Here is a 288,358-nt window from a genome sequence, read left to right as displayed (position 1 = left end):
TTGTTGGGACCAAACTTACTCGGTGGAAATCTACTAATCCTCAGATCATTGTTGACCTTGTACTTGTCTGTCACTATTTTCTCATTAGAGTCTTTTGAGTCTTTATCCTCCTTACATTCTTTTACAATACCTATAGTATTTTTCTCTGGTTTTAGTTCTTTTGAGGACTTTTCCGACAACTCTATACTCTTCACAATCCCAATGGTCTCTTCTAAAGAAGGATTTTTCAACGTAAGCAGTTTTTGCTGAACCTTCCTATCGCGACAATAAACTACAATCTGATCCCGAATCAGTTGAGAACAAAAATGCTCAAATTCACACTCAGACGCTAAGATGCGTAGTGCCGCTACATAAGAAACAATACTTTCTCCACTTTCTTGTTCCCTAGTAAAAAACTTATGCCTAGATACTACAAGACTACTCTCTACATCAAACTGAATTTCCAACATTCTCACAGCTTGGTCATATTCATTAAAAACTTCTTCTCCCACTACTATAGGAATCGGAGGTAAGTGTTCTAATACAGGTTGGCCTTCAAAACCTAAGTTGTGTTCTAAGATGAACCTTTTCCTTTCAGCACTAAATCTTGACCCCCCTATTGCTCCAAGATATTTCTCAAACGCCCTGTGCCAGATTTTCCATTTTACTGGGGGATCCCCTGGAAGCTGTAAAAAGGGCGGGGGAGCTTGTGCATTTTGCATGTTGATTTTATGTTAAAGCGGAACCCTGCAAAGAAAATTTAACTAATACTGTAGTTCTTAATTACAAATTGCACCCTGTGCTCTTGTGAATAAATGGAAGAAAACACTGAAGGTGAATATTCCACACTAAAGTAGCGGGAAATAGAGCTGTCTAGTCCTATCCAATCCAGAATATACTGAATAAACACCTTAAAATCAGCTTTCCTCTTTACTCCAATTGATTTTCTTGCTAACCATCAGCTCAGAGTGTCATCACACAAGATGTTTTATAAGGTCGGTACACTTAAAGTTCCACTTTTCTTCTGATTGTAGAGAAAGACGTCAGGACAACAATATGTTGACTACTCCACTCCATTTCCGTGTGTCCCAACGTGTTTCACAGTCTCTACATGGACATTCACACGGAAATCCCGAAATGCGGTACAAACGCTTATTGTGAGCAGTCACAGGATGGTTTTTTTCCCTTTTTTTAAAAATTAAAATAATATTGCTCGAGAGTTACCATTAATGTTCCTCAGCTGTAAACCTCCGACACCAAATTGATCAGGAAACAGAGCCTCCTTTCATTTTTGTCCTCCTGCTGCCATAACCACCACGTAACGCTCTCTTGAGCTGAGGAGCGCTTACACTGCTTCCTGTATAACGCTCTGCTAGCGTAACCAACGTGCGCACTTCTCCCTTGAGCGCACTCACTTTCACTTCCTGGTATTGCGCGCGTGACCGACGTTCTGCTCACGTAACTTGCGTATGTAGTGTGTGCACCTCTACCTTGTACACACACGCCTTCCGAATACTCCTTTACTCCATCTGTGACATCATCCCCTTCGCTGAATCCTGCTGTACATTCGAATGTGTCATCACTTGTCCGTAGGCAGCGGCAAGAGCGGATCAAATAACGAGCGTATATCGCAGCGAAAAACGTCAACTACAGCTGTTTAGAAGAACACCCACGTAAGTCTATAACATGTAACTTATCCGATCATCGCAGCTCTGGCACAGCACATTGGTAGATGAAGGTAATTGAATCACTTTCTCCCGCGAACTTGCTGATAAGTTTGAAATAACATTCACCAAACAGAAGCCGCTTGAGATCAGATGGTGTCCAGCTGTGTGTACGATGTCGTCTTCCTTTTCTTTAGGATGTGGGATGATTTTTGTAGATTCTAACTCGGTAGAAGAGGAACTTGGGGTTGTAGCAGCAGAATCAATCCACCAGGGATACACTCCCTGCACGCGTGGGTGGAGATCAAGACAGTTCTCGTCGCCAAATTTGTAGTAATCACGTTACAAATGGTTGATGAAAGGTACAGGATCTATTAACTGTCTGTCTACACAGCTTCCAGGAACCAACTGGTCATCCTGGTGATTCAAAGCACAACACTCCATTACCATGACACTGACATCATAGTGATAGTGGAGATGAGCATGCACATAGATTAAACATGGAGATAGAAAGGAGACTACTACACTTTCCTTCAGTCTTTAATTCCTAACATTCTTTCCCCTCCTTTATTGATTCATGCTTTAGTCTACCTCTCCACTTTCCCTCTCCTGAAGTCTGTTTTCCTCTCCTTCTTCCTCCTTGCCAACCAGACGCATATGGTCAGCTAGTGATCCTGGTTCAGGCAAGATCATGCAATTAACGCAGCTTATTCCTCATTTACTGTCTTTTATTCACTTCTTTCTACTCTCCTGTCACAGCTGGCACTTTGATATTGTGTTAGAGCAGCATATACCACTACACATGTAGCTATCAGAGCTTAACACGTCTCATGATCTTTGTGCATGGGTGATGGCGTACCAGATGGTTTAGGCATTGGAGACTGTTTGTTGGTCTATGTGTGTGTAGGTGGATGTATGCATGCAAGCAGGTCTGTGTGTGCACAGATGTTTGCAGATATGTAGCTCTCTCATCTATCACTGTGTTTGTGTTTGTGGATGTTATGTTGCTCTTTTGAGGGAGTGAACACACTCCATTTCTTTCCTTGACGATTTGGCACTGTGTGCAGCTGTCTCAGCATTGTAACAATTGCAAATTTACAGATGTTGATCTGCATTATTCCCAGGCCTGTGCTTTTGACCTACATATCAGAGCTATCAGATGTGTGAGCCCAGGACAGAAAAATATGTTTGCAATAACACAAAGTGCAGTCTCTTGTTTAAAAGATTGATTTGCTATTTGTCTCTTTGACAGATGCAGGAAACAAAGGAAATTGCACATTCTATTAATTTCCTTTGCTCTACTAATGACGCTCTCTATATTATGCTTGTAGTACTCTGTTAAAAAGTGAGGGCATACTTTTAAAAGGAGAGTACTGAGTGCCTCTGCAGCAGTGGCGTAGTTAGAGAACCATTGACCCTGGTGCAAGCATGGAAAATTTGCCCCCACCAACATCTACTGGTGGGGTAGTAAAATACAGCCATAGTTCAACGGGCCCCTGTGCCCTGCAGTTGTATTGTTCCTGCTTGCCTGGTGGCTACTTGCCCAGTGATTTGTTACGTGATCTGCCAGAACAGGCCATCATGCACACTTTCTTCAATTTAGTAGGAGCAGGGTTGGGGGTGCCCATCCACCTTGGCCTTGTACCTTCTCCTGTTTATACTGATGAATGTATTTGGTCTCTGTAAATACATATATTATGTTTTATATAATTTTAATTTTCACATGTATGTTTAGTGCCCTCAATACTGTCCTGGTGGGGATGCACTTTAAACATTTCGACAAATGATTTATTCAGAGTAATACGATTAATATTATTTAATAGCATTTTGTAATTTTGTATCAATTGAGTATGCAGTTTAAGGTACGATTGCAGCAAGCTAAAGAGGGTACTTTAGAAAATAGATGGTAGGCAGTTTAACTCTTTCTTGAAAAATTAAATTATTTACTAATATCATTTATTTGGGCAAAGAAATGTAGGGCCTGATTTAATATTTGGCAGACGGGCTGTCATTCACCAGGGAAACGGAGTAAATTACTTTGTTGCCCTGATGGAGTTTCCGCCCAACAAATTTTGAAACGTCCGCTTCAAGTACTGACAGGAACTGCTATCACGGTTGTTCCTGTCAATGCATTGTAACTTTGCTGGACGGCTCTGTCAAATATGACGGAGTCATATTTAATAGTTAATTTTTTATTTATTTTCAAACAGAAGGTCACAAAACAGGATTTTGATTTTCATTTACAAATAAAAATACAATTCCCCCCTTGCAATGGGAGGATTCAGTACTTTTCAGTGTCTCTTACCGCTAGGTTTTTCTTGACATTGAAGGGCATTGAAAACGGCTATATGTCCACCCATCTAAAATAAGTGGGACGACATATAGCTAAACCTCCGATGCCCTTACTCCATCAGACGCGTTTGATCACTGAAGTCCGTTGCCACTGCAACTGAGTTCTTTCTCCTCCAAGATATAAATCAGTCCCTGGGGGCGTGGCTTGATCTCCGCGCTGAATGGTGACTCAACCTTAAATATAATGAACTTGCAGTGCCGACTTCGCTGACAATACCTATGCTGCCAAAAGTTTTACTCATGTAAATACTTCAGGGCCAGATGTACGACCATTTGCTTTTGCGACTAGCAATTGCAAAAACATTTGAGTCGCAAAAGCAAATGTACAACAGTGTCAGAGACACTGTTAGTGATTTCCAAAGGGGTCGCAAAATGTGAGGCTCATGAATATTAATGAGCCACTTGCAATTTGCGAGCCCATTGGGAATGGCTGGCCCTCCCAGAGATGGTGGCCTGCTGATCTCAGCAGAACTCCATGTCTGGGACTGCTTTTCAATAAAGCAGGTTTTTTTTTAAAGCAACCCATTTTCCTAAAAGGAAAACGGGATGCATTTAAAAAAAAATTAAACGAAAGGGCAGGCAGTGTGTTATGATTGGTACTGGTGGAATTGTTGATGCACTGTGGAATCTTCTCCATGTCATGGAATGGTGTGATGCATGGTATGATGCATCACTCATTCCAAGTGGAGAAGAGACAAGGATGAAACGGTTGGTGCTGCTTTATGGATCTCGCTGTACCATTGAATAAACCACCATCTTATCATCTAAGCGGATCTTGACTATCATTACACTGGCGACGAGTAGACTATGCCTGATTGGGGACAGGTAGCACGGCGAAGCACCAATTCCCATGCAGTGACGGAATTTAAGGATTGGATTTCTAACGTCTCTCATTGAGTTCTGTCGGAATCGGAGTGGCAGAGACTCATGGTCGGCAGAGGAGGAGCGCACCACTTTCAGTGAGTTTGCTGGACAATTTTGGGGTATTTTACGTTTTAAGAAGAAAGAAAGTACCGTTATATCCACGCGCCGGTCTTCGCGTGCTGGCTCTTGTTCTGTTGGCTGGAACGCACGTCTTGGTACGCACGCTCCTGCGCGCCTCGTCATCTCGTAGCTTCACAGTATCGAGTGTTACCCTAGCAACGCCTCAACGCTCCTGCGCAATTGGTCATTCTGTAACACCACAGTGTCGAGTGTTACCCTAGCAACGCCACAAACGGAGATACGAACGAAGCGTTTTTATGTCAATAAAACTTTAAGCAAAAGTACACGCGTAGTGAAACATTGCTGGAGAATGACAACAACGAACTTTTGTGTATCTATATTGACAGTTGGCATATAAACAAGGGACATTTCCAGCAGTTATGCTTATAAATGAGGTTTTGTAGAGAATAGGGGCATCTTATATTTCCTTAACACATTTATTCTGACTGTTTCCAGTGTTCCTACTCATTAATAAAAATGGCGTTAGCCTCGTCTTGTCACAGCCACCGCCTTTTTTGTCAGAAGAGGGTGATCTCATTCTTAACCTTTTTGACTCCTACATTGTGGCCATTGGTGGGGAGAAGTTTTCGGCTGTCAGGAAACAAGCTATCCTTCTTCATAACTTGGGCATAGAGGGAAGAAATACTTACGACAGCATGGACATCATTCCAGTGGGTGATGGTTCTCCTAGTAATGTGTATGAGATGTCTCAGATTATGTTGGAAAAGTATTTTGGTCCCCGTATCAACGTGGTTCTGGAGAGACATAAATTTTTCACTAGGATCCAGGGTCCAGTAGAGCGTGTAGGCAGCTATGTGGCAGCCTTGAAAACTCTCGCGCGCACGTCTGAGTTTGGTGATCTCTCGGATTCGCTAGTAAGAGACCAATTAGTGAGGTGCACTAACAGCGTTCGAGTCCAGGAGAAACTTCGATCGAAAAATCCCTCTTTGATTGAAGCTGTAGCCATTGTGGAGGGGATGGAGAACACTTCCAAGTGGGTTAAAGAGATTAGGAAGAACAAAGAAGAAAAAAGTCAGAAACCTAATGAGGTGCATGCCATAGAAGAAGAAGATAACTTCGAGACTTGCAACAGTTTGGCGAAGATTTCTGTTCCTAATAATAGCAAGACTGTTGAAAAGGACACGCGCGTGCGTGTTCCTTCGAGGAGCACTCAAAGCAGGGTGGAACGTGACAGTCATTCTGTTGGAGGGAGTAGTAGTTCTCCTCCTGACAAGGCTATATCTACTGTTACTAAACCTAAATGCATGAGATGTGGAAGTTTTTCACACTTCTCTAATTACCCACATTGTTTTGCTAGGGAGGCGGTGTGTAACAAGTGTGGTGTTAAGGGGCATTACGCTAGAGTCTGCAGAGCTTCTGACAAAGCTCGTAACCCTCAGAAAAATGTGGAAGTAGTACGCACCATTCTTTTGAGTGTTAGAGCTGATGATGGGAAAATAGATGCTGACAGCATAACTATGCCCGAGTGTAAAATTATGGTTGATGGGTTTAATTGTTCTGTTTTGGCTGATTCGGGTTCACCTTTTACCATGATTGGTAACAAGCAGTGGGATGAGTGTGTAGGTCTTGACAATGTGATTTTGTCAAGGCCAGATATCAATCCTGTCAGCTATGGGGGTTCCAAGATCAATGTCCTAGGTTATATTCAAGCATCTATCCAATTTAAAGACAGATGTACCATGGGCAAGGTTTATGTGGCTGAAAGAGGTGACAATCTGCTTGGGTGGAGGCATCAACGTGACCTTGGCATCATGCTTAACCCTTGTGCTAAAGATCCTGAAAATCAAGTTATGTTGGTGGATTCTTGGGATTCAAGCTGTGAATGCTTTGAGAAGTTCCCCGAAGTATTTTCGGATACCCTGGGTTGTCTTAAGGGGTTTGAACATCACATTGTCCTTAAAGAGAAAGCTATCCCTTGTGTGCACAAGGTAAGAAGGGTACCAAACATGATGGTTGAACCACTTAAAGTTAAGTCACAGAGATTGCTTAATTTAGGGGTTATTGAGGAGATTGAAGCCTCGGAGTGGCTTGCCCCCATTGTTCTTGCCCCTAAGGATGGGGGGGCAAGTGTCCGAATGTGTGTGGACTTGAGAGGGTTGAACGAATGGATTTGGGTGGATCGCCAGCCCTTGCCCAATATAGCCGAGTCTCTTAGTGTTCTTTCTGGGGCTAAAATATTTAGCGTGTTGGATCTATCCTCGGCTTACCATCAAGTTGTATTGCATAAGGACTCAAGACATCTCACATCTTTTGTAACACCTATGGGAGCTTACCGTTTTTTGCGGATGCCCTTTGGGTTGGCGTCTGCTGCGGCATGCTTCCAGAGGGTCATGAAGATGGTGTTAGGGAAAATACTTAATGTGATGTTCTTTCAAGATGATATCTTGATATATGGAAAAGATGAGAGAGAACATTGTACAACCCTTTACGCAGTGTTGGAGAAACTGAGGGATGCGGGGCTCACAGTTAAGAGACAAAAGTGCCGTGTAGGAGTAAGTTCAGTAACATATTTGGGTCATTTAATCTCTGGGAAAGGCATACAACCGAAGTTGGAACTAGCAGAGAGTGTAGTGAAAGCTCCTGTTCCTCAAGACAAGGACCAGGTGAGGTCGTTTTTGGGACTCGCTGAGTTTTATTCCAAATTTATACATGGGTTTGCAAGTGTTGCTGAGCCAATCAGAGTCCTGCTTAAAAAGGGGACACAGTTTACCTGGTCTGATGAGTGTCAAAAAGCTTTTGATTGTATAAAAGCTGGAATAGGTAAAATGCCTACCCTAAGACATTTCGATGTTAATCGGAAGACTATCCTAACAACTGATGCCAGTCTTAAAGGTTTAGGGGCTGTGCTATCACAGGTTGTGGATGGGGAGGATAGGGCAATTGCTTTTGCCTCTAGAGCTCTTAAGGATGCAGAAACCAACTATTCGTGTATTGTGAGGGAAGCTTTGAGTGTGTTCTGGGCTGTACAACATTTCAGGTTTTACCTTTGGGGAATTCATTTTGTGGTCCGAACGGATCATCATCCTTTGGTGCAAGTTTTTTCATGCAGGCATAATGAGAACATTACACCCAGGCTCAAACGCTGGAGTGAAGGTCTACAGGAATTCAACTTGTTCGGTATATACCTGGTATGAACAACAAATCTGCGGATTGCCTCTCTCGTCTGCCAGTTGGCCAATCCACAGATTGCAGTGAAGTGGAGTGTATATCATGGGTTGCTGAGCCTGCTTTTTCATCTGAAGAGTGGTTGGAGGGTGTAAGTAGTGACAAAGAATTTGTTTGTCTTAAAAGGTGGGTGAGTCATGGATGGCCTGATTACAGGGATTTGGATCAAGATATTAATCATGAGAGGTGATAGAGTGGTTCCTCCTTGTGTGTTCAGAGACAAAATAATCAACCTTGCTCATGAGGGACATTTGGGCAGAAGTCTGACGAAAGCCCGGGTGAGGGAGAAATACTGGTGGCCTGGTATGGATCGGATGATTGAAGGAGTGGTTAAAGATTGTACGTCTTGTGCTTCCAATGACAAGTCTCACATTCCTAGCAATGCTCCTCTGTCCCCTGTTGAGGTTCCTGACAAAGTGTGGTCGAAATTAGGTCTGGACATTGTTGGGCCGTTTGAGCTTTTACCTTCTTTTGAAAGGTTTGTTCTGGTCCTTGTGGACTACACCTCTAAGTGGGTAGTTACCAAATGTGTATCAGTGGCCAATACTAGGACAGTAATAGACTTCCATAAGGATGTTTTTGTGTCTGAGGGGGTTCCTAGGTTTTTAGTCACTGATAATGGAGTGCAGTTCGCTTCCCATGAAAGGTGTAGTTTTCTTAAAGACTTTAACATTATCCATCAAAAGACGGCCTTATATTCGCCTCAGTCCAATGGTTTAGCTGAGAGGATGAACAGGGTGGTCAAGGGTTGTGCTCAATGGGCTCTTGAATCAAAGATACCTTTTAGCACTGTTTTGAGAGATACTTGGTGGGCTCATCGCACCACACCTAATGCTGTTACTTTAAAGTCTCCTTTTGATGTTTTGAGAGGGAGGAAAGCTTCTTCCAAATTAAATCCTAGTTGGCTACCTTCTAGTTTGGGAAAGGAGATGTCTGCTGAAACTAGAAGAGCTAGGATTTCTGATTATCAGGACAAGTACAAGTCTAGTTATGATTCCAGAATGAATGTTAGGTACAAGAAATGGTGTGTTGGAGACCATGTGCTGGTGAAGAACCCTAGACATACTTTCAAAGGTAGAACGGGTTTTTTGGGTCCCTTTACCATTGTAGCCATCAAAAAGAATGTGGTAAAGGTTAACACGGGCTGCTGGTGGAGTATGTCTAGGTTGGTCAGGCACACTGGTGGTTTCCAGAATGTGGAGAGTTCTGATCCTTCCATGACGGGTGGTAATCATTCAGAAGGGGAGGATATTGTGGTTGGAAGGGAATCTGATCAGTATCCTTCCAAGGTGTAGGAGGGTGCCTGTTAAGATGAAGGACTATGTATTGTACTAATGTTACTTTTAGTTTGGTACAATACTAATGCTTACTTAAGCAGATGAAGGACTATGTATTGTGGACTATGTATTGTGGACTATGTATTGTACTAATGTTATTTTTAGTTGGGTAATATATCAATGCCTACTTTTATTTTGTATTTTCATTTGATGCTGTTTTCTTAATTGTTGTTCCTTGAGAGGCTGTTTTAACTTTCATTGGAATAAGTTTTTAAGGTCTTTTGTATTCTCTTCATTGGGTGGGAAGGGGATGTGTTATGATTGGTACTGGTGGAATTGTTGATGCACTGTGGAATCTTCTCCATGTCATGGAATGGTGTGATGCATGGTATGATGCATCACTCATTCCAAGTGGAGAAGAGACAAGGATGAAACGGTTGGTGCTGCTTTATGGATCTCGCTGTACCATTGAATAAACCACCATCTTATCATCTAAGCGGATCTTGACTATCATTACACAGTGCCTGCACTTAAAAAATATTTTTATTTGCATTCCCGTTCGCGGATTCTTTACCACCTACTTGAAGACTGTTTTGCGACCGCAATTGCGGTCGCAAAACCGTCATACATAGGGCCCAGACTCGCTATTAGGTATGGACGTCCTTGAAACGCCCCTTCCTAATAGCGAGTCCCAAATCCTTATTAGCGACCGCAAATAAATTGCGACTTGCTAATTAGGGTTTGTACATGGCAATTAGGTATTTTTGCATGCGCAAACGGGTCGTAAACCCATTTGTGCCTGCAAAAATACTTCATACATCTGGCCCTTAGTCCCCCGGAAGCCCTGACCTGTGTCTCCTGCAGCCGTTTTTCCCCATTTTGCTGGTATTGGATAGCTTAGGGTGCAGAGGATTCCATAATGGCGGCACCCATTTCTAATGGACACTCTCTGTAGTGATGCACGACCGGAGGGGCCCGTCATTAATGAACTTTCAGTTGGTGAGTCCTCCTGAATTTCTGGAGTTTCTGTCACAAGACCTTTGTAGTCTTGGTCCGTTTCTTTTTATTTTTGTCTTCTTTTGAGATATCAGCATCTGGTTTGGTCAGGGAATGAGGCAAGTCTCAAAATGGCAACACCTTCCTCTTCCTGATGTCTCTCGCTACCTGACTGAAGGAGCCCTCAGTCAATAGTCCCTGACTGAGCCTCTGGATCACAGACGTTGCACCTGCTTACTCCCTCATGGCCTCTGGAGAGACTCATACAGCGCCTTGATTTTCCCTCCCGTGGCCACACGATTCCACTCTTCTGTTTGGCGTTTTTGGTCTGCTTATTAAGCATACTCACCCATGCTGTTCTCACAGGTGAGCCTCTGTTTTCTCCTATCTGGTCACTCACATTTCAACGCTCAGACTCTATCCTTTGAGGAGCTATAAATTCTTAGCTATACTGCTCTGGGTCACGGTGCCATACTTTTCTCTGTTTCTTTAATATAATCACTGATATCGCAACAATCTCTAACAATAAGGTGCCGCGTTCCACTGTAGTGCACTTGATGCGCTCTATATGCATATTCTTTACAGTGATACTTCCCCTTATGATTCAGAGAAGTGTGCGAAAGTGTTTGGCGCCTATACCTTAGCGCTAACGCGTAGTTGATGCTGTTGCTTTTGTTTTTATGTAAATTTTAAATATTGCAACTCGCGCTGCTATCTTTGGCGCTCTGTACTTTCTGAGGCTTATTATTGCAGGGAATTGCTAGGTCATACTTGCATTTAAAACTTGACAACTTACCTGCACTTTGCGGGATCTAGTTTGATTCGGGGGGACTACTTGGGACGCGATCGCGGCGTTCCGGCCGCCATCTTAGGTGAGGCCAATTCGATCAGACTGCCTTCGGGTGCCATCTTTGGTGGGGCTAGAGGTGTGTCCTCGCAGGACTCCCGCGCGGATTATCGCCACAGTATATAAGGGATGTGTGTACCAGCGCGCAGCGTTGGCGCGCAGCGAGCGCGACGGCGGTGCGCCGGAGGTGCGCCAGAGGTAAGCCCGTTTGCGCCCGTTCGCGCACAGGTCGCGCCGGGAGCCGGGGACCCTGTTCCATTGTCCGATGCTCGGTTAACAAATACTAGAGACATGCTGCTAAAACTCAATCTAGGTTCGAGCTCGTGCCATCAGCCTCTTGCTACCGAGCGGTGTGTACAGCCCTTGTTGTGCGGTCTGCTGAACGTTAGATCACTGAGTAAACACCATATGGAAATTGTATTACTCATAGAGTCTGGTAAGTTAGACATTCTGTTTATGACAGAAACGTGGACCAGAGCGGACTGCACGGTGGAGTTAGGGTTAGCCTGTCCTCCTGGCTATAAGATCAGACACAACCCGCGGGAGGGAGCTAGAGGAGGTGGTGTGGGCCTTATATTTAGGGAATCGCTTGAGGTCTCAATGCTTGACACTAAGAGTATTTTGGGCTGTGAGACCCTGGCCTTTTCCATCAAAGGGCACGGAGGTACTCTCTACTCTGGGCTGTTATGTTATCGGCCCCCTGCCAGAAGGTTGTCAGCAGTACCTGAGCTAATTGATACTATCTTCGAGCTCTCTAACACCCATGCTAGGACTCTGATTCTGGGAGATTTTAATCTTTGTCCTGATGGCCCTACAAGGTCTGCCCTCTCGGAGCTGGTTCAGGCCTGTAGTGATATTCACTTGCAGCAGTTGGTACACTCACAGACCCACACTAAGGGCCATACTCTCGACCTGATCTTTGCAGACACTGGACAGGTAGTAGTTCGAGACACACTCCCTCAGTGCTGGACGGACCATGCCTTGGTCCTTTTCTCTGTTGCACTCCCTATGGCAACAACTGGGAGCGGAAGAACCGGCACTAGGACTAAGATGGGTAGGCAGTGGTCAAAGCTGCTTAAACAACCTTGCCTGCCATCCTTTCTGGGTGGTGAAATCTCCTTAGGAGATAGTGTGGATGCAAGCTATGAGTGCCTCAGCCGGAAAATCGTTAATTCCTTAGAGGTGCTGGCCCCTCTGCGCAAAATCAGAGATAGATCCAAGATCGCTATGCCTTGGTTTACCGCTGAGCAATCACAATTGAAGCTTTGCTGTAGACGTGCGGAGCGAGCTTGGAGAAAAAACTATCTTGACTCTGAGAAAGCTCTCTTTAAACAGGCCTTGCTGTCCTATAAAAAACAGATTAAAGCTGCAAAAGCGCGATTCCTGGAGGAGTCGCTCTTAAATGCTTCGAATAAAACGCAGGCCTTGTTTAAGATTGTTGGGGACCTCTCTCGACCTGCCTCTGCTGCCAACGATATCCCTGCCTCCCAAGCTCTGTGTACCTCTCTGGCGCAGGCCTTTGAAGATAAGATCGCTCTGATCCTAAGCAAGCTTGCTTTAACGACTACATCTGTTATTCAGCCTGCACAGGGTCCCATATCAGTGACCGCTATAGAGATGAAAAGGGTAGTTGGTAAACGGGCACAGTTGGATAGTTTTCCTCTTCCATCCCTTGAGGAATTCTGCCTGTTGGCTAATAGTGTATCTTCTGGTTCCCCGTTGGACCCATTGCCACATAAATACTGGAAAGTATTCCAGGCGGAGCATTTTCCTCCGTTGCATGCTATCTGTTGCCAGTCTCTTTCTTTGGCACGTGTCCCGGAGTGTTGGAAATTGGCAGTGGTCTCACCTTTATTGAAGAAGGAAACCTTGGACCCTACCTGCCCAGCGAACTATAGACCTATATCGCTGCTCCCTTTTCCCATTAAGATTCTGGAGAAACTGGTTACTAGACATCTGTCCAGTTTTATGAAGACCAACTTCTGCCTGGACACGTCTCAATTCGGCTTCAGACCCGCACACGGCACGGAGTCTGCCCTGGTGACCGTTTTGGACGATCTTCGTTCGCGAGCCGACACTGGCCGAGCAGCCTTTTTAGTGCTGCTCGATATGTCGGCCGCCTTCGATACAGTCAACCACGACATCCTGATCAGAAGACTCGAGGATATAGGGGTGAAGGGCTTGGCTCGTGACTGGCTGATCTCCTACTTGGGTGATAGGCAGCAGGTAGTGGCCTTGCCACCCTTTCAGTCGGAGATTAAAGCGGTTAAGCAGGGTGTTCCGCAAGGGTCTGCCATCAGCCCTATTTTGTTCAATCTCTATCTTCGCACTCTAGTGAGTCTGATTAAATCCTTCGGCATCTCGGTTATTAACTATGCCGATGATACACAGCTCATCTTTTCCATCGAGGGCAAGGATGCGGTGCCTCTGGTGACTTTTCACCAGTGTATGGCGTCAACTGCAGAATGGTTGAGGCAGAACTCTCTGCAGTTCAATGGCTCCAAAACAGAGGTATTACACTGCTCGCTGGATCGGGTCCCTCGGCCTCTGCCTTTTGATTTTTGGCCTACCTCTTTTCCGGATGCTCCTTCAGCAGCGGTCTCCGCCAGAAATCTGGGCGTAGTGCTTGGGCCCAATCTTCAACTGGACCTTTTTGTAAATAAAACTGTGGCCACTTGTATGATGCTGCTACGTATGCTGTGGAAGATTCTTCCGCTACTGCCGGCCCACGTTCGGCCAGAAGTAGTGCGTGGCACTATATTGAGCAGGCTGGATTACTGCAACGCACTACTGCTGGGAGCCCCAATTAATCTGGTGGCTAAGCTGCAACGTGTGCAGAATATGGCGGCTAAGTTGGCTTTGTCCCGGCGCCGTTCCGCTTCTTCTTCTACGGCACTAGTCGATCTTCATTGGCTACCTGTCCCGCAACGAGTCATCTTCAAAGCACTTTGTTTAGTGTTTAAAGGACTTCATGGGCAAGGACCTGCTCCGTTGCAGGATTTGTTCCAGTGGTATGTGCCCACGCGCTCCCTTCGGTCTTTATCAGCACATTTGGTGGTAATTCCAAAGGTAATAAGAGCTCGGATGGGCGGGAGAGCTTTTGTATTTGTGGCAGCTAAACATTGGAATACTCTTCCCCTGTCGCTGAGAAGTTCCGGGGACTTCTCCTCCTTTAGGAAGGAACTAAAAACATTTCTCTTTCCTAGGTTTGATTAATTTCTTTCGACTGCTCTGTGTGGTGTTGGTATAATTGTCTGAAGCGCCAGGATACCCTTCGGGTGATAGTTTTGCGCTATACAAATACGCCATACATACATACATACATACATACTCTGCTATCTAGACTTTCCAGGCTGCAACCTTCTGCATGCTCATTGCTCAGAGGATGGCACAATTTAAGGAGTCAAAAGACAAGAAGTGCAAAGGGTTGCTAAAAAGGTCCAAACAAGTACCTCTACTACCAGATTCACCAATTAAGGACAACGTGGACTCGCTGCTAGAAGCCATCTTGAAACAAAATGTAACGCTGTTCATGATATTCTGTAAAGTACCATGACCAACACAGACTTACTAAAGGTGGAAGAGGCAGGCCTTAGGAAGATTTAAACATCAGGCTCACTCATGCAGAGGCCAGAATAGGCAACATCGAAGACCGCACTACTGCTCACACCTAACAACTACAGAGATCGGAGCAATTCATCTCTTCCCTCAAACGGGTTATCACCAACCTTGAAGATCACAATAGATGGAGTAACCTTTGAATTTTTAGGCCCCCGAGGAGGTGGAGGGCAACGCTACTTCTATAACAAGATTTCTGGAAACTTGGATCCCAGCCACTTTTAATATATCATCTCATAAACACTGTGAACTCGAACGAGCCCACTGGACTCCTACCTTCAAACCCAAGAACTTGACGACTGCACGTCCAGTAATTTTTAAACCACTGTGACACCAACACTCTGAATCCATTCAGGCCCGTATGAGGAAAGTGAGTTTGGTCGCCTGGCAAGGAACCAATTGCCTTATTTCACAAGACTTTGATAGAGACACTGTGGTGAGGAGGAAGGGCTTTCTGGCTCTAAGGAAGAGGCTTGCTGAAAGAGCACTTTCACACAAATTTGTCAGTCCCTACAGAATTAAAATTGATTTTGAGGGCGAGACTCGGATCTTTAACGAATCATCCAACCTTTGTTCATTCCTAGACAACACCTTTGAATCAAGGATGGACGAGGAGGGGGCCTCAACCAGTACGTCTTACCCCCTACTTGAGCTTTCAGTCGTTTCTTCAGTGAAGCGTTGTCTCGCTTGCCTCATGGGGTGGGAGGTTCTGTGGGCTCTTTGGTCAGTGTAAGGATCCCACATGCATTTGGTGTCCAAGTCGAGCCTAAGTCAATGTACTGCCTTTCAGCAAAATGCTCTTCTAATATCGTTGTAATTTGGAGGAGGGATATGTTTGTGCTATTTGTTGATGGTGATCCCATTAAAATATTACCATTTTACCTCATTATACAGCACTTTTGCTTGCAGTTGAGACTCTTTGCTAATTTCCTCTGGGCCTGTAATGATTTGTTATGCAACTGGTTATTTCAATGGATTGGTTACTTACTTTTTACTTATGTGATTACACGTTGGCTCAAGTTGTTGCATTATTGGCAGCTTACTTACACACTTGAGCTTTCTTACCCTGTTGGCATAGCGGGTTCCACTGTGTGGATGTCCCCACAGCCTCTAAGCATCATACCCCGTACCCAGGGACGTTTCCTCTCCCTTCTGAGAGAGGGTGCTTGGGTTCTCCTTGCTGTGCTTCTCTTTTTTTTTCCTCCTACACCTTTCCAAACCTCTATTCATCATGTGCTCCGCCAACCGCCAATAGATAGTCTGTTATTACTGCCCATCTTCCTTGGCACCTACTCACCAATTCATATTCCATACCCACGAAGTAAACTATGGCCACCATAAATGTGGTTTCTCTTAATATAAAGGGCCTTAACCACCTGGTGAAACACAGGACGATCTCTGAATACTGTAACAATCTTCAGTGTGGCATAATTTTGCTTAAAGAAACTAAGATTGGGTACAAGCATGCCCTATCCATGCTTAGTGGTTGGATCTTCGATATGGTCTGCGCCCCAGCAATCTCCAAGCAAAATGGTGTGGTCACCCTTATTGCGAAAAGCTTGGGCTGTCTTTATTGCAGTAGAGCAGGTCAATGACGGCAGATGGCTGATTGCCAGACTATTGCACAGTGAAGGAGAACTTTATGCAGGTAATATATATGCCCCAAATGGTGGTGATCCACATTTTTGGTCTACCCTCACCAAAAAACTAGCTTCTGTACCCAAACAGTACTCATTGTCTTCTGGGGCGACTTTAATCTGTCAATGGATGTGATTGTGGAAAAGACAATCAACATTTAAGTACAGACCTCGCAAAGCACACAAATCTATTCTCAATCTCTGCTGTGCTCATAGACTCACTGATATTTAGAGACTTCATAATCCCACTGGCTGCGACTTCACATTATTTTCGCCTCCCCACAACACTTTTTCTAGGACTGACTATCTACTAGTCAATGCAGTACTTCTCCATAACTCCCACAACCTCTCAATAGAACCTATCCTGGTCTCTGATCATGCAGCAATCACGATCTCGATTAAAATTTCCCCCTTACGTACTGAGTAAAGCTCATGGCTCGTGAATACCAAGCAGGGGCGGCTCCTCCGCTAAGTTGGAGGAGTGTCGTCACACAAGAAAAATAAAATGATAATAACACCAGGTTATTATCATTTTATTTTTCCCTAGCTGGGCTGCCCAAAAAGCAGGGGAAGAGTGGTAGGCACTCCCGAAGTGCACTTGATGGTTTGGCCGGCCGCCTTGGCTTGGCCAAACAGTCATGCGCACTTTGCATATTCCCCACCAGTCTGTATTGCACAGAGTGGTAAGGAACATTCACAGGCCCCCTGTTCCCATCTGAGTAACGAACCATGGCTCTCAGACCTATCACAACACTGCTATCAGCAGCGTTGTGATTGGCTAGAGGAGTCTGGAAGCCTAGTTGCTTCCTGTTCTTGCATCATGGCATGAAGGACGGAGGAGAGGTGTCCGCCGGTAAGCTAAGTTTAATTCTTTTTTTATGCTTTGTTTTTCTTTATTTTTTTCAACCCACCTTCCTCACTACCTCACCACTTCTGCCCCGTAGCAGCTGCTACTGATACCAAGCTCTTGGGTTCTGACAAAAATAGGCAATGACTAGACAAAGAATTATCTCAATTTCTAAAGGAGAACGCTAATTCAGTCTTATTGACGGTAGTCTAGTGAGAAGCTCTAAAATGTGCTGCTAGAGGCTTCTGCATCTGCTGGATGTCTAAGAAAAACAAGGATATTACAACACTCTATCTAAGCTATAAAAAGAAATCAATGACAAGACATCTCTTAATGTGCAATCCAAGGTCCTTACTCTGTTGACAGAGCTCAAACGTCTCAAATATGAATACTACACTATTACTAGCAAAAGAGCGCACCTTATTGTTCAGTCACAGAAGAGCAAAAAACTCTTCTATCTAAATAAAGCCAGGCATACTCTAGCAGCGTACTTGAAATTCAAACATAATAACTCACTTATAACAGCTATTGGAGTTCTACTATATCTAGGACCTCCGACATCTTGGAAGTTTTTATGAATTTTTAGACATCCTTGAATACTTCTAATATTGCAGCCTCAAACAAATCATGCGCCGACTTCCTCCAAACCAGTCCCATGAAATCACTCTCAGAAGCAGATAAACTGACCCTTCATAAACCAATCAATACCAGCGAAATATTAAGTGCAATTAAACTTATCCTGGCTGGCAAGGCCCCGGGTCCAGATGGCCTTCCCAATAATTTCTATAAAGCCTTTACGAACACAATTCTACCACCCCTGGAGTTGCTCTTTAAGCGAATTACCACCTCGTCAAAGTCACCGGCACCACAGCTGAAGCCACCGTAGTAACCCTGCATAAGGAGGGGATAAATCAGTTAGATACCAAAAAGTATAGGCCTATATTTATATTAAACATGGAGACGGAGATATATGAGAAGGTTTTGGCCAAACATTCGGAACTACTTATTCCAAAATTGATCCACCCTTCCCAATTGGGTTTTGTTAAAGGCAGGCTGGCGAGTGACAACACCCATTTATTCTGTAACATTTTCGAGCAAGACTCCCTTCACCAATCCCCGGCTACAGTTGCCATCACATTAGATGCTGAAAAGGCATTTGACAAAGTCTACTGGCCCTACCACGAAGCAGCACTAAGCAGATACTACCTAGGTGACCTTTTCTGAACTATGGTTATGTCATTATATGCTGATCCCAGACTTAAAACTAGAATCAACTGCACTCTATCTTCACCTTTCTCTCTGCACCAAGATACTCACCAGGGTTGCCCACTCCCTCCCCTTCTTTTTCTATTAGCAATAGACCCCCCCACTGATCATGAATAATAACAGTTCAGATATTGAAGGTGTCAGTTTTGGTTTACTTGCTTTCAAAACAGCTGCCTCTGCAGACGATATACTTATTTTCTCCAAAAAAACAGATGTAGTGATCCCAGCTGTTATCTCTATAATTCAGACCTTCTCAGGATATTCTGGCTGATCTTTGAATAGGGAGATTAGGGAGAAGAGAGAAGTACTGCAGCCTAATGTGCATTGCCATCCCATGATTAAATATCTAGGCCTCTGGTTTATGAACAATTTATCAGAATAAACCCTTCATAATGAGATAGAAACAATAAACAAAATCAAAGACCTATTATCCGCATGGTCCTCCAAATATATCTCGTGGTGGGGGAGAGTGTAGACATTGAAAATGATGATTACACCAATAAGGAACTTCCCATTGAATATGCTCCCAGTCTCTTTTTTACCGCGGTTGATAAAATGGCCTCCGAGTTTCTATGGTGAAAAAAGAAAAACAGATTAGGCCTTAAAAAGCTTAGGCTACCATATGTAAAAGGGGGTGTGGCATTCCTAACTGGTATAATTATCAGACTGCATATCTTGCTGCATACGGCGCTCGTTGGCTAGACACTAAACCCTCTGCATTAGTTCTATGGAAAATGCTCAAACTTAATTTCTTTTCACCCCACGCATTACCTGCGACTCTCACAATGTCTAAAATAACTTTGCCCCACTCCAGTCTAATTTTCCTTGACACAATCCACATTCTGCAACTGCTAGATAAGCATTTAGCCTCTAATCTTACCAAATCTATGGCCCTATCATTGTGGAATAATATAAAAAACTGTTTCGGTAAGTGCAGCTACAATAGGTCCCACATAGGCAGCACTAGGCATCAACCTGGTGTCCGATCTATTTGCTAACGGTAACCCCCTTACTTTTGTTCCAATTTAGCCATCAAGCCAGTAAAGGTGGCCGCTTGGCATCTAAAATTTACAAAATCATACACAACTCACAGTTCGCCCAATTCTGCCCACTCAAAAATGTTGGTCCAAACCCTTTCAAAATTCAAGCACACCCCCTTACCAGATTCTGCTTGTCCTAAAATTTCCACCAGTCGCCTTAAGTATAAATTGATCCCATTACTGTCCCAGACCAGGTCTTTTGCAGCACACGTCTCATATTGGACCCTGTCCAGAAAATTCAAACTGAAATGAATTGACTCTGACTCTTGCTGGTCCTGTGATGAAGCCCCTGGGGACTTTAAATATATGTTCCTTTCATGCAAATTACTTTAATCATACTGGGCTGATATAATTAAACGACTTGTGGCTATCTTCAATGTGGACGTCTCGTTATCCCTACCCCTTATACTATTAGGACCATGTGCGTCTACTCTTCCATTAGACTTACCTGACCAGTGGCGGCTCGCAGAGGGAGTGCTGCGAGGCAGTAGGGCAGGGGAGGGGCAGGGTGGGGGGGTAGTAGAGTCAGACATACGACGGCCAGGAGTAAAGTAAGTGAATAAATAAATTAAACTATTTACCTTGCGCTCGGTGCAACGCCAACCTGATGGGCCCTTGTAGCCCATCACCTCCTTCCTGCCTACAACTTTGAATCAGGGTCTGTGTATCTATTCCCCCCCCTTTGTACAAGGCTGTAGCCGGGAGCAATGTATATCTTTACTGATACTAGCATGTTCTAGTATGCGTCATGCATGTATGTATAACATGCTTTCTGTTTCGTACTGTTTCTAAGAAAATAATAAAATATTTAAACCCGAAACAGGATATACATCAGGCTCGATCTGTGGCCCAGGCCACGACTGTTTTAGTTGCACTAAATTGTTCCACATGGAGTGAAAATAGAAAACAAGCATTGGCATAGCCAATAGGTCTCGCTTTTGGGACCTTATAAAGTGTTTAGCCACGCAACAGTTGCATAACTAAATACTTATAAGGTCCCAAAAGCGAGACCTATTGGCTTTGCCAATGCTTGTTTCTGTTTATTACTTCTATGTAGTAATGGCGGCACCATTGCTTTAGCTTAAACATCTTAAGCTAAAGTCGGGTGCCGAGATTGCTTCAAAAGTAAAGAATTGTCTATTTCTTTACTTTTGAAGCAATCTCAGCACCCGACTTTAGGCTAAGATGTTTAAGCTAAAGCACGGGTGCCGCCATTACTACATACAAGTAATAAACAGGAAAAAAAGTGAAAGTGATCGAGATCAAACATCAAAGCGGCTGTGCGGCCGCGAAAGTGAGGCGCGCGCGCCCGCGCACATGCACTGTAGCTCTAGGCTACAGTGGTAGCACTTTTTTGAGCCCTCACAAAAAGTCTCGCCAGACCAGTGCATGCGCTGGGTCAGGCGAGACATAAACAATTGATTGGCTTGTGTTCTACCTCCTGGCTTTTGGGGACGCCTAAAATTTGATAGTGACTGATCAGCTCAAGAACACTTGCCTGAAACAGGAAGTGAGGGGCTTGTACTTGTGCATTTGTTTATGTACACCCACTACTTTGCTTTGCAGGTCCGCCTTTTTTTAACAGTTCGGGCACTTCGTATATCGCCTGCAAAGCGCAAAATTGCGCCAGAGCGCGTCTTTAAAATTATGGACACTGAAGGTTTTTTTTGGGGGGGGCGGAGGGGAGAGCAAGGGGTGTTAGAAAGGGAAGTTCACACACAAAGTGGGGAGTGTGGTTGCCTGACCAGGTAGCGGTCTGCCTTTGGAAAACCTGGCCACTGCCCACTGGTTAGGTCTCGCCTGAGACAGCGCATGCTGTCTCTTTGAGACATTTAGTAAGTGGCTTTAAAAGTGCCACCAGAGGCTTTTGGTGGCCTAAAGCTTGAGTGCACGTGAGCGTGCCCGCCCGCAGCCGCCATCTGCCTTTTTGTCATGGCTCATTAAGCCTGCTCCACCCCCTTGCTGTCTGCTCCCACTACCCTCCTCCCTTCTCCCCCTCCCTCCTCGTTAGCTTGTCTCTCTTTGAGGTCGTGTTTAAAATACTACAGAGCAATCTCAAGAGCGTGCCGGTCTTTTTTTTTAAAATAATTCATCTTCACAACTTCGCGCGCGTGCACTCCACCCACCCATCCGCTTTCCCAGTCTTCTTTCCAAGTGTCTTGTGTCTGAAGACATCAAATTGCTTGGCTGTTTGATTATACATTTAAACAAAACAGGAGAGTTCGTTTTATTTCGAGTGGTATTAATTTGCCATGACAAATCTAGTCAGCAAAAAACTTGTGATTAATTTTGCAACCTACAAAATGCAATAACACCTTTTAAAATACAGAGTTTATTGACATTTATGAACATTATGTGCCAAACGTATGAGGAAAGTAACAGAGAGCACTCGTCTGTTTAAGCACTTCGAGGTGGAATGGCTAGCAACACTAATAAAGAGACCTCCTGGAAAAAGCCAATCTCTCTTTGACCCCAAACGACTGTCCTTATCTATTCTAGAGAAACCCTTTACTTTCTGGGGGAGAGACCTCACACATTCTCTCAAGACCCATAAAACACACCAGGCGGCCCTGCTCCCGGAGCAAGCAGTGAAATCCAGGTAGCCTTTCCGTGAACTTCCTGCGGCGCATGTTTTACTTCCAGTTCACCCAGCATGGAAACAATGTATCACCCATGCGGGTCCTCAGAACCACGCTAATTTACGTTTATTGCACAGAGGCGCATGCTGGCTTTTGTCAATTAATGAGGAAGGTGTGGACATTGATATCACTAAATAAAAGACAAAAAGGTCAGTTAAAATATTTCAATAAAATAACGATATGGACAGTTCCAGCCAATTACCTCACACGTCTAAGATTATTGTTTTGGGAAGGCGTGGTCTTGTGTCCGACTTTGAAATCTACAAACTGCCTTTCTAAATACAGATTCACGTCACCAAAATAACCCTGTCATTTGGGGTAAAACACTCGATGCTATCAGGGTAAACACACAAATATCTGATTATACAAAATACCTTATTGCAAGCATTTTATTTGCAGTTGTATATAGCGCAAACTCGACCCGAAGGTATTGGAGCGCTTTACATGAGCACCAGTTACATCACACTAGGACACATTGTTTTTTTGTAGGCACAAACCTTCAATACACCACAGTGGTGCTGTCATATGTCTAAAACCTCTGACCTTGATTTTCCTCTGTGAGTACATTATTTTCCTCCCTCTGTTTACGTTATTACAGGTTAGACAGGAAAAAGTGCTCTTCTTCAGAGTACCCAAAATTGCCACCTAAATATTTTAGCAGGCCCTTCTTTCGACGCTCTGGGCTTCAGGCCAAACATGTCAAGGTCAGTGATGTCGATTGTGGTGCACAAAGTGAAACCCTAGGAGTACAATCTGTGCGTGCATGAATTTCACTCTGTGCCTATTGCAGAGTGAGTGGAGGAAGTGCTCATTGGAGGTTTGAGCCTGCAGTTTTTTTCCAGGTCGTACCATAGAACCTTCTATTCACCTGATCTATGTCCCTATGTTTTCATTCATCATAGCCATGTGGTTAGGTTTGGCTTGTCTGAAAATATAAATTAATAGATCAAGAAGTGAACAGAGTTCTTTTCTGTTTTGCCAGTCTCCCTATCTTCTCCCTCCTAGCAATAAAGCATCATGTACGCATATCTATGAAATTACCATCATTTATGATATGCAATTTAGAATAATGTTTAGTAAGAAACATATACCATCAGCAGCGGCTCCACCGCTATGGCGGAGGAGCGTCGCCCCCTCCTTCCAGCAGCATGACAAAAAGCTGGGTTTATCACCATTTTATTTTGTTTCCCGGAGTCTTGCTGGTGGGGCCAGGGGGATAACACGCATACTTCGGTAAGTGGTATGCACTGTTATCAGTGTGTATGAAAGTTTGGCCCGGTGTCTCAGGCTGGCCAAGCCGTCTTGCGCACTGAAGGTGTCTCCAACCCAGCCTGCCGGGTTGGAGACAGCACGCACAGCTTCCCAGTCTCTCTGGGAGGACAAATCATTGTTGCTCAGGCTAATCCTCAAGCTGCTCTCATATATGCTTCATCCTGAGCATACAGATTGGCCGCAGTTGAGTCTGGGCCTGTTCCTGCAGTGGAGCCACAAGAGGAGCAGATGATCGGCAATACAGTGGGTTACAGACGGCAATATATATATTTTTTTGTTTTACCTTTTTTTCGTTGTTGTCTCTCACCTACCTTCTCCCCTCACTTCCCTGCACCGCCACTCTCCTCTGACACCAGCCGCTACTGGTAACCTATATATATATCTATTAAAGCCATGAATTTCTGGATCCAGATAATCTAACTGAAGAATTGAAAAGAGGTGCTTTGTGGGTTCAAACTGTGGGCAGGTTGAACTCGCATTTAGGTCTGACATGACAGCCCTGACATCTGCAAGACATAGTGTTACTATTCTTTAGCATAAACTTAGAGTGGCATTGGCTCCACCCAGAGTAGTATTACCCTCTCACCAAATGCTATTAACTGTTGTGTGTATCATTCCACCTTCTATTAAGTGTTTCCATTGCAATACAGCAACACACTAGCGACTGGTGTGTTGATGTTCTGTGTAGTGTTGAAAATAAAATTAAAATAAAAAATATTTTATAAACAAAAATAATCTTTATGTACACTGTATTGCTGCTAGTGGTTTACAATAAACACTGAAATGCTTTAATGACAGTAATGATTGCATTTAAACAATATGACTGATTCCAATGCTATAATAGTGATTTTTAACATGTGGTTATTGGTCTTTTAATCTTGTGACCCCTTGGCAGAGCCAATAGGCTTGTCATATATATTGTTTTTTTTTTTTTTAACAAAGTTTATTGAGGTTCGCAGGCCTGTACAAACACATACGATGTAAGGTTTCGTATTAAGATACATACAAAAGAGTGAGCAATGTTACAATCATGAAATACACAATCATATTAAGTATTCTGCGCATGGTATTTATCCTCCCTCCCGCCACCCAAAACAAGAAGAACAAGCATTGGCATAGTCAATAGGTCACGCCTCTGGGACCTTATAAGTGTTTAGCCATGCAACGGTTGATGCTGTTGCACCAAGGATATTGTGCTGCATAGCTAAATACTTATAAGGTCCCAAAAGCGAGACCTATCGGCTATGCCAATGCTTGTTGGATTAGGGGTGGGCTTAGAGTTTCATCCATCAACAGACAAAAAGGGGAAGAAAATGATGCCACTGTAGAAGTTTTTGTGGATTTATATTATTTGTGCATTATTTAACAATGAGCATGATATGGAGCTACATTTGAATTTATATGTGTTCTCTTATATTATGTTATTGCCATTGAAACTATTTTGATATGACCTGTTAAAGTGCTTTTTCTTGGCTTATGGTAACTAGGACTCAGCTACGCTTCAACGCCATCTGGTTTAAAATGGATGTCTACACCTGCACATTCATTGTTTATTTCAGCTGTACAAATTTAATCAAGTCATGTTTGTTTATTTCCAAATTGCGTTTTTCTCAAAGAAGTCTCCCTAGCTTTGGCACATTAATGTTTTAACCATCAAGGTGTCCTCTGCCTGCTTGCCATATTGCATTCATTCACAATAGTTCACTGTCGGTTGCAATTAGTTTGTTCTGCCATCTCAAAATGACATTAGCACGAGGGAGCTGAATGAATATTCATTTACTGGGATAGTTTGTAGGTGATAAGCAAGTATGCCACTTTATTTTTCACTGTTCTGATTTGCTGAAATGGTATTCTTTTGCTCACACCAAAATGAATCTGTGTTTTTCATAGAATATTCTTAATTTTGCTGGTATTCTGTATTTCCCTGTTCCTGAGTGCCTTCATGGCAAAGACTTTATGCATCAGCATTTACAATTTCTGTATGGTACTTTTTCAATTTTATAATACATATTTCTAAATTTTGATATGTTGTTTTGCACCTTATCTTGGGACACGGCTCATGAAATTGAAGCGTAACACCATCCCCGATCCACCTCCCCTTGGCCGTGCTGGTGTGGGTGACTGTTGGGGTGTAAGATTTTATAGGTACCCTGTGCCCACAATACTCACCCATCATCGACCTAGGAGGCAGGAGCGGGAACGGCTGAACATTTGCCACTCCTTGTGAGCACTCTGCAGTTTGCCTGTGGAGTGAGCTCTGATGCTTCTTTTTTTTATCTTTGGACCCACTTGAAGAAGGGAACAAGAGCTTGTATGGTTAAATTGGGATGCAACTGGGACCAGGACTGTAATTAGACTTATAAAAAGGCCCCCATGAAAGAATAAGGGAGGCTCTACACTTCCACGCGAGGAAGTAAATGTATGCATGGGCAGAGAGAGGACATCTAACCATAGAACTTGGAGATCACTTGTGCCACAATTTGTGCAGAAATTCTAAAGAAAAATAAAGGATGTAAATAGCTCACGTAGAAGCATGTCTTGTCCCTTCTGAAAATCACCACATATGCCATCTTTGAATATGCTACCGTGAGTGCGTGGTTAACTCTTCAAACTTTTTTGCTCGTTTCAGCTTCTTTGGGAAGCTATGACATCAGTGAAAGTGCTTTGGGTAAAAGGCAATGAGAGTGAATGAGCTGCATTGGAAATGGGTTCTTATATCATGCACTACAACATAATCTTTCTACTAGTATCTATGCCATAGCATTATGGTAGTTGAAGACATTCTTATATTTTGCATGGGGGAAATGCCAGTCCAGGTATCAATATTGTGGACACACTACATCATGAAGTTCTCAGTTCCTTCAGGTAGTCTTATTGGTGCTATTATATTTTCACACCTTAGCCCACAAATCTCCCAAAATGTGACTTTTCAGCGTACTACTGTCAATCATATTCTAGACTGAATCACTATACCTTTTTAGAGTGCTTGTAATGGGAACTCTTCATAAATTCTCTTAGCTTAAAACATCTTTTTGGTCCTGCCTTTGTTTTACTTCTAGTCAACGATAGTCAGTCCCAACAATCCTGCAAGGTTGCACAGTGCAAGGGCTCCCTCATATTCTATAGGTACATGCTAATGTGATTGGGACCAGGGAGGCATAAATATTTTCTCAAAGAAATAATGCCACTAAAGGGATTCTATTCTACTGAAGAGATCTGTTGGCAGTTACCTGTTCTGCTCTTCACATTTCCTATACATACATGTGATATAATGTGCATGACCAGTTCTCCGTTTTACTGGCCACTGTTGAGAAAAATACTTTGAGGAAACTTCTGGAGCCTGGCTGCATCCCCCAAGCCTTTGGTTTGTTTATGATTGGTAATCATGTCCTATACCAGAGCAAGTGGAGTTTAGGTCACACATATGACCTGTATCTCCTCAGTTTGCTCAGAACTCTTTCCTCTAAGGAACCTGCCTGCAATGTGGCATAACGGCAGGAGCTGCCGACTTTGGAGCTGGGGAACCAGGTTCGAGCCTCGGCCAGGCTCAACATCCTGTGATTCTGGGCAAATCACTTAATCTCCCCTTGCCTATCAAAAGGAAAGCAAGCATTTGCAATGCAATAGGTCTCACATTTGCCAAATTTTAAGCTATTGGCATTGTAAATGACAATGCCTTTTATTTATCTGTTTTCAAAACCAACACATAGATAAAAGGTTTGTCATTTACAATGCCAGTAGCTCAAATTCTCGCAAATGCTAGACCTATTGCATTGCAAATGCTTGTTTTGTTTGTCTCATGGGGCAGTCTAGACTATCTCAGCGGGCAGCGGGAAGTCCGTCTTGCAGGTTGTGCACGTGACCCTGCCTGTTTATGACACACTCAGCGCAGAGGAGAGAAGTTATCTTTAAACTTACTCAGCACTCCACCCTAACTTCCCTTCCCAGGCTCTTTTACATTAAGTGATTCTGAGCCGACTTCCAGGGTAGGGCGCAGGAAAGCACAAAGCCCAAAACCATCAAAACGGCGAGTTGCAGCACCCTTACCCAGGACATTCCAAATTCGATATAAGAGTCATTTGCACGTGCTGGTCAAATTTACAAGCGAAATGGCTCGATTTACGAGTTCAAGGTATTCACAAAATGTGTTCCTGAATCCATTTAATTCATGCACGGTATTACCCTGTGGCAGAGCTTAATTTGATCCGGTGCTTGCTGGTGAGACACACTGGCACTCATTTCTGGGGCCGGTGGGGGCACCGGCACTTATTTTTCCTTATCAGACATTCCAAAGAGCAAGAGAGGGGAAAAGACAGAAACTGCAAAGAAGAAGGAAGAGAATATGGAAAAACCATCAACAAGGGAGAAAGAAGGAACGATCCAGGAGTGACATAATGAGGCAGGGAGTGACTGGCAGTGGATTAAAGAGGCGTGAGTTGGATTCAGGACCACCGTCACCTGACAGTGCTTTGGGCACCTGCGCTCAATAAGTTACAAATTAAGCAGGGCTTTGTGGCAGTGTATTATTAGGCATTAGTGAACTCCTCTCAAATAGCAGTCAGTAGGAGTTTCATTGGGGAATCCCTGGAAAGTTTGAGAGCACCCACAAACTCTGTAATACCTTACCACCCTGAAAATGGTCAGAGAGAGTAAATTGCTAACCAGGGTCGGTGTAAACGAGACTGTAACACCTCTAAAACCGGCAAAGGAGTAAAAGAAGGGCTTTTTCCATGGAAAAGTATTGTATATTATAAAGAAAAAAGTCATGTTGCACAAAAGCGTTGGCATTTCCCCATGACAATTTGACTCAGTCTGCAATGGTGCCTGCTTAAATGCCTCGGAGTTGACCCAGGTGCGGATTTACAAACGTTTTCCAGGAGTACTGTCACACGATTTGAGGCATTAGCTGAAAGACCTCCGTGAAATCCCCAAAAGCCATCCGAGGTCCCAAACCTCCGGGTGTATATTTCCCTTAATTTCGAGAATAGGGCCTAATGTCTCAACTTTCTTCTGTGCCTTTTCTATCAAACACTACACCAAAGCGTTGACCTAATCGTATCAATATGCTAATAAATAATAAAAAATCGAATCAGGAATGGGTGCCATTCCACACATGTTCAGAATAGTGCAAAAACAGAGTTGTGAGGTGAAAAACCACAACCATGAGTTCAAAATGCACGCACAACACGAATAGTCACCGCAGCATTAAAAGCATTGGTTCGAATAATCAATTTCCCACTCCGCCTGAAGTGGCATTCATTGATGCACAGAGAGTGCCTTACCGATTACCCATGTCACTGTCAGATGCAATCTTGCTTCAACATTTATATGGTAAATTGGTTGCAACTTTTTCACTGATATTTAACCCACCTGAAAGGTGGAAAAACGACATTTACAATGAGTGACCAGTAGAAAAACAAAATTTTGCAACAGTTAGTCTACCATAACGCCTGTTCACAATGCAATGCAAATGTCAGCGCAAACTGTGTAACCTACGTAATCTGGACATGTAGCCAGTAGGGTGTAACTAGACACTACTTTCTCACTACTGTGGAGCTGCCCTCACATAGGAATACATTGGGGATTCCCTGATAAGTGTTTCAGTGGTAATTCCTGATATGGGAGAAACAGCAAGGTCACGTTTCGTATGTTTGGAATAGTGATAGTAAATGCAACGCAATGGTGTGCGCAGATTTATTATAACAATTTGACAAATGCCACTTTTAGAAGTTGGCATTTCTGTGTGCTATGTGTCTGCCTGCCTGATGTGAATTGCATGTCTGGCTTTTGAGTGACAGGGGCTGGTGAGGTGTGTGTGGCTCCAGGAGGGCAGGGTGAGTCAGCGCTAGGCTGAATGGAACATCTGCGTTTGGAGTGGTGGAAGGAGAAGTCACTGGTCCCTGAATAGGATGGTGCCTGCCCTAGTGAATGCTGGCTCCACCCCCCTGTGGTGTGTCTGATGACGAGCCCCCAACTAACAATAGGGAAGAGGAGCCTGGTAAACAGAGTGCTCCAGAACCAGTTAGAACTGGTTTCCTAAGCCCTGTGCTTTGCAGACAAAGGGTAAAAGTACTATAAAGGTAGGGGCTGTGACCCCATGAAAAATGTTGTTCCTGTGCTTGTTCTGACGCTGGGGGTTGCTGCTGCTGGGCTCCAGGAGGAACCGCCACAAGGGACTGCCTCCCTACTGGAGGGTCCTGTGTGCTGGCCTTTCTGAGCCCAGCCTTGTGCCCCCAGGATTTTGCTGTTGGAGCTGTGGCTCCTAGTGCCTCGTGAGCGCTTTCCTGTTGTTCCCTGAAAGAAGAGGAGCATGTGGACATTGCAGCGGTGTGCTGCTCTTTGACTCGAGGGAATCCCGGCATGGGGATTCCCCCACCCTGCCGTGAAATCGAGCGGGAGGCCACCCTGCTGGTTGTGCTAATAATAGCGGGTGCCCACCCCGCTTTATGCTGTTTGGACTGCGGGTGCCTACCCCGGGTTGTTTGAATCGAGCGGGAGCCCACCCCACGTTGTGGTGTGCTTCGGCGGAAGCCTACCCCGCATTGCCGCATTTGTACTGCCAAAAGGAGAGCGGGAGCCTATCCCGCATTTCTGGTGCCCAGGTGAGAGTGCCCTTCATGAGCATACGGCGGCTGGGGCAGCGTGCCGCCAAAACCGGACGTCAGATGAGACGAGCCTGATTGGGGGCGGGACCTCACGCCCCTGTGAGGGAAACCCCGCATCTGAAGTCCACAAAGCAAAGGAAGGGAAGCACCGCACTCAAAGACCCAGGCGGGAGCCCTCCTCATGTTGAGACGTGCATAGAAGGAAGTCCCAGCCCCAGGAGATGGACCGGGTGAAGAGGGGCAGATTCGTCTGCCCAGAGAAGCCAGGAAAGAGTGCGGCAGGGCTCCCATGAGCGTGAGAGAGACCCACCTGAAGAGAAGATCCAGGAAGAGTCCCGCAGTGGGAACAAAAGAGTCTCGCAGTGGGAGCAAGCCTCGAGGACCTACCTGGAGACTGGAGCAGGAAACCGGCAGAGTCCCGAGAGAGCCCCGGTGAGTGGGGCTGGCACGTGGGCTGTTTCCTCCGGCACCAGTGGGGCCCACGCTGATTTCTTTAAGGGGGCTGAGGTGTACTGGTACCAAGGTGTGGCACAAGGGGGAGACCAGTGAAATGGGGCTCCCGAGGCACTGAGATGCTCTTCACAGCAGCACCGCCCTTGCGGGCAGCTGCCACATGGGCAATATTGTTTTGAGAGTCCTGGAGAGAGACTCAGGCCCAGTGGTACCAGTGCTTGTTTTGTTCCCTCAGCTGTGCCGCCGTAGCGGGCAGCTGCAATGGTTGGCACCTTTGTTGGAGAAAGCCCCAGTGGGGGCACAGTAGTGCCAGTACCTCATTTTGTTTCTCAGTTGCGCCGCCGTAGCGGGCAACTGCAACTTGGGGGCATTTGTGTATGCACCAGAAGAGGGGTGAGAAGTACCCCAGGCCCCAGCGCAGTGCTCCCTTTGTGTTTGCTACCGAGGTAGCCAAAGGGGTCATTGTGAGCTCCCCCCAGAGCCCTGACATTTTGGACGTAGGGCATTAGAGCCCAAATGGAAAGCAGTTGGCCAGGGGGTTAGTTTCATGATTGGTAGGGCGCAAGACCCTAATGTGATTTATGCTTCTGGTGTTTATGCTAATGTAATGCCTCTTTCATCAGGTGTTTATGTCTACAGATTGCTATGAGGTCTATGCGTACTGTGATTTATGCGTAATGTTATGCCTAATGTGATGTCTATTGCGTAATGTGATTTATGCTTGTGATGCCTATGACATAATGTGTTTAGGTTTAGGATGTGTATGCATAATGTGTTTATGCTGGTGAGGCCTAGTGTGTAATGTGTTTATGCTTAGGAGGTTATTGCATACTGTGTTTATGCTGGTGAGGCCCAGTGCATAATGTGTTTATGCTAATGAGGTTTGGGCCTAATGTGATTTATTGCCTAATGTCATGCTATGGTGTTTTAGGATGATGTCTAATGCTAATGTGATAAAGCTTAGGTCATTACTTACCTGTTCTGATGGTTCTGACCGTGGCCCGATTGGCCTGGTCCTGTATATAATCCCCTGTGAATATTGCCCGTGCCAGTTGGCACAGTGTGATTATGTTTCTAATGTGTTTATGATAATACAAAGGCTATTTTTTATATAACCTTGGGTGGAGTTTCTTTTGTAGTGTGCCTGGTGTGTTGCTGCTGTGTGAGTGTGTTGCACAAACGCTTTACACAATGCCTCTGAGATAAGCCTGACTGCTTGTGCCAAGCTACCATGGGGGTGAGCAGGGGTTATCATCAGTGTGTAACTCCCTTGCCCTGACTAGAGTGGTGGTTTCTGCCTGGCTTAGGCGCAAGCCCTAGCCAACCAGAAATCCCATTTCTAACACAACCACTATGCATAAGAGTCACAGCCAATCATTTCTGCTCAATTTCTTCTAAAATTTGCGACTAGGCCTGTGATTAGGGGCTTAGGGCACCCACTAAATATATTGAAACCATATAGGTACAAAATATGAGTTGTGTGGAGTTGTGACTTATAAAATGCAACAAACGCCACAGGGCATCTTGGAGCTGAACAAACAATTTCAGAAAAGACATAAAGATAATCAAAATAAAAGATGACGTTTAAGACCGTTTCTAAACATAGAAAGATCCTCTATTTTGCTTAGACTGAGTGCATTCCAAATAAAGGAAGCACCAAACAAGAAGGAATGTCCCATTCTTCTCACCCTACTGGTCTTTTCTAAAAAAGGGACCGGTAGCAGAAGAAAAGAGCCAAAATTAAGGAATAGCTTAAATTTGAAAGGATACACACAAGCAGCATGGTGCTTGTTTCATAATAGGGTCTGTGCAGAATGCACAGCACCTTATAATAGATCCTTCTAGAAACTGGCAAGCAGTGCAACATACAGTGAACACTGAATAATCTATCACATTTCCTGAAATTCATGACAAGTCACACTGCCATATTTTAAACACACCAAAGCTTGTTAGTAGCTGACTCAGGAATACCAATGTAGCACAGACTGTCATAGTTCAAGCTATAAATGATCATGATTGTAGCATTAACAACACAAGCTCTCAGTGGCAAGAAATCAAAAGAAGAGTTCTCTTCGAGATCTATAATGATTGAATCTTGCATTCTCTACCTTTAAATGAAGATTAAGGCGTTTATTAGGATGGCGGTCGGAAAACCACCCCGACCGCCATGGTAGCGGAAATCAACTGTCCGCTGGTACCGCGGCAAAACCGGCGGTCCGATTAGGATCAATCATCCCAAAAATCCGACCGCAGCGGAACCAGGACACCGAAGACCGCCCGTAGCAGGCGGAGCTGGAGAAAATCCGTCTGCAGCGGTCGGATTTGTGGTGGAAACACACCAAACCGCCGCCAGGACAGCGGAGAGACTGCACGGAAAATTAGGACACCCCCGATGTGACCCCGGTATGTTCCGCTGTTTCCGATCGCCGCGATGGCAAACAGTGAGGAATGGGAGATCTGGCGGAAGGGCTGTAGCATAGCCATCGCTGCGGATGATCGTGAAAAAAATGGCGGTCGACTAAAAAAATCACAACAAGGCCACCAAGTGCACACAGCAAACTTGCCCTGCCCCAAAAACACATCCCAAAGACACACCCCCATGGCAAATTCAAAAATACAAATCCCAGGACAACCCACACAACACACCTGGCAGCAATACTCCATCTTGACACACCCACATAGCTAAGCATAAAACTAGCCCCTTCCCTGACCAGGATCCTTTGCAATACTCCACAACTGAAGGGCCCAACACCAGAGCACAAAGGAGAGGCAAACCTGCACACATCACACCAGCACAACAACACACACACACACACCACCTACACCACCCCCACCACCATCACAACTGCACCCCAAAACATTAGCACATCACACACCATGGCACACCAGAAAATGCCCAAATTCACAGAGTGAGTTGTCAGTCATGGTAGATAAGATAATCAGAATAGAACCACAAGTGTTTGGTAGCCTGGTCTAACAGACACCATTAGCCACAAGAGCACACATGTGGGCAAGGATAGTCGACAAGGTCAATGCAGTAGGGACCACCCCGCGCTCCAAAAATGAAATCATGAAGCGGTGGCATGACCTGAAGAGGGTTGTCAAAGAGAAGAAGAACAAGAACCGTGAGCTGGCTCAGAGGACTGGCAGTGGCCCTCCCATTCCACCAAAAACATTCACTGCATGGGAGGAGAAGGTGCTTGCCATACTTCATCCAGAGAGTCTCACAGGAATAGCTGGGAGAGTGCAGGCTGGTAAGGACAAACAAATGTAAACCATTACACTGCCATGTACTGTCTTGCACAACTACAAAGCTACACCTTCTAGGCCCAAGTACATTCATATGCACCACAATACCCAACACAGGTACCACAGATGTACGTCTACTCCATCTAAGCACCCCAAAGGTAGCCTGCAATATTCCCAGGGTTACATGTGTACAGGCAGCCAGCACAACTGCCACCAGGCAGCCTTGTCCCACCCCTGAGCAGGATGGAGCACACCCTCCCACCCAGAAGTATGTGGCAGCCATTGTATCACAACAAACAGACATACAGGTAGGTAGCCATCTTCACAAGGAGGGGTATTTGGTGGTGGGAGGCCTGCACAACAACTCCCACCGGGCAACCCTGTCACACCCTGAGCAGGATGTGGCACTCACCCCCCACCATGAAGCATGTGGCAGCCATCGTAGTAAACCAACCAAACTTACAGATAGGTAGCCATCTTCCCAGGTTGTGCTTTTTGTGGGTGGGAGGCCTGCACTTCTAGTCCCACCATTCCCCCTTGTGTCCCAGCTCAGCAAGATGGAGGACTCCCCACCCACCATGAAGCATGTGGCAGCCATTGTATTGTTCACCTCCACCTAACAGGTAGGTAGCCATCTTAATAGGGAGGTTTGTGTGTGTGTGTGTGAGGCAAGCACAACAACTCCCAACAGCCCCCCTTGACTCACCTCTGAGCAGGATGGAGCACTCCCTCCCACCCAGGTGCGTGTGTCAGCCATTGCATTGTTCACTTCAAACTAACAGGTAGGTAGGCATTTTCTCAGGTTGTTCTGTTTGTGGGTGGGAGGCATGCACTACTACTCCCACCATGCCCCCTTGTTCCCCAGCTCATCAAGATGGAGCACTCTCTCCCACCCAGATGCATGTGGCAGCCATTGCATTGTTCACTTCAAACTAACAGGTAGGTAGCCATTTTACCAGGTTTTTCTGTTTGTGGGTGGGAGGCCTGCACTACTACTCCCACCATGCCCCCTTGTTCCCCAGCTCATCAAGATGGAGCACTCCCTCCCACCCAGATACATGTGGCAGCCATTGCATTGTTCACTTCAAAGTAACAGGTAAGTAGGCATTTTCCCAGGTTGTTCTGTTTGTGGGTGGGAGGCCTGCACTACTACTCCCACCATGCCCCCTTCTTCCCCAGCTCATCAAGATGGAGCACTCCCTCCCACCCAGATGCATGTGGCAGCCATTGCATTTTTCACCTCAAACTAACAGGTAAGTAGCTATTTTCCCAGGTTGTTCTGTTTGTTGGTGGGAGGCCTGCACTACTACTCCCACCATGCCCCCTTGTTCCCCAGCTCATCAAGATGGAGCACTCCCTCCCACCCAGAAGCATGTGGCAGCCATTGTACAGTTCACTTCCACCTAATAGTTAGGTAGCCATCTTCCCAGGTCATGCTGTTTGGGGGTGGGAGGCCTGCAGTACTACTCCCACCTTGCCCCCTTGTTCCCCAGCTCATCAAGATGGAGCACTCCCTCCCACCCAGATGCATGTCTTAGCCATTGCATTGTACACTTCAAACTAACAGGTAGGTAGCCATCTTATGCTCTCTTGTTCCAACCCTGAGCAGGATGGAGCTCTCCACAACACACACACAGAGATGTGTCACAAATTTCACCCAAATGTGACAACAGGCATGCACCCAGCCATTCCTCTCAAAAAGCATGGTGCCATATGACAACACCACCCCTCTCATCCCACAAAAAATTCACACAGCTCCGATTGCCACTTACAGTGTGCAGACAGCTAAGCGAATGTAACTTTCACAGCAACCAAAGTGTGACTCACTAATTCACATGTTGAAGAAAGTCTGTGCACAATCATGTACAGCACTGAATGCTATGTCTAAGTGCCATGGGGCAGAGCATCAAGGACCTTATGAAAACAAAGCACGCATGGTCTGTAGTACAAATTGAGATTCCCACATGACATGACAAAGGTATGCATGAGATAACAATGGCTAGTTCATGCTCAGATGTAACGTCGGCCAGGCAGAGTAATCAACAAAGATGCTTCACGTAAATTTATTGTGGCGCTAGTCGTTAGATGACAACATGTCCTTGTAATCACAAAATATGCACGTGGCGCATGGTATGTATTGACATGTCACACCATGGACAAGTAATACATATACCTCCATATCATGTCATGATGGACAGTAGTGTGCAGACATACAATGTGATAACTAGTAAACCGTGTGGTCTATAACCTGTGAATAAGATACATCTAACACCAAGCTTGAGGGGTGCACTTCAATGACCATTTCCCTTCTGTCCCACAGGTGACCAAGAACTGACTGCAGAGGACGATAACAGCAACCTGCAGAGCCTGTTGCCCCCGCCTGAACATGGACCCTCGGATGATGACTCCCTGAATTCTGAGGACGAGGAGCACGCAGCTGGCCCATCTGGTGTGCCAGGGCGCAACAGGTCCCAGGACCCCATTGTCCCCCCACCACATCTGCAGCAACACCAACATCTACTCAGACCCCTGCTGTAACGGCCTGTGAGTCCTCCACCACCACCACCAGTGCTGCCTGCAACACTCTCCCTGCCCCAGAGGATGACCACCCCACACCACAACTGAGGAGGGCAGGGAGAGTAGGTGGGTGCGTACAGTGGTGAGGCAACAGGTCCGTGACAGCAGGGCAGGTGGGAGGGCAAGGGGGAGTCAAAGACAACCGGACACTGGGACCGAAGCCCTGGACAACATCAACCCATCAACCAATCAATCAATCAGTCATTTGTAAAGCGCACTACATACCCGCAAGGGTCTCAAGGTGCTGGGGGGGGCCGCTACTGATCGAACAGTCAGGTCTTGAGCATCCTCCTGAAGGTCAGCAGGTCTTGGGTCTGTCGTAGGCTCAGTGGGAGGGTGTTCCATGTGTTGGCGGCGATGTGCGAGAAGGATCTCCCGTTGGTGGTTGTTCTTCAGATGTGCGGGACGGTGGCGAGTAAGAGGTCGGCAGAGCATAGCTGGCGATTGGGGATGTAGAAGGAGAGCCTTCTGTTGAAGTAGGCTGGGCCGGTCTTGTGGAGTGCCTTGTGTGCGTGGGTTAGGAGCTTGAAGGATATCCTCTTGCTGACGGGGAGCCAGTGCAGGTCCCTCAGGTGGGGGTGGTGTGGCCGTGGCGTGGTACATCGAGGTGTTTTGGATGCGTTGTAGTCATTTGATGAGCTTGGTCGGGGCTCCCGCATAGAGGGTGTTTCCATTGTCAAGTCTGCTGCTGACGAGGGCTTGGGTGACTGTCTTTCTTGTATCTGTCGGGATCCATCTGTAGATCTTGCGGAGCATGCGGAGGGTGTTGAAGCAGGAGGAGGAGACGGCATTGACCTGCTTGGTCATTGAGAGCGTTGAGTCGAGGATGATTCCCAGGTTGCGTGCATGGTCGATGGGTGTCGGGGCAGGTCCAAGTGCCGTCGGCCACCAGGAGTCGTCCCAGGCTTAAGGGTCCATCTTGTCCGAGTTCAGCTTCAGACGGCTGGTCTTCATCTGGTCAGCGACGGCCTTCATTCCTTCGTGGAGGTTGGCTTTGGCGGTGATGGGGTCCTTGGTGAGGGAGAGGATCAGTTGAGTGTCGTCGGCGTGGGAGATTATGTTGAGGTTGTGCTGTCGGGCGACGTGTGCGAGCGGGGCCATGTAAATGTTTGAACAGTGTCGGGTTGAGGGAGGATCCCTGGGGTACGCCGCAGATGATCTCGGAGGCTTCGGACTGGAATGGGGGGAGGCGGACGCTCTGGGTTCTGCCGGAGAGGAAGGAGGTGGTCCATTCCAGAGCCTTGTCTCGGATCCCTGCGGCTTGGAGGCGTGCACGTAGTGTGCGGTGGCAGACGGTGTCGAAGGCGGCGGAGAGGTCTAGGAGCGGTCTCGCCGTTGTCCATCAGGGTCCTGATGTCGTCTGTGGTGGCAATGAGGGCGGTCTCGGTGCTGTGGTTGCTGCGGAACCCTGACTGGGAAGGGTCCAGGATTCTGTTTTCTTCGAGGTATCAGGTTAGCTGTCTGTTGACGATTTTCTCGATGACCTTGGCCGCAATGCTTAATTTGTAAAATATGAAGTCCAGGTGCTCAAGTGTTTGTCGGAGGACACACCTACTTTCCCCCGGCTCCACCCACTTCCTCCACTGGCTCCACCCACTTACTCTATTGGCTCCACCCACATCCTCCACTGGCACTGCTAAGTCAGATGTACTTTACACAGAAAGAAACATGCATAAAACAACATTTTGCTGACAGTCCAGTGCAAAAACAATTTGTGTCTGACAGTCTAGTACTAAAACAACGTTTACACAGGAAGACCAGTGTAAAAAAAAACCATTTGCACAGACAGTCCAGTACAAAAATAACTTGCATGTGACAGTCCAGTGCTACAACAACATTTGCACTGACTATCCAGTGCAAAATCAAATTGAGCACTGACACTCCACTACAAAACTTTCAAACATGAAGACCAGTGTAAAAACATCTGCACTGGCAGTCCATTGCAAAAACAACTTTAGTACTGACAACCCAGTGGTAAAGCAACATTTGCACTGGCAGTTCAAACTAAAATAACATTTACACAGAAACACCAGTGTAAAAACATTTATTTTCACTGCCGATCTAGTCCAACAACGTTTACACAGAAAGAGCAGTGTAAAAACAACATTGTCACGGACAGTCCAGTGCAAAAGCAACATTTGCACTGTACATTGCAGAAACAAACACCTGCAGTGGTCTAAGCGTGGGCACTCCTCTTACCAACTTCTATAAAAACAACATTGAGCCAGCATTTTTTTGAAAATGTTTTAACAGCAGTTGTCTTGTTTAAAAGTGCCCTCAATCAGTGAAAATGTTGTTTTATTCGACCCCAGTGTTCAGTCTCTACAGGAACAGCCTCAAGAACGACATTTTAAATATCATACACATCGATGCCAACTTTCTGTCGAAACAGCATGTGAAAATGTGCCTTAAATTACCTCTCGGTATCTGCGTTCGATTACCATTTTGAATATTAAAAAGGGTGCTCTTCTGAACCCACACGAGTTCATCAAATTAAAAGGCCTCCCTGTATTTTGTAAATTGTTTCCTACTGGAAATTAATGGCAGCTTTGCCTATATGGTGACGTTTCTGTTATGGATGCTGTTACTGTATCTAAATATAATAGGAGCTTTCATATTTTTTCTAGGTTTCTTTCAGCTTTTTGCAAATAAAGACCCCATCAATTGTATTCTCTTTTAAACAGCTGGTGGGACCCGGCTCTCCATTGCTCATTTTTATTGAATTGGTTGAAGATTATGTTTTCTGGTTCGTAAATGAATATGTCCAACAGTGAGTTTTAAAGTTGGAGGTACTCAGGGCATCTCAAGGTAACACCACAAGGGTGGCCTTTAACTCATCTAGCATCGCTGGCTCTGGCCGTACTCTTGTGATGTGTGGAGCCCCCAAGCTGCGCGCATCGCAATTGGCACACATTTTATAAATGTCTGAAAGCCAGACCCATGACATGGAACAGATTGACTCATGTGAAAACTTCTAGAACTGTCCTGTATTACAAAAAATATGTAAAAAATGAAGCTCTAAATATTTTGCGCAATTTTTGCTGCCACAAAATACATACATTCTTTGGTGGTCGCGTTGCACAAACATTTTACACACAGAAAAATGGAACGCTGTGCAATTTCTTTTTTTAGTAACGTAGTGCTAAGGTCAGAATAACATCTGTATGCGATGAGTGTGGTGTGACACCGGCAACAAAAATCGTGCACTGTGGACTTGCTGCTGCTGGTGAAAAGGGTACAAGTATGGTGCGTGTGAGGAAGCCCCCAATTTGTTGGAGACTAGGCCGCGCAGCTAGAGTCCGGGGTTAAGTAAAGTTAAAGGCCCAGCCCGGCCCCTGCCCTTCATACAGCCTTCTCCTCCCTGCCTGGCATTGTACTTGCACATGCACACGGTGCCTGGCGCCGGAGGCATTATTGCTCAGGGCAGGCCTTGGACTCGTCACTCGGTGGTTCACTCACTTCAAAGTTCATGCATATGAAGTGAACTGTGAAGTGAACAACCGAGTGACGAGTCCAAGGCCTGACCTGAGCAATCATGCCTCTGGTGCTGTGCATGGGGCACCAGGCCAGTACAATGCAACTGCCCGGACCAGGACAGGAGAAGGCTGGAAGTAGGAGGACAGGAGCCGGTGCACAGCAGGGCCGCGAGGCCCGCTTTCACTTACTTAACCCAGGACTTCATGTGGAGACAAGCCGGAGCTACCACCCGACGCCAGGTGACCATCACGTCACCCCACCCACAAGTCCATGTCCCCCCCCAAAAAACATGCTTTGATAATGTAATGTCTTATTATATTTATTCATGGCTGTTACTCACCGTTACTGCCTTGGTGGTGGCGGGCGGCCAAGCACAAGGCCTGCCTGCCTTTATATTCGATACGCGGCATAGGCCAGGCTGCTGCCTGCACTACGACGTCGTTGGGGCTAGGCGGGCTAACCACCTTAACCCAGAACTGCTTCAACCGCTGATGACTCGTGGCGGGGACTGGTGCGTGCGGGGGCGCCGGGGTGTGGCATTTTGAAAAAAATATGCACACGCTGCCTGCTGCGCAGCCCTACCCCCGCAGAACCAAACCCAGCCCCTTGCCCTTGCCCAATCAGTGTCCAGCCCATCGGAAAAGGCCGCCGCCTAACTCATGAAAGCAATTTCAAAATGCGCATTGTGACCATCACTAACAAGCTAATCTGATCTGCATTTTGGATTCATTATGAGTCGGACAGTCTGGATGTGAGGTAATTTAATTTTATATACTGTCCAGTCTACGGCTACGGCCACAGGTACGCCAAATTCACATTGCAAGATGACGTGCAGGGTTATGTAGACCCAGCCCTGATAAATAAGTGCCGGTGCTAAGCACCGGAAAGCACCGGCACAAATTAAGCACTGCTTGGCAGGGGAGGGGAGCAGAGAGATGGGCCGGACGTTCTTGAGGTCTCTTGGGTCAGCCTTGGGTTTTTTCAGTAGGGCGTTGATCTCGACGTGTTTCCAGCTCTCTGGGAAGGTTGGGGTCTTGAGGGAGAGATTGATGACATTGCGCAGGTGGGGTGCGATGGAGCTCCTTGCTTTGTTGAAGACGTGGTGCAGGAAGGGATCTGATGGAGAGCCGGAGTGGATTGTGCTCATGGTCTTGATGGTGTCATCGATGCTCACGCTGGCCCAGGCTAGCAGAGGGTCGTGGTCGATGGTGTGCGGAGGGTCTGTTGTGCTGCTGTCTGTTGGGTCTGTCTGGGTGTTGAAGCTGTCGTGGATGTCTGCTATCCTGCGGTGGAAAAAGGTGGCGAGGGAGTCGCACAGGGCTTGTGACGGTGGGATGTTGTTGGTGTTGGAGCTGGAGAGTTCCTTCACGATGTTGAAGCACTCCTTGCTATTGTGTGCGTTGTTGTCGAGGCAGTCTTTAAACAAGGTTCTCTTGGCGGCCCTGATGAGGTGGTGGTGGTTGCGGATGGCGTCCTTGTGTGCTGTGCGGTTGTCCGGAGTTTGTTCGCTGTGCCATTTCTTCTCTAGTTTCCGGCAGGCTTGCTTGGAGGCTAGGAGTTCTGGGGTAAACCAGCTGGCCCCCTTGCTGGTGTCTCTGTGGGGGAATTTCTTCAGCGGGGCGAGGGTGTTGGCGCAGTCTTCGATCCAGCATCTGAGGCTGTGGGCAGCATCGTCGGTGTTGGATGGTTCGGTGGGTGGGCTGAGAGGGAGGTTTGCGTGTAGTTGGTCTCCGGTGATTTTGCTCCAGCAGCGGCGGGGGATCTGTTGGGTGTGATGGCGTGTGGTGGGTTTCTGGAAGGTGAAGTGGATGCAGCGGTGGTCGGTTCAGAGGAGTTCGGTGGTCTGGCTGACGGAGATGTGCGGGCTTGAGGAGAAGACGGGGTTGAGCGTGTGGCCGGCGGAGTGGGCGGGTGTTGTGACGAGTTGCTTTAGTCTGAGGTTGGCGAGGTTATCGATCAGGGTTGTGGAGTTGTTGTTGTTGTTGATCTCAAGGTGAAAGTTCAGGTCTCTGAGGAGGATGTAGTCGGTGGAGGTCAGGGCGTGTGTGCTGATGAAGTCGGCGATGGAGTCGCTGAACCGGGGGCGGGGTCCTGTGGGGCGGTAGACGAGGGTGCCTCTGGGGGTGGAGTTGGGGTCTGTGTGGATCTGGAAGTGCATGTGTTCGGCAGTGCTGATCACGTCGTCGGTGCTAGTTGAGACCCTGATGCTGTTCTTGTGGACGATGGCGATTCCTCCTCCGACTCCGTTGGTGCGGTCTCTGCGGTTGATCTTGTAGCCGTCTGGGATTTCTATGGCGATGTCGGGTGCGGATGAGTCATTCAACCAGGTCTCTGTCAGGAAGGCGATGTCCGGGGATGTTGTGTCGAGCAAGTCCCAGAGCTCGACGGCGTGTTTGCGTGTAGAGCGGGTGTTCAGTAGTATGCATCGCAGGTGGGTGCGGTCTTTCTTGGCGGGTGGTTCGTCGGTTCTGAGGCTGGTGTAGCTGCAGTTGTGGCAGGTGAAGGGACCATGTGTGCGTTTCGGGGCGGCCTTGAAGCAGGTGTGGGTCCGTCCGGGGTTGAGGGCGTGGAGCGTGCTGGCATCGTAACAGCGGCGGTCATTGTGGTGGGAGCGGGGGCCAGGGGTTCTGGCGCTGGGTGTGGTCCAGGCGCGGATGGGCGCAGACGGGCTTGCCTTAGGTGCGGCGCGCCCGCTGCACCCATCCACTGCGCGACAGCCCAGCGGCCGGCATATATTGAAAGGTGGGAGGGAGGAGCAGCTGGGAGGCGGGGACGGGGCAGCGAATGGGCAGTGGGCAGTCAGGGGAGCGGGGCAAGACAGACAGCAGCAGTCACAGACACAATAATGAAAATACAGGCAATACTGTAAAACAATAAGGCGGAAGATGAACAAACTTACGGCCTACCACTGGCCACCAGGGATGAGGCGCAGGTGGTAGCCTGCGGGTGGAAGAGGGTCTTGAACTTCCTCAGCAGCGGCAGCTGGGGCAGGCACACACAGGCAGAGCTGTGCGGAGGGGGAGCGACCTACCTGGTGGGTCAACAGAGTCCTTAGGGCCTATGAACTGGCCCAGTGAGGTTCTGTAGCGATCCGAACCCGTGTATTCGGTATCGTAGTACTGACACGATTTTGGTACCAATGAACCGCAAATGATCCATTATATACATGACAGTGTTTTCGCTGCGCAACGAGCATGAATTCACTGGGAAATAGGGCATTCTGTTGCTAAATCATGGCATCCATTTTAGATACGGCATCCATTTTGTTTCTTGCCCTCACATAGTCAATGGACGAGCGATGACCCCGGCAGAATCACCTTGTTAAGGACACGTAAGCTCAAACCCAGAGAAAGCTGACGCTGCGTGACTAGGCAGAATCAAGCTGCCTCCCCTGCCTGAGGCCAATCCTGCTATACTGGTTCTTGTGTCCATTGTCCAGATTGAGAGGCCGAAGACGGTAGCCATGCCCGTTTACGATCCATAAACACCTCTTATCCTATTTTTCTATCCCTTGCACCTGTTTCTGCTCCTCTCCTTCTGGGCTTTTACAATGGGGAGGTTACGATTTTTATGATGGGGAGGATCGGGCAAAGAATCGAAAACTGACAAGGAGACATGATCGAATACCGAAAACCTACGACTAATTATTGTTTGATGTATGTTTGGGATACCGGGTTGGGCATGAGAAATATTTGTGTAATGTTGCCTAAAGACATATTTCGTGTATTTAAGGAGCAACCCACTTCTTGCAAATCGAACAGTCTAGTAGATTCTGCCTTTGTGTGGTTCCTATGATTTCTGTGTCCCTGCAGTAAATAAACCTTGGTCTTTGACGCCACCATCGAGAAGCCCGTGTCTCTGTTGATTTGTGCACCAAGACGGAAAGGAACTCAGGGGTCTTTGGGTGTTGTTCCCCTGGCACCTCTGGACTCTTAAAAGTCCAGAACCTCAAATTGGCGCCCAACGTGGGGCTACGTCATCCGGTACCGGTCCAAAGCCTGAAGATTTCGAGGAGCTTCGTGTGAAGATTCCGGAGGGAGGTACCCCGCTTCATCGATCCCTGTATGTCGTAAAAGTGGCCCGACGATCTCTTCCACGAGGGTTCCCGTTCCTAGACGGCTACAGAGGACCGCTGCCTTGACTGTCGCCCTGTCTTGGACCCGAGGTGTAGACCTTAGTACGGCGAGACGTAGACGGGTTCTCCTTGGTGACGTCTTCCACATTTCAGTTAAGTATTAAGTGGGTTGCGCTCAGTCTGGTTGTGCTTTGTTGCCCTCTGGGTACGTATGTTTTTGAATTCGTAGATTGTCATTGGTTGCTCTTGTTAAGATAATCTTTGTTTTGGTATTGGTTCATTTGGTAGGCCTAAGTTCTTTGCGCATTTTGGTCGGAATCTGTTCTTAGTTCATAATGACTAACGGTAGTAATTGTTTCCTGTCCTGCTTAAGTTGCAACGGGGATTCCCGGTTGGAGGATCCGTGTTCGGTTCCTCCGATTGGAACTCCTACATATGAGCTCTATTGTAAACACGGTGTAGGTCCTATCGCTTATAATGAAGTATGGGTCTGTTACACCAGGAAAGATGGTGTCCTTAGTTGGCCACCGCATGGTAGTTTTGACATTGAAATTCTAGACAATCTAGAAATGAAGTTGTTTAAAAAGAAAGCCCGGCCGGCAATGTTTGATTCTTTTCGTGTGTGGCGTAAAGAAGCCAAACAGAGAGAAATTAGGAAGACGAAGAAGGAACAGAAAGAGAAAGGGTTGACATTAATGGAATCTGCTAGGCAGTTGCATGTCAACGAGACTGAGAAGACAATAGAGATGGCAAATAGAAAACATAATTTGGCGATTGATAAATGCTACCCTGTCTTGCCATCTTGTCCTGCTAAGCCGATAGAGGACCCTGAAAAGGATCCGCTGTTGTCTTATCTGTTGAGATCACCCCCACCGTATGCACAGGGTATTACAGCACCACAGTTACCACCTGTTGTGCAGCCAGCTGCTGGTCAGCCTGGAATAGTTGTTCCACTTCCTTTGATTCCAGCTCCTGTCCTTCCCGTGATTAATGTTCCCTCGGCACCCCCTCCTCCTGGGTCGCCTACTCCGCCTTTGCCTGTCGTTTCGCAAACTGCTTTACCTGCTACTCCCACCCTTACTATTTCATCTGCTCCAGCTGCCTTGTTCCCGAACCCTGTAAACATTCTGACTCCGCTTTCTGTTCGTCGGAAAATAACCGACTCTGTAACTAACATCTTGACTCATCTCTACAGGTCTTTAATTGGGACCCCCGTTTCTGACTCTACACAGAGACGTAGCCAGCTTCCTGGTCCCCAGGAACGAGAAATGCTAGATTCGACAGCTCTTAGGTGGATGTCGAAAGCTGCGAAGTATGATGCACGAAGAGTGTTAGATACCTTTATGCAATGGAATGAACCAACTCAACGTTATGTTTTTGATGTGATGTGTTCTCTTGTACGTAAGGAATGGGACGATGATGATTTAGATTCCGTCCCCTCTGATTTGATAAATGTTCAGCAAAAATTCGCCGCAGGAATGGTGATAGGTTCAGATGTAAGAGAAGCAATAGAACTGATTTTAGCTTATAGGGATGATTCTCCTTTTCGAGCACCAAGTGACCCTGAGGGTTCACTGATTACTAGGAAAAGACGAGGTCAATACCCGATGAGGGAAGTTCCACCCATATGGCGCGATGCAGTCCAAGCTGATGCGGTTAATGGTATTGCAGCTGCCCCGGCGCATTTCCATAGAGTGTGGATACACTTTCCTTGGAAGCGGGCCGAAGTATTAGCAGTAAAACAGGCATTGCCGGACCCGCGTAAAAATCCTGCTGGTTATTATAAAGAGTTAACGCAGACGGTCCAAGCGTGTATCATGAATTTAGCAGACATCGAAATGCTATTTGGTAATGTAGTGCCACAACCCATATGGGCCAAGATCCGGCAAGAGAACCACCCAGTCGCCTTAGGAGGTGATTGGCCAGCTATTATAGCGGCAGACGCGCAACAAGTTGGTGGTGCTAAACCTGAGCCTCTGATTGCTGCTTTACCTGGCAGAATAATTAATTTGATGAAAACGCTGATGCCGCGTTACGGGTCAATTGGGATAAACTATCAGCATGCAAGCAAAAGAAGGACGAAAGAGTCTCTGATTTCTTCACTAGATTTGAAGAGACCTTCGTAGACCACAGCGGGCAAGATATGAGTACTGAGGGAGGTCAGAGGTTGTTTGTCGACAAGTTTGTGTTTAATTTACTGCCTGAGCTTAGTAACAAGTTAAATGATTCTGAGAGTGCATGGGCAGTGTCGACGACAGCACAAATACTTGCAACTGCTCAGTATTACGAGAATAGAGAGAAAGAAGAGAAGGAAAAGTCAGAAAAGAAGACAAAAGATTTAAAAACTAAAGTTCTTTTGCAACAGGCGTACCCGCCTCGTTCGAATCAGTCAGATTCACAGCAGCGACCCCAGTTTCAGCAACAGCCACAATTCCAACAAGGAACGTCCCAAAGATTTAATTATGGTTTGCCCCGACAACAGTTAGCATGGAATCAGTGTGCCTATTGCAAAAAGGAGGGCCATTATAAGAACGAATGTCCAGTACTACACGCACAAACCAGTGGCGTCCCAGCTCAGAGAGGAAATGGTGGATTTATGCAAGCTCCTAGAGGTAGAGGACGTGGTACAATGACTCCACAGGCTGATCGCTCATCAAATTATTTCGATCAGCGAAATATACAATCTACGCAACTGGGTAGATCTTCACAGTATCATGTTGAGGATTACTATGAGAATAATGAAGAGATTCAGAAAAACGAGTACTAGGACAGCCACAGGCAAAGAGAGGGAGTAGTATCAGTTCCAGTTGATCAGAGTGGACCGTATGTCGCAGTAGTTACATCAGGCGTGGTCGAACCGTTTCTGTTGGATACTGGTGCGGCAAAAAGTTCAATTATGCATGCCAAACTCCCTGGCGCACCTTTGTCTGGCTTAACGAACACTTCAGTAGGTTTCTCAGGCGCCCCTGTTCACAATCCTGCTTCTAGTCCTTTGTCAATTTCTGTTGGGCCATGCGAACTAGAAGCACCCCTAATCCTAACAACAGGCTGTAATGAGAATCTGCTTGGTTTAGATCTGTTGAAACGCCTACATGCGACACTGTACTGTTCTCCTTCGGGAGTACAGCTGACATTGGGTAAGAGAGTCATTTCTCCAATGTACATGTCAATGGATAAGCTCCCACCAGAGCTACGTTCTCTCCCTGATACTCTTTGGGCGACTGGTCCTAATGATGTAGGTCTCTTGGAAATTCCCCCTTACGTGGTTAGTCTGAGAGCGAACGTTAGATTCCCACGAACCCCACAGTATCGGATCTCAAATGAAGGTGAACGTGCACTTTTACTGATCGTGAAAGACTTAATACAGAAAGATGTGATAGAAGAAACCAGAGGAAATGTCTGTAATAGTCCCGTTCTGACGATTTTGAAACGCACGGACCCTTCTAAACCTCCAATCTACAGATTTGTGATTGACCTCAGAGAGGTTAACAAAATAGTGATTCCGCAGTTTCCTGTGGTTCCAGATATCACTGCATTATTGACGTTGATTCCTGCCTCAGCTACATGGTTTACAGTGATCGACTTGAAGAATGCCTTTTTCAGCATTCCGATAGCCGAGGAAAGTAGAGACATTTTTGGTTTCTCCTTAGGAGGTCGCAGTTTCAGGTTCAAACGCGCTCCACAAGGTTATTGTGAGAGCCCTTCAATTTACAGCCAAACATTGAAAAGTCAATTAGATGCTCTTGTACTTCCTCCTGGTGTTGCTCTGATCCAATACGTAGATGATCTTTTACTGGCTGCTGATGACAAGGAAACTTGCAAAACAGCTACAATTTCTTTATTACGTCATTTATCAGACTTACATCACAAGGTTTCACCTTCTAAACTGCAATATTGTTGCCAAGAAGTGACCTACTTAGGTCATCTTTTGTCAAAGGAGGGAAGAAGGTTGACCCCAGAAAGAATCAAAGCAATTTCACAGATGACTGTACCAAGCACACAGAGAGAAGTGCGTGCGTTTTTGGGTATTACGTCATACTGCAGGCAATGGATCCCAAATTTTTCTCTCATGGCAAAACCATTGGTAGCCCTGACTGGAAAAGGTGTTCCGAGCCCTTTGCCATGGTCTGATGAATGTCAACAGAGCTTTTCTGACTTACGTGATGCGCTGTGTTCAGCTCCTGTGTTGGGTACTCCTGACTACAGTAAGCCGTTTACTTTATATGTCCATGAAAGAGAAGGTTGTGCGTTGAGTGTTTTAACGCAACAATTTGGCGACAAACAGCGGCCTTGTGCATATTTCTCATCCACGTTAGATCCGGTAGCCAGAGCATTGCCAAGTTGTTTAAGAGCTACAGCAGCAGCTGCAGTGTCTATTCGACAGTCTGCTGGACTAGTCATGAACAACATGTTAGTAGTCATGGTTCCACATGCTGTGGATACACTCATGAATCGAACGAAAACTCAGCACCTCACCAGTGCTAGACTATCAGGCTATGAGCTGACGCTTTTAGCAAGTCACATTCAGATCAAGCGATGCAACATATTGAATCCAGCAACGCTGTTGCCGACTACTCAAGAGTCGAGTGATTCAGAGCCCCATGATTGTTGTTTTAGAACTGAGGAAGAGACAAAAGGTAGGATTGATTTAAAAGATACTCCGTTACTAGATCCAGATGGCACTTTGTACGTCGATCGGTCATGTTTTAAACTACAGAATGGTGATGTGACGGCCGCGTAGGCAGTTACGATTTTGAGTACGATTGTTGAGACAGCAAGAGTAAGTCAGAATTCTGCCCAAGCTGCAGAATTAATTGCATTAACGAGAGCGTGTGTTTTAGCTGAGGGAAAGAGAGTGAATGTGTTTACTGATAGCCAATACGCCTTTGGCGTAGCACATAGTTTTGGACGGCTGTGGAAAGAAAGAGGTTTTCTCACGTCCCATGGGACTAAGATCCAACATGGACAGTTAGTCAACGACCTGTTGGAATCTTTGACCCTACCGAATGAAGTTGCGATTGTGAAGTGCAGTGCACATCGAAAGATTACGGATGATGTTGGCCGTGGGAATGCGTTTGCAGATGAGGTCACCAAAGAGACGGCCAAGAACATGATGAGCCGAATGTACGTTGCAACGTCTGCAAGATGGATTGCTGAATCAGGAATGTGTGAGAATACGATTGAAGGTGTGAAGGCAATCCAGAATGAAGCAACTGAAAATGAGAAGAATGCATGGAGGGAGAAAACGGGTAAAATGGATTCAAGTGGATGTTGGGTTGATTTGTCTGAACAGCAGCGTTGGATGTTACCTGACGCGTATGTACTTGCGGTAGTCACGATGGCGCATGGAGCGGCGCACATTAGTTCGAAAGGGATCTGTAAAATGTTAGCTCCAGTATGGAAGAACGACGGAATTACTAAGTGTGCGGAAAGAGTGGTGAAAAATTGCATGATATGCCTGATGCATAACCCTGGCAAGGGAACCCCAACCCCAACTGGTCATTTTGCTCCCCCTTCTTATCCCTTTGAAGTGATTCAGTTGGATTTTATCCACATGGACAGGTGTAATAATCTCAAATATGTCCTAGTGGTAGTCTGTGCTTTTTCAAGATGGATTGAGGCGTATCCGTTAAAGGATAACACTGCTATGTCTACTGCCAAAATCCTCCTCAAGGAGTACTTCCCCAGATATGGTATGCCACGGATTGTTTGGTCGGACAATGGAAGTGAGTTTGTAGGGAAAGTTATGAAGAGTGTGTGTGCGGGTCTGGGAATCACCCAGAAATTCCACAGTGCGAATCACCCACAGTCAGCAGGTTTGGTTGAAGGGTACAATGGTACCCTGAAGCTAAAACTCGCTAAAATTCAAGCTTCCACTGGTCTCTCTTGGCCAGACGCACTGCCTTTAGCTTTACTGTCCACCAGAGCGACTGTACACTCTCGAGTAGGGCTTAGCCCATATGAGATTGTGTTCGGTCGTCCTGCTAATGTTTGGGGAGTCCCTAGGCCAAAGGAATTCAAACAGATCGAATATCCAATGTTGATTGATTACCTTTTTGATCTGACTGCTAAATTGAGCCTTATTCTTCAACAGGTATTCGAATCCTTGCCTAAGCTGCCAGAGAGTCCAGGTCACACATTGAAACCCGGTGATCAAGTTGTGGTGCGGAATTTTGAACGAACCCGGAACCTCCAACCAAGATTCGTGGGCCCGTTCCAGGTGCTCCTGGCAACAAGAACTGCTGTACGCCTAGCTGGAAGAAAGAATTGGGTGCACGCTAGCCATACGAAGCGTGTCCCTCTCCCACTCCCCTACGACAACTGGGTTAGACAGGGATTTGGTGTATCCGAGACAGAACCTGTTCCTAGGCTCATCCCCTTCAGTGATGCAGAATACATAACGGACAAACGAACTAAAACACAGAACTCTGATATCCCACCAGGAACTGTGCCTTCGAACCCTGAACAGAGTGTTATACAAGGCGAACATTTGTTACCTGTGGACTCGAACATTGCTGTACCTGTAGAACAATTGTTTCTAGATCAAACAAGACCTGGAAAGTACAGATACAACCTACGTTCTCATTCTATGAGCCAATAACATTGCATAATTATCTTTCTTTCTGAAAACTGTATTGATCTCATCGTTTTCCATTCAATCAGGAAGTTCGCTCTAATTTTTACCTTTTTTTGTTTTTGTTGTTCTTTCACCTTGCCATCTGGGTTACCGTAGGGTCGTAACGTGTGCCTTGTTTTAGCTTACAGGGAACCTGACACTAGGTCGGTTTCTTCTGTTTATTTTGGGAACTCCCAGGGTAGACAGAGGCAATTTTTTAACAGGCACAAATCATCCGTTACGAACGGTTGTAGAAGATGGAGCTTCCTGAACTGCGACGGGCTAACGTCATAAATGCTCGCAAGATGAGACTGTATGAAATATTGCATAGCAAATGTTTTCTAACGCAATGTGCTCTGACACTACTGATTGTTTTTATAACTCTGGCAGGCGGAATTATTTTTGGTATTCAATTGATCTTTGCACCCGTTACATCTACAGTATCTCCCCATGTTTCTGTTTCTCCGACTGTTGTTTCTCTTCATTCTTTCCATCCTTTTCCTGCACATGAGCAAGCTCGACGCTCCGAGTTTATAAATAACACTTTCATTCAGCTTTTGCACCAACATCAACTAGTGGTTAACACAACAAACTGCTGGGTGTGTGGCTTGATACCACATACCATGGACAAGGGTATCCCTTATCTGGTTCTGCCCTTTAGTTATAATGGATCATTCTGGGCATTTCAGACCATGTTCGCCTATGCTCTAGAGACCTATCCCCCGCGACCTCCGCGTTCCACTAGGTATAACTCCGCTAATAGAGCCTTGGTAAAAGGAATTACTGACATGGTTAGAGATGTCAATAACACTCCGTTTATTCCCAAGGATGAATTGCGAGTTTACATGGGTTGGAATGTTACGGAATATGGCATTACTTTGGGTGAGAACAAACGTAAAAGCTCGACTCCGATCTGGGTCGTACCCCACCAAGGTCAGGTCTGTTTGCAAGGAAATGGGAGGAATCCGAAAGCTCGACTAGGGAAGAGTGACTGTACCGAAACATACGTTTTCCCGTCACAGTCTTCCCCTGCATTCTTAGCTGCTAAGGGCACCTATTTTGTTTGCAAAGACAGAGCATATACATGGCTGCCTGCTGACTTTTCAGGTTCATGTTATATCGCTCAACTGTTGCCTCCGACATACACTGCTGCACCGGATTATCACAAAACTAGAGTTGTGAGAGGTGTTTTCAGTAAGGAAGACACTGCTGGCCAAGAAGCAGGAGACTTCTTCAAAGGTTTCCTTCCGTTCTGGGGGCCTATGGCCAACAGTAGAAACTTACGTCAACTAACACGGGTAGTTGAATCCACTATTACAGAAACTGCGGGTGCCCTTAGTAATCTGACAGCTGAGCTCCAAGCGGATCGCCTCATGACGTTACAGAACCGTATGGTTCTTGATGTATTACTTGCAGATCGAGGTGGGGTATGTAAGATGATCCAATCGAGTTGCTGCGTTTTTATTCCAGATATCCAGATAATGCACCAACGGTATATAAGGCTATCTCTAAGTTACACAAAATCTCTGACTCTATTCATGTAGAGGAAAGTAACTGGTCACTAATGGGATGGTTCTGGAGCCTGTTATCTGCATGGGGATGGAAGGTTCTGATAGTCACTGGTGTTGCGTTGGTATTTCTATTCTCATGCTGTCTCATTGTTCAGTGTGGTCCTGCATTATGTGGCCTTTGTGTTTCAACATGCGTAAGAAGACCACCTGTTTTTAGAGATACGCCACGAGATAGAATAATGCTCCAGCAACACATCAGTGACCTGATGAACATAGAGATGGAATCTGATATAGAGTGAGCTATTGCCTATGTAAGGGCAAAAGGACGGTCTGAGGTTCTGTAGCGATCCGAACCCGTGTATTCGGTATCGTAGTACTGACACGATTTTGGTACCAATGAACCGCAAATGATCCATTATATACATGACAGTGTTTTCGCTGCGCAACGAGCATGAATTCACTGGGAAATAGGGCATTCTGTTGCTAAATCATGGCATCCATTTTAGATACGGCATCCATTTTGTTTCTTGCCCTCACATAGTCAATGGACGAGCGATGACCCCGGCAGAATCATCTTGTTAAGGACACGTAAGCTCAAACCCCGAGAAAGCTGACGCTGCGTGACTAGGCAGAATCAAGCTGCCTCCCCTGCCTGAGGCCAATCCTGCTATACTGGTTCTCGTGTCCATTGTCCAGATTGAGAGGCCGAAGACGGTAGCCATGCCCGTTTACGATCCATAAACACCTCTTATCCTATTTTTCTATCCCTTGCACCTGTTTCTGCTCCTCTCCTTCTGGGCTTTTACAATGGGGAGGTTACGATTTTTATGATGGGGAGGATCGGGCAAAGAATGGAAAACTGACAAGGAGACATGATCGAATACCGAAAACCTACAACTAATTATTGTTTGATGTATGTTTGGGATACCGGGTTGGGCATAAGAAATATTTGTGTAATGTTGCCTAAAGACATATTTCGTGTATTTAAGGAGCAACCCACTTCTTGCAAATCGAACAGTCTCGTAGATTCTGCCTTTGTGTGGTTCCTATGATTTCTGTGTCCCTGCAGTAAATAAACCTTGGTCTTTGACGCCACCATCGAGAAGCCCGTGTCTCTGTTGATTTGTGCACCAAGACGGGAAGGAACTCAGGGGTCTTTGGGTGTTGTTCCCCTGGCACCTCTGGACTCTTAAAAGTCCAGAACCTCACCAGGGATGAACGGGACGGGGTGAAGAAGATTAACGTGTGCTCCGCCTGCTGCTGAGGTCCATGGACACCCGCATGGGCCAAATTATGGACCTCTTGGGCCAGCTAGTGGCGGTACCGCGGGACAGGCCTGCGCCACAACCAACACCTCCCTCTGGTGGCCCACAGGATGAGAGTTCACCATCCTCCCCTGCGGCCACAGAGAGGGGAGAATCCTCAGACCCCACTGGTCGCCACAGCAGAGGCCTCGCCTGCTAAACGATCAAGGGGCCGTCCCAAGAAATCCCAGGGAGGATCCTGTGGCAAAGCACCTGCCAAACGGAGCCAGCCATAATGGCAACCCTCTTCACTACTGCATTGACTTTTTGGACTGTCCTTCCCCACACTGCCTTGTGAATGGCATCCGTCTGTTGGACTGGGTCACCACATCAATGTGGTGACTACTCGATTGTCTCATGTACCATCACTGACAACTCACTGCTTCACTAATCACCTTATTGTAAATATTCACCCCGTCACATGTCCCCATTGTAAATAAACACTCCTTTCACACACATGTCATTGTGTCTGCTCCGTGTTTATTCCTGGATGTGCAGTCTTCACCATGATTACAATGTACCTGGAGTATGGATTGTATGTAGGCAAGGAGAGGCTGAAGGGACCTAGGAAAACACTACAGAACAATATTCACTAGTCAGGGGTTGGATTCACAGCCATCACACAACACTTGTCATCAAGGTTCTCCAATCTACACACATTACAATAAGCAACAGTACCAACATAAAAATCCTGTTTATGTGCCAAACTACCCTGTCCCAGAAATATTGGCAGCCAGCACTGAGTCAACAACAGGCTGCAGTCACAAAGCTCACATACACCTTGCCAAAAACAACGACATTAGCAGACAATGGCTCCATTGTACATTGTCACTCACCTTCAAGTGAAGTAGAGGTTGATGAGCTGTTGACGCAGGTCAACACCTTCCTCCTCTCCACTATAATCGTCACTGGACATGGGTTGGGTTGCAGGGGGCGGCCTTGGCTGCTCATCAGCATCCAGGAGGAGGGGGATATCCTTGCGCAAGGCCAGGTTGTGGCGCATGCAGCATGCAACTACAATCTGATAACCTTCTTGGGCAAGTACATCAGTGCACCTCCGGTCTTGTCCAGGCAGGGGAAACGTGACTTTAGGAGACGAAAAGTATACTCCACCACACGACGTGTCCTCCCATGGGCATCAATGTAGCGGCCTTCAGCTGGTGTCCTGGGATTCCGCAGTGGGCTCAGAAACCAAGGACGGTTGGGATATGCTGAATCACCTAGGTGTGAGATACACAGAGCAACTTTGTAATGTAACTGTGGCAGAGGACAGCATGTCACACACACAGCATGCTACCAGACTCTTCATACTCACCCACAATCCATGCATGCTCCTGAAGCAGATTATCCATCAGTCGTGGCACAATGCTTTTACGCATGATGTATGAGTCATGGGCCGAGCCTGGGAATTTGGCAAAGACGTGTGAGATGATCATATCTGCCTGGCACACCACTTGCACATTGATGGAATGGAAATGCTTCCTGTTCCTGTAGATGTGCTAACTTGCCTGTGGTGGAACCAGGCCAACATGTGTGCAGTCAATGGCACCAACAACATTGGGGATGTGCCCAAGTGCATAAAAATCTCCCTTCACAGCCGCCAATTCATGCCTCCTGGGGAAATGGATATATCTGTCCTTGTAGATCATCATAGCAGACAGGACATCACGTAGCACCATCCTGAACATAGGTTGCGACATCCCACCTGCGCTGGACACTGTGTACTGGAAAGATCCTGAAGCAAAAAAATGCAGGGCCGCCATCACCTTAGACGTTGGTGTGAAAGCACTTGGATATGTCCTGCGAGGCTGCAGGTGGGGCTCCAACATAGCACATAGGTCTTGGAGGGTGTCTCGATCCAGGCAGAATTTTCGTATGACCTCCATGTCTGCCAGCACTGTGAAGGGACGATGCACATTTGGTCTCCTCCTAGGTGAGATGAAAGCGGACACATGTCAATGCAATCCACCAGGAGATGTGTCCAACATCTCACTGTTTTGACAGACACAACGCAAACAATGACTAGCATCACAGTTCAGCTTATGGCACAACGTACATGTAGGGACACCCTTAGCTACACCATCCGTACACCTGTCCACTTTTCACACAGCTAGCACCTCACAAACAATATCCAACTATGTGAATGCACAAAGGAATATGGCCACATCTTGCATGGGCAGCCCTGAGAGTAGTACCAACAGCATATATGTGAAACTGCCACACTACTGTCTCCTACCTAGCTGTTGTACCTGCCATACATTCTTGCCTAAGTCACCCAGGGCACACATCAACCACACAATGACCCAAGACTGTGCGTTTACTGACAAGTATGTGCATGAGCCAAGAAAAGTAGACAGTCATATCTGCGCATTGTATAGTAAAACATTCACCACTGTGAGTTGCTCAGCCCTTTCACACATTGACATGTGTACCCATTGGAGAATCCATCACAACACTGTTCTGTGTACATGCCCAGCAAAATCACAAGTGACATGTGAGGAAGTACATGCCAATGTTTCTAATCATATACAACAACATGGTATGTTTAGTCAGCAGTGGGGTAAAGGTTACATTGGCATTGAGCGCACAATCTTTTGCCATGAATCATGTGTCTACTGTGCACTGTTGAGAACTGGCCATTGGCAATTCACACTGCATGACGTATCCATAGGTGCTGTCAAGGTGATCTGACACCCAAAATCACGGTCACTGGCTCAAATGCATGGCAGCCATATTGCGGTAGCTACCACCAGGCCCCTGTGGTGTATCTCCGCCAATGCCCAAGCCACACTTGCGGTAGTGTGGCTTGGCATATACCCATGGTCTAATGGCGGTTGGCATTCTCCGCCATCCAAATCAGGGTCATTCTTAGCAATGTATGGCACACATATCGCGGTAGCTACCGCCTGGTCCCTGCGGTGTGTCACCGCCATGGCCAATGCCCTTACAGCCAATGGGAACCGCAATCGCAGTAGAATAATGCAATTTTTTAAATCGCGGTAGGCGTGCTCCGCCACCGCGGAGCCGGTCATTGGATGCAATTGAAAGATGCACGTCTGCGGTAGCGATCGCCTGGCCCCTGCGGTGTGTCACCGCCATGGCCCATGCGCTTACAGCCAATGGGAACCACAATCGTGGTATACTAATGCAATTTTGAAAATCGCGGTAGGCGTGCTCCGCCACCGTGAAGCCGGTCATTGGATTATTTGAAAAAGGCTGACCTGGAACACCAATTGCAGCAGCTTAGAACCACTGAAACTACCCCAGGAGCTATATATGTCTGGGTGAGAGCCTCACATTTCCACAGCTCACAGAGCCTGCTGCCTGACACCCCTCATCACCAACTGCTGCTGTCTCTAGAGCCTGCTGCCTGACACCCCTCACCACCAACTGCTACGGCTCCAGAGGCTGCTGCCTGACACCCCTCATCACCAACTGCTGCTGCTTCTGTCTCCAGAGCCTGCTGCCTGACACCCCTCACCAACAACTGCTGCTGCTCCTGTCTCCTGGACACAGTGATGGCGAGGACTGAGAAGATCCGGGCCAGTCCCTTCACCACTGAGGAGCTGGAGGTCCTGGTGGACGAGGTGCTCACACAGTATGGGAGGCTATATGGTGCTCCAAATGTCATGGTAAGTTTTTCAGAGTGTAAGTGAGAGTGCAGGGGGTGCACACATGAAATTGATCTTTTGCAGTATGTGCCTGAGTGTGTGGGGTTATGTCATGCACTGCCTAGCATGCTGTCACCAGGGAAAAGGGGTGTGTAGCCTATTTCACATGTTTCCCTGGCTGCACATAAAAAGTGGAGGGACATGTATTGTCTTATCAGCCATACAGTGACGCAGCAGGTTGGTAATGCAGGAGTCAGGACAGTAATTGCTTGTGTGAATGGCTGTGTGGGTCCCTGATGTCATTCACAGGCTCATCTGTGGCCTTAGCAAGGGTTTATGTCCAGAGGGTAGTGATGATATTGTGTCTGACTCAAAGTTTGCATCACGTATAGGTCAGCACTATGCTCAGGACTTTAATACCAGAGGTTGACACTCTTGGTGGTAATTCACCTATGACACAGCAGATTGTTGTACTTTTGTCCACAGCCCCTTCCATTTCAACTAGCATGTGTACTGATTGGCATGTGTAGGTACTGTTTACGCTCTCAAATAGTCCCTTCGAGTGTAAAATGTGTGTTGTTTGCTGGACTATCCACCAAAGAGCCATCTCAGCCCTGTACATTTCACACGACAGGCCTTGTGAGAAGGGTGTGGGATTGTAAGATCATGTCCCTCAATGTGACCTCCATGACACAGTGAGCCATTCACAGGGCAAGGACATTGTTGGCTGCGCAGTGTTGGACACAGTGAGTCTGCCCCTAAACATATATTGAAATGTAATGTATGTCTTCCTCACCCTCAAACTGGATAGTAGATGTGGGCAGTCTACACATAGCTTTCTGTGCTGGCATCCTGCATGTGTATGAGATGGGCAGGTACTGGGTCCACCCTCATACCTGCATGCATTTTTATATGAGTCTCCCGTGCTAATGTACCATGTGAGATGCTGTATTGTCTCTGCTAGACATATCTGTGAAGTTGGGCTGAGTTAGTATTATGCTCCTGTACAGAGAGATAGTGGTACATAATACTGTGTCATTGATTTTCCCCCTCTTGTCTCCCATGTCTGCAGCTCAAAGTCCACCAGCGTAAGTCTGTGTGGAGGGCCATTGCACGCAAGGTGCGGGCTCTTGGTGTCTCCAACCGACAGCACACACTCACTGTCACGAGAGGTAGGATGACATCTGCCGGCTGAGCAAAAACATGGCAGAGATGACGCTGGGGCTGCTTTCTCGGACTGGAAGGTTGGCGCACAGGAGCATGACACCACTAATGGCCTGCATCTTAGCTGTGACACAGCCTGAGCTGCATGCACGTTTGAAGGAGCATCAACAGCAAGCTGGGGGCGAATATTCTGGGAAGGGTGACTTGGGTTGTGAGTGGCTGCATGTGTTCACAGCCTGGGCCAGCACTGGCCTCGGTGATGTTGGTAGTGTGATGCAGTGGCTTGTAAGTGGCCTTTGTGTTGGGTGCAGCTGTAATGCATTTGCCCTACCTGTACTTTCTCATGTCATTGGAGTAATGGCCCTTGAGATTGCATTGTGAGTCGTGGCCTTCTGGCATCGTCTGCATTGGGGTAGTCAGGGACATCCCATGGAAGAGAACGGCAGTGTGCATCATCTGAGTGTGCTGTTATCAATGTGTGCATTGCCTGACGTCAGAATTGTGAGGACTAGACATCTGGTACCAATATGCAACTGTAGTTGTGCCCCAAAGTACGACATGGTTGATGGCATGAGCTCATAGCAATTGTGGAGTTATGTTGGAGTCTGTATCTGTGTTGTCCCCTTCTGCTCCCTCCAGATGTGACAGTGGCAACATGTTGGGAGGTACATCTCTGCCCCCTTCAGGGCCCTAGGTGTGCTCAGAGGGATTTGTGTGTCTGGTTACACGGAGCCACCGGCAGGCTATTTGGCTGTGTGGTCATCACATGGCTCACTTATGCCACGTTTGCATGATAACACACAAAATTCAAATTTAGAATTGAGGTTGTACAATGTTACTGCACAGGGTGGTGTGCAACATGGGGATATCATCATCTTTTATTGCTTTGCTTGCATATGATGGTTGTGTTGATGCCACTGAACTGACCCTACATCTCTGTCTCGTGCGGAATCTCCCGTGGGCACGGAAGGACAGGGGACGGACACCAGTGGTGAGGCATCAACCACGACTGCTACACACGAGTACAGTGACACTGATGTGACCAGCACCTCGGAGGGGGACAGGAGTCTGCTTGAAGAATCACAGCCAGAGACACCAACCTCAACGTCATCTGATGCCAGCAGTGACACATCTATGTTGGCGGGCACAGGGAGCCGGAACTCTGCCTCCTCTTCTACCACACAGCGTGCAGTGTACACCCTCCCACCTACTTCCACTAGTGCTGCTCGTATTCGTACCAGTAAGGAGGGAAGAGTGTCCTTCAACCTAAGCACCGCTGCCTCTGCCCCGTCTCCCCTGCTGCCATCACTGTTGAGTCTGTGGACCTTTTGCGACCAGCTGTGTGTGGGCCAGACAACTCTCATCAACAACTTGTGCACTGAAAAAATGACCACAATTCGGGCTGCTCTAATCAATTCACGCTCTATGGTTAAACATGCCCTCGACATCCACAAACTTCTGTCGGATGAATTCCTAGACATGCTATTTATCACTGAAACTTGGCTTAAAATTGCAAGACGGGATCGGAAAACAGGGAGAGGGGGCGGAATAGCTGTGGTGTTCAGAGATACTTGGGCTTTCTCCGGTGAAGCCTCGGTGGGGTTAGTAGAGGGGGAGGCGTTCGACTTTTCCATTGTTATATCGCCCCATTTCACTCTAGGCGGCACGTTGGTGTACCGTCCCCCTGAACCCCTGGGCGCATTTCTGAAAGCCCTGGACGATGTGATCATTCCACGCGCTCTCCGCTTCCCCAACTTCCTCCTTCTCTGCGATTTTAATATTCATTTAGATTGCCCTGAAGCCTCTGGTGTCAGGGAGCTTACTGTTTGATCTTGCTCAACTAACACAGTGGATAAAATCCCCCTCACATCAAGGGGGTCATATAATCAACTTGGTCTGTTCCAACTTTGCTCTATCGGCATTGAACCCTCTGCAGGTCACCTGGTCAGACCATTATTTGGTACATTTTTCTTGGTCCATAGGGAAATTCTCGCCCCCTTCTCTCCCGGCTCATAATAAACACTTCAACTAGTTGTCAGAGAATAATTCCATCCAAACCATGGTATTCAGGCTCTCTTAGAAACCTCAAATTGGCCTGTAAAACATTGGAACAATGTTGGCGTCGGGACTACTGTCCCTTGGCTAAAACTGCCTTGCGTAAAGCCCAGAGAAATTACTATGCAGCTATTGGGGTAGCTAAAAGCAGCTTCTATGCTGAGCGAATCGCTAAAGCTAGCAACAATAGTAAAGAGATCGTTTCTATTGTAAGAAGTTTTCTGTCTCCTGTTACCGAACAAACGACCCTCCCAGTCTCATCTGAATGGTGCTAGGAACTGTCCTCCTTTTTCATTGAAAAAATTCAGACTATTCAAGACAGTCTTGGATCGGACCCCCTTACATTGAGTGATTCTCTCTTTTTGTTGTCCTCGGTCTCTACTGCTTCCACCCCTCTTCACAAAGTTCGTGCCCGTAGCCGGTCCTGATACCTTGGCCATCCTCAAATCTCTCAAATCGGGGTCTCCATCTGACCCCGTTCTTGCCAGGGTGCTTGCTGGTGTCGCTGAGGTGGTCTTTCTCGAGGCCAATAGGATTGTAAACCTATCCCAACAGACTGCTGTTGTTCCGAGGAGCTGGAAACAGGCCAAACTCCTACCACTCCTGAAAAAACCTTCCTTAGACCCGACTAAGCTTGTTAGCTATCGCCCTATTTCGGATGTATGATGTTACAACGTGAGTTTTTACAACGCGTACCGTTACATCGCGGTCGTTACAACGACTGCGATGTTACCACGCCATGCCTTTACAACGCAAGTTTTTACATCGACTTGCACTAGATGGCGTGCTAACATTAGAAAAGCGTAATTTACTATTCCAACTCCAGTCCACTTAACAGTAGGGAAGGTGTTGGGATAGTAAACTACACTATTTGTAATGTTAGCACGCCATCTAGCGCAAGTCGATGTAAAGACTTGCGTTGTAATGGCATGGCGTGGTAACATCGCAGTCGTTGTAATGATTGCGATGTAACTGCATCGCGATGTACTAACCGCGATGTTAAGGATGTTCCCCCCTATTTCTCTTCTTCCAGCTATGGCAAAAGTCTGTGAGAAGGTGGTTTTTCGCCAACTGGAGACCTATGTGGAAACATCTGGTCTTCTCATCCAGCGCAGTCTGGGTTTAGAGCATCCTACAGTACCGAGATCTCTTTGGTGGAAATGGCCGAAGCAATTCGGGAGTGCCTCGATGCGGGCGGCAGAGCAGCCTTGATCTTACTCGACCTCTCTGCTGCCTCGGATACGGTACCCCACCAACTACTTCTTGCTCGCCTTTCAAATATCGGTATTGCTGGCCCTGCTTGGGACTGGATGAAATCTTTCCTGGAAGATCAGACCCATCAGGTATGGATGCCTCCTTTCTCCTCTACTGCTAAGAAGATGTCCACCGGTGTCCCGCAGGGCTCTACTTTAAGCCCTCTGCTTTTTAATATCTATCTGACTCCTCTGATCTTCTTGGCTGAGGAGTTGGGTGCAAAAATAATTGGATATGCGGATGACACCCAGCTTCTCTTCACAAGTCAGAGGTCCTATTGTATGGCCAATTTCCATCCGCCTTTAGAGAATCTTTATGGCCACCTGACTTTCCTCGTCCTAACTCCGAGGGTGCCCCAGCAAAAAACCTGGGGGTTTGGTTTAAAGAGGACTTACGGTATACGCACCAAATTAAGAAACTCTCTGGAATGTGTTTTGGCATCCTTAAGTTTTTAAGAAGGTTCCTTCCGTTGCTGCTGCAGTCAGCTAAGGAAACGATTGTTCGTGCTCTTATCCTCTTGACTATGCAAATGCTCTGTATGTGACTATACAGAATGCCGCTGCCAGACTTCTGTTCAACATCTCTGGAAGACTTAGCATAAAAAAATATTTACGCGACTTGCATTGGCTGCCTGTTGCCCAGAGAGTGCAATTTAAAGCTCTTACTCTGGCACATAGAGCGTTGCATGATCTTGGTCCTATGGATATTCGGAAGCGGTTTGCCTTCTATGTACCGAATAGAGTGTTGCGGTCAGCCACCCACCGGCGGATGGTGATTCCATGCTTCCACAGGAAATCGGCCGGGGGGCCAGCCTCTGTCTGTCAAAACAGCTATGGCATGGAACGCTTTGCCTCAGGAACTACGGAATATCCAGGATCTTAGACTTTTTAAAAAACTATTGAAAACTTTCCTATTTTCAGAGTCGTGCTAAAGCCTTGCTACATTGGATCACATTTAATTCTCGTGCCAGGACACTCTTGAGTATCGGTACGCGGTATAAGTTTATTATAACATAATATAACATCAATGCCTTACTAGACCACGACAAAAAGTTGGCACAGGTCGTTGCTTTCATGGAGGGCATTCATTCAGACGTGGGTGGGATACACCGGACTGTCCAGTCTTTGTCCTCCGCAGTGAAGGCAGCCATTCAACTGGCACAATCTCAGAGTCCAGCTCCAGTCCCTTTAGCCACCCCCCTGCCAGTGGTTACATCTGACGATAGTGACCACACACCATGGACCTTAAGGTCAAGATACAGCACACGCAGCACACAACAGAAACAGCCCAAGCGGTCCAGGGCGCAGACATCACCCCCACAAAAAACTAAAGCCACCCCAGAGTGCAAAGGCAAGAGCTCTTCAGGCGACACCCAGGGCCATAAAGCCAAGAAGCAGGCCTCAGGCTCACATGCCTCAGAGGCTTCCCCAGCCAAGGGCTCTCCTGTCCCAAAAGCATCTCGCAAAGACAACCAGACAGTTGCCGTGCTCGCTGAGAAGCTGGTGCCTGCTAAGAGTCCACATAAAAAGAGCTCCAAGGCATATTCACCCACAACCTCAACTCCCATCCAGAGCCCTGTGAAGCAGGGAAAGGAGGACACTGTAGGGGGTACACCTGAAAAACAGGGGAGGGAGGGGCAAAGGCAAGGCCATTCCAAGCGTACCGCTAGTTTTGTGCTCCGCTGTCGGGCTTCCACCATCTCTGGTTGGGCGGTTTCTCCGCTGCGGTGCGACTGTCTGCTTGGGGCATCCTGATTTGTACAGTGGACGGGACGTCATTCCGCATGGCAGTGGGTCTCCATTGGCTCCCACCGCCGCGGTGGCAGGCTCATTTTTATGGCGGTTTGCGTCGCACCACGTCGGACGGGAAATGGGCTTTGTTTGGACATACTAATATGGCAGGCGTGAGGACCGCTGTAGATGTGGGGGGATGTGATCCCTGTTGATCTATCCTCAGGCACTTTAAGAAGCCCACTGTAGCCCCCATTATAAGTTGCAGGGTACTGGTGAAGTGAAACTCCACATCAGTAATTGTCAATACCGTGAGGTAACATGATATCAGTTCCATTGAATTAAGAGCAAAACCCCACAGAATCGCAAATTACTGTGTGGAACCAGATTTACCTGTCGCTATTCTGCTCGGCATCCCGTTTTCCATGGGGTTTAACCCACAAATTTACCACCTGTTTTCATCAAGTGCTAAAATTGCGCAGGAGGCTTTGGTAAAAGTGTACAGGGGGTTATTGTAAGGCAGAGGAAATGTTGGCTGAAAGGAGGGAGCATATAATGCTCCCCTATGCCTTGTCTGATGTTTGTGCAGGGAAGATTGAAGGGATGCTAGATTTTCTGGTCAGAAATATCGAGTTCATTGTTCCAGAACTCAGTAAATATGTGTGAAACATCTGGAAATAAATATAGTGATTGTCAAATATCATGATGCACAAATATCGCTTTCAAGATTATACTATTTTGAGGTAAGTAAAATTGTTTTCAATAATATCAATGTTTTTGATATTGTTTTCAAACATATAGTAGTTAATATATAGTTTTTTAATCACTTTCTTGTGTTTTAGTTGATATATTCATTTTATGTTATTATAGTTTATCTAAAGGTTATATTTTTTAAATGTACATTGTGATTTTATGTGACTTAGAATTTTCTATAATTTTTTAATAGTCATTTCTAGTGTTGTAGCCGGTTGTTGGGCTTATAGGGGGATAGGGTGGGAAGTTAGTTAAATAATAATAATTATAAATTATTTAATATGTTTTAATTAATTATATGATTGATATTTATTATGTAAATTATGTAATATTGATTTATTTTTGTTACATGTTATTTGTAGTCTGTTGTAGGGGTATTGGGTGGAAAGTTAATTAAGTAATAATTGATATATTCAGAATCCCTAAACAAAAAAAAGTTATAATTACTATACAATTAATTAATTGTTAATTAATTAGTCAATTGATTTTTATTATATAATTTATGGAATATTAATTTTACATATCGTTTAGGTGCGGGCTGCTAGGTTTGTAGGAGTCTAGGCTGGAATGTTAACTAAGTAATAACTAACAATCATTTATTAATTGTTAATTAATTTTAAATGTGTAAATTATGGAATACTTATGGTCAAGTAATATTTTAGGTGCAGGGTGCTAGGCTTAAAGGGGTTTATGGTGGGAAGTTAATTAATAATAATCATAATTTATTATTTAATTATTCTATTGAATAGTTGACAAATCTTTGCAAAATTTTCAAAACTAGTGGGGCGCTCCGGTTAGCTCCTGTCTTGAAAAAATAAGGGAGGTCCCAAAACACATTTTACCCATGTTAATTTCCATAGGAAACTTTAGACAAAGCTACAGCCCGAACTGCTGAACGGAATTACACCAAATCTGGCAAAAACGTAGCGCTTGGTTCAGAAAGAGACATTTTTTAAGTCTTGCTAGCGTAGGCAGCGCACATGCGCAGTCTCGCTGGCGAGATTTAACGTTTTGGGGATTTTTCAGTAAAGGGCTTTAAGCCCCGCCCCTCTTTCCCATTGGCCGGCATCACCGTTTATGCTAAACGACGGCCAGCCATTGGGAAAGAGCTTTTGGTGACGTTTTCGCTCTGCTTTTTCTGCCGTCCCACTTGGACGGCCTCGCCTGCTTTCCTTCTGAAGTAAAAGGTTTCTTATCTTTATGGGGCCAAACACATGGCCCCATAAAGATAAGAAACTTTTTAGCAGGCGAGGCCGTCCAAGTGGGACGGCACAAAAAGCCAAACAAAAATGTCATGGTGAGCGCTTGTTTATGTATGTGTTTATTCATTGTTACATAAGCCACGCTCCTTAAGAGCCTCTCAGTCATTTTTCCTCCCTTTCCTTATGTCACTTTGTGAAAAATGGCGATTTACCGTTCTTTATCTGCAGGGCAGTACAGCCAGCGATAGCATTTACCCTGTAAGGGAGCCCTCCCGTGGCAGTTCTTATCCGCCCCATCCCCTAATTATTGAAGTTGCATCTTTCTGGCAGATGAGGTTTTTGTTGCTGGACCAGCTTTGTCACACCGTCCCCGTCCGCAGAGGACAAGTGATTGATAAAATGCAGATGGCCATTGTTCACGGGGAGCTCAGACGGCTGTGTTTCGCGGTGCCATGGTTACTGCGTGGCGAGGGCGAACCGGGGCGATCCGCGGAAGAGCCTCTGCGCGCTAGCGAGGAGCTCGGCGGCACTCTTGGGTGAACTGTGAACTTTTTGCTTGGTCACACTCAGTGTTTGTTGGAAATGTGTGCACTTGCTTTGTTGAGGACAAAGCCTCCTGCCTGCACAGGTGAGGCACGTGGACCCTGGATAATTATTAATCTGCGACGACAGGTGGGCGCTAGTTAAAGGTAAGGTGCTGTGCCCTGCTGACTGCACATTTTGTTCAGAAACGGGGGTTCGTGGGTTGTTAATGAGAATGTTTGTGCCTGTGGTGGTGGTTTGTCCTCATGATTGAATACCACCCTCACCAGAACTGGGAGTTCCATGTAATTGACAGCCCAGCAGCTTCCGTAGTAGCAGCTAACCCGGAATGCAAACTTCTGTGGGCCCGTTACCAAGCAGGCTTATTGCAAACAGACGAAATCTCCGTGTTTTCGACTGGGCTTTGACCATGTTGCCTGCATTTTAATACTATTTCTCTCATTCCAGCTCTTTCCACAGAATAAACTGTTGCACAAATAATACTTACATTCTGACAGTCTGGATATGTTTCATTTACTCTCTGTTTCCTTCTTCATTTTCGGTGCTTCCGGTTGTCTCGTGCTTGGAGTGTTACATTGCCTGTGGAGTGGCTGATTTTGCAAGCGTTTGTCTATTGATGTGTGTACTAGTTTTTTATGTGCCAAGTTGTAATAAAAAAAGTGGTACTTTACGAAGAAGAAGCAGTGAGTATACTGTGCAAGCTCTGTGGCATGATGTTTATCTATCAGTACGTAGCAAATAATATTGTGCATATGAACAACACGGTTTGGGGTGATTCCATTCATGAGCGTTTGTGGGCATGGCTGATGAACAGAGGGCGAGGACAGACTGACATACACGTGAGATGAACTTTGCAGGTAAATCATGTGGGAGATCGTGCACGTGGGACATATATCTTCTTTGGGGATGATTTATAAAAGCTGCCTGTGGGTCATTAAGGGTGAATAATGGGGTTCATCAGGCCTGCCAGCGAAAGACATCAAACAATAGATATTCACAACAACGGCAGCAGAGCGCGCTAGGACCCAGCCGTCCTCTTCCTACCCATGCTCTTTGAGTATCAACTGAGAACGTTTGTATTGTGGAATGGGACTGTAGATAGAACGCCTGGTATAATTTTACTTGTAATTAGACATGGCTTAGCAAACGTGATAGATCCGTTTTAAGTTGTAGTAATCTATATTAGAATGGTTTCAAATATTGAGGTATGTAAATGAGTCAAATATGGCAATAAAATCGAGTTTATAGTTCTAAACACAACATTAGATAAAAGCACTGTAAATAAAATACAGAAGGAGATGGGCGGCAACTGCTAGAATAGTACCAACTTTATTTTCAGGTCTGCCTGGCCAGCGTATGCGCTGCTCTGCCAGGTATGCTGTATTGAGGTAGGGACTTGAAGCTTCGCCCACATTTTTTATTGGTTTGTGTCATTTTCCACTGTAAATAGTGGCTGTTTATTGGTCAAAAGGCTTAGTAGTCGTTCCTTAGTACCACCTTGTCTCATTTTGCAAACCTCCCATGGCGACACCACGTTATGTGTGTTGTTGCTCAGTAGGATTTAATTACAGCCTCTGAGAACTATTTTCTCATATAGCTTTGTTCTGCCTGCTATTGCAGGCAGGACACACTCTTACCTAACGCTTTTTTTTATTTTTATAGCACGCATTTGCAACGCAATAGGTCTCACATTTGCGAGAGTTTAAATGACAACGCCTTTTATTTATCTGCTTTAAAAAAAATACATAAATAAAAGGCATTGTCATTTACAATGCCAATAACTCAAACCCTCATAAATGCTAGACCTGTTGCAACTGGACCAGATTTACCATCATCTGTAGCTGAGAAGAGAGCGAGTTTAATAATTGGGATGCAAGACAGGGAAAGATCTCTCACCATAATAAGACCAGAGAGAACAGTGTTAAGAAGTTTGTTGGTGGTCAAGCATAGACAGCAGCTTGTGTACATGGGACGGTTGTTTTGTTTTTGTATATCAGCCTGTGGTTAACGCATAGGTTTCTGACAATGCCGCTGTCTTTGAAAAGTAGCCAATGAAGGGATCATTGAATGGGGGAACATATGCTTACATCTCTGGACTTCATGGATATGCTGGCTAGCTGCGTTTATCAAACCTTGCCACAGGTTTTACACCCCACGCTGATCATGAGGTGTAGATATTGAAACTGGTATTGATTATCATTCCTTCTACTATGGATGTAGATAAAAATGAAGCAAACAGCACAAATATAATGAGCCAGATTTATTAGGATCTGATCCTCACTACATTACTTTGCCCTGAAGAAGTTCGCTTGAATGAAGCGTGTTGTCTGTATGAGTTCAGTCTTGGATGGAAGTCAAGGCTGTATGAAGCTCGGTTTTGAAATTAAAATAAAGATAATTTATCCACAATATTAAAAAGTTTCATCCTAAGTTTTCACAATACTGAATTACATCATTTATACATCTCTAAAGGAGTGCTCCCTGGTTCATCTTTTAGATGTCTGTTTCTAAATCAGCAGTAGTATCAGTAGTAGCGGATACTTTTCGGGGTGCACCTATGTAAATAATTGGGAATGGATTGGGATGTGCTGTATGGGGTTTTGCCCCACTGCTCTGTAATGCTTTGTTTGCATCATTAAGGAGATGTTGCAAATCTAGCTCAGGCACAGTAAGAGCTTAGCTTTCCGCCACAGTGGAAGGGTGATGAGAGGTTTGCCATCTATAGTAGGTGTAGGAAGCCAAATCCTGCCTCCGAAGGTTACTTGATGCAGCTCTTTTATGACAAGATGAGTGGGAATGATTATCAATGGCTTTAGTCCTGTACTCAAAATGGAAGCATTGGCTTTGGTGTTCTTGCAGTGAACACTGTATATTAATTTCCCAGCGGCAGGAATTTGATCTTGGAAGAGGAGAGGTAGGTCCAGTCGTAAAGCACCTTAGACTAGATGACAGAGTTAATCGGCAAGGTGGTGAATGGTTTGCATGTTCTCGAATCTCAAAAGTCATTGGGTGCTCAGAACATGTTCAGTAGTGTGAGCTTATTACATTAAAAAGATTGACGCAAACAGGATACGACAAACTACTGGGAACGTGTTACCATTAAACTGAGGAAGGACAGATCCTTGCAGATGGGGAAGAGGTCTTTGAACAGTGTTCACCTAAAATGATCTGTTAAGAGACTCTCTGTTAAGATGGATTGAACCAATACTTGCCAGGCTCGGACAGGAACCATACTTTGCTGTGCAAGGGGTGGTGGTACTGGTGTTCAAAGAACAGGGTTTACAGCTGACTATCGACACCAGCAATATAGTGGTTCAAGAATATCAAGGACAGGATAAAGAGTGTCAAAATAGTGAAAGGTAAAGGCAAATATGGTAAAATTTAGATTTACTATTCCTAACTCCACATTTACATAGCTAGAAGTTTTATGTATCTCATGGGTACATACATGTGGAGTTCGGTATAGAAAATCTTCCTTTACCTGTAATTTGTTTTCAATATTTTGTCCCACCGATATTGTGGGTTCGATATTCAGGGCGCACACCAAAGAACAGAAGTGGCTCTCACAAGCTAAGGTTAGGAAAGTCTCCATGTCCTCGGGGACACCATTTTCCAGTCTTGAGCTTTCCAGAAACAACCTATTGCTTTCAGGAGGGGTCGTATTTCTGGTTCTATCAATGCACCCAATTCGACTGAAATACCTGAAAACAATGATTTGAAAAAAGAAGCTCACAGCTGGGACAGGGTGTTCCTGATAAGTTGGGAGTCATCTGGGGACCTTATAACAGGTAGGTGTGCCCTTCTTTGGAGGGGGCTGTGCTATCAAACACTTGAGCCCAGAAGAATGGTTTACAGCCGTGGTTAAACCAGCTTGCCAAGACTTCGTTCAGACTTTCTGCCAAGGACACTGGCACCCGCTACTGGCCTCGCATCACTTATTCAAGACTTAGAAGGAAGTTAAAACAAGCATTGAAAATGCAATAGGTCTCGCCTTTTATTAAGTTAAAGCTATTTGTTTTGCTAACGGTATTGTATAGCAAAGCAAATGGCTTTAACTTAATGAAAGGCGAGACCTATTGCATTTTTAATGCTTGTTTTAAATGGTGTAAATCCGTCCAGTAGTTGCTGAGAAATTATGGAAAGAAAAAATGTGGGGGCAGTGGGTTCGCGAACCCTCCCGGGCACGTGCTTCACTCTGATTGGCTGCAAACACTACAAACCAGGAAGTGTTGGTAGCCATCTTGTGACTCGGTAGAACCGAGTCACAAGAAAACAGTGAAACAAAGTGTAAAAAGAAGAAAAGGGGACAGGGTAGAAACACCCTGACCCCCTAGGCCTGCTCAGGGCCCAAAAAAGCATTTTTTTTAATGCAGAATTCGCACTGGGTGCAAGAATCCTGCAGAGAAAATCTTTTTAAAACGAAGTGCGGGCTTTGTGCTTCGTTGTATTTCAGCCCCCAGGTGGGCCAGGTCCCGGGGGCATGATTAAATATGTTGCGGGGACCCCGCTGCCCCAGGGACCGTCACCTCCCCAGGGCTTCATTTATGAGTTGCGGGGGGGCACGCACCCCCCCCGCAGCCCCGGGGACCACCACCTCCGGGGCTCTTAATTTAATAAAAATAAATGTGTGGGGGGTTCGATCCACCACACACGCCCACGGGCTACCACCTCCCAAGGGCTTTTCACATTTAATGCAGAGGGGCACGCGGCTCCCCCGCAGCCCCGGGGACTGCCACCTCCCCGGCGCTCACTTTAAAAAAAAAAAAAAATGCGGGGGTCAGTTACGGACCCCCAAACCCCGGGGACCACCACCTCCCCGGGTCTTTGCAGATGTTGGGAGGGGGGCTGCGCTGCCCCCCTCCTGGAGCCCTTGATGGCCCTGGGGACCACCACCCCCAGGGCCAGCTCCTACAATGTCCCGGATTGCCCACCCCGGGACATTGCCACTTGCTATGGCAAGGCGGGAGCCGTGCGGCTCCCGCCTTGCTATAGCAAACTCTGCTTTGCTTCATTGAAGCGAGAGAAGGGAAATCTGCTCTCACTTCAATGAAGCAAAGCAGGATTGCTAACATGCAGCTCCCCTTGCTCAAAAGCAATGCCGGCTCCTGCAAAAGGCAGGGAGCCGGGGGACAGTGGGGGCATTGGGGCTCCCCCCACGGTCCCCAACGGAGCGGCCAGGCACCGGGGGATGTGGTCCCCGGGGCCAGACCATGCCGCATTTGCATGGTAGTGTAAAAAGGGGCGTGGCCTCGGACCACCTCTCTGCGACGCAGCTCTGTGGCACTTACTGGAGGTACCTGGTGGGCTCGTTGGCCCCCGGGACCCTCAGGATTCAAGGGGACTTAATAGGGATGCTATAGTTAGAAATTAGCATTTACAAAACCTTTGAAATTCACTGAAAAAAACATAGGTTTCAAGCACGTTATAATTAGAAATTAGCATTTAAAAAACCTTAGAAATTCACTGAAAAAAACATAGGTTTCAGGGACTTTATAGTTAGTTGGACATTTCACTCGTACAAAACTAGAGAAACTCCGCCGTTATAGTTAGTTCAGTTAACTATAACTGGCGCCCCCGCAATGCACCGCTGATGACCTCACATACTACATCACTCATGACGGCGGTGATGTTTATGAGGCTGATCGCACCGCCATGGCAGATCGAGAACAAGCATCATTGAGAAGGATCAACAGTTATACTAATTGTTGGAGCAATAGTAATTTGACTGACTCCTGCGGTGAGTGTTCGGAAGCTGCTATGGTTTGGCGAGGGGCCATCACTGTGGGGCATAAGATTGGCATCGAGGCACTTTTTTGATTGTGAGGTAGGACTACATACCTACCGATTTGAAAAAACATGGGCGGAGATTGCACCGCAGTGGAAGCTGGAATTGTCATACAGACGGACATTTGGAAACATTGCCTGACCTCCCATTGCGCATGCATATACATCAGGCTTGGGGAACTGGACATTTGTTCGGGACTTTGCCAATGTTAGTCCTTTCTCCATATCACTGATTCCCTCATCTAATGGGGATTATGTGTGTATTTTAAAAGTGCCCCGTTGGTTATGTCCCATTTGAATATGCGAGCAGGAAGAAGGCTAAATGCCGAAACGCGTCCTCGCCAATAAATCTTGTAACTGACCATGTGAGTGCAATGTATTCCTTTGGGAATATGTGTGTTTGTGTGTTTATATAAGTATACATTTATTTGTAGTATTAAATAGAAGAGGAATATTTTTAGTTTGCATTATATTAAAATTATGTATTCAAATATTTAACATGTACTACTTTAAACTCTATTTATATATATTTTTTCAATATTTCTGTACTTACCATTATATGTATAGGATCACAATACTGTGGTATACTATATTTTTGACACTATATTTTTGTCAACAATATTATTTACTAGAATATTGTGCCACTGCTCCTGTGGACGGGAATTCCACATGGGAATTCTGTTCAACGCAGCTCCTAATGGGTCCCATGCTATTTATGGGCACTGTGCAGGTGGGCTGATTATCCAGAAAGAGAGCAACACCATGAGGCATGAGAAGCAATGAAAACATAAACAAAGCCTAATCCACCAGTAAATGTTGTTTAGATTACCTCAGTTGTTAAAGTGGATTGGGTCTATGTGGATCAACATTCCCAATCTTTTTTTTTATTTTACAACCATTCTAGAGCAGATAATGGGGAGATCTACAGGTGCCTCTGGCTGAAAGGAAGGGTGGAGATCTCTTGCAATGTGAAGACAACTGAGCGGCAGATAGTGAAAGACGAAACAACCCTTTTTGCCGGTGTGCCTGCTACCTGAACGAAATGTAAATATGTGCTATTGGTTAATCAGCACATCTAAAGGCAGCTTGGGAGTCAGTATATGGCTTAAATTGATTAAGTCATTGTTGTAACTTGTGTTACTGGTTGAGGAGGATGAAACACTACTCAAGCAGCAAACACAATCACTGTCAGGGTGAAACACAAGCAAACCCCAAGTTAGTCTGTGCTCAACCCTCTGGTAGCTTGGCACAAAGCAGTCAGGCTTAACTTAGAGGCAATGTGTAAATATTTATGCAGCATTACAAACAGTAGCAGAGTAGAAACACAACACAAGAAAAATATCACACTAATTTAGAAACATAGAGTAAAATGTAATAAAGTATTTGGCATAAAAACAACAAAAATCCAATCGTTAGAAGCAGAGATATGCACTTTTTGGTATTTAGGTGAAAAAAGTGCCTAGAAGCACAAAGTACCAACTAGGGTTATCTGGTTGCGTTGGACCAGGACAAAGTCACAAGTTCAGGCTGACCGCAATGGAGGGCGGGCTGGATGCAAAGACCAAGTCAGACCCGCTGAATAAGAGTACCTTAAATTCTGGTTGCGCAGCATTGCGAGATCCAACATCGAGGATGCGTTATACAGCAGTAGTTCTAAAGAAGTTGTGGGGCTTGTGATGCAGAGTCCTCTGTTGTCATCAAGGAGGCCACCGACGAGGGGCTTGCAATGTATAGGCCTGCGTCGAGGGTGTGTTGCGCAGCGGGATCACCAAGGAGACTGGAGACTGCAATGCGAAGTCCTACGTCGGGGTGCCATTGCACATCAGTGAAGTGGAGCTGGGTGGAGATGCATCACGCCGTGTCGGTTCTAACCACAAGTGCACAGCTGGACTGGCAGAGTACCTTTGGGTCCACTGCGAGGGGACCAGAGCTGGGATAGGACCACTTGGGAGACAAGACTCACAGCAGAATGAGTCAATGTACTGGGTTTAATGTGGTTGGAGCCATTTCTGTCCATGAGGCTCTGAACAGGAGGCCAGCCAACTAGCCCTTGGAGTCACTCTGGTGGTCCTCGGTTTAACATGCAGGGCCAGTCCTTTTCAATCAGACAGCAGGGCAGCAGGGCAACACAATAGTAGTCCAACTTGCAGAGCACCACAGAGGTCCTTCTGAGTCTTCTACAGGTCCAAAGGTGTACTGAAGAGTTGGGTCTGATGGTTCAATATTTATACCTGGTTCCAAATTTGACATAGGAGAGGGTTCTGGAGGTTTCCACCATAGGAGGTGCTTGAAATGTCCTGCTCCCTGTTGTGTCCCCATCTTTGTGAGTGTGCTCAGTGAGAGAATTTGTGATGTGCAAGTGTAAGAGGGGACAGTTCCTCCCCTCTGTCAAGTCAGTGATGGCCCATCCTGACATCACCTATATCCCCTTTATCTCACTTCTGACAGCAATACACAAAGACCTACTGCCAGCTTTACCAATTTATTTGACCCAGGATACAGGCTGCATGCACCAAATGGTAAGAGCAAAAAAATGGCAACTTTCTAAAAGTACAAACAGAACAGATGATGGACGGAATGCTGCATAAATCAAACATTCACCCCAGTCACAGATCTGGATTAAATTCATTATTTTTTTGCACGTCACGCCATTCCAGTTAAGAGCCAGCCTTATGCAAATCAGTCTTGATGGGAACAGTCCAGCCCGAACTGCCAAGCCAGGTCTCCCCTGGACCAGAAACAAGCATCCTGGGGCCGGTTTTGGGGTAAAACCCCTCATCAGCCAGTCTAGCTTGAATCTGGTGGTGTAGCGAGCACGGAACCCACATCTGGGCATACCCTTCCCAATTAGGTGACAAATGCAAACAGAACAGATGATGGACGGCATGCTGAATAAATCAAACATTCACTCCCAGTCACGGATCTGGGTTAAATCCATTGTTTTTTTGCATGCCACACCATTCCAGTTTAGACCCAGCCATATGCAAATCAGCCTTGACCCTGCTCCCCCTGGGAACAGTCCAACCCGAACTGCCAGGCCAGGTCTTCCCTGGACCAGAAACAAGCATCCTGGCGCTGGTTTCGGGGTAACACCCCTCATCAGCCAGGCTAGGTTGAATCTGGTGGTGTAGAGAGCATGGGATCCACAACTGGGCATACCCTTCCCACAACGGGCAACAAATGCAAACAGAACAGATGATGGACTGAATGCTGAATAAATCAAACATTTACCCGTCACAGATCTGCGTTAAATCCATCATTTTTTTGCATGCCACACCATTCCAGTTTAGACCCAGCCATATGCAAATCAGTCTTGTTTTACATTTACTCAAATATAATGTTGAAAAATCAACCTCTCATCCAAGATGGTCGCGTGAGCACAGGGCTCCCCGGACCCTCGCTGCTCCTCGGAATTTATCCTGAATCTATCCTGACCCGGTTGATGGAATCTGGGAGACGAATGCTGGCTGAACACTAAACTCCTTTCGGAAATCAAATCGGACCTGGCAATCCGGAGTTATGGTGGTTTGAACCTTTGAGGCCCACCCTACGGTAGTGCCCGATGCGAGGGTGATCTGTGGAGCCGGGGCGTAGTTGAACAACAACGGCAGCGGAGCGGTGCCAGTGGCCGTCACATCACTTTCGGTTTCACTTTTGGTCTTTGAGGGGCTGGACTGTGGACTTGCCTGGTGCGACTGGGCTTCCATTTTGCCATCGCTTGATGCCGGTGGCTTCGTCTGCTGCCAGTGTGCTCATTGACGGTGGTCCCTTCGCTCCACCATATTGCGGCCTGTGGTGCGACACACGTCTGCCTGGTCTGTGCCATCTCGACGCTTCCTCGGTGGTCCCCTTCGGCGATCGAGGTTCTCATGGGAGGCAGGGGAGACCCCGAGAGGCGTAAGACCAAGACATCCCTACGTGGGGGACCGGTCCAGACGAACAACATGGACCGCTACACTCAGGGTAAAGGATCCCCCGGGACAGCCAATGTCCCCCCGGATGACACCAGTGGTGGCCCGTCCGTTTCTCCGGATCTGTCCCTGCAGGACATCATGGGCGCCATTACGGGCATCAGAGAGACCATCGCTACACAGTACGAGGCCTCGGCCCGTAAAATCGACACGGTGGCCATTGACATTACCCTAATCCGGGCGGATCTCTCTAAGACCAACGAGAGGGTTCAATCGCTGGATGTGCGGACGTCCTCCCTTGGGACGGACGTGTCGGACCTGAAGGCCACTCTCGGCGATCTCAAGTCGGCCAATGATCTGATGGCCCGGCGGCTGGAAGACTTCGAGGGACGGGCCCGCCGCAATAACATCAGCGTCATAGGCGTTCCGGAGACCTCCGATAACCGCCCGGTTGATCTTCTGGTCGAGGAGCTCATCCTCGAACATCTTGCTCCCGCTGGCCTGAGTAAGTTTTTCGCTGTGGAGCGGGCCCATCGAGTCCCAGGTGGCCGGCCGCGACCGGGTGCCCCCCCGAGGCCTATCGTTGCGAGACTTTTCCACTACAGAGACCGAGACGCGATTCTGCAGGCCTCACGGGTTCATGGCCCGGTCCGACATGAGAACTCGTCCATTAACTTTTTTCCGGACTTCACCCAACTTGTACAGAAACAGCGGATGGGCTTCCAGGGGGTGAAGCGGCGTCTCCGGGACCTCGGTCTCAAGTACTCTATGCTTTATCCTGCAAGGCTCCGAGTGGAACATGAAGATCGGCCTACCTTTTTTGACTCTCCTGTGACTGTGAGTGACTGGCTGGATTCGCTGCCAGACCGGGGCGACCGGACTGGGCCCTCTGTCGGTACCGAGGGTGGTGGGTCTCCTTTGGAGTGACTTATGGTCCCGGACTCTGCCAGGTTGTGCTGTTCGGCTGGGTTCTACTTCTTTTGTACATTTTGTTTCACTATGTTGTGTGTGGGGAGCGGGCGGGGACGGGTCCCCTCCCTCCTCCGGGGTCTTTTCGTAGAATGGGGTTTGTAGGGCGACAGGCACACTGCAAGTTGGGGTGGTTTGAACCGCAGGGGTGCAGGGTGGGGGGTGTTGGAGTTGGGGGGGGGTTGGTGGGTGGGTGGGGTTGTTTGCATTTGTGTTTTTTGTTTTCAAGGCGAAGTATTGGCTATGGTTCATCCTTGGGTGTTGAGCTCTTTGCTAGGGGGCCCTTGATCTACTGGATGGGATGGGGGGGGACGGGTTGAGACTGATGTCTTGGAACGTCAATGGATTGGGGGACCGTATCAAACGGGGTGTTGTGCTGCAATATCTGCGTCGTTTGACCCCTGATGTGGTGTTCTTACAGGAGACGCATCTGGTTGGCAACGTTTGTCGGGCTATGAACAGGGGGGGATATCGACTTGTGGCCCACTCTGGTTTCACCACTGGTTCGAGAGGGGTGGGCATTCTCTTGCGAGCTTCACTTCCGTTGGAGATCACCAGGATGGTCCCAGACGATAGAGGGCGCTATGTGGCTCTGACTGGGAGGTGGGAGGGGCAGTCCCTTTCCTTGATCTCAGTCTATGTTCCCCCGGGCCTCCAGAACTCCACCTTCTCAGACTTGGGTCGTATGTTGCTTGGGCTTCCTGACAGTCTTCTGCTTATGGGTGGGGACTTTAATTCGGTTGTCTCGGGTGACCTGGACCGTCATCCGCCCAGGGCCCTCCCTGCTGCCCAGGCGTGGCTGGGCGGGCTCCTGGAGACCTTCGGTCTGGTGGACTGTTGGAGGTTAATGCATCCGGCGCAGTGTCAGTACACCTTTCACTCTGGGGCCCATGGGAGTCTCTCCAGACTGGATTATTTCCTTATGCCCGCGGCCCAGGCTACTCGGATTCGAGAGGTCAAACACCTGGCCAGGGGTATTTCTGATCATTCCCCACTGTGGTTGCTTTTTGACACCGGGTCGCGGTCCGCTGGGCGGATCGCTCCTATTAACCCTTGGTACCTGCGAGACCCCAAGATCCGTGATAGCCTGATTAAGTCGATTGATCAATATTTTTCTGAGAATGAGGGGTCGGTATTGTCCTCGGTGTCCCTGTGGGAAGCTTTCAAAGCAGTGCTCCGCGGGCATGCCCTGTCCCAGATAGTGGAGGCCAAGAGGGTCAAGAGAGAGGTGGTTGTGACGCTGGAGACTGAAATTTCGGGGCTGGAGGCAGCCTTGGAGGCGGGTGTCACCCCGGATGGGCTGCATGCCCTCAGCCTGAAGCAGTTTGAATATAAGTCTCTCGTCACTGATGCTGCCAAGACTATATATAGGGAGCAGCAGGGCAGGTTGTATGACGCCGGAGACAAGGCGGGTAGGCTGATTGCCTGGTTGGATAAGAAGGAGAGAGTGAATCGTGTGGTCCCGGAGCTTCGGGTGTCGGATGGAGTGTGTGTGACTGAGCCTGGTGAGATTGTTGAGTGTTTTGCTGACCACCTCCGTGCGGTGTACTCCCCGGTGTCCGAGAGAGATGAGGACGACTCTCGTCTTCTGCTTCGGGATCTTGCCCTGCCCGGCTTATCCGTCGATGACCGCGAGCTGATGGATGCCCCTTTGTCTGTCGAAGAGATTGCTACTGCGATTCGCTCCCTCCGCTCGGGCAAGGCTATGGGCCCCAACGGCCTGCCGATTGAACTATATAAGTTGCGCCCGGATAAAATCGCGCCTTTCCTCCGTCATATGTTTCAGGAATCGCTCGAGAGGGGTTCCCTTCCTGATGACCAGCGTCTGGCTACTATAGTAGTGATTCCCAAGGAGGGTAAGCCACGTGACCGCTGTGCCTCCTATAGGCCTATTTCCCTGCTGAATGCCGAACCCAAAATCCTTGCTAAGGTCCTCGCTAATCGCTTGCTGAGCGTTATATGTGACTTGATACATCCGGATCAATGTGGCTTCATCCCACATCGTAATACCGCTCTTAACTTACGGCGTCTGCACGGCGTCCTTGCTAGGGCTGAGTACTTGGCTGAACCGGCCATATTGGTTTCCCTAGACGCCACGATGGCCTTTGATACCATTGAATGGCCATTTCTTTGGGCCGTCTTGGCGAAGTTTGGGTTTGGGGAGGGGTTCCTTGGCTGGGTGAAGCTCCTTTATGCTGGACCAATGGCTCAGGTGGTTGTCAATGGGCGGGTTTCTCGGCCTTTCGCTCTCGGGAGGGGAACTAGGCAGGGGTGCCCGTTGTCCCCGCTGCTCTTTGCTCTCGCCCTGGAGCCGCTCGCTGCCTGGCTCCGTTGGGAGCCCTCGATTAGAGGGCTCCGGTGGGCCCCGGGCTTCGAGGATCGGGTTTCGTTGTACGCGGATGATATTCTCTTGTATCTCACCTCACCGCGGAAGTCGCTCAATGTTCTCTTTGATGTCCTTACTTCCTTCGGGAAAAACTCGGGTCTGATAATCAACTGGTCCAAATCTTGTGTGTATCCTATCTCTGGTGGTTCTCCTCTCTTGCCGCCTCGGCTTCCGCTCCAAATATCTCAGTCCGGCTTTAAATACCTGGGGGTGTACGTTTCGTTGGATCCGGCGGTCCGCTATGAGCAGAATCTCCTGTCTCCACTTCGGCGTTTGAGGGCAGATACGGCTCGGTGGTGTAAGCTGCCCTTGTCTCCGCTTGGTCGCGCGGCGCTGTTTAAAATGATGTCCCTTCCCAGATTCCTTTATGCACTCCAGAACTTCTTCGATGTCATTCCTGCGGCCTACTTTAGGGAGGTGGAGAGTTTGCAGAGGAGACTGGTTTGGGACGGGCGATCGCGTATCGCGTTGGCCAAGCTGACTCTTTCCTGGTATGACGGGGGCATCGCGCTTCCTGATATTAGACGGTACTATTGGGCCTCCCAGCTGTCTGCCATTAACCATGCTACGTACGCTCCTGGTTCGAACCCGGCATATGAGATGGATAAATTCCTGCTCCCCGGCGGTAACTATAACAGAGCGCTTTACTCGCGGTCTGCTGGTAGGGCCCTTACGGGCCCTACCAGGATAGCGGTCCGTGTATGGAAGGCAGCTAACGTGGCGATGGGCTGGAGTGAGCGTTTAACGTGCGCCACTCCTCTATTCGACTCAGACCGCTTGGGAAACCTCTGGACAACGAAAGGCTTCGAGCGCTGGGATACAATCGGCATCAGCAGAGTGGGGGACCTGTGGGTTAAAGGTGCGGTTAAATCCTTTGCGGCGCTTCAGCGCGAGTATGAGCTTAGTGACAGAGAGTTCTTCCGTTATGCTCAGGTTCGGCACGCCCTGCTTTCGGTCTTTGGGGAGGGGACCACGGTCCCTTCTTCTTCGCCTCTCGAGGACCGCATACTCGACGGTCACGTCCCCGACAGTACTATTTCCCTGATTTACAAAAAACTGATAAACAATCGGGCTGACCTCTTGGTGCGTCTTCGGGAGGCATGGACGGGAGATGGGGTGGAGCTGGACGATGAGGACTGGCAGACTGCACTGTCATCCCCTAAGGAGGTGGCCATCCCGGCCCGTCTCCGCCTGGTCCAGCTTAAGATTCTCCATCGTGTATATGTGACGGGCCCCCGCCTGGTCTCGATGGGGTTCTCAGACGACGGACTCTGTAAGCGTGGCTGCGGGCTCAGTGCTACTTTTCTCCATATCCTATGGGAATGCCGCGAGGTGGCGGAATACTGGCGCCGGGAGCATGATATTATGAGACGAGTCACCGGGGTCGCTCTGCTGCCGGAGGTGCGTCGTTGTGTGCTAAATGTATGGGAGCCCAATGACTGCAATGCGGCTCAGGCTCGGTGGGCGGCCTTGGGGAACATGAAATGAAATGAAATGAAATGAAAAGAGATTTGTAAAGCGCATGGCTGCCCTTGAGCGTCCCAGCGCTGAAACAAAACACAGGACCACCACCCAAACACAACTAAAGCAAAGCCTAACGGGGGAAGAGATAAGTTTTCAGTGCCTTGCGGAAACGCACTAGATTGGGTTCTTTCCGCAGGGCCGTCGGCAGAGCATTCCATAGTTGGCCTGCATTAATAGAGAACCGGCGACCGCCGGACTTCACCTTTTTGGCTCTGGGTATCACCACAAAATTACCATCATCCGAGCGAAGGGCTCGCGTAGGTTTGTAAGGGCGCACCAGGTCTCTAAGGATTGGAGGGCCTGATCCTTGCAAAGCTTTGAACACGATGCAAAGGGATTTAAATTTTATGCGAGCTCGGATTGGAAGCCAATGCAAGGCCTTGAGAGCAGGCTTAGCTGATGATCTTTTGGCAGTACCAGTGAGCATTCTAGCAGCCGCATTCTGAGCTCTTTGGAGCACATTCAGGGTGGATTCTGAAGATTCATGATTGCAAAGAGAGATATTGCACAGCTTTGGGGTTCCCAGCGGCCTCCCACCGTGTCCGTCTGGAAGGAAAACATGGACTGGTGCATGTTCAGGGAAAAAACGGTGTATGTGGCCCGTGGTAAACCGGGGGCTTGGGGGAAAATTTGGGGGCAGTGGAACGCGTATCGTGGGTCTATCTGTGCTCCCCCTTTGGTGGATACGTCCGGGGTTGCCTCGTCCCCCTGATCCTTGAGGGTTCCTTGTGCATCTCGTACTTCGGAGTACAGATTTGGTTCTCTCGTTGCCCCCCCTCCCTCTCAGGTCTTCTTTCCTTGACCGCCCTCGGGTGGTTGGGTGTTGACTCCCCCGGCTGGTGTTCGCCGCCCTTCATAAGTCGTTTCGCCTTGTTTGTTGTATTTTTCTTTTTTTGTTGTTATTTATACTAAAAGTGTGTATTCTGATTTCCTTTATGTGCAGTCTGATTTACTGTGATAGAGCGGAGCCCCTGTGGGCTAGCCATTGTTTTCTGATATGCTGGAACACTTTGACTACTAGCGGCCGGCCCTGGTGGTTGTAGGCCCGTGTTTGTAACCCTTTTATGCACAATAAAATCTTTTCAAAAAAAAAAAAAGAAAAAAAGAAAAATCAACCTCTTTCTCAGTCTTTGTTTGCTGAGAAAAGATATGTTGCCTCTTCACCTGCTCCTCTCTTCTAAAGGATGTGGCTTTGACTTATGCCACTGAAGTGCAGGAAGGGCAACAGAATGTGGTGTGTTTGTGCATGTGTACAAGTGAGAGTATGGGCATGACTCTCTAGATTGACATATAGAAAGTGACATCACACCTCTTCAAGCATAGCTGCACACGAGTTACATAGATTTCATATAATGTATACATTTAAAACATTTTAGTTACTTGTGTAGTATAAAAAAAGGACACATACATAGCATTGTGCTATTTCACACAAAGAATTACAAAGTTTTCTTTAGTAAGCTATGTACTCTGCTGCTGTCATTTATATTTCAATCAATCAATCAAGGGCTTGTAAAGCACAGTTACTGACCTGTGAGGGTCTCAAGGCGCTGGGGAGGGAGTTGCTGGTCGGACTGGGTGGTGGATCATTCGAAGAGCCAGGTCTCGAGGTCCTTCCTGAATTGGGTCAGATGCTGATTGCCTGAGGTGCAGGGGCAGGGTGTTCCAGGTCTTGGTGGCATGGTAGGAGAATGACTTTCCTCTGGTTCTGGTTTTGTGAATCCTTGGGATGGAGGTGAGGGCGAGTTGGGTAGATCGGAGTTGTCTGGCGGGTATGTGGAATATGAGGTGGTGTTTCAGGTACACTTCCTTCATCATGTAGGGCTCTGTAGGTGTGAGTGAGGAGCTTGAAAGTGACTCTCTTGTTGACTAGGAGCCTGTGGAGTTGGCGGAGGTGTTGTGTGATGTGGCTGTGGCGAGGGGATGTCGAGGACTAGTCAGGCGGTGGCGTTTTGGACGTTCTGTAGTTTCTTGAGCTGTTTCTGTGTGACTCCAGCGTAGATTGCGTTGCAGTAGTTGAATCTGCTGGTGATGAGTGCATGGGTGGCCATCTTTCTGGGTTCTGTGGGGATCCATCTGAAAGTCTTTTGGAATAGGTGGAGCTTGCGGAAACAGGCTGAGGAAATTGCATTGATTTGGCAGTTCATTGTGAGCGAGGAGTCCAGTATGATGCCAAGGTTGCGTGCGTGGTCCGTCGGGGTGGGAGGAGATCCCAGAACGGCTGGCCACCAGGAGTCTTACCACGCTGAATGGGTGGGTCCCAGGATGAGTACTTTGTTCTTGTCTGAGTTGAGCTTTTACCGATGTCCTCCATTCCACTGTGAAGTTGGTTCTGACGGTTGTGGGTTCTTTGGTGAGTAAGAGGATCAGTTGGGTGTCTTCGGCATAGGAGACGATTTTGAGTCCGTGGCTTCTGACAATGGCTGCAAGGGGGGCCATGTAGATGTTGAAGAGGGTGGGGCTCAGGGAGGAACCCTGGGGTACTCCACATCTGATCTCCATGAGTTCTGAGAGGAACAGTGGTAGTCTGATTCTCTGGGTCCGGCTGGTGAAGAAGAAGTGGATCCAGTCTAGTAGGAAGAGAGCTGCAGTCTCGCCCCGGTCGAGGAGGGAGTGCATGACATCTGTGGTGGCGAGGAGTGCAGTCTCGGTGCTGATGTTGCTTCGGAAGCCAGATTGAGAGGTGTCCAGGATGTGATTCACTTCGATGAACACGGAGAGCTAGGCGTTGATGGCCTTCTCCATGACCTTGACGTGAAAAGGTAGGAGGGAGATCGGTCTGAAGTTCTTGAGGTCTGTCAGGTTTGAGTATGGCTTTTTCAGCAGGGGCTTGATCTCGGCGTGTTTCCAGTCACTGGGGAAGGTGGCAGTTTCAATGGAGCAGTTGATGGTGAGGCGAAGCTGGGGGCCGATGACGGCAGCTGCTCTGTGGAAGATGTGGTATGGGCATGGGTCCTACAGGGCTCCTGAGTGAATGCTCTTCATGGTCTTGAGCATGTCCTCTGTAGTGAGCGAGGTCCAGCAGAGCACAGTCTGTTGGGGGGCAGCTTGGCTGTGTGCGATATTGGCGGGCATGGCGGCCATGTCTAGGATGTCCAAGATGTCGTAGATCTTCCTGATCTTGTGGTGGAAAAAGGTGCAGAGTTTGTTACAGAGGTCTTGGGAGGGGAGAATGTCTGTGGTATCACTGTTGGGCCTGGCGAACTTCTTGACAATGGCGAAGAGTTCTTTGCTGTTATGTGCATTGCTGTTGATTCTAACTTGGAGGGCCATTTTCTTCATGGTTTCCAGGATGAGATGGTGTGCCTTGACTGCAGATTTGAAGGTTGTGTGAGTTTCCGGGGATTTGCTTCTCCTCCATCTCTTCTCGAGGTGTCTGCAGGTGCATCTGGACTCATGGACAGTGGGGGTGAACCAGCTGGCCGCCTTTGAGTGTTTTCTGACTAGTCTTTTCTTGAGGGTTGCCATGGTGTTGGCGCAGATGGAGATCCATTGTTGGAGGTTGCGTGCTGCAGTGTTGGGATCTGTGGGTGTTGGCGAAATAATTGTGCTGAGGGAGTTGATGAGAAGTTCTTCTGTGGCCTTGATTCAGCTGCGAACGGGAGGAGGACGATGATGACGGTGTTGTATGGTGGTCGTGTACACAGTGATGGTCGGTCCAGTAGAGTTTGGTTGTGTGGCTGTAGCTGATCTTCCCACTGGTGGAGAAGACGGGGTCGACCGGTTTATCCAGCTGTGTGGGTGCGGTGACTAGCTGCTTGAATCCGATGTTGGTGAGGTTCTCCAGGAGAAAGGCAGTGTTGTGATCACTCGGGTTGTCCAGGTGGAGCTGAGGTCTCTGAGTAGGATGTAGCCAATAGATGTGAGAGCCTGGGGTGCAAAGAGGTCTACGATGGAGTCGGTGAAGGAGGGTCAGGGGCAGTGGGGTCTGTAGACGAGGGTGCAGTGGAAGGTGGTGTTCGGTTTGGTCCAGATCTGGAAATGCAGGTGTTCCATGGTCGCCGTTGGATCATTAGAGTGCATGCTTAGTGGGAGCGTGCTTTTGTGGATGATGGCGATACCACCTCCTGGGCGGTCGGCGGTCCTTGCTGGTGATCTTGTAGTCGTTGGGGATAGTGATGGCAACGTCCTGTCCAGAGGGGGCATTGGTTCAGGTTTCCATGAGGAAAACACTGTTTGTAGAGGTGGCGTCGAGGAGGTCCCAGATTTATGTGACGTGTTTGTGGTGGGACCGCACGTTGAGGAGGATGTAGTTGAGCCGGACGGGTGTGTTCTCGGTCAGCTGGGGGGCGAGGAGAGCTGATGTGATGGTGTGGCTGAAGGTGTGGTTGCAGTTCCGGCAGGCAAAGGGACCAAGAGTCTTCTTCAGTGATGCTTGATGGCAGGCGGCATGGCGTCCAGGGTTGAGGGCGAGGAGGGTGCTGGTGTCGTAGCAGTGGAGTGCCAGAGAAGCAGAGTCCCTGGCACTGGGCGCAGTCCAGGCACAGACGGGCGCAGACGGGCTTGCCTTTGGCGTGGCTGCCATTAAGTAGTGCTGCGGGGGCTGGACAGCTGAGAGGAGGGAAACATGGGAGCAGGAAAGGACACGGGAGGGGGGCAGGGCTGCAGGGGATCACAGCAGCAATGAGGGAGAAAGCAAGAGAAAAGGCAAAGCCAAAGGCAGCGGCCGGAAAGAAAAAGAAAAAAGCATAGAGTGGGAAAGAAACAGAAAAAAGAGGGACAGGAGGGCAGTCAAGCAGCAGAGCAGTTACGCCCTACCACTGTACCAGCAGGGATGAGGTACAGGCAGGAGCCTGCGGGTGGAGGAGGGCCTCGAACTCCTGACCTTGGGTCAGTGGCAGCAGCAGATGGGTACCGCAGCAGCAGCTACCAGACGGCGCTGCGCAGTGAAGGAGCAAGCCCACAAGGATAGTTCTTCAAGGTGATTTTAGAGATGACATAAAACCAAACTCAATAATTAGTGATACTTTAAAAAATGAGACATGGTAACTGAGGATTGTGAAGATGCAGTGCCCAATTTGTTAAAAAAAAAAAAAACCTTGGTAAAGGGCCAGAGTCTTTTTTAGGATCATGCGGTAGTGCTCAATGTGGAGAAGTGTGGCTCAATGGTTAGAGCGGCAGACCCTGATGCAGAGGTCTGGCCCGGGACCAGGGTTCAATTCCTGCCTCGGCGGCTCTTGGATTCAATTTCCCTGGACCTGATAATTCTCGCCTCAGTGCCTCTTCTAATCATGGGTCCCACTGTGCAACTCTGGGCAATAGCTTGCTTAATCTCCACAACGGCCCCCACAGTGCTTGGATGCGTGGCTTCACCTTGGGGGGTGCCCAGGAGTGGACATCTCACAGGAAAACCAGGAAGGGTTCCACAGCGGTATGAATACAGTGCTACGAGGCCTCTGGGTAGAAGTGCGCTATATAAGTACAAATACATTTAAATGCCGGGGTAACTGAACACCAATGCTGTCCTAGTTTTCATCCCCGCTTTCTGCCTTTGTCAGTGTTTTCCAATCTTTCTCTTCAGTCTTCATTCTACCTTTTCTGCCTTCCACTCTCTTGCTCAAGATCTGATGATGCACCGGCTCAAATTAAGCACTTTCAGATCTTCAGATCTTCAGATCATACCATGTTTGTATTAACTCTCTGAAATACTCTTTACTGCAAGAGGTCTATAAAAAACCAAAATAATTCCACCTACAGATGTGGAAAAAACATTTTAAATTTATTTTAGCATTTTTCTAAATGATGTGTGCTTTTCGTATACAAAGGGGCATTTAAGCTTAGAAATAACTCAAAGTGACTCTCTGAAACGCCCTTACCAATAAGTAAAGGCCCAATGTTTTTAAAGAAATAATAGTTTTTCTTTGCTGTGGGTAACACAATAGCGCCTTCCCCAACCCACTGCAGACATTCTCACCTCGTCGAGAAGTGAAAGGGTAAATGATGGTTGTGAGTTCCATCCACAGGTCGACAAAGACGACGTCTCTATGACCTTTCTCAGACATAAAGAGGGTGCTGGGGCAGAAGGGGGTCGGGGGAGGGAGGGGGAGACCGTGTGATCAACAATCTAAGTGTGTGTCACATCAAACAATAATTTACTCCCTTAACCGGCTTTGGTGAGGTTCATGAGGTTTTGCTATGCCTCCCACACAATACAGCCCTGTGCCCAAAACTGAAATTAGGAGTCGTTAGACTGAGGTTCCCTGCACCTCCTAGGGCAAAACTCCACAGTCTAAATTTTTTTAATGCATTTGCTCTGCTACTCGCTACCTTATGGCGCACATTTTATTCTGAACCCGTTTTTTTCCTGCTCTCTAATGATTCTTTCGCGTGCTTTATGCTGACGATGTCTTGTGTTTTGACCTAATCCTCAAAAGTGTCCCCAGGCTGAATTTTCGTGTTTGTGCTGAACTCGCCATGGCTCCTCTGACAAAGTGACAGATTAGTCCTTGTATTTTGAACATGTGAAGAGATACGCTCCCTCGGTGGACAGGGTGTGAAAAGGGAATGAATGGCCCTCTCTGCCTATGCACAGTATATCCCCAGTGATGTGTTAGCTCAAGCTTACTTTTCGTGTCAGCGGCACCTCCTTGACTTTTAACGCTTCTTTATCGCATTGTCACTTGCCTTGCAGTGGCTTAGATAAAATACCTTCCCACAGAGAAATAACCCCATCTCGAGGCCTAGGGAATGCTGTAGAACACGAGAGGCTGCAGGCGTGAATGACGGTGCGAGTCTGGCCCTGTCGGGGTCATGGCTGAAGGAAGCGCGTGGCTGCGGTAATCTGAGCGCAGCACGAGCCAGGACACGGGGCATTTACGCAGACCATTAAAGTTGACATCACGGCGGTCATTTTGTGTGGCTCACGCTTTGTCTCCTTCAGAACGACAGAGACAGTGCTTAATTTAAGCCGTGGTTTCCAGTGCTCAGCGCCTGCACTTAATCAACAGTAGCGCTTTTCATGAGCATCCGTTAAGGACACTTTTTATTTATGGGGAGATTAAGTGATTTGCCCAGAATCACAGGATGTTGAGCCCACGCGGAGACTCGAAGTTGGTTCCCTAGCTCTGAAGTCTGCAGCTCTGGCCATTACCCCACATCCTCTCCCCACTTTCATGGGTAGTAGGTGGTTCTGTTTTAGGCGGCGCTAACAGGAGAAACGGGCTGGTGCAAGTTGCTTCTTGACAAGAGCCCCCCCACTTATTTTTTTACGAATTAACCACTGGACAGAGCTCTCCCATCATTTTAAGCGACCAATCAGAATCCTAGGCAAGTTCATTGTTAGTGAAGACAAAAACAGAAGCCCCTTCGTTTTAAGCGAATTTCACGGTATGTGGAAGTAAGTGCCATATGTATCATGGTTAGACATAGTGATTACCTAATTGCAATTCTCTGCAAATCCCAATTAGGTAATCGCTATTTGAATACATAAAACTCCACGAGTTTCATTTAATGTTTCCTAATGGGTCACAAATCGACCTACCTCATTAATATTCATGAGGTAGGTCACAATTTGCGACCCATTAGGAAATCACAGAGATGGTGGCCTGATTGGGTTAGCAGACCACCATGTCTGTGATTGATTTTAAATAAAACAGTCTTTTTATTTAAATGCTGGCTGTTTTACTTTAAGGAAAACAGGATGCGTTTAAAAAAAGAGAAATGAAAGTATTCTGTTAATTTTTTAAGAGTAGGCAGTGGACTGTGGAACCACTGCCTGCTCTGAAAAAAAGTTTTCACTACTATTCACAAAGGGGAAGGGGTCCCATGGTGACCCCTTCCCATTTGTGAATGGGTTAAGTAGGTGGTAAAATGCAAATGTTTTGCGACTGCATTTCGGTCACAAAAAATTCCTACATGCCTCTGCGATTCGGTATTAGTAAGGGATGCCCTGATTACGCCCCTTCCTAATACAGAGTCAGTATGTATTCGCAAATTGGAATTCATACAAACCAAAATGCATTTTTGCGGTCTCAAACCACCTGGTCAGGCCATTTGTGACTGCAGAAATGCATGATATATATGGCCCTAAGCGCTCTAAATTGTTTGGCAATGTATGAACTAAGAAACGCAGAAAAACACAGTGGGGTCGATTATCAAGGCATTTATGAGTAGGGAAAGTAATACGACAAGAGCTCTCTTTTATCTACTTTTACACGTCTTTGGGAATCGCCTCAAAACACCCAGGTAGCAAAAGTGCAAAGAGGTCACAGTCTTTTTTATTTTTTCTAATTGTGTGCGATTTTTTCTTGAATATTGCCATTTAAATGTTTTAGGGCCAATTCATTAAGACATTTAAGAGTATGTAAAACTTACAACAAGAGTACTTACTACAGGGAGTGTCTAGTAGTCGATTAAAAATGTAAGAGGTGGACTGAAGATTCCAAAGCATTAGGGTTGGGTGTGCTTACATCCACTGTTCCCTCTAAGGTGCGTGCGCAACTTTGTCTCCTGGAGCGTGCATTGTAAAATGTAAAGCGTGCACAGGCAACTGAAGACCATTGCGTCTCAGCTTTTAAAATGTGTGCGGCGTGAAAAAGGTCAAATTGTGTGCCTTTGTTAAAGTAATCATTTTAATCACAGCGCCCATCATGAGCTGCAATTAACATGATTACTTTAACAAAGGCACAAAACTGTCCTGCATCTGTGCCCAATTAACAAATGAAAGGCAGAAAGTCTACAAGCATGATATTTTCTGCATTTCTTTTGTTAATAGAGAAGTCCTGATAATTGCTAGGGATATCATTGGTGCATTCCTTACCTGCTAGTGCCTTCCTGTGTAGCTAGGTCATCAATAAAAGCAGGAATTTGTGTTTAACTGTATCATCCCCACAATGTGCAGAAAACTGAATTAATCACTACAGATGGGAGATTTTTCTTGCAAGCAGGCAGGAAACGCAGTATTCCACCTTTCGGACCAAGCTGTTGCAAAGGACTATTTTAGATAGAGTTAACTCTGTTGAGGTTCCTCTCGGGAACATAAGAGAAGATGTCGCCAAACCAATAACATTCAAAATGGCGATTTACGACCACTGGTCACATTAAGATTAATATAGGCAAATTTAATGACCCTACCTACCTCAGCAATCGGTCTGCAAGACGGCTCCCTCTTTCAGGTATTTACTTCGCTTTTGCTTTTCCTATGCCGGTTGCGATGTCCGTTGAATAAATTATATTGGTGCTCAAAATGGTGGCGCATAAAGCCTCTGTCTACTCAGGACCCGTCTGACAGTGAGGGTGTCCTGAAGCCTTCACGTAAGGAAGTGATTTGGAAAGAACTGTGTAGGCAGAACAGCAATTTCCAAAAAGAGTTTTTAACAGAGTCAGTCACTGCTTCCCGAGGCCTTGCCGATCAGTGCCTGACCTTAACATGGCGGCGATGGAAAGACATCATGATTGCAAAATAATACCTGACTTTTAAAATGGCAGCGGGACATTAATAACGCGATAATGCTACACAAAGTAAAACGCAAATCATAAATAGCACATCTACTACCTAAGCCACTTGGTAAACCGGGCTGCCCTCTTCTTATGGTGCAATTCCAGTTCTATAATGGCAGCACATGGCAAGTGAAAGAGGACTACACCATGAAAACAAACGAGGGAACACAGTAGCAATCGGAGCCAGGATCAACATGGCGGCGGCCATCTTGGAATAGTTATGTACACACACCATCATTAATATTAACTTGTTTGAAGTTGCAATAAATTCTCTTATATATTTAGTGTGTATATTCAGTACACTTATATTTAGTATACTACATACACCACAGCCAATTCTCTACACATACTCATTTAAGGTACCGTCCGGATGATCACTGGCAGTAGTAATTCGAGGAAAAGAAAGACACCAGTAGAGATCTAAAAGATACACAAAGTGGGCGTCACCACTCCAGGACCACACCGGAGGAGTGTATACCACCATTGGCAATTATGATCGAAATTAATCTCAAATCGGCCTGCAGTAACTCATACACCCAGCCTTCCGGAACTACCCCAACACATTAAAATCTGAGGTTCTCCATGCCTCCGGCCTTGCTGAGCTCTCCAACTTGCTAAACGCACTACCTAAATCCCCTGACTGGATTGAATTCCCTACTCAGCCGCCGCCCCCCCACCCTCCCCGCTGTTATGGGCCCACCGATGCCTCATCGCTTGGAAAAAACTTGAGACTCTGATCGATGCTGACCTGTACTGAGGGAGCGCCAAAGTAATCCTACGCAGTCTACCCATGACCTCCGGATCTGAATACCATAAGACACCAGGCTCTTAGACACTCCTTTGGGTACCTGACCAAGCTGAACCTCGACAGCCATGACCGGCTTTCTGTGACTTGCCCCAGGGCCTCCGGGCACCTCATCCTCATTTTGCACCACAACACGAGGGACACGCTCTCGTCCCTGGCCCAGACCTCTAAGACCACGCTCCTAATCAATCTCTCTGGGGCCTGACCATTCCGAACCTCGCCAACAGAGAGCAGCAAACCCTGACCTGAGTTCCTAAGCCATCCCCAAAATTACTACAGCAGTTACTTTGACTCTGATGTGCCATTAGGAACCTAATCTTCCCCTATAGCTCTCTCCTATGCATCCCCCCATTGTTATTAAGCTTATGCCCTATCCTATTCTTGTTTTGCTCTTATCCTCACTGCCTTTCATCTCCCCCTTACAATCCAATCCCACCTACACGCACCTGAACTTCCTGCCCTGAGCTCCCCTTCATGAAATCCTGCCCTGCCTTTCTCATTTTCTGCTTTGTGCTCTTTTGTTCCTTGTATTTCTTCATTGGTATTTAATTCGATCCGCATGTACCTTAAATTGAGTGTATTGATTTTATGACCTCTATAATTGTTGCTTCTTTTTCTCTATCCACCATCACCGTCATTCCTTACCCTCACACGCCCTGCCAACCACCATTCTAACCCCCCGATCTCCCGCCGTGAAATCTAACCTCACCCTCTCACCCCTCCCCACTCCCTCATCGCTCGCCAACCTTACTGCCCTACCATGTCCCACCTCCACCCCGTCCCCACATTACGCCCTGTACCTGCCCTTACCTACAAACACCCCACCCTAACTAAACATGGACCCAACACTTGGACCATCCCCTACCCTCCCAACCTTTCAAAAAATGCCAAAAAGAATCTTAAACATAAATTACTAATCCAGCATCCCGAAACCCTAATTGAAGATAACTACCACAGCCTCACGTCCCCCATGAAAACTAACTATATTTTCTACACCAAACACCCCTCCAAATGGAAGAGCACCTTTTTGCGCCACCTACCAGTATCTAATGCAATCAAAATCCCCTACGGTTTCAAACTTTCCACTACTCCAACCTCTCTCTTCCCTAGGGAAATAGACATTTCCATCTACAAAACTGGAAACATCCTGATCCAAGCCTCAGAACACCACTTTACCATTTTTGAACGCCATTTCAACACTCTCTCCTACCACTTGTCCCTAATTACTCCTCCCCCAACACCTACACAAACCCAAACCCCCCCCCCCTGGTTCCACCCAGCCGCCCTGACTCCAAGTCCTCCCCTGAATGACACTCCCCTCTCGACTACTCACATTCTTCCACCCTCTCTTGAACTCTCACCAGACGCAACCCTTTCCCCCTCCCATCACCCGCTCCCACCCTTGCCCCCTACCAGCTCACCCCCGCCTCCCAGAGGCAAACTCCACTCCCCCATGTCACACCAACCTTAATGACACATCCCTTTTACCGACCTCCATTATATCACCTTCTCTTGAGCCCTCCCCCTCAACTCCCCTAACTTACTCACGCTCCCCCAAACTCCCATATCCTCTAATGACCGTTCCCCTCCAACAACCTACCTCCTCCCTAACACACCTCCACCCCCTCCTTACCGTCCCATAATGCCCATAGCCCCTAATGACTGCCCCCCTCCAACACCCAACCTCCTCCCTAACCCACCTCCACCCCCTCCTAACCATCCCATAATGCCCATAGCCCCTCCTGTCCTTCCTCCTCCCTCCCCTAACTACACTACCACCCTTAACGTTGTTACCATGTCTCCTCACACCCCTCACACTCTGCCCTCACCTCTCTCTCTTTCCCCCTCACTCATCACCAGGCCATCGCACACCACGTCCCTCCCTTCCACCCAACACCGGCTCACACCTCCTTCCCCTCCCTCGCCCCCCCACTCCCACAAGCCCAACACTACCCACGTCTGCCCCTCCTGACCTCTCGCCCTCACCAAATTATAAACCTCCTCACCCGAACTACTTTGACCTTAATGCCTCCCCCATTTCAGCCCAAACCACCTCCCTCCTTACTCTCCTTACCCAGACACTTCGCAACTTGGACTGCAATATCTCCACCCTGGTTACTGAACTTACCAGACTCAGAGAAGAATTCAATCAGTTCAAATCCTACAACCCCAGAACCCGCCCCTCTAGGTCCGCTGCTCCATGTGCCAACCCCTGAAAAAGCCCTTATCCCAAGCTCTGGTTAACAACACCTCTACACACCTGTGCACACAGACCCCTTTGCACCTCGTGTATATACTCTGCCCCTGACCTCTCTGACCTCTGCAACTCCTACCTCAACAAACCACCACATAAAGATCTTTCCTCCCCTCACTCCAACATTCCTGTAATCATGGGGACTAGCAGAACCCCCTGTTCTCCTAGCTCCCCCAGACCCCCCCTCAACTCACTGCCATTCAACTATGCCCCACCCCCAACACCAACCCTAAACCCCTTACCTGCATGCTCATGAACTGCCGCTCGGCAGTCCGCCATGCTACCGAAATATCAGAAACCATCCTTAACGAAGATATTCACATCGCCTTCCTCACGGAAACCTGGCCTTGACCTTCTTGCCCCCAATTGCTATTCTATTCTCAGAAAAGACAGACCTGAAAAATTTGGGGGTGGACTAGCAATTATTTTTAAAATAGAACTTCAACTCTCCCTAATCACCAACACTGACTACACAACCTTCGAATACTTAGGAGCCGAACTTAAAATAAAAAGCTCTCCTCCATTACGACTACATAACATCTACCACCCACCTGGCGAGCCCCTTCCCTTTGCCGAAGAATTATCTGACCTTCTAACTAAATCGTTACTTACCAACTCCAAAAATCTCTTCCTAGGAGATCTTAACCTTCACTGTAATGAACCTGATGACCCTACAATCAACCTTATCAATAACCTTCTTGAGATTAGCGACCTCAAACAACTCTGTCACTCCCCTACTCACTCTAAAGGAGCTATCCTTGACGCCATCATCTCTAACTCTGATTTGGCATCCCTATCCAACATCATCCCGATTGACTGGTCTGACCACCATCTCATACTGTTTAGGATCTCCCCTCCATTCCCACCCGGCCCCAGTGAAAAACAATAAAACCACGATTATGACAAGAAATCTTAAGCAAATCCCCCCCGGCGCACTGGAACATGAACTCCAAACCCAACTTCGTCACCCCCCCCCCCTCCTCAAAGGCTAATGAACTCACTGAGCACTTTAACAAAACTGTCACTGAGGTCTTAGATCAACTTGCCCCTCTGAAACTTTAAACGCAAAAAATGGCTCCTCTAAATCATGGTTCACCTTAGACCTTAACAAAGAAAGACGCACACTTAGACTCGCGGAAAGAACATGGAGACAACACCCTTCCCCTTCCCATCTCGCTCTCCTTAGAACAGCAAGATCCTCCTACAAAAAACACATCTTTTCTGAAAAAGCATCTTTCTTCCGTCTGCAACTCTCCCATGCCAAAAACAGACCCAGAGAACTATTCAACATTATTAGAAATCAAACCTCCCCTGCACCCCTCAACCCGGTGGCCTCCACTAACAAATGCGAAGAAATTGCTAACTTTTTCACCAAAACAATCGCCAAAAATGATCGTGCTTTCCTCAGAACTCAAGTCTTGCTCACCCCCCCAATATCCCCCGGATACTACGCCATTACCACCCCTCCTCTAGAAACCACCCCTGACCCCCTCACCTCCCCTTCCACCACCTTCCCCTCCTGAACCCTACCTCACCACTCCACCGCTTAAAAACAATACCTCATGGCAGAATTTCCACTACGTGTCAGAACTGGAAGTCTTAAACATCCTATCCAAACTTAAACCATCCTCTCACACTAAAGACCTTCTGCACTTGTCCAAGAACGAAAGCACGTCATTGTCCCCTATTGGACCAGCATCATTCACGCCTGCCTCTTAACAGGGAGTGTTCCTATCTCCCTCCATCTTGGACAAATCACTCCCATCCCGAAAAACCCTAAGGCTGACCCTAATGACCCTTACAACCTCCGCCCTATCTCCAACCTCCCCCTCCTCTCTAGAGCTCTCGAAAAATGTGCCCTACTTCAATTGGACAAACACATTGACACGTACAACCTACTAGACCCCTACAATCCGGTTTCCGCAAAGGTTGCACTACTGAAACTGCACTGCTCAACAGAGTCAATGACATCCACCTTGCCCTGGACAATGGCGAGACCTGCCTACTCATCCTTCTCGACCTTAACGCTGCATTTGACACTGTTAACCACTCAACCTTACTCAATGCACTCAAAGATCGCTTCGGCCTCAATGGCACTGTCCTAAACTGTTTAACCTCCTACTTCCTACATAGAACCCAACAAATCAAAATCCAAAACTGCCTTTCTAGCCCAACATCTGTCTCCCTAGGTGTCCCTCAAGGATCTATTCTCTCTCCTGCTCTCTTCAACCTCTTCATAGAACCCCTTACCCTCATACTTAAACAAGCCGGAATTAACTATCACCTGTATGCCGATGACACCCAACTGTACTATAAAATAAAATCCCATTCTGATATCCTACACCTCAACTCCACAGTAACCAAGATCCAAACCTGGTTCCACTCCAACCATCTCAAACTTAACCCTAATAAAACTAAGATTCAAACTTGGATCGCTGACATAAACGCCCTAAACTGCTCTCTCTCCCTCGCCGATTCCGTCAAATCTCTCGGCATCACCATCAACAATAAACTTACGCTGAATTCCCATATAAAGAACTCGGCAAAAGGAGCACTCTTCACACTCCGGCATCTCAAAAAAGTCAAACCTTTTATCCCAGCCGAAGACTTCAAATTAGTTATCCAATCTCTTGTCCTATCAAAAATTGACTACGGAAATGCTCTTCTCTCTGGAACACCCAAAATCCACCTTACACCCATCAAATCAGTCCTCAACCTTGCGGCCAGACTAACAACTAACTATAAACTTTTTGACCATATCTCACCTGCCCTCAAAAACCTCAAAAGGCTCCCCATTGAAGGCAGATCCTCGTATAAAATTGCCTGCATTACGCACAAAGCAATCCATCAATAGACCCCACTCTACCTCGCAACCAAACTCAATAAAGCGGGCAGGGCACGAACGTTGAGAAGGACCAACTCTTTTCTCCTCATACCCCCTACTAAAAAAAAGCGCCTCCCAATCCCGCTCCTTCTCTAGCAAGGCCCCCATCATCTGGAACGCCCTCCCCAAAGACCTTCGATCTAACCCCTCGTACGTCAGCTTCAAAAGAGACCTTAAAATACACCTTCTCACTAAATAAAGGGGGATTTAATCGCTCGCTCTCCGTACTGACTACTTTCCTCCCCCTGCCCTATACTCCTCCTCCTCCCTCTCACACCTACACACCCCCTTCCTGACCCCTCCACACCCCTCCCACCACCCTTACCTAACCCATTCTTCCCATCCCACCCCTTTGCATCCTACCCAATTTCCCCCTGCTCTATTATGTTTGCCTTGTATACTGCAAAAAATTGTTATTATGTAACAACATATTAGTTCTTTTAATATTGGATCTAAGTATGCTCTCTTTCCCTCACTCACTACGTACTCTAAATTTTTCATTTTACTCTTTTAAACCACCTTGTATAATTTGTTTTCTCTCAGAACATTTGTTGCTCTTTCCTTGTTGTTTACCATGCAATATGTAAAGCGCTTTGATACCCTCGGGTGGAGCTAGCGCTATATAAAACCTTAAAAATAAAAATAAAATAAATAAAGATAGCTTGGGGAAGTAGCAGAGAATAGAAGGCCTGAGTGCGTTAAACCATGTCTTTGTCATCTTACCTCATTCGCGACTTAAACTGCTACTGCTGGTCTAAGTACCTTTCACTGCATAGCTGTCTAGGAAAGTTTTATGCAGTCATCCTGCGGCAGTTTGGCTCATAATCTGTCTGAAAATTAATTATTTCAGAGCACAGCATTGCCACTCTCCCATTCTAGCATGACCATAGTCTCATTAGCATTAACACTCGTAGGGTGAACTCTACCATGATCCGAGGAGAAGTGGCGGTAGGCAAATCCTGCTTGGTATAAAGGCATTCTTATCTACGGACGGATGTCTGATAATTATTTATGAGAGCAAGCCCATCTATCACAGCTATTGATAGGAATATTATGTGGTTTAACTATTTATAGAACACTGCTTTGATTTTGCCCTAGATGTATTTAATAATCTTACAAGCAATGTACACATTTACAAATTAATGCAATTTCCTTCATTTTTGACAAACAAAACACTGAAAGTCCTGGTAACTGTGCCTAACTGCACAGCTTAGTTATTTGCAGGTGTATGCCACTTGCCAATCAGATGCAGTCGCCTGCTTCTTTAACTATTCAATCAATCAATCAATATGCCCTTTATTCGGATAAAAACAACATATCCATAAAAGTACAGAATAAAATAGCATTCAAAAATTGATAAAAATACAAGAATATTATACACTTAAAAAGAGATTCAAATAATCTGGATGCATAGAATTACGCATACGCACCACCGTTTTTAAAAATGATCCTACTCGCAAACATAACTCATCATCAACTATAGCTAGCACCATCTCATAAGCCACCTTATAATCAACAACATGTCTGGTTTTAAAATATGGGATCAGAATTTTTTTAGTGGGGGCTGAATAATAACTACAGAAGAATAAGAAATGTAACATAGATTGCTTTTGAATGTTATTACAGGGACAAATAGTGAATCGAAATTGGGAGTAAAACCAGTGGGGAAAGACAACAGATATTTCATTGTGTCTGTCCTTAGCCTGAAAAGTAAACCCCTTTCCCAGCAGCCGATTGAACATATAGTGAAATTGTTTGCATTTCATGAGTTTTGGCCATTTAGTTAAACCAGAATTTTTATATTGCAATTAACTACCCGATTATTTAATCTTTACTGTGGGTGAATCTCACTACTGCAGTCTGACACATGGTAAATTCATGGTAAGTGGAGTGAGCGTGTTTGCCGCCAGTTTATGCCTTTGTTAGTGTAAGAGGCACCAGGCTGGTTGTGTGCGGGCTGCACGTATGAAACTACAGTCGTGCAAAGGACGGTAATTGCACACAGCTATTCTGGCACAGAAGGGACTCTGCATGAATAGGTGCTGACCTGGGTTATGCCTCATATTATTAGTGGGCATTCTTGGAGAAGTCAGTAAGGCTTGTTGGAATCTGTGGTGTTTTCCTTGTGTTATATAGCTAGGCCAAATCTGCAGTGCCGTTTCACTCCAAATAGGCCTCCACATACCTGCAAGATCTCAAATGGTTAAAACTCGTATGGTGAGTTTGAATGTACAGGGCTCCAACACAATACATCCTCATCTTATGGCATTACATACATTTTTATATTTTTCTCATCCTCTGCTCCTAATCAGTCACACACTTGACTCCACGGCAATAGGCGGCTCCATCATTCCATCAAGTCATACTTGCCCAGCGCACGTGAACATGATCCTGTATCATTTCCCGTAATTCCGCCTCAGTCACTCAGAACTTACTACCAGGTTGCCGTTGACAGAGTGGGCCATTGCGGCTTCCGCACCGCTTGGTCAGGGCGTCGACGTGCCTACTCCAGCCTTCAGCCACTATGGTTGTGCCCCATCTTGCTGCGCTAATGTGAACGCACACCGACCGCCTAGCCCCGCTAGCATCTAGTGAAAGTTACGATTCTAACTCAGCTTTGTTTTGCTTGGAGGGAGCAGTCAGTAGAAAACTGAAATTAGCACACAGGAGTTGATCGTCTTGCCATGATGACCTTGAATAATTACTAAACCGACTGTTTTAAGGTGGCACAGAGGGTTAATATGCCTGCTGCAAAGAATGTGCACCATGCAGAGCTCAAAGTGCAGGCTGTCCCACAGCGGTGCCTATAAACAAAGGCCCCAAAATGGGAACGTCAAAGCAAATTCCTGCAGGCCATGGACTTTCAAGTCCATGCCCTGCAGGAACTCGGGGTGCATGCACACAGGGTGGCATAACATGTGCCCCTTGCATGTGTCCCCAGGTATGCGACCTTCTATCGGCTCCCAACATTTCCCCACCCTATAAACAGAGCTCTAGTTGAGAATCTTTCATGAAAGTGTATATTGGTACTACCGTTGAAGTCCTGTGCTTTACTAAAGCCGAAGTGTGCTTGCCTGTGTAACCAATTCATGACATGCTGTGTGTATTTAATCTGCCTTAAAACCCATCATGTGGCACTGTATGTGTGGAAATGCACTGTATTTTCACTTTTTAGGCAAAAGTTTGGAGTGATTTTTGCACTGATATTTGTCGCTGCACCCACATGCCCGTTCTGGTTTTTGGCACACATAGCATTGGCTGCATTGTTCAGAGACCTTACACTGCCACACACAGAGGAAAAAAATTATGTGGAAATTTACAAATTAAGCTCTGCATAAACCAAGGTGTTTATCCTTGGCTGCTGAAAACAGTCTCCAAAATGGGACCAGAGTTGAGAGTCCTTGATAAAAAACATTTTTTAACAGAGTTTACCTTCACCTAGTTTTCTAGTATCCAAAGTTTAAAACTATTAAGTAATCTTCAAATGTGGGTGCTGATGATCCCAAACCTCAATGTAATTTTAGTAAGTGCAATCAAAGGACATGTAAAAAAGGAAACCCAAAGGACTGAATGAAAGTAGAGAAAGTTCCTAAATTAATTTAAATACTATTGGAAGCTTGAGTAGTTAAGGGAAGGAGGTCTAGAGTTTGCTTATACTCAGGCAGGAAGAAACTGAGACAGTCAAAGACCTAACCCTTAAAACTGAACTCACACAGGCATTCCAAGAGAAAACCATGGTTGAAGTTGTCAAAGGATGCCTGATGGTATAAAAGGCACCCTCACCCCTAGCCTCAATGAGGCAGTCATTAATAAAAGGTGCCATGACTGCCATCCTCTTTCACTTGGCTAACGCCAGCCTGGAAAGGGTTCAGAAGGTTAATATTTCTACATATTCTTGCACTTTCTCTTTGATGTCTCACTCCAGTAACTTGTAAGTTAGAATAAAAACAGAATTCCGGTTAATAAGTGGGATCTAAAATTGGTGTTTCCAATGAAGTAGCCAATATGGTCTTCATAAACTGCGAAAGAAATAAGCCCTAAAATTAGATGCATCTAGAGATCAACAAAGGCTATAGACCATTTGCTGGCACAGTACATGTTAAAAATTCCTGCAAAAAATAATAGTAGCTATTGAACAACACAATTTGGATTACCATGGATCAGGATAGTGGCTTGATTGGTCCTGAAATATGTTTTTCAAACTATACCCTTCACACCAATATTCATCAATTTAACATTTGTTTAGCCCACCAGGAATTTTCAATGTGGATCACCCAGTTTCTGGACATTTATTGTGAGGGAGTCTCACCACCTGAGTCTCAGCCATGGTAATTGGACTACACATGCTTAATGCCAGTGTGCACCTTTTAAGATAAGGGCACTGTAGCGCAGCTAGGGTATAAGGGACACTGGGCTGGTTACACAAGATGAACTTGTGTGCACATACATGTGCGCTTGTGTCCATGCTGCACATGTGCAGCCTGATATTGTGGCATAAAAGGAACCCTGCCAGGATACGTGCTGGCCTGGGGTAGGCCTTATAGTATTAGTGGGCATTCATAAATAGGTAAGTATGATTTAATGGAAAATCTGTAGTCACTGTATTATTTGGGTTGGGGCAGGGGAGCAGGAATGATGTGGCATTTTAGGATTGGCCAGGGGTTCCTGGTATCTAGAACCTTCAGCTCACAGTTTTAAACCTCTGTCTCTGCACAAGAGAGATGCAGTAAGCAAGACCATGGACCAGTGATGGCACCAGCAACATGGACAGATGGAAGGAAAAGCCATCTGATGCCCCTGATGGACTAATTACTTTCCCTACAGCTAACCCAAAGGGCTAAATGGCTCTCTCCCAGTGGCCCTGGCCTTACAATGTCCATGGAGGACCAACAGGGGAAGACGTTGAACCCACTGCCTCCAGGTGCCCTGTACGATGGTCAGGAGGCCACGGGGCCTGTAGATCACAATGCAGAGGAGAAGGCTGGTGCAGGGAGGTAGCAAAACCAGCTTCCTACAAATTATGCTGCTATAGAGGCCCATTTAGAGGTTAGGGTCCCAAAATCAAGAACAACAGCCCAAGTTGTGCATCCTGGAAGATTTGCCATTTTAAACACGTCTACAATGAGGGACGAAGCGCGTGGGACTCCACCATAACTTCCTTTAATTACCCCCAGGTTGGCCCAGGATCTTTGTGTCAGCGAAATGATGTTTTAAATATTTATGGGGTAGAGGGGAATGCATGGAGCCCCCTTTCCACGCTCATTTCGGCCCCGGCTACTCTGTCTGCCGGGGCCTGACAGAAGAAAAGGCCCACCTGCAGGAGAGGGCCACTGCAGCAACAGCAGGTCCTGGGACCCCAGCCCCAAAACAAAGAGGCATTGACCTAATCTCTGGGCAGATTGCGGCCCTTGTGCCTGTGTCTGGAGGGAGGAGCAACAAAGGAAATGTCCGTTCCCTCCTGCCACATCCAAGGTGTGTGTGTACGCAGGGAGCCTGTGAGACAGCCAGGAGTGGCTTGCTGTGATGCCCCTCCAGCCTTACCTGCACCTGGGTGCTTTTGGCACCCATGAATAAGAAAGGGAAAATTAGAAAAGGTGACCATGAGAAGCAGCATTGACAAAGAACAGTGGGAGAAACCTACTGTTCTAATATTCATTTCTCCGATGAGGGAGGGCCCCAAAAGACCCTGTAATGGCTGTGTTAACTAATTTCTGATTGCTCATGGTGCCCCAAAGAGGGGCAGGGGCACCCCAATGTTCTTTTAATGTGTTGTGGGGGGCTACAGGAGGTGCAGCAGGTCCCCAGGAATACTGTATAGAAAACTAACACAATGTCTCCCTAGGAATTGAATCTTTGACTTGGGGAGCAGCTGTCTTACATGTTGAAAGCACTCCCTGGGCTGGAGCTTTTGATCCACAGCTTGGGAGTATAGGGACCCTTAGTGAGTTCCTATGACTGGATTATCCACCTTGAAGTGGTTAAGGAAAGATTTTGACAAACATTTTCATTTCTTTAAATGCAATGCTTTATTCATAGTAACTATTCTTAAATAGTGCAATGCTTTCATCAGTGATAAATCCTAATGTGCTTCAGGTTATAGTAATGTGATGACTCTTTGACAACAGGCCTGCCTTGTATATTGACAGGATGACCGCTTAAAAAATCCTACAGGCCTGCTTTGTTTAAAATGACAACCCCTTATATTGTGATGTTGCAACTGGTATAGGTGGGGGGAGGGCGGTACTGTGATTATGGGGTTCTTGACCCGCCAAGGGTGAATTGTAATTTAAGAATGTCACCAAATATAGCAATGTATATATTTGTAAATGTAATATGTAGTATTTAGTAGTGAGTGTGTAATAAATGTACCTTTCCCTTTTCAAAGGAAAAGCATTAACTGGACAATCACGTATTCATTGTTGTTGGCAGAGAATGGAGATTACTAGCCTATACCACCTCCCCTGAGAGAGTCAAGTGCTACAATTGTGTAATTGGTTCCCAGTTAGAAGAGCATTGTTGGTCTATTTCTTGCACATGATTCGCATCATGCACAATTAAAAATAGCTTGTATTGGTTAATATGGAGATTGCAAACCGGTTACATCATGCTAAAAAATTCTGCTCATACCATGACAGAACAATGATTTTGGTACCCTAGTTAACACTTGTCATTTTCCAGGTAAAGCTTAATTGTAGAGGTCATTTCAATCTTCTCCTTTACCATATCCTGGACAGAAGGTTGGCAAAATACCTCAGAACTAGAGGCTTGCATAAAGACATTATGGAAATCATGGACACTGCTGACATTTTATAAACTTTGGGTGATTAGAAAGTAAAGTAGTGCAATGGCTCAGTAAGTCTTCATGTAGACAACACTTCACATTGAGTAAACTAATACAAGCGTTTCATCAAATTAATAAATAAAGTGGAGCCCAACAGGCCTTCTTGTCTAATCAGCACAACTTTAATAAACTGGTCACCATTGATATGTACCTTTAATGAGCTCAAAAAGCGATCACACAGTGAGAAGGTGAAGGAGAGTGAAAATGTGTATATGCAAATAGAAACAATAAAGAAGCAACAGCATGATAGTTGTTGGAGTATTGAGATGTGCAATCACCTAGATAATATCATGTTAGCAATCCCTAATCTGTCTGTGTAAGCGTAAATGGCATTTTGATCTTATATATACAATTAAAGTGCTATCATCAGGAAATAATATATTCAGAGTACATCATCAGTGCAAAAAAGTGGTATCTCAAGATCACCAACCAGTATTTTACAAGACAATTATAGGCACAATAGATGCTCTGGGGACAATCAGTGTAATGAAGCAACAGGAGCAATCAAAATGCCTTTGTGCGGCAGTGCAGACCATCCCCATCCAGATGTAAGAATTGTAATGACTGGAATTCTTGCAGAGGGACAGTGACACTCTCCACAGTCTGTGGCAGAATGCAATTTAAGGTAAGAAAGAAATTGCAATTGCATATACCTGCGCTGTGTAAAATGCATGAGCACCATTATTTATAAGAAAAAAGAGATTAAGCTTCCTTCACATGGACAGTATTCAATTCAGAGAACTCGTCTGTTTTCCACTGCTAAGCAAGAGGAACAACAACTATTTCTCTCCCATTCCCGCATCAGAGGAAATGCACCTTAGTTTGATTATACTGTCATGTTCCACTTAACAAAAATTGTGGTGGGCTGAGGCCTGGACCTGGTAGGACCAAGCTATAAGGTGTACATACAAACAGTTTACCATATATTGAGAGAGTTTCATACTGTGCCTGCTCATGATCTGCCCAAGTTCAGGAGGAGCCTATAATTATGTTTATTCTCATTCTTTCTCCTCATAATTACCTTAGAATAGAAACACCAAGGGGCATATTTACAAAAACCGGAAATAATTATCGCAAAGCGCACTTAGCGCTAGGATAATTATCGCCGGCTAGCGCGGATTTTTATCGCTGAGATAGTGTGCTATTAGCAACGCTTATCTCAATAGCGATAATAATCCTCACGCTAACTGGCTAACGTGAGATTATCGCTGGAAACCCAGCGATAATCTCACGTTACCTTGTTGATAGGGACTCACAAACTTAGCCATGATATCCTCCTTCCATAGGATATCATGGCTAAGTCAGTCCTGAAGCAGGTGTTAGGAAAGTAGCGATAACAGGTGTTAACGCTACTTTTCCTGACACTATCCTTCATAGCATGGGGCTTGATGATAGGAGAAATGTCGCTTAGCGACATTTCTCCTATCATGTCAGGTCAGGAACGCCCACTCTGCATCTCATTAGAGATGCAAAGCTGGGCGTTAGAAATCCCCACGCTAAAGCAAGGTTTCACGGGTTAGCGTGACCTTGCTAATATAGCGATAAAATTATCGCTGCTTTTCGGCCGAAAACGGCCGCTAAGGCGGCGATAATTTATTATCGCCTCGTTGTAAATATGCCCCCAAGATGGGAATTACTATTAGCAAAAATGATTTGAGTAACTAATTGGAGTAAATACTTCTCACAAGAAGAAGACTTTCAACTCAACTATATTTAAGCACAATAGTTAATGACGGGAGAAAGCGTATATGGTGGCTGGTATTGTTTCCCCGTCTTAGATTTTCCACCTAACAGTCTCACATTCCAACATTCAATAAGGGTTCTTATAGAGTGCGGCTAATCACCTGTGAGGGTCTCAAGGTGCTGGGGCTGGGAGGGATTCTACAGTCCTGTCGAAGAGTCAGGTCTTGAGGGCCTTCCTGAATTGAGGCAGTGAAGGTTAATGTCTGAGACGTTAAGGTAGCAAGCTCCATGACCTTGCAACAAGGCAGAAGAAGGAGCTTCCTCCATCTGGGGTCCTGCATATCCATGGGATAGAGGCCAGGGCTAGTTGGGCGGAGGAGAGATGTCCGGTGGGTGTCTAGAAGGAGAGGCGGTGGTTGATGTATGCAGGTCCAGTGTTGTGGAGGGTTTTGTATGCATGCGTGAGGAGCCTGAAGATGATTGGTAGCCAGTGATGGTCTTTTTTTTTTATTATTTTTTTTTTTTTTCATCATCAAAGTGACACATGAATACAGTAAAGCAAAAAAACATAATAGAATAAAATATGCATCATCCATATAATAGATTAAAAGAAGAAAGAGTCAATCACAGAATATTACAAGGAGAAGGGAAGCAACAATCATACATTAATCATAAGGAACAATATAAACTAAAAAATTTTTTGTATAGTCATAGAATAATATAGGGATATATCATCAAAAAGTCATAGGTCGCCATAGCACTTCTAATTTAACTAAGGAGCGAGTTCCCCTTGCCTTTGCCAGGGCAGCCTCTAAACCATAAGTTTCTTTAATTATAACCCAACATTCCTCAACCAGAGGAGGTGTGGGAGAAATCCATGTCCTGGCAATAGCCAATCTAGCAGAAGCCATCAAAATTGAAAAAAGACGTGCTATAGCTGGGTTATTCTCCTTATATCCTAACATAATTTCGAGATCAGTAAGTGGTTGATCCAGCCCAAGTTTAGACTGAAGTAATTCTTTTGATGATTGGTAGCCAGTGATGGTCTTCAAGGTGACCAGAGATGTGGCTGCAGTGGGGGATGTCCAGGATAAGTGTGGCGGAGTCGTTCTGGATGTTCTGCCATTTCTTTTGGAGATTTTGGGTGGCGTACAGAGTGTGTTGGCGTAGTCGAGCTTGCTGCTGATGAGCACCTGGGTGACTGTTCTCCTGACTTGATGGGGATCCACTTGAAAATCATCTGTAGCAGATGGAGCTTGTGGAAGCAGGAGGATGAGACAGTGTTGATTTGGCAGTTCATTGAGAGTGAGGAGTTGAGGATGATGCAGAGGCTGTCTGCGTGATCAGTGGGTGTGGGGGGGTTTCTGAACGCTGCGGGCTACCAGTAGTGTCCCAGGCGGAGGGAGTGGTGCCCAAGATGAGGACTTCAGTTTTGTCAGCGTTGAGTTTGAGGCAGCTGTCCTTCATCCAGGTGGCGACTGCCTTCATCCCACTGTGAAAGTTGTTCTTAGCGGCTGTAGGTACCTCAGTGAGGGAGAGAATCAGCTTGGTGCTGTCAGTGTAGGAGACAATGTTGACTCCATGTTTTCTGATGATGGCTGCAAGAGGGGCCATGTAGATGTTGAAGAGGGTGGGGCTCAGAGAGGAGCTCTGAGGAACTCCACAGCTGATCTCTGTAAGTTCCGAGGAGAACGGTGGGAGCTTGAATCTCTGGGTTCGGCCAGAGAGAAAGAAGCGGCTCCACTCTAAGGCTTTGCCGTGGATGCCAGCGTCATGGAGTATTGTGCATAGGGTGTGATAGGAGACAGTGTCGAAGGCTGCAGAGAGGGCCAGGAGGATGAGGGATACAGTTTCACCTGGGCGATGTAATCTGTTATGGCGAGAAGTGCAGTCTCGGTGCTGTGGTTGCTTGTGAAGCCCGATTGGCAGGGGTCCAGGGTGTGGTTGGTTTAAATGAATTCTACTCATCTCACACTCCCTCATCTCACGTGCCAATCCACACATGTACCTTTAACCAGATTACCAAACATCTCCCTCTTTTTAAGAAAACTAAATACTCTTCTACATCTTCTTAATAATGCCATACAATAACATCAAAACTCAATGCATCATACTGACCAATAAAAACCCACACCCCTAACTAAATACATAGAGCCTCATTTATGAAAAGTGACGCATCACTGCGTGAAAACAGTGATGCGTCACTTTTCACTGCGCCCTCCCTGCGACTCCAATGATGCGTCATATTTACAGTATGACGCATCATGTCGCAAGGAGTCACAGATACGTCAGTATTTCTGACGTATCTGTAGGCGCAAAAGTGACGCATCGCTGGAGTGTGTCACAAAAGTGACGCAACTCCAGCAATGTGTCCTTTCACATGGGGCAAGCCCCATGTGAAAGGGCCTGCGTCAGTCTTACGCCTGCTGTGAGGCAGGCGCAAGAAATTGACGCATTTGCACACTAGAAGTGGCGCAGTGAAATCTCGTAGATTTCACTGCGTCACTTCTACGACCCTTTGTTGCGTCAAAACGCCCCCCTTGCATACATTATACCTGGCGCAGGTATAATGTGGCGCAGGGGTTTACAAAGTGACGCATCTACCTAGATGCGTCACTTTGTAAATATGGCGCAACATGGCGCATGTTTTATGCCACTGGTGCGTCACAAAAAGTGACGCAGCGGTGGCGCAAAAGTGACGCAGGGGCTCATAAATGAGCCCCATAGGGCCTCATTTATGAAAGTCACTTTTTGTGACTTTCCGTGGCGCAGGAGACTGCTCCATATTTACGCGGTAGCACTAAGCCACGTTTTGTGGCTTATTGCTGCCTCATAAATATTGCTCCCTTTAACACAGTTTTCTGCATTAAAGGGGCGTGCAATGGGTGTTGCTGAGAGCATTCCCAGCAACATCCATGGCTTTTTGAAACTGCCCCAGATTTACGAGAAATTGTAAATTTGAGGCAGCGCCAAAAATGTATGCCCCCCCCAGGGGAGGCGTAAGGGAGGCACAATGAGGGAAAATATCTTTATTTCTCCTAGTTTTTCCTTTTTCTATGTGTGCTGCATTGGTTCCCCTTCCTGCAATAATCATCTTCGCAACGCAGGCACCCTTGCACCATGGTGCACTGGCACAGGGGAAAAGTACAGGAATGCACCATATCTGATAGATACTATGGAGTCCTGCCCTTTTCTTTTACCGTAGGGCAGCGCAGCGCAGCAGGAAGGCCTGCGGTCCTGCTCTACGGTAAAACCTCATAAATGAGGCCCATAATCCCTGCAACGAGCCAGAAACCCACATACCCTTGTGCTAACACCCTCATTATTGCTATCAACACCCTCACTCCTTACTCCAGAAGTCTTCTCTCAAACCTTAGTACATTCCTCATTACTAACATCAAGAAATACATTGTCTTCCTCATTATCATCTATCCTATTCTTCTCCACATCCCATCTGCATAAAGACACTCTGCCCATATTCTATACTCTACAATCCTGAACGCTTGCCACAGTACTCACAACTTCTACCCCTTGTTGCAGGTCAGATCATAAGGAATGCCCCTTGGGCACACTTCCTGGTTTCCTTATGCAAACCCAGCTTTCCAAAACTAGTCAAGGATCTCTCCTTTCCTTCCTCTGAAATTTCAACATTTAATTTCTCATTTTCTCTTGATGTTTTATTACTTGTTCTTTGATCTCTACACAACTCCCCCTCACATGTTTCACATTCTATCATTTCATTAACCACCAAGGTACCAATTTTGACATGGGTTTTCACCCTCTTAACAAATCAAAAGGAGTTTTATAAGTTACAGAATTGAGAGTCTCTCTATACGACAGCAATGTGGCTTGTAACGTTCTCGTCCAACACAGTTCTAAGAGCCAAGTGAATTGATTCCTTCATGATTCTGTTAATCCTTTCTACCTGACCATTTGCTTGCAAAGGATATAAGGGAACCATGGTAGTTTTATACCAGAAGGCAACAAAAATTCTTTCATTTTCCCTAGAATAAATTGCCCACAATTATCCATCACCAATATTTCTGGGATTCCTTCTTTTCCAAAAATATCCTCTAAAAATCTAATCACCACTTCAGTGGTAGCACTCCCTACCATACGTACTTCAGGCAAATTTGAAAAATAGTCCACGATAAGTAAAGCATACACCTCCTTCTTTGACAAAGTCAAAAAAAGATCCATTGTATCAAGAGCCACCTTCCTTCATGGACTAGCAACAATCTCCACCACACATATCGGAGCGAACAAAGATTGTGTTGATTTGTCACTTGTATTACACACATTAAATTTTCTCACTCAACTATCTACACATGCATCCATACCAGGCCACCAAAATTGTTCCCCAATGTTCTTTTTTGTTCCAGACATGCCACAATGTCCTTCATGTGCCACTTCCATTAACTTTGTTCGTAACCCTACTGGTTATACAAAAGCCAACTGACTTGCCACTTTATAGAATGAAACAGAATCTCCCCTCAAATTATTTTCAGTAGGTTATCCTTTGACTAAAAATCTCTTAACTGCCACCATACCATTTGCATATGCCATTGCGTTAATCTATTCTTACTGAGATACAACTTCTCCTTGAATGGTAAAACTCTCCTCATCATCCTCAAATGTAGCAGCCACAGAACATTCCTCCTCTACTACCATACTTCTATGACATTCACTCAAAGGCAGCCTGGACAATCCATTGGCTTGTCCATTCAATCTACCAGTAACATATTCTACATCATAGTGGTACACTTGTAACCACCCTTGCCAACCTTGGTGACATAGATCTACCTCTGACTGGGGCCAGCAAGTGCACCAAAGGTTTATGGTTGGTTCTGATAAAAATGTCCTCCCCCACAAATATTTCCTAAAATGATCCACTGCCCTGGTACATGGTACCAATTGATGTTCAAATACAGATTAATGTTTCTCAGCAGGTCTAACAGCCTGTAAACCATAAGCAATAACCCAGCCTTCTAGCTCATTCTTTTGCACCAAAACCACCTAAAAAAACATACCCACTTGCATCCACTGCAACCACACATTTTTCTTCACCACTAAATGGTTTTAAACATTGTGCATTATTGATTTCCTTTTTTAACAGTTGAAAACAGTGCTCTTTTCTCTCATTCCATACATATGTTACATTTTTTTCAGCAATTTTTCATTGGTTCCACTTTTTTCAGCTGATCTTTATCAGTAGGTATGAGAGCATCCGCAAACACTTTTACTTGATCATGCTGTGGTGTCATTCTATCTTTTGAAATCCTATTGCCCAAATACTCAACCTCCAATTTGCCAAATGTGTGTCATGGTTACGGGCTGCGGCTCTAGGGGCACCATCATTTCGTTGCAAACTGGTGGTTTCAAGACCTGGAAATGCAGGAAAACCCTCTGCGTAAAAATCCATCATCCTTGTCATACTGCACGATATTGGTGTATTGTCCACTACGATATATGTAATTGTGTTTGCTCCCTTTTGTTTCCACACAACATCAGAACCTGTGTCTTTTTCCTTTTATTTTCTTGTCAAACTATTATTTTCATTGTGCCCCAATGAGTTCTTTCCACAGTAACAGAAAATCAAAATAAATGTTTACAGCGATTGCAATGGTTACCTGTCACTTGCAGATACAGCATGCATGATAACTTGATGGCAGGCTTTGGAGAGGCTCTGCTATAAAACGAGCCCCGCCTGTTACCACGGGCCTGCTATTGAGACAGTCTGTCGAGTGGAAGTGTTCTGGATTTCTTCCGCATGTGCAGGAGTTTGGGTTTTCGAGCATGCAGTGAGGAAGAGGGAGTCCCTCTAGTGGTTGGAGAAGCAAGAATACTGTACTGCCTACTTTGGCGGTGAGAACTGAAATTGGACTGATTTCTGTGGTAAGAGAGATACTAGTGTTATAATTCTTGGAAACTTTCCAGTGTAAAAGAAGTAAGCATCAGACTTCAATTAGTGTAGTTTGTTTCGTATTTAACTCAGATATATTTGTTGCAAGAAAATACATTGTGAACTAACCTCTCAAACAGGCCACTTGCTAATGCATTGAACTTATGTGACCCTTATGATTAGTTACCTGGTCATTTTTGAAGCGTGTTTGAACTTGAACGAACAAAAGTACTCAGTGTATAAAGTTGTGAGGCAGGACCCGCATACCTAAAAAGAACAGTTTGAAATACAGCACACCAAAGGAGAACCTGAATATGGAGTATCCAGTTTAACAGCTAAACACTTTAAAAACTCAATGGAAGAATAAAAGGGGGAAGTCTAATAGGTAGGAGAAATTCATACCTACAATTCCTTTTGCATAATTCCTGTAAACACCAGAATCGTAGTGCATTCACCATTATATTTGTTCCTTCTTACAGGGCAATACTGGCATTAGAGTTGCGCTCCACTATATATATATATAGGTGAATATTCTTTCCTTATTTTTGTGTGAGGATTGGGGGTATGAGTATTTTAACAAAGGTAGTCATTTTATGATTCTATCTTACAGGTCTCCTTCCCCGCTGTTCCCTCCCTTAAACCCTTTCCCCCATCTGGCCAGTCCAACAGTCTGTGTCATAACGGCAATCAGACCTGGTGCTGCCTGGAGGTGGACCTTCTAATATCAAGCAAGCTCCGAGGAAACGCACCCCGTGACAATGTGCACTTGGACAGCTTGACCGTCAATCCTTTTTATTTTAATTCAGACAGCACTTGTTTGAGGTTCACATCATGTACCTTTATATGCTCCAAAAAATCAAAACATTGTCTTGAGATACTCTGGCGCCTTCAGTATTTTTCAGTTTTGTTTATTAACCTCTGGAATACAGTCAAAGAGCTAGCTAAACCAAATTGTATTCTCTTACACTGAAACGCCCCCTCCGAAGTTATAAACAAAGTTAAATGTTTAGAGGTTTCCTCCAACTCTACCTGATGGAACGCACTTGTTAAATCAATGGTGGAGAACACAGTAGTCCCAGATACAGATGCCAACAACTCATGCAAATTAGGTAATGTAGAACTATTAATTCAAATAGCATCATTCAGGCATCTAAGCTCCACACACAATCTCAGCTCCCCTGAGCTCTTTAATGAAAAAACAATAGGTGACACTCAATCTGAATATTGAATCATTTCAATAAAATCTTTTCCACACAAGTCTTGTAACACTTCCTTTACCTTTGTTCTGTAAGACAAAGGCATATAACGTACTTTCTCTCTTACCGGCATTGCATTGTCTTGTACTACAATTTTATGTCTATACCCTTTGAACGTGCCCAACTGCAGTCAGGACACATCTTTAAATTCCACTTGCTATTATACTTCCCATCACTGCTTACATTTGTATCAATTGTGTATACAAGGAAATTATCTCTAGGATCTAAAGATATCCCAAGGTCTTCTTGATGAGGCCATTCCAGAATGACTACCCATTTTTCTGCAACACATTTTTTCCATTCGTTCTCCTTCCTTTGAACTCCATCTTGGACCAAAGGCATCCGTTGAAATTAATCCTGTGACCAGAATAACTTCCTGGCTGTACATCCGTCGATTTCAATGACCTCTCATCCGACAGATTTGTATGTAGCTCATAACCAATACTCGTGTGCGACACAGACATATCCACTATCACCTCCACACCAATGGAAATGCTTACCCTTAGTACAACTCATGTCCCCTTGCACACACAATACCACTCTATCATCCAAATCTAGCTCTTCATAAGACACCACATAATTTACTCCCGCTGTGGATATACAATTACACACAGCCCAAAATGACCTTTCTTTTTACATTTGTTAAAAAGTTTATCAATAGCTGGGCAATGCTTAGCATTACTACATGATTAAGGTGACCACACCTACAACAACCTTTTCATTTTTCAGTCTTGTGATAACAATATTGTTTTCTTCTTATTCATTTTGTGCATTACTCCTCATATCAGTTTTATTTCCACTATTATATTTTTGTATCAATTACACACACCAACATTACAGTACTATCCTTCTGTAACTCATGCACACATTTTTCAGATAATTCAATCATTCTGACAGCATTTATTGCCCTTTCCAATGTAGTAGTACTTGTTCCGGCCCATAATCTTTCTTGAACTTTTTTGACTTGGTTTTCATCAAATTTTGGCCCCTTAAAACCTCATCATAAGTAATATGGTCAGATTCACATGACACCGCTAATGCCTTCAAAGCTGGACACATATTCATCAATACCTTCACCCCCTTTCGGACTCCTTGAATACAATTAAAATCTAACTAGTACTACATTCACTTTCTTTCCTTATCTGTCTTGCAATTGCCTCAAAGCCCTCTGATACACATCAGATACGTCCAGCATTTTCCACCCCCAGATGATTTTAAATTCCTTCTATCCTGCAACACGCGAAGATAATTTTAGTAACCCCAACTGTCTGCCAGGCGAACACTCACCTCCCTCCAACACTTCCACATATGCTTGGAAAAGATCAATCCACATGTCCCGTTCTATCGGTGGTTCTCCAGGTTTCTCTAGTTACACCAATGGTGGTTGGAATTTAGACATCTCCTTTTCCGTTTGGTAACCAGAAGAGCTAGCAATGGCTACTGTCATTCGAGCAGGTTTGCCTGTCACTGAGTAAAAACGTTTTTAGTGTGCCTGTCACTGAGAACCACACATCCATGCTTTATCCACTGCTTCTTCCCCCAATCCAAAATATACACCAATGAAACTCATGCAAATCAAAGATTTGCCCCATCCAATATGGTCACCGATACTACTTTTGTAAGAAAGGCCTCACTATCCAATTGCAGACTAAGGCCCTTCACAATCACTCAACATTGGCTCCAAGACACCACTTGTTTGTCACTACCAGGACATGTAAAACATAAAAGTACATGTTCTACCTCTTAGTTACACAGCACACTGCGCTCTGGGTTACCAAGGAACTTCCTTAGGAGTGATTTATTTGTAATAAAAGGGGAGTTTACGGGTTGGCAAGCAGGTTTAAGGCCCAGGCTCCAGAACACAGCTCTCAAGGGCGTTTGATGGTCAATGCTCCTTCCCGGTCTAGACGGAATAAACTCACTTGAAAATGCAACAGTTTCTGATATAAATCTTTTCAGTGGCAACAAGGATGGTGGCTGTCTGACAGGGAGGGGAGCTGCCTCGACGCTGGATGGAAGACAAGCATTCGCATCCTGAGGTGAGGAGATATCCTACCATCTCCGCACAACGTAGTCCTTCAAGCCTGCCGGGGAACTGCCATGGGATATTCTCTGTAAGCACTGTCTTCGGTTTCCCCTTCCAGCGCACCACCAGTTTTAAGTTTTGGAAAAGAACTGAAGCTGCGTTAGCACAGCTAACTCTAGGCTGTGTTACCTAGCAACATCACATGCTGAGGTCATATACAGTGGCTCACGTTGCTAAGTAATGGCACGCATAGTGGACACTGAGCCAGGAGGCTGTTCTCGCAGTTCCTTATAGTCTGTGATCTATGCCAATAACAGTAGTTTCAACATAAATAAACAGTATAAGGGCAACGTACTGTGTTGAGTGATGTTAGTCTAAAACATCACCGCGTGCAGATTGACATGATCTTCTTGTGTCTTTAGATTTCATTCTAAATGAACAAACACCACCTTCAGTCCAAACATATGAAGTGAAGTTTAAGTTACATGCTGGCATTAACATACTGCTGTGCAAGCCAATTAGTGGGGTTGCTTCCTAATTATCCAGTTGCAGACACATGTCATGATAGACTGAAGTACATCGAAAAAATATTCTCTATATATTGAAGAGAACAAGAGGAAGCATTAGTGACACACACACTACACATTTGCACGAGGCACCATTCCTTTCCTACCAACTGCAGAAACTGAACACATACCATATTATAGTGGTGTTCATAGCCATAGTCTGTGTCATATTTCACATATAGACATTTTGAGAAATGGATGCTTTAGTAGCTCAGAGATATTTTTTGCAAGGCCCAGGAGAGCCTACAATTTTGTGGGAGGACTAGAAAGAGGGCTTGGAAGCTTATGTCCACGCTATTGGGGGGGACATCTTTACTTCTGCTAGAAATTTGGCTTCGCTAAAACATTGTTTGGGAGCAGAAGGTAGACGAATACTGAAACATCTTCCAACGGCTGTGAGTGTAGATAAAGATGAAGAGGACAGTGATAGAGAAGATGAGTATGAAACAGCTATAAAGAAATTATAAGAGGATTTCAGAAAGAAGAAGAACGAGGTGGTTGAAAGATTCAGGGTTATAAAAAGAAGCCAGATGCCTGGCGAATTAGTGGAAAGTTATGTTGCCAGTCTAATATCACTTGAGGCAACCTGCAATTGCCAGGGTTTCCACAATGAGATGCTAAGAGATCAACTTGTATTAAAAGTAAACAACAAGAAGATACATGAAAATTTGCTAAACACAGATGGATTGACTCTTCAAACGGCTATTGACTTGATGAAAAGAGTAGAATTGACAGATGAAGGGTTGAAGCAATTCAGAAGGAGTCATTCAAAACAAAGAAAGAAATGGACAGCCTTAGCAAAAGATTGGGAGATAAGAAAAACATAATTTGCTACAAGTGTGGATACAGAGGTCATGTAGTTACTGACGAAACATGCCCAGCAATGGGGTACATGTGCAGGAGGTGCAGATGTAAAGGACATTTTGCGAGAATGTGTAGAGGAAGGATGGGGAGTGTGAAAACCAGGATATCTGCTGTTAATATAGTTGAAGAGACATAGGATGCTGATGATGTACAGGATGTAATTGTAGAAATTCAACAAATTGGGAAAGTCAGCGAGGACAATCCTTTTTGTAACGTCAGTATTGATGGTGTGGTGGTAAGAATGATGGCAGATTCCGGATCTAGGTGCAAACCTATTGGTGAGGAATATTTAATAACATTTTCACAGCATGCTCTGAAGGATCCTGAACTACATCAGGATCCCTCAGAACATTCTGTGATTTCTTTTTTAAAATATTCCTCACTAATAAGTGTATCTCTAGCTCCTGAGTCTGCCATCATGTGGTGGCATATGGAAACAAACCCATTGAGTTACTGGCGCCAACACCCTCGCCCCGCTCAAGAAGCCCCCCAACACCCACACCAGCAAGAGAGCCAGCTGGTTTACCGAAGACCTCCAGGGCTCCAAGCGAACCTGCCAAAAACTAGAAAAAAACTGGACCCGCGAACGAACACCGGAAAGCTACACAGCCCACAGGAACGCCACCCGCCGACACCACCACCTCATCAGATCCGCCAAAAGGACCTCTTTCAAAGACCGCCTAGACAACAGCGCACACAACAGCAAAGAGCTCTTCAGCATTGTGAAGGAACTCTCCAACCCCAGCTCCAACACCAACGACATCCCACCGTCACAAGACCTGTGCGACTCGCTGGCCACTTTCTTCCATCGCAAGATCGCAGACATCCACGACAGCTTCGACGACGCCACCACCCGGCAACCGTAGATACCCCCGATCCCACGACCACCACCCGCACCAACCGCCTGCTCACCTGGACCAACATCAACAACAACGACACCATCAAGATCATGAACACCGTCCACTCCGGATCCCCGGAAGATCCCTGCCCACAACACATCTTCAACAAAGCCAGCAGCTCCATCGCACCCCACCTCCGGAAAACCATCAACATCTCCTTCGAGACAGCAACCTTCCCGGAGAGCTGGAAGCACGCAGAGATCAACGCCCTACTCAAGAAACCCAAGGTGGACCCCAAGGACCTCAAGAACTTCCGACCCATCTCCCTGCTCCTGTTCCCAGCGAAGGTCATTGAAAAAGCCGTCAACAAACAACTGACCAGCTTCCTCGAAGAGAACAATATCCTGGACCCATCTCAGTCTGGATTCCGCAGCAACCACAGCACCGAAACTGCCCTCATCGCCACCACTGACGACATCAGGACCCTGCTCGACAACGGAGAAACCGCGGCCCTCATCCTTCAGGACCTGCAGCCGCCTTCGACACGGTCTGCCACCGCACACTAAGAGCACGCCTCCACAATGCCGGAATCCAAGAGAAGGCCCTGGACTGGACCACCTCCTTCCTCTCCAGCAGAACTCAGAGCGTCCGCCTCCCCCCCTTCCGCTCCGATGCCACAGAGATCATCTACGGCGTACCCCAAGGCTCATCCCTCAGCCCAACGTTGTTCAACGTCTACATGGCACCGCTCACCCACGTCACCCGACAGCACAACCTCAACATCATCTCCTATGCTGACGACACCCAGCTGATCCTCTCCCTCACCAATGACCCCCACACCAACAAAACCAACCTCCAGGAAGGAATGAAGGCTGTCGCCGACTGGAAAAGAAACAGCTGACTGAAGGTCCTCATCCTTGGATCCACCCCCTCGGCCTGGGACGACTCCTGGTGGCCGACTGCACTAGGAGCACCCCCCACACCCACCGACCACGCACGCAACCTAGGGGTCATCCTAGACTCCACCCTCTCCATGACGAAGCAGGTCAACGCCATCTCCTCCTCCTGCTACAACACCCTCCGCATGCTTTGCAGGATTTCAAGTGGATCCCCACCAAAACTAGAAGGATGGTCACCCTGGCCCTCGTCAGCAGTAGACTGGACTACGGCAACGCACTCTACGCAGGAGCCCTGGCCAAACTCCTGAAATGGCTCCAACGCATCCAGAACGCCTCCGCACACCTGATCCTCGACATCCCTCGCCGCAGCCACATCACACCCCACCTGAGAGACCTGCACTGGCACCCCATCAACAAGAGGATAACCTTCAAGCTCCTCACCCATACACACAAGGCACTCCACGACACCGGACCAGCGTACCTCAACAGCCAACTCAGCCTCTACACCCCCACCCACCAGCTCCGCTCCGCAGACCGCGCCCTCGCCATCATCCCCTGCATCCGAAGAGTGACCGCCGGTGGCAGATCATTCTCCCACCTCGCCACCAAGATGTGGAACACCCTCCCCATCCGCCTACGGCAGACCGAAGACCTCCTAACCTTTCAGGAGACTCCTCAAGACCTGGTTCTTCGAACAGTAGCAGCTTTCTCCCTCCTAGTGCCTTGAGACCCTCACAGGTATGTAGTGCGCTTTACAAATGCTATGATTGATTGATTGATTGGGTTTCATTGAGGCTCAACTTGAGTTTCAGCAGAAGACGGCACCATCCAAAGTTAATTTTGCCAAGCAGGGTTCTTGTTTACTGGGGTGGCCTCAGCAAAGGGACTTAGAGATTCGCTTGGGTCCAAATCATCTGGATCAGGTACTGGGGGCACAAACTGGAGTATGTGAGGTTGAGACGAAAGTGCCAGATATCACGGATTTTCCGGAGGGTTTCAAGCCTCAATTGGGCTCTCTCAAAGGGTTCATGCACAAGATTGTGTTGAAGAATGGGGAGACTCCTGTGGCTCACAAACCACAAGGATTGCCGCTTGTTATGAGGGAACCTTTACATCAAGAACTGCGCTGGTTATGTGAGAGTGGAACAATTGAGGAAATTGAATAATCAGAGTGGCTAACTCCGGTGGTGTTGGCTATAAAGGGCAATGGTCATATTAGGTTGTGTGTAGACTTGAGAGATCTCAATGAAGCGATCTGAATGGACAGACATCCCCTTCCAAACATAGGTGAAATGTTAAGCACCATCAAGGGTGCAAAAGTGTTTTCAACACTAGATCTCTATTCAGCCTACCATCAGATTGTACTACATCCCGAGTCCAGACAGTTAATATCTTTTGCCACTCCAGAGAGGGCTTTCAGATATAAACGTTTGCCTTTTGGCTTAGCCTCAGCGGCTGCTGTTTTTCAAAGTGCTATTCACCATCTATTGAAAGACACGCCATGGGTAACATACTTCCAACACGATATTTTGGCATTTGGGAATGACGAAGTAGAACATGATCAGACACTGAGAAGTGTTTTAAAAATTCTGCAGGAGAGTCAGTTGATGAGAAATGCCACGTTAGGGTGAAAGGAGTGGAATATTTGGGACACTGGATCAGTGGTGATGGAATTGCTCCTAAAGTGAAACTGTTTTCTGCTATAAAAAAAGCTCAGTCTTGAACTAGTAAAGACCAGTTACCATCATTCTTAGGTCAGGCTGAATATTTCTCTCATTTTGTACGTAGGTTTGCAGACAAGAATAAACACATGTGTGGTCTCATGGTAAAAAATGTCACATTTTAGTGGTGTGAGAATTGTGAAAATAAGTTTAAGAATTTGAAATCATACATCGCCGAAGCACCAGCACTCACACCTTTTAACATCAATGATCCAGTTGAAGTAAACACTGATAACAGCTTGGAGGGTTTGAGTGCTGTGTTGCTACAAAGAAGAAATGGTGCAGATGTCACGATTGCTTATGCCTCAAGACCTTTGCAGGATGCAGAGAAAACGTATTCCACTGTGGAGCATTAAGCATTAGCTGTGTGTTGGGAAGTCAATCATTTCAGAACATATGTGTGGAGAACTAAGTTTACTGTAAGGACAGATCATCATCCTCTAATAGAAGCATTTTCTACTAGTTGAGGAATGTCAGGCCTCCAGTGGACGAAGAGGCGGTAATGGGGGCAACGTTGGGGTCTTTCTGCTGCCCAGGACTGAACAGAAGGGCAAAGAACAATTCATGGACTGAACTACAAAGAAAGAGGAATTCCAAGATGGCGGCCGCGCTGAAGCATAGCGGCAGTCTAGTCTTTCTCCCCACAGGTGTTCCGAGGTTAGGAGAGGCGCGCGCTCCTAGAGGACGACGCACTTCACTGAGGAGATTCAGAGAGTAGCAGCTTGACATTAGTGTTCCTGAGGAAAGAGTTAGAGAGAATAGAATTAGAGTTAGTTAGTTAGTGCCAGGGCTATAGAATAGTTTTCCAAGTCAGAAACCTTTCACCACTCCGAGAAAATAACTGAAGAGATTTTCAGAAAGATTTACAGAGACAGAAAAGACGACGAAATTCTCTCCTATCTTCGAGAAGACTTCCAATACATCTCCGTGTTTCCCGAGCAGATAGTCGGAGGTCTTTTGGCACCATCCTGTGACAGAAAAAAGAAGACCGAAGCTAAGTACAGTTGAGAGGCATGAGAGATGAATGGGAAAAGTATATGACAGAAAAGATTGCATAGAAAACGTACCTGATAACTCTAGTAATCAGAAATTCACCTTGAGAAGAAAGATTAATGTGCAGTTAATTAGAGTTGAAGAAAACAATACAATAAATATACTTACCACCGTTCTCTAGTACAAGATAACTAGAAGTAAGGTAAAGACAAGTATTAGGACTAGAGCAGTATAGCGTGAGAGTATAACACTGCTAGACGAATGCACAGAAGAAGAGGACAAGCAAGAATAATTCCACTCTAGAAGTAAGCCAAAAAATAATTATTTTCAAGTTAAGAAAACATTTCAGAAAAGGTAAAAGGGAAAGAGAAGGAATTAATAGAAAGATGTTTTGTAAGAAGGAGAGTCGGAAAGAAGTGTCCAGACCCACAGAAAAGAATTGAAAAAAGAAACACCACACAACAAGACAGACATACAGAAGAGGGGCACAGTGCTTGAAACCCAGGGTAGGTGTTAACACATAGAGAGTGTTAGAAGTCGAAGGGAATAGAAAGTAATTGTGTCGTGTTTGTTTCAAGGTTCTCATTTACAAGAGCTGGCAACAGCAATAAGAAGAAGCTGAGGAGAATAGTGAAGAACCGGAGTTTCAGGACCAGTCTCTTCTTTGTTTATTATTTTATCCACTTCCCCCTTCCCCCTGCGGGGTAGTTACAGGGTCCAGGTGAATATTACTGGAACTTCACAAAAAATCTACAAAAGGGTCTTAGGGGGACTAGTTTACGGACTACAATACCTTCAATCCCCAGAACATATCGACATACACTAACAGAAGGTCTTAAGTCCAAAGAAAAACAAAACGCCGCGTGATGCTATATAAACTGTGCACACCTCTTCAAAGAATTAGTGCATCACTAGGCAGGGAGATTAAGAGTCCATCAGCCCACCCTTATTGGCAGAGCTTCGTCATGTGAGACCCTAGGGGGTCAAAGTCAGGGCCCCCACACACTCGAGCCACCCGGCTCTACTGGGTACCCGTCCCAATGATCCCCAAAGAGAAAAATCTCCTGCCAAAGTGTGCATCAATATTTCAAAGAATTCAAAGTAATGCAGTGCTATAACGTGATAGTGCTCTAAAAATAACTACGTGGTCAAAAAATATGTTTATTGTGAATTGACCAGGTGTCATGTCTAAAAAACCAAATTAGTCAAAAAAATACGACTAATTCCTGACTTGGTCTCTTAAGGTCGACATGTTTCAGGCGATCTGGTTGTTTCACCCGGCTTTCTTCAGGACCTAATAGTGATGGTATCAAAGGCTACTGCAGGATAAATTTGGTAAAATGGTGTATACAAACAGTGAAACTCAAAATCATAATATTTGTGATATAATTATGTGGCCATTGCCACCCTACCAGACTAGCATTGTTTATGCTTTGCTTAGGTGTTATCACCTTATCTTCTTTCCTAAAAGAGAAGATAGTAAGGGTCAAAATAGTTTTGTAGGGTTAGCACAGACATAAACAGCATCAGCGACTAATGTTCAATAGTGCCCTTCTCACGCACTACATAATTTAGAGAATGGCCAACTAGTGGTCCATAATACAAGAACATTCTCTTAGAAAATAAGGGATTGTAACTCACCCAACGTTCTGTGGGAGAAAAGCCTCACCTCACCCGGCAGATTGCTCGGTGTAGGAGGCACCGCTCTGTTAAAAAGATAGGGACACAAGAGGACGAGTTGTGTATATATACTGGTACTCAAAAGGTCCCTACATAAAAGTCAACAAAATAAACCAATCAACTCTTGACTCTAACACACACGCACCAAATAAATGGCAGATCAACTGTGCCAGGCAAACGGTTTAACTCTTAGCTAGCTCTGTTGTGATACCTCATATAATATGGTCAAAATAGAGGTTGTAGATTGAGCCGCCCTATGTAATCACATCAGTGTAGGAATATATCCCTCCGCTCCCTAATCGGGATATACAAGTTGAAATAATGTTACCACCCTCCGTTCAGACCAAGTCATCATACATCTAATATACATCTAGGGATTTAGAACTATTTAACTAACCCATAGTTAGACCAATGACTATATCTTGTCATATATTTAAACCGTTCAGTCAAAACAGATACCTCGATCAAGGCAAAAAATCCTAAGTGTCTTTCAGCTTACCTATCCGTCGAGACCTCGAGCTGGACTCCGAGCAGTCTGGGAGGTGTCGACAGCAAGGTACGGACTCTTTAAATAGCCACTCTGATTAGTCAGAACGGGCGCCAAAGTGTCAGGTGTTGCTAATTGCACTTGCCGTGGGTGTGCTGTTGAACACGCGCATTGCGCGAAAGCAGAGTCGCCACTCTGAATGCGCGTGCGCAGCCCCGGATGTACACTAGAACACACGCATGCGCAGAGGCAGAGTCGCTGGTCAAGATGCGCATGCGTAGTACGATGTTCAAGAACTGCTCAAACCGGACAGCGCAAAATCAAGGGTACCCATTGGTCCTAGCCCCCAAAGTGCATTGGTATTGCCGCGTCCACGAACACTAAAATACTAAAACACTGTACAACGCGTGCATGCGCCGTACTTGATATTCATGAACAGATCGTGTTAGCATATCCTCACAATGGCGAACTGTGTCAAAAGGTTAAGGAATACCTCTTTCGATGCATGCACAGATGTATAAGTGTTACTTCTTTTCAAGGTCTATAAGGGAGAGAAAACCAACCTGTCTGTCTCTCTATGATCTATATCTATAGTTACGCTACCCATACCAAACAGAGCATGACATGGCATATCAGGTCGAAAACAAGGGGTGTGATGTAAAACAGGGGATCAACACCCATATTTGGCATGAAACCAACCTGCCACCATAAGAATGGTATGTGGCTGCCACTTGTACCCATTTGGTAAGAGAATAAAATTACGATATGCCGATAAAGCTCGTCTCGATCGTTGGGTTGGTGAAACCATGAATATGAAACCAGGGGAGAGATATATATGTGTATACCCACTTCTCGGGGTGAGTTAAATCAATCTCAGAGCAGGTTAAGTATCTCAGGAGACAACCCAAACCTAGGTCTATTTCCATGCCTGGACCGACATATGGAGAAGTGTCTGATAGCAATATTGCCCTCCAAAATTCATGAGGCTATGTAACAAGATATAGGATGGCATGAATAAGTCAGGTCTACTTGCTGTGTGATCCTAGTTGCTGCAAATACAGTGAATGTCATATGGATCAGGGAACAGTGGAGATACTCGTGATGTATTGGGTAGTGAAAAACATGCATCACATAACAGGAGAGAGTGCGAATTCAGATGGAGGTCCAAGGGATGCTATCATTAAGACCATGTGTCCGTTTTCATTTTGAAAATCCACTTTTGTTCTCTCACGAACAGAAACTTAGAGGTGTCACTTACATGTTGAGGAATGAATGGTCGTTCGAGCACAATCCATCTCAAGTCATCAGCTCTGTGATGTTTTTCCAGGAAGTGATCTGTAAGACATGTGGACTGTTTTTTACACCGAATCGTGCTCTTATGCTCACTGATTCGGAGCTTAATTTTCCTTGTCGTGTAACCGATGTAGCGCAGAGAGCAAGGGCACGTGATCATATAGATCACGCTCTCTGAGTTACAGTTCGTGTGACTGTTCAGTATCCATGGACGATTCGTTCCTATGTCAACAAAAGTAGTTTTGGAGGTCTGAGGGCAGACACTGCATGACCCACACGGGTAGTGTTCCCGTACTGGTGGTAGTGACCACAACGTGTTGACACTATGTGCTTGTTCGGTCCGTGGTCGTGTGTGCACTAGACTGTTATGCAAACTAGGACCCTTTCTAAATGCAAACAGAGGAGATGGAATGTTCTCAGCGGTCACATTCAAAATGTGCCAATGCTTCCGTATCGTCTTCTGTAGTTTATTAGAGAGGGTGCAAAAGGTGGTTACAAAAGTGAGCCTCTCATTGGGGGTCCTCATAATGCTGTTGTCCAAAAGAGCATCCCGATGGTTATTGGATGCTCTTTTCCAAGCCTGACGCACTATTTTTTTTGGGTACTTGCGTGACTGCAACTGGTGTGCCAGTACCTCTGCATGTTTGTGAAAAAGGTCCTTCGTGGAACAGTTCCTCCTAATACGCAGGAACTGGCCCACCGGAAGATTCTCTCTTAAAGCCCTCGGGTGATGACTGTCGAATGACAAGAGAGAATTTCTGGACATTGGTTTCTTGAACAGTTCACAGTGTAGCGAATTGCCGATGGGGAAAATTGAAATATCAAGGAAAGACAGACGCTGTTGATCAAACTCTATCGTGAATTTCAAGAAGGTATTCTGCTCGTTGAGCCAGGCATGAAAGGCCTGAATCTCATGACTGGAGCCTCGCCAAACCACCAAAATATCGTCTATGTACCTCTTCCACAACACCAGATGTTTGAAAAACGGGTTGTTGTGGTTCAGTACATGATGTTGTTCGAAAAGATGGACATAGAGGTTGGCGAGGCTCGGCGCAAAAACACTCCCCATCGAGGTACCAGAAATTTGTAAGAAGATCTGGTCCTCGAAGCGAAAAAAGTTTTCGGTCATCGCTATGCTTGCGCACTCCATAATGGAATGGACCGGAGTTATGCTATCCAGATCCCGCCCTTCCAGAAGCCTTCTGATAGATTCAAGGGTCTCCAGTTGCGGGATGCATGTGTAGAGAGACTCTACATCAAAACTAGCCAGAATGTCAGTATCGGGGTTGAACTCAATGTCTGGCAACAGCCTCAAAACATCAGAGGTGTCTTTAAGATAGGTAGGCATTTCAGACACCATGGGCCGTAAAAAAACCTCCACAAACTTAGAGAGGGGCTCTAGAAGTGAGCCTATCCCAGAAATGATGGGACGTCCCGGAGGGGGTCTTTGGCTTTTGTGTATTTTGGGGAGGCAGTAGAAGTAGGGCATCACTGGATTACTTGTCACCAGAAATCGAGCCTCTTGCGACGTAATCCATCCTTCTGCCTCCCCTTCCTCAACCAGATGTTTGATCTCCAAAACTAGCCTGGGTGTCGGGTCTATTTCCAAAATTCGATAGAATTTGTCATCTGTAAGTTGCCGAAGGCATTCTCTCCGGTAAGTGACAGTGTCCTGTAGGACAGTGGCACCCCCCTTGTCCGCTGGCTTGATAATAACGGACTTGTCTGTGCCAAGGTTTTGAAGAGCTACTCTGTCCTCTCTGGAAAAATTGCAGAAACTTGTGGGCCGTGTGTCACATAATGCCATCATGTCAAACGTCACGGCTTTTTCAAAGGTGGATACGTGAGACGGGACTTGGTGTGCCATAGGTGTGAAACTACTCTTGGGTCGTAGCCCAGTGTTAGTAGTATTGGTGTCTTCATAAGAAGAAGTGACATCGTCTGTCGATCTGTTCTTAAAAAAGAAGTGTAGCCGGATTTTTCTGAAAACATTTTCAAGCTCACATCTCATAGTGAAAGGGTCGCCTGGAAAAGTGGGCACAAATCCCAACCCTCTGTTGAGGACACTCAATTCACTCTCCGTCAAAATTCTCGAGCTCAAATTGACTACGAGATCGTTTTTTAATTGTTGGTTGTGCTGTGGGTTTGCTGAAGATTGCCCCTGCTCCGGGTGTTCGGGAATGTGGGGTCTGATTGCCAATGGACAGTTGTTGTGCCTCTCCGTTTGCCCCTCGTTCGGCCAAGGCCTTGATCTAAAAAAGGCTGGTTAGGATAAAAATGGGGTTGTGGTGGGAAAGGTGGTACATGTGATGGAAAGGGAGGTTGGTAGCCCAACCTTTTTCGACCTGATATGCCATGTCATGCTCTGTTTGGTATGGGTAGCGTAACTATAGATATAGATCATAGAGAGACAGACAGGTTGGTTTTCTCTCCCTTATAGACCTTGAAAAGAAGTAACACTTATACATCTGTGCATGCATCGAAAGAGGTATTCCTTAACCTTTTGACACAGTTCGCCATTGTGAGGATATGCTAACACGATCTGTTCATGAACATCAAGTACGGCGCATGCACGCGTTGTACAGTGTTTTAGTATTTTAGTGTTCGTGGACGCGGCAATACCAATGCACTTTGGGGGCTAGGACCAATGGGTACCCTTGATTTTGCGCTGTCCGGTTTGAGCAGTTCTTGAACATCGTACTACGCATGCGCATCTTGACCAGCGACTCTGCCTCTGCGCATGCGTGTGTTCTAGTGTACATCCGGGGCTGCACACGCGCATTCAGAGTGGCGACTCTGCTTTCACGCAATGCGCGTGTTCAACAGCACACCCACGGCAAGTGCAATTAGCAACACCTGACACTTTGGCGCCCGTTCTGACTAATCAGAGCGGCTATTTAAAGAGTCCGTACCTTGCTGTCGACACCTCCCAGACTGCTCGGAGTCCAGCTCGAGGTCTCGACGGATAGGTAAGCTGAAAGACACTTAGGAATTTTTGCCTTGATCGAGGTATCTGTTTTGACTGAACGGTTTAAATATATGACCAGATATAGTCATTGGTCTAACTATGGGTTAGTTAAATAGTTCTAAATCCCTAGATGTATATTAGATGTATGATGACTTGGTCTGAACGGAGGGTGGTAACATTATTTCAACTTGTATATCCCGATTAGGGAGCAGAGGGATATATTCCTACACTGATGTGATTACATAGGGCGGCTCAATCTACAACCTCTATTTTGACCATATTATATGAGGTATCACAACAGAGCTAGCTAAGAGTTAAACCGTTTGCCTGGCACAGTTGATCTGCCATTTATTTGGTGCGTGTGTGTTAGAGTCAAGAGTTGATTGGTTTATTTTGTTGACTTTTATGTAGGGACCTTTTGAGTACCAGTATATATACACAACTCGTCCTCTTGTGTCCCTATCTTTTTAACAGAGCGGTGCCTCCTACACCGAGCAATCTGCCGGGTGAGGTGAGGCTTTTCTCCCACAGAACGTTGGGTGAGTTACAATCCCTTATTTTCTAAGAGAATGTTCTTGTATTATGGACCACTAGTTGGCCATTCTCTAAATTATGTAGTGCGTGAGAAGGGCACTATTGAACATTAGTCGCTGATGCTGTTTATGTCTGTGCTAACCCTACAAAACTATTTTGACCCTTACTATCTTCTCTTTTAGGAAAGAAGATAAGGTGATAACACCTAAGCAAAGCATAAACAATGCTAGTCTGGTAGGGTGGCAATGGCCACATAATTATATCACAAATATTATGATTTTGAGTTTCACTGTTTGTATACACCATTTTACCAAATTTATCCTGCAGTAGCCTTTGATACCATCACTATTAGGTCCTGAAGAAAGCCGGGTGAAACAACCAGATCGGCTGAAACATGTCGACCTTAAGAGACCAAGTCAGGAATTAGTCGTATTTTTTTGACTAATTTGGTTTTTTAGACATGACACCTGGTCAATTCACAATAAACATATTTTTTGACCACGTAGTTATTTTTAGAGCACTATCACGTTATAGCACTGCATTACTTTGAATTCTTTGAAATATTGATGCACACTTTGGCAGGAGATTTTTCTCTTTGGGGATCATTGGGACGGGTACCCAGTAGAGCCGGGTGGCTCGAGTGTGTGGGGGCCCTGACTTTGACCCCCTAGGGTCTCACATGACGAAGCTCCGCCAATAAGGGTGGGCTGATGGACTCTTAATCTCCCTGCCTAGTGATGCACTAATTCTTTGAAGAGGTGTGCACAGTTTATATAGCATCACGCGGCGTTTTGTTTTTCTTTGGACTTAAGACCTTCTGTTAGTGTATGTGAATATTACTGGAACCCTGGCTGCCGCGTAGTGGGCGTTGGGAACCAGCATCTCTGTTCCTGTGCAAGCACTTCAGGATACGTCATCTTGACCCTGACAAGGAAGGAGAGCATCTCCGAGGAATGACCGATGGACTATGGCTATGCTGGAATACAATTTGTGCATGGAGTATGTCCCTGGAAAAATAGCTGGCTGATTGTTTGCCTGCAGGGGTTGTGTCTGATGTGGTGTGTAGCAGTGGTAGATGTCATAACGGAGGGTAGAATTTCTCATGAAGAATGGTTAAATGCTGCTAAAGGAGACAGTGTGTTCAGTGAAATTGGGAAATATCTCTGCGAAGGTTGGCCTAGCAAATTAAGTGCATCTTATGAGGCGGAGTGTTTCCGACAGGTTGGTCAGGAATTAGCTATTGTCAATGGGGTGTTGATGAGAGGTGATTTGCTTGTAGTACCTTCCGTTCTACCGGAGAGAATAATCAGATTGGCACATAATGGACATATTGGAATGAGTGCCACCTAGAGACGTGTAAGGGTAGAGTATTGGTGACTGGGTTTGGATCACTATGTAGAGAGGAACATTAGAGACTGCGTCTTATGTGCGTGGAATGACAAATCACAGAAGACTGTTAGTTACCCTCCTGTGGAGTCAGACAAATCAGTTGGACCTTGGTAGAAAATAGGGATGGATATTACAGGCCCAATACACGGGATGGGTAGTGGTTTCAATACACCATTGTGGTAATTGACTATTTCTCTAGGTGGCCTGAGGTGAAAAATACTGGGGAAGTTACTGCAGAAACTGTGATTGTGTTTTTGAAAGAACTGTTCATGAGAGAGGGAGTGCCAGAAATCATGGTCTCTGACAATGGTGTCCAGTTTGTTTCCCAGCTCATAAAAAAATTACTTCCAGAGCAAGGCATAGAGCGTGCTCGGTCATCAGTGTACTACCCACTAATTAATGGTCTGGTGGAGAGGTGGAATACGACGTTGAAGGAGGGATGGTGGTGAAGATTGGAAAGCGGCAAATAAGGAAGTTATTGTGGACGTACCGTACCACTCCTCACTCTGTACCTGGCAAATCTCCATTTGAATCCATGGGGTCGCAGGGCACTTATGTCCAAAGGAGTAGAGCACATTAAGGTGATTGATGAGAGAGTGGCATGCAAAAATGATGATTTTATGAGTGGTGATTAGGGTTCGTGTACGGAAAACGGGCAAGATTTGTATAGGATTATCTAAGTATTCGGAGCCTCTTCAAGTTAAGAAGGTAAATAAATACATGCTTTTGTTGAGTGATGGCAATGTGTGGAATAAGAAAAAGATAGTGAAAGCTCCACTCAGGAAAGAACGAAAAGTACTGATTCAGGAATCCAGAGCTGGTGAGAGTAGTAAAGGCACCCCTAGAATCCTTCGAGATCACAATGAAATTAGAACTCTGAGAAAGCTTGATGACTTTATGATGTATGTTTTATGGTTTAGTTTGTTTCTTATTTATGTGGTATGACTGTAGTAACTCATGTTAACAATGTTAAATCCTTGTTTTTTTAGTTTGCCCATGTGTTATTTAACCTTCTTGTGGGATGCATCAGTCAGTGTTTGGGAATGTCTTCTGTTTGATGTGTTTTTGGGGGTTATATTCTAGGTTGTAACACTTTATTGGTTTATTGAAGGTGGGAGATGTGTTGCAATCTGCTTAGTGTTTGTGTTGCTACCACAGAATGTACTAGGGGGCAGATTTATGTTAACTGGCGCATCCCTGCTTGTCAGCAGGGATGCGCCAATTATTATGCGCCACAGCTGCGCCACCATGGATGCGCCGCATTTATAATGCGGCGCACCATGGGGCAAAAACGGCACAGATGCGTGACGCATCTGTGCCGTAAAAGTGGCGCATTGCTGGAGTTGCGTCGCAAGCGCGACGCAGCTCCAGCAATGTTCTGGGGGGCCCTATCTGTACAATGCTGCATCAAACCTTACGCCTGCTTCAAGCAGGCGCAGGGTTTTGACGCAGCATGGGCCTAAAAGTGACTGAGGGAAATCTTGTAGATTTCACTCAGCCACATTTAGGAGGCGTTCCTGCGCCGGAACGCCCCCACCTGCCCTGGAACGCCTACATGTGGCGCAGGGCTTTACAACGTGACGCATCTCCCAGATGCGTCACGTTGTAAATACCCCGCACCATGGCGCAGGATTTGCGCCGCTGCTGCGTCACAAAAGTGACGTAACGGCGGCGCAAAAGTGGCGCAAGTGCAACATAAATCTGCCCCCAGGTGTTCTGGAGTGTAGCTGCGTCCAGGTTCCAGAACACAGCTTTCATGGGAGGTTTATGGTGATGCTCCCTCCCAGTCTTGACGGAATAAACTGACCTGAAAATGCAGCAGTTTCCAATGTAAATCTTTTCAAGTAACCTCCTGCTGATGAAGGCTACTGGTTGGTCTAGGCCCTCCTCATTTGACTGTTCTAAGACTGCCCCTATGCCATGCCCTGAAGCATCTGGCTGAACTATGAACTCCTTAGGGAAGTCAGGGGCCTTGAGTATGGGCGATGTACACATACTTGAGAGTATCCAAGGCTTTCTGGCAGGCCTCTGTCCAGATCTCCTGTCTGGGCTGCTACTTTGAAGACAGCTCTGTTAAGGTGGCAACAGTGGTGCCATATCCCTTAAACAACCTCCTATAGGCCCTCAGGGGATTAGGGGGTTGCCAGTTCACGATAGCCTCAATCTTGGCCTGGAGAGGCTGCACCTTGCCCTGCTCACCATGTGGCCCAGATAAACCACGGAACCCTGTCTGATCTGGCACTTACTAGCATTGATAGTCAGGCCCACCTGCTGCAGGGCCTGAAGCACTTCCTGGAGGTGGTACAGGTGTTCCTTTAAGCTAGAGCTGTAGCCAACTATTTAGTCCACAGTAGGCATCACAGAATCCCTCCTTGCCAGCTAGGAGCCTATTGACCAACCTCTGAAAAGGTAGCAGGGGCATTCTTCAAAGTTCATCCCCTGAAACTGAAAGTGGCCCTCTAGAGTTGAGAATGCAGACCTTTCTTTTGTCTCCTCAGTTGGAGCGATCTGATAGTTCTGTGATGTTAAATCAAAAGTACTGAGGAACTTGACAGCACTCAGCCTGTCTATAAGCTCATCAGTTGAGGGGGTGGGGTCCATGGCAGTTTTTTTGACAGAATTGAGACGCTTGTAGTCCACACAGAACTTTTTTGTGTGGCGCCCACTAGGGCAGGCTTGGGTACCTTCTGTCAAAGCCCAGCTCACCTGAGTTTCTGTTCAGTTCTGATGGAGGTTGAAGACAGTCCGACCCCACCCTGAAACCGCTTGTTCCAGCACACTAGTGTAAACAGTGCACTAAGAACCAGAAGCTCAAGGGAAGGGGGGAAGTGGATAAAATAAAAAAAGGAGAGAGACAACACCGTTCTTGCGTTTCCACTGTTGAAGTGCCGTTACAAGCTGCGGCCCTCTCTGATTTCTGTAGAAACGGGTGCCTATTGGAATATAAACAAAGAACAGATAAGTGCAAGCTATCTCTACATGTGTTCCTGACTAACCCTTAATCTATTAGAAATTCCCTTCTACAAGTACCTCTTGGATCCTGGTCTTTAGCTTCCAGGTTTGGTATGTGTTACTGTTCCGGGATGTGTTTTCTATTACTGTAAAATTCCTATATTCCTATAAAAATCAAACGAATATCATTATCAGAGTTATCAACATCTAACATTCACCTTAATATAACTAAAGCCGAAGTTCTTAATTGTAAACTCACTTTTCACACATTTCCAGACTTTTATAAAAACAAATACTGTACTTTTACATCAAGATAACGCAGGTAATTAGTTCAAGTCCTTGCTTTACTGTTGGCCTTGCTGCCAATGATTTCCTTTGTTCGATTTTCAAAAGTTCCAAGTAAAACAATGTTTATTTCACTAAGTTCCACAAAGTATTCTTCCACAAGTTCGTGAGAGCCATCTTGTTCCAAATTGTCTATACATGAATCCAGAAATCGCCGTCAAAGTTCTTTCAGGTAATAAAAGGTTTTGCACTTACTTGTTGCTGGAAAGTGATACTGATCAGTCTAACCTTGTCCTCTTTCTCTTTTGAAGGTTGATTGTAGTGGGCAGAAGAGGGACTGAGTCAGGAAGGAGCTGGAAACCGGAAGAAGGAAGAGCCAGCAGTCACGCTCGTTGAAGCCAATGAAGGTCAGGAGAGAGCAGGAATGCCAGCGCTGAAGGATACGTCCTCGGGTAAGCAGGAGGTAGACGAGCACAAGCACTGGATGAGGCTCAGGGGCTGCCTTTTATAGACAGGACTGGGTGTGGTTCGAAGAGCTGGGTGTAGTTCAAAGAAATGGGTGTGGTTCTCACATGCCGGTGTGCAGAGCTTCTGTTATTATGCTAATGAGTAGAATTAACACCTGCTGCCCATGTTCTAGAAAGGGGTGCAGAGCTTCAGTTATTAAGCAAATGAGTTGAAGTAACACATGGCCTAGGGAGGGGTTTTCTAAATAAGCCTTGGTAAATGCAAGGTCCAATGTGCAATCAAACAAAAAAATCCAAACTTGTGAATACATTAAGCAACATACACAGAAGCCTAGGGAGGGGGCTGAGATAACAAGAAAGGCTTTCAATAGTATGTGTAAAAGAGAGCTATTACTAAGACTACTAGTGCAATGAGAGGGGACATGCTCTTTGCTGTGCACAAATCCTAACACCTTCACCCTTTCTCATTGATACTGGCCCTCATCTTATCTGACAACCTGTAAATGTTGTTCTTAACAGGTTGACTGTCTCCAATATCTATGTCATGGAGACATAGGTGTGCGAGTCCAGTGGTGAAAGAGAACAGCAAAGCGAACTGTCCCAGTAACTGGTGACAGTCACTCTGCTGGTCGAGGTCAGAGTAGGGGAGAGGTTGTCACCCTTCACTGACCCGTCATGTTTGGAGGTGATAGGGTATGGAGAACTTGTAAACTACCCCACATTCATTCCACATGGACTTCATGTCTGCTGACATGAAGTCAGTGCCTCTGTCAGATACTACCTCTTCGGGGAACCCCACCAGGGTAAAAATCCCTATCAGGGACCTGGCTACCGCAGGCACCAACCTCAGAGGGATGGGCTATGGGTTTGCGAGTGGCATGGTCTTCCAAGGCCAGAATGAATCTGTTGCCCAAAGCTGTCTTGGGGTCCAAGGGTCCCACAATGTCGATGCCTACCTTCTTAAAGGGAGTACCAACGACAGATAATTGGGTCAGGGGAGCCTTGAGCTTTTACCCTGCCTTCCCTCTGTCCTGGCAGGTGGGACAGGACTACTGAATGCATCTGAGGCTGTCTTTATCAGGTGCCAATAGAAGTGGGCAATACGCCTTTGCAAAGGTCTTGTCATGCCCTAGATGTTCAGCAGGAGGTCTGTCATGAGCCAAACCTAGAGGTAAGGTCCAATAACACTGGGGGACCACTAGCACATGGGCTGCTCCAGGAGCCTTAGGCTCACTACATAGGAGGTTATACTTCCAATAGGTCAGGTGATCTCCAGAGTGTCCCTGCTGCCTGGGCCTCAGCTTGCCACCTCAAACCCTCTAGAGTGGGGCACTCTTTCTGCACCTTGCAGAATTCCTCCCTGGTGGGCCCACCATCAACTTGCCAACTAGCAAGCTCAGGCTGGTTACACAGGATAGCAATGTCCTCCCGATTGGCTCAGGGGCATCCTCCTCAGGTGCTCCATCAACCTTGACCATGGAAAATTCAGGGGCTGGTTTCCCATACCCCATGCCCCTTGCCCCTCTCTTTCTTGGCAGCTGTCTGGGCCATTGTCCGATACTCCTGATGCCTTTGACTCTCTTCCTGGGCAGCCATGGATCTTGTGATCATACAGACCCACTCAGGCAATCTCAACATCTCCAAGTGTGACATAAGCTCTACCTCCCTCCAGATTGTGTGTACCAGGCTGTTGCCCAACAAAAATCTACAGGCATGGCAGGACTTACAGATACTTTTAGCGCACCTAAGGTCCCCCACTCAAAGGTAAGGGTGGGCGGAATTCGCATAGTCGCGTTACGCAAAGTTCCTCAAAACAGTAAAAAATCTCCGCGAGCACGCAGAAATTCCGCAAACATGTGGAATTGCTTGTCCCACCCGTTTGCGATGTGTTTTTGCATGCTCGCGGGGAAATATCTTGCTACCTTGCCAATGCGTTCGCTAATGGGCGCGGCCATCTTGTTTTTCACTTGTCCCGCCCATTCGTGATGCTTATTTCCTGTTCCTGGTCGTGTATTGCGTGCTCCCGCTCGTTCGCGATGAGTATTTCCTGTTCGGGAACGCGTATTACGTGTTTGCGATGCTTTTTGCGTGCTCGAGGGGGGAAATATCACGCTAACTTGCCCATGCGGTCGCAATGGGCGCGGCCATCTTTTTTTCACTGTATGGCTTATGGCTTTGAGCTCACTTGGCATGAATATGTAAAAGTTTACTTTAGAGAACTTAAATTAGGTAATGCTAGAGAGACTCTAGTCCTTCCTTTGTCCTCCTGCCATTAAGAAGAGATAGTGGTGGTTTGTTAGATTTAGTTACTTATTAGTAGGTCATTTTTTAATGGTCTGCGTGACACACCCTCTGTCACGTCACGTGCTTCTGAGTGCTGCTTACCCCAGTCCTTAGTAGAACCTTTTGTAGTTTGTTTAGTGAGTGGTAATAGGCTTATCACTAGCAGAACATCAGCAGCAACCAACCAACAATTTGGTGTATGCAAAAATGTATGCATGTGTCCTCCATCTATGCATTTTTGAGGACTACAATAAATGGAAATGCAGACTTAGTGAACAATTGGCCCATCTGGAATAGGTGGTACTTAGGCTTAGTTAGTATTCTGGAATTAGAATGAAACACTGGATTAGTGTTCATAAATAATAAATAGACGGTCCGTTTTTTAAATATTCTATTTGTTTCACACCAATCATACATGTTTGTCTCTTTCTTTCTGACATCTTTTATGATCAGCACCCAGGGGCAAGAAGACGGGGTCGTCTGAATCGGCGGCAGCAGCTGATAGCCAGGGCCACTCCTCCACCGAGGGCTCTGCTGCTGGCCCCAGTAAGTCCTCCTGTTGTTAATATTAATAATTATGTTTACAGATAGCAACGTGGTATAAGTCATAGGTATGTTGGCGCCACTAAAAGATTCACACACTAGTTTCCTGTTCTCTACTTCTTTGACGGTGCTGAAAGGTGTAGAGGACCACAAACTCTACAGAGGAGAGCAAAGCTAGCACAAATTATGTAAATTCCCTAGCACACGTAAATATAAAAACTCTTAAGTTTCAGTTAGTTATTAACAATCACAGCAGGCCAAAAAACATATCGAAGAGTCATAAGTTAGGTCTTCTTCTTTTCTTTTATTCAAGAAGCCTCCATAAGACACTCCACAGCCAACACGTGTTTCGTCGTGTAGGGATTGTGGTCCCACGACTTCATCAAGGCTAAATTCCTTGTTTTATCATGAGTTTGAAATGTGGTACAAATTCCAGACCACGCTGGGTTCTAATCTCCGACGATGATATAGCAAAATTTTTCACAGTTCTGTTCTCATGTGCTACGTCAAATTCAAATTCACAGTAAGCTCTCAATATATCTGTCGATGTGTGTCCACCGTCCTCTGAAACAAATGCGGCTAAGCCGAGTGCAGCAGCCCGTATCCTGCGTGATTCCGCCAAAACCTTCGAATCTTCAACAAGCTGAAAACACTTCCTGTCTTATGGAGGCTTCTTGAATAAAAGAAAAGAAGAAGACCTAACTTATGACTCTTCGATATGTTTTTTGGCCTGCTGTGATTGTTAATAACTAACTGAAACTTAAGAGTTTTTATATTTACGTGTGCTAGGGAATTTACATAATATTAATAATTATACTTCCCTAACTTTTACTGCACTTTATTTTTTCTGAACTATTATTTCAATTTCCTAATTCTATTTTTTACAAAATCTTCTTTGATCTAGACTATCTGTTTCTAAATTCTTGTTATCCCTGCCTCTAACTGCCTCTGCTATGACTCTCTGTACTAAGCGCGCCCAGTTGGCCACTCCTTGTTTAAACGGTTTTAAATAAAACTCAGATTCACCAATAGCTCTAGCCACTGAGTCCAGTTCTTTGGGTTGTACTCTTCTAGTCTTCTTAATCTTGAGCCTTTTCGACAATTCCCACCAACAAAATGCCCAACCAGATATTTTACTATTTTTGATAGGATAGGACATACTACTACAGTTGTAGGGATTCTGCACAAACAGAATTATGCACAAGAAAATAGGACATTAGTGATAGAAGGCTGAATCTTCCTCACACCTCACCCAAAATCTCCTGACCGACTAGCTATAGCGTCTCATTAGCTGCCTGAACCCCCCGAAGATACCCATTGATTGGACAACCCAGAACATAAGACTCCCGACTTCTCAGAGTCGTGGAAGCAATGCACACCCTTTCGCTCACTCACTCGTGTAAGTCCACACCAAATACCACAGAGTCTATGTTACTCAAAAGGTTTCTTTTCAACTAACAAGCTCTGTACGTTGTTCTATAATGCAGTATATGAGCCAGCACCAACAGCAAAATGCATAAGATTAAAAAAACAATAAACATTGTTACAACTACAAGTCCATAGAAGACAAAAGGGAAAATCATGATAACTGAACAATGGTGGAAGAACCACCCTCCCCTTGGTAGGAGTATAGTTTATATAAAACTATAAATGAAGATGTCTGAGCGAATTCTGGGGGACCCCTTACCTTAGAAGAACCTAGAAGGACTGGTTACATCATAAGCTTTGCAAAGTTCTTGTTCGTAGAAGGGAGTCTTCCGTCTGTTATGAGAATAATGGTGTGCGTTAGTATATTGCAAGCATTTCTCAGTCGTGCCAAAAATTGTAGCATGTTATGGCTAAGCAATACGGACTGACCACCAAAACTCCATTACAAAGAGGCTTGGTTTTCGACTTTGTACGCAGCGCTCAGACAGTGGCAGTATGAGCTCATGTGGGCTCAAAGGCATCTTACACACCAAGCTGTGAGGTAACGTGCGCAAAAATAAAAGACACAAAGCTAAAATGGTTGCATGGCTCAGGCTAACTTAGCAAAGACTAGCATGACCCTAGGGACCATATAACACTACTAGTGCCTAATCTACTCTAGTACCCGATTTGTACTAGTGATGTATGTTGTATATGTATGTATTAACTTTTTTTTCAATTTTGCTAGTGAAAAAGAATAAATAGGGGAAGGTGTATATGGCATCTAAAAAATGTGTAAAGTTTTTTCTAGGCGTACTACCGACCACCAGTGCCTGGCCCAGCGGCAAAGGCGATGCGGCCACTGAGGGAGCAGGAGAAGATGCGGCAGTTGCAGGAGCTGCATGGGGTGAACCAGCAGCAGTGGCGGGCGGTGGTAAATTTTATTCCTTACTTATTGATATTACACTCGCTGCAAGGGTGTACTCTGTACTGTTGAGACTTAGTAAGTAAGAAGTTGTTGTGATGTGAACAGTTGAAGAAGACACCCTTTACTTAGCATTAGCAATAGTATTAGTGGCGGGAGTGTGGAGTAACCAATGGCCTCTTCTATCTGACTTCAACTCAGCTGTGAATGTTTTATGCAGAAGACTAAAAGTCAGATCAGATGACCTTGATGGATGGGTTGAACGAAAAGGGAAAGAATGGTGGAATGAGGAAGGACGGGCGAGATTTAATATTTATGCTTGGCAGTGAAGGTTATGTGGGAAGCATGCATAGGTGGCTGATAGGAATCAGATGCATGGGTGGTTGAATGCCTGAAACTCCCACAAATGTTAGAGGCCGAGGAAGTGGGAGGATAGATACATACCACAAATGTTATGTACTGTGTTTGCTAGTGCTACTGTGTCACTATGTGTAGAATTAATTTGCCTTACTGTTTTGCTACGAGTATATTGTTACAATAGTCTTGTTTTTACTTCTTGATATAGCTGCTCCTTCCAAAGGAAAGCCAGACAGGAAGGAGTTGGCAGCCATGGTCCGGTGCCTGAAGCTGGAGGCCATACAAAGTGAATACCAGCAGCTGGTGGTTCTGGCAGAGGAGAAGAAGGAGGCAGCAGTAGCTGCAGCCTCCTCCAATGCCCCAGGCCCCAGCCAGTCCCCTTCAATGTTACGGTACCGACGTCTGGCAGCCGCCCGCCGCAGCACTTCATTATCTAGCACTGCTGCTTCCCCCTGCGGATGCAATTGTCGGGCATTGAAGCGCCGCGTGGCCCGCCTTGAGGAGCGAATTAAAGACCTGAACAAGCGAGCCCGCCGATGAGAGTTCAGACTTGATACCCTGTTGGATTTCCCCTTTTTATTGCTTCTTTTGGTGGGTGGGAATTGGACGTGGGGAGTTATTTATGGACATGGACAATTAGTTGTACGTTTTCGGACATTGGTTGGGGTTAGGGAGAGGGGTGGGTCAGGTGCTGTTGTGGGATTTTTTACATGGTTTATTTTTGTTAGGGGATTACATTATATTTATTCTTTACATACAATGTTGTTAATGTTTTGTGGGGGGGTACTGTTTTACATCACACTGTTTCCTTGCTGCTGCAGGGCCACAGCCAGTGCTTGATTTAAATAATCGGCTGATTTTATAAGACACAAACAGATAGATGCGGTACCCCTCACTGAGTGACGTGTCATACTAGTACTGTCAGTCTCTCCTCCTAGTCTATGCATTCTGCAACTGGACTCAAGGGGTGTGGGAATTCATTAATTAATTTCCATTATTAATTATGCCTCCCCCAAACTTCTTCTCTTACCTGTGCTTGATGATTAACTTAGGCACAGCGATGACTGCATGGTGATGATGGTTTGGTTTCTCAACATGCCATGGTTGTGGTGGTAGTAGTAGACACTGGCAGTAGCATTTGCAAAAAAGAAAATGAGACAGTCAGTCGCCCGAGAGAGACTGTAGGAGGAGTAGTAGAACGAAGTACAGTACACAATAAGACTGCCAAACAATAATAATATTAATGATTAGCAATGCTAAAGTAAAATAAAACATAATGTGGCGGGGATAGCCTAGTACAACAAGTTACAAGCTGTAGTTGTGTCGAGTCACTGGACTAGGCCTACACTCGACACAAGCGTAACATTTAGTGCTGTGTAGGAGGATGACAAATCCAATCGATGCCGGCAATTAATGATGATGGATTAGGTTCCTTTGGGGAAAAAAAATTACCTTTAGTGTTGCTTTCGTCACATCCAGCCCAACAAGCGTGTGATCAATTATTGGTGTACATTTAATTTAGTCACACCTCAATAAATCACACAGCCCTGGGGAAGAGGGTTAGGGTTTGATGAATGGTTGGGAAGAGGGGTTTGGGGAAAGGTTTGACAAAGAAAAACACTACGCATGGACAAACAACAAAAAAAAATCTTGGCAGACAACTATATCCATAAATCTGTTAAGGGAGAAAAAGGAAATGCATGCATGATGATGATAACTTGATGGTTAATGATAAGTAGTACTTACTAACTACTACTAGACAATTAGACAGTACAGGGCAGCAGTATATTATGCAATTTGCCTTGCCTGTCTGCCCTCAGAGAGACCGAAATTACATACAGTTTCTGTTCTGTTGTACCGAGCAAAGAAAATAAAAAAATAGCTGTAGGGATGAATTATAAGCAGAGAGCAAACACAATATAACAACAACACACAGTCGTAATGATTGAAGAGAAAAAATGAATCAAATTATTTAAAAGATGATGAATGTTGATACTGTTACTGTATGTTATCCTGGTCAAATTGGGGAGTTGCATCTCGGCATTCCTCTTGTTCCTCCCTTCTTTGGATGCTCCGTCCATCAATCTTGGGTGACACCACTGCCTGCCTGGCGGATGCGGATTGGTAAGGTAAGTGTGAGTTGTTTTTCCTAGTATAGCACAGGGTAAGGGCTGGCCTGTATTTGTACATGGAAAAACAAAATGGGTATTGAAAAATCAAGGAGAAAAAAAATGCATAAATTACGGTGGAGTGCAACAAGAAGACTTTCAGAGGCGGCATGGATACATCATGTCTACTCTGTTTCCAGCATTAACCTACAACAGCAACAGGACAGACCAGGCCCACGGCACCCATCACCGATCCTCCATTTAGCTTACATTTTGACAGAGGCAGACAAAGCACATATACAGCAACATAACATTTTACAAATTAAGTGACTAAATCAATGCACCGCTGTCAGTCATACCACTACACTCGACTCCAAGACGACACAGACATGTAAGTATGCAATGGATCGGCCTGCAGTAGAAGTACAATTTTGTTATTAAAAAACAAGAAGGGAAACATTGACTTGAGTTACTTTTAGTGTGTAGATTAATTAATAGTACACAAGTAATTCACTTCATGCACAACAAACAACAACAACACAAATCACTCAGTCAGCATCCAATGCATGCCATCATTCATTACCTGTTCCTTCTCATCTTAAGTTAAGGGGCAGTGTTTATCGGCTCGGAAAGGAGGCTAGCTATAGTAGTCATCATGTTCCACTTCTTTTGGAGGCAACGTTTTCTTTTTTCTTCTATTATTCTACATCCAATCATCCTCTGGCTTGAGGGAAATGGATTTAGGGCGAGTCAGGAGGATGGAGGAGCAGGACTCGAAGGAGTGGACTTCAGTTAAATGCAGACAGCTGCAACTCCAATATGGCAACAAAAAGACTAGAAGACGGTGGTGATGGATTTGTTGTGATTCGAAGTTTCGAACCAGAAAGACAGACACACACAAATAAAAGTAAATAAGGAAGGAAGAAAGTAAGAAGTTCAAGCCTACTTGTCAGGGAAGTATAGCTCATCCTCAAATTCTGGGGGTTCAACCAGAAGTAGGTAATCATTCAACACACTACTTCCGTCACCTAAGTCGCTGTCCTCATCTTCCTGTGTTGATTCATTTATTGTGTAATTCGGTGGTATAAAGTGCTGATTCATTTTGATCATGGTTAACCTCTCCACATTTATGGGTGAGAGACTGGTCCTTTTCACTGTTACAATGGCACCAGCAGCACTGAAATCACGTTCAGAAGAGATACTTGCGACAGGGCAAGCCCAATAGTTTATAGCCAGCCTGCTGAGCACTGGCCATTGGCCCCTTTTCCCATATCAATAATGCAATGGGTTTTGATCAATGTCGACCTCTGTTGGGTCATCCAGATAGGCCTGGACCATCCGCTCAAAGTTCAGGGGTGCTACACTTTATTGGCCTCTTTTGTCTTTGCATCAGCACTGAACCTATCAAGCCCTTGCTGTAAATACCAATCCTGTGCTGAGTTTACTGGGGCTGATCTGGTTCTTGCTGTTGTCGATAGTGTTGGTGACCGCTCTGAGCCAAACACACTGCCCTCAGGCTCTGAAGTGGAACTTGACGCTGGATGCCCTGCTGCAGTACTTGTTGTGGGTTTGAGTAGCAGGCCTCTAATTGCCAGAGGTTCATTTTCAAAGTCACTGGCTACCTCAGCTATCCAAGTTTTGTACTGGGTAACCTCCAGTTCTGAAAAAGGAATTAATGTCTTACTGTTCAGTACTGATTTGTGCCGATTTGTACCGTGGATCCAGAATTGTGGCACAAATGTAATGTTTTTCTGACACAATCTTAGTTTGCAACATTGTATTTTCAGCTAAGGGACGGGATACGCTCCCCACCAACTCATATGCTTCATTTTTTTCCTCCACACCTATGTACGCTTCAGACACTTCCTTCTGCTGTTGCTCTAGCATGTGCAACAATGGGATTGCTTGGCCCATAGTACAGTCCTCCTTGCTGACTTTACATGTGAAGACCTCGAAAGGAAGAAGCATCCCTGTAAGTCATTTAACTAGGCACCATTGGTCCATCTGAAGAGTCATGCCGTCCATAATAGCATCCCCTTTTTGCATGACATATTCATTGATTGGTCTGTACTGCTCAAACAGATGGTCAAGCATGTAATAAGTTGAGTTCCAACGTGTTGCCACCTCCTGGATGAGTGCTTTGACTGGCATTTTATAGTCATGTTGAATGATCCTCAGCTGCTTCCGGGCTTTAAAAGAATGGCTGAAATGTGCGCATATTCTTCAGCAGGTGGTCAGTAAGTTGCTGACTATGGCTTCTTTTTTCAGAAAGTCTTGAACAATAATGTTAATTCAGTGCGCCAAACACAAGACCTTGAAAGAGGCACCATCCTCCATGGCCTTAAGTACATTACTGCCATTATCCTTGGCAACATAACCAATGTTAAGCCCTCTTGGGTGCAACCATTCAAAGACCTTGCTGTAAAACTCTTCCAAAATGTTTGCAGCAGTATGAGATTTCTCCATGGCGAACATGGCTACAGTTGCATGTTTCTGAGTAGCATTAAAAATCTCAGCAGTGTCAACAGCACCTGTTTCAGATATCTTTTCTCTAACCCCCACAAAAGAGATCCAGTGTGCAGTGATTCACATGTAATCAGTGCTTGGCAACTGGTCCACATGTCCGTTGTCAGGTGGATATTGTGAACAGCACTCTGCTGCAAAGCTTGTCCAAGCAATTCCAGTTCATCGTGATGTAGTGCTGGAACAGCAACTCTGGTGAAATAGGACCGGCTGGGAACCTTCCATTTAGGGCAGATGGCTGACACAAATTCAAGGAAACCCACCCCTTCCACAAAAGAAAACGGGAGAAGGTCCAGCGCTAACATTTTAGCCAGCTTCGCATTGTACAAACGTGCCGTTGGCTGGTTGCGTTCGTACTGCCCCCCCGACCTAAGCATGCTGTCAATGGTAGGCTGGATTATTTTCCTTTGTGGTGCAGCTGTCTTCTTGAACTCAGTTAAGCTCAACTGTTTTTCATTGCAGTACTCGGTTGCCTTGGTGTCTCAGTCTGACTCTGAGTCTGACTCTTACTACGGTGCCACTGAGATGTTGCTGAGGATGTGGGCGGTACCACTACACTGCTGGGGCAGGGCTAGAAATGTCTCCCTTTTGCTCACCATCCACTGCAATCATATCTTCTTCTACTTCTTCATCCCCACCAACAGCAATGGGTGCAGTTTTACTTTTTTGTACGCCAAGTAAGTGAGCCTCCCACTGGATCATGTGTTTTTTTTTAGATGACTTGTTTGGTCCCTGGTACCATAGTTTGTACCAAGCTTACCCCGCCTAACAGCGTGTCGACAAATTGAGCATATAGCAATGTTCTCCTCCTTACAGCTAACCGAAAAGAAGTCCCAAACTGGGGAGGTGAACTTTCTGGCGCTGCTGGATGTGCCACTTTCAATGCCAGATGAACTGGAGGGTGGGCGTGGAATTTGACTATGTGCACTTACAGTACCACTTCCTACTGAGGTGGTGGTTGAGCTGGATGTAGGTCTCTGCCAGGCCTTAGCAAATGCAAATATGGAAGCTGAAGGTGGTGTTACCTGTCTTGGTGGTATCCGTGCTACATCCCTTGCAGCAATTTGGGATAGGGTAATAATGTTGGTCTCCATCTCCTCTGGGATGTTCATGATAACTAGTTTGTCATCATCATCCCCATTTCGCGAAGGCTTTCTGGAACCTTCCTTTTCACTAGCCTTGTCTTGTGGCGTGCATCACTCTCAGACTGAGCTTGTGGCTTCCAAGTGGCATTGAGATCATCAGAAGTGGGGCTTGAAGAAGAAGTTGATGGACTAACCCTCCTTTTCCTTGCTGGGGATCTGTAAGAAAATGGATCTTCTGGAAGAGTGGGTTGCTCCTCTTCGTCTGCAGGCAGCTCGATTTCCTGAACTGCCCCTACTTCAGGAGGAACAACTACTATTGTGGGCTGTTGTTGCAGCTGTTGTTGCGGTAGTTGTTGCGGCAGTTCTGTGGCTGTTGTTGCGACTGTTGTTGGGGCAGTTGTTGCGGCAGTTGTTGCAGCAGTTGTTGCGGCTGATCTTGCGGCTGTTGTTGCCCACTTATTTGCTGAGTTTCCGCCTGCGTTGATTAGGTACTACTTTGCGATAATGACATTTCATCATCACAGCTCGTTAGTAGACTGGCTACTCTGCGACACTCATGGTCTTGGGCCTAGGTTGGTCGGGTGGGCCCGCTGATGCAGAGGTGCTGCTCCCAGCTTGGTCCCCGGTCACCCCTGATGCATGCGTAATTTTTTGTTTCCCAAAAAACATATTGGCCGGCAGACCAGTCTTGGAAAGTGGCAGTGCCACTTCCTTCTTCTGTTCCTTCTTCTCACTGGCAACTTTCTTGGTACTGGAGGACCTGCTACCTTTATTTGGAGCCATCTTCTTCTTCCTTCCGATATTAGCAGGACACAGGTGCACAAGTTGCAGAGATGTCTGTGATCAGACGTGGACGTGATGTGGTGCGCAGCAGGACTTCTGTCTGGCAGTACAACGGGTGATGATGACACCTCCTCCTCTGTTTTTTTGTGCACCTAAAGCAAAGAAGCCAGGAGAAGAACATCAGTGAAATGCTGCATTTGTTGTTGTGGTTCAATTACTACTAGTACAAACAAACAAATATAATATATAACATAGTGTGTGGTGGTCACACTTGTTAGTGTTATATTATTAAATTTTATTAACTCAGTTTAACTTATAAAACAGTGTAGTCATTTATGAGACTTTGACAACAAGGGATTTCATGGTATACTGTGTACACTCAGGAAAGATAGGAAAGAAGAAGAACAAAATCCAAAATAGAAATGTAATGGAAGTGGAACCTGTTTGGCATTAAATTATTTGCTCATCACATCATTCAAGGAGCTGCAGCTGGCAAAGGGGATGGATGGAAGCAGTAAGCCAAGAGGAACATAGGAAAGACATGCAGGCATATATGGCAAAAGCAGCACACTTTACTACCACCAGAAATGGCCACCAGCCACATGGACACTCACAGTCACAAACAACACGCAGGAGGCTTGGAAAAACAATGAACTGAAACAGGCCTATAATAGCCAGGCAAAGGAGGCATGCTAAACAACACTGCTTTAACGCAATAAAATGCAAACAACGAAAATCCATAACACTAAGCAAGGTGTGCAAGGTACACAACACACCACACACACACAACAAAGGCATTTATTTAACACACACCCAAAAACTGAACTACCCCAAAAAATACACATTTTACAATTTAGTCCAATACCATAAATGATGATTAAAATAAATTCAACACACACCAAAGGAACAGTTGTTTCATCATGCACCCATGACTAGCTCTGGGCCTACTGGCTAACCACAATAATTTTTTTTTTTTTTTTAAATGATGAAAAGTACCAAAATTGTAGTTGCAGCAACTGTAATGCCCCAATCAAACAAACAACAACACCAACTTACTTGTAAAATCTCAAATCCAAAAGTCCTCAAATCCAATGATATATGATGCAGCAGACACAAAGAGTGATCCTTCCAGCAAAAAATCCAAATGAAAAATGAACAGAAGATGGACAAAGCAATGGGAGGAGCCTGCTGGATAGGAAAAGGAAGTTGGAAAATCTGTGGCACTTCCTTCCTCTCCCAAAAAAAAGTTTTTAAAAAAAAGGACTCCTTGCACAAAAAAATACAGCCAAATGTCAATCTGAGGAGTTTTTTTCATCCAAATCATCATTTTAGAGAGGGTTTTATGCTTCGAGATATTATTCTTCTCCAGATTGCAAATTTTGGATGTTCGGCATCGCGAGCTTCACCAAACTTTTGCCAGATGTTCGATCGCACACTCTCGCGGTGTCCGTTGGCGCAGCGAATGACGTGTTCGCAATCGCACACTCGTGGGATCGCGTGGCCGGCTACCAAAAGCTTGTGGCACACACGAATGGATAGAAACACTCATTGGCGAATGCAGGGATCCTGGTAAGTCGCTATTGCGCGCGTGAAAACGCATTTTTAAAGCGCAAACAAGGAAATAATTTTGCTATGCTACGGATCGCGTAATTTCGTGCAATTCCTCGGTGTCTGCGGTACACGAAATTGCTGAAATTCCACAAATTCCGTGAGCGGAGCGGATTTTACCACCCAGGGTTACTCAAAGGGAGCCGGACTCACAGGTAGATAGCTCTCGCGATTGTCGGCGACTATGACTTGGTGGAATGTGTTAGGGAGGACCTGGCCAGAGAACACCAGCCGACACTTTATAGTAGTTATGCTGACTTATGTGTCTCTCTGAGCCTCCTCCCATTGCCTATTGATGGTGACCTGCTGCCTGTACTTCAATCAGGTGTTTGTTAAGCACGACTACCTACCTACGAGGGTCTCAAGGCATTGGGGGGACGAGGTGCAGGTTTCAGTCCATCATGGAGGGGGTCTGTCAAAGAGCCAGGTTTTGAGGTTTCTCGCGAAGATGGGTAGCGATCTTGTCTGTCTGAGGTGGAGCCGAAGGGCGTTCCAGGCTCTGGCTGCGAGGAAGAAGAAGCGGACTCCCGGTCTGGTCTTTCTGGTACGGGGGACCACGGCGTAGGAGAGCTGGGCTGATTATAGGGTCCTTTGGGTGCGTGGAATTTGAGTCGGCTGTTCAGGTATGCAGGTCCGGTGCAGGTCCGGTGTCGTGGAGTGCCTTGTGTGTGTGGGTGACAATCTTGAAGGTAGCCTCGATGGAGAGCCAGTAGAGTGTGTGCAGGTGCTGGGAGATGTGGCAGTGTCTTGGCAGGTTGAGGATCAGTCTTGCAACTGCATTCTGGATGTTTTGTAGCTTGCGGGTGAGGTTTTAGTTTACTCCGGCGTAGAGTGCGTTACCGTAGTCGAGTCTGCTAGTGACGAGGGTGTGAGTGACGGTCTTTCTGTGCTCGAGGGGGATCCATTTGAAGATCTCACGTAGGAGGCGGAGGGTGTGGAAGCAGGAGGATGCAACGGAGTTGATCTGGCAGTCCATTTTAAGCTCAGCGTCCAGGGTGATTCCAAGGCTGCGTGCGTGGTCCATGGGGGTGGATGGGCTTCCGAGGGCAGGGGGCCACCAGGTGTCATTTCAGGCATCGGGTTTGGGCCCATGATGAGTACTTCTGTTTTGTCGGTGTTGAGTTGTAGGCAGCTGCTTTTCATCCATTTGGCGACGGCTCCTATTCCTTCTTGAAAGTTGTGTCTGGCAGTGTTGAGTTAGTTGGATAAGGAGAGGATGAGTTGGGTGTCGTCTGCGTATGACACAATGTTGAGTCTGTAGGTTCTGACGATGGGGGTGAGCCGAGCCATGTGGACATTGAAGAGCATGGGGCTGAGGGAGGACCCCTGGGGGACTGCGCAGGTGGTAGGGACCGAGAGGAAAGGGGGAAGTCTGACCTGCTACGTTCTGCCAGAGAGAAAGGAGTGGATACAGGGTGCAGTGAGAGACTGTGTTGAATGCTGCTGAGAGGTCGAGGAGGATGAGGGCTACTGTTTCTCCTCTGTCCAGTAGGGAGCGGCTGTCGTCTGTCGTCTGTTGCGGCAAGGAGGGCGGTTTCTGTGCTGTGGTTTTTTCTGAAGCCCGATTGGGAGGGGTTGAGGATGTTGTGCTCTTCAATGAAGGTGGCGAGTTGGCTGTTGATGGCTTTCTCATTGACTTTTGCTGGGAACGGGAGCAGGGAGCTGGGTCTGTAGTTCTTGAGGTCGGTGGGGTCTGCCAAGGGCTTCTTCAGGAGGGGGTTGACCTTGGTGTGTTTCCAGTCATCGGGGAACGAGGCGTTCATCAGGGAGCAGTTGATGGTGTGGCGGAGCATGGGTGCGATGGTGTCGACGGCTCTGTTGAAGATGTGTTGGGGACAGGGTTCCGTGGGGGTCCTGGAGTAGATTGACTTCATTGTGTGCAGTGTGTCTTTGGTGGTGAGGGCTATCCAGTTGTCAATCGTTTGCTTCAGGGAGTCAGGGCTGGCTGGTGAGGGTTCAGTGTGTTTAGTGTCTTTGTCGAAGTTGTCGTAAATGTTCTTGATTTTGAGGTGGAAGAAGGTGCTGAGTTTGTCGCAGAGGTCTTGTGAGGGAGGGATGTCAGTAGACTTGCTGGTGGGTTGGGCAAACTCCTTGATGATGCTTAAGAGTTCTTTGCTGCTGTGCGCGTGTGTGGAGATTCTGTCTTCAATTGCTTTTTTCGTTTTTCTGATGAGTTGGTGGTGGGCGTTGATGGCAGCTCTGAAGTCGTTGTGGGCCTCTGTGGAGTATAGAAGTATTAGCAGGCATATGGGCTTTTTGCACCATCTCCTTATCCCGCAGGGAAACTAGGGTCACCTCTGTCTACTGCCCACAGCTAACTGGGACTACCTACTACCAGAGTACTACACTCGCCAACCCAGGTGTCTGCCAACCGGAACTGGAACATTTGGAGCTGCCCTTGGAGTGCCAATACTTGAAGTCAGAAATGTTATATCCAGATGGAACATGCAAATGTGGCCTTGGGACCAAATCTGAAATCCAGCATATATTGTTAGATTGCCTTGCAGTTTTAGAATTGAGAAAATTGTTTTTACGCCCAGTATTTTTAAAATATGTAATAAGGACACGAGCTCAAGCCATTGTGTTACTGACAGAAATGATAAGTCTTGACATTGTTATTGCACTAGGAAGCTACATGAAAAGCATATATCGTTTTTTTATGGAATAAACTTAAGCAAGGGTAGAAATATCCTTAAAATCCGTTATTCTGAGTATATAAGCAACAAAGCTTAAAGAGCAGTTATAGATCCAACGGTTTTAATCAACTGCTGCTAATGAGAAAGGATGTGGATAATGAATCCCCATTTAATGAGAGTATCAACGATACCGCCGACTAATAACTTTTAATGCTATTTTAATTATTTAATTGTGTATTTAATATTGAAAATGTTGATGCTACCAGGGAAGAAGGTGGTTACCGGTCCCCTTAAAAAAAAAAAAAAAAAAAAAAAAGTATTATGCTAAATTAGTTCTAAGGAATCAGGTGGTTTTATCTGTTCATGTGATCTTTTTGTGTATGGTTTTATTGTTTATGAGATCTTACTTGTGTTTAAAAACTATGGTCTAAATAAACAGAGTTCTCTCTCTCTCAATACTTGTAGCACTCTGTACTTTGAGGTACAAACCTCCCTGTCTGTTTGTCAAAGAACACCTTCTTCTTAGGCTGAGACTGGGACTGTTTACCACAACTCACTTGGGAATTATTTTGGGAGCCTTTTAAGAACTCCTTATTTTCACGTTTTTCTCTCCACTCTTTCTTCTGGCGGGATCCCTGACCATCTTTGTGAGAGTCCCCCCCCTCCAAATATATTTAGAGCACTCTGGTGCTCGCCCAGAGGTCCCCATCCTCAGCAAGCTTTTCTGGGGTCAGGCTGCTACCTGTCAACTATGTGCGGGTGCAGCTCTGGAAAACAAATACTGAGTATGTGCTCCCTCATGGTTAGATTGAATACCCCATTGTAATCATTAACTTTGCTGCCCCACACCCAACCATTCAGTACATTGTTAGAGTAACCCACAGAATTTACCAAGGACTGGTTGGGGAGCTTCTAAATGTCCTTGAACCTTTGGCGGTACTTTTCAGTGGTCAGTCCAAATTAGCAATGAAGATGGGTTTATGGGAGTGTCAAATGCAAAAACAACAGTTGATGGACAGAATGCAGAACAATGTTATACATTCACCCCAGTACAGAGATCTGGGCCTTTCTCGCCATTCGAGTTTGAACCCAGCCATATGCAAATCAGCCTTGACCGTGTGCCTCATGAGAACAGTCCAGCCTGAACTGCCAAGCCAGGTCCTCCCTGGACTGGAAACAAGCATCCTAGGACCGGTTTGGGGTTTCACCCCTCTTCAGCCAGGATAGCTTGCTTCCAGTGGCATGGAGAACACAGGACCCACGTCTGGGCATACCCTTCCCACTCAGTGTGACAAATGCAAAAACAACAGTTGATGGACAGAATGCAGAACAATGTCATACATTCACCCCAGTACAGAGATCTGGGCCTAAATCCATCGTTTTTTTGCTCACCATGCTGTTCCAGTTTGAAACCAGCCATATGCATATCAGCCTTGACCCTGTGCCTCATGGGAACAGTCCAGCCCGAACTGCCAAGCCAGGTCTTCCCTGGACTGGAAACAAGCATCCTAGGACCGGTTTCGGGGTTTCAGCCCTCTTCAGCCAGGATAGCTCGTTTCCGCTCCAGGGAAGACATGGCTTGGCAGTTCGGGCTGGACTATTCCAATGAGGCAAGGCGTCAGACTGATTTGCAAATGGCCATGTCTGAACTGGGGTGGCGGAGTGAGCTAAAGAATGATGATGGATTAAACCCAGATCAGTTGACTGGGGGTGAGTGCTTGCAATGTTCAACTCTCGGTCTTTCATCTCCTTTGGTTTTGCTTTGTTCACCCTAAGTTGGCAGGGTATGCCCAGACGTGAGTCCCTTGCTCACTTTGCCACTGGATTCAAGCTAGCCTGGCTGAAGACGGTAGATTAGCCCGAAACCGGTCCCAGGATTCTTGTTTCCGGTCCAGGGAAGACATGGCTTGGCAGTTCGGGCTGGACTGTTCCCATGAGGCACAGGGTCAGACTGATTTGCATATGGCCATATCTGAACTGGGGTGGTGGAGTGAGCTAAAGAAAGATGATGGATTAAACCCAGATCAGTTGACTGGGGGTGAGTGCTTGCAATGTTCAACTCTCGGTCTTTCATCTCCTTTGGTTTTGCTTTGTTTGCCCTAAGTTGGCAGGGTAGGCCCAGACGTGGGTCCCTTGCTCACTTTGCCACTGGATTCAAGATAGCCTGGCTGATGAGGGTTATGAACCCGAAACCGGTCCCAGGATGTTTGTTTCCGGTCTAGGGAAGACATGGCTTGGTAGTTCGGGCTGGACTGTTCCCATGAGGCACAGGGTCAGACTGATTTGCCTATGGCCATGTCTGAACTGGGGTGGTGGACAATGTTGCCAGATTGGGCTATTTCCCGCACAATTGGGCGACATTTTCCCCAATTGTGCGGGAAAAACCCATGCCCGGTGGGTGGCTACTTTTTGGGTGGAATTAAAGCCAGTGTGCGCAAAATACTGGCTTGGGCGGCGCCGACCGTGGCATGCGCCTATCACAGTGGCGCGTCTGTACTGGCGAGCGCTAAAATGATTGGAGGAGGACCCGAGTTGTCCCTCCCCCCAAACACACACGCTGACGCTGCACATCACGTATTTGTAAGTGCACACACACACCCACCACCTAACTTAGCAGTGGTGTGCGCGGGCCGAATTGTGGGATCCCAGGGCCGTCAATCTTGTAGCGCGCAAAAGCGCTACCAATGACGGCCCTGGGCATCATTCTTGGCCAGCCCCCGCGGCGCGCAGTGCTTTCAAATGCATTTGCGCGCGACGCTTTGTCTCTTCAGCAGATTCGGCGGCGACGAGGAGTCGGACTGGAGTCGGACTCATGTGGTGGCATGTCCCTGCTGCTGCCGCCCACTGTGGTCCACTGGTGGTCACCCAGGCCACAGGCGGCGGCGGGTGGTGCTCGCAGGCAGCGCTCTCTGCGCAGCGCAGGCTAGCCAGCCCAGTGAGCCCACCACCAGTTGACAGCACAGCCTGGAGTCACGCAGAACAGCAGCAGGGCGCCCGAAGTTGCTGAGTCCGGACGTCGACAACGGCCCTGACCTCAGGTGAGTGAGTCAGAGGTGCAACTAGAGCCAAATTTTGGGGGGGGGGGGGTGTAAGAGAAAATTTCGAGGGGGAGTGCTGAGTCTTTAAGCAATAGACAGAGTGGAGATTGGGGCAGAGAATTCTTTCCGTCTCATCATTTTAGAAAAGTGCAGTTTCAATATTGTATTCCATTAAGCCATGGTTGCTGCATTTTTATTTTATGAAACTAACAACCATTAACAAAGCAAATGGTTCTGGTTTGTTGTAGGTGTAACGTTACTTGTTGTGATATATATCTGGATACAATGACAGAAGCGGCAAAATACCAGTCCGGCGACACACAATGCTAAGCACAGATTTTTAGCTTAGTTGTTTTTAGCAACACCATTAATTACATCAGACACGCCCCCTGGAGAGACCCCCAGTCTTTTCATCCCGCTTAAAGCCCTGGAAACACCATGTCTCAATCACCTCATGGCCTGGCACTGTGCATCATGCATGACTCATGACTATGTGCAGGTGCATAGTGAACCCTCCCCCACCCCTTGCTTTAGGAAGACAGCAAGGGCGAAATTCTTGATGGGCATCTTCTGTCTGCAACTCTGCCAACAAAGGCTCAGCTTATAATTAAGAGGAAATGGTGGGCGAGTGAGTAAGGGATGGGTGGATGGCTGGATGGATTAGTGAAAGGGTGAATGGATGAATGGAAGGGTGAATAGATGGATAATGAGCGAAAGGATGGATGGATGAGTGAAAGGGTGGCTGATCGGTGAGTGAATGGGTGGATGGATGAGTGGATGGATGAGTGATGAGGTCAATGGATGGATTCATGAGTGGATGAGTTGAAGTATGGGTGGATCGAAGAAAGGAAGGATGGCTAAGTGAAAGGGTCAATGAAGAGAGAAAGGGAGGATGAATGGATGACTGAAAAGGGGACTGGGTGGTAGGATGAGTAACTGGGTGGATGGATGAGTAAGTGAAAGGATGGCTGGATGGGTGAGTGGATAAATGGCTGGATGGATGAGTAGATGGTTGGGTGGAAGAGTGGATGGATGAGTGTACGGATGGATAGGGTGAAAGGGTGGATGAATGGATGAGTGAAAGTGTGGATGGAGGGATGGATGAGTGAAATGATGGATGGAAAGATACGTACGTTTTCAAATGGATGAATGTTTGGATATAGATGGAATTACTTATACACTATTACGCAACCTCCTTTGATGTGTCTGTAAAACGTACCTTTTGTCCCGAAGTTTTGTCCTGAATTTTGACCTCCCGTCCTGAATTTTTGTCCTGAATTTTGACCCTTTGAATTTTTACACTCACCGTCCTGAATTTGCACCCATGCCAGTTGGTCACCCTATTTGGAAGGAAGTGATGAATATTGATAGATGCCAGGAAGTTGACGTAGGTAAAGAGAGTGTTTTAACACCCAAACCAAAACTGACCACATCGGTTGTTCGTAGGCCAGCCCAGCTTCGAAAACGGTCGTGCAGGGGCCACCCAACCTCGCAGGCACCTGCTGGCAGCACCGCATGCGTCTGTTTACCACTGTCCTGGCATGGATCTGACACTCCGTGCTTCACCACGTTGCTGATGCCAAGGCGTGCACTGACGCACACTGTTTGCCGCTCGAACTGGAGCTGATTTCGGGGGGGGGGGAGCTGAATCTTTAAGCAATAGGCAGAGTGGAGCTGCAGGGGCTCTTAGAAGTCGCAGTGAGAACTGGTCTTAAAAATTAATAGCATTAAGGCAGGTGCCCAGTTAACACCCTCCCACCATCTGTATATTGCATAGAATGTATAGTTGTCGTTAAAATTGTTTCTAATGACAATTTGTGACGGGTCTAAAAATCTGGCAACACTGGTGGTGGGGAGAGCTAAAGAATGATGATGGATTAAACCCAGATCAGTTGACTGGGGGTGGGTGTTTCATTTGCTCAAACGCTCCGTCCACCATCCCCTTTGGTATCGCTTTCACAATAAATAAGGCCTACTTGTTTTATCATAAGTTTTCATTATAAACAGATCACATCTGGGGAATCAGACATGGCATTTCCCAGAGAACTGATAAGGCTTCTAGCCTTTACAAGTTGATTGACACTATATAAAACGCAATCTCTGGAAGTGCGCCGATGCTGGCAAGTCTGAGGCATACATTTATAAAATTACAAATATGTACACAATTACAGCTGGCAAAACAATATGCAACCTCTCTCAATGCAGCCAAACAAGAATCATCAAAGTGAAATTCTACTTCTGGGGTTAGTCAGAGTGGGTGACCAACAGCATAATTCTTGGCTATGATGGTAACTGTGAGATTACATGTAACAAAATACCTTTCTATGGTCTGTAATATAATGTGACAACCAGAGCCGGCTTTGGCATTAGTTAGCTGGGCATAGGACCAGCTCACCAGCCTTTGGAGAGGTGCGCTGGCCTGCCTGCATGAATGAATGTACAGCACTCTTCTTCTGATCTGGCTTTAATGTTTCTGCCTAAACTGCTTTTAATCTTTTTTCTTTCTAGCCTGGTGCAGGAACCATGTTTAACACCCATCAACCCCTACAATTCATCCTCAATCTCCACTCACCCACTGCCATTCCACATGTTCCCACCCCATTACCCCACCACCAACAAGTTATCACCAGTGTGGAAACAAGATGTGGGTAAATAAGGTGAGTTGGGTGAGGAACAGACGTGTTCATTTTCAGAGGCCAGTCACTGCTGGGAGCTAACAACTAACCTGTGAACAGAAACATAGCCCCCATTGCTTCTTGCTTTAGTTACTAGGAGCAGCCTGGGCACCAAATGTGTTTCTGCCCAGGGCGCTATCTGAGCAAAGGCTACCTCCAGTGACAACAGTCCTTTCTTACACTGGCTTTGCCATATGCGTTTCACAATTAATAAGACAGGTCTATTCTCTTTGTAATAATGTTTCATAACAACACACTGGACCTATGGCACCAGGCATAACATTCTCCTGTACACTAATCAACCCTTTAGCTGTTATTATTGGCTTGTTACCATAACCAACTCATGCCTACTGTACTGGACATAAGCTTTCCCACAAGGCAGCTGTCTCGCATACAGTTGTAAAAGTGAAAATATATACAAAACTAAAGAAGGCAGAGCAACATAGGGGCATATTAACAAGGGTTTTATCTCCGCTTTTTTGGCTTTAAAAGCCAAAGAAGCGGAGATAAAAATATTGCCATATCAACAACAGGGTGCTAACATGCAAAATCGCATGTTAGCACCCCTTTTCACTACGCTTCCATTTACATCTCTAATGAGATGCAAAGTGGGCGTTTCAGAGCAAAATAATAGGAGAAATGTCGCTAACCAACATTTCTCCTATTATCAAGCTTCACGCTAACCCTGTTAGAGACAAAAAAAGCAGCGCTAACCACGGTTAACACTGCTTTTTTACGTCTGCTAATTTTCAGACTTAGCCATGTAATCCAATGGGAGGTGGATTACATGGCTAAATCCACCATGGGCTATCAACAAGGATATCCCTATCCTTGTAGTTTTATCGCTGCATTACCAGCGATAACCTCCCAAAATGCCGCTATCGCTGTATTTTTTATCGCCATGGGGGTTAGCGTTGTTAATACGCGATAACCAGGCGATATTATCCAGCAATAGCGGGCGTTAAAAAAATTAACGCTAAGCGCCCTTAGCGTTAATTTTACCTGTTTCTTGTTAATATGCCCCATAGTATCTCTACTAGCAGGGTTTAACAAGATTCTCGTGGTGCAAATCTTCTCTACTCATGGTTTGTCAGAGTGGGGAATCAACACCCAAACCCTTGCCTACTGAGGTCATCTTTGAGATTCCATGTAACAAAAAAACTATCTTTAGGCTTTAATTCATAGTAATAATATTCCATCCTAAATTGACTACTAACTTTAAGATATGCATATTGCAATCAATATGTCAGGCCTGCTGCCTTTATCGTCACTATTGATAATAAATATTCAGGCTTATTGCCTTTATCATTGGCTTGTCAACCATAACAAATGTATGCCCACTGTATTTACAGTGCGTGTTCCACAAGGCAACCATCTGGCACACACTCATGAAAGTACAAAGGAATACAAAATGGCAGCTGGCAATTCAAAATACTATCTCTCATAAGAAAGCCTAACAAGGATTATGGTATTACATATCTTAATGCCCGCAGTGTGTTCGGGTAGATCAACAACACTGAGAGCCTTGTCTTCTATAGTAATCTGTAGAGTTCCAAGTAACATAGAACCTGCCTACAGGCTTTAGCACAGGGTAATTATAATCCATCCTTGAAAGCCCATTGTTTTAATGTAGGCCTATTCACAATAAGTAGGTCACACCTACTCGCTTTCTCATAAAGTTTAATAATAAACAGATCAAACCTATGAAAACTGGAAAGCATTTCCTAATAAACCGTTCAAGGCTTTACCATTTGTTTTTTAATTTTTTCTTTTTTAGAGTTTTATATAGCGCGAACTGAACTAGACCCGAGAAATCGGGTATCAGAGCACCTAAATGAGCACCAGTTTCATTACAGAAGAACACATTCATTTTTGGTAGGTACGTGGAGATTAAGTGATTTTCCCAGAATCACAAGTTGTTTTAGCGTCGTTGCAAGTTTATAGAAATGCAGCTTGCAAAACAATACACGACCCCTCTCAACATGGCCTGACAAGAATCATCACTGTGAAATCCCAGGGTTGGTCCGGGTATGAGATTCAATGTATGAAAATCCCTGCCTGTAGGCTTTAATAAGGAGTAATAACAATTAGGCCTGGGTGGTAAATTCCGTTCCGCTTGCAGAATTTGCGGAATTTGGGTAATTTCACGTTCCGCGGAGAACGCGGAATTGCCCAAAATTCTGCGTTCCGCGGCTTCGCGGAATTTTTTGCTTGTTCGGGTTCTCAAAATGCGTGTTTGCGAGATATTTCCCCCAAGCACGAAAACATTGCTTGCGAACAGGAAAAAAGCATCGCGAACAAGCCATTTTGCGTGTACGTGGAATTTGTGTGCTCGCGGAGATTTTTTACCGTTTAGCGCGACTACGCAAATTCCGCCCACCCCTGATAACAATACACACCTAAATGCTTATTTACTTCAACACATGCTTTTCAGAATAAATAGGTCAGGTGTAGTGCCTTTGTCATAACATTTCATAATAAGCTGATCGAGCCTATAGCCATGATCTCTGGCTTGTCCCATACCCCGCTCAGTCCTGCTGCATCAAATAGAAACTTTATCACAAGCCCAAAACTGCAATGCATGCAGTCTTTTGAGAGGAATCACAAATTCGGCCCAATTAGGGGGCCAAACATGAGGACAACCACGTGACCTAAGCCCCTCTCTCAGCAGGACCCTGAAAGCTCTTTTTTGTTTATCACATAAGGTGATGCCATAAAGATGGGCACTGAGCAACTCAGAATGAGAGTTAAAGCTGCAGAACATGATCTTGCACTCCGTGGCACACTGTAACGCATCTGCATAGCCGCCTTTCCTCCGTTTGAGATTCGATGACTAGGCTGGTGATTAAAGGAGGCAAGGCTAGTTGGATGGCAAGCAGCCAGGGACATCTGACATTAAAAGAAACTCAAAACAAGATTGAATGGAAAGATAAACGCGTGCGCTCCATGGCAGGGCTCTGCTCTCTGGGCTTGGACCTCGACAGTGACAGACGGCTCGCGCGTGACTCAGCATTGCATGAAGGAGCAATGTTCTGAGGTTTATGTTTTATGTTCCGTGACAAATGAAACAAGAGGAAGACTCTTTCAAACTAAACTACAACCCTCCTCACGTGGCTTTTATTCCTGTATGGAAAGTTTGTTTCCTGCAACGGCGTGATAACGTTGCGGGGCGACGCTGAAAGGGGCTTTTCAACATGACTTGGTTGAGATGTTATCTTGGCATGGTCCCGTAAGAGATATCTCAGGTCCGCTGCTCAGTTTCTGGAAAACCAGGACAAGCCATGCAACAAGCATTGGCAATGCCAATTGGTCGGGCTTCATAGGAATGTTGTATGGTAATGTGCAGCATTACAAGCAAAAAGCATTATATGTTTGGAAGCAAAGAACTGTAGAATAATATGGATCTGGGTTAAGAGGTTAGGTGAAGATCTGTAGAATAATATAGATGTGGGATAAAAGTTTAGAGGACAGTTGCACTGTGAAGCCAGACCTAAACACCCATTAGGGTAGTGACTGCCCTCCTTCCATCTGTGCTACTGCCAGAGAAAAACACCATCATTTTCGGGTTATCTAAGATCCTTTAAAAGCATTATAGTGCCATGCGTGCACCCCTGGAAGTGCAAGTTCAGGCAGCTGGATGAATAAACAAAATGAACACAGAGGTGTCCAAGGCGGGCACTCTATTCGTGGAATTACACATTCTGCCCAATCAAACGTGTACCCGTAACTCCCAGACCCTCTCTAATGATGGGATGGTCAAAGAACACATTAATGGGGAGACTAATTCAGGTCCTCACTTAAGAAAGGAATAACCAATGCAATATACATTCGCTGGGTTTATATTAAAAGTACACGCCACAAGAATAAAAAGAAGGAACAAAAAAGAAAGCAGGACAGCTAAATGTGGCGGCCATATAATTGTAGCAAAACTTTAAATTTAAATTTAAATAATAATTAACCATTGCATATATTTTTCAGAGAACAGTAAGGGTGCCTCCTAGTAGTCAAGCTTTAGTCATAGGAAATATGTTTCTTATTGGGATTTCAAAAGGTACTATTAATTTTTTAAGTATTGTAACATGAATACTTAGATTAAAATTCAAGGATGATAAAAGAAAAAAGGATAAAGAATGGAAAGAAAAAATAGTGATAACTGAAGGTACTGGTCCAGCAACCCTGGCGCGAAAGGGCTGTTTCTTGGGTGGATGTGCATGTAATTGGGAATAGACATTGTTCATAGTGCAAAACAGTCAGTGGGTAAAAAAAGGATGCCCTATTGCCCATGCTGTGTGCTGTGGTGGGTGGAAGCAAAATGTGAATGACAATTGAAAACACCAATGGATGAAGTGGACTGACTCAAAGGTCATCTATATAAGTATCTATGCCTGTATTTATTAAAAAAAATTCTGATTACGAGAGGCTAGTAAAGCAGCTAACGTACAGACGTAATTACTGCTGCGGATCAGCATAGAAGCAACAAACCAATTTTACGGTACATTGACAGTGCTTTTGTGTTTGTGCTGACACTAAAAGGCTCATTCTAGATCCCACAATAGATAAATTTGGCACAAACGGTGTTTGCACCTGATTTGGACATTCCGAGTCAGGTGCAAATTTCAGTCAAATTTGCACATTTTTACTGTAAAAACAGACAGGAAAGAGGGAAAAGATACATTGCTTCCACTACCCTACCAGCCTGCAGCCTGGGCCAGTACTACATTATTCCCTTGTCAGTGTTCCTCGTCCTAGTCACGTAACTCATGGGGTGGCTCATATGTGACATTGTTTCTGCCCAAGACCCAGCATCGGTGATATGGAATTTGCTCTGACATGGGTCACGTCTTGTATCGGTCTTCTACTGGAGGTTCGTCTGTGGCAGGATTGCTCAAGAAGACTTGCTGGGGCTGTCATCTACTCATTAGCCAGGGGCAGAGTGCTTGTAAACTGCCTCTACAGCCTGTTTGCGTATGATTTATGCAGCCTGGACTGGTTCTATAGTAATTCAGGATGAGTCGCAAATTTTACTTTGTGATTTGGATAGAAATTTTCTTCTTGCAAAGCACACTCTGAGCATTTCATCATGCTATTTTGCAGTCCAAACCGTGATTTTGCAAATCACGGATTTTGTGGCAAAAAAAGTTTTGGGCATCTGGTCCTAAAGTATTTCATGGTTTAGCAGCACAGATCTGCATTAACTAATGTCCAATATCATTTAACAAAAAACCTTGACCCACAGCTGCTGCTGGAGGCTGGAGCACTGCAAGACTCTAAGGCATGCATTCTTTCTCGCATATTGCAATCAATATTCCGTGGCCTTGTGACCACGCTGCAAACAAATGCTGCTGTGGCATTCATTGCTTTTCTCACAAAGTTCTGCTTTCTGACAAGAGAACTTGATGTCAGTTCACTTCAAAGGACACGGTAGCATTCTGGTGTCCAGTCCATAAAAATATGGGTGCTGTTTGCGTGATGATCATATGACATCCTTACAGATCTGTGCCATGGGCAATTGGGTATATGAAGGCTGGCCCAGAACCAAGACTGTAACAAGCATTGGCATAGCCAATAGGTCTCGCTTTGGGGACTTTCTAAGTATTAGCAATGCAGCACAATATCCTTGGTGCAACAACATCAACTGTTGCATGGCTAAATACTTATAAGGTCCCAAAGGCGAGACCTATTGGCTATGCCAATGCTTGTTCTTTTTACTACTGAAAAGTGTTTTAGGGAGAACAAACTATTTAGAAAATATCAACACATGACATGTCACTGTTTTAAGTCTGTAAAAGTATTGCCAATCCACAGGCAGGGAGCCTTCACGTTTCATTTTGTCGATCGAAGTACTCAGTATTGTAACTGTTTCAATTAAATATCTGGACTATTGGGTTATAGTTTGTCTTTATAAGTAAGGCATGCACATTTAACAATCTTCTTTCAAGATCAGTGTCATGTGAACAGTAGGCGACGTTTCTCTATTTTTTCAATGGAAAGTTAAAGTAATGTTGCTGTACAGAAGAAAGCAGGAAAATGAAAAATATGGCATTAAATGGCAGGAGAGATGCAGTAATAAGAGTGTAAGTAAGACTCATGAGTGAGAGAGAGAGAGTCAGCAAGAGAGAGAGGGCAATGGGGCTCAATACAGCTGGATGTAGAGATGAGAAGTATTGAATTGTCCATTCACCATGATCAGGGGTCAGTTGAAGGCCAGAGAGAAGAAAATAAATCATATGCTCATGTCTTAGAGCATGCATGAAGTCTAAATTATAAAACATATCTGGCTAAGAAACACGATGAGGGTGACATACCCTGTAGGCTCTTGGCATAGCTGATTCTATCCAAGAAAAAAGGAAGTCCCCGTTACCATTATTCATAACAGCAAGAGAGTGGAAGTCCACACGCCATGAGATCAGTTGTGATTTTTATGACTATTATGCTACACAATACAGAAAGGACACCAATGTTACTTAGGCTGATATATAGGGGTTCTTGGATGGGGTGGGGATAGTTCACCTTTCAAGTTGGCCTTCTGTCATAACCTGACAGCACAGGAAATCAAGAGGGCGATCCGCAAGCTGGACAGAGGAAAGGGGCCTATTGCAGATAGATTATCTGTAGTTTTATGACACGTTTGTGTACGTACTGGCACCAGAAATAATGGAGATGTATTTTGCAGCACAGGATAGCAGCCTGCTACCACATCCAACTAAAGAAGTGCTGATGGTTTTGCTTCCAAAATTTGATTGGGATACCCAGAAAAAAAAAGTGATACAGACCACTTTCCATGCTCAACACGGATTATAAAACAGTCAGCAAGCCTTGGCCAATCATTTGCTCCCTCTCTTACCTACTGTAGTACACGCGGGTCAGACTAGGTTCTCACTTGGTCGAAATAAGGCTTCCAACATCAAAAGGCTTTTTTATGTGATGGAGCAAACCCCTTCCACTGTGACATGGTCAGCTGTACAGAAAGCTTTTGACATGGTCAATTGGCTGTATGTGAATGTAGTGTTGAATGAAGAGTTGAAACACAACGTACTGGGAACAGTACTGTCAAATGGCGAATTCTTTTACAGGTTGAAAGAACAGCCAGGGTCCATACCAGTTAATTTCTGATAACAACCATAAGGAGAAAGGGATGTGCCGTGAATGCCTCATACCCCCTTTAATTTTTGCACTAATGAGGGAAAGCTTTGCAAATCTGAGGTGTAGGATGGATGGATAGGTACTTCGGTGTCACCATATCAGACATACCGCACTGAATATTGTTGTACATTCATTAGGATCTGCTTTCTACACAAGATGTAGAGGGAGAGCTTACAAGTCCTGAGAGACAGCATATAGCTATCTGGTGATAAATCAAGCCTCTGGATTAATTGTGGTAAGTCTTGTGTGTACACCACTTGGTAGGCTCAGGCTGCTTCTGTATGCTTCAGAGTGTGTGATCAGCTCCACTGAGAACAGCATACGTGCCAGTATTTAAGGAAGCAAATATGTGACAGAGTGGAACACTGGTAGGGTCCCGATAAAACTGAAGGGGATAATTACTTTTGGTGGGGGGGGGACACTCCCATTGTCTGTGATATAGAGGATTGCTTACATTAAAATGGTATTACCACCTTCATTCCTTTATATTCATTCCAATGACATGACCAGGTAAATCATGGGTACCCACAAACATTTTCTCCGGGGCCAAAAAGTACAGTGTAGGGTGTATTGGAGTGTCGCAACTCCAGAGAGACAGGTTAGAATATGAAACTATGGGGATATAAAAGAAACACATACTTTTTCAAAACATTATGAGAAAAATGCTTTGTTTCAAATATTTTTGCACAATTTTCAGCAACCTATCTCAAACTATGTGTATCCTATACATTTTTCACATTTTGTAGCCTATGTTATCCTGTGTGTAAAAAAAAAACACGAATTTCATATTCATAGCACTTACAGAAACAAGATGAGATCCAATACCATTATAAATGTACATCACTTTTCCCCAGTGCACCACCCAGGATTTAAGTCAGTAACCTTCCAGTTACACACAGATATCTGAAGTGTGTAGTGATAAACGGAGCTTTCCCACTGAAACTATGCATTTCCTCATATTAAAGGGTTGCCACGTTTAAGCCTACTTATGTGTAACATTGCCATGTTTGCATGGTGCCTACTTGTGACATTTTCATATTTTAAGTGTGACACTTCATCCTAAAATGTATTGACCTAAAGCAGAGAAACCGCCACTGGTTAAAGCAGGGGAGAGAAAACTGATCAAGTTACCTCTGGGCCGCAAGAGCCATAATAAAAAATTAATCAACTGATGGCAGCTGAACTATATTGCTTAAAGAGTTGCTAAGGACACTTTACCACCTCCTAAAATATTTCAAAACACAGGATCACTGTTATCAGGTGGCAGGAGCCTCGCCGACATTGTGTGCCATGCTTCATCATCGGATCCTATCTCATCCCAGACACATGTCTTGTGGGATGGACTCCACAACAATTAGGAGCCCTTGAGATTATCTGTAGGGATCAAAAGTTTGAGTGAAAAAAGTTCTAGAATTATCTACAGCATAATGCCAGAGGTGAATGCGTACCGGACACCAGAGCGGCCGATGCAAAGCCTTCATTTCTGCAGCTTTTTCACTCTGATTTGTCGACCTTCTGCACAATGGAAATGGCTATAAACAGACACGAGGAACTTTTCACAAAACTGCAATCTAATGACAGTGAAAAGGCTGTAATAGTGAAAAATGTTTTGAAGTAATCAATTGCAAGGAATATTTTTATTTAAATAGTTCAATACAAAAGGCAGTCTCCAATCGCAGTTCTAGATGGTTGAATGGATGCATGAATGAACAATGAAAAATGCAAAGTTCGTTCCTGCAACTCGTCTATTTCAAATGCAGGGAAGGGATGGGCTGTGACACTGAAAACAGAGGAAATGGCTGACTTAGCCACATAATGAACCGGAGTTTAGAACGCAACGAGCACCTGCGGTATATCCCAATAAGACTGTCTCGACGGCCACCGTAGAGCAAGCCCAAAGCACAGCTCACATGAGCTGTATTTCCACTAAGACTCACCGCACACTCATAAATCCTATCCTGGAGTGAAACTGTATCTCAGTTTGTTGTCATCGACGGTAGAGGCAGCTCTTGAGAAGAGACGTGTCCTGGAAACCCAAGAGACCGTGGCTTATTTTTTCCTGAGAATTAAATATTTACCTGTGAACAGAAAAAGCTCTTTTCGAAACTGGCACAAGACATGCGCATACCACAGGGAGATGCTTACTGCATGTTCGCTCAGGCTGAACTATCTTTAGTTTCTGGAGACTGCAATGCCAGAAGGTACAACGGCCCTGCCGTGCCATCATATTACACAAGCATTGGCATAGCCAGTAGGTCTCGCTTTGGGACCTTATAAGTGTTTAGCCATGCAACAGTTGCATAACTAAATACTTATAAGGTCCCAAAAGCGAGACCTATTGGCTATGCGGCCGCGAAAGTGATCGCGATCACGATCAAACATCCAAGCGGCCGCGCGGCCGCGAAAGTGAAAGTAATTGCGGTAAAGCGCGGCGCGCGCACCCGGGCACATGCACTGTGGCTCTAGGCTGGCCTGGTAGCACTTTTTGGAGCCCTCTCAATAAGTCTCGCCAGACCAGCGCATGCGCTTGGTCAGGCGAGACCTAAAAAGCATACAATGTAACTTGTCTCTCTAAAAGAAAAGAAACTTGAAATAATGTATGTTCTTCTTTTTTAGCCAAAAACAACTGCTGCTCCCTTCACAAGTAAACATGTACCTGCCAAGGATAATTGTGACTGACCATGCTTTCATTAACCCCTTAACTGCTGGGACATTTCCCCTCCAGTGCTGAGCCCATTTTTGGGCAATTTGGGGTAGTTTGCGCTTAGGGCTGCATAACTTTTTTTTTCTTACAAGGTATTCATGCCGAATTTGCATCCCTTTTTTCCAACATCCTGTAGATTCTAATGGTACCCAATGTTTGTGCATTTCTCTTGAGGAGTCCAAGAAAATAGGCAAAACATAGCAAACATTTGAGAAATTGAGGAAAAACAGATAAAAGTGCTCCGGGTAAAAGTGTTTGATTTTTTTCTTAAAATGGCATCAACAAATGGTTTGCTGCGCTAAAGTCACCATCTTCCCAGCTTTCAGGAACATGCAGAGCTGACTAAAATAAACATCCTTTTTACCATAGTTTTGGCATTTTCCAAAGAGGTAGCCCATTTTCCTGTTTTGTGTTCCCAACCTACTTCTATTTTATGGTGGAAACCAGTGTGAAACGCATGGGTGAACCAGAAATATTATAGATTTCTGAAATGTAGACAAGATTCTGATTTCAGCAAGGGGTGATATGTGTAGATCCCTCATGGTTTTCCTAAAGAAACTAGCTATCAACATATAGAAATATTGAAAATGAGTTGGGAAAAACGGCCATTTGTGACAACGTTTTTATCTGTAACCTTTGTCACGAAGCAGTATACCATTATATCTGCTAGATAGGGTTTGTAGGTTCTCCAAGAACCAAAGGTACCCAGAGCCAACCACTGAACTGCACAGTACAATTGTATTTCATCGTGTACCAAGATAGACCTATTCATATGGTGAAATATGTAAAGTGACACCTGTGTATTTCTGAAATGGGCACACTATAAGGAGTTTAGAAGCAGTGGTTATTTGTATGTCTCCGAATTTGTGTGTGCCCATACTTGCATATGATTTGAAGTCTATTTTAAAAAATGTCTTCTTTCTTACATACTGACTTATATTTGGAAGACATAAATGCAGGGAATTCTAATTGGTAATAATAAATGCTCTATTACGCTATGCTCTCACATGTCTTTCGATAAAAATAGTACCTTGACTGGGTAGGGCTAGTGCCTGAGAGAGGAAATGGACCAAAGCACAACATTGAGGCAGCACTTTTTTCCATTGAAAACTCGCCCTATTTTCAGAGTGGGTAACTGTGGATTTTGGGCCCTAGTTCAGCTGGCACCTAGGGAAAACCTAGCAAACTTGCACATTTTTGAAAAATGGACACTGAGTGGAGTCCAGGGTGGGGTGACATGCATGGCTCTCACCAAATATTTTTACCCAGAATTTATTGCAAACCTCAAACTTTGACTAAACAACACATTTTCCTCAAGAGTCTGTGAGTAAAGTTCTTCAATCTGCGGGCAGGGGGGGGCAAACCCTGCATTCCCCCAAGTCTTTTTATAAAAATGGAATCTCACTTGTGTGGGTAGGCCTAGTTCCTGCGACAGGAAATGGCTGAAAACACAACATGAATATATCATATTATTCCTCCCAATGCTGACCTTTTTTTGCAAAGTGGACAGCTGTGGATTTTCAACGCTAGACCCATGAAGGAACCCTGGGTGGGGTGACTTGTGTGGCCCTCGCAGTTTTTTTTACCCAGAATCCCTTGCAAACCTCAAACTCTGACTAAAAATACACATATTCCTCACATTTCTGTGAAGAAAAGTTCTGGAATCTGCTGCGACCCACATTCCCTCAAGTCTCCCGATAAAAAGGGCACCACAGTTGTGTGAGTAGGCTTAGTGTTCGCGACAGGAAATGGACCAAACACAACATGGATACATCACATATTTCCACTCAAAACTGACCCTGTTTCGCAAAGTGGGTAGCTGTGGATTTTGGACCATAGCTCAGCCAGCACCCAGAGAAACAAAGCAAACTTGCTCATTTTTGAAAAATAGACGCCTGAGAAAATCCACTTGCGTGGCTCTCACTGTGTTTTTTATACACAGAAACCCTTGCAAACCTTGAACAAAAAACACATTTCCCTAACATTTCTGTGATGGAAAGTTCTGGAACCTGTGAGGAAACACACAGCTACTACCTCTTAGCATTCGTCTAATTCTTCAGATAAAAACTTGTGTGGGTAGAACTAGTGTCCATGACTGGAAACAGCTCAAAATGAAACATGAATACATCACATTTTCCTCTCAGGACTGCCCCTTTTATGCAAAGTTGGCAGCTGTGGATTCTGGGCCCTACCTCAGCCCGCACCTCAGAAAGCCTAGCAAACTTGCACATTTATGAAAACTAGACACCTGGAGGAATCCAGGGTGGGGTGATTTGCATGGGTCTCACAGTTTTTTTTTTACCCAGAATCTAAAACCTTAACTAAGAAAACACATTTTCCTCACACTTCGGTGATGGAAAGTTATGGAATCTTTGGGGATTCACAAACATCCTTCTACCCAGCATCCCCCCAATTCTGACAATAAAAATGGTACCTCACTTGTATGAGTAGGCCCAATGCCCGCAACAGGAAACAGCCCAAAACACAACATGGATACTTTACATTTTTCCACTCAAAACTGACCTTTTCTTAGCAAAGTAGGTAGCTGTGCATTTTGCACTCTAGCTCAACTGGCACCTAAAGAAACCTAGCAAGCGTGCACATTTTTGAAAACTATACAACTAGGGGAGTCCAGGTTCGGGTGTCTTGCATGGTTCTCACAAGCGTTTTTTTAACTGAGAAGCCTTTGCAAACCTCAAAGCCTGGCCAAAAAAATACACATTTCCTCACACTGCTGTGATGGAAAGTTCTGGAATCTGCCGGGAGCTGCAAAATTCCTACCACCCTGTGTTCCCACATGTCCGCCAATAAGAACGACACCCCACTTGTGTGGGTGGGGCAAAAGACAATGACACAAAAGGCCCTAAAGAATTATATTGAAAGATAAGCAATAGTGATAGCTCTATTTGGGGCCGTGCTGTGGCCCCACCCGCGCAAACATACGAGGAATCCCATTGACCTTGGTTTGATCCATTCCTGTCACAGACATTAGGCCCAGCCACACAAGTGGGGCAGCATTTGTATCGGCACAAGTGTGGGTAACACTAGGAAGTAGGAATCTTGGGGATTCCTGTGGATTCCGGAAGTTCCATTACAGAAATGTAAGAAAAATTGATGATTTGTGACAAAGTTTGACGTTTGCAGGGCATTGTGGGTAAGAGAACCTTGTGGAATCTGCGCAAGGCACACCACCATGGAATCCCCTGGTTATCTAGTTTTCAAAAATGTCTGTAGTTTGTAGGTTTGCATTGGTGGCGCAGCAGCACAGCCCAAATACTGCAGCTACCCCTATTGCTTATCTCTCAATGGAGCGGTTTAGGGCCTTTTATATTGTGGTCTCTTAGTCCACCCAAATAAATGGAGTACCATTCTTATTGGGAGACGAGTGGGAACTCAGAGTGGTAGAAAATGGGTGGAACTTTATTAACATGTGACTTAGAATTGTAATACTAAAGCAGCACCTAGTAGAACGAATTAGAAATGTAACTGTCATTTATGAAGCTCAATGTAGTGGTCAATGAAAATGTATTTTAGTCAATGCATAATGATTGGTTTTCGTGTAATGTGATACATTAGGTTTAAACGTGCACCATACTAAAGTCTGCACGTGTAGTATGCTTATTCATATATGTAGAGTAATGAAATCAATGCTTATAGTGTGAAATTAGAAATGTGTGTTTAAACTGAGTAAAGGCCTGAATCGCATATACGTTAAGAGAAAAGTCTGTTCGTTTCTTATGTTAGCTAAATATTGTAGGCCGAAAATGATTACCCTTGGTAAGGCTTTGGGTTTCAGGGATGTTAGAAAAACTCAGAAAACTGGAACGTTTCTCATTCCCATGGTACTGTTGCAGGTGCAAGGACATCTAGCTCGTTAGTGAAACTAACCCTTTGTTTCAGGCGTTAGGATGGCATGAGAAGCCAACATGGGAGTATACTGGAATGCAGGGATGATACTTTCGGCGGAGAAGGTGCCTGAGACCCATGGACAAGCTAACCGTCGTAGGATGAGAGACAAGTTTCAGTGGAAAAATACTGGAAGAAGACCTGTTCGGAGAGGTGTATCGGAGGGCGTGTTCTACGTTTTTGGGATTTTGAATCAGGGACAGTGCCCCGTGTGTTGAGCAGTTGAGGTCTAGATGGGAAGCTAGAAGGAGCATCTTAGAACGAGCTCTTGACAAAGTGAGTGCACTTCTAAGGAAGTCTTCTCTTCTGACACCTTTTTATCCTCTTGCCTGGGAAAATGCTAAGTAGGGATGTCACCTTAGAGACAGAGTGGGATAGACTAACTGATTTCTTTTAGGTTAATGACTTCTAATATAGAGATTGGAGCCGTTATTGCTTGTCTAATGATTTTGGAGCTGACTATTCTTCTTATCCTGAGTCGGATGAGACTCCTGCGTAGACTTTTCTTTGTATTAGTGTCCATTTATTTCCTTAACCTCGTGCTGAGGTGCTTGTATGTACAACTATTTTTGGCTTTGTAATAAATCCCTACATTTTGAGATTCAGAGTCAGTGGTCCTTCAGAGTTCAAATTCAATTTGTTTGGTTATGTATTAAAAATGGACTTCCTCCCCTCTACACTATTTAGCAGATAAAAATAAGAACCCGGCTTTATCAGTGGTGTATTGCCAGCCATACCACACCTTATAGTGGATCTCCCATCCCAAAGAAACGGTAGAGGAGGAGTGAATGTCCCTTTGTAGCTAGCACTGGCCGCGCCATAGTACTTTTTTTGTTATTATTATGGAAGAAGGGTAGATCGGTAGACAATCCTGAGGGAGGGAGACAGGGTGAGTAGGGGGTGGGAGGGAAACAAGAGGGTGGGTGGATGGAGGACCTGGGGGCAACACAGACAACAGAGGGTGGGAAGAAAGAGCTGGGAGCAAGGGCCTGTACACATGGATGGTGGGAGAGGGGGCTTGGACATGCAACAACCCAGACATCAAGGGGTGTATAGACACTGGGGGGGAGAAGTACATTGGGGGGCCTTGGTAAAATGATAGAAAAAAGTAGCGCTTAAAAAATGGGCAGTGGATGGACACAAGTAATGCAGCCATGCTCCGGCTAGAGACAAACACACACGGAGGGAGGGAGCCTACACCAGTTGGCAGATCAGAAGAAAGTGAAGTAGAACAACAATAAAGCCAACAATGGTAAGTAATGGGCCGTCTCCATGCCCACTGATAAAAAACTAAGGGCCATATTATCAAGATCAGCGTTAAAATTATCGCCGCTTTAGCGTCAGGAAACAGCCGCTAAAGCGGCGATAATGGGCTTGATAATATGCCCTTGTGAATTCCCATAGAAGCCCATGTTCACACAGAACATGGGCTTCTATGGGAATTCACAAGGGCATATTACCAAGCCCATTATCGCCGCTTTAGCGGCAGTTTCCTGCCGATAAAGCAGAGATAATTTTAACTCTGATCTTGATAATATGGCCCTAAATATCTCAACGAGACAGCACATGCGCTGTCTAGGCGAGACCTAAAAAATAAATGTAGAACATGCAATGCAAAAAATGGATGCAAAGACAGGGTTGTAAAAAACGAGTATGCAAAAACATCAAGGATGCATAAAGTACGAATGTAATATCCAAACATGTAAAAACCAAGGATGTAAAAAGTGGGGATGTAAAATACAAGGATGAAAACACAGAGGATGTAAAAATTGAGGATGTAAAAAAGAAGGATATAAAAATAAGAATGCAAAAAACAGAGGATGCAAAAATACAAGGATAAATACAACTAAGGATGGAATGAGCAAGGATATAAAAACAAGGATTTAAAAAAACAAGAATATACAAAAGCAAAGGATGTAAAACCCAAGCTACGATTAGAGCTAAACACTAGCTGCAAGATAAGAAGTGTAATGTGCTTTATTTGGTCTCATTATATAAAATAACAGATCATTTAAATGTAAGTGTGCTAAAAATGAATCATTGAAAATATTAGCATTACACACTACACACATACTAAACATTCCTCTGCCACACCAGCATCAGAGCATGAACATAAGGACTTCCTCCCAAGAAGGGGTAAAAGTTCACATTGGGGAGGTGCTAGCCTGACATCTCTCCTGGTGCTAGCCTGAAATGAGTCCTGGTACTATCCTGGCATCTCTCCTGATGCATACCTGACATCTTCACTGGTGTTAACTTGACATCTCTATGAGTTTTAGCCTGACATCTCTCCTGATGTTAACCTGACATCTCTCCTGGTGCTAGCCTGACATGAGTCCTGGTGTTAGCCTGACATCTATCCTGGTGCTAGCCTGAAATGAGTCCTGGTGCTATTCTAACATGAGTCCTGGTGCTAGTCTGAAATCTCTCCTGGTGCTAGCCTGACATCTCTCCTGGTGCTAGCCTGACATGAGTCCTGAAGCTAGCCTAACATGAGTCGTTGTGATATCCTGACTGCTCTTCTGGTGCTATCCAGACATCTCTCCTGGTGCCAGCCTGACATATCTCCTAGTGCTAGACTGACATGAGTCCTGGTGCTAGTCTGATATTACTCCTGGTGTTAGTCTGACATGAGTCCTTACGCTGTCCTGCCATCTCTCCTGGTGCTAGCGTGACATCTCTCCTGGTGCTAGCCTGACATGAGTCCTGGTGCTAGTCTGACATCTCTCCTGGTGCTAGCTGAGATGAGTCCTGGTGCTAGCCTGACATGAGTCCTGGTGCTAGGCTGACATCTCTTCTGGTGATAGTCTGACATGAGTCCTTGTGCTAACCTGACATCTCTCCTGGTCCTAGTCTGACATGTCTCCTGGTGCTAGCCTGACATATCTCCTGGTGCTATTTTGACCTCTCTCCTGGTGTTAGACTGACATGAGTCTTGGTGCTAGTCTGACATCTCTCCTGGTGCTGGCCTGACATATCTCCTGGTGCTATTCTGACATCTCTCCTGGTGCTAGACTGGCATGTGTCCTGGTGCTAGCCTGACATATCTCCTGATGCTAGCCTGGCATCTTTCCTGATGCTAGCCTGACATCTCTCCTGATGCTAGTCTGCCATCTCTCCTGGTGCTAGCCTGGTATCTCTCCAGGTGCTAGGCTGACATCGTTCCTGGTGCTAGCCTGACATCTCTCCTGGTGCTAGCCTGACATGGGTCCTGGTGCTTGCCTGGCATTTCTCCTGGTGCTAGCCTGACATCTCTCCTGGTGCTAGACTGACATCTCTCCTGGTGCTAGCCTGACATGAGTCCTGGTGCTAGCCTGACATCTCTCCTGGTGCTATACAGACATCTCTCCTGGTGCTAGCCTGACAAGAGTCCTGTTGCTATTCTGACATCTCTCCTGGTGCTATCCTGACATAAGTCCTGTTGCTATTCTGAAATCTCTCCTGGTGCTGGACAGACATCTCTCCTGGTGCTATCCTAACATGAGTCCTGTTGCTATTTTGAAATCTCTCCTGGTGCTAGTGATCCAGCGTGAGAAAGAGAGTCGGGGGGAAAAAGAGGGCACAATTTACAACTATCCTTCCTGTGTCGCAGACCCGACGTCACACTAACTCATTCGCACACGCAGTCATTGGTGGGGCCCATAACACCAACACTCATATGTTTTCCTCTCATGAGTATGCACACAGGAGGGATGTTGAAGTCAAGCCCTGGAGATGTGGGGGAGTACCTTATTACCTATAGGAAAGCAAAGTCAATTTACAAAATATACATTTGCATCACCACCTATAGAATCCTAACCTTAAACATCAAGGCACTCCACCATTTGGTCGACAAATCAATTAGTTGGACTGGTTGATGGTGATTTAGAACCAGCTAAAACACATTTTAAGACTCAGAATTCTCTACTCTCTTTATTGAAAAACCACAAACTCGTAATTTCTGTCAATCAAATATTTGTTTATCTAAATATTGTTTGCAATTAATATTAGCTTTTTGGTTGATCAAAGTTTAAAATTTTGTTCAATCAGCACAAATCGCATGACATTTATATTTACCTATTCTTGCTATCTGGATCTTTCCTAATTCATTTGGCTCTGCATAACCGAATTTTAGCCGTTAAATTGTCCAACTAAAGCAGGCCAAAGCTCAAAAGTCCGAAAGTTCTTTGCTCAGCACGTTATAATCCCAAAGATCTCCAAAGGCCCAGAAATCGTGCAAGCATCTGTCATCGCCTGTGGGGTCGATAGGGGGTTGCAGTCATCGAAACGGCAGAATGCCAGCCATCGCGCGCTCAGCGACTCCTCCCTATTCTACTACCCTTTTTATAATAAAATTCGGGATAACATGAAACATTCTAAGGCAAAGAGGGTAAATGATTGGCTGATTGGAAACATCCGATTTTACATCAGTGGATGTTCTCATGGATTTTGCTGGTTCACTTCCTGTGTCCATGTTGCCCTTATGCAACATTGTAGAAGTTTTGCTTGTATGTCCCAAGTGTTCATTTAGACCAGATTTTACTGACTGGAGTTTGGCAGACCACCATGTTCCGATCATTGACCAGGAACACTGTGACTTGGGGTCACCTGAAGGTCTACGGAGCCATCCGAGTCTGCGCAGTAGGCATTGCGCTCACGAGACGGTGGCCACTTCTGAACTCCATTTTGGACGCCATATTTTGGTAGGCCCAAATGCCAACTTAAGCGAAACAAACACAAAAGAATAATTAATACAAAGAAATGAAGATTCTAATGTTAAACCCTCACTAATCCCTTTATGTATTAGTATTTTCCTAGCTTTTAGCGACATTTAAAGCAATAAAACTCCCCCTTACGGTACAAAACGGGAATGCAAACATCACAAAAGCAACATATATCATGCGATATCCTATTACCACACGTACTACTGTTAATATGCATACATAATTTAGTTATTAGAATTATTCTACCATGCAAGTCCCACGTGTAATTGGTGTATGCAAATGGTTGATTTAGTATAACACAGCAATCTGTTAGTCAAATTATAATATAAGTAGGTTATATAATTAGTATTTTCATGCAAAATAGAGGAGATATACAAAATTTTGCTTTACCTGCTCCATCACTAGTCCACATCTCTCCTGTGGTGGGAAGGCAGTGACTGAGAATGTTCTGCTTAGAACACGCTGACTGCATCCTCAGGTGAATAGTAAAGATTGCACAATAGAGGGGACGTTTTAATGTGAAGATGTCCGGTGCCCGTGGGTGTCTTTAAATATTCCAGATCCAACAGCAACGAGCGGCGGCAAAAGAAATGGTATAAAATATGATGCATCGAGCACCACCAGCTGCTGTCAATGTATTTGCATTTTTAAATAATTTTCTTAGAGGAATTGCAAAAGGACTGTTCCATTTGGTCTCAGTAATTAGGAAGCTTCCCTACAGGAGAGCCCTACGTGTTCACTTTGTGAAACAATGTTGCCAGCTTGCTAACATGTTATCCTTTGTGATTTCCTCCTGTGTCACTCACACGTGCTTTAATGTTAGCAGGATTATGGAAAACAAGACACGCCTACTGTTTTTCCACTGACAGCTTAGTCTTAACTTGCTCCTGTATCTCATACAGGTCCTGTTTAACATCTACGTCAGCAGGTGAGTTGATATATACTTTCTCTAGGAGGGCTGGCTTTAGAGTTGGTGATGCTCGTAACCACAATCTTTGTTGGCGCCCCCAGTTCCTCCTTCACTGATTCCCTCACTACCACCCTGTTATGGCCCCCTCGTTTCTCATTAGCCCCTTCTCACATTTATTTTATAGCACCTTTGTTACATTCTTTGTTTTATCTTTATTGCCAAATGTCTTACTCTGCATTATTCAATGTTATCTGTTGCCTAGCAGAGTAGATTGTTCCTCTCTTGGAAACTCCAGTGATCAGTTACAGGCTGGATGCTGATGAAGAGAGACACTCTGCATGGATCTTGGGTGTTGTACCTCTCACAAGAATAAATCTTACTTCTAATTTATCAACTGGATTCCTCCGATTCTTTCCAGGATGTAACATAAATTTGGCGACGAGCGGGCGGAGTCAGCACCCCACGGACCCACCATTTTTCAACGTTTATGTTATTGATCATTATAAAGATCCTACAGACATACTATACAGTGTCATCTTCTATGCTTATTTTGTGAAACCTTACACTACTTTTGGACTTGTTTTCATTCCAATTTAAATTGTATCTGGATTGGCCTGGAGTACACCTTACACTTAGCGAGTTTGGCTTAACTTTCTACTTTCCCGGTGCTTGCAAGTGAACTGCTCGCTTGATGGCATCAACTACCGGTTATATCAGCATGTGAATGACTTCATTTTTTTTCAACTCTTCAGTTGTATCTGGATTTACCGAGAATATACCCTACACTTTGCGAGTTTGACAAGTTTGGCTTAACCCACTACTTTCCAGGTGCCTGCAAGTCAATTGCTCGTTTAATGACCTCAGTTACAAGTGATATCAGTATATTTGTGGAACATTACTTCTAACATCTTTAAGAGTTTGTGAAAGAAACAACCGTTCGCAGAAGATCAGCATCGCATGGCAATCTAGCGTCATTGTTTCATTTCAAACTGGTAAGGAATTCCATCTTTTTACCGAATACCGGACTTTGGAATTTTCTTTCTTCGCCGTCATTCTTCAATTCTTTACAATCAAACTCCAGGTGACGTCCTACGTGATTCACGCCGATGTTGTCGCACGCTGTCCTCACGTCAATTACATCATAAGCTACGTTGCCTAGCAATAAATACGTTTTCTATCGCATTTCAGTTTTCTACAGCGCAGTGATGCGCACACCTCTCCGTAGCATTCTTGAAGATGTATTTCCTCGTGTTATGAGCAGTAACGCACACACTTTTCTTCAGCTTTTGCCGTCCACATTTAAATCTTCATTTCCTGATAACTGTGAGTACTTTTCAGCGCGGTGATGCACACACCTCTCAATTAAAATTTGGGCTGATTTTTGTGAGCATTTTTCTCAATTCATTATTTATACAACAGTCCTTGTACAGTGATAATTCTACCTTTGTGCTTTAATATTATTGCATGTTACTTGATATTATCTTTACACTTGGTTTCATTACATCTGTAGTACTGTGTAATGACATTATGATGTCATTAGTTCTAAAAGAATGTTAAGGCTTAAGAAATGCACAAGGGGCATTCAATTGATATACTAAGAGGACTATGGAAGCTGACTTACAAGCTCCATTAAAGGATACTATTAAATTATATTCTTTGTGTCTGGAGAACGCCTTTACAATGGCGACGAGCGGGATGAAGGCACATATAAAGAATGAAGAATTTTCTTATAAAAGAAATGTGCAGTAGAAATTTTAAAGAAATTTTACAATTGACTTTGGCTGAGCGTTGACAGTTTGGAGATTTAAGAGCGCAGCAAGCTGAGTTATATGATTCAAGAAATTACTTGGATTGCACAGAACCTGCATAAACTTGCATAAAAGGCAGATTACTGGATAGCCTCCACATTTCTATTGGAACTGTAAGTAATTTACAAACTAACTTTGAAAAGGCTTATTTAAATTAGAAGCGACAAGTGAATTTTTTTTTTTCTCTTTCAAAAAAAAAAAATAAGTCATTTTGCTGTTATTTAGAATTGGCCATGCGCGTATAAGGCTTTGTGTTAATTAACTTTGAGAGCAAATTGGTGCATGTGGAATCAAACATAAACAACATAGAGTCAAATGCTTGAAGATTATGTGCCAATATTTATTAGCCTTTCAAAAATATAAACAAAGCATACACCGCAGGCCAATTAGAAACGGAAGCTAAGCAAAGCTTAGAAAAAGAAAATAAACGTTATTTTCAAAGCGTGCAGTTGTAACTGAAAGCAAACATTGTCTTCAGCGCATATGCATGTAAAGCTTTGTATTGGTCAGCTTTAGAAAGAAGTTGGTACATGCAAACAGAAAAAGGTTGAGCGAAGCATTTCAATTCAAGTATTTCACTTTGATAGCTTTATTTCGGTCAATGACCATAAAAGCACAGATAAAATATTTACATAAGCATAAAATACATAAATAATCATCATTTGGCTAAAAAGTTATTAAACAACAGTTATCAAAGTAGCAACAATGAACAGTAAACATATTCAGTCACTAAGAGGGCCCCAACGCCTTTAGAATGCGGTTGCGTGTATGCCAGACATTGGTAAGAAATTTTGCTAGCGCAAAGACAATTGGGCCAGAGAGATCACATTTCAAAATCCTATACATTGGTGCGTATTCCCTACAGCGCATATTCCTTATCAGCCGAAGAAGCCAGTATTTTCGTGCTGCCTTGTAGGCTGGGCAGAAGAAAGCCACATGCAAATCAGTTTCCTCCTTAGCATCGCAAGCCGGGCACTGCTTTGTAGTAGGAGCCGTTGACCATGTGCATGTAAAGGAACGGAAAGGCAGTGTGCTGTATCTCCATTGGAGAAACAGCTTCCGCGCCAGTACAGGGGAAATGGGATCTAATACTTTCTCGAACCTGTAGGAATCCTTGCTTTGCAGAAACACGAAGGATAAGGACCCCTGTGCCTGAGTGGCTTGGGTCCTGGCTATTTTGTGTTCATGATATACATTAGCCAGAGACTTTTTGGAAATTTTTGGTGCGGCTTTCGCTGGATCGATCCATAAATCGGGGAGCCCTATTTCCATACAAGTGGCTTGGATGTTCTTGACCCAAGGGATATTAAGCACTTTTGGGTGGTTCAAGAGTTCGACCAATTCCGCCCGATATTCTACAAGATCATTACTGCTCCACAGCCTGCGCCAGAATGCTATGGGTCTCAAACTTATTTCATCAGCTAACGGTCGTAGGCCCAAATCAAGCCTCAGGGGGAGGAGCGGACTGCTGGGGGGGAGTGCGGTTATCTGTCTTATAAACTTATTTTCCGTTATTGAGAGACTCCCGCAAGGCGTATGGCCCCATATTTCCGCCCCATACATTATCGCTCCCCTGGCCTGGGCCTTGTATATCTGGATTAGTGCCCCCAATGGACGGTATGACGAACCAGTCATCATCCGGGTGATACCCCCAGTAGTTTGCGTGAGTTTAAGGTTAGCCCTACTCTGGTGGGATCCCCAAGTCATCGTTTCGTTGAGGGTCACACCGAGATATTCAAAGGTGGCCACTCTCTCGAGCCGTACAGCTCCCAATTGTGGATTTGGTCGCAATTTTTGTCTCGGGTTCAAAACCATGAATTTGGTTTTTGCCGCATTAATTTCCAGCCCCCTGTCAGTGCAGAAGGCCACAAAGGAATCGAGAATCCTCTGTATACCCATAGGGGTTTTAGATAGCAGCAGGGTGTCATCCGCAAACATAATTGCGGGCACCCTGCTGCCATTTAATTTCGGGGCGTCGGTATATTTAGTGGCATTCAGATGGGCGATTACCCCGTTGACGAAGAGGCAAAACAGGGTCGGTGCTAACACACAACCCTGTCTTACCCCCCGGCCAACGGGGAATCTCTCGGTCAATTCCCCCGAGCGCCCACACCTCACTCGGGCATAATTATTGTGATGCAGCCTCTGTAGGATCAATAGGATGTCCGGGGGAAGACCCATCCCCGCCAGGATGCTCCAAAGGTTCCCCCTGGGCACTAAATCGAAGGCGGCCCGTAAGTCCACAAAAATTGTGTACAGACTACCGCCCTCGAATTTTGCTACCCTCCAATAGATCAGGTTCAATCTAAAAACCTGGTCCACTGTAGATACTCCCCTCCTGAATCCCGCCTGGTAGGGACTAAGGGCACCCACCTCCTCCATCCAATCCTGGAGCCTGTTCAGCAACACCCTGCCAAACAGCTTCTGTGCCACGTCTATCAGGCTGATTGGTCTGTAGTTGGCTGGGAGGAGAGGCGAGCCCTTTTTGAAGATGGGGACCACCTCTGCCCCCAGCCAAGTACTAGGGATTTCCATGCCTCCAAGAACTCCATTAAAAAGGGCGGTAAGGTAAGGTGCCCAAACTCTGGGCTCCTGTTTAAACATATCGCCTGGTAATCCATCCAGTCCTGGCGCCTTTCCAGAAGCCAGTCCTGAGATGGCAGCGGTAACCTCGCCCAGCGTTATAGGGTCCCCTGCATAGTCCGGCCAGCCCACCTCAGCAGGAGGTAAAGGTTCTCCCGGCTCAGAACTGTATAGGGTCTGGAAGTGAGCCTGCCACACCCCTGGAGCGATATTGGGCTCTAGTGCCGATTTTAAATTCCCCGACCCCCCGTTCACAATCCTCCAGAACAAACGAGGGTTTTGGGTCGCTAGGGCCCTGGTGAGTTTTTCCCACTGGTTTTCCTCCCATTCTACCTTTGCGTGGGCAATAAGTTGCTTGTAAGCTTGCCTACTTTTTTTAATGTTGTCCCCCCCTAAACCCTCCTTAATTGTTCTAAGGAGTTCTGTTTTTGCCCTTCTGCAGGCTAGGTTATACCATAATGTTTTGCCTTGACGTCTCCCTTTTATTGTTTGTAGACTACAAGTAAAATGAGGTACCGCAGCTTTTATCAGGTCCTCATGGGCCTTAAACAATTTACCCTGGGAATCTTTATTGTTAGCCTCAGTGTCCATACACCCCACATTTTCCAATATTGGAACTAACCCTAAAGCTTGGGGAGTTTATTCTTACTTGTAGCCAATTGCTCCCACCTAATCCTTCTCCTATTATTGTCAAGGAGAAGCACAGGGATATTCCCTTGCTCGTTATTCGTGGGAGGTTGGGGGCCAGGATGATCAAGGTCAAGCTCAAGCGCGTTATGATCGCTATCGGTCCTTTCCGTTACCCTGAAATCCTGGATTTTCGGCCACTTCACTATTTGGGCCAAGACATAATCCAGACGGGACTCTCTTCCCGGTCTATTGTAGGTGGTTTTACTTGGTATATCAGATTTCATTCGGCCATTGCAAGCTCTGATTCAGAATTTTAGGGTGAGGGCTGTAATTTGTAGTGCTAGTGGGGTCCAAGCCTTCGGGGGCGGAGCTTCCACTAAAGGCACTGCCCATCTGGCCTCTTCGTCCGAAGATAACCCGTCTAGAAGGCCAGGGAGTGGCTCAAAATGAGAGTTAAAGTCCCCTCCCACTACATAGAGTGAATTCAAGTATTTAGTAATTATCGGAATAAACAAAGTCTGGCTAAGCTCAAATTAACTAAAAGCGGAAAAAGAATGTGGTTTAAGTTGAAAATAAACATTATCTCCAACGCATGCAGCCAAGCGTAGAGAGAATCGAACTATAATTGAAAGTAAACACTTGGCAGCACGTGTGGCCAAGCGTGAAGGAAATGAGCTGACAATTGAAAACAAACATTCAGCAGCGCGTGTGCTTCAGCGCGTGCTATCAAGCGTGAAGGGAATTAAATCAACAGTTGAAAATAAACACTTAGCACCGCGTGTGTTTCAGCGTGTGCATTTAAGTGTAGAAAGTAAACTGTCTCTAAATAAACAAGCCTGATTTAGTAAGCGTACGATTTAACACGTGAAGTCAAATATGGAAGCTCTTAAAATGAATGCTGTCTAAAATAAATAAAGCGCGTGTTAAAGGCAACGTGTGTATGAAAGCAAGATAAACAAAGCCTGCTATGAGGAAGGAAACCCCTACACGAGGGTAAAAATAAGTGTGCAGCAATTAAATTAAACAAATAACATTTAAATAAATGTGAAACAAGCTACAATTTCATTTACCTCTGTTCCTTTCCTCAAGTGGAGCCTCTAACTAACTGAAGGAAGTGGAAAGAAAGAAAGGACTTTCAAGCTTCCTGTTTTGTGAAATAAAGACAATCAAAAGAAAGAAAGGACTTTCAAGCTTCCTGTTTTATGAAATAAAGGTAGTAAAAAGAAAGAAAGGACTTCCAAGCTTTGTGTTTCATGAAATAAACAACATATTCAAACCATCTCTACTAAAAGAAACACGTTTATTTTTAAATACAAGTACACCATATTAAATGAGGTTTGCTAAATACATTGATTAAATTAGAATAAACAAAATAACAAACAGACATAGGTGGAGTGGTGTGGCTCACTGGTTAGAGGCCGCAGACCCGGAAGCAGATGACGGCCCAGGACCAGGGTTCAATTCCTGACGCGGCAGGGTCGTGGACCAGGGCCAGCAGACTTGATAATTCTCGCCTCGATGCCTACTCTAACCAGGGATCACACTCGGCAACTCTGGGCATTAGCTTGCCTCATCTCCACAACAGCCCCCCACATTCTCCAGGGATGCCTGGTTTCACCTTGGAGATACCCAGGAGGGACCATCTCACAGGGATAGCCAGGACGGGGTCTACAGCGCCACGATGCCTCAGGGCAGCAGTGCGCTTTACAAGACATTTACATAGAAGAATTGCTTTAATTATAACTTTTAAAAAAATAATAATAATAATACACATTAAGACATGACTGGAGAGGAAACAAGTGATGTTATTGTAAACAAAACATGAATTCATATATACATATAATGAGGAAGATGCTAATGAAAGCATTTCAAGTACCATTTTTAGAAGACCATTACCTTTTAGTTTATCTGAGCAAGAAAATATTGCACAAAGGTGGGAAAAATGGACTAGAAGATTTAAACATTTTCTAAAAGCAACATGTAAAAAATACTCAGATGAACAAGCAAAAGACCTTTTGCTCAACCTTGTAGGTGATGATGATGAAGACTTAATAACTACATTTCATGAAGAGGAAAAAAACACTTATGAAGGAATTATGAAATGTCTGAATACAAAATTTGATCCTCAGAGAAATTTAGATTTTGAAAGGTACAATTTTAATATAGCATGCCAGCAAGAAAATGAAACAATGGACAATTTTGTCACGAGACTTAAAAAATAAGTTACATTTTGTTAATTTGAAAAATTTAATAATGAAGCATCTATTTGACTAAGAGTGATACAAGAATGTAATTTAGAAACAAACTCTTGAAAAAAATATGATTTACAAGAAATAATTCGCATGGCAAAAACAGAAACACAGGCTCAAAAACATGCTACAAATATGGAAGAAGAAAGAATCAAAGCAATCGAACAAATTAGAGAAATGACAAAGAAAACAATAGTTGAAAAAAATATGAAACACAATTTAAAGGGAAAAGATCGTGCTACAGGTGTGGATTTCAGTTCCCACATCATAAAAAATGTCCAGCAATAGGACAACAATGTAAAGAATGCAAAGGATATAATCATTTTGCAAGCGTCTGTAGATTTAAAAAAAGAAAATAAAGAGAGATGGAAACAAGTTAATCCGGTTAAAAAGAAAATTGGTAGCGCAAAATACATAAGACATATGGAAGAAATTGAAGGAGAATCTGAAGAAGAAATTGAGCAATTAGAAAAATTATATATGATGCAAGAAAGTAAAACAATGCAAGAAAACAACATTTGTCAACAAATCAATATGATTAAAAGAGAAAATATTTAAAAAACTACATCTGTAAATTTATTATTTTGGTCACAAGAAGTCCCTTTTGTATTGGACAGCGGAGCAACATGTCACATAATGTGCGTAACTGAATATATGAAAATGAAAAAACAACCTATTTTGACGCCATCAAATGTTAGCTTTTTTCGATGGGGTGCCAAACATCCAGTTCTATGCCTAGGAAAATTTGTAGAAATCTTAAAATATGGACATACAACAAGTAAAGAAGATGTGCATGTGTTGCAAGGTGAAGTTCCAGGTCCTTGTTTATTAAGCAATGTAACTGCTCAACTAATGGGTTTATTGGCAATGAATTATAGTATTTCAACAGGTCATCCAATTTTAAAGAAATATCCTAAATTATTTGAAGGACTAGGAAAATTCAAAGGAAAGGAAATTAACCTATACATAAATGAAACAACAAAGCCAGTAGCACAAACACATAGACGAGTACCAATCCATATGCAAGGAAAAGTTGAAAAAGAAATAAAATCACTACTTGAGCAAGACATAATTGAAGAGGTAAAAGGACCAACATCCTGGGTAAGTCCTATTGTCATAGTTTCAAAAAAAGATACTGATGACATCAGGATATGTGTGGACATGAGGATCCCTAATACTGCTATTGAAAGCGAACGTTACCCAGGCCCTCATTTAAATAATATGATAAGTACCATAAATGGAGCAACAGTATTTTCAAAACTTGACCTATGTAAAGGATATCATCAGTTAGTAATTGATAACCAGTCAAGGGACATAACAACATTTTCAATGCACCTGGGATTATTTAGGTACAAGCGATTGAACTTTGAAATTTGTTCTGCAGCAGAAATATTTCAAGAAATCATAAAGAATGTCATAAGACCAATACAAAATTTTATGAATTACAGTGATGATATTTTAGTCTTTTGAACAACACAAGAAGAACATGATCAAGCATTAGAGAAAGTATGTCAACAACTTGAAGAAGCTGGATTAACTTTAAATGAAAATAAATGTGAAATAAATAAGAATGAATTAACCTTTTTTGGTCACATATTTTCAGAAAAGGGGATGAGACCAGATCCTATCAAAATAACAGCCTTGAATGCAATGCAAAGACCAAAAGATATAGCAGAAGTGAGATCTTTTCTTGGAATGGCAAGTTACTGTGCAAGATATATTTAAAAAAATTGCAACCATAGGTTCACCTCTGAGAGAGTTAACAAAGAAAGGAAAAAAATTTCAATGGGATATTGAATGTGATCAAGCGTTTGAAAAAATAAAGTTGGAAATAACGAAGCAGCAAATGTAAAATATTTTGACCCACATCTATGTACAGAACTAATAGTGGATGCCAGTCCTGTAGGTTTAGGTGGGATTTTGGTACAGCATAAACTGGGAAGAGAAAGTCCGAGATAAGTAGTTTCGCATGCCAATAAAAGTTTATCTGAAATAAAACAAAGGTATTCACAGCCAGAGAAAGAAAGTTTAGCCGTTGTTTGGGCATGTGAACATTTTCATGATTTTATCTATGGAAAGTCATTTGTGATTGTCACTGATCATCAGGCACTAGTCTCTATTTTTGGAAACCCTAAAACGAAAATGCCCCTCATGGATTATGACTTCAAAATTATCCATAAACCAGGTAAAGAACACAATCCAGCGGATTATTTATCAAGGCATCCAGCAAAAACAATAGACGAAGATCAGCTAGAGGTGGAAGAATACATACATTTTATAGTAAAGTCTGCAGTTTCAGGAATTGTTAAAGAAAGTGAACTAATGGAAGAAACAGAAAAAGACAGTACTCTCCAAGAAGTAAAAAAAATCTTGCATGAAAACAAGTGGAGATTAATAACAAATGGAAGTAAATTTCATAGAAATGTAAAAAAAATGATATACTAGCATTCAAAACCATAAATTCAGAGGTGTCCATAACCTCATCAGAATATTACTCAGAGGAACTAAAATAATAAAACCAGAGAGTCTTCAATGCCGTGTGATTGATCTTGCTCATGAAAGCCATCGAGGTATCTCAGCAACAAAAAACTTTCTAAGAGAAAATTATGGTTTCCAAGATTAGTTAAACAGGTAGAAGACATTATTCAATCTTGTCATGTCTGTCAATGCACTGTAAAAGAAAAAGGTATTGAATAATTACATATGTCAGATCTACCAGATGCTGTGTGGTCAAACTTAGCAGCAGATTTTTATGACCATTAGAGTCTGGACATTATTTGCTAGCAATAGTAGATGAGTATTCTCGTTTTCCAAATGTGAAACTAATATCTTCCACCTCCACTTCAACAGTGTTTCCAGTACTAGATGAAATATTCTCGACATGGGGAATACCTAATGTATTGAAGACAGACAATGGGCCACCGTTCAGCGGAGAAGAATTTGGAAAATGTATGAATTACTTGGGAATAATACACAGAAGAGTAACTCCAATGTGGCCTAGAGCAAATGGAATGGTAGAAAGATTGATGGCAACTATTAGAAAAGCGGTACAGAGAGTGAAACTTTCACAAATTTCTATAAATCAAGCACTATGTCAAATTTTAAGAGATTACATAAATACTCCGCATCCATCAACTGGAAAATGCCCGTCAGATTTAATGTTTGGGCAATCAAGGCAAACCCGCTTACCACAGTTACCCTCAATCCCTCCAAAACTGCACAATGAAGTCCTAGAAAAGGACAAAGAAGCAAAAAGAAAAATTAAATATTACGCAGAAAAAGGAAAAAAATGCCAAAGTCAAGATTATCAAGTTGGTGACCTGGTATTAGTTCGACAACACCAAGTTAAATCACAAACCAGATTTCACCCTACACCTTTGGAAATTACAAAAATACAAGGCACAGCAATGACTGCAGAAAATGAAAATAGAACAATAACAAGAAATAAATCTTTCTTTAGAAAAACTAGGTCAAATGCTGAACAAGGAATTACACACTCACATGACCAAGAAGATGATTGGATACAGAGAAAATCAGAAAGAATTTCAAAAAGACCGAAAAGACTAATTAAACAATGTTGATCTGTTTACTTTATTTATATTGTTTATTTTTTTTAAATTTTATTTTGCTTTATTGTTTTAGGGGGGAGGGGGGAGAATGTAGTAATGTGTAATGACATTATGATTTCATTAGTTCTAAAAGAATGTTAAGGCTTAAGAAATACACAAGGGGCATTCAACTGACATACTAAAATGACTATGGAAGCTGACTTACAATCTCCATTAAGGGATATTATTAAATCATATTCTTTGTGTTTGGAGAACTCCTTTACAACATCTATTCTGAATTAATATATATTTAGCCTTTCTGTTTATTGTTATTTATACTTTTTTTTTTAATTTTGATATGGCTGTTCAAACTGCTGTTCTTCCGTCTCTATTTCTCCCTGAACCTGGCTCTCCAAAAAATAAATGGACTCAGTGGTACAAATCTTTTAATAGTTATATCATAGCTATAGATGGTGTAAAATGTTATCCTGTTAGGAAAAATGCTATGTTATACAACTGTCTAGGTTCTGAAACACAAAGAATCTTTGACCATCAACTTCCTATGATTCATCCTCCTTCGGATGATTGGAATGAATTTACTGAAGCGGTTTTGAGATTAGAAAAACATTTTAAAGATGAACCAAGCATAATTTCGGAGGTCAGGAGATTGACATGTTGGGCTACTTTACTGATGTTCTCAATTTTAAAGACAGAATTATCCATTCAAAAATGTGTGTGGCTAAAAAAGGTTACAATATACTTGGCTATAAAGATCAAAGCAGATTTGGTATGGTGTTAAGACCTGGAACTGATATTCCCATTTCTTTGGCTGATACCACAAGTGTTAATGCATTACATACTGAAAATTCTTCTTTAGAAGAAATCATTGATAAACATAAATCTGTTTTTGCTGACAATCTGGGATCAGTTAAAGGATTCCAACATAAAATCATTTTAAAACCTGACGCCATTCTAGTAATTCACAAACTTAGACATGTCCCATTAAGTATTAGGTATAGGTTAAAAGTGCATTTACAACAACTTTGCTCTGATGGAGTTATTGAACAAATTGATTCATCTTTATGGATTTCTCTCATTGTCGTAGCATTAAAAAAGAATTGTGATGAACTTAGGCTTTGCATTGATTTAAGATCCTTAAACAAAAATATTCAAGTTGATTGTTTTCCCATTCCTCGTATTAAAGATATGTTAGCTCAATTAAAAGGTACAAAAATATTTTCAACCATTGACTTAAGAGCAGCGTATCCCCAAATTGAATTACACAATGATTCTAGAGATTTGACTGCCTTCAATACTCCATTTGGTGCTTTTCGGTTTCTTAGGATGCCCTTTGGACTTTCTTCGGCAGCCTCTTTATTCCAAAAACTCATGTTTCAACTTTTTGGTGACATTAAAGATGTCCTAGCATATTGGGATGATATTTTAATCTCTACCAACACTGTTCAAGAACATTTAGAAAACTTAAACCAAGTTTCAGGTATTTTAGAAAAACATCGTATGACAGTTGTAAAACAAAAGTGCAAATTTTTATTAAATGAAGTGGAATATTTAGGTCATGTGATTTCTGAGACTGGGATTAGTCCTAAACAGGATCTACTAAAAGCTATTCGAGAGTGTGCACAACCTTCTGACAAAGATCAATTAAGATCATTTTTAGGGTTAAGTGAATACTATTCACGCTTTGTCCAGAATTTTGCTTTCATCAGTGAACCCTTGAGGAAATTAAACAGAAGTAAAATCAAATGTATTTGGGGCGATGAACAAAAAAGTTCTTTTGAAAGCTTAAAGAACCTAGGCCCATATGTAGGTAAAACGTGTTTTGCGATTCTCTAATTGCAATTTTTAGGGAATCGCAATTAGAGAATTGCAAAACGCAATGTAGGTAGGATTAGCAAAATATTTTGCGATTCCCACCTATTCCTTATTTGCGAATCCCAAATTGAGATTCGCAAATAAGGAATACCTTGCCATTCATTCCTATGGTGTAGAAGGCCCATAGGAATGAATAGGAAGACATTCTCAATTTGCGATTCTCAATTCGAAAATCGCAAATTGAGAATGCAATTTCAAGGTTGCAAGGGTGTCAATAGGACACCCTTTTGCACCCCTGAAATAAACATGTGTGCACATGTGGCGTACATACATGCGCTAAGGGCATGTATGTGCGCCACATGGCACTTCGAAAAATGCAACAAAGTGCATTTTTCAAAGAAATCGCAAATTACCACCAACCTGAAGTTGGTGGTAATATGCGATTCCTTAAGCCAAAATCGCACAACTTGGGTGCTTCCTACATTGCATTTAAGGAATCGCAATTTGGGATTCCTTAAATACATTAGCAAAATAAGGAATCGCAAATTTTGCGATTCCTTATTTTGCGTGTGGGGTTTTGTGTGCTACATAGCACACTGCCCAAATTGCGATCGCAAACGCTGAAATTCGGCGAATTTCTGCATTTGCGATCGCAATTTGGCTTCCTACATATGGCCCCTAATGCTCCTGCGCTCAAATCTTTGGATGAGAGTATTATGTCATATGTCACAGTTGATGCAAGCAACTCAGGTCTTGGTGCTGTTCTCAGTCAAATGGTTGATGGTGTTGAAAATAATGTTGCATTTGTTTCTCGCAGACTCTCTTCATCTGAAACAAACTTCAGCACCACTGAAAAAGAAGCACTCGCCTGTGTATGGGGTGTCAAACATTTTGCTATTTATTATAGGGGAAGAGAGTTTGTTTTAGTTTCAGATCACAAACCATTGGTCTTTATCTGGAATGATAAAGGTTTAAGAAATGCCAGTCCCAGGTTAATACGTTTATTTTCGAAGTTATGTGATTATAATTGTTCCATGAGACATATTCCAGGTGGGGAAAATTTCAAACCTGATTTTCTGTCCAGGTGTCCCTCCAATGACAATGATCTTGATACATTTACTAATGATAAAGAAATAGTACTTAGCTTAATTGATGGGTTGACTTTAACTAAGGAAACCATTTCCCAATCAGATTGGATACAAGCTTCCTCATCTGATAATTGCTAAATTATTCTCAAGAAATGTATTTCCAATGGTTGGCCCAGAGAGGGTTAGATAGATAAAGAAATCATTTCTTATTCTAAAGTCAAAGATGAATTAAGTGTTGAAGGTGATTTCATTATGAGAGGTTCATTTCTTGTTCCTCCGGCCATTATTAGAAGGTCATGGTGGCATCACTAGTACAAAGAAGAGATTGCGACTATATTACTGGTAGCCTGGAATGGACATTTTGGTAGAAACTTTATTAAAAAATTGCATTGAGTGTGGACATGCTGAAAAAACCCTTCTCACATTTAATTCGCCTTTATGCCCCGTTGATATTCCTCACAATCCTTGGGAAAAACTTGGCATTGACTTTCTTGGCCCCATAGGTGGATTGAACCAGGGTTTTAGACACATATTAACCATTGTTGATTATCATTCGAATTTATGAGAGTTCCTAATACTGAAAATGTGATTAGATTTTTAAAATAACTTTTTTGATCAGAAGGTATACCTGTTTTCCTGGTGTCAGATAATGGGGTACAATTTGTCTCAAACAACATGAAAAGTTTCTTGCATAATTTTGGAATTAAACATCTCACAACTGCACTATATAGTCCACAAGGTAATGGTTTAGTGGAAAGAGTGAACCAGATTTTGAAAGATTCTGTTCAACTGGCCTGTTCTTCAGTTCTATGGGTACAAGAAGTAGTGAGTGACAGAATTTGGTCGTATAATAACACTCTTCATTCAACTACAGGTGTCACTCCTTTTGCTATGCTGAGGGGTAGACAATCCTTCAATGAACTCTCTCCAGAATGGGTCATTACTAATACTGGCTCTAGTGGAAATATTCCTCGCTTTGATCAAGTAAAAAGAAATGTGGAACAATCTCAAATTAAATCTAAGATTAGATATGATGAAACCAAGCATGTAAAGGAAGAAGTTTTCAGTGTTGGTGATCGAGTTCGAATTAGAAGACCATTTAAAAAAAGAGGTTCAAAGTTGTATCCTGAAACAACGTTTGTCAAAGTTGGCAAACATGCTGTTATAGTTTCAGGAGGAAAGTGGTGGAGCAAAAGGAATGTGGCCAAAGCAAGAAACAATGAAATTGTGAATTCCAATATCTTTTATCAAGAGAAATTATTACATAAATGTGATTTGTCTCTTGTGAATGTTTCTACAGGTTTTGAGTCCATATTTATCGATAATGCACCAAATGTACTTGTTCAAGTTGACAGGCCTATGGACTCCTCTTTTGATGTTCCTTTACATGATAATGCCTTGCAAGTTAACACTCCGAATTTAGAAGTAACCGAAGGATCTTCATTCGGAAAGTCTACTGAGAAAGTTGAGAATTCTTGTGTATCAGATGTTTTGAAGTCTTCTAATTCTTCCTGCTCTAGACAAAAAATTAGACCTAAGTATCTTGAAGATTATGTTACTTAGCTTTTTCTTTCTGTACATATGTTTTGGTTCTTGGTTTTACTAAAGGGGGGAAGGTGTGTTACATTCTTTGTTTTATCTTTATTGCCAAATGACTTACTCTGCATTATTTAATGTTATCTGTTGCCTAGCATGGTAGAATGTTCCTCTCTTGGAAGCTCCAGTGATCAGTTAGAGGCTGGATGCTGATGAAGAGAGACACTCTGCATGGATCTTGGGTGTTGTACTTCTCACAAGAATAAATCTTACTTCTAATTTATCAACTGCATTCCTCCGATTCTTTCCAGGATGTAACAACCTTTCATCACTTTGTAGGATGTCTGAGCGCTTTACATCCCAAAGAGACAATGAATCATCAGTGTGTAAACCAAAATGTACAGAATGTTACCTAAAACAATGCGGTTTACATGGTGTAGGGGTCACAGGTCATCCATAATGGTAGGCAGCACAGGTTAGGAGGGCTTAGTCTGGAGATTCAAAGGGAGAGGTTTACAACCTTGTCATGCAGTGCTGCACTGTGTAAAAAAAGAGAGAGCACAACAGAACCATATCTACTAAGATATGCTGCTGTTAATTCCTCCCCTAGAGCAGGCGTACTTTAAGCTATCTTGGGCCAATGCACAATAGTAAGAAGGTGTGTGCCTGATGTCACATATGGGATTTACACTGAAAGAGTACACTTCCAGCACAAGATTCTATCAGTGGTGGCTCCTCCACTATGGCGGAGTAGTGCCGCCTCACTCCTTTCAAGTAGTGCAAGAGGCAAAAACATAAAATGATAATAACTTTCAGTTATAATAATTTTTTGTTTGTGCTGCTTTGTGTGCTGCTTTGTTCCAGGGCTGCTCTGCTCTTGGAGCAGGGCAGATGAGGTGTGGTTTGCCCACTCCTAAGTGCGCAATGACTAACCAGTCATGCGCACTTTTCCCGATCTTCACGTAGGTTGCATTACAGCCTGCATGGAGTACATGTCCACCCCTCCAGACCCTGGGGCGCTCAGACCAGTCACAACGCTGCATTGCAGTGATGTGTTTGGTTTATGGGAGGGAGCCTGGAGAGCAGTAGCAGAGACGCGGGACCCCGCCGGCAAGATAAGTTTTTTTTTTGCTCCCTCCCTCGAACAAACGCAACCCCCTCATCTCTCCCCGTGCCTGCAAGGCCCACCCCACGGTCCATGGGGACTGCCACTGGATTCTATGCTTTGACAAAGTTTAACACTTTACCGCTTTGTATGTGTGTTGTACTGTGCAACACACTTGCAAACATGGATATGGTTAGAGAAAAAAAGAAATTCGCCATCTTTACCCCAGCCTTGTGCACATCCCTTTTTACCAAAGTTAGTAGGTAGAGATTAGTGTCAAAACCCAAGAGTGAGTGCATGTAAACGTCCATGTACCGCCCATTGTACTCCTCCTTAATACAAAGTAGCCCACAGCGCTACTGTTCGTTACTTTAGGGCTACTTTCCAATGCAATTTAGGATCTGCGCTGGAAAGTAATTCTCAAAACAATTCTTTGCACCCAGGCACAAAGTGTTAGTAAATCTGCCTCACAAAACGCAGGGTTTGAAATGTAACACAATGATTTAGGGTGTCTATGCTAATAAAAATATATTAGTACCCAAAGGAACCCTTTTTAGCAACCTTAGCAAAACAAAAGATTGAGGCAAAAAACAATAAGGTTCTAAACCTCTGCTTTCCAGTTTAAATGCAGTGCTTTGATGTCAGTTCATAGCTTGGTGTGCTTGATTTGAAGGACTGCAACTTATGAACTCCAAGTAACCAAAATATTTTCAGAAACAAATGCAATAACCCACTGAGCTAGCTACAGAAAATACAGATCTATGTGCTGCATGTAACATGTTATGCTTTGCAGCAGAAACATTGACTCTTTATGCTACTTTATCATGATTCAAAACTGTGACTAGACAAATCACAAATCTCTCTATCAAGGGCATAAACCACCAGAGTAATCATGCCTCATTAGCATCTCCTGAAATGTGCAGGGAACACAAAGATCTCTGCAGGATGCTCATATATTGCCTCAGCCTGTCATGTAAATGGCACCCCCTCGATGGTCACACCACCCTAAAGACAGCACTGATGTGTAGTGTGAGAGTACCGACAATTTGACAGCAGAACCTGATGAATAATACAGCGATAAGCACATAGTAAAAGCTGAACAACCTCTCCACCTGCTGCCAAACTGTGGAATTACCACAAATGTTGGATTTATTGGTGATGCAGCCTTTGGATGGTAAATCTTGTGCACTGCTTAATATAATGCTGACATGGTTGCCAATGACAGCAGCAACACAACTACTAACCATCACACTCCTGCCAGTGTGACAATTCAGACTATACAAGGCCACACGAGGCTGTAAGAGTGGTTTGGGTGGCAGGTATTTGTCAATTGTTTAGTTGATCGATTTATTAAACAACTGTTCTTGCGCTCAGTTAAAAAGTAAACACACAGCGCCAGTATGTGGCAGACTGTCATAAGTACATGTGTTGACATTTAGGTGCCGGTGCCGAGCACCTGAAATTAACAGCTCAAATTAAGCACTGTTAGAGACATAAGGCCTAGTTCTTAAAAAAATCATAGTTAGTCCTGAAGACTTACGCCTGTTTTTTGAGTAAACGTATACTTTTCTGCAAATTACTGAGCATTCCAAACAACCTCTAGGAAGCTGCAACTGTTATCGGGTTTTTTGTGAAAGCATTTTTGCATTTCATAATGTAGTTACTTAACGTTTGTGCAATGCATAAATGTGCTGCCCGTTTGGGCTTGCTGACTTTTTTCTTTTTGTTTCTCCTTTGGGAAAGTTTTGTCAGCATCCCCTAGGCTCCATCCTAGTTCCTCTCCTTTTTCTCTCTACACCATTTACAACGCTGGCAAAACCACACGGGTTGATAACTACGCAGTCGTTATAACGACTGCGTTGTTACCACGCATGGCATTACATCGCAAGTCGTTTCAACGACTTGCGCTAGGTGGCATGCAACACCAGGGAATGTTTTGGATTTTAATCCTACACCTTCCCTGCTGTTGCGCAAACTGGAGTAGGAATAGTAATTTATACTTTTCCTAAGTCAAGCGCGCCACCTAGCGCAAGTCGTTGAAATGGCTTGCAATGTAATGCCACGCATGGTAACAACCCGGTCGTTGTAACGACCGCGTTGTAACACCACGCATTGTAATGTCATACATTTTCTATATTTAGATGTTACCCTAATCTTCTTCCTATTCACAGACATCTCACTGTTCCTTGATTCACGCATATCTGCCTTACTTCCATTAGTCACTGGATGCCCCCACGTTCCCTCATGCTGAACTCACATAAGATGGAGGGCATATGCTTTACCTCCTCTTCTGCTGGAACATCTGCCAAATCGGTGCATCTCACCCCAGATACTCTGACGTTTGTCTCTGCTTCAAGAAACATTGGAGTTCTTTCCAACATCTCTAACAACTCCATGACCTTTTATCCCCACCACAGCCACTGTAGGAAGATATCAAGCCTTCATTGTTCATTAAGGCCCCCTTCCACACAGCCAAGGCACTGATCAACTCATTAGTATTCAGCAAAATTAATCATTGCAATGGTCTTCTATGGGACTTCCTCTGCACTCTTTAAACGTTTCTGCTAGATTACTTTTTATTCTGCCTTCCTTCATGGTACACTTATAACACTAGTCTTCAAAGCCATGACACATACCCAGGATACATCTCTGATGACATCACCCTATAAATAAATCCACGATCAGCTAATTAGCACTTCTTAACTTCACCTAAACCACCCTGGACAGCTTCCAGATTCTGGTCCTTCTCCAATCATGCATAAGTGAAGCTCTTCAGACCAAGAAAAAACATTCCTTTCAGGAATAGCCTAGCAAAGTTTTTGAATTTCAGAAAGTCACACATCTGCACCGCTGTGAGGTCATGGACATGCTTTTGTAGATAACTTATCCTGGGAATCGGGCTCTCGGTTTTGGCAAAAGAAACTGACACTGGTCATAGTAAAACAGTAAAGTCACAGGCACGTTTAAGGCAGGTTTACAATAAGGGAATGAGAGCCTCTTAAATTTAGAAACACAGCAACAAGAGCAGCAGCTCCTATTCAGGCCTGACACCAGCCTGGCAGAGAGAGTGGAAGCTGGGACAAGAGGGCACTGGCTTGGGTTTAGAGGGTCAGGCCTGACACCAGCCTGGCAGAGAGAGTCGAAGCTGAGACAAGAGGGCACTGGACTGGGTTTAGAGGGTCTGGCCTGACACCAGCCTGGCAGAGAGAGTTGAAGCTGAGACAAGAGGGCACTGGCCTGGGTTTAGAGGGTCAGGCCTGACACCAGCCTGGCAGAGAGAGTCGAAGCTGAGACAAGAGGGCACTGGACTGCGTTTATAGCAGCTTCAGGCTTGACACCAGCCTGACAGACAGAGTCGAAGCTGATATAATATGGCAGTGCCCTGGGTTTTATGTTTAGGCCTGACAACAGCCTGGCAGAGAGAGTCGAAGCTGAGACAAGTGGGCACTGGACTGGGTTTAGCGGGTCAGGCCTGATACAAGCCTGGCAGAGAGAGTCGAAGCTGAGACAAGATGGCAGTGGCCTGAGTGTTATATCTTAATGTTGGGTAGGTTGAATGTTACTTTAGCAACAGAACTTGCATTATTCTACTGTATCCATGGTAGTGGATTGTGGGCAAGACTGGGGGAGAAGAGTACTGGCGGTTGCGGGTAAAGGATGTGCCTGGGGGTTGCTCTCATCTACTTGAATAAATACTTATTCATCAGTTCAATCTGCGTGTCTTAAAAGTGGCGACAGAGGATCCATTTTAGAAGCAGACTAATCCAAGGAGAAGTGCGAACCAGCAACCCCCAGATGAAGTGAGAACACACTGTGACCGGCATCGCGATCCCTGCTACTGAAATTTCGAGAACGATTTATGGGTGAGAACGCTTCCGATTGAGTGTGGATTCGCTGTGCCTTGTAAAGCTATTGACTGTTTTGCACCGATTAAGCGTGGAGAAGAAAGAAATTGGCTTCAACGAGGAAACTCGGCAGTGCCCTACTGTGAAGCATTAGGGAACGTATCCGACTGTATGGTGAGCTGTGCACAAGACATGCGGTGTCGGCGGTGCATTTTGGTATGAAACCAGGAGTACTGTGTGGTCGATCAAGGAACCTGTGTTAAGTTGGATAACAGCGGTTACGTTAGATTTCTGTGCAATACAGTTTGTACATTTTTTTTCGTTGTCGAAGCGGCAATGTGTCAAAACGCAATGTAATGAATGCCACGCCTGGGTAATTGAAGATCGGAAGCGTTGACATTTAAACCATAAGTACAAATAGCACGCGTGCTTACTTTTAGATGTAACAGTTGGCCACGATCTCGAAGGGCTGCCATAGATACACATCGCGTGCATCAGCGCAGTCGTTGTTCTTTGTTCATGCGTCTCATGCGTGCAATGCACCATGGGAACGGTAACGTGTCATGACGCATGAGTCGTCAAAGACTCGGTGATTCAACACGACGTTACCATAGCAACCACCCTACGCAGTGCGAAGAGATTACGAAGGAGATACGAAAATGAACATATGATTACACGCGCGAAGAGGACAAGAGTAAAACACCAATTTTTGATAAGATATCCTGGTGAAATGTACTCAAACTAAATTATAATTTAAATATTTTAAACGATCTATACTGCCACTTGAAGAAGGTACTATTAGAAACCACAGAAGACAACGGTGACTACGTCAGTTTTGTTAGTTTGTTGTTTTATAACCTACATCATATTGTTTGACTGTCAGAAACAAAGAAAAATAGACAATTTGTTTTTTTACCTAAGATAACATATACCTAAGTATTCTAAATACACACAAAATATTGATAATAGTTTAGCCACATAATAAGATTAACACAAGCAAAGATGGACATATCATCCATCATTGCTCCGCCCAAATTTTTACAAAACCCTGGAGAACCTACGTTAGCTCGGGAAGATTGGATAGAATCCTTTGAAACTTACCTGGAAGCCATTGGCGGGGAGGATTTTCTAGCATCCCGAAAAGTGGCGATATTAAAACATAACTTAGGTATAGAAGGCAGAAAAGTCTTAAAAACATTACCGATTGGTGTGGTTTCAAGACAAATAGTAATTGATGAAAAAACCAATGATGATGAGAATAAAGAGGAAAGTGATGTAACAGAAATACAGTATGAGGAAACAAGTATTACTGATGAATATATAAATGTAAAGAATGCACTAGAGGAAAATTTTGGAAAAAAAACAAGCATAGTAGTAGAGAGACACAAGTTCTTTTCTAGATCTCAGCAACCGGGAGAAAATGTAGAACAATATATTTCTGTTTTAAGAACACATGTCAATTTAGAGATATTCACGAAGAAATTATAAGGGACCAATTCATAAATAGAACTAGCAACATAAAAATTCAGGAGAGACTTTTAGACATGAATAACCCAACATTAAAGAAAACTATAGAAACAGCTAGAAGAATAGAAAACACTTCTAAATACGTTAAAGAACTAAGTTCAGACAAGTTAGCGCGGCCAAAGTGTGTGTAGTAGACAAGAAAAACTAACAACCAAGTAATAAGAAAGAAAACAACAGTAGTAAAACACAAATTGTTCAAAAATACAACAAAGTATGTTACAGATGTAGTAGCACAAGGCATACTGCTGATTCTGAAAAATGCTATGCAGTAAAAGAAAAATGTTACAAATGCAAAAAAGTGGGTCATCTAGCACGTATGTGTAAGGCAGGATCTGTATTTAACTCAAAATGGAAGCATCCTGTAAATGCAATAGATGAAAATGTTGAGAATGATAGTTCAGGGAACGAAGGTGAAGTAGAAATAATGGTTATATGTGACAATGTTATAAAGGAGGTGTCTGAAAATTACAATCCTCCCAAATGTGATTTAGGAATTGATGGCACCAAAATAACTGTATGGGCGGATTCATGCTCTCCATACACTATTATAGATAAGAATGCATGGGAGAAAGTAGGAAGCCACATTTTGAGAATGCCTGATGTAGAACCTGTGGGATACTGTGGAGTCAAACTTCCATTGTTAGGATATTTTGAATGTACACTATCCCACAATGGTAGGACAGCCAATAGTAAAGTATATGTGGTAGAAAAAGGAAGAGCGTTGTTAGGGTGGTGCGAACAAAAAAATTTGGGAATCACGCTGAATCCCAAACATCCTCAACAAGTTCTAACCACTGAAGATGCGGAAACTAGCAGATGGTCTACCAAATTTCCAAAATTGTTTAGTGAGAACTTAGGTTGTCTACAGAAATTTGAACACCGCATCATACTTAAGGCACATAATGTACCATGTGTTCACAAAGTAAGGAGTGTACCCTTAACTTTGAGAGAAAAGTTAAAATTAGAACTACAAAGATTATGTGAGGCCCAAGTGATAGAACCAATAGAATCATCGGAATGGCTCAGTCCAATAGTTTTGGCACAGAAACCGGACGGAAATTTGCGCATGTGTGTTGATTTGAGGGATTTGAACCGCAACATTCTTATTGATTGATATCCATTACCACATATAAACGAAATGGTGCCCTCAGTAAACAATGCATCATATTTTTCCTTGATTGACTTATCTAATGCATACCATCAAATCAAACTAAATCCGTCTTCCAAACACCTCACATCTTTCATTACACCTGAGGGAGCTTTCCAGTTTATAAGAATGCCATTTGGCTTAGCATCTGCGTCAGCGGTTTTTCAGAGGGTAATGTCAAGGATTTTAACAGGACTGCATAGAGTATTGGTGTTTCAGGATGATGTATTAGTCTGGGGTGCTGATCGTTCAGAACATGATATGACATTGACTAGAACTTTAGAGAAGTTGCAACAAGCAGGTCTAACCGTAGGAATTAAAAAGTGCAAGAAATTGAATACTTAGGACATACTCTATCCAAGGATGGGGTCAAACCTAAAAAGAAATTGCTAGATGCAATTACGAACGCGCCACCACCTCGTGACAAAGAGGAATTGTGCTCCTTTCTGGGTCTTGCGGAATTTTATTCCAAGTTTGTCCACCATTTTGCGGACAAAGTACATAGACTCAGAATTTTAATGAAGAAGGGAGAAAAATTCAATTGGACAGATGAATGTCAAAATGATTTCACCTTTATTAAAGAACAAATCGCTAAGTCAGTTCATTTAAAACCATTCAATCCTTCACATCAAAGCATTATAGTGGTAGACGCAAGTGCTTACGGGCTAGGTGCGGTTCTAGTGCAAAAACATTTGGATCAAGAACAGGTAGTAGCATTCGCATCACGCACTTTGAAAGGAGCAGAAGCTACCTATTCAGTAATTGAGAAGGAAGCACTTGCATGTTGGTGGGGCATAACGTATTTCAGAAACTACATATGGGGTACACGTTTTGAAATTAGATCTGACCACAAACCACTTATAGAGTTGTTTACTACCAAAGGGGCTGCAAAGGCAACTACGAGAATAGCCAAATGGTTGTATAGATTACAGGGATATGATTTTTCTCTACAATATGTACCAGGGAAACGCAATGTCAATGCTGACTGTCTTTCACGATTACCATTAGAAGGTGATGACAATGATATAGACTCTAATGAGGATTGTGTTGTGGCAGAGGTGGTTGAATCATGCAAAGGAGCTATAAATTGTGATGAATGGAAGAAGGCCATAGCTAACGACAACACCCTTAGAGATTTAATGGGTGAATTAGCAAAACCATCTGTTCCTGATGCCACACTTAAGAAAAAATTTGGAGAGTTTTGGACTGTATGGACAGAACTATCTGTGGTGGAAGGAATATTACGTAGAAATGGTAGATTGGTAGTTCCGGGAAGCTTACAAAATAGATTACGGCCATAGTGGCATGTCTGGGATGAAAAGGAAGGCCAGAGAAACATTTTGGTGGCCTGGTATGGACAAGAACATAGAAGAATATGTACGTGACTGCATGGAATGCATGTGTAGTGACAAAACTCACAGGGTTGAGGAGTCACCGATCTCCTCAACACAATTTCCTAGCAGACCATGGGAAAGGGTTGCGATGGACATTTGTGGTCCATTTTCATCAAAGGGAATCGCTAACAAATCTGCATTAGTACTAATTGATTATTATTCTAAATGGCCGGAGGTGGCGTTCACAAGTGACATTAAAGCACGCAATATTATAGAATTTTGTGACCAGATCTTTCGCAGGGAAGGATGTCCGGACAAATTACTCACGGACAATGGCCACAATTAATATCAAATAAATTCAATTCTTATCTTAACAATTTGGGCATCATTCATCACACCACAGCTGTGTACAATCCGAGAGAAAATGGTCTTGTAGAGAGATTTAACAGGGTATTGAAAGAGTGCATACATCTAGCTGAGGAAAGTGGTGGTGATTGTAAAGAAGCAGTAAAAGAAATGTTGTGGAGCTATCGTACCACACCTCACTCGGTTACGAATGAATCACCATTTAAACTTCTGAAAGGTAGACAACCAGGCACAAAGGTTACTCCAGGGTGGATGTTTAAAGGATTTTCTAGACCTGTGTGCACAAAAAGTTTAGAATGCAGAGTAATGGAACAACAGGATAAGTATGTACAAAGACACAATGAGAAATTAAAAAGGAATGTGCGTAATTTTAATATTGGGGACTGGGTGAGGACATATAGTGTGGGACCACAAAGGAGGGGCTTATCAAAATGGTCTATACCAAAACAAATAACCAAGATTCGTGGGAACAGTGTGTGGTTAAATGATGGCAAGGTGTGGAATACTCGAAGTATAACTTTATGTAATAAATTGGAAGTAAAAACATGTTCATCAAAGAGTGGGGACAACAATGTTATCAAGGGACACGATGAAATATGCAGGAATAAGCGTGTCCGGGTGACTCCAAGATGGCTCAGTAATTATGTGACTTATTGAGTATTTCTTATGTGTATTATAGTGTATATAATGAGTATGTTCTTTTTGATGTTGTGGTTGATGTATACTTATTAATTGTTTAAAATTTAATATTGCATTGTAAAGGAAGAAGATGTGTTATATCTTAATGTTGGGTAGGTTGAATGTTACTTTAGCAACAGAACTTGCATTATTCTACTGTATCCATGGTAGTGGATTGTGGGCAAGACTGGGGGAGAAGAGTACTGGCGGTTGCGGGTAAAGGATGTGCCTGGGGGTTGCTCTCATCTACTTGAATAAATACGTATTCATCAGTTCAGTCTGCGTGTCTTAAAACTGGGTTTAAAACTTCAGGCCTGACACCGGCCTGGCCGAGAGAGTCGAAGCTGAGACAAGATGGCAGTGGCCTGGGTTTATAGCTTTAGGCCTGTCACCAACCTGGCAGAGAGAGTCGAAGCTGAGACAAGAGGGCACTGGCCTGGGTTTAGAGGGTCAGACCTGATACAAGCCTGGCAGAGAGAGTCGAAGCTGAGACAAGATGGCAGTGGCCTGGGTTTATAGCTTTAGGCCTGACACCAGCCTGGCAGAGAGAGTCGAAGCTGAGACAAGAGGGCACTGGATTGCGTTTATAGCAGCTCCAGGCCTGACACCAGCCTGGCAGAGAGAGACGAAGCTGATATAATATGGCAGTGCCCTGGTTTTAGGTTCAGGCCTGACACCAGCCTGGCAGAGAGAGTCAAAGCTGAGACAAGAGGGCACTGGATTGCGTTTATAGCAGCTCCAGGCCTGACACCAGCCTGGCAGAGAGAGTCGAAGCTGAGATAAGATGGCAGTGGCCTGGGTTTATAGGTTCAGGCCTGACATCAGCCGGGCAGAGAGAGTCGAAGCTGAGACAAGAGAGCACTGGCCTGGGTTTATAGCTTGGATTGTGTGAACAGTGAATTTTTGGCTGTGGCTGCTTGCTAGTGCCTGGTGATTGCGTGGTCCTCAGCTCCTGGAAGAAGACTAGAGGTGACCTCACCATTGAAAAGGCACTCTCTGCTCTTGGAAAGGGTGTCTAGGATCACAGCGCCTACTTTCCCTTTCAGGCCCACAAGCAACTGTGCTTTATCCTCCTGGACCTTATAATGCATGTCATTTGTAAGAGACAGGGAAGAACAATAACATCTGGAAGATGCCGAATAATAGTTTCAATAAGGGTAAGGTGATTGTACTTGCAATGTTTGAACTATTAAGGTATTTGGAAGAGTAAAATTCAGCATTTTCACATTACTTATGCCTAATGGTGAAATTCAATAAATAAACCTAAATACCCAGTTTATTGTAATCATACAAGAGCAAAGGCTGTTTCTATGCATGACAAAACTTTGAAGTGAAAGGGATTTGCCCAGGATCACATAATATGGTTAGTGGTAAAGTTGGCATTAAACAAGCTTGCAAGACCCGAGGTCGGCAGTTATGGTCTGCATATAGTTCTCGGTGATCTGGACATGTTCAACCTTGTCTGTCTTCAGTCCGTCCCTGCCATGTGTCAAAACCATCATTACTGACAATGGTTTTGGGTAAAGCTCTTTCTGGTAAAGATTCTGGGACTGATTTAGACCTTGGTGGAAGGGTTACTCCATCACAACGGTGACGGATATCCCCATTCGCCGAAATATAAATCCCATTATATCCTATGGGATTTATATTTTGGAATGCTGATGGATATCCCGTCCGCTAAAATATGAATCTCATTATAGTCTACACTATTTCTATTTCTGTGGACGGGATATCCGTCACCATTGTGACGGAGTAACCTGCCCATCAAGATCTAAATCAGGCCCTCTATCTATCATTGATTCTTCACCTCACTGTTGCAAACAAATGTCTGTCATAGATCCCCATCAGATATGCCTGTGGTGTCTGGGGTCAATCTACGACTCCAAGGCCTGTGGAGACTGCGCGTCGATGAACCTGAAGGCCACATGGGAATGCAAGACAAACTCTATGTTGCCAAGTATAAGAAGACTCTGCTACTGTTCCAAGTCCCACTTTGCATTCTAACTTTACTATCGGTCCCCATTCTGTTCTCGAGCCTTCGGAGCTGATCCACAGGCCAGTCTTTGTGGCACTCTGAGTCCTCAGGTAAGCATAAAAACACAAGAAGTCAAAATGGGAATCCACTTCTTCGTGCCACATACAGTTGCCTGAATAGTTGCTGGAGCGGTGCCACCCTTCTTGATCTCGGTTCTGAAGCTGGCCCATTTTTGACCCGATTCCACATCTGGCACCTGCACAACCAGAGTTTCCAGTGCCTTTTGCCTTGCCATCTCAAATCTGAGAGTTCTGTGTAGCCATGTTCCAGCTCTTGAGATCTCTGATGACTCCCTCTGGCACACCTTTGGGCCCCTAGGAGCCGAGAGGCTTTCCATCTGGGATGCCCTTGGTGGGTTCAACCTCAGCGCCAGCTGGGCTCTCATCTCTTACTTTGTCATTGGCTCTTATTCCAAGTCCGCTCCCAGGGCCACAACCCATGCCAGCCCCTGACATTTCGATACCTGTTGTGCTTGGCCCTCTTTGCAGGGTCACCCTTAACATTTTTGCCTTCATCCCTCCTGTTTTTGATGAATTTGTTTTGTTGGCCTTAGGACTCTGTGCACTTTACCACTGCTAACCAGGGCTAAAGTGCTTGAGCTCAGTCCCTAAAACATGGTAAGATTGTCTTACTTCTGATTTGAATATTTAATTTACTTATAAGTCCCTAGTAAAGTTGTATATGATATACCAAGGGCCGGTAAATTAAATGCTACTGGTAGGCATGCAGCACTTATTGTGCCACTCAAGTAGCCTCATAAAACATTTCCCAGGCCTGCCACTGCAGCCTGAATGCCATTTTAAAATGACAATACGACTTGCCAATATAACCCACTTGCCAAGCCTTAAACCGCCCTTTTATTGCACATAAGCACCCCTAAGACAGGCCCTTAGTGCCCAATAGGGTAGGGTGCATTATAATTAAACGTTTGGACATGTACTTTCAAGTTTTACATTATCTGGTAGTGAAAAACTCCTAAATTCGTTTTTCTCTACCGTGAGGCCTACCTCTCCTATACGATAACATGGGTTGCCTTATTACATTTAATAAGTGCTAACTTTTGATTGGGAACAGGTAAATATTTCATGTTTGGTGTCGGAGAAAATGCAATGTAAAATCCTCTTTAATGGTAAAGTTGGATTTTAAGTAAACATTTTGAAAATGCTGCCTAAAAGAAAGATGGCCTTTTCCTGCCCAAACTATTTGGTGTCTGCAGCCTTTTCCTGGGTCACATGACTGGGAGTGGTGGACTTTGTCTATTCCTCCTAGGAGCCACACAGTAAAGGGATTAGGGTTGTCTGGATGGCCCATCACTGGCAGGATAGAAGCATAGCTGGGCACAGCCCCACTTGCAACTGAATAGGCTGAGCTCTGATTCACACAAAGGACTTGTCACCCCTGCAATCTTCACGCATACAGCCAGGGCAGGGAAAGCAGGAAATGTAAAGCACTCCAAAGGGAATTCTCTAGAGACCTCTCCTACTTCACAGAAGGTACCAGGTATAAAAGCAGGACTCTCAAACCCACTCTTCAGTTCACATTCTTGACCTGAGGAAGAACCCACAGAGGAATGCCTGCTGCTGTGGCCTTTTGTGTACTACACAAGACTGCTTTGTTGCTCCTGGAAGCACTGCTTAGCTGCCTGGAGCCTGCTTTGAACCCTCACAGACCTGCCCTGCTGCTTAAGCCCGGTTCCTTTACTTGAACCCAAAACAACCAGAGTGACTCCAAGGGTCAGTTGACTGGCCTCCTGATTAGAGCCTCAGGGACGTAAAAAGCTACAACCATCTTGAACTCACACCTGGACCCAATCTGAGTCAGTCATAACGTCCCAAGTAGTGCCCCTCCAGTCCTGGACCCTTGGTCTTGGTAGTAAAGGCTCCCAGATAGCCAAAAGTCAAAGCTTGGTACTTGGATAATGTTTGTCTAAAAACTGCTTTAAGAACAGAGAGAAGACCGGGACCAACTTGTTTGTCAATCCATGCAAAGTGCATCTCCAGTTTGCCTGAATTTGCATCAGCTCCCACTACGTTCTTTGCAGCTGCACATCCTCTTCAGCTGTACTTCGCTACAGCCTCTAGCTTCTTCCCACTGGAGATTTGCGAAAAATTGAGTGAGCCCAAACATAGAAATCTTCACCACGACTTCGTCCAGCAGCTAGCCGATGAAAACGCTCCCTTTCTTGGACACTGAACTTTAACTTCTCAGAACATTTTTCCTCAGAATGTTTTCTAAATTCAAATGTAAGCATTGACTTTGACCCAGTCTCGCATGACTAGATGTTCACGATTGGCATTTTCATCATTTAGGTGCTGGTTTTTACCTTAAACTTTACAAATTCCGAACTCCGGTTCTAACAATTGGATTTTTGTCATTTTGGTGCTATATTTTTTTAAATTGGATTTTTCTTGTGTTTTTACTTTATAACTGTTTGTGTGCAGCATACATTCTTTACACATTGCTTCTAATTTAAGCCTGACTGCTTTTGTGTCAAACTGCCAGAGAGTTAAGCACAGGTTAATTTTATGACTTTTGAGTTTCACTCTGACAGGGATTGTAGCTGTTGCTTGAGCAGGGTTGACACCACATTCAACCAGCAACCTAATTTCTCATAACGTCAATGCTGACTTCGCAGCCTGAAGTAGCGGACATGATTGTCCTTTCCAACTCCGAATCGATGACAGTCCTACCTTGGTCGACATCCCTCCTGAGGTGCTGCTTCCTCCACTTGACGTTCAGCCTAGACAACATTCTCTCCATTCCCTTTTTGAGACTGACTGTGATAATGATTGTGACCCGAACAGTGATTTTGCTCAGCCTCACCAAGAAGACAATTGCAACGAAGTCTTACAGGAGGCCAGTGGTCTTGAGATCTCTCCGGATACAGGTCTGTTTTCTCCACCTGGTCCAGCCACAGAAGAATCTGCCTACTACACCATGGTAATACATAGGGCAGCTGAAGTACTTGACCTCCAACTCCCCATCTTGGAGGTGAACACTAATGACTTGATGGAAGTCCTCCAACAGGGAAAAATGTCTTCCGAGTCCTTCTACCCTTCAACGAGGCACTGATGGATAACTTATTGGGGACTTGGGCAAACCTTGCTCCAGGCACCCCCAGTCAATAGACAAACTGCCAGATGACATCGCCCTGCTCTGGGCTACACAGCTTTCCTTTCACAAAACCCTGGCCAGAAAGCCAAGTGTTGCAGGCTTCCACCAACCGTTCTCATTTCAACACGTTTCCCACCACTCCACCTGACAAGAAATTTAAGTGAGAGGAAATGTTGTTTTTTCCTCTACAAGCTTTGCTCTCCAGCTGCTTTTTGGGATGATAGTCACGTGCTCTTTGGGACTCACTGGCACAAGTTCTCCCTGGTGTGCCGAAATACCTTCCCCAGCCCTTTCTCTGGCAAACTAAGATTGTTGTGATGCTGCCAAGTTCACAATTAGTTGTGGCTTGGACACCACCGATTCCATCGGGTGGGGCATAGGCACCAGCGCTGCCATACGTGGCTGCAATTGCCTGGTTTCTCAGGCAATGTCAATTCCTACTTAGATGGGACCTGCTTGTTCAAGGAGCAAGCTGACTCCACTCTTGGGCACTTAAACAAGAGCAGGGCTACCGCTTGCTGTCTTGCCTTCTGCTCGACCTCGCCAATTGCAACAGTTCCACCGTTCCTTTTTTGGCTTAGACCGAAGCACCCCTTACAGCCAACCCTTCCAGCCCCCACAGGGAACCCAGTAGTCTTGCAGTAGAGGCTGTGGTGCCCATTACCCTCGTGGCCAAGGCCAGCACACCGCCCAGCCCTTCTTCCACCCTGTGGCTCCACCTGCCAAACCTCTTTAGCATGCCCTTGAAGGGGCACATGTATCTCATAAAGGAGAGTGATTCAGTTCGGGACATTGGGGGCTAGGATCAATATATATTTTGTCGTTAGAAAGTACCCTCAAGACCATCAATCGAATCTTTCCTTGATTGAAGAAACCTATATATTGTTTCTCCAATTGTCAATAAAATGCACATATTATTACTTAAAACGTTCTCAAATATTGTACACTGAGCTATATCACGCCTAAAGGATTAATCCTAAAGCCAAGGAAATAAACAAGGAGTCCTGTTTCTCAATTGGTTATTTTTTAACACTTGAAGACAAAACAAGCACTATACATGTAACATTTTTCACACATTTAAGGGTGTAAATATTATAAACACATTAATTAAGAACAAAACATATACAGACATGAATAATACATCTTATTACTCAATAAACATATAAGGAGAAATATACAGAATGACATGTCTAGTGGCCCACATTGTCGAGTTAGTGGGGTGATGCTCAATTTGAACTCTCTTATGTGCAGTCCAAAATGTACTGCTTGGCCCTACTGTGGACACTGTGTGAATATTAAATCAGAGCTAACTCATGAAGGAAGAGAAAATGGCTGGCTATCAAAGAAGGAAGCAAAATATCTATTCAATAAAAACCCCGGAATGCCTTTGTTATACACTCTTCCCAAAATCCACAAAGATCCTGCCAATCCACCGGGGAGACCAATTATCTCAGGGATTAACTTGATCTTAGAAAGACCAGCAAAATATGTTGACACCTTGATTATTTCCTTGGCTTTAGGATTAATCCTTTAGGTGCGATATATCTCAGTGTAGAAGATTTGAGAACGTTTTAGGTAATAACATGCCATGTTATTGACGATTGGAGAAACAATATATAGGTTTCTTCAACCAAGGAAAGATTAGATTGATGGTCTTGGGGGTACTTTCTTATGCCAAAACTTGAAGGGGCACAGCCACATGGTGGGAGGCAAAATCCACAAACTCTTACCAGGCTGGCAGGTGATCACGTTGGACAGGTGGATCCTACAGATTGTTTGCAAGTGATGCGCTTTTCCCTTTTTCTCTACTCTTGTATCCACAGTCACATCAGCGACTGACAGAGGACCATCTCTCCATTTTGTAGCAGAAAGTGCAAGCCTTTTTGGCCAAAGGGCCAGTCGAGACCTGGGTGGTGTCAGAAGGAAGGCTTGGTTGTTATTTCTGCTACTATCTGGTGCATAAGAGAGATGTAGGTCTCTGGCATATTCTAGACCTGTGCCCTCTCAATGCCTTTCTCTAGAAGGAAAACTTCAAAATGCTCACCCTGGCCCAGGTCGTGCCTGCTCTCAACCCTAGAGACTGGATGATGGTGTTGGACCTGCAGGACGCCTATTTCCATATTACTGTCCTGCTGACCCATCAGTGCTACCAGCGGTTCATGGTGGGAGAGGAGCATTTTCAGTTTGCTGTTGCTCCCACTTGGTCTCACCAGTGCTCCTTGGGTGTTCACGAAGGTGATGGCATTGGTGGCAGCACACCTTTGTAGATTGTTAGTTCCAATCTTCCCCTATCTCGAAGACTGACTGTTGAAGTTAGGCTCGACCTAGGCAGTCGCAAACCACTTTGAGACTATGGCAAACCTCCTGTAATCTTTGGGGGTTCACTATCAAACTGCCAAAGTAACACCTGACTCCTTCTGAGACTCTCCCCTTCATTGGGGCCGTTATAGTTACGCTCCGGCTTTATGGCTTTCTCTTGGGAAGGCGAGATAAGGACATTCAGAATATGATACCAATCATTCATCCTGGCCCACGGATTTCAGTGACGTCAACTCTGAGGCTGCTGGAACTGATGGCCTCCTGCTGGCCGAGAACACCAGGTGGCTTATCCGGGCTCTTCAGTGGGATCTGAAGTCCTAGAGGGCCCATCATCAAGGGGACCTCTCCTACCACATTCAGATTTCAAAGGTGATTGTGGCAGACCCCTCTTCTTTCCACATCCAGAGGTGACAGTTGCTTTGCTTCTGGGTTGGGACGGCCACCTGGCAGAATCGTGGCTCCACATCAACCTTCAGAGGCTAGGGCCATTGAAAGCCTTTCTGATTTCCACAAATGGGAAGCTGGTCTAGGTCCTCAAAGACGACACAACTGCCATGTAGTGCTGCAACAAACAGGGCAGAGTGGGGTCACGGACGATGTGCCAGGAGGCATTCCTCCTCTGGAAATGGCTGGTCCTCAAGGAATTTTCCTGGTGATGAACCATCTAGCAGGAGCATTGAATGCCAGAGTAGACGAGCCTAGCCATCGACGGCTAGCGGAGCACGAATGGCAGCTACACCTAGAGGTGGCGCAATGTCTCTTTTGCGAATGAAAAGAACCTTGAAACAATATATTTGACTCTGCAGAAAATGTGCAATGTCAGCAGTTCTGCATGTTGGAGTGTTCAAGGCCTCTCTCATGATGCGTTCATAAGAAAATCAGGACAATCTGGGCCCAAGTCATCCTAGTGGCTCCCTATTGGGCATGGAGAATATGGTATCCTGAAATCCTGCTATTGAGCACGTGTCCTCCAATCAGGGTGCCCCTCCAGGAGGACCTGCTGTTGAGCAGCAGGGCAGGGTTCTGCACCCCGGGCTTTTGCAATCCCCACCTTCATATGTGGAGATTGAGGGGTGATAGCTGAACACCTCCAACCTTCCTCTGGAACTGGTTGATGTCATCTTGGCCACCAGGCATCACTCAACAAAAACTGCATACACCTGTTGTTGGGACAAATTTATAGATGGTGCTAAACACGCTAGATTGCCCCCCCCCCCTCCCAGGCCAAGTTATCTGATGGTCTTTTATTTGATCTGTCTCTTGCCTGGCAAGGCTTTGGTTTGGGCACAGTTAAGGATTATCTTTTGGTCTGTCAGCATTCTTAAGTTTGCCAGACCAGCTCTCATTGTTTAAGTCAACCATTGTGATGCAGTTTCTCCCTTCTCCTGCCCCAATAGGACCTTAAACTGGTACTGACTAATCTGATGTGCACTCTTTTTGAGCTGCTCTGTATCTTTTCTTTACAGCTCCATACTATCAAACCTGTGTTTCTCATTGCCATCTCCTTAGCACAATATGTGAGTGAGCTTCAGGCTCTTTGTGTAAATCCACCATACACTTCCTTCTTCCCAGACAAACTGGTTCTGTGAACATAGACTTCCTTTCTGCCGAAAATTGTGATGCCATTCTACATTGGTCAACCATCACCCTGCCAGCGTTCTATGCTCCACCTCACCCCTCTAAAGAACAAGAGAGACTTCATCGCTTTGACCTTAAGAAAAAGCTGTGCTTTTACAAAGATCGTACCAAAGAACACCGGGTAGACAATGAGTTCTTTGTGGCGTTCGCTAATGCAAAAAAAAGAAAGGCAGTGCAGAAGAGAATCATCTCCTGCTGGATCGTGCTCTGCATCAAGTTCTTCACATCTAACATGGGCTTCAATTGGAATTCCATAGAGCATATTATCAAGCCCATTATCACCATTTTAGCGTCAGTTTTCTGCCACTAAAGTGGCGATCATTTTATCGCCTTTATTGATAATATGCCCCTTAATATTTGTACCATTCGGTTCTCCTATCTTCAACACACAAGCTCCCACTCACACTCCTAGTCTGAGCACCAGCTACTACTTAATTTGCATGTGAATGCTACTCAAAGCTAGGTCAGCCAATTCTCTTTACCCTGAAAAACCTAATTTCCAAGCATGATTAGAACATTTTATTTGGTGAATCCTTAGCCTGTAATTAGCTCACTTGTTCCCATTTTAAACTTCCTTTGTTCTATTGGTGTCTAAATCGTACTCTTGTTCAAGCTGTGTTTCTAGACAAAGTGCTGGGTTTTATCACTAGTGCCAGGTCTAAAGATTTGAGCCTGCTTGTCTGTGCTATACTGCTAGGGTAGACAAAGTCCTCTGTGGTTATGAAAGGGGTGGTCTGCTTTCAGGCTTCCTATCTGAACTCTATCCTAAAATGAACAGTTCTTACTTGAACCTGTGGTTGTTTTGGATTCTTATTACTTGCTGCATCCTGTTCTGTAGGTTGACCTCACCCGCTATCAGGACCTCTGCGACAAACTGGACTCCTACTTCCACCTTAAGATAAAGAACGTCTACGATAACTTCGATGACCACACGCCCGACCCTGCAGTCAGCCCACACGGCGACAACACCAGCCAGATCACCATTTCCGCCTGGACACCGATCACAACCGAGGAGAGTGCCGCGACCATGGAAGGCATCCACTACGGGGCCCCCACAGACCCCTGTCCACCCCACATATACCACAGAGCCGCCACCACCAACACACCCATATTACAAAGCACCATCAACACCACATTCAAGACCGGCTTCTTCCCCGACTACTGGAAACGCGCAGAAGTCAGGCCCCTGCTCAAGAAGCCCTCAGCAGACCCGACGGACCTCAAGAACTACCGGCCCATCTCACTCCTCCTTTTTGCAGCTAGAGTCACCAAGAGCACGGTCAATGCAGAACTGTCAAGGTTCATCGAAGACAACGCCATTTTCGACCCCCCTCCAATCCGGATTCCGAAGCAACCAGAGCACCGAGACTGCCCTACTCACCGCTACCGATGACATCCGAGCCCTCCTCAACCAAGGCCTCAAGACCTATCAGCAACCTTGGACAAGGTCTTCCACTGCACACTCACAGACAGACTTCAAGACGCCGGGATACAAGCTGCCGCACTCGACTGGATCAGATCGTTCCTCACCGGCAGAAGCCAAAGGTTCAGACTGCCACCCTTCCTCTCCCAAACCACTGAAATCAACTGCGGAGTACCACAGGGATCATCACTCAGCCCAACCCTCTTCAACGTCTACAAGGGCCCCCTCGCCATCATCGCCCGACAGCACGGCCTCAGCATAGTCTGCTACGCTGACGACACCCAGCTCATCCTCTACCTTACCAAGGAGCCCACACCACCAGACTCAACTTCCAGGAAGGAATGCAGGACGTCGCAGCCTGGATGAACAACAGCTGTTTAAAACTCAACTCAGAGAAGACAGAAGTCCTCCTCCTTGGAATCACCCCTTCGGCGTGGAACAACACCTGGTGGCCCACCACCCTCAGCAGCACCCCGACCCCCACAGACCACGCCAAGAGCCTCGGTATCGTACTCGACTGCTCCCTCTCCATGAATCGACAGGGCAACGCCGTGACCTCCATCTGCTTCAACACCCTCCACATCCTCCGTAAGACCTTCAAATGGATCCCCCCCAGGCAAAGAAGACAGTCACCCACGCACTCATCGCCAGCAGGCTGGACTATCGAAATGCCCTCTACGCTGGCATCAACAAGTCCCTACTCTGCAAGCTCTAAACAATACAGAACACCGCTGCCAGACTCGTTCTCGGGGTCCCTCGACGCAAACACACCAGCCAACACTTATGCAAGCCCCACTGGCTCCCTGTCGAGAAAAGAGTAATCTTCAAGATACTCACCTACACCCACAAATGCCTACACAACACCGGGCCCCAATACCTCAACAACATAATCACCCTCCACGTGCCCAAACGCAACCTCCGCTCCACCAACCTCCTCTCTACCGAAACCCCGCACATCCGCAGAGCCAGAGCATGGGGAAGATGTATTCATACTTTCCACTTTTCTCACCACAGTTTCACTTGTCCTGATTCACACTATGCTTTACCTCTCTCTTTGGTTTCAAAAGTTTCACATTGGGCAGTGTTTCTTCACAGAAGGTGGGTACCTTACATTCCCACTGCTACGTCACTTGTACAGGATGGGTTTTAACACTGCCTCTTGTCGCACCCCATTGTTCATAGAAATTCCTACATAGTGACCTCCATTCGAAATGCCTCTCCTGTCATTGAGCCAGACATCCAATCAGACTGAGCTATGCACCATCAACTCACCTTTCCCACGTGTAAAAGAGCCCTTGTAAGGACCAATTAAGATTCCTCCTCTCCCAGAATCCTACAGATCCGAAAAAAGAGCACTAAAACCTTTCCTAACCACCGACAGCCTCCTTCATTCAACTTGCATCACATTCCAAAGGTTCCCCCTGGCCGCAGAAGATGTGGAATTCATCTTTGAAGTTATCTGTTTTATTTGACTTGACAGTCTTTTTCTTTATGTAATAAAACTTGAATTTTAAAGAGACTGGTAGGTGGAGCTCTGAGGTCTATGACAGTGATGATGCTGTGCATAAATTAGTCCTGATTGGCGATCACTTGGGCAGCTATAGTCATTGAATGTGAAATAACCACAAACCTCCTTCTTTTTCGTTAACTAAAATATGAATACATTGCTTCAGACAAGAGAATTAAAAAACCTCACAACGTTGGCTAAAGTGAAATAATTCTTCCTCAGCACTTACAGCAATGTAGTTCAGACATAGTTTGAGGAAAGATAGGTTCACATAGGTAGCTCCTGAGCAAAAAACTACCTCATTGCTTTGTAAACTTTTTTTAATGTGATGAAACCTAACCGCGGCAGAAACTCTTCAGTCAATGAGAAAGAGAGATGACGCTCAAGTTATTAGATGATGGACACATTTATGCACCAGAAAACATGTCTTAAATCTATCCATGCTTAAACTGGGATCCAAGAAAATACTCTTTTTTCAGTGATATATGCTCTTGGGGTGAGAGGATGTAATGTGTTTTTACCAAATTGTAAATTGCCAATATTAAGAAATTGCAATTTGCAATACGGTAAATCGAATGTACTATCGAGTACATGCTTTAAATTGTGATTTCTTAAGATTCAGTTTCCTAAAATTCTGAATCACAAAAACTGATTTGTTTGTGTTCCCAAATTGACGCATAGACACCGAGGTATGACATGACAATCAGGGACTACATTGTTACAATCACAATGAAAAGCATAGGGGCTGCCAGGAAGCAAGTGATGTTCATGCAATCGCCTGAAATCTTAAATAGTAGCAAGTCAGGAAGTTCAGTAAAAGGGTGCAGGAAGGAAAAGATAGCAGAAATTCTCAGATGAAGAAATTGAGATACTTGTGGAGTAAACAATGAGTAGCGTTTTGGAAAAAGCTTCTTTAAATGTTCCAGAAGCCACAAAAAAAAGAATCTAAAGTGCAATGCAACAGTGCATTCATTTATTGGGAGTAACAACAGACATTGTGTCAGAAATTAGAAAAATTAGAAAAATGTTACCTGAGCACCAGGCACAACTGGAGGTGGCCCATTCAGAAATTCACCACCCACACCTTCAGATGATATCTGAGGTTGTGTCAGGACGAGCTTCAATTGGACGTCCCCACCTCCTCAGCGACCCTCAGGTTAGTTACTAAAAAAATACATACAGTCCAATATGTTGTTGTAAGAAATTTGATTAGCCATGGGAGGGAGGTGAGAACCATTCTTATGACAACAACCACAAACCTTGTCAGGGTGAACCATAAAAGTCACTAAATTAACCTGTGCTTAACCCTCTTGTAGCCTGGCATATAAGCACTCAGGCTTAAGTTAGAGGCCTAAAAATTATTTTTGCAGCACACAAACACAACACAAGGAAAATCCCACACCACTTTAGAAAAAAAGAGAAAGATTTATTAAATAAAAGGACACCAACACAAATTAAATCTAAGCAGTAGTATCAAAGCTATGAACTTTTAAAGGTTTTAGTGAAATCTAGAGCCTAAAAGATCAATCGGACAACTAAGGGTAGCTGTAGCGAGATCGGGGCAAAGTAAAAGTCAAAAGTTAAGGCCAACCGCAATAGAGAGCAAGTCAGATACACATGGAGGATTGGTCCAGGTCTCGGCTCACCTTTGGAATTAGGAAACATTTTGAAGAAAAGTCCAGGAGAAGGTAGAGTCCAGTGGGGCAAGGCAGCGGGCTGTGGCCGAGGAGGAGTCGTCGTCTCCAGGGAGCACTGGATGAGGTCTCAATATAGCCGTTAAGGATGATGGGAAAAATCTCTGAGCAGAAGACGCTGGATTGTCAGGACGGGAGGTCATCGTCGTCGTGGGGAAGCCTGTCGCCCTGGAGCCAGGTGAAGATTTACCTTCGGACTTTTTAAAAGTTGAAAACCTCCAGTGGGATGAAGATGCAAGCTGTAGCTTCAGAGGGCTGCACAAGTCAGATGCTGTCGCTCGGAGGTCCTGCTGAACATGCTTTTCTGCTGCAGGGAAGAATGTAGCGGGAGCTACCAAGAAGTTAAGCCAACCAGCGATGAGAATCTTGGGAGGATTGGCAGGCAGATAGGTTCCAATCTTCTGTCGGTTCTTCTTGCACTTTTTGATGAACATTTTCCAAGTCCCAACATTTAGGGCTAGGCAGGAGCAGCACCTCCAACACCACTTCCAAGGATCCAAAACCTGGGGACCACAATTGGGGGGTTAGAACTTACTCCAGCTGAGGCCAGGTACAAGGTTGAAGGTCTCTGGAGCTTGTTCTCTATCTGTAGCTCACACAGGAGTCAAGCCAACTAGTCCTTGTAGTCACTTCTGGTAGTCCTGGATTCAAGCAGCAAGGTAGGCCTCAAGCAGCAAGGCAGTCCTCTGAGGAGCAAGGCAAGCCTCAAGCAGCAGGGCAATCTTCTGAGGATCCTGACAGACCTTCTAAAGTTTTCCACAGGTCCAGGAGTGTACTGACGGTTCAATATTTATACCTGGTGTCAACCTTTGAAGTGGGGAAATCTTCTAGGTTACCCCCACATCTGTTGTAGGAAAGTCCTTTGCTTACCCTACCAGGGCTCCAAGAAGTCTGGGGTGACAAAAGGCTAGTGTCAGGTTCATTTGTGTGCAGGGGCACACTAGGGCGGCGGAGTGTTGTCCCACGGCTTTCACGCAGTGTGAGAAGCTGAAACATAAAATGGTAAAACTACCATTTTATGTTTCTGCTTCTCGCACTGTGAGAAAGCAGAAGTGTTTGCTTGTGGGCGGGCGAGTAGGCGGGGCTGCTCTACGAGCAGGATTGTGCAGGGGAGGAGTGGTGTGCCCACTCCTGAGTGAGCATGACTGGTTTGGTCGGCCTTCAGGGGCCCTTCAAACCAGTCATGCTCACTCTGTCCTCTCTCCATGCAGCCTACATGGAGAAAATGGCCTCCCTATAGGCGCCTGGCTGGGAGCCATCCCGACCAATGACAATGCTGCCATTACAGCGTTGTGATTGGCTTAGGGGAGCAGAGGGTGGCTGCCTGCTTCCTGTTCCTGCCAGAGGCAAGAGAGCAGGAGCAGGAGCAGAGAAAACATGGGACACGGCCGGCCTGCGGACAGATACGTTTTTCAAATGTATTATTACATTTACCACCTCCCTCCCGACGCGACCCCTTGCCCCCCCTCCCGCGATTAAAGCCAGCTACGACTGTTTGTATGTGTGCTGGAGGCAGCCCTTTGAAATATAAGTGGTGCAGGGTACAGCTCTGCCCCCAGCAATCCAGGTACTGTGGCCCATCCTGCCAAAACCTAGCCCTCTATGTTTCACTGTCTGGGAGGAATATACAAAGCCCTACAGCTAAGTCATTCACAATCATGTTACCCAGGAAACTGGTACCATCATTAGGAAAAGAAAATGCCAACTTTCTAAAAGTGCCATTTTCAGAATTGTGACCTAAAATCTGACATTACTATTAATGAGTGTTTAAAATTCATTTGAGTCTAAATATGACATTCCTAACTGTTCCCAATCAAAAGTTAGTACTTTCTAAATGCAATAAGATAACTCCATAATATCCTATGGGAGAGGTAGTCCTTATAGTAGTGATAAGCAAATTTAAGAGATTTTCACTTCTTGGGCTTGTAAAATCTTTGGCTAACAGAGTGAAGGATCCTGTGAGGTTCATAGGGTCTCACTCTTTTCTGTGTATAATGAGGGCTTATTTTTATGTTGGGCTCTATGATGTAATGTTAATGATTTAAATTTGGTTCTTTGCCGAATCGGACGTCAGTGCAATTCCTTTAGCCCTTCCCTAACTGATTGCGTAGTGGGAGTGCTCAGATTGAGATGTGCTGCTGCATTTTGTAACATGTGCAAATTGTTTATCAGGCCCTCATTCGCTCCAATAGATAAAACGTTAGGATAGTCCAGCCTAGCCTTAATCAGCTATTTGAAAAATTGTTTTATTAGGTAAGGGGGCTGTTTGGCCACCCCTTTCCTGGGCCCATTTTGGTCCCGGGGACCCCATCCCCTGAAGCAAGGCCTTTTTGGAATTGGGAGGGGGACCACTCAGTCCCCCTTCCAGGGCCAATTTTGGCCTCTGAGATCTCATCCCCTGGGGCCCGGTGTAACAATAATAGGGAAGGAAGCCCACACTGCCCCCCTCCCTTGGGCCGATTTTTGCCCTAGAGACCCCATCCCATGGGGACAGGCCTTTATGGAATGAAGAGAGGGGCCACTCAGCCCCCCTCCCTTGAGCCAATTTTAGCCCCGGGGAACAGAGCCCCCGGGGCCCAGCCATTTAAACATGGGGAGGGGGCTGCACGGCCTCCCTCCACAGGCCAAATTCAGCCCAGGGTCCCATCCCTCCAAGCATCCACTCTCCACGGAGACCGTGGTGGGAGCCTGAAGACCCCCGTGGTCCATGCCGGCTCCTTGCCTCCTGCAGGAGTTGGCATTGCTTTTAGATATAAGGAGCTGCTAAACATGCAGCTCCATCTGTCTAAAAGCAATTCTGCTCCGCTTCCAGCATTCAAGACTATTTTTAATGCTCTCGCTTGCTGGAAGCAGAATGTTTGCGGTGACTTAGCGAGAGCAGTAATGCTCCTGCCAAGCCACAGAAAACAGCTATGTCCCGGGGGTGAGCACCCTGGAACACAGCAGCAGCCGGCCCTGGGTGGTGGTGGTCCTCGGGGCCATCTAGGGCTCCAGGGTGGGCCACGCACCCCCTTCTTTCCTATTTGTAGGGGCTGCCCCAGGGAATTGGAGGTTCCCAGGGCGAGAACAGCCCTGGAGGGGAGCTGCGAGGCCCCCCTCCCAGTTATTAAAAAACAAGATGGCTCCAGGGAGGTGGAGGCCCCTATGACAATAATTAGCCCCAGGGAGGTGGTGGTTCCCAGGGCATGGGGGCCTGGAGGACCCCACATATAAAAATAAATAAGCTAGAGGAAGTGGTGGTCCCTGGGCAGTGGGGGAGGCCGTACGGGCCTCCCCCACATTTATTTGTACTGAAGCACTGAGGAGGTGGTGGTGCTTGGGGCATTAATGAGCCCCAGGAAGGGGGGACCATGCGTCCCTCTCCTTTATTTTGAAAATGCCCCATGACCTGGCCTACCTGGGGGCTGATTACTGAAGAAGCACAGGAGTTTGCGCCTCTTTTGTTTTTTTACCACGGATTCACCTGTGAATTTGAGGCAAAAATTGAGTAAAATAAATGTTCCTGTGGGACCCCACCATCAGTTCTATGTGATGAGGATAGTCCTACCCTGCCTCCCTTTCTTAATTTTTTCAATTTTTTGTGGGATTGGTTGAATAGTTGGTAGCCAATCAGATTTCAAAACAGGGACTGTTGGATCCGCAGGTAATCCATGTCAACAGATATACAAATTTGTTTTCTAGTTAATAGCTCCCAAACTACTGATCGGTTTTACACCAAATCACAAAAACTACAATCTGAGTACCAACATCTAGCTTTCTGCCAAATATGGTGTATTTCCGTCCAGAGTTTTGAGCTGTGGTCGTGCCTAAAGGTCCAAGGGGAATTAATATGGGAAACACACCTATTTTGACCCCCCTTTTTCTCTGCACCGGCTACACGAAACACGCCGAAACTTTCTAGTCTCCGTCTGATGCACCTGGCAAATATTTAGGGGTAAGAAACTCCTTCCTAACTATAACTACCTACTGCCAATCACCAGTAGGTAATATATATATAAATATATAAATATAAATATACATATATTTATTTATTTTAAGATGTAATTTGCACTATACCACACTGCGATAGAAAATGCATTTTAGACATGCGATGATGTTTTATATGTGATATCTTATGGTCAAAATGACCGAATAAATATAAAATAAAAAAAATACTATTCCCACTCTAGTCTGTACAACAGTAGGGAAGGCATTGGCCTGCGGAGGGGTAACATTCACTAGTACCACTGCAGTTGGTGCAACAGTAGAGAAAGCGTTGACTCAGCAGGGTAAATCTTACTATTTCCACTCCAGTCTGTGCAGCAGTTTGGAAAGTACTTCACTTCAAACACATACCATATTTTAACAATGAGCAACAACCAACGGCGGACCACAATAGCCACACCTCACTGCTATGTTCCTCTTGTGATTGTCAAAAGGTAATGAGAAATAGTGTGCACATACAACTTCTGCACCTGCCACTGTTAGGTGCAGACTGCAAAGCAGAATAGAAACTGTACAGACGTGGAGACGTGCACTCCCGAAATGTCTTTTCCAATAAGCAAGACTGACTAATTCCTTTGCGTAAGGCAATCCTTTATTTTAAGCATCATCAGACAACATGGGCTCCAGCCAATGCGTTTCGTTCAATAAAGATTGAACTTCATCAGGGCTGAAAGATTACAATATAAATCATATAAATATACACCTACACAAAGATTGACACAATGTTATACAGTGATACAAAGTAAATTCATGGTTGGGAAAAAGACATACAAGACATTAGACAAGAACCAGGTACCAATTCAACAGGGTAAGCACATTACAAAAAATCACCTCACTAACAAACATACTCTAACACCCATGGTGATGCTCTTGTGTTAACCACTCTATGTCGTGCTCAAGAATATGAGGTGTACTAGGACCTATATTAAGCGCATAATGCATGGAATGTACTGGGCATGAATGTCAGTGAAGACACACATATGTGATGATTGACTGACACGTGCTAAGCGCTTAAAAACCAAGGTGAAAAAATGGAAAAATAGAAAATTAAAAAATCTCGAACTGAGTTCGAAATGGCGTTAGATTTGATAGCGGCCTGATGGAAGGTTGACTGATTGGTAATTCAGTGCATCTATACTAAAAGAGGCCAAAAAACGTCTCAGTGTAACCAAATAAAAGATGAGCTGACAAGCTGGGAGAGTTCTTCAACAAAGGTAATAAAGCACAGTGGAATCTGTGTTTCGACCAATACATACCACAAATTAGCTGAAAACTAGTGGAGATCCGTGATTCCTGGTTTCCGAATTGCTGCGAATGAAGTTAAAGAGTGTGATGCGTCGATGTTCTATAGTGTCTTCGACGAGGAAACGTGACAGTAAAGTTGCATTGTACTGCGTCCTGTGAGGGCCTCCTTAATAAGGGCCCGGTTAATAAACCTGAATTAAGCAGAGATATCATATGAGAATATAATATTAACCCACGGAACTGATAATGCCAAAAACGTATGAATTAGGACTCTAAGGAAGACCAGAAATGGAGAAAAAGTAAGCTGTACGCATGAGATGTTATATTGAAAATGGCTTGGATGGTTGATTTACGGTATTAAGATTCTGCCCATTTGGCCCATGCGCAACTCGTCATACAGCATAATCCGCCAACCACATGTATAATCCGTGGTGTTTTATTAATAATATATGACATTAGAGAACTGTACTAGAGTAACAGGTGGGGGGGGACCACCTTGAGACCATTACATAAACCGAAATGGATAACCGTTAATCGATAAGGCGAATATCACAACATCCAACCGGTATGTGCTCAGCGGAAAGTGGGCTGACTTAAGGGTCAGGTCACATACAGGTATAACTATAATTGTACACAAGGAGTCCCTGTAATAGCATATACCATGGGATGAGCAAGAATAAATTAAAAGACTCAGAATTCTCATGTATAAAAGAGGATCTCTGTGACATAAACCAATAAACAAAAGGAGAGTGGCATGTTAGGGTGGTATTTACCTTATGCGCAGTGTGTTGAGAACGCTCCTTCCCGGATCCAAAGTCAGAACGGAATACCAGCCCGATACGCCTCCTATAAGTCACAGGAAACCGCGGGAAAGAAGGAGAAGAGGGGACAAAGACAGACGGGTCGGGGCGGAGAGTGGTTAGCGGAAATCCAGATGTCTCCGATGTTCGTCCTGCGTGTTTGACGCATGGTGGTGTCAGCACATACGGCTTCCCCTGCGGCATGTATGGGGGTCACAACAACCAGGATCAACAATGTTACTGAAAAAAGACTGAGCATTAAAAGTACTGCTGTGCGCTTAGGACGTGCAGAGTGCATGCTTATAAATAGCATCAGCAGGTCCTTACAATAAGATTTAGCCAAAATGGCTCGTGTTATGCTGCACCAAGATCAAATAAGCCAAAATTACAAGTTTGAGACAACCACAACGGGTGTGGGTGAGGGAGACAGGTCGCGTGCGCAATGGTACTTGGTCATAGAACCACAACCATGTAAACCGTGGTGTGGGCAATGTGTATATAAATATAAAAACGCAATCCGCAGTGTAGTTCTTGCCTCATGGACTCTAAAAATTATTTGATCAAACTAGAAAATCATGATACAGGGCCTCGATGGCCAAGGCCTAAACAAAGAATAAGAAATGAAGTAAAAGTAAAAATAAAAATATGTTAAAGGGCCCTTAACTGAGACAAGGCAACTCAGTGGTCCAAGGCTAGAAGGGAGAGCTGTATGTCCACACCGCGGGGTGGGAGTGACTTTTACATCGGTTGCAACATCATGCTATAGGGCCTATATAAAATGGGCCCAAAACGAATATCCATCACCTACCCTAATGCAGAGCCCTGGTGTGTGATATCTATATCATGAAATACCATGACCCGCCAGTATTTCCATACCACGTACTCTGAGAATATTTTACCCAAAAACAGATATCATGATGCAGGGCCTGGGTGGGGTAGGCCAAGGTAACAGTGTGCTGAAAACCATGGTGCAGTGCCTTAGTAAATCTGCTTATGCCAGGAAATAGTGAAACTCATGGTCGGTGGTATGTCCTTTGAGGACCGACTGTAGTCTGCAAATCCATTTGGCTTCTGTCTATCATAGTGTCAGTTCCCTGTCTCCTCCCCGGTTGTTAGGTGGAATCTGGTCGATGCCACAGAAACTAAAAGTGACATCACCTACATGTGCTGTATGATAATGCTCAGTCATGGGATAACTGTCATCACCGTTGATTAAAGCCCGGCGGTGCTCTTGTATTCTCATTTTCAAGTTGCGCACAGTGCTGCCCACATATAACATAAGACAACATGGCATTCTACAATGTAAAACACATATTGCGTGTTGCGATTTATGAAATGCTTGATTCTGTGTACACAATTTGCATTATAACACAATTTTTTGCTTTTGTTCAGGCCAAAGCGACAAATGTTGCAGTTGGTGCAGGTGTAAAAACCCTCAGGGGTTGGCGGCAACCAGGTGGTGGTGGTTGCTTTATGGGTTGTGATGTAACTGGGACATAGGGATCTCCTCATTGTGCATCCCCTCCTGTACACTAAGGAGGGATTGTCATTGATGAAGAGGCGCAATGTGGGAATATCAAACAGCAGGTGCCAATGTTTCCTGAAAGCCTTGAAAATTCTATCACTATGTGCTGTGTAGGTGAAAAATGCTACCTTTTCTCTAGACTGGTCCTTGGCATGATGTTTCCATGTCTTCCTAGATGTATTGTCCCTTAGTGTGTCAGATCTGGACATTTCGGGAGGGCACCTCTCCACGTCTGTACAGTTTCTATTCTGCTTTGCAGTTTGCACCTAACAGCAGCAGGCGCAGAAGTTGTTTGTGCACACCACTTCTCATTACCTTTTGACAATCACAAGAGGAACATAGCAGTGAGGTGCAGCTATTGTGGCCTTCTGCTGGTTGTTGCTCATTGTTGATTTATTGGACCAGTCAACACTCTTTTGCATATCCTACAAACTGTTCGCTGATATGCCAAAACTTATCGTTAGAAGAGAAGAGCTCGCACAGGACCTCTTCGGAAAAGGATTCAGTGCTGCGGCTGCCGCACCACCTAATGAACAATGCAATACTGGACTACGCTCGTGTTTCATTAAGCTGGAAAGGATAAAAAAACAAGAACCTGCGAGCTGGTGGGATGGCGTAACCCTCCAGCAGTACACGGACAATAAAAAGATCCCAAGAAACCTATGAATCCTAATTTTTCCAGCCTACGAGGATTTGAGTGGGGATCTTTTGGGTGAATGGGAACACAATTTGGAAGGGGTATCATTCACAATGATGACAATCTTGGTAAAACATGCAAATGAGAAGGGGTAGAAGTTACAGGCAGAAATAGATGATCTTTAAAAATAGATAGAGGCCATGAGGTGTAGGGATTTGGTTGAGAAAAATTATGCCATTTTAAATAAGGTCATAGAGGAACACCAACAATATCTCAGAGATAAAAAGATGCGTAAAATCAAGAGGGATGACCGAGATTACAGAGATGGCAGGATCTATACTTTTGCCAAAAAGTACAATAATCAATGAGGATAGAAAATGGGGCATAGAGGACAGTTTAGAAAACAAATCGGCCAGCAGTAGTTCACTGGCATCCAGTGAGAGCCCCACCTCTAATTCAGCCCAACCAGAGAACCCTTTAGGCGAATGAGCCACCAATTTCCAGAAGGAATCGGAGAGGTTGCACATAGGCAACAGGCAACGTAGAAAGGGTACAAAAAGACAAGGAGAGGTGGGAGGCCAGGGAGGAAGAGCAGACAGTCAGTCCATGCTACTTCACCCCAAAAAGAACTAGTCGTTACCACCACTCTCGAGCAGACAGGGGTTCCCAACACGGGGGTACCACGAGTCTAATTGAAATGCCGATGATACAACCAGATTTACAGATTATTCATTTGTTAGGCAGAGAATTGGGTGAAAATGAATGTAATGTTTTAAAGAAGGGACTTGGTTTTTGTCCCACACAGTTTGGGGACCTTGTGGATGTTCACATTGATTTGTACAAATTCCTTCGTGTGCTCAAATTAAAGGAGTTTTTTTGCAGCAAACACCTAAACCTGTTGTAAATGTATTGAACATACCCTTTTTGCTCAGAATGATTGGGGAGAAACGAGAGGTACAAACATTACTCTCTATTGAGAATGATGAGATGACTGACATGCGTGCTATCCTAAATGATCTGGATATTAACGAAAACTGCAATCAAATCAAAGTTTGTCCCACACAGTGGCTATCATCCGAACATTGAGAAAATCGGTGAGAAGATCACACATGAATTAAGGAAGTTGGAATTCACTGGCAAACACACGTCACACCACTCCTTTAACTTATCTAGGCAGGAAAGGGAAGCCCTACAGAGATTACAAAATGATACAAACGTTGCAATATGAGAGGCAGATAAGGGTGGGAATGTGGTGGTAATGGACTTACAGGATTACATGGGTGAGATCTGAAGACAATTGAGTGACCACCAGTGTTATGAACCAATCAATCATAATCCCATCGGTGAACTACAGGTCACCATCAACAAGAGACTCTCAGAATGGGGGGGATGAATGTTTGTTAACTGATGACGAGTTTAGGTACTTGCATGTCAACAATGCACATTTTCTGTGCATTTATATCTTGCCCAAGGTGCACAAGGGAGGCAAGTTCCCTCCGGGCTGACCCATCATTTCTGGGGTGGGCTCTCCCACAGGGTGGCTGTCTTAATTTGTAGATTTATCACTGCAGAAACATGTCACACATTTACCATCCTACTTGAAAGACAGTAAAGATATTTTGGTGAAATGTATGGGATTCCCATGGTCTGATGAGTTAAGATTTGTCACATTGGACGTAGTAGGACTCTGTACATGCATCCAGAAAGACTTTGGTATGTTGGCAGTCTGCCACTACCTGGACAGAGAGAGGGCAGACCACTACTCATACAACAACATGATCATAGATATGATTGATCTCATCTTCACTAATAACTTCTTTAAACACAATGAAAGATGGTACCACCAGCTGCAGGGGACTGCAATGGGCTCAAGGTTCGCTACTTCTTATGCCAACCTTTTCTTGGGCTTGCATGAAAGGGACCATGCCTGGAATAAGTGTGATTCCCCCTGGACTAAGTACATAATTTTCTGGGGGAGGTACATAGATGTTATTATCCATCTCTGATCTGGCTCAGAAATGCAGTTGAAGGAATATTTGGCATACCTCAACAATAACCCCTTTAATGTTCAGCTCACCATGCTGCACAATAAGGAACATGTTGATTTCCTTGATATCCAGTTTTATGTTAGAGAAGGGATGGTTCACAACACACTGTTTAGGAAGTCAATAGCATGTAACAGTGTACTTCACACATCCAGTGCCCATGCCAATTCCGTCATTTCTAATATTCCATATGGTGAAATGGTACGGACACAACGCATCTGCAGTGAGGAGAATGGTTTTAAGGAGAATATTTCCAACATCAAAGAACGTTTCCAGCAAAGGGGCTCTGATTGGAAAATCTTGGACAGAGCAAAACAGAGGGCAATGAGTCTATCCAGATCTGACACACTAAGGGACAATACATCTAGGAAGACATGGAAACTTGATGCCAAGGACCAGTCTAGAGAAAAGGTAGAATTTGTCACTAATTACATAGCACATAGTGATATACTTTTTTAAGCTTTCAGGTAACATTGGCACCTGCTGTTCGATATTCCCACATTGCAGCAACAACACTCTCAAGAGCCTACGACAGATCACCATGTAGCTACAAAACAGTCAGCTTGCATCACTAACAGTAGCAGGATAGCCAGTAAATAAGATATTGTATTGTGGTGTTCATGATTGAATGCTCCAGGTGATGGTCTGCAACCAGACCCAAACAGCCCACATGCGAGACTGGCGTGCTCAGACCCTGATATACTAGTATATTTTATTCTGATATGGGCACCTGAATATTTAATATAATTTTCTCTTCCTGGCAGTGGCTTCTTGTCTGTTTGACTAGATGCTAACAGCACAAGCAGTGGACAACAACTGGCTAAATGTCTGGATGTAGTAGGTCTCGGTCACTCTTTATTGTGCCAAGCCCACTGCCCTGCCTTACCTAAAATAAGTAATTGCAGATGTGCCTTACTTTTTAGAGAGATTTTAGCTCTTGTGAGTTAGGTTTACATTACCAGTGGCCATCCCAGTCAGTCCAGCACAAGTGGCGGAGAAGAAATTTCCATTCATGATGTGAAGATTTGGCCATGCTGGACAGCAGCACATAGCAAACCAGGAATGGAGACGCAGGCAGCCAGAAAGGGAAATGTTAACATTGTCCTGTGCTGCATAGTAGGTGCACAGTGCCAATTCAATATAATCTTTCTCGTGAATCAATAATGGCACATTCCTCATCAATACAAAACCAAGCTGGGTGCTCTTACTCACCTTGACAACCTGGCCTTATATCGATGGCCACACTTAATGAGTGCCAACAGGGCATTACTGATGAAGAAATGCAAACGCAGAATAAACACTTGGAAGGCTTTATTCAGCATGAAGATAGACAGCTTCAAAGGCCCCCTCGGCTGTTGTCAACAGCTCTACAGCAACTTCTGACGTTCCAACCGTCTTTGGAATGTAGGTAAATACCAAGCTAAAGGTAAGGGGAGAGAGAACAAGGAGCGGGGTACTGGAACATTACATGGGTAGAATAATATATATACAAATCTAAAGCACTTCTCCCTCGTGTAAAAACATGTCATACTATAGATCACATTGAACAAGTTACATGGAAAAGGATAGACAATAATATGTCATATAAGATAAGCAACATACATTAACTGAATGCTAAATCCAAATTTCAGTTAATGTCATACTCTTTGTGCCACCTAGGGACATTGCGAAGCCTAACATCCCTGGACATATTTCTAGAAGACAAATCACCATCTAACAAATCTAAAGGAGCTTCTTTCTCTAAACATGAGTCACTGTTACTCGGTCCATGCTCCATGTTCTCCCATCCTCTAGCACCACTACCTTTTTCTAAACCTCCACTATTTCCATAGGCTTGGAGAAGTTGGATCCCCACTTCAGTCGCAGCACAGGAAGTTTGATCACAACTACATCACCCACCTTCCAGCTCGCTACCTTGGTACCATGTTTAAAATCACATCTCTTTCTGTACCCTTCTTGATGCAGCTTCACCTGTTTATTCATTTTTTTCTCGATCTATCCATTTTAGTTCACCACCCTCAAGTCAATTAGGTCCCATTTTAGTTCCTGGGAGCCTACCCTTGAGTGCCAAAAAAGGAGACACTTGAGTGATCGAATTAGGTGTAATGTGATACGACCATATTTTGAAGGACTTGGTCCACCGGACTACCATCATATGCTCCAGTTGTAAGCACTCTTTGATCATTCGATTTACCCGTTCCACTAACCCATTTGCCCTGGAACAATATCATGCCATCTTACGATGTTGTATAGACATCCTCTACAGGAATTCGCACATCTCATCAGAAATGAACTGAACACCGTTATCTGTTATGATAGTGTTAGGCACTCCTTCTGTCATAAATGCATCAGTGAGGAACTTTTTAAGAGATGTGGTACTGATGTTCCCCACTACCCTGGTCATAATGCAATGGGAATTGTAATCTACCAGAACCAACATAAATGTTCCTGTCCATGTGAAAACCTTCTTTGGACCAGTAATGTTAAGTCCCAGTTTATCCCATGGTTTGGTAGGTATTTTTACCGGTGATAACAGGAGATCTCTAGTAAATTTGGTTTTATCACTCATAGCACAAATTAAGCAATCCTTAACTTTAGCTTCTACCTTCGTGTCCATCCTGGGAAACCAGTATGTGGCTCTGACCTTGGATTTAGTAAGACTTCTCCCCAGGTGACCTTCATGACCTAGCTCAGCTATCCTATCCCTCAAATCTCTGGAGGGTACAAGTCTTTTCCCTCTCATGACCTATTTCTTGACAATACTGAATTCCTGGCATATGGCCCAAAATTCCTTCAACTCATCATCCGTATTGCACGGTTTTATAGGCCAGCCCTGGACAATGTTCTCCTCCTCTAGTCTTAAAGAAATATCTTTGTCCGTGCACTCTTCCCATTCATCTCTCTAGATATCCGGGACCTCCACCAGCCCCACTGGATCCACAAGATTATTACAGTTTTCCCCTTCCCATGGTAATCTAAAGAGACAGTCTGCAACAAGATTCCTTGTGCCAAGCACATATTCAATTTTGATGTTGTACCCTTCCAGATCAATAAGCCACTGTTTATTACGGGGAGTGGTAATCTTTCTCCCTTTGGTGGAGAGAATGTACACCAGGGGTTTGTGGTCACTGCGAAGAGTAAAAGGTAAACCCCATAAAAAATTGTTTAAGTGACCAATGGCCCAGAAACACGCCAAAGCTTCGTGCTCAACAGTAGAATACATGAGCTCAGCATCTTTGAGAGCTCTTGAACAATTTTTCGCTTGCCTTCAACCATCTGAGACAATGATGCACCTTAATCATTCCCACTGGCATCCGTGGCTAAAATGGTTTTCCTGCAGGTGTCAAAATTCCCAAGAGAAGGTGCCTCAATAATAGCTTTTTTGGTAGCCACGAAGGAATCTTGGCACTCTAAACCCCATTGAAACTGCACCCCTTTTTCTGATAAGGATCTCAAAGGCGCTGTGCGATCAGCAGCAATTGTTAACATATTTAGTTATGTATTCAACCAATCCAAGGAACTATTTAAGTTTCTCTTTATTAACGAGAGGGGCCACTTCCCTCACAGCCTTAACTAGATCCAATTTTAGTTTAACTCCATGTTTTGAAACTGTATGGCTTAAATAGTCAACAAAATCCACACCAATTTGACATTTATCCATCCTGATTCTTAACCCAGCTCCCTTGAGCGCCCTCAAGACTTCCTTTAATGTGGAGTTGTGTTGCTGTTCTGAGGCTCCATAAATCAGGATGTCATCTTCGAAGCACAGAACATTTTTTTCCCTTCCAAGACCTTCTGCATTACTCTTTGAAAAACTGCCGCCCCCGATGCAAGGCCAAACGGCCTTCTACAAAACCTGTAGGCCTCAAAAAGTGTAATAAAGGACGTTAAGGATCTAGATTCAGGATGCAGTTCAATCTGATGGTATGCGGAGGAAAGATCAATGACACTAAAACATTCCGCCTACCCCATCACACTAATCATCTCATTTATGCTGGAAAGGAGAAATCCGTCCACCCAAATGTTTGCGTTAAGGTCTCTCAGATCCACACAGAGGCGTAAACCTCTACCTCCAGACTTTTGGGTGACTACAATCGGAGAAAACCACAACGAGCTCTCCATGGGTTCAATTATGCCATGGGACACCAACCTATTTACCTCTTCTCTAAGGGAATCCTGCATTAAATGCGGTATAGGCCTAACTTTGTGCACCACTGGAACTGCATTGGTCTTCATCTTAATCCTGTGCTGGAAATTCTTTAAGAAGCCTAACTCCTCAGAAAAAACTTCAGGTAATTCTTTATACACCTTGACACACCTACTTCTCTCCCCAAACATCAAAACAGGTTCAGGGTTATTGGGCTCAAGTCTGATTCCCAAACCTTTTTGGTGAGCCCAGCCCAATAAACTAGATCCTTTTTGTGTTAAGTAAATTTTTTCAACAGTACTTCGATCTTCGAAGGAGATTTGCATGGTTATCATCCCCACTAAGGGAATAGGGTCCCTTTTGTATCTCCCTGGTTCAATGGCAGCCTGTTGCATTACATAGTTGTTTCCTTGAAGCATTTCTTTAAACTTATTACAATCAATTAATGTATATGGCGAGCATAAATCCGCATAAATATTTACGACATCCAAAGCAATATCACAAGTGGGGTAGTTGTATTCCTTTTCCATTTCACTCCCCGCACCCTGGCTCACAGCTTGGAATACATACCTGCTCTCTCCCTCCCCCACTTCACAAACAGAATGCACAATTTTCTTATCTATATTGAGATTTTTGCACAATCTAGTAAAATGCCCCCTCTTGTTACATTTACTGCACACTACAGTGCGTGCTAGACAACTTTGGCTATTAGCTAAATGGTTGTGGTTACCACAGCGATAACACTTCATTCTATCTCTTCTTTCCTCTCCAGTTTACTTACTGAGCTGGTCCATACTCTTCTTTTTTTCACCAACCTCATCGGTTGTGGCGTCTGTGCTCGGACAGTTCTTTTCCAAATGTATTACGTCCGAAATGTTACTCTACTTCATCTCCCTTATACATTCTGTAGTGTGTCCGACCCTCTTTGCAAGTTCCACTGCATTTTTTAAATCAGGATTGCCTGTCAAAAGGTTTCCTTGAATCTTTGGATTATTCATACAACTGACTAATTGGTCCTTGACGATGGAGTCACTCAAGGATCCAAATTCACAGAAATTAGCCATTCCTCTTAACAACGCTATGTAACTAGAAACCTTCTCATTATTCCCTTGCACTCTGCTAAAAACTTGTGTCTCTCTAAAACTACGTTTACTCTTTGCCCAAAATGTTTCTCCAATTTGTGGCGGGTTGTTGCATACACATCTTCTTGAAGCTCCTCCCCCGTAGAATAACTCTCAGAATCTGCCAAATTTTCATAAACTTTCCTCCATTGAATACCAATACTGTGCAATAAAATGTCTTGTTTCCTGAGGGGAGAAAACTTTTCACTCCTTATTGCTAGATATGAAATGAACAATGTCTCCTATTTGTTCCAGGGAATGGTAGGTCCCCCAATCTCATCTAGGAATGGAGGAGGCTGGGACATTTTCGGTGCAGCCATGCTCGCCCAGAAACAAAAACCCAGCAAAAAATATGAACCCAAAGATGGTGAGATGGCCCTAAGGTTCACAACTTGCCTGTGTGTGTCATGCGCGTATTCACCCTATTCTATTTGGTATGAATTAGATCAATAAAAAAGTACCTGAGACTACAGAATAAAGAAATATGAAATGCAGAAGGATACAGCACTATTTACTACAATTTCTATACTTTTATGGCTGAACATGAGCATGTAAACAGTTTACAAAGGCTGTGCCTGTCAGCACTGCGGTATACACATCCCTCCGAAACACTCCAAGGAAAATAGAAATCTGGCAGGCCAAAATAAAATGTGTCCGTCAGACTTGATGTATAGGTTGTGCCTGCCAGCTCTAAAATGCATGAATCCCTCAAAACCACTGCTAAGGAATTCGGATTGTAACAGGCTGAGAAACTAGTCCTACCAGCGCTGTACAGCTTATCAGAGAGCTGTGCCTGTCAGTGTGAAAGGAAAGATGGCTGTGGACATCACGGTTGCGTAGAGATAACCCTGCTGTTCAGCACAAAAACTGCACCAGAGAGCTGTGCCTGTCAGCGTGACAGGCTAGATGACTGTGGAAATCATGGCAGCGTAGAGATAACCCTGCCTTTCAGCAGGGCACTCACCAAAATGCACCAGAGAGCTGTTCCTGTCAGCGTGATAGGCAAAATAGCAGTAGAAAACACAGCTGTGGGATAACCCTGCCTGCCAGAAAAGTGCTCCTCAAAACTGCACCTTTAAGCAGAGCTGAGCCTGTCAGCAAGACAGGCTCGATGGACTTTAAGGGGCACGGTTTCAAAGGCGCAAACACTCAGCAACCTTCCGTGCCACCTCTCCGGTTCCAGAAATCAATGATCTTCCTATTGAGGCTCCTATGCTTGCACCACACCAAAGAATATAACTGGGACATCGGCTGAAGAGGGTGAGAGAAACCTCGCAGCACGATTGGTGAGAGCCTTTTGTAAAACAAGTTGTTAACAATACTTTTAAATTAAATTGTGGCCTCTCACAGCCTCGCTGTAAAATACACTTCAGCAGAGCTGTGTTACATGGTCCGCTGACACCATCGTAAATAATTTCCGCCCCCAATAGCTTTCCTCACCTTATCTTGATGCCACAAGATAATTAAGTTGTCATTCACGAATTAGAGGTATTAAATACTTGACGGGGTGAAGCCGTCACTGCTGACCCCAGCACAGCAAACGTTGCCAGTGATGAAGAAATGCAAACGCTGAAAAACACTTGGAAGGCTTCATTCAGCATGAAGATAGACCGCTTCGAATGACACCTCAGCTGTTCCTGTCAGCTCTACACCAATGACCGACGTCCCAACCATCTTTGGAATAGGTAAATACCAAGCTAAAGGTAAGGGTGGGGGGGACAAGGAGCGGGGCACTGGAACAATACATGGGTAGAATTATATATATATACAAAACTACAACAATTACATTCAACCTCAAACACATATAACATTATTTCTCCTTATTCTGGGTTGTTTTGGGAGTCTTAGGGCTTAATTACAAGTCTGGCGGTCCACAGACTACCAGACTCGTGGAGGCGCGGTGTTCTCCCGACTACGATTAGGGCGGTTGGACTAACATTGCCCCACCACAGCCAATAGGGAACCACCCTTCCCTGGTGGTACTGCTGCAAGTATATTAGGAGTTTCATCTCTACCATGGTGTTAGACCTGTCAGCCCTTTGGGTGGTCCCTCCTCATCATTATTTATTTTGTCCCACTTTTGCCTCAACCCCTGTTTGAATTTTTCCTTTTTGGGAACCACCAGACTTTTTTTTAGTGTTGCTGCAGATTCAGGGAGCCATTTTAGCTACCCCTGAAACTTCTGTCTGAGGGCCTGGAGCACAAAATGGTGGCCACCTGTGACATCACCAGCATCCACTGGAACCTACCAGCACCTTCCAGAACATTCCAGGAGATTCCAGAACCCTGTGACCGTTGGAGGCGGTTTAGAATGTTGGGAGGATAAGAGAGGCAGTTGGCAGTTGGAGCTGGCAGTTGGCACCTGACTGGTGAAGAGAGAGGAGCACAACAGTGAAGGAGGAAGGAGTGAAGCAGCAGGGGTGGAAACTTGTGCCTGGAGTGGGGTCCATAAACCCACCCTTGATACTTGTCCCTACTGATGGATCCCAGCCTATAGCCCTGTGTGGGAAGAAGACAGAAGAAACTTATCCTAAGGACCTGGACAGCAGGAACAGGCCTTAGAACCAAGAAAGCAGCAAGATCCTGACCTGGAAACTGGTTTCCCTGGAGTCCGGCGTCGAGTAGCCTGAGACCTGGAGCCCGAGGTGGAGAAGCGGCGCTGACTGAAGTAGCAGACGTCGTACCCGGAGCCGCCTGAGGTCGTGAGAGGGCGCCGACGGAGGTCGTGAGGAATACCAGAGGTCGAGGAGGGAGTGAACCGAGGTCGAGCGAGCGGCGTCATCGGAGGAGTGAAGTCCGCCCTCCGGAGTCGTCGGAGACCGAGGTAGAGGAGCACCGGAGGTCGGGAGTGAGGATCGCACTCCGGAGTCGCCCGGAACCTGTGTGGAGGAGCACCGGAGGTCGGGGGTGAGGAACGCACCCCGGAGTCGCCGGAAGTCGACATCGAGGCCAGGCCGGCTGACGTCATCGGAGCCGAGAGCGCCATCGGACCGGAGCCGCCCGAAGTCGACATCGTGAAGAGACTGCCCGACGCCGTCGAATCGGAGGTCGAGATCGAACCGAGGCCACCGACATCGGACCGGAACCGCCTACCGGCGTCGACAAAGAACTGACATTGTGCCGAGGCCGCCGAGACCGAACCGGAACCGCCTCACGGCGTCGACACGACTCCAGCGGCGTCGGAACATCAGAAAAAGGGCAGTAAGTGGAGTAGAGGGCGCCTAAGGCCCTGTGGAGACCTGAGAGACTGCTCTAAGGGGCTAGGGAGGTGCTGAAACCCACCTGACTGTGCCTGGGGTGAACTGGGACTAACCTAGAGAGGTTGTGTGGAGAGAGAAAGCCAGGGCACTGGTATACCCCCCTTGGATCTACCTCAGATTAGGCCTCAGCCTTGTCCCAGCCAGGGAGTAGCCCCCCTCAAGCCTTCCACAACCCTACAAGCTGTGCCTGGGCCATATCAGCCCTTAAGAATTGAAGTGTCATCTGATTATATGAGGGTTGCTGTATACTTTTAATTATTTATTGGGGATACTGTATTTATTGAGTTTTTACCTATTTATTGCTGCACTATATTTATAGGTCCACAGGACTTGTTGGTGTACAATATTTATTGGTACAGTATTTATTGCCTCAAAGTATTTAATTGTCTGTATATATTGCACTTGTATTTATGCCCTGTTATTTATGATCACCCCTATTTATTTCATCAAACAGCCAATATTTATTTGACCTGCACTAATTGAAACTTGTATATTGTGATTGACCTATTTATTTTTCCAATCAGCAACTAAGAGAAAAAGATAAAGAAAGAATATTTTCATCATTTTTACGGTGTAGAGTCGTTTTTGGAACGGATGCACGCATGGTTCTTGTATGGGTATATTGTATGCTTAGCACTGCGCCTGTTTCCTGACCACTCGAGCCAAGCTACCACAGTGTGTCCGGAAGACCACCACCACCCCTTCTAGTGTGGGAGTGGTTTTCCAACATAAATTGGTGTTCAGTGGTGGGATAGAGCTGTGCCTACGTATACTCAACAATAACTGTGGGTAGTCCATAGGCCTACACCGGGAGTTTTCTCAAAGCGGCCTTCCTAATTGTGGGTTTTTGTTTTTTCCAAATTTACTCTGGTGGCGGGAGGAGGTATTATTAAGGGTACCCCCCTGCATTGTTACTGCACAAAACCTGTCCTCTAACCTGAGTGGGCAAGATGGAGTTTGTACTAGAGAATCTAGAAACGTACACTGTGGCCCAACTCAGGGAGTTTTGCCAGCGGGAGGGGGTGTACTGTCCCCCAGGAGCAAAGAAGGGTGCACTCCAAACCAGCTTAAGGGCTTGGGGGGAGGCACGCCGAGAAAGCAAGGCTGAGGAGGAAGACAGGGATGGAGAGCCTGACCCCGAGGGGGCTGAGATGTACCAACCTGAGGTGGGGAACCTGTCAGCAGGGCCCAGGACACTTTCTAGGAAGGGCAGCACTGTCTCTAGCGGGGGCTTATCCAGCGTGGAGTTAGCAGATCGGAGAGAGAAAAGACAGCTCACATGGGATTTAGCAAAGCTGGAGAAGGAGAAGGAGGAACAGAGGTTGGCTCATGAGACGGAGAAAGAGAGGATGGCTCATGAGATAAGACTGAAAGAGATAGAGCTTCAGATCCTAAGAATTGGGGCACCAACTGTTCCTAATGGTGGCAGCAAAGACCAAGAAATCACCAGGGAATCCAAACCTTACCTGCCAAAGGACATAGTAGCTAGCTATGGGGCGGGTGACGACATCGCCAAGTGGCTAGCAGCCTATGAGGTCTCGTTGAGGGCCCATGGGGTTCCAGTGAAGTACTGGGGAGGGGGATTGTATAAGTACATGCCTCCAGCTGGTAGGGATGCTTTATTGGCCCTCGAAGAGGATGAGCAGACCCACTACCCCACCATGAAACTGGCGCTCATCAGAAAGTTTGGACTAACACCTGAAAAGTACAGACAGAAGTTCAGGGGTAGTCACAAGCTGGGCACACAGAATTGGGTGGACTTCCTGGACTATGCAAAGAAGGCACTGGAAGGTTGGATTCAGGGCAGTGAAGTAAGGAACTACGAGGAGCTGTTTGACCTAGTACTGAAGGAACACCTACTCGAGAAATGTTTCCCTGAACTGCGGCAACACCTGGTGGATAGCAAGCTGACCAGCCCCCGGAAGCTTGCTGAGGAGGCGGACATTTGGGCTAGTACCCGGGTGTCCACAAGGGGGACTGGAGGGGATACTCAAAAGGCCGGACAGGGCGCCCCCCAGAAGAAAGAAGGAGGGGAAAAGAAAAAGGAGTTCTCCAAAGGCCCCCAAAATAACTTCCAAGGGAAGGGAACAGGATTCACCTCTAAGGCTAACCCACCCAGAAACCCTAATCCTGGCCAGAGTCAGCAGCCAAGGGTTGTCCATTGCTATGAGTGCGGTGGCGTTGGACACTATAAAGGAGATCCGAAGTGTCAGAAACGATCACCCCCTCCCACTGGAGGAAAGCCCCCCGGAGTAGCTAGTGTAGTGCTCGGGGAGGAGATGCCCTTAACTAAGGGAAGGGAGTGGGCGGGTGTCACTTTAGTGTCCCTGGGAGAACGGGAGATGGTTCCTAAGATCCAGGTGCCCGCAAATACCGCAAAGTATGGGCAGTGGATCACCATCAACGGCCAAAGAGGGGAGGCTCTGAGAGACACAGGAGCCAGTATGACTATGGTGCGTAGCCAGCTGGTGTCTCCAGAGCAGGTAATTCCCGATGTACTCCACCCAGCCGCGATGGCTGACGGCAGAACAGGTCACTATCCAGTGGCCGAGGTTCCCTTTGAATGGGGGGGGGTTGCAGGTTCACTTCGAGTTGCCGTAAGCCCTGCCGTGCCAGTCGATTGTCTGCTGGGCAATGACATGGAGCACAACGCTTGGAAGGAGGTGGAATACCGGACTCACACCGAGATGCTGGGTACACCTGACTGGGCCTGTGTTAGCACAAGGTCCGAGACTACCCGAAGAGGGAGTTCATTCCGGCTGGAGCCTGGAACAAAGGCCCAGCCAGCTGCCAGTCAAGGGAAGAACCGAGGACAGGAGGAGCCTGCCTCGGCGTCTCCACCCCGTAGGACGGATAGGCCACCGGAGGTGGTGGACCAGGAGTCTGCGGAGGGGGACGTTACCAACCTGGAGGACCTACCCATCCCGGCCGAGTGGCACGTGGAGGGAGGCCCGTCCAGGGAGGAATTCTGCCAGGGCCAGAGGGAGTGCCCTACCCTTGAGGGGCTGAGGCGACAGGCCGAAGCCCAGGCCGCAGGGAACGTTGAAGGGAACTACAGTGTTTACTGGGAGGATGGCCTCCTCTACAGTGAACCCAAGGCACCCCTACATGGATCGTCACGAGCCTTGGTAGTTCCTCAACGTTATCGAGCCTTCCTTTTAGAGTTGGCTCACGAGATACCATTGGCAGGACACCTGGGGCAAGACAAGACCTTCGCCCGTCTTGACCCACACTTTTATTGGCCTCAGATGAAAGTGTCGTCCGATACCTACTGCCGGACATGTGTGTCTTGCCAAGCCAGTGGGAAAACAGGGGTGAAGCTGAAAGCTCCCCTGGAACCACTCCCTGTCGTTAGCACCCCCTTTGAAAGGGTGGGCATCGACATTGTGGGTCCATTAGATCCACCAACTACAGCTGGTCACAGGTTTATCCTGGTTCTGGTGGATCATGCCACACGGTACCCAGAGGCAATACCTCTGAGGACCATAACAGCACCTGTTGTGGCTAGGGCCCTGATGGGAATCTTTACCCGAGTGGGTTTTCCCAAGGAAGTTGTGTCCGACAGGGGGACCAACTTCATGTCAGCATATATGCGGGCAATGTGGAAGGAGTGTGGAGTGACCTACCGGTTCACAACTCCTTACCACCCCCAGACCAATGGTCTAGTGGAAAGGTTTAACAAAACCTTAAAAGGCATGATCAGAAGTCTGCCTGAAAGCCTGCGGAGGAAATGGGACGTCCTCCTACCCTGTTTACTTTTTTCCTACAGGGAAGTGCCACAGAAGGGAGTGGGCTTCAGCCCCTTCGAGCTTCTGTATGGGCACCCTGTACGTGGACCTCTTAACCTGGTGAGAGACGGATGGGAAAGAACTCCCAGAAAGCTCCCCCAGGATGTGGTGAGCTACATGCTGGCCTTCCGGAGCCAAATGGCTAAGTTGTGGAAGCAAGCTTCTGACAACTTGGAAGCCAGCCAAGCAGTAATGAAGGCGTGGTATGACCACAACGCTCACCCGGTGGAGTTGGAGCCTGGCCAGAAGGTGTGGGTGATCGAACCAGGAGAGCTTAGTGCCCTCCAGGATCGCTGGTCAGGACCCTTTGAGGTGTTGGAGAAGAAGGGTAAGGCTACCTACTTGGTGGACCTGAAGACCCCTCGTCAGCCCCTGCGGGTGCTGCATGCCAACCGCCTCAAACCCCACCACGAGAGGCCCGAAGTCATCTTGATGATGGTGACTGACGGAGGAGAGGACGTGGAAAGCGAGCCTCTCCCTGATCTGTTTGCGTCTCAGGAAAAGGATGGGTCGGTGGAGGGAGTGATTCTCTCCCCATCTCTAACTCCTGAACAGCAGGAGGACTGTCGCCAGGCCCTGGGGCAGTACTCTGCGTTGTTCTCCCTTGTCCCGGGTAGGACTCACCTGTGCGTCCATGACGTGGACACAGGAGACAGCCCACCTGTGAAGTCCAAGATCTACCGGATGTCAGACAAGGTGAAGGCCAGCATTCATAGTGAAGTCACTAAGATGCTGGAGCTAGGAGTGATTGAACCTTCTAGCAGCCCCTGGTCCAGTCCGGTGGTGTTAGTACCGAAAGCTGCACCACCGGGTGCCCAACCAGAACTGAGGTTCTGTGTGGACTACCGGGGACTGAATTCAGTGACAAAGACTGATGCACATCCGATCCCTAGGGCGGATGAATTAATTGACCGGCTGGGAGCTGCCCAATATCTAAGTACCTTTGACCTTACTTCGGGGTACTGGCAGATCTCTTTGACTGATGGAGCAAGGGAAAGGTCAGCCTTCTCCACGCCCAATGGCCACTACCAGTTCTGTGTGATGCCCTTTGGGCTCAAGAACGCACCTGCCACGTTTCAGCGCCTGGTAAACCAGATCCTCACCGGAATGGAGAGTTTCTCTGCTGCTTATCTGGATGACATAGCCGTCTTCAGTAACAGCTGGGAGGATCACTTGCGTCACCTGCAAGCTGTTCTCCAGGCCCTGAGACAAGCTGGATTGACGATCAAGGCCAGCAAGTGCCAGATCGGGCAGGGGTCGGTAGTGTACCTTGGACACTTGGTGGGTAGGGGAACGGTGCAACCCCTCCAGGCGAAGATCGAGGCCATCATGGCCTGGGAACCCCCCAAGACACAGACTGAGGTCCGAGCATTTTTGGGCCTCACGGGATACTATCGCCGCTTCGTGAAGGGGTACGGTACCATCGTAGCCCCCCTCACGGAGCTCACGTCCAAGAAACAACCTCGACGGGTAGTCTGGACGGAGGCTTGTCAGCAAGCCTTTGAGAAATTGAAGAAAGCCATGTGCGAGGCCCCGGTCTTAAGGGCCCCAGACTTTTCCAAGAAGTTCATTGTCCAGACAGATGCATCAGAACATGGCATTGGGGCAGTGTTATCGCAACTCAACGAAGAGGGTCTGGATCAACCCGTGGTCTTCCTATCCAGGAGACTACTTCCCAGGGAACAGAAGTGGAGTGCAATAGAGCGTGAAGCCTTTGCAGTGGTATGGGCTCTGAAGAAGTTGCGGCCATACCTGTTTGGCTCGCACTTCCTAGTTCAGACCGACCACAGACCCCTTCGTTGGCTGATGCAAATGAAGGGGGAGAATCCCAAGTTGTTGAGGTGGTCTATTTCCCTACAGGGGATGGACTTTCAGGTGGAACATCGGCCTGGAGTGGACCACGCCAATGCAGACGGTCTCTCAAGGTATTTCCGCCTTAGTGATGAGAACTCCCAAGGGGTTGGGTAGCTCTCCCCACTTTCAGCTGGGGGGGACGCGTGTTAGACCTGTCAGCCCTTTGGGTGGTCCCTCCTCATCATTATTTATTTTGTCCCACTTTTGCCTCAACCCCTGTTTGAATTTTTCCTTTTTGGGAACCACCAGACTTTTTTTTAGTGTTGCTGCAGATTCAGGGAGCCATTTTAGCTACCCCTGAAACTTCTGTCTGAGGGCCTGGAGCACAAAATGGTGGCCACCTGTGACATCACCAGCATCCACTGGAACCTACCAGCACCTTCCAGAACATTCCAGGAGATTCCAGAACCCTGTGACCGTTGGAGGCGGTTTAGAATGTTGGGAGGATAAGAGAGGCAGTTGGCAGTTGGAGCTGGCAGTTGGCACCTGACTGGTGAAGAGAGAGGAGCACAACAGTGAAGGAGGAAGGAGTGAAGCAGCAGGGGTGGAAACTTGTGCCTGGAGTGGGGTCCATAAACCCACCCTTGATACTTGTCCCTACTGATGGATCCCAGCCTATAGCCCTGTGTGGGAAGAAGACAGAAGAAACTTATCCTAAGGACCTGGACAGCAGGAACAGGCCTTAGAACCAAGAAAGCAGCAAGATCCTGACCTGGAAACTGGTTTCCCTGGAGTCCGGCGTCGAGTAGCCTGAGACCTGGAGCCCAAGGTGGAGAAGCGGCGCTGACTGAAGTAGCAGACGTCGTACCCGGAGCCGCCTGAGGTCGTGAGAGGGCGCCGACGGAGGTCGTGAGGAATACCAGAGGTCGAGGAGGGAGTGAACCGAGGTCGAGCGAGCGGCGTCATCGGAGGAGTGAAGTCCGCCCTCCGGAGTCGTCGGAGACCGAGGTAGAGGAGCACCGGAGGTCGGGAGTGAGGATCGCACTCCGGAGTCGCCCGGAACCTGTGTGGAGGAGCACCGGAGGTCGGGGGTGAGGAACGCACCCCGGAGTCGCCGGAAGTCGACATCGAGGCCAGGCCGGCTGACGTCATCGGAGCCGAGAGCGCCATCGGACCGGAGCCGCCCGAAGTCGACATCGTGAAGAGACTGCCCGACGCCGTCGAATCGGAGGTCGAGATCGAACCGAGGCCACCGACATCGGACCGGAACCGCCTACCGGCGTCGACAAAGAACTGACATTGTGCCGAGGCCGCCGAGACCGAACCGGAACCGCCTCACGGCGTCGACACGACTCCAGCGGCGTCGGAACATCAGAAAAAGGGCAGTAAGTGGAGTAGAGGGCGCCTAAGGCCCTGTGGAGACCTGAGAGACTGCTCTAAGGGGCTAGGGAGGTGCTGAAACCCACCTGACTGTGCCTGGGGTGAACTGGGACTAACCTAGAGAGGTTGTGTGGAGAGAGAAAGCCAGGGCACTGGTATACCCCCCTTGGATCTACCTCAGATTAGGCCTCAGCCTTGTCCCAGCCAGGGAGTAGCCCCCCTCAAGCCTTCCACAACCCTACAAGCTGTGCCTGGGCCATATCAGCCCTTAAGAATTGAAGTGTCATCTGATTATATGAGGGTTGCTGTATACTTTTAATTATTTATTGGGGATACTGTATTTATTGAGTTTTTACCTATTTATTGCTGCACTATATTTATAGGTCCACAGGACTTGTTGGTGTACAATATTTATTGGTACAGTATTTATTGCCTCAAAGTATTTAATTGTCTGTATATATTGCACTTGTATTTATGCCCTGTTATTTATGATCACCCCTATTTATTTCATCAAACAGCCAATATTTATTTGACCTGCACTAATTGAAACTTGTATATTGTGATTGACCTATTTATTTTTCCAATCAGCAACTAAGAGAAAAAGATAAAGAAAGAATATTTTCATCATTTTTACGGTGTAGAGTCGTTTTTGGAACGGATGCACGCATGGTTCTTGTATGGGTATATTGTATGCTTAGCACTGCGCCTGTTTCCTGACCACTCGAGCCAAGCTACCACAGTGTGTCCGGAAGACCACCACCACCCCTTCTAGTGTGGGAGTGGTTTTCCAACACATGGTTTTCATGGCAGTTCCTCCTCCATGAAATCCTTGGCAGAGAGGAAGCATTGGGGGCCCTGCAGGTCCCCCATGTGTCTCTCCGCCCTAAGGTGCATGTAGGGGGGCACAAGATGTGCCCCCTTGTGTGAATGCACCGCAGTTTCTGAATGTTCTGAACCTCTCAGTCCATGCCGTGCAGGAACTGTTTTGAGCATTCCCACTGCTGTGCCCATTTTCAGGGCACCACTGTGGGAACGTCAAAACAAAGGCCCGCCAGACTGGAGGAAAGCGAACCGGACGCGATTTAAAGATCGCAGGGAGATACTGATTCCCATGTACTTGGGTTACTCACTTTGTATGAGAATATTTGTTCTATGTTTATTACTCATTAAGCCATGAAGAAGTCGCAAAGAGGGACAAAACGCGTCGGCAGTCTTGTCCATAGCGTGAAGTGTTTTTATGACATTTTTCAAGAAATAAAAGAATAAAAGAAAATTTTGACTACAATCAACTCGCACCGATGATTGATTTGTTATCTGGGAAGATTGAATTCTGTGCTTGTGTTAGAATTTTGGACACTATTAGCTGTCACTTACTACTCAACTACTGTCTCTAGAGTGCAAGATAAATGTGTTAGAAGACTCATTGCTTCCGTACGGTTTGTTCTGAAAGGCATTAGAAATACGGAAGAGTGTCCAGAAAGCCATATTATTGATGAAAACAAACTTTGAACTATTGTCTGAACATTTACATTAACTCTTGTAAGAAGAAGGGGGAAGTTATATGTGGTAGATGTATCCTCTGATGGATCAGAAAGGATTCTCAGAGCGGACTGTGTTGCTCAAGATATGCGTGATTGTCAAGCATCAAGTAATTTCATTGTAGTATAAAAGGACAAATTGTCAAGAAGAGAACAACAGAATGTTACCTTTGTTGGTCAGCTTGCAGTTCTACAAGAGTCAAGTAGAAACTATAACTCCCCTACCTCAAAGAGTACATAGTGACAAAGCTTGATGTAGTCAAAGAGTGCATAGTGACAATGCTTGAGGTAGTTTTTCAAGCCACAGAAAACATATACTTGAGGTACTCGTTCCTGTGTGTTTAGTTAGCAGGATTTACAAGTGCCACTAACAAAGTTCAGACAGATAGTTGCACAGAGATACTGATAAGGTATATCCATGCAGTTAAGCATAATAACCTTCCACATCAAGTTACTTGAGATATCTCTTTGCTTCATAGATATCCATTACATCCTACAGGCATCTTTGATAAACAACGGTAAAGAGTCAGAGTGGTGGCGTCCGGTATCTCTGTTTCTTCTGTTTTCCCAATGCCCTTCCCTGTCTACCACTGCCCTCATATTTCTGTTTATGTGTCACTGGTGGTGAGAGATGGAAGAGAGCATTGCTCCCATTGGATTTCACACTCAAGGTTAGGGCACCTTAACAAAAATGCTGTTTTGCAGCCACAGTACTGCAAATATGAGTAAATACAAATGAACGGGTGGCAAGGTATCCAGGTTCTCAGTGACTGATACAGATCACCAACAAAAGCCAGGAGACACAGCACAAGCAAAGGTACACCTTCCTCTGCTACATGTTAGACAGAGCAAGTGCGGTCCAGTGGGCTTGCTTGATGCCCCCAGTTCTCATCCTAGATACAGAGAATGCAAGCAGAGAGAGCTGGATTGCAGAGATTCATGATCAGGAGCAGGAGCCAGTATCAGCTGGGCTCAGTCAGTATTCTTCTTCCAAGGAATGGGACCTCAAACATATCTCAAACACCTACTAAATACTGTGGCAAAAGATTTGACTGTATTTAGCTTCTTACCTATAACTGTATCTTTTGAAAAATGCTGGGCCAGAATCTCTGCAATGAGAATTGCAGACATTCCACCTGAGTGTGGAGACCTTCCCACGACTGCGGGGTCTCTGCCACGAGTGCGGAGGCCCTTTGTGAATCAGGCCACAGTCACTAATATTTTATTTAAACAAATTTGCCTGAAATCCCCGAAGGCTTTTATTAGAATTTGGCCAGACAAAATCACAGAATGCCCAAGCCCAATGAACTACGTTTTCTAAGAAGACCCAGTGCTGGCTACCGTATCATATGATGGTTTAATAACAGAGTGGAAGAGAAAGTTGATTTTTACTCTTGTGCATTTATGTGTAGCCCCTCCCTCACAGGAACTCTGTGATGCTTTAGCAGACCACTTCCACAACAAGATATCCACCATCTACAAGAATGTCAAGCCTCAACCCACTTACCCCCACATCCTCCTCACTTCAATGAAATCCTCCCCAGAGCAGCCACTCACCGCATGGGAACAGGTCACTACACAGAACACTACAGCCATCATGAACTTCATCTACTCGGAAGCACCCATTTGCCCCTGCCCCCACCACATCTGCAACCTCAGAGGCAAGGACATCAACCGCCATCTCACCACCATCCTCAATGCATCCATCACCACAGCCACCCTTCCCGATGCATGGAAACACTAAGAAGTTAGACCTCTCCTCAAGAAACCCTCCACTGACATCAGAGAACTCCAGAACTACTGCCCATCTCACTGCTCCCATTCCCAGTCGAAGTCCTCAAGAAGGCCAACAACCAACAGCTCACCGAATACCTAAAGAGAAACAACCTGCTTGACGCCTCCCAATCCGGTTCACATGCCAACCATAGCACCGAGATCGCCCTAATCGCTGCCACTGACAACATCAGCACCCAGCTCATCCTCTCACTCTCAGCAGACCACAAAGGCCAACTTCCACAACTGCATGAAAAATTACATCAACTGGATGGAGACCAATTGTCTGAAGCTCAACACTGACAAGACCGAAGTGCTGATCTAAGGCAACAAAGCCTCTCCTTGGAACGGCACCTGGTGGACTGCCAAACTCAGACTCACTTCCACACCAACAGACCACACCCGCAAACTCGGCATCATCCTGGTCCGCAAGCTCACCATGAAGTGACGGATCAATGTAGTCTCCTCCTCCTGCTTCCTCACCCTCTGCATGCTCTGAAGAATCTTCAACTGGCTCCCCATAGGCATGATGAAAACCGTCACTCAGGTCCTAGTCACCAGCCGGCTGGACTAGGGCAATGCACTGTACACAGGAACCACCACTGAACTCATTAAGAGACTACAAGCAATAGAGAACTCAGCAGCCAGACTCATCCTCAACCTATGCAAATGGACCCACATCATGCCACACCTCAGGAACCTCCATTGGCTCCCTGCCCAGAAAAGATGCCAATTCAAAATATTGGCACACGCCTACAAAGTCCTCTACGACATAGGACCAGCATACATAAACCACTGCCTGAAAATCAACCAACTGTCCAGAGACCTTTGCTCTGCCTCCCTCGCACTGACACTGCGCATCTGCCGAAACCACAGCAAGGCTATTTCTTCTCATACCTCTCCGCCAAAAACCTTCCCCTCCCTCTCCGAACATCGTCCTCGCTGGAGGAATTCAGGAAGAGACTCAACACCTGGCTTATCGACTGAGCCCTGCCACCTAGCGCCTGGATACCCTTAGCAGTGCTATACAAACACTAATCGATTTTGAATTTTAGGTTGTGCTATTTTGAGAAACAGCTTCTTTAAGTGTCTGAAAATCAGAAACAGCACTCCCCAGAATACCCATTAGGCAGATTTGGTGCGCGCATTAGTCTTCAATTTCAACCTAGAATTATTCAATGCTAATGGTCAACCTTCTTCTTTCACTCAACATTACACATAATATTTTGCAGGATCTAGTGCATCATACAGAAAGGAGGCCCTCTGATCATAAACTGAGGAACAATAGACCAGTCTGTTTTCCTCCTTCACAAAATGGACATATCTGCAAACTGGTAAAAATACAAAAGGATGAAACCTGTTTGTCTGTTTTATACTATGAAACAACTGCGGATATTTGGCGGTAAGTCAACATCTGGTAGTCATTGGTGTTGAGCACTTGATTTAAATTTAGAATATTTGCTTCTTCTGCTAAGAGCCGGCATTTGTTGATATCTCTTTTAGGGCTAAGATATACATTAGATTCACCTACATATGATTCGGCAGGAGATGTTGGTTTGACTCTAACTATCCCTTTTTTCTTGGCTGTCTTGATAATGACAAGGGAAATGAAATTGACTGTGTCCACCACAAGTGGGTTAATGGCTCACATGATATGTTCTTTATTCTTCAGAGCTGGTCTGCAGCAACATCTGTCCCTCCCCTCTGCCTTCATTATGCCCCTTCAGAGACTGGCATGTACCCTGTGGGAAGCAAGTGCAGAGAAGGAAATACCACACTCCCAGATGAACATGTAGCATGAGGGCAAAGTGGTCAGTAAACATGTTTGTGTTAACATTTGTGTGTCTGTGTGTGCGCGTGTGTATGTGTGTGGGGGGGTGCACGCACGCAGGCGTAAAACCATTCTTGACGGTAGCACGTGGGCACACATCTCTGTCTTCCCAGCTTTCAATAACTTTTGATGTGTTCTTGCAACAGTTTTGGAAACACCGAACGCTCGCAAAAATGGACTTCGTGTGCATCAGGTGAAAATGATGATAATGCGCAACAAGCAAGAGAGAATTCACCCTGTGTGTAGGAAAGGGTGCTGTGCACTGGAAATGTACTTTGCCAGAAGAGAAAAACAAGAAAGGGGAAAAAAATGTACTGGTTAAGTCACATCAAGCAGAAATTGCACATGATTAGGGTTAGACAAATAGGCTCTGACTTTGTCATTTTTAACTATGCATAAAACGGGCATGCAGTGTTGACATAAAGGTACAAATGTTTGTAAATAGGCCGAAAGTTATAACGTATTCACATGCGTAAGATGTGACTTTTTAGCGGAACTCTACGTGAAGCTGGCCCTCTCGTTTGAGCACAGGGACGTAGATATCAAGAGTGCAGCAGGTGCAGTAACACTGGAATAAAAGGTATAGGGGGCACTGCAACCAAATTATAGCGGTTTGTGCTTGCAACCTGGGGAGGTGCGCCCTATTATTCTTGCTTGCATTATAGCTCATGGCACCCTTGCTGCTCCAGAGTATCTCAGCCAAGCACGTCAGACGAAGAACCAGGCACATTGATATTTTCTTAATAAATGGTTGCTTCCTCCGCGGTTTAATCTGAAGCCAGCGTTTGATTTGAGCCAAAAAGCATGTTTCAAGGCATCCGTCATTCAAATATAAACTACGGAGTGTCAAAGTATGGAAACTGGCTAAGACTGTAAGTTTTATCGAAAACCTAAAGCTCATTTGTACCCAATAAACATTCCTCCTGCTGGGATGCACTGGTGCGCGATGGACGCCTCTCCATATATGAGCCCCGGGACCCAGGCGAGAGCCAGGGTTCGCAGGGTGCCAGGAGACAAGAATTCTGTCAAGGAGGCTCGACGCAGCACCTTAACAGGAAAGGCTTCCGCGTGGGCTGCGGAGAGACACGCCCCTGCTTCCACAGCCGCTCCATCTTGCTTAGCCAGAGCTCATGGTTGAGACGCGCCTGACTTCCGTTTCCTGTTGGCATGCTTTGCATGTTGTCCATTGAGACAATGCTATCTGATTCAGGATGGTGCATGGCAGCAATAGCTGAGACACAGGATGTCCCTCGGGAGATAAGTCTACTGGGGTCAGTGACGGGAATCTGCAGGAGCCAGCTTCTCACAGCACTAAGATACCAGTCAGGGTTGTGAACCAGATGAGCCAATAGGGAAGGAGCTCTGATTGAAGGCGCATCCCAGGGCTCCCTGGGCCTGTAGGTGTACTGTGGTCATCTAAAGTTCTACAGCCTTTGAGATAATCAGATAGGCATGGGTGAGTCTAGGAGACCCTGAGGAAAAGAAACCAACAAGGCTCTTTTACACTGAGAATGGGCCACGGTCATATGTCCTGTAACTTCTTTCACGGCCCTGGGGGTGATTAGGAACTGTCCGGCATGATGTTGCTGCACCGTTCAGAAGAACAGACCTCCTTTCTTATTAACAAGCAGTTGAGGGAGGTTTTGGACCTGGTCAGTGGCACGTGTCGTTTTTGTGTCCTCCTGCCCCCTGAACAGATGCGCATGATCCTCATGCATCTCTCAGTCCCTACTTTATTGGCAAATATCCAATGACTTCATTTCACCAAAATCATATGGGGGAAAGGAAGTGACATCATAAACCAGTTGAATGCCTGTAAGAGCAGAGGAAGTGATTTCACACAGACTAGTGATGAGCCTCTGTCCTTTATTAACAAGTGCTCCATTCTAGCAATCTTTTTTTGGGGACTAAAGAAAGTTTGAAACGACCCCGGGATGCAATGTGGGGCTAGGGAACACAGTATTCTGCATAGAGTTAAACTTTCAATTAAACACAAAATCAGAATTAGTCTGGAAAATGCTCAGTCTGTGGAAAAATTAAGTGCATTCTGTTGGTTTCATGACTGCAATGCAGTATGTTATGTTATTATGTTACAGTTTCACCCGCAAGGGTATCCTGGCACAAAGCAGGTGCGCGTGCTAAGCCCTGCTTTTGGTTATTTGAAAAGCCTGGTTGTCAGCTTCTTGAGGAATTCAAGAAGAAAGGAGGAGGACTGTTTAGCAGTGATGTAAGAGAATGCCCGTACGCCTGTACTCCTCACCTGGTTCTGAGCATGCCTGGGATGTGTGCGCATAGGAGTCTTGAGGAGCAGAAGTGTCTGGATGGTTGGTGGCAGGAGATGTGGCTGTTCAGGAAGGTGGGTTCTAAGTTGTGTAGTGCCCTGAATGTGTGTGTGAGGAGTTTGAACTAAGCGTGTGTGTGTAGCGGGTGCCAATTGAGCTCCCTGAGCTGTGGTGTAGTGTGATGTGAGTTCTGTGTTGGACGTTGAGGATGAGTCTGGATGGTTTGTAGACTTCTAACGAGTTGCTTGGTGATCCTGGCATAGAGGGTGTTCCCGTAGTTCAACTTGCTGGTGATTAAGGCGTGAGTGACAATGTTTCTAATGTTGCTTGGGAGCCTTTTGAAGATCTTCCTCAGAATCTTCAGGGTGTGGATGTGGGGTGCAGTGTTGGCGTTGGCTTGTGTGGCCATGTCCAGTTTGCTGTCAATGATTGTTCTGAAATTCCTGGAGTGGGTGCTCCGTGTGGGTCTGGGTTTGGCCGGCCACCAGTTATAGTCCCATGGTGAGGTGTTCTTGGTGAAGACCACTACTTCTGTCTTGTCTACTTCGGTCATGCAGGCAATGAAATTGATTCTTTGGGTGGGGCTCTTGTCCGAAAGGAAAAGTATGGGTTGTGTGTCGTTGAAGTAGGATTGGATGTTGATGTTGAGTGCATAGATGACAGCCAGAGGGATCATGTATGCTTTGAAGATTGTGTGGCTGAGAAATGAACCTAGAGGCACTCCAAAGATGAGTTTGCAGGCTTCTGAGGAGTAAAGTGCCAGGCTGACAGCTTGTGTTCTATCCGTTAAAAAGGAGAAGATCCAACAAAGGGAAGGTCTTTGGGTGGCAATTTCATACAGGCACCTGATGATGGGATGTGAGACTGTGTCAAATGCTGCAGAGAGGTCCAGGGTAATGACGGCTGCCGTGTCTCCTCTGTCAAGCATCATGAGAATGTCGTCTGTGACGGCAATGAATGCTGTTTCTGTACTGTGGTTGGGCCTAAATCCAGACTGCATGAGATCGAGGAGCTGATGGATGCTGAGGTATTCCTTGATGTATGTATTGCAGAGACATAACACAAAATCATGGGTCCCCTGCAGAGTGTGAAGATGGGCTCTTTGTTTCTCCTCGGTACTTCCTCTTTCTATGTGTGCTGCATTCTGAGGCACACATAGAAGGAGGAATTTGCCTGTCAAGATTGGTTTGTGCAGGAAGGTGCCCTTTCCTGCACACAAACAATCCTGCAATCAACACAGGGATTGGCGCTAGGCAGCCAAAACGGCACCCGCGCAGGGACAAGCGCAGGAATGCATCGTATTCTTTTAAATACAGCACAATCCTGCCCTTTCTCCGTGAAAGCAGCACAGCAAGGTGACTTGCTGTGCTGCGCCACATTCCCACAAATATGCCGCTAAATGTGCCCATGATGCATTATATATTTTTATGTAGGTTGTACACGATGAGCTTAATGAAGCTCTCTCTGATGCTACCTCACAGCTGGCAGGATCGGGGAAAAGAGAGCTAAGGGGAAAGGAAATGAAAGATAAGCCATGAAAGGATGAAAATGTTTCCCAAAACAGTTCAACCACATCTGCAGTTGTTGCTGTGATGCACAAAGGATGACCAACCTTAGCTACGTGGTTGAATGGATAGGAAGGGGAGAAGAGAAGAGGCAAGGGCAAAGGAAGGAGTAGAAAGAAAGGCGCCAGATATCCATTGATCCAGTGGGTTACCAACCTCTGGTACTCAAACACTATATACTCACCTGGGCCCATAAACACACACGCACTCACACACTCGCATAGGCTAGTAAATACCGCTGGGGGTCAATTTTTATAATGTTTTATGAGATTAGTTACCTGTCAAATTTTAACTAATCTTTCACTGATCAAAAAGTTCTTTTCTCTGGTCAATGGACCTATTAAGTGGAACTATTTGAACGGTGAAATGAAATTAGAGTTATTTATATTCTTTACCATTCTGAAATAACCACAGACTCGGGAGAAGTTTTATTATCTAGTTAATTCATGTGAGCCAAACAAGAACACAGTACGAACTCCGTTTCTCCATGGAAGAAAAGTCAATAATTTCTTTACTCTGTCACCTATATTAAATTGAAATTTCACAATGACCGTACTTCAGAAAGGAGAGGATAGAAAGAGCAGTACAATGACACACTGCACAGAATTATAATTACCTAGAACAGTGTGGAAACCAAACCCTTGGCCAAGGAGCTGGAAGGATCCCCTGGGAAATATCAGGTGACAAAGACTTCAGGACAGGTTTCAGGACAGGATTCTGGACAGGATAGATGACCTCTTCTAGATCCGATGCCTGCGTCACACCCCTCTCTGGCACTATTTCCCTCCTCGATTCTTCCGCAATGTTTTTCTAATTATTTGGCTTAAATTCTAAGTCTGCAAATCGATTCTTCTTCAGCATTCGTTCAGCTGTCGGACAGCATCCCGGTCTCTCAGCATCTCTGCATCACTATGAATAACTAGCTAACTAAACTACTTCAATTATACCTGTCATTGCTCATATACCACCCACTAATGTTTCAATTTTATGAAACTCCTAATTCAGATTGGACAGGCAAGGGAGGATGATCATCACACCATGCTAAGTTGTAATCATTTTCTTTGGTTCTTTGTTTAATGTTCCCGCCCCTTAATTCTTATTGCCAAGCTTTATTTCCCACCCGTATTCACATCTTTATCAGTCAAATGTATACTTTGATATTCATTTCTATTCAGCTCTCAGGATGTCCATCAGGTTCCCAGGCCATGTAGCAATGATGGCCTTGGACGGGTTTCAAGTTCCACATCACGGCTTCCTGACTTGTCATTACTGCGCCTGCGTGAGGGGTCACGTGTGACATGGACTTCTGTTTCACTCGGAGGCCCACTTACGAACTAATAGAGAGGTCAAAAAGAAACATATTAATTTCAGAAAAAAATGATTTCACTGTATACCACCTATCGCTACTCTAATGCCATTTACTTATAATAGCTCTCCCTGCATTAGCATTTAGTAAATAGCATGTTTTAGTTTCGGCAAAGGAGATGCCTAGCATGTGAGTATAAAAGCGGCCATATTAGAAGCATTTGCGCAGGTGCAGAAATTTCCCTCCAAGCGAGAGACTCATCATACTGTGTAGATGCAGCTGACGCATGCTCGTTGCAGTTTCCTGCATTAGCAGCTATTTTAAGTTTCACTCGGGTTACTGGTTAGTAAAACACGTATGGAAGCTTCATCTTGCTAAAAATGTAATGAGGTGCATGTTAATTTACAAAAATACAATATTAATACAGTGTTACGAGTTATATGAGAGGATTACATCCGAGCAAGTCTCTTTTATACGAGTCCTTGCTCCATCACCATGAAGTAGTGTGGGGGAGAAGTCTGGAAGTAGAAATGAGACCCAGTTCCTCTGAAAGGCTGTCAGAAATTCCAAAGTCTGGGTCACCTGGGATGCAGTGCATTTACTCTTTCCTGTGTTAGAGTGATAGGGGTAGGCAATGAAAATGTGACAAGAATGCCTTGAAGCTGTAGCTATGGGGTATGTGTATTTCCCCAAATCCTACAGGTGCAATGTTCCTCCCTAGAACCTTGGAATTAAGGGCCGAAGACTTATGGGTAAATGAAGTGCTCTGGTCGGTGAGTATCTAAAAACACACTAAAATCTACAAAAATATGTGTGTACCTTCCCTGCGTATTCTGAAATGCACAGTGCTGGGTGGAATAAGGACACATTTTGCAGTTGGCCCACGGAGCAGAGAGACTGTGCTGTTCCTGATTGGGTACCTCTGATGTGTATATGACTAAAACCTATACAAGTATAAATACTACTCCCATTACGGACCACCTGGAGTCTAACAAAGCCCAGCAAGATGCGGGGAATACTCTTGTTGCCTATAACGGGCTAGGCTTCATCGGGAACCAGTGGAGGTATTTTCAAGCCCAGCCCCCCATAAGAGGTGTGCATGGCACACAACCTTGCTTTTTGGTGTCGTCCAGGTATCCTCCCATGTGGCCCGTGGCCAAGGACGAACTTTGGATGTTAGACATGTGTATGAGTAGGATCTGCACTTATGTTGCCCCCACTTTTTTTCTGATGTTAACACTGGTTTCTGGCTAAAGTCTGGCTGGGTCCCTGCTAATCAGAGCCCCAGTCTCTTTGTTCTCTCTAAACAACTTTGAGTGCATACTAGATGCACTAGTGATTGGATACTGTGGTACCTTATGAGCCCCTGGTATATGGTACCTTAGGTACCAAGGGCATAGGGACTTCACAGGCCTACCAGGGGCTGAAGCATGTATTATGCCACCCCTGGGAAGCAGACTCAACCTGACACCACAGGCCTGCTACTGCAGCCTGGGTGAGGTAGTGTTAGAACTCCTCACAGAGGTATAGGTTCCTATATCCCACCATACACACACACATAAACCTATCAGTCACCCCTAAGGCAGGCCCTATCAATCCTGAGGGCAGGGTGCTTGGTTTACAATGTGAGGGGGTCTCTCTGCCTGAGCAGGGCCCCCCTGCAGCTGGCAGGGTCTATTCCCTGAGGTAATCAAGTCACTATGGTATGATTAGCGCAGTATATCTAATGATAGTATGATTAGTTATGGCGTATTCAAAGGTTCGAAATCCCCATTATGTTTAGCACGACAAAAAGGGCCGAGAACTGAACCGCCTCCATCTTGGATTGCGGCCCTTTCGCTTGGGAATCACATGGTCTCTTCCGCACGCCCTCTGCTTCCCCCTTTTTATGCATTTATTAGGAGACAGGCTGAGTTGCTGAGAAACAAGGCCACATCTGCTAAAAGGGAGTATCAAGCAAATTCCTCTAGACCTGGGACGAGAAGGGAGTCACCCTTTCGACCTTCTCTGTAAAGATAGTAACCCTTTGTATGTGTAACCGAAACTAGAAATAGGCATGAGCTCATTAGGAGCGCCAGGACTAACTGGTACTTTTCCACATATAAGGTTTTGTATGCTGTACTGATAATGTATAAAAGTGTGTTACTGTCAGGGAGCCAGCAGTCTTCCTCGGCGCACCTGATGGGTGAGGATCGACGAGGCTCCTCTATATAGAGTTCTGTGGTGGCTAATAAACGTTTGAACCTTCCACGTTGCCAACTGCTCCTTATTTTTACTTAATATTGCGGGCCAGTGGTAAGTGTGGCCCTTGGAATAATTATTTGGACACAACAGTTGGCGACCACGAAGGGACCCCGTGAAAGGGTCTCCCCCCCGTATTCGGGTGGTGGGATTGGGGGCGTCCTGACCGGTTGGCGGGAGAGGAGCCTGAGGATTTCTCCCACCCTGCGCGACTTTTCGGTACGTCCCCTGCTGCTAGTCACCCTTCACCGGGGTCCAAAGGGCTTAACCCAGAAAATGGACTGATTTGGTCGGGAGAAGTTGGCAGCGGAGAATGAACATTCGTATCTGGGTGCACCCGGTGAGTATAGATTGATTTGATTTGACGCACGCGTTGTAAACGGTGCATTATTTTTGTTGAAGCACGCGTTGAGGACGGTGTGCTATTTGATTGATTTAAGAGCATTCGTTAAGAACGATGCATTTTTTCATTTGAACACTGGCTGCATTTGTTTGAAGCTCGCGCTGGACAGCGGTGCATTGATTTGAAGGCGCGCACCGGAGGGTGGTGCCTTGCTTGGTCGGGTTAGCGTTACAGTGGTTTGACTCGAAGTACGTACAGATCGTATTGATTTGATTAAAACAGCGCGCTGGAGGAATATAGACGGATTGCACGTGGAAGGACCTGCGACCTAGACTGGGTAGCCACAAGGCATACTCCTGACGGGGCAAGTCCTCGTTGGGAGCTGGTCTTAGTGGTGAGCCGGAAGGGTGGCCGGAATCCCGTGTGCAGTTTTGGTGTCTGAACTGTGAACCAGAGTCGACGGGCTTGGTTCTCTGATACCGATTGTATATTATGTATGATTCGTGTTGATCGTTGTTTTGTGTGTACATGTCTAAAAACTAACCAAAATGTCCTGTTTTAGCAAACTGAATTGTTTTGGCTGCTGCTGCCGAACAAGTGACTCCAGATTAGCTGAGAGCCAACCCGCCCCGCCGGAGGGCAGTCCTAGCCATTTTATGTATGTCAAACATGGGATTTCTCCCTTATTGTTCTGCACTCTGTGGCATAAGTATACTAAGGGAAATGGGGAGTTACGATGGCCCAAGACAGGTTCGTTTGATGAGCAGAAAATTGCGTTCCTACAGGAACAACTGTTTTCCAGGCGAAGTAGGCAGGCTATGTTCGATGCTCTAATTGCATGGCAGAAGGAGGCCAAACAACGGCGAATAAGGGAAGAGAAAGTAGCTAGAGCCAAGGCAGGACAGAATGTTACTCAGAAAGCTATGGCCTATGACCGAGACAGAGTAGAAAAGGGATTGGATTGCATGAATCGCGAATTTAGATTAAAGGTTGATAAGAGCTATGTGACCCGCCCGAATGCGGAAGATGAAATAGAGGATTTATTGGACACCAGGCCACCGCCCCCTTATGTACCGCAGGGGATATATCCGGAGGTGTCAGGGGCCTTGGCCCCGGCCCCAAATGTGTCTCTGGGGGCTTCGGCTCCCCCGGCCACTTCCACCCCTCCCTCCCTGCCGAACCTCTCCCGGTTGTCGACATCTGTGTCTGAAGTTATGGCCATGCTGCCTAATTTATTGACGGCAGCTGCAGCCGGGACCCGTCAGCTGTTGCCGGGGTCAATGTCTTCCCCTTCTGTTCTGCCCTCCTCCTCCGCCAGTACAACGCCGGTAACAGCTGTGACTACTCCGATACATCCGGCCAGTCTAACGGAGGGTAGGAGGTTGTTCACTCGTTCTGCCTTGGGAACGGAAGAAAGGGAAACTATTGCCACACAAGCGTCCCAGTGGATGCGGCATCCTATTTATACTCTTTCTGATATTTGGAGTACCATGAAAGATTACGAACCGGTGATGCAACAGCATGCCCTGGAGCATATGGCCAACCGTCTTATTTCTGTATGGGAACAGGTACACCAGGGAGGGAGAGCTCCGGCTATATTATATGATATTCTTGATCGGGTTCACAAATCTCAGTTGACGCCGGAAGAGGTGTATGGGAAGGTGCAGACTTTGGTTTCTTATAGAACTCGTTTGCAGTCTGCCATTCCCGCCGGATTCTCCCAGTTCCCTATGCGAGAAGTGCACCCTATCTTCCATCCGGAAGTTGCTGAGGTGGTGGATGCCCACGGTGTCGTTACCCGCCCGGGAATAGACGCCCGGTTCCAGGAACAATGGGTCTATACCCCCTGGAAGCGGAGTGAGGTATTATCCCTAAAAAGCCAGTTGCCAGATCCTAGAAAAAACCCCACTGCATATTACAAGGAACTGACCGAGGCCGCCTCATCAGCAGTAATGACGTTGGCGGATATTGAATTATTCTTTGCCTTATTAGTACCGGTGGACATTTAGCGCCAGGTACATGACCAGGACCATGTTACGGAATTTGGTGGGACATGGGACCAACTGAGAAACTGGGATAGAGATCGTAAACCGGGGAACAAGCCCCGACCTGAGATACTGACCTTGCCTGAAAAAACTAATAACCTATATGCATTCATTGATCCTACCCAGGAAAGTAGATTGGGATGAACTGACGGCTTGTAAGCAAAAGAAGGATGAGAGTGTATCCGATTTTTTCACGAGGTTTGAGGGAGTATTCATTGATTTCAGCGGACAGGACCTGGCCACGGAGGGGGGTGTGCGCTTATTTGTCAATAGATTCGTAACCAATCTGCTGCCTGAGGTATCGGCCCGGTTGCAGGCAGCTGAGAGTACCTGGACAACCACCACGCCTTCCACAATACTAAGCATGGCTCAGTATTGTGAGCATCGGGAAAATGAGAGCAAGGATAAGACAGAAAGAAAGTCGAAAGATTTGAAAACTAGAGTGTTACTGCAGCAAGTGGAGAGGGGTAGAGGAAGAGGAAGAGGGTTGCAGAATTTCGTTCCAAGAGGGGCGGGACCGACGCAAACGGCTGGGCGAACAGATCTAGGCATAAATCAATGTGCTTTCTGTAAAGAGGAGGGGCATTGGAGAGCACAGTGCCCGTTGTTGTATGAGCAGAATACTGCTTCACGAGGTCGTGGACGGGGAAGAATGAGTGGGCACCGAGGTGGATACACGAGACAAGAACAGGCAGCCCGAGGTGAGAATAGTCAGAATTATTTTGACCAAAGCCAAGGTAAGCAGTACTACCATGACGGACGTGTGACGGACGAAGGCTCCGGATATACTCAAGCATAGGACAGCCAAGGGCAGAGTAAGGGGCATGTGTCAATCCCGATAGATCAAGCTGGACCTTATGTCCATGCACAACTACTGGATGCATCAGGTAAGTTTTTGGTTGACACAGGGGCTATGAACAGTTCTGTTTCACGTGCCCTGGTCCCGGGGGCCGCTCTGTCTGGCCAGACTAATGTGTCCGTGGGGTTCTCTGGAACTCCGGTGGTGAGCCCCATTTCTAAGCCACTTTCCCTTACTCTGGGGCCGGTAACGATAGAATCGCCTTTCCTCCTCACCTCCCAGTGTGGGGAAAATCTCCTGGGTATGGATATATTAAAAAGATTGCATGCCCGCATCTTTTGCTCCCCCGATGGAGTTTACCTGACCATTAGGAATACCTCTATCCCCTCCATTCAATGTTTTTCAAAAACGGACTCCTTACCCCCTGAGCTTGCAAAACTCCCGAGGGATCTTTGGGCCCTGGGGGACACTGACATAGGGTTCCTACAAATTCCCCCGGTGTCCATCACTTTGAAACAGAATGCCAAATTGCCGAGGATCCCACAGTACAAAATAGCCCCCGAGGGAGAACGCGCTTTACTGGCCATTATTTCTGATCTGATTAAAACAGGGGTGGTGGAGGAAACGACTTCCAACATCTGTAACAGCCCTATTCTTCCGATTCTTAAACGAGCCCCTGTACCCCAGTCCCCTGATTATGCTGATACCTATCGATTTGTGATTGACCTGCGAGAGATTAATAAGATTGTGGTACCCCAATATCCTGTGGTACCAGACATTAATTCCATTTTGACCATGATTCCTCCCACTGCAACATTTTTCTCGGTGGTTGATTTGAAGAATGCTTTCTTTAGTATTCCCATACATCCAGATAGTAGACATTTGTTTGGTTTCTCATTGGGGGACCGCAGCTTTAGATTCTGTCGCGCCCGCCAGGGGTATACCGAAAGTCCTAGTATCTACAGCCAAGCCCTAAAGAGAGTATTGGATTCTTTACAATTGCCGCCAGGTAATGTCCTATTGCAGTATGTCGACGACCTCCTTGTGGCCTCTGATACAGAACATGGTTGCCGCGATGCTACGGTTACCCTGCTACAGCATTTGGCTACGCATGGTAACAAGGTGTCGCTCTCTAAATTTCAATATTGTCGACCGGAGGTGACCTATCTCGGTCATCTCCTGTCGAAGGAGGGAAGACGGTTGACTTCTGAGCGTATCGCAACCATAACTAACATGCCTGTTCCCCGCACGCAACGTGATGTCCGCGCTTTGCTTGGTATAACCTCCTACTGTCGCCAATGGATTGCTAACTATTCTCTCTTGACTAAACCTTTCCTGTATCTAACTACGAAGGATGTGCATGAACCTTTACCTTGGACTGATGAATGCCAGACTGCCTTTTCCGCTCTGAAAACTGCTCTTTGCTCTGCTCCTGTGCTTGGCACCCCTGACTACCGGAAACCTTTTGTGCTCTACGTGCATGAGGTGAACGGTTGTTCTCTTTCAGTGTTGACACAAGACTTTGGTGGTAAGCAAAGGCCTTGTGCATATTTCTCGGCGGTTTTGGACAATGTCGCCAGAGCACTTCCCAGTTGTCTGAGGGCTGCAGCGGCAGTGGCTATAGCAATCAGACAATCGGAAGGGCTAGTCCTGAATACGGATCTGACAGTGATGGTGCCTCATGCTGTGGACGTATTATTAAACAGGACACAGACGCAGCACTTAACTAGTGCGCGTCTTACAGGGTACGAATTGACCCTGTTTGCACCTCATATAACGATCAAAAGATGTGTTAATTTTAACCCTGCCACGTTGTTACCCCTCCCTTCGGGAGACGGTGGACAAGACATACATGATTGTATCTTTCGAACTGAAGAAGAAACCAAGGGCCGGATAGATCTAACTGACACCCCACTATCTGATGCCCAAGGAGAATTGTACGTTGATGGGTCCTGTTTCAGATTACCGGATGGTACGACAGCTGCGGCTTATGCGATCACTACCCTGCAAACGGTAGTCGAGGCAGCAAAGATACCATACCGGTCGGCCCAGGCGGCCGAATTGGTTGCATTATTCAGGGCCTGCGAGTTGGGGAAAGGCTTAAGGCTAAATGTCTACACCGATAGCCAGTACGCGTTCGGTGTAGCACATAGCTTTGGGAGGTTATGGGCGGAAAGAGGATTCTTGACATCTCATGGCGAGAAAATAAAGAATGGACCATTAGTTGAACGATTACTAGCCGCATTAACATTGCCTAGGACCTTGGCCATAGTCAAATGCAGTGCACACAAGGTTATAGTTGATGATGTGGGGAGGGGAAATTTCTTTGCGGATAGAATCGCCAAGGAAACAGCCCAGTCTGACACCACTTCCATGTTTGTAGTAACAAGAATGATAGAAGCAGGGGTTTTTAACAACACCATAGATAGTGTGAAAGAGCTACAAAAGGAAGTGACCCCGGAAGAATTGACATACTGGCGAGAACAGGTGGGGAGGCTTGATGAGAATGGATGTTGGACTGACTTGTCAGAGAGATGTCGATGGTTACTGCCAAACGCATTTGTAAATGCGGTAGTAACCATGGCACACGGACCTTCGCATGTGGGAGTTCAGGGCATCTGTGCAACATTGGATCCTGTCTGGTATAATGTTAATATCCATAAGACGGCCAGGAACTTGGTCCAGCACTGCATGATTTGTCTCCAGCATAATCCTGGGGTTAGTATTCCCGTCCTGGCGGGTAATTTTGCGCCACCCACTCTGCCTTTTGAAGTACTCCAAATGGATTACATACAGCTAGAGCGAGTTAACAATCTGAAATACGTGCTAGTGGTGATTTGTACTTTTAGTAAATGGGTGGAGGCGTATCCCACAAAGGAAAATACTGCCCTGGCAACTGCGAAAGCTCTGGTAAAAGAGTTTTTTCCTCGATATGGGTTGCCACGGGTGATTTGGAGTGACAACGGGACACATTTTAATGCTAACTTAGTTAAGTATGTATGCAAGGGTCTGTCCATCCAGCAGAAGTTTCACGCAGCCCGACATCCTCAGTCAGCGGGCCTGGTTGAGAAATATAATGGGATTCTGAAGTTGAAACTGGCTAAGCTTCAGGACACGACAGGATTAAAATGGCCTGATCTCCTGCCCCTGGCCCTGTTGTCCGTGAGAACTACTCCCCATTCACGGAGCGGTATCTCCCCTTATGAAGTAATTTTTGGCAGACCTGCCAACGTGTGGGGAGTACCCCGGCCCAAATCCTTCAGGGACATTGACCATCCTATGTTGACTGACTATTTGTATGCTTTGACTAAAGATCTCCATTCCATTCATCAACAGATATCTGCCGTACTGCAGCCCCTGCCGGAGGGTCCTGGACACAGCGTAGAACCTGGACAGTGGGTCTTGGTTCGAAACTACCAACAAAAGTCGAGTTTGGATCCACGCTGGTCCCGGCCGTACCAGATGCTCCTGGCCACTCGAACGGCGGTGAAAGTCGAGGGGAAGCAGCACTGGATCCATATCTCCCATCTTAAGCGAGTTCCCCTCCCGTTGCCCAGGGAGCAGCTTGACCAGGAAGAAGGCCTGCCAACTCAGGGCGAACCCAGCACTAGAGAACCACTTTCCCTGGACACCCGCAGAGAGGTTGACGGGCGAGGGGAGAGTGCTGTGAGCTTGGAAACCCCTTTTTGTGGCCACCCAATTGCTCAAAGCGAGGCATCTGGTCGGGAGCCCAGCTCCTCGTCTGACCCCACTGTGCCCGTTTTGTTTGTGAATCCTGAAACCCCTGGTCGGGATCGATATCACCTGCGGCCCTGGAAATAGAGAATCCCAGGTCTAGCCTTGGCGAGTGAAGTTGGAGGCCTCGGCAAAGACCTGAGGATTGGTAGAACACTGGACTGAACTCGTTGAGAGCATGGAACTTTCAGTAAAGCTCTGTTCAGAACGAAGATAGAGACATTGATCGGTTGGTGGGGGCCCAGGTGGAGTTTCTTTTCAACAAGGGTTGCGTCAAGTGCGACCCCAACGCGAGAAGTTTTTTATCTTTTTACCTTTTTGGTTTCTCTGAACGATAGGAGTCTGCCTGTGAGGCTCTATACGGACACAGGAAAGAAGCACCCTCCGGCAGGTCGGACTGCTTGTAGCCCCCTTTTCCCGAGATTATATTGGACTTTTAGTGAGAAAATGTACCCTTTTGCTCGTTTTGTCCCTGAAGAAGGGCGTCCCATAGTACCCCGTACCATTCCCCCGCATTTGCCAATGTTCTCCTCATGGAGTTTGCGTGTTAAAATTGTTTTCATTTCTATACTGATTGTATCATTTGTACTATGCTTAGGTTTGTTTATATATCTAGAGTTCCGCCATCCTGTACACACCTTGATAGTGTCTACCCCTGCTCCTAAGGAACATCATTTCCAGACCTTTGCCCCTCATAAGGAAAGGCACCGACAGACATATGTACATAATGCCTTCATTGAGATGCTGCACCAGACTCATAGTTCCACGAATGTTACTGATTGTTGGGTCTGTGGTCTCCTCACGTCAGTGATGCATAAGCAAGATTTGTTTATATCAATGCCCTTATCTTATTTAGGTAGTTGCGAAGCCTGGTTCAAAATGTTATCCATGCTATATGAACACTACACTATAGATGAACGTCGATTCTCAGAGAAGGATTATGCCTTGATTTTAGCCTATATAGAGAAACACCAAGGTTTTACTCCTAATGCTGAGGGAACGGATGGTACCCTTGATCCTACCGCCTGCATGAACGTGTACACTGATCATGAAAATGATACCTGGTTGAGGGATGAAGTATTGGATTTCATGACTTTTAACTTTACTGAGTATTTCAAGTATTTCCAGGAGCGAAATGTCTCAGATGAGAAAATCATTCCGGTCCCGGTACTGAATACATCCTCCTCCTTCTGTGTGCAGGGTACTGGACATTTATTTGTAGGTTATAGTAGATGTAATTACACTTATAGACTGCAGACGTTCAGTAGTCCCCCGACTCTCACCCCTCCCAATGTTTATTTTGTGTGCAGTGAAAACGCATACACTTGGCTACCCAGAGGATGGGCAGGTAGGTGTTACTTATCTTTCCTTTATCCACCGGTTTACATAGCGCCTTCTGATTATCATAAGTCTCATTCCTTAAATCGGCGGAGCCTGAAAGCTGAAGCCGCCAGTAATGATGCCACTGACCAGACTGACACTCCAGCCCAACATTTCGTTGATATCATAAAAGGGGTGTTGCCCATATGGGGACCCATCCTCACTAGTAAAGAAATTAGGAGGCTATCTAGAGTGGTGGAAGGGGTGGTTAATACTACTGCAGGAATATTAACTAATATCACAGTGGAGCTCCAGGCGACCCGGCTTGTGACCCTTCAAAATCGTCTTGTTTTAGATGTTATCCTAGCTGATCACGGAGGAGCTTGTAGAGTCATCGGCAGTTCCTGTTGTGTATATATACCTGACTCCGCCCCTTCTGTCCATTTAGCCATCCAGAAACTGCATCGGCTAGCCTCTGAAATTCACACCGAGACTGGTACTTGGTCTTTGTCCGGGTGGTTCTGGGATTTGGTGACCACCTGGGGATGGAAGTTATTCATGATTCTTTTGGGAGTAGTAGGGTTCATTTTCACCTGCTGCCTTTGTCTACAGTGCGGGCCTGCTTGCTGTGCATATTGCGCTACTCAGGTTCGCCGATCCATCCCTAGGCCCAAGCCCGTCCAAACCAGAATAGATATCCAGCGGGCTCAGAAGGAGATGCATGACTTAATGCAGATCGATGAGGGTATTTTTGAAGACTGACCCCGTTATTAGCTATGCTGCGCTAAAAGGGCCGTTCTGAGGTAATCAAGTCACTATGGTATGATTAGCGCAGTATATCTAATGATAGTATGATTAGTTATGGTGTATTCAAAGGTTCGAAATCCCCATTATGTTTAGCACGACAAAAAGGGCCGAGAACTGAACCGCCTCCATCTTGGATTGCGGCCCTTTCGCTTGGTAATCACATGGTCTCTTCCGCACGCCCTCTGCTTCCCCCTTTTCATGCATTTATTAGGAGACAGGCTGAGTTGCTGAGAAGCAAGGTCACATCTGCTAAAAGGGAGTATCAAGCAAATTCCTCTAGACCTGGGACGAGAAGGGAGTCACCCTTTCGACCTTCTCTGTAAAGATAGTAACCCTTTGTATGTGTAACCGAAACTAGAAATAGGCATGAGCTCATTAGGAGCGCCAGGACTAACTGGTACTTTTCCACATATAAGGTTTTGTATGCTGTACTGATAATGTATAAAAGTGTGTTACTATCAGGGAGCCAGCAGTCTTCCTCGGCGCACCTGATGGGTGAGGATCGACGAGGCTCCTCTATATAGAGTTCTGTGGTGGCTAATAAACGTTTGAACCTTCCACGTTGCCAACTGCTCCTTATTTTTACTTAATATTGCGGGCCAGTGGTAAGTGTGGCCCTTGGAATAATTATTTGGACACAACATCCCTTTGGCTGTTTGTGGATGCGGTTAAACCATATACTCTTTAGTGCAGTATAACCTACCGGTAAATGCTAACTTTGGAATGACTGCATCAAAACATGTCGTGTTTGGTGTCAAACAACTTGTAATCATACCCCCACAACAGAAGGTGGTGTAGGAGTATGATCCCACCCTTCTAGAGGGGACGACATGTACCTACTGTGGTAACACAATAGAAATCTGAAAGAGCCCTGGCATCACAAAATTAATGCCACCAGCACAGACACTGAGCTGCCCTCCTGCTGCTGACTGAAACTCACAGTGGAGGAGGCCCAACAATAGGCATCCTGTCACAGGGAGGTGTCACCACCTTCCAGACAGGATTTAGTGTATTGGGGATGGGTGGGTGCACTCCTAGAGTGCTTTGAAGTCCTGCACTGGGGGAGCAGTAGGCTCCTCTGTGCATATGCCAGCTCAAACCGGTTCAGGGGCTACCTGCCCCTGCTCTGGCATGACACTGGACAAAGGGAAGTGGGTGTACCCACCCCCTTCCCTGACCCTCCCAGAGGAGTGGTCATAGAGCTAGTCTGTAGTGGGCTTGCCCCACTTGTGCAGGATGTACAAGTAGACGCTGTAGACGTGGCCAGGTAGGAGTAGATGAAGTTTATTGAGATCTTAGGTGTAGAAGTAGTAAACCCAGAACAGGCCCAGATCAGGCTCCACAATAGGCCCCAGAATAGACCCCACCAGGAGCAGCATCCTAGCTGCTCAGCCCATCTTCCCAACTGTCTCAGTCCCACACAGGCATCCAAGCATTCCACCCACACTAACATTCTACGCGGAACACTAACACTGGCTGAGCAGCTAGGTACAGAATTAAGGGAACATATTAACATGACCTGAGGATACTACATAGTCCCTACCTGTCTTTTAGTATAAGATAGGGAACCCTTGCCACTGCAAGTTAGATAACCCTGGATGACGCTTTACAAGAAGAATCCAGGTCCTTCGATGTTCCACTACCTTTGGAAGACGGAAGAATCTCCCTTGGAGTCAAGGAGTGACTCCCCTGCTTGGCAGGCACCAAAACTTTGAATCAACAGTTGCAAACTTTCCCGCTCCTGCCGTAGTACGAAGTCCCTGCAGCCTCGGAAGTGGATTTCCTGACTTCTCAACAGCCATTGTGAGTCCCCAGCAGAGCTGAGGTGAGTGGATCCCACGAGTGACGAGGAACTGCAATACCTGGGAACCTTGCACTATTGTCGAGTGCAACCCCTTCACGACATTCTATGAACTTGTGCTTTAGACCATTTGTGGCCCAAACCTCCAGCAGGTTGTGCACTGAAAATCAGTGGCCTACCCCATCCCGAGTGACCGTGGGCTCCTGTAAAGCATTTCCTCATGAGGCATCTTTGCGATCCCTTGCCCGTTGGCTTGTGGGTCCCCTGAAGACTTTCTTATCAAACCAAAGGGCTCCTCTGGTTGCTCCAGTCCTGTCCTCACTTACCCTCGCTGTGTGAGTCCCTCAGACCTTGCTGGTCTGCACCATTGACTAAATTCACTTTCCATGAGACTTGCTGTTGCCAAGGCTTGTTGGCTCCAATCCGGTTGCCGACATCGCAGTCAGCTGCAGACGTTGTGGGACACTCCGAGTCCAGCTGCTGGTCATCGTCAATCCCTCCTGGTCCTCGTGAGCAAAGAGTCAAATCACCCTTCATCACCTGAAATCACCTGACTTCCGCGGGCATCCATCTTTCTGGCCCCGGTTCACTGGCAAGTGACTGTGAATACTGTCCCTTCAATTTTCAGGTCATCTGCATCTTGAATCCAGCCTTGGATTCCACCGGACACTTTTTCAGTCTTCGCAAGCAGCAAATCTTCTTTGGTCTCCACAAAAAATACAGCGACCCGACACCAAAAGACACCTATGCAGCCGGCTTCCCTGGGTGAGGTAACTCATGCACTCCAGTGCCCTAGTGTGTGTTGGCCCTCGAATTACTTACCTTGTAAGTGGCTTGCTTGTAGACTTCCTCGAAGTACCCTAAAACTTTAAAAATCCAACCGCGACTTGCTCCATTGAAATCAATAGGGAACCCGTGGCTGTGTTCTCACATTGCATGCGTCTCCCGTGGGTCTGTTACTTACCTGCTTTTACTGCATTAGTGAAGCCCCAGCGATTCTACAGGCCATAGGCCTTGTCATTCTGCAAGTCGACTCTCCTAAACCTCTTTTTTAGTATATGGCCTGGTACGCCCCTAGGGCCCCAGGCATATTTTTGCTAAACTTATTGTGAAACATTGATATTTGAATGTGTTCCTGACTTCTAATCTCATAAAGAGATTAGTAGAGTGTGTCTAGAAATAAATACATATATATTTGATATATATACCTGGGTGGTGTCCTTTCATTTGGTAATTCAAGAGATTATAAGGTAAAACAAGCTGCTTTAAATTCCTCAGGGACTTAGCCTGAAGACTGCTCTCCACAGCTACCACTAGGATAGCTTTCTTTAAAAGGTTGTCTTAAACCTATCTACCATAAGAGTCGAATTGGGCTGGTGCAAGGTGGCCACTATAACTAGTGACCAGCATATGCCAGGCCAACTTCTCACAACATGCTGCATGCGTAACCCAGAATCGCTGAATACAAGATTGGGCATACTTTTACACATAAGTTCTAAGCTCTTCACATTCCCTGTTGTAAAGTGTAGCCATGGCTGTTTGAGAAAGCGCAAAAAGGACTTTTTTGAGCCTTGTACTCAACAAGGTCTTTGGGAAAGCACAGAAAGGGGTAATTGAGGAACATTTGGAGGTGGAAGGTTTGACTACAGGAGAAATGGGTTCCTGGCACTAGATGCAAAAATAGAAGGACTAGCCCTTCCCCCTTGATGCATCTTAAAACTACTATGAATACATAAAACATACCAAGAAGAGGCACAGTTAAAGGAGGGGGGGGGGAATTTCCTATTTTCACTTCCAAAGAAATTTTAGCTCTCTACTACACAGAAAACACACTGACCATAATAAACCAAACTTAGCATCAAAATTGAACTTTACTTAGGAAAGTGCCTTTGCTAGGTTTGGTGAAAACCCATCCATAGTTTTTCAGACATTAGAATTACAACATTACAAAAATACATTGGTTGAGCCTGAGACAGTTGTTAGTTAGAAATATCTGCAGTTGACAACAGAGAGTTTTCCTCCTTTCTTCCTTTTCCAATCAATGTATGCAAAGATAAGTCAGCAGACCCATAGGCTCTGATTGGATGTCTGCAATATACATTTTTCAGATTCAGCCATTATCAAAGGAAACAAGGCTCATTCCTTGTGTCCTGTAAAAACAATTGAGAAGAACTACAATTGGGAAAAGAGAGATTCTCTGATTCCCAGATGCATGAGGGGTGTTCCTAAAAGGACCACTCATTTGCTTGGTATTTTCAAAATTGTAACTTAAATCTGACTTTGACATTAAAGCACAATTTCTCAGACCCCGAAAATGAAATACTTACCTGTTCCCATTCAAAAGTTACAGCACTTATTAAATGTAATAAGACAACCCAATGTTATCCTATGGAAGAAGTAGACTTCACTGCATGAAAACCAAATTTAGGAGATTTTCACTACTAGGACATGTAAAACCTAAAAATATATGCCTAGCCTGTTAATTAGAATGCACCCTGCCCTATGGTGAATCTAGGGCCTACCTTAGGGGTGACATATGCAATAAAATGGAAGCTTGCAATGGTAGACCTAGGGCATGTGTTAAGGGGCTACCTATGTAGGTGGCGCAAATGGTGCTGCAGGCTCACTGGTAGCATTTGATTTACAGGCCCTGGGTACATGGTTTACCACTTTACTAAAGATGTATAAGTAAATTAATTATGCCAATAAAGTGTAAGCCAATTTTACCAGGTTTAAAGGAGACAGCACAAGCACATTAGCACTGTTTATCAGTGGTATCATGCACAGAGGCCTAGAGCCAACAAAAATCACTTCAGCAACATAGGAGTGTGAAGTCAAAAGTTTGGGGGAAGACTACCCTAAGGCTGATAAGTCTAACAATTGGTATCAAATAATTTCGCATAAAAAAGACGATTGATATATGAGATGTAAATACATGCATTTTACAGGTGGCATGATAGAAGCCCACTGGGTCATAAATATTTAGTCAGATATGATTTAAGGAAAAGCTGAATTCATAATGATCATGTAGTTATCCACAAGAATCTCTTCTGTACAATATTTTTAGCTTGATTTTATGATACAAGCAGGTGAAGCATATTGTGGATTTTAGAATATACCGGTCTAAAAATTAAATGTTTTCTATGGACTACAAATCCCAGAACACCTTTGATGATGGGGTTTCTTTTGTTTCAAGGATTACATGCACTATAAAGACAGTATATGGGTTTTTAGCCAAAATGTGGTTCTATAACAAGGACTGTTTGGATATGTGTGTGTATATGTGTTGGACTTGGCCCTTTTTGCAGGGTCATCCCTGAACTTTTTGCCTTCCTACTATATTTTTTCTGACCTGTTGTTGGCTGTTTTATGACCCTGGGCACTCTACCACTGCTGATCAATGCTAAAAGTGCATATGCTCTCCCTATTGTAAATTGATGTATGAATGTGTGATTCCATGATTGGTTGATTTGGTTTACCTGTCAGGCCCTAGTACAGTGCACCAGGAGTGCCCAGGGCTTGTAAATCCAAATGCTGCTGGTGGGCTTGCAGCACTGGTTGTGCCACCCCCAGAAGCAGCCTGTAAAAATGTGTCTAAGGTCTGCCATTGCAGAGCCTGCGTGGTACTGTCATGCTGACTGGGCACCCACTTGCCAGTCCCTAAACCTTCCCTTTTCTTCATATCAGACACCCCTATGGTAGGCCCAAGGGCAGGGTGCATTGTAAGTATTAGGCCTGGGCGAAGCACTACGCTACGCTCGCGTAGTTTGCGAAGTTCGCGCTACTTCGCGCTACGCGAACTGCACGTAGCACAGTGCGAACACGCGTAGCGTAGTGTTGCGTAGTGCTGCGGTCATTTCTTGCTTGCTCGCGGTCCTCAACGTCAAGTTGGCGACCGCGAGCAAGCAAAATGACATCCTGGCGAGACTTTTTCCTTGTTCGCGATCGCGAGCATGGAAAATAAACCTCCCGGCGAGATTCCCAACGCGAGAAGGTCAGGTTTCTCATTGCGAGGGGTCGCGTATGCTCGCGACCGCTCGCGATGAGAAACTACCAGTTCGCGTTGAGAAAGCTGCAGCTCGAGTAAAAATCTACTCGAGCAGCAGAAAACTACAGCTCGCACTGTGCAAGATGCCATTTTCAATGATTGCACAGTGCCGGTTGCTTGTCCGCACTGTGCAATCATTGAAAACAACATCTTGCACAGTGCGAACATGTTACTTCGCAGTTCGCGAAGTGCTACGCGTAGCTCGCGTAGTGCGAACTTCACTTTGCGTAGCTTCGCGAAGTGCTACTTCGCGAACTACGCCCACCCTTAGTAAGTATAAGGTAGGACATGCCCTGGTGTGTGTGGCATGTTCTAATAGTGAATTACAGCCATTTTCGTTTTTCACTATTGCAAGGCTACCTGTTCTCCATTGGCCAGAACGGGCAGTTTGATTATTACATCTTATAATCCTAACTGACTCAGGGAACATGGTAGAAATTTGAATTTAGTATGCCTGAACTCAGAATTATAAAATACATATTTTAGTGAAGTTGGTTTTAACATTCTGTGTTTGAAAATACCCCTGTTAGAAAGTAGGTATTTTCTTGTCTAACCATTCAAACCTGCCTCTGCTAGGCTGTGTATTCCTTGTCTGGAGTTTGAGTGACAGGGGCTGGGGAATTCCAGGGGGCTGGGAAATTCCCGGAGACAGGGTGAGTCAGCACAGGGCTGAATAGAGAGATCTCCATGTAGATGGGTGGAAGGAGTTGCACCTGGGACCTGAATAGATAGGGCTGTGCTTTCCCTCCACAATGCTGGCTCCACCTCCTGTGGTGCGTCTGATGTCTCTGCCCTGCACTCTAAAAGGAAAGAAGGAGTCAGGTAAACAAAGTGCTCCAGGACTGACCAGAACCGGTTTGAACAAGGCAAAGGCCCCTCTGCCCTCAGAGGACAAAGGACTTTGGGGTATAAGTATTGGGACCCTGATCCCAAGAATTTAGATCACTTTGGGAAACAAGAAGAAACTCTGCTGAGGAGAGGAACCAAGAAGAAACTGAGGAGAGACTATCCCTGAAACTGGGGGATTGGCCTGCAGGGGTTGCCTACTGCCAAATAGAGGAGAAAGGAACTTTGTGTGTACTTTTGATCAACTTGTGAAGGATCTCGAAGGGCTTGGAAAAGAGCTTGCCTCTGCTGAAGTCTCAGGAACAACAGACTTCATCCCCCAGCTCCCCAGAGTTCTTTGGAAGTGCCTGATGCTGTTGTTGGGTCTTCTGAGGGACTGCGTGTCGCAAGGAGCTAGAAGCACGACTCAAGAAGGAGAAGCGTGCCGCCGTCGGAGCTGTTGTCGTTGCATCTTGTAAAGTGTATTGCCGCTGCAGCATCGTATCGAGCGGAAGCGTCTCGCATCATCCAGGAAAGTGTCTCGCAACGCCGAAGAAGCGTGTCGCCATCGCAGCCATCATAGCTGACGCATTGCACCGTATCAAGAGAAGAGTCTCGCATCGAGGTAGAAGCATGTCGCCATCGCAGCCATTGTAGTTGTCTCATTGCAGTGCATCAAGAAAAGCGCCTCGCATCCACGGAGAAGCGTGCTGCAAACGTCGGAGAAGAGTGTCGCTGCCAAGGCCGCTGTCGTCGCATCGCGTAAAGTGTGTCGCCGCTGCAGCTGAAGCATCGAGTCAAGTCTTCTCGCAACATCGGAGAAGCGTGCCGCATCTGGAAGATCTTCACGTCTTTATTTCTTTGCACCAAAAACTTAATCGCATCAACATCGTTGCAACACTTTCGTTGCCCTGCGTGTCGCATTTAAAAGGTACATTGACTTATAGTGTCGCATTTAAGAACTTAAGAGAACTAAGCAAAATTCTACCATCTAAAGTAACAGTATTGTGTGTTTTTGTCGTTTAATGGTCTTGTGGTAAATCTATAAAAAGAATACTTATTTTTGATATAAAACCTGTGTGGTGTCCATCTGTAGTGTTGTCACTTGGTTACTGTATGTGTTCACAGATGCTTTCCACACTGCCTCTGAGATAAGCCTGTCTGCTCATGCCAAGCTACCAAGGGGGTGAGCAGGGGTTATTTTAGGAGTGTACCCCCTTACCCTGACTAGAGGAGAGGGTCCCTATTTGTCACAAGTGCATACCTGTGCCAACGAGAGACCCCCAAGTCTAACAATATGCATGCCTGCTTTCCTGTTGATCATCCAGCTACATCCACCATGCAAGACCGGTGCGAGGCAATGGGGCACAGGACCCCCGTATATATGAAAAATACAGCACCCGCGCGGCAGCGCAAGTAGACACCTGCACTCCAGATAGGTAATTGAATTATATTTTATTGGCTAACGAGTTTCAAACTGCTCGCTCTTGTTCAAAGCCATAAACAGTGGTAGTGCTCTATCACCTATAAACACAATTTCCCAATATTAAACATAGTGGAAAGACTTGTGGGTCCCAGCACCCAGTTCCTTAAGAATACAGACTTGTGTCAATGAATCTGAACATCAAAAACAAATACAAATGCACATATATACTCGCAGTTTAATACAAGTATGTTTACAAAGGCATATGTGCAAGAGAGATGCCCAACAAATCACTAAACTATGCAGGGAAGAATGAAGCCAGATTTATTACCACATACAACTGTAAATCCAATGCTGTAAGTAAAACTACTGGTAAGCATTGACATCTGGTTAGAACTGATTTGGTGATTGGAAATTTGGTGAGTGCACAGCCACCAATAATGTACCGTAAGAGGGATTCTTTTAGAAACATGCTTGTACACAGTTATCCAAGGAGGCAACATGTTTCAACCTGTTCCTGGTTGAGAGAATCACCAGGTTTGTATTACTGTGGGAGATGTAAGGCCTGTGCCCATAGTCCCAATGTTAAAACGTACTCTTTAGGTATAGGAAGGAAGGCTAAGATCAAGAAGTTCCTAAGCTGCAAAGGTGATTTTGTAGTATATGTACTGGTCTACGTTATGTCTACGTTATGTTCTACGTTATGTTGGAAGTATTCTCTTTCCAGTCAGGAAAAGGGTTTTGGAGTATTTCTGTGCAGTTAAGAACCATGACAGCAAATACCCGGTGGCAAGACACTATAATCAGGTCGATGGGCCCAATAGTGATCAGATTTCATTCTTTTGATTTGACAGGGTTCCAGTGAATCCGAGAGGAGGTTGCCAGGAACGGGCACTGAGAAAGTTGAAATCAGAGTACATAATCCACCTCAACAGCAAGCGCCCCAATGGCCTTAATCAGGACGTTGGATTTCACACTCATCTAGGCAGATGTTTCTCTCTTTTGTCTCTTTCCTGATGATATAGATAGCTCTGTTGGGATTCATCCATTCTGTTTACCCCCTCTTTTATCCCTTTGTATCTCTTGTTCGTTTGTTTGTTTCCTTGAATCCCCATGTGTTTCCATTCTCTCCTCCCCCTTCATTTGTATAATGCTCCAGCCCATTTTAATGAGACTCCTAACCAGGTCTTCAGGTTCTGATACCTCCTCTAACATGTACAAGACACTAGTTGCATTTATGAAGTGCTGAGGTGTGAACTTCATGATTTTTATGGATCTGAGGCTGATTAGCAAATCTAATACAATTATGGGTCAGTTGTGATGTGGCTTTTTTCTTTTTATTATATGTCAAATTACATTGCTCTTTTTTTCACAAACACCACATTGTTTTTAGTTTTGGATTTTATTATCTATTACATTTTTGTTGCGTTAATAATGCGGGTATTGCCCTTAGCACTTGCACAGTTCCTGGATATTTTCATATTTTTTTTGTCTCCAGTGCACTAGAGTTCATTAGACATGTATGATTAGGAATTAAGCACCGTTTGGAAGATGCATAAATGAACTGACTTTCAGAAATGTGTACTGATTTGTTGTGCATCTCTCTCGTACATATGCCATTGTAAACACACTTGTGTTAAACTGCGAGTATATATGTGCGTTTGTATTTGTTTTTGATGTTCAGACTCATAGACACTAGTCTGTTTTCATAAGGAACTGGGTGCTGGGACCTGAAAGTCTTTCCACTATGTTTATTGGTAGGAGATTGTGTTATTGGTAATAGAGCACTACCACTGTTTATGGCTTCAAGAAAGACATTGCAGGTCGAAATGCGTTAGCCAATAAAATATAATTGAATTACTTATCTGAAAGTGTGGGCTTCTACTTGCGCTGCCTCTACTTGTGCTGCCATTACTCTGGATATCAAATCTACTTGTGCTGCCATTACTCTGGATATCAAAGATGGAGGTTTGGTTTTGACCATCCACAGGAAAGCCACGGCAATGAATTCCATATTACATGCCAATAGTGGGCATCTATTGGCATTGAAGTGGAACATTCTAAACAGCCAAATGTTAGCAAAAAGAATCTGCTCAATGGAAAAACAATTTGAAAATGAAATGAAAAGGATGACAGAAAGATTCATTCAATCAGGGTATCCAATGAGTGTACTGGAAGATGTCAGTGAAAGAGTCAGAAAGAAGGCAAGAGCACAAGTACTTTATCCAATCAAGGAGGAACAAAAAAAAGATGAAACAAAAAGGCTTTTCTTGGAATACAACTTAGAACATCCCACCATAAAGAAAATATTACAGAAAACTGGAGTGTCTTGCGAAAGGAGAACCTTATAAAAGATGTGGTGGACCAAAGCCTCAAGATAACTTTCAAGAAAATTAAATCGCTGGGAGATATCTTAATAAGAAGCCATTTGGAACCTATCAGAGAAAATAATTGGATAGCAAGTAATATAAAAGGCTTCATCACATAAAGGAAGAGAATAACCTTATTATATTGATAACATACTATAGAACATGCCACTTTAAAGGAACAGGTGCAACAGCCTGACACAGAAAGACAGTGAAACATCCCACAGCACACACCACTTTATGAAGAGAAGGGAAGTAACTACATGACATAAAGGAAGGGAATGAGTTTTCCCCTATCCCATTTACTACACCCACACATATGCCACCTTTTAGAGCAAAGTGTAATACTCCAACTGAGGAAAATATCTTACAACACATCCTACCTTATAGAAATAGATGCACCAACCACATCATATTAGGAATGCAATTAGGCATTAGGAACGTTATTGGGCGCTGCCATCAGCATAATATGTGCCGCATGCTGATTGAAAAAAGCATTGAAAAAGAGGGCTTGGAATAAGATAACAATGGAAATATTTGAAATAGAGGAAGTGAGAGTCACTTTAAATGAGAGAAAGGAAGAGAGGCAAAATAGAAAAGGAGAACATGAATTACAAAATCTCACATCAGGGTGATAATGTTAAACATTGAATATATGAAGGTAACATATTAATGACTTCGAGAAATGGGAAAGGTGTAAGATTTGAATCGCAAGATATAATATGATAATGTGTGTCATGGTGGGGAATGAGAGCTAGTTTGGAAGAGGAGTTTACGCTCTAGTGATTGACTGGGCATGAAAAGAGTAAAAAGACGCTTGAACAGGACTGCTTATGTCCACCTTGGTGTAACTGGTGGCCCAGTAGAAGGGGGAGGCCGAAACGCGTCGGCCTGGGAAAAAACTTTTATTTGTGTATTCTTGTATGAAAAAAGGTTACATTTACTAAAAAATTAAAAACAAAAAATAATAAAAGGGTGAAAAAAACTCATGAAGGATGATGTCTGAGGAGTTTGTGTGCCGCCGTATCACAAATTGTGGAAAATACCATATTGGATGTCAATATATGTTGATGTATGTGTATATTTTATATATTATGATACCTTGAGAAAGACCCACAGTGGGATTGATGTCTTGATTGGTCTGTGTTAAAAATTTTGCATTCAAGGAGTGGAGTGCCATTCACTTCTTTTGTGGAAGAGAGGTCTTTTTATTTTGTGGTGGTGGTGTCAAATGCCGGCAAGCATCTATTCACATTGACAGTTTCCCACGCTTTGAGGCTTTTGTATTGCCAGAGATAGATAGATAGATAGATAGATAGATAGATAGATAGATAGATAGATAGATAGATAGATAGATAGATAGATAGATAGATAGATAGATAGATAGATAGATAGATAGATAGATAGATAGATAGATAGATAGATAGATAGATAGATAGATAGATAGATAGATATGTTAAAGTGAAGTTAAGGTCAGCTTTGATTTTAACACTTTAATGTAAGTTTGAAATAAAACTTGGAAATTTCCTTAAAAAAGCACACATTTAATATACAGTTATGGTTGAGAACTACACTGAAAACCACTGAAAGTTGCAACTTATTGCTAGCTCCAAAATCCATAACTTGAACACCTACCAAGCAAATCATAACTTCTGTCAGACCCTGCACCAAACCCACCATGGGTGACCAACCACTGCTGCACATGGCCAAAGTTTTTTTTTCGCAGTGCTCCAACCTGTAACAGGCAGCCAAACAAAGCTGTCCACAACCTTTAGTCATGCACAGCAGGGGTTGCCTGTGGGACCGGCCTGCGGCCAGGCCCTGTGCCCACCCAAAGCTTGCAGTCAACCACCCATGCACAGAGCTTTCAGCTATGCACAGCAGGGTTTGTTCACAAGGCACCAACCTACACTATGGGTGGGAACCCAACTCCCATTAGGAAAGGCCAAAACTATACCTGGCTCTGCAACCAACCCTCTACAGGCAGCCAGGGCCCACGGAGCTCACCCATCTGATGGCCAAGCAGAGGCTAGTTTCCTATTGTTTGGTTCCTGAGCCCCACTGAACAACGGCACATGAGTCTATGTGGGCTTGCAGACCCTGAGCTGGGGTTCATAGAGCCAAGAGGGAACCAGACATGGATCCATTATCCCTTGACAAAGTTTGGGCATCCAGGGCAGGGTTTGTAGAGATTGGAGCCATGCTGGAGTCCGCGAACCCGATGACAAATTTTATTTTTCTATTTTGAGCTAAGGGGTGGAGGACCGTTTGAGCCCCTACTCCTGGGCTAATTGTCAAGGGCATCTCCACCTGCCCTCTTATGCCTCTTTTTTTGTTTTTTCGGGGCGCGGGGCCAAGCCACTCGGCGTATAATGATGGCTGCATCATTTTTAATGATCCAAATACCTTAAACTTTTTAACCCTTTCATACCAAACCTGAACAGTAATTTCTCGAAAACTACTCAACAGATACACAACAAACCAAAGAAAGCTGATTAAAGTTTTACTTTCAGGCCAAGCCTGGTGTAATTCTGTTCAGCTTTTTTCTGCAGAGCAAGGATTGCCTTTGCCGAATGGTAAAAGTCACTTTTGTGGTACCCTGTTTTTATGAGGATTTTATAGATTCTAGTAATGGTTTAAGGTTCTGTAACATGAATCTGGGATAGTGTTGATTTCAGCTTTTCAACGGAATGCAAATTTGCTATTTAAAAAAAATTAGACTTGCTGACTTTGCCAGTGCTTGGTTCCTGTAGAAAAAGTTGTAGTTCTGTGTTTAAAAATTTCTGGAAAGGGTGCTGTAAGAAGGTTAGGTCTACCGTTTGCCCGAAACACAGTAATTTCTATTTTAGTGTTATTGTTCTGTGGGAAGCCATTGCTGAAGCAGATCCTGTATTGCTGCTTTGTAATGCTCTATGGACAGTGGACATCTTTTTTTCAGGCAACATTCTTTTGTCTTGGTCTAGGAACATCTTCAAGGATTTTGGGGGCCCTGGGCCAAACGTATTTTGGGGGCTCTTGTTCAGATCAGCTTTGAATTTATGATCAGGTGTTAGCTCTTTTATACCCTCTTTGGCCAGGTCACTGACAGTGCACATGCATAGGCACCTTGGTCCAAATTCTATGTGTGTTTATATGTAATATTCAGGGACAGTGAAGTGTGTTTTCAATATTGTAACACAGCAGCGCACACAAATATTACTGCAAATAATCTCTGTGACCCCCTCCCATTTCTCATATACGAGGTCGTTTTTGGATCTAAAAGAATCTTTTTTTATGGATGGTGGATGAAACATAAACAAAGCATTTATCTGCAAAATATCTGCAACAGACTCACACACATTAAAAATAAATTAAAGGAAAACGTTATTTGCAACAACCTGTTAAAGAATTACTCGAAGTCATCAGGGTAAGACTCTCTGCAGAACAGACCTGGCTCTATCAAGGGGCCCACTGGAAGGTTGGGGCCCTGGGCCAGAGCCCACTTTGCCCATTGCTATTAAACGTCTCAGGTCCACCGCCCGGCAGGGATGCATCTCTGCGATACAGGCTTTTCAAGGACAGAAGTGCAAGGCTGCAGCGCCCTCTTGTGTTACTCACTGATCGGCACTGGTATTCTGTTAAAAAGCAGTGGCCAAAACCCATATATATCGAAGGCAGTCTTGCGAGCTTTTAAAAGCCTGTTTTCACCATCTGTCCGCGCATCTGCATCATGTCCGTGGAGTTCTGAGCCGCATTCAGCCTGTAAACAGGGCATTCATGCATCAGTATGAGGAGGCTTTCAGCACATTTACAGCCGTTTCACACCCTTAGTTCCAAGCTTCTTCCTTTTGATCTGCCTTCTTCTTATTGGAGGTGACTCAGGGCCATATGTATGAAAATGTCCATTTGCGATTCTCAAATAGCAATTTTTTGCGAATCGCTATTTGAGAAACGCAAAAGGCTATGTATGTAGGATTTGCCAAAATATATGCGAATCCTACATATCCCTTAATTGGGAATTTCAAATTGCGATTCACAATTAAGGAATACCTCCCCATTAATTCCTCAGGGCTTAAAGGCCCATAGGAATGAATGGGAAGAAATTCTCAATTTGCGAGTCGCAATTAGAGAATCGCAAATTGAGAATGCAATTTCAAGGGTGCCAGGGTGTCAAAAGGACACCCTGTCGCACCCCTGAAATGTGCATGTGTGCACATGTGGCACACATACATGCCCTTAAGTCACATGACATTTTGAAAAATGCTAAAAAGTGCATTTTTCAAAGGAATCGCAAATTACCCCCAACTTGAAGTTAGTGGTAAATTGCGATTCCTTACGGCCAAATCACACTTTTATTGTGCTTCTTACATTGTATTTAAGGAATCGCAATTTGCGATTCCTTAAATGCAATTGCGAAATAGGGAATCGCAAAATTAGCGATTCCTTATTTTGCCAGAGGTGTTTTGTGTCACACATTGGACACTGCTGATTTGCGTTCACAAAAGCCGAAATTCTGCAAATCTCGGCGTTTGCGATCGCAAAATTGCCTTCATACATATGGCCCCTAGTCTCATTAGCCACGAGTCTGGTGCAGTGCAGCACATTATCACACCTTGGAAGGGTCCAATTCTACAGGTCCAGGGGGCATATGTATGAAGCCCATTTCCGATTCGCAAACGGGCCGATTCTCAAAATCGGCCCGTTTGCGAACGGGAAAAAGCCTTTTGGGATGTATCATCCCAAAAGGCCCTCGCAAAATAGGGAATCGCAAAATTTGAGATTCCTTATTTTGCGAAAGCATTTAAGGAATCGCAAATTGCGATTCCTTAAATGCGATGTAAAAAGCACCCAAGTTGTGCAATTTCTCCTTAAGAAATCGCAAATTACCACCAACTTCAAGTTGGTGGTAATTTGGGATTTCTTTGAAAAATGCACTTTTTTGCATTTTTCAAAGTGCCATGTGGCACACATACATGCCCTTAGGGCATGTATGTGTGCCACATGTACACTCATGCACATTTCAGGGGTGCAACAGGGTGTCCTTTTGACACCCTGGCATCCTTGAAATTGCATTCTCAATTTGCGATTTTCTAATTGAGATATCGCAAATTGAGAATGTCTTCCCATTCATTCCAATGGGCCTCTAGGCCCATAGGAATGAATGGTGAGATATTCCTTAATTGTGAATCTCAATTTGCGATTCACAATTAAGGAATATGTAGGATTCGCAAAATTATTTGCAAATCCTACATACATAGCGTTTTGCAATTCTCAAATAGCGATTCTCTAAAAATCGCTATTTGAGAATCGCAAATGTATCCTTTGATACATATGCCCCCAGGTCCCTGGAGCAGGCTCCATCATTGGATGGGAGTCTGACATATCAGAGCACAGTCTCACACACACAGGTTGTTTGTCCCAAACAATGGAGCACGGTCTTACTCACTGAAACAGTCTTGTTCCTTAAATCCCACACCAGGTAGCAGTCCCATTCACTCTGTGACAGTCTGACATAGAAACACAGTGGGACTCCCTGGGTGTGTATCTCCAGGGTTGGATTGGGCGCCCTGAAAAAAAGAGGCCCACATTTGCGGATTGCCCTTTTTCGCAAAACACTGCTGCAGTGTTTTAAGTATTATGAAAAGATGGAAAGGTTTTTTTTTTCTAAAAGTAACGATTTTTCTTAACTTTACTGAGATAAAAAAATGCACCTGTCGCCAGCACTCTTTGTGCATGTATTAGTTCACAATGGTGAACCACAGCTAAATATAAGTTAGGCCACTTCAGCTCAGGCCCGCTGTTCAGTCTGCACACATTAATGGGCTGGCCCTGTGAGAGACTGGGAATGCCACTTGGTAAAGGGGGGTAATAGAGGCCCCTCTGCCTTTGCAAAGCCTGCTCAGGCCCCTATTGGGCTGCTGGCAGCATCTGTAACAGCACAGACAAAGCCCAAATCTACCACCACGCTGCCCGAAAAAGCAGCCCAGAGCAGTAACTCAGATACTGGCCCATCGCCCGTTGCCAGAGTGCCTGCCTTACCAATCCAATCCCGTGTGACTCTGTAGCGCCTTGAGCGGGTCTTATCCTGTACGTCTCACAACTCGGTTCGATCTCACTCACAGTGTGAGTCTAGCACTGGGGAGTACAATCTGACTCACTGGCTTTCTAACACTTTGGAGCACAGTCTCCCCCTCCCAGGAACATGTCTGTTCCATCTCTCACACATTGAATGAGGATCTAACCCCATGGGTCGGCCTCACTCACTGGGACAGAGTGACATTTTAGAGCACAGTCTTGCAGACTGGTTGTGAGACTCACACATTACAGCACAGTCTATCTCCTTAGACGAGTCTTATTCTGTAACCCACAATGAAGGCGTCCATCAGACAGGGTGAGAGTGTGAGGTTGCTAAAGCTTTTTAAGATGTGTAATTCTGGCTGACAAATAAATATGTGAATTTAATAATTCTAGATTGCATATGGCCATAACCAATGATATTTGTGTTGCACGACACATATATATGGTTCAGAGGAGTGTTTAAAAAGTAATGTAGTCAAGTCACCTTTTAGTGTGAGACATCATTTTTTTACAATGCATGTAGTTTCTGATGTTGTTTATCCTGCTTAATTCCCCTCCTAATCAATAACCTGCTGTAAGTCTTCTCTCCTCAGTTTCAGAGGACCTCAGCATGTGTGAAGTCGATAATAAACCTTGTTAGAAACATAAAGTGTATTTGTAAAGCGCACGTTCACACAGAAGGGTTTCTTAGCGCTGAATAACAGAGGTTTATTGTTAGAACTAGGGGTCTCTAGTTGGCTGAGGTAGGTACCTTAGTCCAAATAGGGACCCTTGCTTCTAGTCAGGAAAAGGAGGGACACCCTCTTAGATAACCCCTGCTCACCCCCGGTAGCTTGGCATGAGCAGCCAGGCTTATCTCCAAGGCAAGGTGTAAAGTATTTGAAACCACACTCCCAGTAACACAGTGATAACACCACAAATGGACACCACACTGGTTTTTATAAAAATAGCGGTATCTTTATCAAAAGGAATACGATGAGACCAAACAATAGAAAACCAACATATGGGTATTCATAATCTTTCACTTTTTCGGTTATTAGACCTGCAATCACTTATAGGTTCTTGCGGTATTAATGAGCAGTTCACAATGAACTAATGCCGTCCTAATGCAATGCTATGCAGTTCGTAACGCAGTTCGTAATATAGTAATAACACAGTCCTTAATGCACATACCAATGCAGTTCGTAGCGCAGGAATAATGCAATTTGTAATGCAAGAATAATGTGATTCGTAATGCAAGAATAATGCGATTGATAATGCAACAATCAGGCAGTTTGTAATGCAAGAATAATGCGATTCATAATGCAAGAATCAGGCAGTTCGTAATGTAAGAATAATGCAGTACGCAAATCTGCGCGGTCAACTCGGGCCCCCACTAGGCCCCAACACCAGAGACAACGGTCATAAGCTTAATGGGGTGGCCCCGGTACTGTTGGGCAGGTACGGGTCGCTCAGGTTCTCAGCGTGTCTAACGCGGTGCAGCGGGAGAGAGCTCAGAGCACTCCTGTACTCCTCCTGCACTCCTCCCCAGGCGACACACGCTTGCGGCTCCCGACCGGAGTCCAAACCTTACCTGAGGGGGTGTGCTGCCTCGCTCTCTCTCTGTCCCAGCTCATCAGGCGTCCTGCTCGGCAGCCCTGATGACGGTGCAGCTCTGTTGTTAGGCGACGCTGTAGCCAGACGGGTTACAGCGTTGCCTTCTCTGTCGTTGACGATCTTGGGCAGATTCCTCTCGGTGAACAACGATCACGATCTCTTTCACCTTGCGGCTTTCTTAGCTTCAAGAAATCCTTTAGCACGTTGTGGCTCGGGCCGGCGGCGGTGATCCTTACTCACAGCCTCAGTTATGATGACGGCTCAGGCCACAAACAGCAATACAGCAGCGTGGACGATGTTTCACACTGCGGGGGCAATGCAATTACGGGGCACCTCGTAAACAGTACCACGGACCACACGGCAGTCTTCCAGAAATCCTGTAGCACGTTGCGGCTCGGGCCGGCGGCGGTGATTCTTATTCACAGCCTCCGTTATGATGACGGCTCGGGCCACAAACAGCAATACAGCAGCGTGGACAATGTTTCACGCTGCAGGGCAATGCGATCACGGGGCACCACGTAAACAGTACCCGGGACCACATGGCAGTCTTCCAGAAATCCTGTAGCACGTTGGGGCTCGGGCTGGCGGCGGTGATTCTTATTCACAGCCTCCGTTACGATCACGGCTCGGGCCACAAACAGCAATACAGCAGCGTGGACGATGTTTCACGCTGCGGGGGCAATGCGATCACGGGGCACCTCGTAAACAGTACCACGGACCACACAGCAGTCTTTCAGAAACCCTGTAGCACGTTGCAGCTCGGGCCGGGTGCGGTAATTCTTACTCACGGCCTCAGTTACGATGACGGCTTGGTCCACAAACAGCAATACAGCAGCGTGGACGATGTTTTACGCTGCGGGGGCAATGCGATCACGGGGCACCTCGTAAACAGTACCACGGACCACACAGCAGTCTCAGGCGTGCAAAAGCACCACGCACCAAGCGTCACTGAGACACGGTTGGAAACTTTTATGTTCCTGAGTTTCCACAACAGGGTACCAGCTCTCCTCGGGCCCCTGGAGACATGCTACTTCAGGACACAGCACACAACAAAGTCCTCACAAGCAGGGGGACACAGCACACAGCAAAGTCCCTTGACCTCTTCTAAGTCAAATCAGCAAACTGCAGGTCAGCCCCAGAACACACAGCAAGTGCAGTCCTTTTCTTCAGTCTCTTCAGCTGTTCTTCTTTGGCAGAGGTTCCTCTTGATCACAAAGTAGGTTCTATCCTTTTTCAGTCTGGATTTCAGTCTTGAGTTCAGGGGTTTCAGCTCTCACATTTATACCCCTAAATGCCTTTGAAGTCATGTTCAGGGGGTTCTGAGTCCAGTCCAAACCAGACGCTGAGCAGGAGGTGGAGCCATCCTTTTGTGGCAGCAACACAGCCCTCTTCACATCCAGGGTGCTACTCCTCCCCCCCACATCAAATGCAGGCCAGCCTGTTGCTGTCTCACCTTCTCCTCCCTGGGGTCAGGACACTTCCCAGACCCTGTCACATCCAAACCTAGATGGTCAACACACAAACAGGCAGATGCACACAGGATAGTTTAAGATAAGAAAACAGCCACTTTTAAAAACGTGGTTTCTAAGCACACAATTTAAAAACCATCTGCACAAAAAGATGTGTTATTAAATTCTGAGGTCAGGCACACTAAACTACACCCCTCCATTTTATGCCTATGAGAAGATATGCTGGAAACATGGGATTAGCATTCTCCATTCTGTCCTATGGGCAAGATGGCCTTGCAACAGTGAAAAACGAATTTGGCAGTATTTCACTGTCAGGACATGGTACACACCTCAGTACATGTCCTACCTTTCACATACACTGCACCCTGCCCAGGGGGGTACCTTGAGCCTACTATAGGGATGTCTGATGTGCATAAAAAGGGAAGGCAAAGCCAGGCAAGTGGGTGCACTTGTCAGGACAACAAGGCAGTTAACAAACTGTGCGCAGGCACTGCAGTGGCCGGCCTGAGATCTCTTTTTAGGGCTACTTGTGTGGGTGGCACAATTAGTGCTGCAGGCCCTCTAGTAGCATTTGCATTACCAGCCCTGGCACACATAGTGCACTTTACTAGAGACTTTACTAGTAAGACAAACATACCAATTATGGACAACCAATTACCATAACACTTTATACAGGGAGCACTTGCACTTTGACACTGATCAGCAGTGGCAAAGTGCCCAAAGCATCTAAGTCGGCAACATAATGTCAGAAAAAGATCTAGGAAGAAGGCAAAAAGTTTAAGGAACTTTAGTCAAAAAGAGCCAAGTCCAACATTTATGTTATTAGAAAGCGTGTGTTGTGAATGAAGCTTTCAATGTGTTCCTTTGAAAGACTTCTGCTGGACGTTCTGATGTAGGCTTGCAGGAGAACATTTTCTATTGAGTTTTGTTTAGAATGTTTCTTATTGTAATTTGCATCTCCAGACTGATGCTGATGTAGCTGACGAAGCGATTAGATTTCCTTACCTCGAAGAAATGGCTTAGTGTTACGTATTTGAAAATTGCGGCAATATTTCTTCTGATTTGTCCAATGTGAATTAACTACGTGCTATGCTTAACTTCCAATTTTGCTAACTGATATGTGTACATTGTTTATAAAATCCCCTGTTTTGGGGTATCAGGTGACTTCTCATTTTCCTCCTGAAGCTCTGTCCGATTTGATTGAGACTTATTTCCTTACCATCAAATGCTTTTAGGCTCTTTCTAAGACAAAACTTAATTTCTGGAGAGATCTAGATGCTTAAATAGAGATTATAACAATTTTGATTCTGATTTTGTATTCTGTATCTGATACTTCATGACAATTAATGCATTTGGGTGGTGTTTCTAGCCACTAGATAAATGGAATGGTGGAGCTGAACCGCTGAGGTAAAAACTAATGCATCTGTATCATTGGGGTTCATTTGATTATTGGGGTCCTGAATCCACAACACTGCAGAGCACAGTCTGACTCACCTGCTCTGGTTGTGCTTGGAAGCATTGTCTCGCCCCTTAGAAAAGTTACATTCTGCCTGACTCATTAGATGGGAGTCTGATACCAGAAAGCAGTCTTTGATTGTTTATGGGAATCAAACTTTAGAGCACAGTCTCACACACTATAGTCTTTCTGTAATTCTCCCATCGTGAGGCCATCTCACTCAACAGATGATATTAAGACACCTTGAAGTGCAATCTCACCCATTGGTTATGATTCTCAGACAGTGGAGCATAGACTCACGCCTTAGAAGTGCCTTATTCTGTAAGTGTAATAACTTGGAGTAGTAGTAGGGGTAGTCGTTTCACTCATTAAGTGACACCTTGCAGCACAGTCTCACTCAGTGGTTGTATGTCACACATATTGGAGCCCAGTTTTGCTCTCAAGGAACGTATTATCCATATGTCTCACCCTGTGGAGTAATCATACCCACCGCATGAGTGTCTAACATCTGCAGCATTGTGCAGCATAGTCTTACTACTTATGAGTCTCGCATTTTGGAGAGTGTCTCAGCTCCGCAACAGTTTTCTGTTGTGTGTCTCACATCGTGAAACTCATTTAATGAGACTCTGATACCTACAAGCACAGTTTCACTCACTTGTCACACCTTGGAAAGTTATTATTAAGGAAGTCTCACAGCTTGAAACACTCACTCGGTGTGTGAGAGTCTGACACCATGGAGGGCAGATTTACTCTCTGGTTGTCAATCCCACACTTTGGAGCACAGTGAAAGGTTGAGATCTTGGAGGACTGTTTCTCTCACCTGGCTGTCAGAGTTGCACTGTGGAGCAAAGTATCACACAATGGAATAGTCTTGCTTGGTATGTCTCACCCCAAGATAGTTTGCCACCTTAGAGCACAGTTTCACTCTCTGGCTTTGAGGCGTGTACTCTGAAGCATAGTATTACACCTTGGAATAGTGTTAATTGGTAAGTCTCAGATCCCGGAAGACTCAAACTAAGTGGGTGAGAGTCATATCTTAGAACTGTGTACTTGGTAGGTCTCTCACCTCTCAAGAGTCTCATAGAGTGGGTGAAAGTTTGCTAGCTTGGAGCACTGTCTCACTCACAGGTTGTGAGACCCACACTGCAGCTCAGTTTCATATCTTGGAATGGTCTTATTTGGAAAACCTCTAACTTGGAAGACCTCATTGACCAGGCAAGAGACAGGCACTTTGCAGCGCAGTGTTCCGTCTTGCTTTAGGACCCACACTTGATCTCAAACCCAGTTATAAGCCCTTTATTGCTAAAATATTAACGTCTACGCCTAACCTCTCAAATCTAAGCTAGTGAATTTTCTGTGTTGAGAACAAGAGCAGTTTTGAGCTGGAGCAGACCGAACTGATGTATTTTAAATAGTAATGTTTAATCAAACCTTTAAATATCAGGAGTGTATACCTTGTACATGCCCATGTCCCATCATATTCCCTGATATGTGGGTGGATGGCTGGGCCTTTTCTTACACCATATTCTAATTTTTTTGTAGGTCTTTTGGGGGTATAGAGGCACAGTTGCACAAACAGAAACTGCATTCATGAACCTACCTAAATGTAATCTTTTCAGAAATGGATGAATTCCTATACCAAACAAAAATGAAGCTTCTAGCAGACTCTGGGAGAAATCCACGTAATGGGTAAAAATGCCAGGAGAAAGAGAGCAGATTGAGTGCCGAGGGGCGGCGGCATCAACATCTCCTTGTAAGATTAGGACAGAGGCACAACTAGGCTGCAAGGAAATCTAATGAAAGTATGGAAAATGGACCCCTTAATCAACTACCAACAACGCATCCTCCCCCACACTCATCAAAAGACTCTGCCACATCAAGATCCAGAGAGAAGCCCACAAATAGATTGTATCCTTCCTCATTTGATGAACCCAGAGAATCTGCCTACCACCCTTCACTTCAGAACCCAAAAGCACCATCTCCGGTGTCCCTCAAGGTTCCTCCCTCAGCCCCACTCTATTCGACACTTACATGATGCCCCTGTCGAACATTTTAAGAACCCATTGCCTCAACATATTATCCTATGCAGACAACACCCAGCTCGCCTTCTAGCTCTCAGAAGACCACTCCACCGCCAGGACAAACATCCACAACTGCATGACAAGTGTCACCGACTGGATGAGGACCAACTGCCTGAAGCTCAATAAGTACAAGACGGAAGTGCTGATTTTTGGGAACAACACCTCTCCATGGAACGACACCTGGTGGCCTTCTTAATTTAGATCTGCACCCACTCCGACAGACCACGCCTGCAACCTCGGCACCATCCTGGACAGCAAACCCACAATGAAATGCCAGATCCACTCAGTCTCCTCCACCTGCTTCCACACCCTCCGTATGCTCCAAAAGATGTACAGATGGCTCTCCGTCAGCACCAGGAAAACCATCACTCAAGCCCTAGTTGCCAGCTGGCTGGACACCGGCAACATGCTCTACGCAGTAATTACCACCAAAGTCCTGAAGAGACTCCAGACAATTCAGAACGCAGCTGCCAGACTCATTCTCGACCTCCCCAAATGGAACAACATCACCCCCACCTCAGGAACCTCCACTGGCTCCCCATCCAGAAAAGATGCCATTTCAAGATGCTGACAGACGCATACAAGGCCCTCCAGGACCAAGGACCAGTACACATCAACCATTTCCTTAGCTTCCACCAACCCTGCAGACACCTGTGCTCCACCTCCCTCGCCCTCAAGCATACTCCCCACATCCATCGAAGCTACAGTGGAGGGGGATCTAGTGCCTACCCCTCTGCAAAGTCCTGGAACGACCTTCCCCTTCAACTCTAAACAGCATCCTCTCTCCCTGAATTCAGAAAGGGTCTCAAGACCTGGCTCTTTGACCGATCCCAGCAAGATACTAGCACCTGCACCTGGATATCCTACCTGGTGATTTGCCGAGCTTAACAAATCTGAGTTGATTGATTGATTGACTGCTGGTTAGTAAAAATGAAGCAAACACAAGGAGATGATGGACGCAGCGCTGAAACTTTTCAGACACTCACCGTCAGTCACAGATCTGGGTTGAATCCATCATCGTTCTTTAGCTCACTTTGCCACCCCAGTTCAGACCCAGCTATATGCAAATCAGTCTTGACCCTGTGCCTCATGGGAAAAGTCTAGCCCAAACTGCCAAGCCAGGTCTTCCCTGGACCGGAAACAAGCATCCTGGGACCGGTTTCGGGGTAACACTCCTCATCAGCCAGGCTAACTTGAATCCAGTGGCAAAGTGAGCATGACTGTCTTTTGTAAATGATGCCTTTGGCTTCCTTAATAGGCTTGTTAGTCCCTCCTTAGTATGGCCTTGCCTTCATTTGTAACCTCCCATGGCTACTGGCCCCTTTACTTCGGTTGTTACACGGTCCCTGTTATTGAGTCTGTAAGCACTATTTACTTTATTGAGTTTCTCTTACTGCAGGTAGGACATGCGCTGCTTCCGCTGAACTGCTTGTGTGTTTTTAAAGCAGCACGGCTGCCCCGTGTCTCGGGCACCCGCTAGGTAGCACATAATCGTGTGCTAATGGGCAGTAGCTGACAACAGCACATCGGTTGAAAAGATCAACCGAATAGCCACTCAACATACTTGTTCACATATTTTTGTTGTATCTTTTGTCTTAATACATTTTGTCTGTTATTATGTCTTATCGATTATTTATGTTTGTTTATTTCACCGTATGTCTTAAAAAAATGATCGACTCATATATGTACACCGACAGATGGATATAATGTGTTTCAGAATGTTTTTAAATTAAATCTGTATTAAAGAAATGAATTTTTAAATGATCTTGAACGTACTCTGAGTCCTATATCATGTATGTGATTTCAATGGTCTTTTAACATGTATAGACCTTGAGTTGCCTTGGGATTTTTATTTTCAATTGTATATTGCCCTGTCCTAGGAATCTACTTTTTGCAGGGGTCCTTATACCATACCTCAAAAGCATATCTGTGTTACATGTCATCTACACTAAGCCACCTGATGGGTTGTTTTCAACAGCCTGTTTTACACCACCAACAATACCACTACCACCAATACAACCACCACCACCACCAACAATACAACCACCAATACCACCACCACCACCAATACCACCGCCATCAATACCACCACCAATACCATGACCACCACCAATACCACAAATACCACCACCAATACCACCACCAATACCACCACCACCAATACCATCACCACAAATACCCTCACCACCAATACCACCATCAATACCACCACCAATACTGCCACCAGTACCATCACCTCCACCACCACCAATACCACCACCACCAATACCACCAACAACAATACCACCACCGCCAATACGACCACCACCACCATTACCACCACCACCAATACCACCACTACCAATACCACCACCAATACCACCACCACCAATACCACCACCACCAATCCAATACACTACTGCCAATACCAATACCACACCCAATACCAAAACAACCACCACCAATACCACCACCACCAATACCACCACCAATATTACCACCAATACCACCACCAATACCATCACCGCCACCAATACCACCAAAAATTCCACCATCACCACCAATACCACCATTACCACCACCACAACCAGTACCACCACCACCAATCCAATACCACCACCACCAATACTACTGCCAATACCAATACCACCACCAATACCAATATCGCCACCACCAATACCACCACCACCAATATCACCACCAATACCACCACCAATACCATCACTGCCACCAATACCAATACCACCAATACCACCAGCACCACTAATACCACCACCACCACCAATACAACCCCCAATACCACCACCACCAATATCACCACCACTAATCCCACCACCAATACCACCACCAATTCCACTACCACCATCAATACCACCACAAATACTACAACCAATACCTCCACCACCAAAACTACTGCCACCAATACCGCAAATACCACGATCAATATCACCACCACCAATACCACCAATATCAATACCACCACCAATATCAATACCACCACAAATACCAATACCAGCACCATTACCACCAACACCATTACCACCACCACCAATACCAGTACCACCAATACCACCAATACCAATACCACCACCACCAATACCAATACTGCCACCAATACCACCACCACCACCAACACCACCACCACCAATACCACCAGCACCAGTACCACCAATGCCACCGCCACCAATACCACCACCACCAATACCATCACCACCGATACCACCGCAAATACCACCTTCACCAATACCAGCACCACTACCAATACCACCACCAATGCCACCACCAATACCACCACCACCAATATCACCAACTCCACCACCACCAATGCCACCACCACCCCACCACCAATACCAACACCACCAACACCACCCATACCACCACCAATACCACCACCACCAATACCACTAATACCACCACCACCACCAATAGCACCACCACCAATACCACAACCACCACCAATACCACCACCACCAATACCACCAATCCAATACCACCACCAAACTAATACCACCGCCAATACCACCACCAATACCAATACCACCACCAATACTACCACCAATACCACCACCACTAATACCACCATCACCACAATACCATCGCCACCAACAATACCATCACCACCAATACCACACCAACACCAACACCACTGATACCACCACCACAAATACCACCACCACCAATGCCACCACCAATATCAATACCACCACCACTACCACCAATACCATCACTACCACCAATACCACAAGCACCACTAATACCACCACCACCAATACCACCACCATCAATACCACCACCACCAATATAACCACCACCACCAGCACCAATACCACCACCACCATAACCACCACCAATAATACCACCACCACCAATACCACCACCACCAATACCACCACCACCAATACTACCACCACCAATATCAATACCACCACCAATACCAACACAAATACAATATCACAACCAACACCACCACCAATACCACCACCCGCACCAATACCACCACCACCAATAGAACCAATAGCACCAATAGCACGAATACCACTACCACCAATACCACCACCACGAAAACCCCCACCACCACCAATACCAGTACCACCACCAATACCAATACCACCACCACCAATACCAATATCATCACAAATAACCCCACCACCAATACCACCAATACCACAAATGCCACCACCAATACCACCACCACCAATACCAATACCACCACCTCAGTGCCTCTCTCTCACTAGTAATAGAAAGGGCACTGTACAAGGCCTGTGCTGCAGTCAAGACCATCCCTCCCTCCAGGCCTGCCATAAAGCACAGCCTGCCCTGCACCAGGAGGTGAAGCCAGGGCCCTACTACAGCTGGAGTGTTTTTATTAGGCCAAAGATAGCAATGGCATTATGCAATGCCACACTGCACATTCAAATCACAGGGAGGGCAGGAAATAGCCCCCCCTCCCGCTCTTCCTCCTGAGCTGCGACAGTGTACTAACAGAGCTAAAGGTGTTGGATCGCTTTGTGAGTGTTTATAGCTCGGATCATATGTAACTTTCACTTCACACCTTGTGTCTGTGTAATTTACAACACTTACACATCTTCTTCACTACACTATTTATCATTACTTTGAAGACATCGCAGGCTGGTCTCTTCCTCTGATTTTTACAATCAAACAAGTGGTCGAGAAGGCCCATTATTGCCATGCAATAGGTCTTGCATTTGCGAGAGTTTAAGCTAACATTATTGTAAATGACAATGCCTTTTATTTATGTTTTAAAACCCAAAACATAAATAAAATGCATTGTCATTTACAATGCCAATAGCTCAAACTTGTGTGAATGCGAGACCTATTACATTGTAAATGCTTGCTTTCAGGTCTGTTAGTATAGTTGTAAAGACCACAAACCCGAGAAAGCACTAGGCTGTTCAAAGAAAGCCAGGGCTTGGAAATGGTGTTGCTGAAGACATGGAGTCATTAGGAAATCTTAATAAAACTATATAAACACAAGGTGAGACGTCATACACTGTTTTACTGTCCTCTCACTCAACCTATTTTCACATCCAAAAAACAGAAACCTCCCCCTTGCCTCACACTGAACAGGAGGACGTTGGCATGTCATCTCCTCTCCCATCTTCATTCCAGAAATGATACTTTGACACTTTATGACTTTGGCCCTTCATCCAAGTAGCTCAGCAAAATATAACCCAGTGGGAACAATTTCCCATGGTACAGAAAAGGCGAGAGGCACATTAAACAAGCATTGCAATGCAATCGGTCTCGCCTTTGGGACCCTCTAAGTATTTAGCTGGTATAGGTGAGCACGACTCGTAGCAGAATATTCGGGGGCTGCTCAAAAAGTGGTAGGAGCGCATCTGCTGGTCCACACGTGCTCGCTAAAGTCGTTTACAAATTGCATGTAATGTGCCCTAGCGGGTGCAGCCAGTGAAACGCATTTGGAATGTAAATAACAAAACTTCTGAAGAGAAGGTAAAGTAGAACTGTGTGCCACTGAGGTCGAGAAAATAAAGGAAAACTAGTGCAGTTAAACAAAACATACGGCCCATATTGAAAGGATCTACGTAGCAGGGCCAGTAGCCAGGGTGGGAACAAAACAGCCACAAGGCAGGACAAATTGGTACTATTCATGAATGAAAAATATGGATTTTGTAAAGGCAGGCCAAGCAACCAATGAGAAAGTGGTGGGCATGTTCAATCTCCACAGCATGTCTCGCAGAGCAGCGCATGTGAGCTGACTCTAGGCTTGCCTAAAAATTTGAAAGGCTTCTGGACATCAGGTCTTACTGAGGAATTAGGCTTCAGCGCATGCGCCTTACACCCTTTATTTCCCTTCAGCAGAGTGTGGGAAGTGTAAGATAATCAAACTTCAAAATCACTTCAAAGTTTGATAGAGATGTGAATCTATGCTGAATGTGCCGCTTGTGCCAGGTGAAACCCAACACACACACTAGCACACACAAATAGGACATGCCAGAGATTGCATTTATCCAGTTGGTGGGTTGCTACAAGTGCCCCTCATAAGGATACACCCCTGGGATGTCTCTGGTAAACTCTTGGCATGTTACGATGAATTAGGTATATCTGTAGTGAGTAAGAGACTGGTGCAATGTTATGCCCTAGTTTAAAACCCTCTGAAAATACTTTGCTGTCTTTATTTGAATATGTTTTCTGGGCAAATCACTTAATCTCCCTGTGCCTACCAAAAATAAATAAATA

This window comes from Triturus cristatus, chromosome 8 (genome assembly GCF_964204655.1).
Source record: "Triturus cristatus chromosome 8, aTriCri1.1, whole genome shotgun sequence".
In the NCBI taxonomy this organism is placed as follows: domain Eukaryota; kingdom Metazoa; phylum Chordata; class Amphibia; order Caudata; family Salamandridae; genus Triturus; species Triturus cristatus.
The sequence above is the reverse complement of the archived record's forward strand: the minus strand, read 5'-3'. Positions refer to the sequence as shown.